The sequence below is a fragment of the Tenrec ecaudatus genome, chromosome 9 (genome assembly GCF_050624435.1).
Source record: "Tenrec ecaudatus isolate mTenEca1 chromosome 9, mTenEca1.hap1, whole genome shotgun sequence".
Taxonomy (NCBI): domain Eukaryota; kingdom Metazoa; phylum Chordata; class Mammalia; order Afrosoricida; family Tenrecidae; genus Tenrec; species Tenrec ecaudatus.
This window is the reverse complement of record NC_134538.1, coordinates 58,231,506-58,519,863: the sequence shown is the minus strand read 5'-3', so window position 1 is coordinate 58,519,863 and position 288,358 is coordinate 58,231,506. Positions and strand designations below refer to the sequence as shown.

The 288,358-nt window shown below is 42.4% G+C and overlaps 1 protein-coding gene and 1 pseudogene across 1 annotated transcript; one reads left to right on the top strand and one right to left on the bottom strand.

The window, feature by feature from the left end:
- Positions 1-46,191: 46,191 nt before the first annotated feature.
- On the top strand, positions 46,192-257,803 carry COBL (cordon-bleu WH2 repeat protein). The gene is made up of 14 exons (XM_075557316.1): positions 46,192-46,217; positions 47,015-47,218; positions 66,779-66,989; positions 70,693-70,921; positions 80,947-81,044; positions 85,976-86,050; positions 122,629-122,811; positions 177,041-177,179; positions 179,328-179,498; positions 229,353-229,662; positions 249,073-249,173; positions 252,988-254,861; positions 256,185-256,304; positions 257,519-257,803. The coding sequence occupies exons 1-14, from the start codon at positions 46,192-46,194 to the stop codon at positions 257,801-257,803; spliced, it is 4,026 nt and encodes a 1,341-aa protein (XP_075413431.1).
- On the bottom strand, positions 157,041-157,592 carry LOC142456980 (geminin pseudogene; annotated as a pseudogene).
- Positions 257,804-288,358: the final 30,555 nt, after the last annotated feature.

Sequence of the window (288,358 nt, the reverse complement as noted above, 5' to 3'; positions counted from 1 at the left end):
GCTGGTTCTCGCTCCCTCTCCCAGGCCTTTCCAGCCCAGGCCCTTGAACGCAGTAGGGCTGGCTGCCGCTGAAACCAATTAGCCCACAGCCACACCTAGCAATCACTTCCTCTTGAAAGGTATTGAGGTTCCAACCTGAACCACTGTGATGGGGCTCCACAATTGACCACTGATTTTGAGAGGAGAGACCTCCAGGTGTTGTTTAGCAAAACACAGAGGCCATTTCACCAACCCAATATCAAGGGCACTTTTTCTTCTTGTCTCTGTAATTTATAGATGAATTTTCCCCCTAGATACTCTGTGACCACTTCGCTTCACCCCTTAATATAGGCATTCCACTAGCCCGTAGCAGGGCCAAAATTTGATCCCTTAACCAATTGGAAGTCTTCCTGAAAGTGACTGATGCCAGAACATCCCACAGCAGTAGCTGGCTGGACCTCCAGTCGAGGCCTGGGGCCGAAGGGACCTTGGAGAGCAACTCAGCTGTCTGATTTTATAGCTGGGCCAGTGGAGGTCCAGTATGAAATCCCAGTAAATAATGCCATCACCACCCACCAGTCATCTAGCTAGATTCCTGGGATGATATTTGATGACGTGTCTCTTGTCTAGGCACTGTTCTTTCTTGATACTTGGTTCATTTTTCATTTCTTCCCTGGTGTGTTAGTCTAGGGAGACTAGAGAAACAAATCCAGCGAGAGTCACATGTGTATAGGAAAAAGCTATATAGAGAAGAGCAATTGAACATTGAGAAAACATCCCAGCCCAGTCCTGATCAAGTCCATCAGTCCAATGTTAGCCCATATGTCTGATACCAATCTATAAAGTCCTCTTCAGACTCACGAAACACATGCATAATGCCAAATACAGGAAGATCACAAGCCAGTGGGTGGGAAGTCTTGTGGATATGTTAGATTTCCCGGGTGGGAAATACCTTGGTCCTTGGCTTCGCCTGAGAAAGAATTCACGCCGAAGCCTGGTTTGTAATCCAAGTGGGTTTTTTTATAAAAGAAAAAAAGCAGCTTCAGGCATTATAGTGAACTGAACACAGCCAGAGACCAAGAGAGACCACAGCACAGCTACACTGGATCAAGGTCTGGCCATGCTGAACTGTGTAGGAGCCACTGGGAGAGCGTGTGTGAGAGAGAGCTTGGGCTTTTCAGGGACCCCATGGGGTAGCATGGTCCACGGTACTGTTTGATCCCACTGAATTAAGCTCACCTGACTTTGATGGTTGCCAATCCAGGCATACCGCCCACCTAGATGCACCGCCCCTTCCTGTCTCGGAGCCAGAATCTCTAAGCATGCCCAGTGGAATCTTTGGTCCCTGTTCTAACTATCTAAAAAATCCAGTGGCGGTGTAAGCATCTCAGCATTGGCAGGGGTCTCCACAGGGTTTCTCCAGCTCCAAGGCTCTGGCTGTCATCAGCCTGTCTTCATGTGGCTTGTCAACAAGAAAGTCTCAAAGGGACTGAGCATGTATCCCACCTCCAATGAGTTATCTCCTTACTGCCTCCAAATGAGGTCATCAATCTATGACCTGATTGACAGGCTGGACTCCACCTCTTAACTCTTAATCCTCTCAAATTGACACCTGGTCAATTGGAATACACTGATTCTGTTGCCTCTCATACTTTTCTCTTGCGCCCTCCACAGCAAGCTAACTCAAAGTAGAGTAGAATCAGGACCACTGTGGGACCTGCTAAACATAGGCCTACTGAATCAGATCTCTGAAGTTTGGGCCCAGAAATATACATTCAGACAAGCTTTGCTGGGGATTATAATTATCGAAGGCCTGGTCTATTGACTTATCCACTGGAACATAGATGGTAAATGATGGTCACTCTCTATGGATCACAATCTGGCTTGGGTGGACCTTACAGTGACCTTCAGTAACTCAATGCACTGCCACTTTGCTACTAAACAGAATGTGGCTTTTGTCATCCCCAGTGGGTGTAGCACAGGTGATTGGTTGACATATAAATTTTAACTGCCTTCCTATAAAAGAGCCGGACCATCTTGGTTTTGCCCTGGACTCTCTGGTTCATCTACCTCACAGTGTCTATCCCTGAACAGTTTACCTGGCTGAGCACTTAATGATGATGGAAGACCAGCCAAAGGATTTGCTTTCAGGAAACCTCTTGTCAGACTCTTCAATAAATGGAATTGTGCCCCACATGAGCCTCTGTAAGAATTCAGCCATACTTTCATGCATTGCTCCTTATATTGACCTATAAACCCCATGGGGTCAAGGCAACACCTTATTCATATTCGGTTCTCAGAACTTGGCCCTTACTAGTGTCATCCTGGGACTCCAATTCATTAGTGGCTCTATAGGACAGGAGAGAACTACCGCAGAGGCTTCCCAAGGAAATGAATCTTCCCGGAAGCAGACTTCCCCGTTGTCTCCCTGGAACGTTGATCAATAGGAACCATCAGGTTTTGATTAGCACACAAGTGCTTAGCCAGTGAACTGCCAGAGCTTCTTTGGCACTGAGCAGTGGTTTAATGAGTACTCCGTGACAGACCCTCCAGTCACTCTATCAGGGCCTTCTGGAAGCAGCGTTTCACATGTGTGCATGCATGTTTTATGTATAATCTTGTGATGGCTATATGCATAATATAAATTACTTTTCAAACTTGGAGTATGTGATGCCTGGGGGAGACTGGCGCTCGCAGTGTTGTCCTGGACTGTGGCGCCAAACTTGGCTTCTGAGAATTTTACTAAAGTCGAACATGCTTGTGAATATGCTTGTTGCAGTCATGGCCTGTCAGTCCTTAACAGAGCTTGTGTCACCCTATCTGACTGCCTATGTCCCAGGAGGCCTTAGCTAATCCTAGTTTCAGTCATGCTCTCTTCAGACATGATTTTGATAACTCTTCCTGGAAACTTCCTCTTCTGTGGACTCGTTCTCACTTTTCCTCCGATCTTTCTCAGATTCCCCTGAAGAATCTGTTTGTTTGTGTGTGTGTGTGTGTGTGTGTGCATATATATTTTATATATTTATATGTAAAACCTAGGGAAATGCCAATATTTTATATATATATGTTCGCCATTCCCCAGGTTTTTCTCTCATTTGCTATCTCTCCTGATTTCTTATATTCTTCCTGGAGATATTACCACCCATGGGTGCAGGATGTGTTGTCAGACACTACTTTCCTGCCAAGAGATTTAGAGCAAATCAGTAACCTCTCAGGGGTTAGAGTAGCTGTGGGGTAAGATATTGTAATAAGACACAGAAAGAGCTTGTGTCAGTCTGGGTAGACTAGAGAAAAATCCACAGGCACTCATATGTGTGTAATAGAGTAATTGCATATTAAGAATATGTCCCAGCCCCATCCAGATGAAGTCCATAAGTCTAATATTAGCCCATATGTCCAATACCAATCTATAAATACCTCTTCAGACTCATGTAACACATGCAATGACACTGAATGTAGGGAGATCACAGTCCAGTGGGTGGAAAGTCTGGTGGATCCAGTGGCAGTGGAAGTATCTCAATGCTGACAGGGGTCTTCACATGGCTTCTCCAGCTCCAGCTCCAGCTTCAGTGCTCTAGTGTAGCTCCATGTGTCTTGTCAGTAGGAAGATGAAGCAGAGACTCTATCTCCCACCTCCAGGGAGGAATACAGGAGTTTCCACAATCCTCAGGAGAAGGCCATGCCTACTCAGAGGCCTCATTGGCTATCACCTGATTGACAGACTAGATTCCACCCTTTCACATCTTGACAGGAGATTACCATATGTAAGTGCCCCAGAGCCCATTACTGTCATCTCTGAGTGCAGTGTTATCATTTCTGAATGTAGCAGACAGCTCACCTGGATCCACACTTCAACCTGAACATGTCTCCTCGGAGAAGCTTTAGATTTGTATTTCCAACATAATCCCTAATGGGAGCTACACGAGAACCTAGAACGGAACACATCTGGCAGTCCAATGAGAGCTTTGGCTTGACGACGGTGCCATCTCATCCTGCTATCCGCCAAGGAGGAATGTGTACCCCTTTATTCACTTCCCACAACACTTTGGCCTGCCAGCCTTCATGCAATGTTTTCGCTGAGTAACACTTCGGCACCTCATTCTCTTAGTTTACACAAAACCATCATTGGCGTTTTGGACTTTTGCGGTAATTTTGTATTTCCAATTTTCTTTTCATTGACTTATTCATGTATTGGAGTTAAATTGTACAGTTACTCTTCACCAATACCCTTGGGATAGTATCGTATCCTTGGGATACAGTCATTAAATATTACAAGCAGGACTTCTTGCTCCCTGTCCTTACTTCTTTTTTTTTTCTAGTGGGGAAGACAGACAGCAAATACTGTAAAACCTGTGAAATCAGTCAGTGATAACTGAGATGGGAGAGAGAACTGTAACTAGCAGTGTCTGAGATCTCATCAGGTTTGCTGTAAGGCTGGTGGATAGGGTGTTCTTCAAAGGGTCTCCGCAAAGGCAGGACGTGATCAAAACCCACTCTTCTCACACAATCAGGATTATTACAGCTAAATACAAAGGTGATCAGATTAGCCCCCTTCCTGAAGTTCTCCATGGACTTCCTATCATCTCCGGGAAAAATTCCAGGCTTTTGTGCCAAAACCGTGTGTCCCCTCCATCACACCCTGCTGCACACTGTCAATCCTCAGTCATTAAAATCTCTGGGGTCTCAGTTCTCTACATTTTCCAGGATACGCACAGGCTTTTCTCTCTGCTTGGCACATACTTCTCTCATTCTTCGACACTTAAGCAGCATGTCCCCTGGATTCATTTCATGAGGCCACCACCCTTTCTCCTCCTTGGGCAGACAGGGAGAACACCAGTCTTCTGTTGAGTGCCAAGAAGCCTAGGTGAGCTTTATCGTAGCCCTGGCTTTCTTGGCTAGAAGAGGTTTGTGGTTCTACGTTCCCTACCAGACACTGGACTCTACCAGGAAAGGACCATGTGTTTTGTATTTATGGATATCCAGAATCTTCCCAGAAGATAAATACATGTTTTTTATCTTGTATAGACCCATAGAAGATAAATATATGTATTTCTGAAAGACTTGCAGAGATAAACATTATGTAATATTTCACCTTTCCCATTGGATAAGCTCATATAAACCTTTATTAAACAAAAATATCCATATGCGAGCCTACTGGTTCTTGCTATAGCTTCCGTTTCAGTCTGTGCCTCTCTGACAGCAGTGCTTCCTCCGCTCTAACACTTTCCCAGGGGGTTTGCTCAGTTTGAGTTACACCACATCAAAGCAGCAGTCTTGGCATCCTTGAGGGATTCCAAGTTGTGTTCCTTTTAAATGCTTTGGGGGGTTGGGGAACCGAAAGAAGTCAGAATGGGAGAGTGTGGGGTTGTAGGGAGAATGGGTGAGGATTCCCAATGAAATTCTCATGTGGCAGTCTTTGCTACCTTTAAAGTCTGTGTTTGTGGTGCAAAAACAAATCTTCAGCCCAACTTTTTTGGCCTTTTTCTTACCAACGTAGTCTTCCATGTTCTTAAAACGTATTTATAACAAGCCCCCGTGATCATCCTCTAGTTTTATTTTTTAGAAAGTCTATCAACTCTCAGACTACCCCTTTGGAATGCCAAAATACAGTCACTATACCCGTCTGAACCTACCTCTCTTACGTAAAGTCATCTTGGAGGTCTTCTTGACCTTCAGAAGAATGCTCAATCAACTTAAAACTGTTGTTGTGTGGGGGCTGGTTTGTTTTCTGAAAACATGTGGCAATTCTTCAATGACTTCGGAAGATGTCCATTTGTTTTCTTAAAAATTTGGTCCTGACTTCAAAATCCTTTTTCCAAAAAGGCAACCTTCCAAGACTAAGACAAATGTATGGCTGAGAGGATTTGTCTGTGGCCACTCACTGTTCATAGACACATGTTTAGACATAGTTTGCCTAGAATAAACCTGTATGTATATGAACTGGAAACCTCATAGCAATATTTTTGGCTTACTCTCGTATACAATAATGAATAAATAAGTAAAAGTAATAAAAGGCAATCTTTGGAAAGCAGCTCAGCATTCCCTTTAATCAACACCTTAGGAAAAGGCATTGCTGTGAGAAAGGAGATTGTCTTCAGTTAATGACAGTGAGGTATTAAGACGTTTTACTGGAACACCTGGAGGCAGGTCATGGTTGCATTATTGAACCAGTTGGTGATCTTGATCAAGCTGCATTAGGCCTTTCAGCTTCTCTCCCCGCCCCGCCCCCCACCCCTCCTAGTTAACAAACAGTGGTTATGATACTGGGCCTGCCTCCTCCTGGGATTATTATGAAGGGACCTAAGAGAAACCGCCTGTAGGCTAGAAAGCTTATACATGGGAGGTGTCACTGGGGTGTTCAAGAGAGAATGCATGTCCCAGTAATGAGGCTGAAAAAGGACCAGGCTTCCATAATTTCTTTCCCATGTGATTCTAATTTCTAAATTAACACACATAGCCATGTGGCTGTGATCGTTGCCTTCCCATCTCTGTCTAAACTTGGATCCTGCCAACGAGTTATTGTGAGTGCCTAAATGCCAAGCAGTGGGCTTTCGATGGAGCACAAAGGCTTGTTTGTGGTCCTGAGACTGAGCTTGCAAAGGATCACTAACAAAAGAGAGGCTCTAGCGGGGCTCTGACAGGGGAGTCCATGGAGAGGCCTTTTGTGCTTCCACTTCCACCCTGTAGATTGCTTCAGTATATATAGACCGAGATGCTAATTTCTCCTTAGTCTGATAAAATATTCAGGGCAGTATGAAGCAAGAGCCTCCGTGAGGTGTGCCTCCTGGGAACACCCTGTCTTTGCACTGGAGACAACTGGACAGCTGTCACAGTGCCGCCAGTTACGTGACACACTAGCCACAGGCCTTCCCAGAGCACATTTCAGAAATCCTTTTCATTTAGGTTATGTTAGAGCAAGGATTAAAGGCATGCCTGGGACTTCATGTGGAGTCATGTCCATGTGCTGACTCGTGGTGGCGGAGTGTTAGATCATACTCCCTCAGTGTGCTGCTCCCACTCCCTGCGAAGCACTGAGCAGCAAAGGGTTGGATTGGCTCATGCTGTCAGCTGAGTGGCCTTGGCCAAGAGATGAAACATCTCGGGAATTGTGTTTCCATTATTAGGGAAAGCGTAATGCCTCACCTTGCTTTGTGGCCCTTGGCATTTCAACACTACTAGTTTTGTATAGCTGACTTAGCAAATTATCAGCAACTTAGTGGCTTAAAACAATAGAAATTTGTTTTCTCACAATTCTGGAGGCTAGAATCTGAGATCAAGGTATTGGCAGGCTCACACTCTCCTTCCAGAAGCACTAGGGAAGGGTTGGAAGAGCGCCTCTTCCAGCTGTGCCGGCTGTTGGTCTTTCTTGACTTGTGTCCTCACTGCCTCCCATCAGTCTCTGCCCCCATCTTTACCTGGTCCTCCTTCCTGTCTATGTCTGTTTTCTCACAGTTCTGTGTCAGAAATCCCCTATGACTCTGGCTTATGGGATACATGTGATTGCACTGTGGAAACATACAGAATATGCTCCTTTTGTAAAGAACCTTACCTTTAATTGTATATTTCCCTTATAAATTATTATTTGTCTTTTGTCCCCTAAGACGGTATTTTAAGGAAAGGACACAGACATATAATTGAGGGCCTTCTATTTAGTCCACTACAGCAAGAGAGTGTACTCTGAAGTTCTTGGTTCAGAGAAAGCCAAAATGTAATGTAAGTCCCCTTCTTGCTATCCTAGACAATGTAGACCCTTGGGGTTTGTCCTAGAAACTGAGTCTCAGTTTTACATGGCGTCAGAAAGAGTATTTCCCCTGTCTAACCCTAAATAATTCCTAGCCAGTACTCAGTTATCTTGCTTGTCTTTTAGATCGGGGAGCCCATGCACAGACAGATTTGTGACCTTGCCACTCCAAAGTGTGAAAAGAAATGACCTTCTTTCAGGAGCTCATGTTTTGTAAGGACAGACCAGGAGAATTAAGGGGAACTGAGCTCCCTAAAAATCTGGGAGGCCCTGGGACAAGAAAATTCCTATTATTTTAGTCTGGTCACTTTCAGAAGAGGAGTTGTAGGAAGAGTCCCATGTGATAGTTGATATTTTTCCCAGAGAAGGGTGGGAAATCCACAAGAAGTGGCCTTGACCCTACTGCATGGCCTGGAGCTTCCCGGTCAACGTCACACACATTTTCTCAGTTAGCCTTCACAACTGTTTTTGGGGGTAGCTGGGATTATTAAATATTTAAATACATTGTGTATTTAAAAATCTATTCTTAAATAAAAAGGTTTGGGCATAATCTAAATTGAAAGGCCAGAAATAGAATAAAATATTCAGCTGATTCAAGTTTGACATGGATGTTGTAGTTTAGTTTCTTGTTCGTAATTTTAAGAATAGGTGTTTGACTAGCAGTTTCTGCTACATACAAGGTACTTTTTAATTAAGGTGGGAGGAATAAAATAAGTAGATATGTCAAACTTAAATAGTATGTAACCTTCTAAATATCGTTAAAGCTTTTCATACTATCCAACAAGAGAGAAACAAATAATTCAACATTAAAAATGGTTATGGTAAAATATATATGTTTATCATTTTCATCATTTTAAGGTAACCTTTGCTCTATTTCACACAGGGTGCCATCAGTTAGAGGTCATGGTACTTTTGTCTAGTATTGTAGGAGATCCCCGAAAAAGAAGACTCTTCAGGAGATGAACTGACTGAGTGCTCTAACAATGGACTCAAACACAGCAACACTTGATTGGAGACGGTTTTGTTCTTTTACACATAAGGTTAACATGAGCTGGAATAAACATCAGAACACCCAAGGACAACTTGGCTACAGGCTAATTTCATTCGTAAATGAATGTGTCTGTATTGAGAATTTTACAGATGTGATTCTGAGCATCAAGACCTTTCTCCAGATGCAGTTAAATCTCAATAACTACTGTGAAAAATTAATTCTACGTGAGTGTGAAGTAATCAAGTTGGGTATATTTAGCAGCACTGTATAGAGCACCTTCTCATAACGAAGGTCAGTAATTAGACATTTATTTTTAAGCATCCTTTAAAGCAGAGAATCATAAAATATGACACATACATACTTAGTTATTTTATTTTTAACTTAAACCAGCTGAAGCTACATTTGATGGCCAATCTTTTGATATTAGCACAAGACTTCTCTTTGAGCATGGGCAGAGCGTGATATCAATTTGCTGTACTTCCCATCATAATGGAACCCAGCCAAGGGCACAGGTGGTATTGAAATCCAGCCTGTCTCCACTCACCATGCCAGACATTGGCACGTGGAGCCTCGTTTTCATTAAAGATGGCTTCCTTGTTCAAGTTCAGAAGCATCTTTTGTAAATAGTTGCATTAATGTGTGAAGTAGAAATTTTAGCTTTGTTTTTTTTTAGCTATAGGGATAAGATAGTTGCACATCAATTTTAGTAAGCCATCTTTAAACATTTTTACAATCCCTTCTAGTTTATGTTTAATAGTGTCCTTGCCCACATGTAACTGGAGAATTTGTTATCAAACAAAGATAATAACTGTTATGAAACTTGTCCCAGCCATGTAACATTGCTTTCATAGAAACATGGACTCTTTTATTGTCCATCTTGGATTTCATCAGTTTACATAGTATTTCAGTAAACTGTATAGTTGCAGTACCATGGGCAACTGGACACAAATATGCTTGGCAACGGAAAGAGTACTGCTTTGGTTGTCAGAAAAGGCAGGTGGTGGGCAGATTCTCTGAGCATGCGGGAGTCCCCCAGGCTGCAGGGGTGGGGTGCACACTGTCCCCGCATTTGATACAGAGTGCAGACGCGCTGCATGTGACATGGTGGGGTAGTGGGATGTGAAGAGAGTGCCTACACTGCGCCTTATTTGCTAAAATTAGGGTTGAGTATCAAGAGTGGCCAGTAGGTTTTCGCCATGCCATTAATTTGTGAAAGACTGAGTATAAGTCTCAGATTTGTAGCAACCTTGTCTGGACACCAACTGCTCACATTTTCATCAATGAAGGACCAACAGGGTGATGACAATGGAAAAAAAAACACTGAATTGGCACTTTTAGAATTAAAGATATATACAATAAACAACTCATCACCTAGGAAACTACCAAGAAATGTAATTATGTTCTGTTGAGAAAAACGTTATAAAATTTAAGAAAAACTTATGAGGAGTAACACTGAAATCTATTATCCTATAACTCAAGGTGGTGTTCCATCGTTGAAGGATTCATTTTAGAATTCCTTCCTCTGCCCACATTTAAAACTTGACTCCTTACATAAGAGTAGATTTCTGCCCAGCGTTTTAGGAATTTGTCCTGTGGGAAGCATGTGGAAAGAGAATTTCCAGGAATGTCTCATGCTTAAGGTTTGGCAGTCGTGTGTGCTTGCTTCTGTATTTGTTGTTTTTACCTCATTCCCTCTCTTATCAAAGATCCCATTTTCTGAGTCACTCTTGCAACCCCTTCTTCCTGACTGCCACATCTTCAGTGTCTCCTGTGGGTGTTGTGGGAGCCTCTTAGAAGCTTCTCTGACTAGTGCCTCCCTCTCACTCACTCACTCACTCACTCACTCAGTTAGCTCCTTTTGGAAATACTCTGTACCTAGATCTGATAGGGAGCAGCCCATTCAAGATAAGAGAACAAATCGAAAAGTTCCACCATTTATATTTACTACAGAGGTATAAAAACAGACTTGAATAAATAGCCACTACTATGGCAGACTTGAATAAAAAGCTTGGCTGCTTGCCAAAGATTGGTAGTTAGATCTACCAGCTGCTCTGCAGCAGAACATGTAGCCATCTGCTTCCAAAAAGATTATACTCTTCAAACCCAATCGAGATGTTCTACTCTGTCTCATAAGTCAATCAGCTTGATGAAAGTATGTTCAACTTTGATCAATTCATTGTATCCCAACATATTTTACAAATCTTTGGACATTGGATTAGGACCAGTGAGTTAGTTTATTATGCCAACCTGGCCGATAAACCCATGTGGGGTTAATTGAAGTGGGGCGGGATAAATGGCTCAATGAACCTCGCCTTTCTAGTTCTCCGGTCTCTTGCTTTCTGATGGTCGGACCAGGGTGCAGCTGCCTTAGCCAGTTCCCTGCTTCAGCTGGCAAGGTTCACTTCCTGCAAGATATCCCCAAGGAACAGCCATATGGACCTACCCTGATGCAGCCCTGGGTGCTGGAGCAGCCGGGTGGAGACCCCTGCCAGTGCTGAGATGCATATACATTCACTAATTTGGCTTTCCTCCTGCAGTCAACAGCATAGTGTGTGTTTTTTTAGATGGAGGTAGATTTTGTGGATGCATGTCGGACATATGGGTTAATGTTGAACTTGTGGGCTTGGGAAGCACTGGGTTGGGATGTTTTCTTGATGTGCACTTACCCTTTATATAAAACTCTCTCTTATACATATGAGTTTCTGTGGATTTGTTTCTCTAATGTACCCAGACTAACACCGACCAGCTATGTGCAAATAAGTTAACATTTCTTTGCATTAAATTCTTGTGTGTCTACAATTCTTAGTTTACAGGTTTGTGTACAAAGCCTACTTTAAAAACTTCAGTAGCTCCCTTCCCCTTCCATTTTATTTATTTTACATCAATTGTATCAAGCACATCTGTACATATGTGGCCATCATCATTTCCAAAGCCTTTTCTTTGTACTTGAGCCCTTGGTGTCAGTTCCTCCTTTCTCCCCTTCCTCTCCCACTCTCCCACTCTCGTGAACCATTGATACTTTAAAAATTATTTTAATTTTCATATTTTACACTGACTGCTGTCTCCTTTTTGCCCATGTTTCTATTCTGTGTTCCCCTGGAGGTGTACATCAATCACTGTGATTAGTTCTCTCTTCCCCCTCCCCCCACCTTCCCCCTACCTTCATGGTATCATTACTCTCATTATTGATCCTGAGGGATTTATCTGTCCTGGATTCTGTGTGTTGAGAGCTTTGATCTGTACCAGTGTACATGCTCTGGCCTAGCCACATTTGTAAACTTGAACTGGGGTCATGATTGGGGCAGGGGGCATTAAAGAACTAGAGGGATGTTGTGTGTTTCTTTGGTGCTATACTTTACCCTGGCTTGCTCATCCATTCCTTGTGACCCTTCTATGAGGGGATATCCAATTGTCTACATATGGGCTCTGGGTCTCCATTCTGGTCCCCCTCATTCTCATTGAAATGGCTGATTGCTTTGGGTCTACTGATGTCTGATATGTGATCCTGTCAACACCTCCTGATCACACAAGTTTATATGCTTGTTCCACATGGGCTTTGTTGCTTCCCTGCTAGATGGCTGCCTGGTTAACATCAAGCCTTTAAAACCTCAGACACTATATCTTGTAATAGCCAGGCACCATCAGCTTTCTTCACCACATTAGCTTATGTACCCGTTTTCTTTTCAGTGATTATCTGGAAGGTAGGCATCAGAGAATGCCAGATTATTAGAACAAGTATTCTTATGTTGTCCTTCCACTTTTTAAAATTCTGTCTTGAAGTGACTCATGTGATTAGCAATGAGCTAGAGCAATGAAGACTTTGTGTAGTTCAAGGAGAAAGATGCATAGTGGCTTAGCAATGCCTTCCTTTTACAGAACCACACCCACAGTGTGGCTTACAGGTGCTCTCATGGGCCATTTTGCCTCTGCCTGTCCAGATGTTTACCTTTGTGTACTTTGTTCAAGAAAAGTGGCGGGAGGGGTTGGTGATGGCGGGGGGAGAGAAAGCTACCATCCTTTTAACCAGCTGACAAGTTACTCTCTCAAAATTAAAAAAAAATCAATTCCCATTCCTTTACTGCTCTCCTAGGGAGGTATGGTTGTATCTGTTATTTATATCTTCTTAGAAAGAAAGGAAGCTCTGGAGATTCTGTACCAAAGGCAGGTTTTGATAGTTGAGAGGGGGACGGGAACACCAGGTATGGTAAACTGAAGAGATTACCGTTGAGAAGGTAAAGGGGACCAGAAATGAGGAACAAAACATTACAGTTTATAGTTTTTGTGAAGGTCGGATGTAGTAGAAACAACCCAATATTTTATGAATTGCATTGATCTTGCAATGTTTCCAGAGATGTCCTTGCTGTTTGCAGAGATGCTGAGTCTGACCTGGCAAAGGTGAGTTAGTGGGGGCACGATGGATCCTAATGCCTGGGTCTCAGGCACTTCTCTCTGGGTTTTAAATGTGCTGTCCAGGTATAGTAATTGAAGCTTAGATAACTTCCCCCGTAGGAATCGAAGATGATCTGAAACTATGTCTGCCGCACAGCAGCAGTTTAATTATTGTACAGAAGCAAGAAGGATTAAATATTATTTCATGTTCATAGAGTCCGTTCAAGGGGTAAAAAAAAAAACAAAACCAAATCCCTCTCCTTGTACAAGTACCTTGACATAAGTTTGGTCTGCCACCTAAGATTCAATCCATCTTTAGTTAGCCCTTAAGCTCTGGAAATGTGCTTTTCTTTGCCAAGTTATCTACAATGATCCATGTAGGAAGACTCCTAGTACTTGGGGAGGGGGCCGGGGAAGAACCTACCTTATAAGACAATTCCCTAACTAAGGAGCTCTGTTTAGCAAGATCTGGAAGGTTCTATGTGTCCAGGATATGGGAACACAGTTTCCTCGCCACCTGAAACCCCAAGAAACATATGTTACCTCATAAGGACAATGGTGACAGGGAGTTGGCCTGTGAACCATTTGTTCTGTCACCTGGCATCTCAGGTGACCGCCCCGCTCCAGCACTGTTGAAGGCTGAGGCAGAGTGAAACATGCCCGCTGGGCTGAATTTTTGGCCCCGATAGGGCATCTTCGGAGAAGGAATGTTCAAGTGTGCTCTGTATAGCCTGTCCACTGGAGACTTCTGAAAGCTAGCCCAAGCTGCTGCTTTCCTGCGGTTTCTGAGAACTCATATTTTTGCAAGGCCTCATAGTTCCTTGTAGCTTTGTCTCAAGTTGTAATTCGGTGCTTTTCCTGCTTTTAACCCTGCATTCGTGATTGCCCGGGTCTTACTCTGGGTCATCTTTGAATGCCTCTCCTGGTTCTCTGGGGTTGAGTTTGGCTCAATCGGGCTTGCTCTTCATGGTCCCTTGGGTGTTTCCTAGTGACAAATGTGTAGTCCTTTGATAGAGTCACCTTTTCTCAAGTTTTCCAAAGATGCAATTATGTATCTACCTCAGATTTTTTTGTTTGTTAACCTCTGGAAATGTCTAATTTTGTTATTTTAAAAACCATTAATTAACGCATCTTCCTTATTCTGTAATAATTTTTTAAATCCAAAATCAATGTTATCGAGTTGATTCTGACTCAGAGCAGCCATGTAGGACAGAGTAGAACTGCCTCTTTGGGTTTCTAAGCTTGTAAATCTTACAGGGCTAGAAAGTCTCATCATTCATCTGTGGGAGGCTGATGGATTCAAATTGTTAACTTTGCACGATGCAGCCTAATTCAGGACCCACCACACCACCAGGGCAGGGGTGTAAAACTGGCAGCCCGCAGGCCACATGCAGCACCCAAGGTAAGTTTTTGTGGCCCACGATGCTCTGAAATAAAATGTACAAAGCAAGACTTGTTATGAAGAAAATAGCACTTCGGGGAGATCGAGGCAATACTGTACACACAATTCCCTCATCACATTTTATTTCAGAGCATTGTGGGCCACAAAAAAATTACCTCGGGGGCCGCATGTGGCTTCAGGCCACCAGTTTGACACCCCTGATCAAGGGAGCGCTTACTGTGGGCCAGGGGCTGCTTGCAGTGCAATCCCTTCAATGGATTATCTAACCGAACCCTGCGTGCACACCTGTGAGGTTGCTGCTCTCAACTGTAGGAAGAAAGAAGTCAGACAGTTTGCCCAGATGGTGTTGCTGGAGGTCATGGGGTGTAATCAGTGTAATCAGCACTTAGAGTTCAAAGCGCACCGTCCTCACAGTCTCAAGGGACCACCTTGCTTGGTTCATTCTTACTTTCATTAATGGCCTGTGAACCTTGAGCTCCTTGGAGGCAGTAACCATCCTGCCCTTTCATCTCTGCATTCTTAGGAACTGTAATCCTTTAACTTAGCATTCTGCTGGGCACATCCTTGTAGCTGCCAACCATCACATTGGGTTCACTTCACTTGCAGTGAATGAGTTCCCTTCGTGTGGTTGAGATGGAAGTTGTATGAGTGAAAAATATCTAGTCTGCTCTTGGAAGGCCTCTCAATGACATGTCCTAATATTTAGAAATTAATCATTGGGGAGGTGAGAGAGCGGGAGAGAGACCCTTTGGTCATTGATAGAAGAATTGTCCCATGACGGATCAACATAACTGACTGTAAGAATTAGCCTTTTGTGTCTTTTGGAGGACATTGAGAGGCATGCTCGTGGGTAGAAAGGGTTCTTTAGACTATTCTTCTAGGACCAAGAAGTCTCATTGGTCAGGTGATACCATTCCAAAGACCAAAACTGGCCCGGCAGCCTGGAGTGCTTGCTCCTATTGGTGTGGCTACAGCAGGTGGGAGCAGGCGTCCGGCCATGATGCAGTCAGGTAGGGTAATGTTTGGGCAGTGGCCTCAGCTGAGCTCTCAGGACCCCTGTCCAAAGGTCTTTGTCCCGCAGAGAGGCTGATAATGTTGAACTGCTTACCATGCGGATCGCAGCCCAACACATAACCAGGACAAAGCCTCCCCTGTCTTGTGGCTGTTTGGGGAGCACTTGTGAATTTTGTTTCCAGTCACTTCCCAATGTATTCACTTCCTACATAATTCTAAAATAATTTTTTAAAATGTCAATGAGGCACCTGAATCTAAGAAGCCCATGTATTCCTTACCTAATGCTAGAAGCGTTGTACAGGTAGGGCTGTGTGCAGACAAGTGAAAGGAATACAATCAGGTCAAGGTCGTCTGAGAGTGGCTATCCTGATCACTGACCTTCTTTCGACCATAAACTTGATTTAACACGTGCTCAGCATTTATTGCTTTTCATTAGTGTGATAGGAAGCTATATGGTTACAGTCCAGTGCCACGCCCCTGTGTCATCTTGGACACGGACATTGCCCTTTTACCCTTGCTAGGGCTGCGAGCAAGGTCAGGGCTGGGCTGGGGGGGACTTCAGGGGTGTGTGCCTAGAGGACAGGGAATGGAGGTAGAAGCCAAAAGCTGGACAGAAGCACAGGTAGGAAAAGAAATGTTGGTGGGAATTAGCAGGAGCAGTTTGTCAGATGCATACTACTTAGCAGGAGCCATATTTGCCAGGAAAACCATAGTACTGGACAAGGCTGCTTGACTGTCTGGTCTCTAGTGCAGCCAGGGACACGGGAAAGAGCCTGATGCTGCTTTCTCACCTCTTGCCCCCATAGTCATTCTGCAGAACATTGCCTCCCGCCATCAAACCTAGAGTGAAAGGTCGCAGTATCCACTCGATCATAAGCCCACTTGACCATCAGCCGAGGCACCTAATTTTACCGCAAAAACTGCATTAAAAATGTGCTGAAAAATTCGGCTTATACTTGAGTATATATGGTATATTCTCATTATAGTCTTTTTAAAAAAATAGGAAATATATGTGTTTCACCTTCTTTTCTTCGTTAAGACTTCTGCATTAATACTAGACTGTCTGTTATTAATATGCATGATGTAATAAAAGAAGTGGGAAGTATTTTCTGAATGTTACTAGATATTTTAATCCTTCCTAACTAACAATAAATGGCACGTGCATGCAGCACGCTTCCATTAATAACTACCTTATTTCCACCTGCATACATATTTGCCATACTGAAAACCGAATCCTTGCATAATGTACATGTCATATTAAAATCAATGTCTTAGTAAATTTCAAGTAACTGTTGGCAGGAATTGACTCTTACCTAATTTAAAATTTTTTCTCACTATAGTTGGCAGACTTATGATAATAACAGTACATTAATAATACCAATCTTTAATAGGGAACCATGGTAATACAGTGGTGCAAATACTGAGCATGTAACTGCAGGGTTGGTGCTAAAAATCAATCAGCCACTTTGTTGGGAGAGAGATGTTTCCATAAAGGTTGACATTCTCTGAAAGTCTAAGGAGGAGTCTACTCTATCCCACAGAGAGAGGATCCATGAGTCAGAATCAATTTCAAGGCAGGGTTTGGTTTGAGCCTGGCATTTATAAAGTGCTTTGGGCATATCTGACATTGTTTAATCTTATGTTTTTTTGTGTTGGAGTCCTAGGGTATTACAAATGGTTAACACACGTGGTTGTGCACCAACAATTTGGAGGTTCAAGTGTTCTGAAAGGCACTTTAGAAGAACTACCTAATGATTTACTTCAGAAAAATCAGTCACTGTAAATTATATGAAGTAAAATTCTTTTCTGATTATATATATATATATATAGATGTACACATCTATATATAGTCAGCAAAAGTAAAACATGACTATATTTCTGCTTAAAAAATTATTTCAAAAACTTAAGTGTCTGTCTTCTCATTTGTAACAGACTAGAAGCTTCTTGGGAATGCCGTTGGTGTTAGGTGCTATTGTACATGGGGTCTGACTTACAGTGACCCTGTGTACAAAGGAACAGACCACTGTCCTATCCTGTGACAGCCTCACAACCGTTCTCCTGTTTGAGCCCATTGCTGCCGTCACCATGGCAATCTAGCTTGTTGTGGGTCTTCCTCTTTGTCACTGCCCTCTGCCAAACACGATGTCTTTCTGATAAAAGGTCCAAAGCACATGAGATGGAGTCTTTCTAGCTTTGCATCTAAGGAATTCTGGGCTGCTTTCTTCCAAGACAGATTTCTTTGTTCTTTTGGAAGTCCATGGTACTTTCAATTTTCTTCACCGGCCCCATAATTCAAATGTAGCAATTCTTCTTCTGTCTTCCTCATTCAGTGTCCAACTGTCACAGGTATATGAGGCAATTGAAAATACTATGGCATTTGAAAATACTATGACTTGGGTTCCTTAGTCCTCAATGTTACATTCTCGCTTTTCAACACTTTAAAAAGTTCTTGGGCAGCAGATTTACCTAATGCATCATGTCTTTGGATCTCTTGACCGCTGCTTCCATGAGCCTTGATGGTTGATCCAAGCAAGAGAAAATCCTTGAATTTTTCCATCTTTTATTAAGGATAGGAAGCTTTAAATCACAGATACTGTAGAAAATATTCTTCCTAGGGTCAATTTTTATCTGTGTGTTAGTCTGGGTAAATTAGGGAAATAAACCCACAGAAACTCATATATATATGAGAGAGTTTTGTATAAAGGGTAAGTGTACATTAAGAAAGCATCCCAACCCAGTCCAAGCGAAGCCCATAAATCCAACATTAACCCACATGTTCATCACCAATCTACAAAGTCCTCCTCCATCTCACAAAACACATGCAATGATGCCGACTGCAGGAGGAAAGCCAAATCAGTGAGCATGTAAGCATCTCAGTGCTGGCAGGGGCCTCCACAGGGGTGCTCCAGCACCCAGGGCTGCATCGGGGTAGGTCCATGTGGCTTCTCCTCAGGGATGTCTCGCAGGAAGTAAACCTTGCCAGCTGAAGCAGGGAACTGGCTACAGCAGCTGCACTCTGGTCCGACCATCAGAGAGCAAGAAACCTGAAAACTAGAAAGATGAGACTCACCAAGCCATTTATCTCTCCGCCCTTCAATTAACCCCACATGTGTTTATTGGCCAGGTTGGCACAATAAGCCTTAACTATCTCAATCTTTAATAACTTTTTATTGTTACTAAGTGAAGGATGAGAGAGCATCCATTTGACATTTAACAATATGTACACAATTTGTTTCAACTCATCTCATTCAACCCTCAAGACGCACCACAACTTATCCTACTTCCCTGGATGATGAACATCTTTGTGACTCAAAGAGGCTTAGGCTGGTTTGAGCTTTCTTTTGTTCATTTATTCATTCAGCCTGAACTTCAGTGAGATGGTTATCAGGTTCTCTTCTGGGGGAGTAGAAACCTATCCAGACTCATTCCCACTTTTAAGGAACTCGCTGCCTGGAAGTGGGCGAGGCAGCAAAGCCAAACCGCAGTCAGGATTATTGGGAACTGGAAGTGGTAAGTGCTTAGCAACCACCTCTCTAGAAAAAAACAAAACGTGCTCTGTTCTAAACTTTACTTCTATTGCAAACCAAACTCACCATCAGTCAGTTAATGCGAACTCATAGCGGCCCTGTGCGTTTGACGGCGGTAGCTGTTTACAGGAGTCGAAAGCCCGGTCTTTCTCCTGTGAAACTGCTTGTGGTTCCAGACTGGCCACAATGAGGATGGCAGCCCAATGTGCCAGAACTACACGCCAGGGCTCCCCTTCCTTACGAAAAGGATGAGTGATAGATAGACAGGGGTAACTACTTACCCCCCCCCACACACACACACACAAAAAAAAAACAAACTTTTTTTTTCAAAGTTATGTATTTAAATTTTTTTTACATGACAACCTTATCTCCTTCAAAGTTCTCTCCCTTACAATTAATACATTTGTCAAATCTGCGATTTCATTCTTGGAAACATTTTTCAAGCTCATCTGTTTGGATGACTGACAGCACCTCCCTTGCTCTTTTCTTCACCTCTTTTGTGTCATCAAATTGCTGTCCTTTCATGTCTCTCTGCATTTGTGAAAACAAAAAAGAAGTCGCTCAGAGCAAGGTCAGGTGAGTAAGGAGTGTGGGGCAAGAGAGACCTGCTGCTTTTGCAAAGAACTGGCTGGAGTACAGAGATGCTGCATGAGCAGAGGCATTGTCATAGAGGCAAAACCAGTCCCAAATTGCCCACAAGTCAGGCTTCTTTGTTTTTGTTGTCAAATACTGTTATGCAATCTTTTCAGAACCTCTAAATAACTTGATGAACAATATGACCTGATGAAATGAACTCCAAATGGACTACACTTTTGTCCATTCGGGAAGTTGATGGATGTCCAGAACTAGGATTGTCATCAGTTGTCCTTTCACCTGTTTTGAAAAAAGAAAACCAGTCCTACACTTGAGTTTTTCCCACAATGCTGTCCTAGTAATCTGTATTTAACATCACTACAGTTTCTCCAGCATTTTTCCCTGAGCTGGAAACAAAATTTCACACTCGCACGCTGTTCTTTTTATATCCGTTATCATAAAAAATGAGGTTCAAGCAAATCTGCTTTTATGAAAAAATTGACTATGATCAGAGAGAACCTTCCCAAGCAATGCCACTGGGTGCACCAACTCAGAGCAGTTGCTTGATGCTAGTGGGAAAAATGCATTCTATGGAACTTCCACCCAGTGGAGCTTTCACCATTTTTTTTGGTTTTGTCTTGTTTTTGGATGGGGGTACCCCTCATAATTCAAAATAATAAAATATGAAATATTCTAAATTTAATTAAGCCAGGTGGTTATCAAAGTATGCTTTTGTTGATTTTTTTGTCAGACTTGTGAATGCTTGGACAATTTATGTTAACAATTGTTGAAGTCTAGTTCCAACATGAAATTGAGTTATAGGTTCATTTACTATTATAATGATAAGACTAAAGATAAAGAAATTAATGTTGGAATTGGCACATGCTTCAGTGCTGTGACAGACTTCTTTGTTGAATTAGATAATAGTTTTTTAATACTTCATAGTTATCAACTGTTGTTCTTTACCCAATATAATGGCCACAAGCTGATACACATTTCATTTTGAGCTCCAGTGTCAAAAGTTTTCTTGGTGACTCTCTCGTCTAGATTGGAATTTTGCAGCCAAACTACAGCCATCGTTGTCTTTCTGACTGTTTTGATTCAGCTCCAAATTTATGAAGGCATTTACATTTTTAAATTGTTTGTTAAAACCAAAAAGGAAATCATATTTTGTGACATATGAAAATGCGATGGAATCCACCATTCCAAGTCCATAAGTAACACTTACTGGAGCACAGCTATTCCTCTTCATTTATGAAGCCACATGGCCCTCCTGTTATAATGGGAGGTGAGTAATTGCAATAGAAACCAATAAAGTATAAAACATTTGCTATCTAGCCATTTACAGAAACTGCTTCCTGACAGTCAGCATAGCAATCAACCATATCCTGATGTGTAGTGGTTTCTGATTTCTGCAGTGGAAATACTGTGGTCATTTTCAAAGTTACCAATGTGAGAGTAATGAAGGCGGAGTTAGTAAGAGGGCAGTCACATACATATAACATTAGATTGTGTGCCGACCTTACAAGGACAAGAGCTGGGGGAAACATCAAGTGCATAAGTAAAATTGAAATAATTACTAATTGCTGGTATTAGTAAAATTTGATTTAATTAATTTTATTTTCGTAAAATCTGATTTTAGTAAAATTTATTTAATCACAAATTGATATTTATTATTTAATAGACTTATTGTAGAGCTGTTTTGGTTTACAGAAAAACTGAACAGAAAGTACTGAGAATTCCCATTCCTCTCATTTCCGCTACATGAATTTTATCTTATTATCACCTTCTTGAGAAACCTGAGCACATATGTTACAAATGGCAAACCAATATCGATATATTACTATCAGCTAAAGTCTATACTTCACATTAGGGTTTACTCTTTGACTTGGATAGTCATGGGTTTCACACATGTGTAATGTCATATGTTCATCGCTACGGTCTTATGAAGCATAGTTTCACTCTCCTAAAAAGACAGTGCTTCACGTATTCATCACTCCCCTCCCAAAAGCAATGTCATTTTTAATCTTGAGTTTTATACCATCATTCCTGAAAATTTATCCTAAGGGCACCTTGATAGAGAGGAACTCGGGGTTGAGCGCCACGGGCCTAGAGAGCTTCCTCTATTTGGGAATCTCAATAGAAGGCTTGATGGAAAGATTCCTGAGCTGGACCTTAAGGGTCAGGTAGAATTGCTAGAGGAAGAAGGGGGGAGAGCTGTTTGCACAGGAAAGGACAGATAGGTTAGTGTTGGCAAAGGTACCATGAATAAAGCGCCTTTGAGTGTGGTGGGTGGTAGGGGACTCACAGGGGGAGAGGGGGGATACCTCAAGTAAAATCAAACTATTGAAAGAAGGAATGTCTCATGTATAGTCAAAGCCAAATGCTTGTTGTTTTCGCCCTTTGCTTTAATTTGAGACAAGTTGTATGTAAGCATATATAGGCTGGGGTCAAAACCCAGAGTCTTCTCAGTCTGACTGATGCTTTTCTTGATAAAGGGCCTGGTCACCTAGTGAATGTGGCCCCTCATGGCTCTGTCTACCTGCTGGATTCCTGTGTTTGCTCATAGACCACTTTCATGAAAATTAGAAAAATTAAAATTAAAGTGTATATATAAAAGGACCTTGGGATTCCTTTAAAAATGTAATTGGTGTAACTTTCAGCTGGTTTGTACATGAGAGTGCCCTGGGGCCTACCAGCCCTCAGATGCTGCTTTCAAACACCGAAAAGGGGCATTTACAGGAAAGTTGAGAAACAGAACTCTCTATTCTTAGAGTGACTCTCCCTAAGGTTGCATTGACTTGAGACATCTTGCTGAAAACTGATGGCAGGGCAGGAGTATGGCCCTCATGAGACCCACCTCGCTTATGGAGGGGATAAATAAGGACTGAACAATGGAGCTGGTTTTCACAATGACAGCTAATCCTGCCAGAGAATCTCACTATTACTTCGTCTTCATTTACCCATGTGTCAAGGTATTCACATGGCACCCATGTTTCAAGTTGGTAATGTTAGATGACAAATCTATCATATGAGAAGCAAATCTACATCACTGACAGCCTCTCCATGCGGATTAGCACAAGTGTGTGGACTTCACCCTCACCGAGAAGGAGGAACCTCTGAGATGGCCAGAGAAAATGGATGTGGTCACCCATGTTTGACTAGTTTGCCTATCTGGCTAGCGTAGGTATGGATAAACTGTCCCTTTCCTTCCTCATTTCCCTGGTATTAACGGGGATGTCATGTATCTGGCAGCCCTCAGGTGTCAACAAAGCCACCTGTGACATCAGCTGTTCCTGCCTGCTGTATCTGTGGGTCTCAGCAGATGCCCAGAGGTATCAGGCAAAAAGATGAACACCTGAACATCAGGAAGTTCAGTCCAGTGCCTTCTTTTACAGATCTGTGAAATCAAAACACTATGTAAATATTACTCTATTTCTTCTATTTTCTTAATAACATGTTAAGGTTTCTGAAATAGAAGTGTTTCCTAGAATCTCTCCTGGAAAACTTTTTTCCCCCAAAGGAAGTTCTGTCATGTAGTTAAAGGCAGCTCAGAATGGGGAATATATAATGTTGCTATGTTTTTTAAGTAATATGACACTAAGATTTACAAGACTGTACAGACATGAAATAATTTGTTGCTGCAGACTTTAATAACATAAATTGGTAAAAGAATGCTAGATATAAATAAAATTATGTAATAACAACAAAGCCTATATATAACTAAGCTAATATATTTTAAGGGAATTTTAAACATTATATTTATTATCTGCCTTTTAAATGCTTTTTGTGAAATCACAGTGTAAGTTTGGCTTGAAGATATATATACATCTGCCATTAAACAAGTTTTTAAGAGCTAATAGAGAAGTGGATGGCTTTATTTGCTAAACTTATTAGTTCATATTAATAGGTTATAATTAAGGTGGAAAACAAAATTTTTAGAGATGTCATAAGACTCTAATAAAAGAGTTAAAAGCTATTTAGGTGAGCTCAGTCATGTTCTGAGCTATTGGATCCCAAACTATAAAGTTAAGGGTTATTTTTCTAAGAGTTACGTGGAAGTAGAAGAGACTATTGGGAGTGGCTGGTGGATTCCTGGATGCAGTGGGAAGAATAGCATTTAGCTTACCACATCGGACAACTTCCATATGCCAGCCTCTGAGGTGGGAATTTTGTATCGTCATTTTGTTTTGATTGGAAAGGAGGAAATGGCAAAGAATAGACTGTCGGAGAGAAACTGCAGGGAAGAATTGCTTCTGGATCAGGCTGAGATCATCGTGTGCAGACCCGGGGCAAAGCTATGAGTGCCTGGTCCAAAGGAGCTTGAGCACGCAGCAGAACACAGTAGCCGCTGTAAGGGGCCAGATCCTTGGCATCCTGAGTCATTATTTTGAAATATAACCACAGTGCTGGAGAGAGACTCTTGGGGCCTGAAATGGCCAGAGAATGGGATCCAAGGGTTACAGGACAGAGACATTTCCAAGGTACAGTTTTAAGACCTAACTCTGCTGCATTCACTATGGATAAATGTGTGTGTGTGTGTGTGTGTGTGTGTTTTCTGTGTGCCAGGTGCCTTAAACATATTATTTTATGTAATACATACCACCCTGGGAAAGAGGTATTTCCCTTTTATAGGTGATGAGATCCCCAGTAGCTGAGCGAGGTAAACTTGGGCTGCCAGGTCAGCTACTACCCACAAAGTTGGCCGCTGAACCCAATCCTATGGGAGAAAGATGAGGCTGTCGGGCCAGTAAAGATTTACAGTCTTGGAAACCCTATGGAGCCGTTCCACTCAGTCCTATAAAGTCGCTGTGAGTCAGATTCAATCTGAAACCAGTAGATTTGGTTTCCAGGTGGGGGAATCTAAGCTGCAGAGTTGGCTCGCGGGTAACTGCACAGGATTTCAGTCTACATTACTCCCACATTCTTTTCCTTAGGGCACTAGTTTGAAGTCGGAGTCTCTGGGTGGTACAGTGAGCACATTGATGTGAGGTTGGCAGTTATCTGAATGTTCAGGGTTCAAGTCCCTCAGAAAAACTCAGAAAGAACGCCTTGATAGTCCTAGGGAGCGGTTACACTGGAGCACGTGTGGAGTGGCATTGAGTTTGAGTCAACTGATTACTTTGTCTTAAATGAAGCTGAAGTCAAAGACTTTGAGTTTGTACTAGCCTGTATGACCAATAAACATTATGAAGCACCAGTCATGAGTTGTGGATGGCAAATTCCTAAACGCTTTATAGTTTAGAAGGTAAGAGTCTATCACCTCGCTCGCTCAATCTGCTGATGCCAACCATGGTTAGAGGTTCTCAATTTTGTGGAGATTGTGTGGCTCTTCCTCTAAAGAATTTATTCTTTTGTTTTCCCTTTGCCTGTCCCATGATATTTCCTATTTCTAGAACCTGGTATATAGTTTTTCCATGCCTTAGTCCTCTGATCCATTACAAGTCACTTTCAAACAGAAAAGAGTTATTTTCAGATGTTTCCTCCATACATTGGACATGTAGTAAGTCGCCTTGACTTGGATTCTTCATTTCCTCACCTGTGAAGGGACTGGTTCAGATTACTCATCTCTGTTAATGATTACTGTCTAGTTAGGGTGAAACGCCTCCAGTGTTTGTGCATTTCCATTCTCAGTAAGATTAGTTTCCCTCCCCTCCGAGGCTGAGTGCCACTGTGGATCATGTCTCCATGACAGCAGAGAACTGATTTGAAAATGTAACTCTCTTTTAGGAAATGGAGTTCCTATTTAGGGGCCCTGGTGGTGCAAGGGTTAAATATATGATCAACCCAAATACCATCATCCTTGGGAAAAAAGATCTGACTATAACAGAAATACCACAAGGAAATGGTTGTAACAAACAGAAATGTACTTTCTCACAGGTTCAGAGACTAGAAGGCCTGATTCAGAGAGCTGCCTGTAAGGAGGGCTTTCTTTCTCTGTGAGCTCTCAGGAGGAGCCTTGCCTCTTCTTCCTGGTCCCTTGGAGATCTCCCTGTGTCTCGGAATTTTTCTTACCCCATCGCTGTCTTTTGCGAAGCACAGGAAGAATGGCTGTAGGATGATAGCAACTGATACAAGGTGCTGTCGCGAATGCAGGGGTGGAGGGTGGGTGATGGGGAGGGACGCAGAATTTTGGAAGTGCACAGTGAGGGTGGGAGGGGAAGAGAGAGCACTGGAACTGTAGTGATTGTACAGCAATTCGAACCCACCAGGGTGGTGGGCGGCAGGAGGGGGGTGAGTGGGCGGAGAGGGAGTGGGAGAGGGGAGCTGGGGGCAGGGGGAGGCTCTAAGATAGAAGTGGTGTGATAGCACAACTCTCCTTGATGTGATTGAACGATTGAACGATTGAACTGTTGAATTGTATGATATGTGAATTAGGTGCCAATAAAATTATTGGGGGGAAAGTTAGACTCAACACACTACCCTCACCCTGTTTTATTACTGTATCTACTTTTAAAAAGTCCTTTCCCAAATAGGATTATAACCAGTTGCCCAAGAATTTAGAAATTACCACACATATTTGGGGATGATATAATTTAATTCATGACAGGTAGCATCAGATTTGGAAGAAGACTTATTAACTACCTGTGATGTGACAATAAGATCACTTTGCTTGCTGGAAGTAAAGATGACTCGAGGCCCTCAATGCCTTCAGGATGGATTGCATCTTCATGTAAAGCAAATAAAATTGTCACACCTGGACCAATAGGCAAAAGTATGATAAGAAGAGAAAAGGTGCATGTTGTCAAGGGTTGAATTTTATTTGGATGCATAATCAATACCCATGGAAGCCATAGTCATGAAATTTTAAAAAAAACATAAGGACATTGGGCAAATTTGCTACAAGGAAGTTTTATTTTAAATGCTTTTTTTATTTAAATAAACATGTCACTTTGGAGACTGAGGTGTGCCTCCTTGCCCCAAGCCTTGACATTACCAATTGCTTTATGTGCACATGAAGGTTAGACAGTGAATAAGGAGATGGAAGACGTATGAGTGACGGTGTTGGCAACGAGTGCTGACTAGACTGCCTGAAGAAGGAATGGGTTTATCGCTCTTGGAAAAGTGCAGCCATAGCGCTCCTTGGAAGTGAGCATGACAAGACAGCTTCTCTCGTGTCACACACTTTGGACCAAAGGGACCAGTCCCTCCGTAGGGCGTCAGAGAATAACCGGAAGGCTTTCAACAAAACGGAGTGACATTGTGTCTGCACAATTGAGAGGAAGGTGAGAGACGGGCTGTTGTTTTTCTTAAGGAGTTGGAACAGACTTAGCAGCACAAACAACGCCATCTCTGTGGGAGCTCTCAAGGAGCTGCTGTGGATTTGAGTTGCCAGTCTTGTAGCTATCGGCTTAGTTTTTAATGTTTGTGCCCAGAGGGTTCCAGCATGCAATTCCTAGCATAGGACATCCTATAGGGCAGCTGACTTTGTCACATGGGCCACGTGAATTAGAATGGATAGATGGCACACAATAATAAGAGTTTCAATTTGAGAAATTCGTTGTGGGTTCAGTATCAAACTTCCTGCTTCTCATGAGGAAGCAAGTGCAGGCTGAATAAGCAGATTTCAAAGATAATCAAACTCTTCTTTCAGTGTTTGGGTTTGGCTTGAGATGAAATAATCATTTCCATGAAAGTACAAGGAATCCCAAAGTGGTGTAAACCGTTAATGTGCTTGCAAATAGTTGGCTATCTGAATCAACCCAGGTCTTTGAAAAAGACCTGTTATTCTGAAAAATTCATAAGTGAAATGTCATAAGTGAAAACATGTCAACTCAATGGCAGCTTCTCTCGCCGCACATCCAAAACATATAATCAAGAGTCTCCAATTGCAATCAGCTTTATTGTTTAATTGAGACAGATGGGACTAAAGGCAGGTTCTAAAACAGAAGCTCTTTGGAGTAGAAAAAGAATGTGACGTGCTGGGCTGGCAGAATAACACCACAGAGGGGCTAGCTTCTTTAGATCCATGCTGTTTGACATGTCCTGGATTGACCGACCCAACCGATTCTTTCCTTCCTCCATCACATCAGAAATGGCGTGGACACCACACGGATACCTGCCTGCCAACTCTGGGGCCTCGTAGTCTGACCCATTGCCATCAAGGGGATTCTTACTCCTCCAAGCAACGCTGGAGGGCAGAGTGGAACTGCTCCATGGACTTTCCAAGGCTTTCCCTCATGATGGACTGCGTTTCTCCTGTGAAAGAGCTGGCGGAGCCACCCTTTCAGTTACCACTGCACAAGGAGGGCTACCTTACTATAGGAAATGTCGAAGAATTACCTTGTAGATCTCTGTTTTTTTGACAAATAAGAAGGTATATTTTGGGGTGGGGGTTGTAAATAGATTGGATTTACTTTGAATGAGATAATGGTGAAGGCTGGAAATACAAGGTAAATGAAGGATAAAAATGGAATGTTGAGGTTAAAAACCTTTCAATGCCACCAGGAAGTTTCTGCAGTCTGTAAATAGCTTTGTGGGACTAATAGCGATCAAGGGGGTACGGGAGGCAGAATTTCAGGGTGGATCTGCTCCTGCAAATAGAATCTACACTTTTCTTTCTCCCTCCTCCCCTCCCACCTCTCCTTTGTTCTTTATTTCTTTTCTCCCCTCCCCCTCACAAAGGAAATGAGGTGGAGGAAGGCCAGTCACCTCATTCAAGTTCTAAGTCCAGTGCTTGAACAACCAGTAAATCCAGATAAATCTGAGACACTTCACTTTGGTTTAATCCAGCATAGCATTTTCTCGAGTTCCTTGGGTTATTTTTCACTGTTTTTACCTCTTGGCTTTTAGTTCATATTGTGAAGTCGGCCCAGAGCCTGATGTCCCTGCAGCTCAGGTTTCTCCAGTCCAGCGATCCACGGGGAGGCCCAGTCCCTATTTTGAGAAGCAGCTCATGATGAGGTTACCGAGTGTCATATTTTGAGCAGAGAACTGGAGGCGCCCAAGGATTAGTTCTTAGACCAGAATATGTTCATATCGAAACACACTGTCTGTGGCCTTCATTACTGCATGTGTGTTCATATGTCTGTGACCACTCTTGTAGTAAGGTGCTGGGTGCTGTTTTTTGTTATCCTAAGGAATTTTTTAATGAAATCATCCCAGATAAAGTGTCCTTTTCATTTCTTTTGGGTAGTGAACGTTTTATTTTTGAGCAGAAGCAGAAAGAAGTTCATTAAATGACTGCAGCAGAGGTGGAAAATACGGTGATGCCCCCGCTGTTGGACGGCTCCACGCTCGATGTCTCCACCACTAGAACAGCAAAGTTTGAAAAAATCAGCTTGCTCAGAATTTTGCTCGCTAGCCCAATCCAAAAATCCGACTTGAAAAAGAGTGAGTCAGGCACGCAGGTGTCTGGCCTGGGACACAAAGGGGTGATACTGTGTGTCTCATGTCTTGGTCAGACAACATAGTGCTTGGGTTAGGGCACTGAAACATTTATCACTGTGCTTTCTTGCATGCTTTATTTGCATGAATTGTCATAACCATGGCACCAAAGAAAGCTAGTGAGTGATATCTGCGGTAAAGCTAAGAGGCAAACCATAGATCTACAGAAGAGTTCAAGAAAGAACTTATTAACTTATTGTAAAATGTGAATCAGATCATGCTTGTCTGATTTGATGGCTGAATACATGGCTAAGTATTTCGACATTGTCAAAGAAAAATAAGTATGATGAAAGCGGCTAATGTAGCCAAAGGTGTGAAATAGTTAACCTTGGAACAAAGAGCACAGACCCATGGAAGAGCTTGAAAAGTGACTGTTAGTTTGGATGAATCAGAAACAACTGGATGGCAAGGGTGTATCCAAGGCAGTGATGTGCAAGAAGACTGGAGGCCTCCCTAGTGAATATACAAGCGTGATTTTGGAGCCTCAGAACTAATTATCTGGCTTTCCATTATTTCTTATGGGAGAAGTGTGTTCTGTTCTGGAGCTTTCTGGTATTCAAACACAAATTTGGAATGAGTTGAGTTTGGCAACTGGAGTATCACTGTACAAGGATATAAGGGGACTTCAAAAAGTTGAGTGGGGAAATTGAATGAAAAAATAATGGCATTTTCTCATGAACTTTTTGAAAATCCCTCAGTCGTGCAAATGGTTAAAAGATTCATCTACGAACCCAAAGGTTGGAGGATCAGGTCTCCCCAGAGTGCCTCCGGAGAAAGCCACCATGATCCAATTCTGAAAACCAGCGTTGAAAACCCTGTGGAGCCTAATCCCACTCCAGACACCGCGAGTCACTGTGAGTCGGGGCCTACTCTCCAGTTGCGGAATTAAGCATGGCATAGCAAATCTAGACCAGTGCAGGGGTGACTTCTGGAGTCGAGTGGAGTACTGCCTCAAGGTAGCACAGGCACAGAAATCAGGTGAGCTCCGCCAGACACAGGCCGTGGGGCCATCCCCTGTCTTGCCTTTCTCTGAACCGTGATTTTATGTGAGTTCATAGCCCCAAGTGAAGGGAGTTGGATCCATTTTCCTGAGAACTTTCAGAGCTCCGTACTGTTCCAATCAGTTATGGGCTTGTCTTGAAAGCTAGATAGTCAGATTTCACTGTTTTTCAGTTATTTACAAAAGTACATAGAAAGAGAATGGGCTTATCAGTAAGCAGCCGTGATGAATTTCACAGTGTATGGCTTTCTATATAACTTCTATCCTTCGTTTTTTTTTCTTAGGATTCCCTATGAGAGTAGTTTTTGTTTGTTGGTTTGTTTTTTTAATTCTGCTTAGTAGAACTGAATACAGTCTTCTGCTTCTTCATCGTTTTTTTCTGCCATGGAAGGGAGAAAGAGAAAACATTGTTTGAGCTCGTTGAAAGCAAATTACTCTCCTTAATATTTTCCTGTATTCCTAAATTTGACATTTCTCTGCTACTCCTGGTAAAAGTTATGACTTGTGCTTTTTCTTGCATCCTGTAAATTCTGTTCGTGAAACAAGAAGTCTCTGGTTTGGCACAGTTCTTTTGAGCTGAAATCGATGCTACTTTGACCAGCGTGTCTTCTCAGACGCCAATATCAAACCAAGCATTACAAATCACTTGTGTGTATTGTGCACCCCCAAATTGTAATGGGAGTATAAAACATTTCACTATAATGGATTTTAAAAGTTTTATTCTATTATGTTGAAAACCATAATGGCTGTTTGTTTTTATTTCCTCTTCCACCACCATGCCGATAGGTCTGCATTTGTAATTTATTCCCCATCATTTCCTTACCAGCTGCTGTCATTCCACAGGGGTTTCACATGACTAGTTTTGGGAAGTAGCTTGCCAGACCTTGCCTCTTAGAAGCCTCTGGGTAACCTCAACCTTCCAACCTTTCAAGCAGAAGCTTAGCACATTAACTCCTGTCATTTATGTACTATTTAATGCCGGATCACTGACGTTCCATGGGTTATGGGTACAGCTTAGGAAGAAATTTTATTTAGAAATTGAGGGAAGAGTCATAAAAATGACCGGTCGGGCTTGCCCTTGCTATTGCAGTCTTCATTTAGGAATGTGGTGGGGGGATTCTGTTTTCCCCCAGCATTCTTTTCTCAGGTCCCGGGCTCCATTTCCAGTCCTTCCAGAACCCACAGCTGGGTGGAGCCAGAAGGAGTCTCACATCTGCCCTCCCCTCGTATTTCCTGTCTGCTACAAAAGGGAGAAGGAAGGAACGCAGTCTTGTTGAATCTGTTGGCTCTTCAGTTTGGGGTTGTTATCAGTTTGGTGTTTTGCTGTTCCCCTTTCACTCTCTTTTTTTCCGACCGCACACCTTGTGGCTAGGAGGATAAAAATATGATATGCAGCCAATTTATTGCATGAGTTGGGCTCTATGGATTATAGTCCTATCTTGGCCAGTTCTGTTTTCCGGGACAATGTGTTGGACAGGTCCTAAAGCCAGTAGCTCTATAATAGCATCTACTAGAATACGGCTATGTTTTTCAGATTTTCAAAGGTGGTGTCTGTTGTTAGGATCATTCTGGCTGTACTTCTTCCGAGACAGACTTGTTTGTATTTTTGGCAGTCCCTGGCGCTTTCAGTATTCTTCACCAGCATGACCTGAATCAGAATTACAATGCGATGTCCCTCTGACATTTTTCATCTGTAACCTGCTCAGGCCAAACAGAGTTCAGAAGTCTCGCACCATCTATACTTCCAGGTCCTTCTTCCCAGCAGGGTGCTGCTTCCGGTGCACCCAAGGCCCAGCACTGGGAATGTGACAGCGAAGACCAACAGCAGATGTTTATCCTTTGAGTGCCCCTCCCTGGTGCCATAGTGGGAACACATTGAGCTGCTAACTACAAGGTCAGTAGTTTAAAACGACCAGCTGCTCTTCAAGAGAAAGATGAGGCTTTCTACTCCTACAAAGACGTGCAGTTTCAGAAACCACGAGGGCCATTCTACTGTGTCCTGTAGGGTCAGTATCAGTCAGAATAGGCTTGCCAGCAGCGAGGTTGGTTTTGGTTGATGCAGTATGGCCAGCACCAAGCACTGTGTTGCGTCTGTGGGATTGGCCTGTGAGTGTGCAAGGGTCACCTAGACGTCTCCCCTGTCATTCCTGTCCATGGACACCTATAGCTCCATCTAGCTCAGGGCCTAACAAGCAGTCCTTGTGCTCAGATTTCTCCAAAGTCTCCTGTGGCTACAGTGCCTTCTACCATCCTTTTGCCTTTAGAGGGTGGCACCCATGTCCTGCAGAATGGACCTGAATGCTAGCAAACCACTGCTTTTGGCAGCTCGGACTACTGCCACCTCCCTCTTTCAAGATTTGTTGACATTGGGCTGCTGTTCCTATTGTATCCTGACCTTCATTAGCCCCCAGGACCTGAGCAGTGATCTCTGGGGCTCATGCCCTGGAAGCCTTGCTGTGCCTTAGGCAGCCCCAGACCTGCAATTGTGCAATTCCGTAAACGATCGTGAGACCAGCAGCCCGTTGTCCATAGCTGCCAGTGCTCACCCCACCAAGCCCCGTGTGACTCTCCTGGGGCCCTGCCTGGTTTAGGCAGGGTAGAGAACCGGCCTAGGGAAAGAGGTACTGTCAGAGCCTTCCGAAAGCAGCATGCTGGACTATGTTGACACTTCACTTTCCCTTTGACCTCACGTCTTCAATGCCATGTGCTAGAGGGGGGTTAGGTAGGTGTGTTTGGGAGATGGAGATTTTCTGCAGTTATCATGAATGGTAGTGTTTGAGTATCTGACTTATGAGCATGCTTGTGTCACGTAATGATACGTAGCGCTCCTGTGCCAGGCACTACTGCATGAAACACTTTAAGAATAAAATCACCATCTCTGGCCCATCTTGGGAAAGCTTACCAGTGTTACCCTGTTATGATGATGAGCTGCTGAAGGCTGTGGATTGTTAGGTAAATGGTGTAAGGTCACTTCTCTAGGTTGTAGAGGTAATGAGGTTTGAATGTTGGTGGCAAATCTCAAAGACCTTATAAGAAGGCAGAAAGTTTGCCCTTAACTCAAGGTCCCTGGGGAGTTTCGATCAAGGAGACATAGTTGTTAGACTAAAGAGGGGCTGAGGCAGATGAAGAGGTGAGGCAGTCCTTAGAAGTGTCACATCGAGGGGAAAGGGGCACCAGGTAAACAAAGATGGTAGCGAAGGAGTGGGAAGGAAGGGGTAAGTGTATGCAGTGCCTAAGCAGGTTGGACATCAACCTGGCACAGGGACTGGGCTCAAGGGATGAGAGCAGAGGAGACGGAGCCAACTGTGAGGAGGCAGCCTTGGCAAATAGTGACGCTGGAGGCACAGCTGGGAGCCAGGAAGAGAGGTGCTTCTCCAGACTTTGTGGGGACCCAGGTGCTGGCAGATTGCAGAGGTCTCAGTGACCAAGTGGCCCCTGTGTGGTAGGAAAGGGAAAGAGGCAGCTGGGGTGTGGGCGCAGGCTTCTTGCTTTCTCAGGAGGCTCATGCCTCCTTGCGGGAGAGGAAGTCAGCCAACATCTTTAGGCAACCATCGGGGACGTGAGGACACTGCAGACCCACGCAGGAAAGATTTCAGGGGACAGGGTCAGGTCTTGGCAGTCAGGGCCTCATCCCCCAAGCGGCTGCGCTCTTGGTGGGACCCTGAGCCCTTGGCCTGTGCCAGAATCATAGACATGTCGGCTGCTGGCGTCTGTGTCTGTGCGTGTTTATCTGTTTGGCCGCATTGTTTGTCGGCCTGGGCCAGTGGCATTTGGTAGAAACGCAATAGGGCTTGCAAGCCTGAGAAAGCACCCTGCTGGAGAGAGATTGGTTGCAAGCAAACAATGAGCTTCTGGTCACCTCATTTTTGCTTGCTTCTTTATTTTTGAGGAATGTTGGGGGGTTGGGGAGAAAAATCCAAACATCTTCGGAGGGAAAAAAATGTGCTAAATCAGACTCAGAAGATAGCTACCAGGATGACTGGCCAACTTAAAGACAGGTTTGTGTCATGAAGTTAGCAAGATGCATAGTTGGGGTGGGTAGACTCTGGGAGGCCAAGGCATTGCCGGGCTCCAGTGCCCAAGACAGACTTCGAGTGGACCCTTCTTCTCTTTCACAAGACTTCCTTGTAAATTCTTATTTTTCCATTTACGTTTCTGGCTGAATAAGTGAGGCGGGAAAATCGACTCACAGTCTTTCGACAAAATGACTTCATTTCCTTTTCTGGACATGCACACAACAAGAGGCTACCTTGGCACATCTAGGGCAGCCGCCGGCCTGCAGCGCAGTCGGGGAGCCCTGCATCAGGTGGCACCTTTATTAATAAGTCACTAGGCTGGGTTGGCTCAGAGGCCTTGGCTGGTTCTCACGGCACGGTGTTGCCTCTGAGTGCCTAACCCAGGGAAGCTTCGGGATCGGCTTCTTCCTTGAGTCCCTGGGATTGCCTTGGCTGCCCAATAGAGAGGGGCTCTTGGTTTTCCTTTGGGAGGCGCCAAGTGGGCACATTTGAGACCAGGGCCCGAGCCCGCCTGCGATGTATGAAAACATGACCAGGTGGTTTGGAAACCAGTAAGTTTTCTCATCTCATCTCTTTGCTTTAATTCGATAAGAATGTTCATACCTCAGTACACTGGCACTGCCTATTTTGGGGAAAGAGATATCCCCTTTATGTAACTTTCAACAATGCAGCAACTCTTGTTTCTATCGGCTCCTTGGGGAGTGAGCTGCTCTGCACACGCAGCTTAAGCATTGAGAATTTGCTGATAAGTTAAATGATCCACACCTACGGGCTCTTTCTTAACTTACTGAGAGCTGGGTAATAGCTGTGGGATTCAGCTCTCAAATGTTACTCTGAATATTTGCTTGATGGGCTGTGAGATACCAGCCTTCCCATAGACAGACGCCTTAGTTTCGAGTTTGCTGAGAACGAGGGATACCTTTTGTTATTATGTCTTTGAGAATCCTATCGAGAAAGCTAATCTTTTTATGTTGCGTTACAGAAAGCTTCCACTACCTCCAGGTCAAAGCTATGAAATCTCTTTTTAAGTAGCATTTCTTCACATCAGCTTGATTTGCTTTGCAAACCCCAATGAAGTTTTATTAGGCATCTGGCAAAGCTAGCTGCTAGGCACACCAGCTGCTTTTTTTTGTTGTTGTTTAATTTTTAATTTCAAAGACTAATCCTGCTAAAAATATTTTTTACAAATCATCATAATCACCACAGCAATTGAACACTAATGATATGCCAGACACATGCCACACTTTACATGCATGCCTCAGTGACCCCCTTCTACGAAAGCAGAAGTCTCTCTCTGTTCGGCTCTGCAGGAAGCTGAGAATTACAAATGACAATACCATGCACGGATAACGAGTGGCCTGCTGGAACATGCAGCGCTCGTCAGTGCTGGAGCCAGTACCCGTGGGTCTGAGTCTCTGTGGCACTGGTGCCTGTCTCGTGGTAACCCCATGTACAGCGGTACAAAACAGGATCAACACCAGCCTCCCGATTGGTTGGGAATTGGACTACTGTAATCCATGGGGTTGTCATGGGCTGAGTTTTGTTTGTAGATTGCCAGGCCTTTCTTCCTATTCTTACTGTGGAAACTCCACTGGAACCTGTTCAGTGTCTTAGCAACACAGACGCCTCTACTAAGAGAGGATGGTAGCGGCGCAGGGGGAGGAATTGCTGTGAAATCGACCCTGGTCTCCCTTGTGGAAGGCAAGAACTCTACCGCTGAACCGCTTCTGTCTCATATGTTAGGTAGATTTGAACTTAAATCTTTCTGAGTCCAGGGTATGGGCCGGGATCCGGGAGGATGCTTTGCATCTGCAAGAGGATAACCTGGACAGATTGACAAAAGTGTTGTTCCTGAGAGCTCCCTTGAACTGGAGCAGTCTTGTGGTAGAGCCTTTCCCCTTCGTTTTCTACCGCAGTGTGAAGTGTTCCTCTTTTTGCCAGGCTTTTCCTCCAAGCTGCTGCTGAGTTTCACGTCAGCCCTTCTCTAGATCATGCTTTAGATATTCTTCTCGCCTTGAGTTTTGTTTTAAAGGACAACGAGTGCAGAAAGCATAGAGGGACTCTCGGGTTTTTCTTCTGTAGTAGGAGCAGCTCTGTCCTTGTCCTGAACTTAAGCGATGCTGAACTCTGGAGAAGTGATCACAGGTACTCTTATCTTGGGGCCCCTGTGTTTCTGAAGTGGTTTGCCGAAATTATGTGTCCATAAACATACCTTGGTGCATCTTGTTGGGGAAGAAAGTTCTCAATAAGACCTTGATCTTCAAACTGTTTAGAAAAGCTAAGGACTGACCTGGGGCCTGATCCATCTTTCGCTCTCGCTCTCGCTCTCGCTCTCGCTCTCGCTCTCGCTCTCGCTCTCGCTCTCGCTCTCGCTCTCGCTCTCGCTCTCGCTCTCGCTCTCGCTCTCGCTCTCGCTCTCGCTCTCGCTCTCGCTCTCGCTCTCGCTCTCGCTCTCGCTCTCGCTCTCGCTCTCTCTGGAGTCACCAAAAAAACCATGACTTAATTCAAGGCAGTGGATGGAGCAGCGCTTGCATAGCTGAAAGTCAGCTTCCATTGGAGTATTGTCCCCCATGGCCAGCAAGTTGCCTTCACCAGCTGACACCGGGCTGGGATCCTGCACACACCTCTCTTAAACTGCAGGCAAGGGTTTCTTCTCTATCAAGAGCAGATACATAAACGGGGTGGGCCAGATCAGGTGCCATATGACATGTACTCATGAACAGTCACTTGACTATGTACCCAGAGCAGGGAGGAGGCTCCCTGATACGGAGCAGGGCTTGGGAGATAAAGGAGAATCTCAGCTCCCAGGGTGCATTATCAAGGCACAAGGCGATTTCTGGTTAGACGGTCAAGGTAGGGTTTGGGAAGCTATGCAGGAGACTGCTTTTCCCAACTTCTGATGGTGTATCTCAAATGGAACCAGGTTGAGCACTTTGCTACACATGTCGCTGTGAACTTGAATGTGATACAATTTTTCAATATATTTACCAACGTGAAGGTAAGTATAGTCCCTTTTGTAACTATAAAAATAGACTGAGTTTAAAAATTAAACACCAAAGGTATCTTTAGAAAGTTAATCTCTAGCAGGTGTAATTATTAACATTTATTATGGACTCAAGCACCAGCTGGCTGTGAGAAAAGCCCTTACTATGTACTTTGCAGCCGGCCTCCGCGGTCACTCTCACTTTCCATGTGAGGCAGCGGCATTCCACCAGGAAGCAGCTGAGCCAGGACTCATATCAAGGCTACCAACCACACTCCCCTCACTCTGACGCACAGTGGTATTTGGCTTGAAATCAGCAACTTTGGGATTAACATCTAAAGTGTTTTCTCTGTATATATTCTTGCTCCTTATTGTGTACCTGACTCACTTTATTTTAAGATGGTAACTGTCATTTGTGTCAGTGCTTTCTGCATCAGGGTGACTTTGCTTTTTAATGTAAACAACTGAACGCAACTCCAGTAAGCTGTTGGACCGATTCAATAACATACCTATATCCAATGTTGAAAACGAGCGAAATCAAATATTCTTCGGTGCCTGCTTAACATTACACACAGGTAATTAGCAAGGGTAGGACCGTTTCGACACAGGACCTCGCAATAGGAAAAAAGAGCAGTCTACTCTTAAGCAAGGCCAGGCCCTGGGGACTACAGGTGATTCGCTTGGCACCAACCCTCATCTGTTTGAGCTCTCCTGGCTCCATCCTTCCTCGTCACGTGTAGAGCCGCATTTCCTGCTTCGCTGCTTCCCCTGGTCACACGCCCAAGTCCTCCTGTGGAATAGTGTAACAATGAGGTAGCCTCCATTTGAAAAAAATAATGAATTACAAGTTTGGGGAGAAATTTTTGCACATGTTTTTCTTAGTGACTTAAGAATTATGTAATTATTTCAGAAATATATGAACAGGAACCCAATTATATTTCACTTATAACTTCATTAAGTTTGTACAAGTTGCACAGTTTTGCTCTAAATGTGCTTAGCCTCCACTATTAATGGTAAATTTCCTAAATGATTAAATACATCTGATGGGTGAGGTTCTCACTGAGCTGAACTTTATCAGTACCCTTGTAAGCTATACAGTGAAGGGCAATTGATTTAAACAAGTGTTAATATATGAATGTGTGTTTAAAGACGTGACACTTGTGTGTATACGTGTGTAAAGAAGTGGCGAGCACAGGTCCATATTTCACACACATTACCTAATTCAATCCTCACCAAACCCCAAAGGTAATTACATCCCACTTCCCACATGTGGAAACACAAGCTCACCAAAAACTCTGAACGTGTCCTTGGGATCAAAATATGCACTTCCACATCTTTTGAGAGTTCATGTGCCTTCAATTTGAATAAGCATTAATATAAAGAGGCAGCATGCCGTGTGCACACAACCAGGCATCTCTGAGATGAGTGCTTTTCGCTTAGGCTCTATTGTTTTTCTTTGGGACCCAGGGCAGTTTACCCTGGAGGCAGTTGACTTAAGTCATTTTCATCTCTAGTTGTTTATTGATTCAGAGCAGGAAATGGGGTACAGGGACTTACGGTCTTAGAGAACCACACGTCACCTCCCACCCACTTCCCACAGACCTGGCTCTAGGTGGGGCCTTAATCATCACGGCTGCCCACCTGACCCGTAGTTCTTGCCTTCCGACCCCTGGCCAAACATAACTGCAATGTGGTAACTAAGACTGCACCTGAAGCTGCAGGGAGGGGATCATTTTTAATCATTTTATTAGGGGATCATACAGCTCTTATCACAGTCCACACATACATCAATTGTGTAAAGCACATTTGTACATTCATTGCCCTCATCATTCTCAAAACATTTGCTCTCCACTTAAGCCCCTGGCATCAGGTCCTCATTTGACCCCTCCCTCCCCGCTCCTCCCTCCCTCATGAGCCCTTGATAATTTATAAATTATTGTTTTGTCATATCTTACACTGTCTAACATCTCCTTTCACCCATTTTTATGTTGCCCGTCCCCCATGGAGGAGGTTGTGTGGAGATTCTTGTAATCGACTCCCCGAGGGTCTCATTTTTAAGGTAGGATGTAAGGGTGAGATGGGGCTATAGCTAGTACTGAGCTTACAAGACTCTATATTTTCTCCAGACAGACCTGTGAAGATAATAGCATGCACAAAAACAAAACAGAGCAAAACCAAGCAACAATATACAACAAAACAACAACAAACCACTCACAACAAAACAAAACAAAACACAACAATAAAGAAAAGCTTGTAGTTAGTTCAAGGATCGTTTGTTGGCCTTTAGGAGCGTTTTCCAGTCCAGTCTGTTGGGGCACCACGCCCTGCCCCCAAAGTCCACCTTCTGCATTCCCTGGGGACCTTGCCGCTCCATTCCCTTGCTGTTCTGCTGCATTTTTTGAGACTCCTCTTTCCTGATTTTTCCCCAGTGCCCAGGCTTTCTCTTTAGCTTCCCTTTGTGCAAACGGAACCACGCACCGCTCTCTTCTTGGTCTGGAGGCCGCTCATGTAGCCCTCTCCGTGTCTAATTCCTGTCCCCTTCCTTCCCGCTCTTGTTTCTGCCTGTGGAAACTCTGTGGGGCTCACAAGGCAAACCCATGGAGCCATCTTTTTACTTCTCTCTTCGACTGAACGTATGTTTGATTACCAGCTATCTCGAGTGGCACTCATTTGTAAATTCATCTTTCTGAACTCAAAACCATGTGGCAGCAGGGTAGCTGCGAGTACGCACTTGTGTAAGTGTGCGTGTGCATGTCCTCAAAGGCAGGAGGTGTATTTCGTCCACCTTTATCTAAAGGAAAACCCCAGAGTTCTTGTCAGGCTGCATGTCATCTAGCCCGTGCTGACCCTGGAGCCTCCTTTCAAGCCATCGCCCTTAGGGTTTCTTTTTCTTTTTTTTTTTCCAATTTAAATACCGCTTTATTTTCAAGGCATTGCATCTTCCACTTACAGTAACAGTACTAATAAAGTGCAATGTTGACTTGATATCCCCTATGCATACTGTATGTTCAAGTATGGAGAATGCCCAGAAATTTATTATAGCACCTTTAACTCCTTACTGCTGGGTCAATGTGCTACAAAAATTTGGGTCCGTCAATTTTTAAATGTGGAACAATGCTGTTTCTATTCTCTACTTGGTTTCATCACCCTCTTCGATGGTGGGGACCTTAGGGTTTCTTATGTCCCAGCCTTCCTGTGGTGCTTTCCCCACAACATCCCAAGCGATTCCTCACATAAGTACCACCAGAAGGCCCTTCCCTGTCTGCGACATCTTCATCTCATTATTTTCTAAACCATTTCCTACTTTTCAAACGACGCCTGACAAGTCCTTTCTGAAACTTCCTGAGTTTAACCAAGCAGGATCACTTAACGCCATTTCTTGTTCTTCATTCCACCCATCAGAGTTTTGTCATCATCCTTTTAAAATATTTTTCTGCCATTTACTTCTTCGTAGTATATTCTTCCAGACTCTGAAGTTCGTGAGGGCAGGGACCACTGGGACTTTTAAAGTGATAGCCAAATAGTAGTTTAATAAAGTGACCACATCTTCGCATTTCTTAATACACATGTATTAAAGGCTAGATAAGTGTACAAAATGTTCATTTGTATCATGAAAAAAAAAATCCTGTTATTGCTTGCCTTTCTCTGCTGCTTCCGCCAAAGCAGGGATTCTCAGTTGTTAATGGATCATGAGTCAGCAAGGAGCACACATTAAATGTAGAATGAGATTCAAGAGGTGTGGACGGTGAGGTCCCAAAGCCTGTGATTTTGATCAGCAATGCAGGGGATTCCCAAACAGGATGTGCACAGAATTCTCCGAGCATGCTCTCCTTGCTTGCAGGGGTGTCCTCAGTGGGGCTGCGCTGAAGTCTTGTCCAATTGCTAGCAGGAAGAGTGGGGTGATACTGGGAAAGGAGTGAGTCCTGGAACCAGAGGCAGGTGTCGACAACTTCCAAACTGCCTTTCAAGGCAGCCACCTCTTCCTTCTGAAGAACCTCAGGGTGTGCCTGCCGGTTAAGCAGGCTATTTAACCCAAGCATGCTTCCCAAGGAATCAGGAGCCAGGAGGTGCCAGGGTGTGCCCACTTTCTCTAGAATGCCACTCAGGCAGATACTGGTTATGAATAAACTGCCAGGGCAGGTACCATCATAAGTGGGCATCAATCATTGAGTTGTGCCATTCCAGTGAGCTAATATCCACATCACCCTTTCAGCAATGTGTGCCTTCCCTTGACAGTAAACATTAATGCCAGCGGATGCTTTTGCTTATTTGAGAGGCAGAGACATCTAAACCAGAATGGTCCTGAGCCGTGGAGATTTACTGGCAAGCATATAAATGTGTTAAGCAGGCTGCTTGGTACTGTGGTGAGATTTGTGTTCTCTGAGTCCATGGGCGGTAGCATGTGTCGGTCATGTTGCCATCGCCCCCTGCCTTTCACTGCGCATCAGTCACGCATGTGTAGCACATGGACCAGTCTCAGAATTAACGCCCAGCAGGGAAAGCCCAGCTTTGCAGGCCAACGTATTGTAGGCACTAGAAAGCGTCTCGCTCACATTTGGACCGTCGGAGCATGATTGTTTTAAGCCCAGACCATTTGGAGCTCTGACCATTGACATCTGATGCACCAGAGGCGTCTTACTGTTTGTTTTCTAAGTACCTTCTGCCACGGCACACCCAGTTTCTCACTTGGAGGAAGTAAGTAAGATTGGGTTAGCGGTCAGTGGCTCCCTCCTTGATGAGCCCTAGCCCAGGGCCTGCCCACACGGCCGCTCCTGCTGCTTGCTGGAGCCTGAGAGAAAGCAGAGCACCAGGTCCATGGCACCTTGGATGCACTGGGCCAGCTGGGTGCCGCCACCATAGGCATGTCCAGGAGGGCCAGCTGCTTCAGATTTCTGGAGAAACCCTGGTGTTTGTTTTTACCTGACCATATATTCCCTCACTTTAATTCGACTCAGAACAATATCTAACCAAACCTTCAAGCTTTTTAATAACACGAACAGCTCCTCAGGACCGATTGAAGATAACTAGGAGCTAGTCTGAAAGGCAGTCCCACTCCTCCCCACAGCTGAACCACTCAAGGGGTAGAAGGAGCCAAGCACTTTTATCCTTAGCCTGGTTCTGTGTGCCAGTGGAAGCTATGCATACATACGGAGGCTCCAACTCTACCCACTTTTATTTTGAATAAGGCTTTATTCAGGAGGGAAGGATTGGTTCATATGGGCCATTTCTGCCTCCTTACTGGCATATCTGGACCAAGAGGTATCATGATAAACAGAGAAAAGATTGAAGTGCTTAAGGAAGTTGTGGAGTTTGAGTTTTACAATCAATTTCCTAGAAACAGCAAGCAAGAGCTTAAATGACACATTGCTTTGTGTAAATCTGAGGACTGAGTTGAGCCTTACCTACACCGTGGTATTTTCAGTCACTTCTTATGCATGTGAAAGCTGGACATTGAACAAGAAAGACAAGAAGATTCGATGCATTTGAATTATGGTGCTGGCTAAAAAAAAACACCCCAAAACCCAACAACTTTGAAAGTACTAAAAGGACAAACAAACCCGTGCTCCTCAAAAGCAAGGATGGTGAGTCTCTGTCCCACATACTTCGAACACGTTATCAGGTGAGATCGATTCCCGGAAAAGGCAGTCAGGCTTGGTAAAGTCGAGCGGCAGTGAGAAAGGAAAGGAGTTCTGGCAAGATGGGTTGACCCAGTGGCTGCCGCAACAGACGGGACTAGAGCAGCGGTACGGATGCGCAGTGCCAGGCAGTGAGTCACTCTGGAGCCAGCCGAACAACATCGACCAAAACACTGATCAAGTCAACATTTTCCCTGGAAAATAATCGTGGGAGGCAAGATGGCTGGCAAGAGGGCTCCTATAAGGCTGATAACTAGTGACAGACCCCATGTTAGTCAACCAAAGAGGCCACAACTCTATTTCTAACTTGTTCTTGGTTTGTTTTTTTTTCATGTTTAAATGTGTTGACCTCTGTTCATTCTCATATGAGGCCAAATGATATCCTAGTTAGAATGTCAGACTTTGTAGCCAATTATTCTGGAATTTGTTGTGAAAAGGTGACTTCAGCTCTCTGTGTCCAACTTCTCCATCTATAAAATTGGAACAACAATAATATCACATCATAATATTATTATGAGGAATAGATGACTTCATAAATGCATGACCCTTAGCATAGAGCAATGAGTGCTATTTTATTTAGATGTTCATCGTGTGAAATGGAAAAATCAATCTAATGGATAATAATATAGCAAAAGCTACATATATATGAGGGTTCTTTCAAAAATCCATGGAAATTTATATTTTATTTTAAAACCTATGCAAGGATTTCATATTTTTACACAAAATAAACTAATTAATTTGTTATAGCATGTCTTAATAGAATAGAGGTTGAGGCACCAAGAAAAATAAAGCATCGCTTACAAAAAGCCATTATCAGAGTAACATGAAATTAGCTAAACTTGAAGCAAAAGCAAACATCAGATTTATGTTCAAAATTGGTTAGAAAGAATGGTGAAATCATTGCTACTTTACCAGGAGTTTATGGGGATAATACCTTAGGGAATCATGAGTTTATAAATAGACAGCTCGATTTAAGAATTTTTACGAGGGGAGAAGACCATTTTGAAGATGAAGTCGGTGGTGGCAGGCCATCTGGGTCTGTGGGTCTCACTTCCCTAGTGCCGCGGCCCTTTAATACAGCTCCTCATGTTGTGGAACTGTGACGTTATTTTCGTTGCTACTTCCTAACTGTCATTTTGCCACTGTTTTGAATCGGGCGACCCCTGTGAAAGGGTTGTTCGATCCCCAAAGGGGTCACGACCCACAGATTGAGAACTGCTGATCTATGTCATTTTCAAGGAAAATGTCACTGTGCCCTGATTGAGGAAAACTGAGAGTTAAGCAGAGAAGAAACTGCCAACTCCACAGACATTTCAGTAGGCTCCACTTCCACAAGCCTGACTGAAAATTACAGCGGTGCCAACCTTCTCTTTGATGGGTGTGCAAACTGTCGTGCTTGGATCAGCTGTCGATAGGAGCAGAGATTTCAGAGGAATTTTTAATGCACATGATGAAGATCCCTAAGCATTTATTGGCAGAATGAACATAGGACTTTACCGCTATATCGTGAAGAGAAAGCACAATCAAAGGAGTGTTAGTAGCCAAGGGAAACAAACCCGTCAAAAGTACAGGTTAGAGCCGCGGTGTTTCGGAACGCTTAAGGAATTTGCTTGGTGACTTCCTGGAGGACCAATGAATGATAGTGTCGGCTTATATTATGATAGCATTTCGAGAGAGCTGGAATTTTAGTGAACAAACAAAATGCAACATCAATAACAAAACCCCAAACACCTAGAAAAGCTTCACTACAGAGTCTTTCTCCACACAAGAGTGTTCCTGCTCTTCCTGCTCTTCGGCATGGCAATTGTGTGAGTGTTTTGATGAGAAATCAGTAGACATTCTCCTCACAGTCTGATTCGGCTCTCTCTGACTCCTTTTTGGTTCATTATCCTAAGCAGTCTTTACAGAGCACCCACTTTTCATCAGTTATTAATGTAAAAAAGAATTCATTGATAGGATTAAATTCCCACTACTCTCAGTTCCTTAGGGATAGACTAAATGGCTAGTACCATTGCTCACGAAAGTATTTGAACTTTATTGAGATTATGCTGAATAATAAAGTTTACGGTTTTATTTTTGTGTTGTAATTTTATTTTCTAGGAATGCTGGGTCCCTTCATATGTTAATATAAATGTAAAATGTTTTACGTGAAAAATAATTATGTCTACTTATTTTGGTGGTGGATGATAATGGATTGCAGTGGCAGTAAGTCCATAGGCTCATCTGAGGGCTACTTTTCCACATTTTTATATGAGCTCTTTCCATTGTGTGAGTAGTAATATACAAGTGATGCTGTAACGTAATTAAGATATTCAGAGGTACCAGAAAAAAATAACAAGTTACCCAACTACCCAAAAGCAATTGTTAAAAAAATCCTTATTATATACATTTCAGGACTGTTATATTATTATTGGTATAATGTAAATTTCTCAATTATAAAATGAAAGTTTCCTAAACAGTGTTTTAAAGCTCTATTTTTAAAATCTGTACTAAACATTTTACACATCAAATTACATTCTTTTACAATATTTTAATGCTTACTAGTATAGCATTATTTCCAAACTATTATAATTATCTAATTGATACATTACTTAGTGGTTTCTTTCTTTTGTGACCTTTTTTGCATGTTTTCCATTTTAAGAATGTTACAGTGAGCATCTCTGAACTTCCCACAATGCACTCTGAGATTATTTTGCTTGGACAAATTTCTAGAAATATTTCTGACAACTTTCTCTCCAAGAACCTCTGAGAACAGTACACTGTAAACCTATTCACAGAATCTAAGTGAACGTAAAGGCTCATTTGCCTCTGTGTCAGTCCATCAACTAGACTGTGGTCAGGGCATGAGAGTGAGGCAAGCACGAGTTACGTTCTTGGGAGTCAACTTCATTGGGTTCCCAACTCGGTTCCAGCACTGAAGAATTGTGCAACTTTGCCTAAGTTAATTGCCTGTGAGATGCAATTTTTCAGCTCCAAAAATATTCTGAAGAATGTATGAGGTAGACTTATTTATGCTATTAACATGAGTCCTGTTGAATTTTAAGGGCCGAGGTCACTAGTTATTAAGTTCCACTGTATATCACAACTGATTTGACTACTAGTCACAATATTTTATCAGCTTTAGCCCACCCAGAGATACCTCAGAAAACGGACCTGACAATCATCTTCCAAAGTGTCACAGCTTTACAAACCCTTTGGGGTACGGTTCTGCGAGGACACACCTGAGCTTGTCTCAAGTCAGAATTGACTTGAGAGAAATGGAATTGGATTTTGGTTTTATTATCATCGTTTTAAAAATAGACAATTTTTAATAAGGGCAGTGGCCTCCTAGTCTAAGCTGGGGTAAACAAGAATTTCTAGTGTTCTTGAGAGTAGATGACTTCTTGTGAGGTAGACTAGTGATTGGTTTAGAGATCTCCTACATGGCAAATTCAATGCGCCATCAGAAATAGGTGGCAACAAACTGGAAGGGCAGTGTGTATTAAAACATGATTCCTCAAGTTCTTCTGTGCCAAACAACGTCATATCTCTACTTCTCCAATTACATGCATCAATGAGTGTTGATCTGATTGATGCTCTGTCTATTTAGTTTTAACTCATATAATTCCTTGGATTTTCAAGGCAGTAAATCTCTATGGGGGAAGAGCGCCTCATTTTCCTCCTTCAGAATGGCTATTGGGTTTGAACTGTTGACCTTTCAGTTAGCAGCCAAACACTTAGCCCATCGCACCATAGGGCTCTTTTTTTTATCTTGATGAGACTCCAAAAATATCTACTGTTGTATGGCTTCATGGATACAGAACTATGACGAGCTTTAAAATAGAGGCTTGCAGGCCATAAGTGGAATCCACTTAATTGGATTTGTACTGGTGATTGATAATCTACCCAGTGATTCAGAAGGGACTGTGTAGATCAAGTTCAAACAACAACCATTATGATTCTCACTTGTAGTGACTCTAGAGGGTTTCTGAGGCTGTAGACCTTGATGGGAGTGGACAGCTCTCTTTCTCTAAGAGCAACTGGTGGGCTTCAACTGCTGAGCGCATGTAATCAGCAGACATATTGATCAGAGATTTATAACAATATGATAGCGCCACTCTTAATTGTGAATATGCTTCTAGGATGTTTCGTTCTGGATCTTTCAAAAATACTTTCTTTGCTTATTTGTTCAGAAGGGGTGTGATATTTCAAATTTTGTTGGTAGCATAGAGGAGTACAGGTGTGCTGCTTTTTAAAAGGCCACGCATTTCAGAAGAGAGAGAAGTACTTCTAAAAATACTTATAATAAAGTTATTGAAAAAACTGATCATTAGGTAATCATATCACGTTTTATGTTGAAAACTGCCATTTTACTCAATCTGTTGTCCCTTTTTAAGGAGGAAGATGAAGGCTCGGGCCCCACCCCCTCCTGGAAAACCTGACCCTGTGGATGTTCCTGGTGAACGGAAACCTAGCAGAGACTTGGGCCTCAACCCTCAACAGAACCTGATCAACATGAAAGAAAACCTGCGTAACAGTACAGTGGACCTCACTGTGGTTCTCCCCAGTGGGCTAGAGAAAAAGAGTGTGGTCGACGGGAGGTAAGAACAAAGGCTGTCTCAAGGAGGAGTCATTGTACTTGATGGCAAGTGTAAGGAGAACTGAGGAACTTATGGCCATCTTGAGTATAAATCTGGGCTTAGGTAACAATCTAAGGAGACCTGAAATGTTTCACCCGGAATAACTTCCTGCAGCCGGGTCTAGCCGTGGCTCACTGTAATCCCTGGATAACAAGAGCTGCCCAGCTCCCTTCTCTTAGCAAGCTAAGGAAAAGGGCCAGCAATAGAGGCCCTCATACAATTCCAAGCCCTGTCACCAGAACGCCCCCTTTCCAGCCTGAAACTGGAATGAACTGTGTCTTTTGCACCACAATTATTCAGCCGCCTTAATTGATCATTCAAATATCCAGTTATAAACTGACCTATTCTAAAGCCAAAAAACAACCTTGCTGACATCAAGTCCCTACCAATTCATAGCAACCCTTTAGGCAGGGTAGAACTGCTCCTGTGAGTTTGGGATAATGTAACTCTTCAAGGGAGTAGAAAGCCCTGTCTTTCTCCAGAGGAGCAGCTGGTGGTTTCGAACTGCTGATATTGAGGATCCCAAGGCATAATCACTGTGCCATACAATGAACAATCATCTCTTTCCATTGAAAGTAAATCAACTTTAAATGCAGAAATAATATACAATCCATGACTTTCGATTTGAGCTATGGTTATTCAGGATAATGTGTACGTTCCGTTTGTATTTTATCTCTGAAGGGATAAGAAAAAAAGGTTTTAATTTTAGGAATTGTGTTCCCCTGGTATTAATAAGGACTCACAATAAACTCGAGGACGCAGACCATCGTGGCGCAGTTGGCAGAAGTCCATACCTCTTTGATTTCTGCTCCATCATTCTCCCAATGGCATCCAGCTGTCCGTGACTGCCGCTGACGCGCTAAGCAGACGTCTATGGGAAGAGGAAACAAGCCCCTCCCTGAAATAGTGTCAGCTCATTTCTTATTTAGAATAAATCCTTAGTGCACCGTCTGTAACTTCTACCTACACCTCTTTAGCCATTATTAGCTGCAAAAGTAAGATTGGAAAATCACTTACCTAGGCATAAATTCAAAATGCTGTTCCTTCAGGATTGTATGTTTGGAATGGATGGATAAAAACACACATGGTGAGTGGTAGGGAGGTTTATACAAATTACCACATCTACAGGTAGAAGAAAACACAGCTGCTTATTCTGGCTCCTCATTTAGACCTAGTTTCCAGAGTTGGTTATAGAAAAGCATCTAGTTCTTTTCTGAGTGTGGCATATATCTTGAGGTAATAGAGCCAAAAGTTAGGAAATAATCACGCTCTTATTGACCCCCATGGAAAATAGTTGAAAGGAACATATGCAAAATGAAATCAGTGATAAGGCAGATGGTAAATTTTATAATTCTCTCAATGTGCTAATGATGTATTTTACACAATGAAATTCATTGAATTGAGAAAACTCATTTAATGAAAATGGCCTAGTTGAGGGAAATTGTCTAAATTCTAATCATACTTTAAAGTCTTTGAATAGATTTACATGTGATATAAGGATTGTGTGTATATATATTTTTAAATCTTATTTTGAAATACAGTAAAAATTATTCCTAACAGACAGTTTCAGAAAAGTCACCATAAACTCTTCCTGTTAATGTTAGATAGCATCAATTTTGTTCCGTCATACAATGACCTCGTGTGCAGCAGAACGAAACCCTGCCCTATCCTGTGCCATCTGCCTAGTCGTTCCTTGAGCCCAAGTGGGATGCGTGTTCTGAGTATGTGAGACAAAGTCTGTCTGTCCTCACTTTTAAAGAGTATTCCAACTGTTCTCTTTCAAGACAGAGTTCATTGTTGTTGTTTGTTTTTTGAAGTCCATGATATATTTAACATTTCTCACCAATAACGTGATTCAAATGTATAAGAAGTGGCTGAAAATACTATAATTTGGGTTAGGTGCACCTCGTTGTCAAAGTAATAACTTTGCTCTTTAACACGTTTAAGAGGATTTTTGTAGCAGATTTGTCTAAAGCAACATGCATTTGATTTTTTGACTCTTCCAAGGGGAAGATGGGATCTATATAAAATTAAATTCTAAACAATTTCAGTCTTCTGCAATTATCATTATGTTGTTTATTGGTCCAGTTATGAGGATTTTTCTTTATGTTGATAAGTAATCCATCCTAGAATATGTAATTTTTTATCTTTATTAAGGCCTCTTCACTTTCAGCAAGCAAGATCATGCAGCTTAATGAGCCTCCTCAGATATGAATGGTGTGTTTTACTTCAGATAGTCTAGCTTCTCAAATTATTTGCTCAGCACTCCTATTGAGTGCCTCTGGGGAGAGGACACAAAGCCGAAGCACACCTTTCCTGAGTTTACAACGCTCCATTCTCCCTATTCACTGTGAAAGACTGCCTTTTGATCTGTGTGAACACAGTTAGTGTTCTGTACTTTCTGTTCTTCACAAAGTTGTCCATGCTCTGTTAAGATCCACACAGTTGCGTGCCTTTGCGTGGTCGATAAAACACAGGTAAACATCTTTGTGGACTTCCCTGCTTTCCGCCATCGTCCATCTGACCCCAGCAATGATATCGCTCAGCAATAATCCTCTCCTAAATCCAGCTTCGATGGCTGGCGGCTCCACTGAACTTTACAGCACAGAGTAATATCACGTTATTATACTTTTAACAACTGCTTCAACGTCTTAATATGAAATTGTATCATGACGTTTACTATGATTTATTTCCCACTCTGGTATTTTGTGAGCATTCATAGTTTCTGTATGTGCGTGCGCGCACGCCATAAACAGTGCTCTGTCCCTACAACTGACCTCCCCCTCCAGATATTAAAATATTTCCTCAGAATAAATTCATAGATGATGAATTGCCATTCAAATAATTAAAACATTTTAAAATTACAACCCCACGATTATCATGAAGGTGACTAACACACGATGATGATGAAAACTGCCACCTCTGTGTTTCTGAACATTGCTCAGTCTCTGTTTTGGAAATGAACAAGGAGCAGATCCTCCTGCAGTATCTTAATTCCCAGGGACCCTCGCCCACCGCAAAATGGGACACAATTCTGATCATAATTGTATGTAGCTGTGTGAAAATAAAAACGTTTGACTTTTCAATCAGTATTCTACTTCAACGACTTCAGCTCTTTCTTTTTCTCATAACGGGATTACCGAGTTTCCATTTACCTCCTAAACGTTTTTGTTAAGCAGTCATGCAGACGCAGTTATAAACAACATGAAAAACAGACTATTAAAATTTCCCCTACTCATCAAAATACTGTGCTCTGTAGAACTCCTGTGGAACATCCCAGCCGGGAGAAATCCACAAGGAAATACCATGTGTGGGAGGCAGAGAGGCTGGCTTCCCTCGCTCCCCCATCGTGCCCCTATGGTGGGGGGATGAGAAGGTTAGCACAGAGCCACACCTCTGAGGCCCAGTCGCTAATCTTGTACTTTATCAGGAGGTGGCACTGCGGGTCATCTTAAATACTCCAGTACACCAGGCATCCAGGTTTGCAGACAGATGAAGAGAATGCCTACCTGGAAACCACTAGATCTTTTCAAATTAAAGTGACAATGTAAGAGCTCTTGTAATTATATTGTTACTTTCTTTGTTCCTTGATGGAAGAGATGCTGAGTTACCACTGTGCTATTGAGCGGTGCAGTTACTAAGAATAGGTGTGATAGAGCATTAAAATCGTTCTTAGTAAATGGCGATCCCTTCTCCAATAGTTCTTGTAAGACGGAGTGAGAGTAACGTAAAAGGTGGCTGCCGTGATAAATATTGCTGATATGGCACCTTCTTGGCTTTACTCGGCAATCCTTTTAATAATAGGTTGATGCCAAATTCCTGAACTTTGCTTAGAATAGAGGGGTTTTTGTCATTGTGGTTTATTTCATTGGCTATTAATTTGTGGGTATAGTGAAAGAGTTTATGGACCTTTACATAGATTAAAGTAATCATTTACAATTTATAAAGTAGTCATTATAAATTACATAGATTAAAATAGTCATTTATTAAACCTCATATCCATATTACTTCCTAACATGAAAGGTTCTTAAAGAGATGATTGGACTCTGAGTTTCCCATTCTGCAATATCACATGAGGTTTACTTGGTTGGTTAGTTTTACTTCCTTTGGATTTAGAAGCATAAATTGGAACCCAAGTTTGTTCCTAAAGAGATGCAGCCATTGAAACGAGGACCACGGGCCGTTTGGAAGGAAAATGTCCTTGCATACTTTGAGGGCCGGCGTTACCCACACTGCAGATGGCTGCTGGAAGAAGGCCACCAATCCCATCACGTTAATTGGGACACGAGTACAGAGAAGATCTTTGAAGAGACAAAACCCTCCGCTCAAAGGGAGCGTCAGAGAAGCTTGTCAGGCATTTAGAATTTGGGGGGAAATGGCATTTTGTTGTGTTAAACTGATCATGTCCAAGTAGGCTCACATATCTTGAGGGCCAGGGTAGGAATGAGCCAAACATTTTCTTTGCAAAACAAGAGAGCTTTCCTGTAATGTGCAGTGATTCCAACGCGACTCCCCTTTTGCACTAGGTGATAGTTAACAGACCTACCAGGATATTTAGGACTTTGTCCTTGAAAATGCCAGTAGCTCTCATTGGGGCAGATGCGGAGCCTACATTCCTTATGGAGAGAGCTCACCTGGTCTACGATGAAGGGGAGGGAAACATCATCAACCCTGATTGGTTCTTTCTTGGACTCTTTCCAACAAGGAGTCAGTGAAGCCTCTGAAATGGCATGATGATCTTCCTGAGGCCGACGTTGTCAAGGAGACAGATGGATGGTCTGCTCACAGTTTACAAGGGTCTGTGGTCTTGAGCTTGGTCTGTTGATTAGCTCTCAGTCCTAGACGCTGAGAAAATGGACTTTTCTTTAGTCCTTCAAAGGTTCATAGAGGAAAGAAAGTAAGTTAAGGACGAGGAGCTAGAAATGACTTCGTGGGTGTCAGAGTGGAACTGCATTCCATGGAATTTGCAGTGGCTGATTTTTCAGAAGTACGGTCTCCAGGCATTTCTTCTGAGATACCTGTAGGTGCATGTGAACTGCTACCAATCTTGTTAGCAGCTGAGTACATTAACCATATGCATTACCTAGGGACACCTGCCAATAATTTCCCTCTCTAAATGTTTCTTCAGTAAGGCTTCTTTTTGCTTGCTTGTTTATTTGATTTAGAAACAACAGATCTCAGAGGTACAGCGTTTTCCCCCCTTCTGATATTCTCACAAAAATCATACAGAACTAGTCTCATTTTATAATATCTTGATATGAAAACTAAACCAAAGTCGTTGCCATTGAGTCAATTCTGACTCAGAGAGACTACAGGACAGAGGAGAACTGCCCCTGAGGTTTGCGAAGACAATAAACCGTAACAGGAATCGAAAGCCTAATCATTCTTCCAAGAAGCAGCAGCTGGGCTCATACAGCTGCCTCAGTAGAACATTCAAATGAGTCACCTACCATTCTACCAGGCCACCATTAAAATAAGAAAATATATGAAAATGTTCATTCCTTCATTAAGCAACATGTATTTTGAATTACTGACTTTTGCAAGGTACTGGGGAGAGGATGTTCTAGAAAGCATAAGAAATAAAAATTATTGTGAAATGACCAGTTTATGTAAGAAGCAGGTAGGATAATATTACTTGAACCTAATTTGAAAAAGGGCAGTAAACCTGGATGCCTTGAGTCTTTCAGTCTCATGGCCCATCCTCTAGGTCCACAGGAATCCAATTAGAATCTCTGTACCCCCAAGATGTGGGTGGTACCACAGTGCTGCCCCCAGGGAGCAGCTATTGGTGCGTGTCCACCCACTCTGGGATCCTGTAGTACCGTGTGGTTGTCTCTCTGTCATGAATCTTGGTTATATTCACTTTCCCCAAAGAGAGGAGCAACATTAAAAGTAGACTGTAAAATTGACATGCATTTTTAAGAGAAATCTTAACGGGTAACTTTAGTAGCACCTGCAGCTTCAATATCTGCACATTTAAAACCACATGGAAAGAGCCAACTGCCTTATAATTTGGTTGCACGAGTCACCAGATTCTAAACTACGATGACCTGCAAAGTTGAAGTATCCTTGATGGAAATGCGTTTTGATGCCGAAATTTAACCAGAACACAACCCTCAGCTATCCATGTGCCATCTCTTAGGTGACAAGCCTCAAGTTCTCAGTTCTGAGTAGGACAATTTCAGACGCTCGAGGGTCAAGGGCTATAATCTTGCTGTCTCCACATCAAAGAGTCCAGCTAGCGTTGTCTTTTAAATGCTTTCCAAACTCAAATGCCCATACGGAAGGCATGGCCATACAGGTGTGGCAACAACCTGGCCTTAGAAAGCCTTTGGGCGTTTCCAACTCTTTGGGACCTGACATTGCCCTATGATTGTCCCTCTGCCATTAATTTTGGCTACATTGTGATCACTGGACATCAATTTGGACCTGAGGTACAAGTGTGCTTAACCACTTAGCTATTGTCTATGTCCACCTGCCACAGTTGATGAGTCAAGGTCTCAGGCCTCTGTACAATTCGATGCTTTCTGGTCCAGCATTGAATATTGATCCCTCTTTCTGGCTGGCAGACTTCCCCAGCGTGGTACTTCATAGGTCAATTACACGTTCCATCGTTGCTTTTTGAGTTCTACCTACATATGTTTCTCATTGGGACCACATTTGGAGGGCCGGCTTACATCTTCCTGTGCCTCTTCTATGCTGTATTTTACTATCAGACTGTACTTCTTTCCAAGGCTGTTCTGTGAGCTCTGTTACACCCTACGTTGCCTCATTCAGGGCTTCCGGCTATATGCTGGACCTGGGCCCACACAAGAAACTAGGTCAGGTAAGATCAGCTTAAGATTTGACTGCATGAAGAAATTGTGTTTTCATTGCATCAGGAAGCAGCTACCTTAAAGTAATTTATAAAATTGGCATTAAGTTATCCCTTTATTCAGCATTAAAAGTACTTTACTTGAATACATAGAATGCGATTATTTTCAAAGTATGTCTTTGTTAGCCTGAGTTGAATAGAGAAATAAATCTAGAGACCGTCATATGTGTGTAAGAGACAGTTTTAGATCAGAGAGCAATTGTACATTAAGAGAATATCCAGCCCAGTCCAGATCAAGTTCAGAAGTCTGATATTTGCCCGTATGTCTGGTACTGGTTCATAAATCCCTCTTTAGACTCACACAGCTTATGCAAAGATGCTGAATGCAGGAAGATCCCTGGCTGGTAGTTGGAAAATCTTGTGGATCCAGTGGCAGTGGATGCATCTCCAAGGCTCTGCCTGCCATCAAAGTGACTCCACATGGCTTATCAACAGGAATGTGTAGCAGAGAGAGAATGTGTGTTCTGCCTCCAGGAAGGGAGAGTAGTTCCCAGAATCCTCATAAGAAGGCTAAGCCTGCAAGAAGGGATCAACGGGCTGTGTGACTTGATTGACAGGCTAGACACAACCCCTTTATTCTTTTATCAAGTTGACATGGAATTGTGTAAGGTCCACAGTGGCCCTTGGGCTAACAGCAGCAACAGCAGCAGCAGCATCTAGGAATTTACTAGGAATGTGTACTCTCAGGTCCAGTCCTGACCTACTGCATCAGAAATGCTATAGACTGGGTTTAGCGCTAAGGTCCTTGATCGCCTCTGCTGGAGCGCATGGACTCACTCTGGGATGTCAGAGGAGCCCATGGTTCCAAGACTCAGCGCAGAATCTTATGTCATGATGGCCTAAAATGGGGTATTGTTGCAATGGCTCACTTAAGACGCTTCAGAAGGAGCTATTTGCAGCTTTCTCATTAGAGAAGAGTATGGCTCCATCTCTTGCTATATTTGACTGAGTGAGAGGATCTGGTTAGTACCAAAATTTACAACAACAGCACCCTGAAATCCAACAAAACCCAGTCCCATAGCTTTGATTCTGACTCACCGTGACCTTCTAACAGGATAGAACTGCCCTGCAGGGTTTCCAAGGTTTTAAATCTTAGCGGAAGTAGACCGCTGTGTGTGCCTCCCACAGACTGGCAGGTGCTTTTGAAGTGCCAGTCCTCTGGTTAGCAGCCACCTTAGCGAGAACACCACCAGGGCTCCTTCGATGGACCAGTAATAGGACCTAAATACGATCACTAAGTTATAAGTAATAGCACCTCCTCAATTATTTTTACTGGCCATTGAGCCAGCGCTGACTCATGTATAACAGAACTAAATCTTACCTGGCCTTACACCATCTTCAAGTTAGAATTAATTTTGTTGAGTTACTCTATAATTGTTGGTATGTTTGAGCCCATTCAGCAGCTATTTTATCAGTTTATACCATTGGATTTTTAATTTTATCAGTTTATATCATTGGATTTTTTTTATTTTATCAGTTAATATCATTGGATTTTTATTTTATCCGCTTATATCGTTGGACTTTCCCTCATTTTGATGGCCCTTTACTTTGTAAGCATGGTATCCTGTCCTTGCCAATAATCATTCCCTCCTGATGACATCAACTAATTAAGCAAGTTGATGTCTTCAACATTTATCTGTGATGCATGAAGTTTTCAAAGTTTCCCTTGCCTATTTTGGGGAGTAGATATTCAGACTTTTCTTCCTAATCTGTTTCTCTGAAATCTGTTCACCATGTACAACCTTGTTGATACTTGAAATACTCGTGGCAAAACTCAAGCCACCAGAAGAGGGAACACTGTAACCTGGCCTCTGGGGTACACTTCAGTGCTAGGTCAAAGTACAAGGCACTTTGTTTCTGCTTTCTTTAGTAGGGCTTTCAAAGTAGAAGACTGTGCCTGAAAAATTATCATTAGGTTTCTTTCTTTTGCCTCTGACTCACAGAAATTATTTTAGCATTTGAAAAAAATAAGAAAAAAATAAAAATTCATTTTTAAATTTCTCACTTCTTAAAAAAAACAATAAAGAGACCACAACAAAAACTCATACACATACACACTCACACACACCCCAAAAGGGGGTACCTCCCCGAAAACAGAATTGTGCTGGGTGGAGCAGAACATTTGTAATATGGATTTTTCCTGTTAGGTGAACATCTAGCACTCACTCTACACTCTCTAGTGCACCCAGTGGCATCACCTGGAAAGGGTCTCTGCTCACAGTCAATTTTTTCATAAAAGCAATTGAGCTTGTACCTCATTTTTTGTGATAGCTGATTTAAGAGAACAGTGTGTGGCTGTGAAATTTTGTTTCCTGCCAAAGAAAGATGCCATAGAAACTGTTGTGATGTTGAATACAGGTTCCAAGGACAGTGTTTATGGGGAAAAACTCAGGTGTATGAGTGGTTTTCTCATTTCATAAAAGGTGAAATGTCGATTGATGACAAAACTTCTGGATGTCCGTGAACTTCCTGAACAGACGAAAATCTCGACTTGTAGTGAATGTTGAGTTCATTCCACCACGTTAGGCTTTTTATTCAGAGGTTCTGAAGCGATTGCACAATAGTAGGTGACAAAAACAGGTCTGATTTGTGCAGGCGGGGGACTGGTTTTGCCACCATGACAATGCACCTGCTCATGCAGCCATCTCAATGTGCCAGGGTTTTGGCAGGGGAGGGGGGGTGGGGGGAACCATCATGTCTCTCTTGCCCCATGCACCTTACTCACCTGACCTCCCTCCATGTGACTTCCTTTTGTTTCTGCAAATTCAGAGGAACGTGAAAGGGCAGCAATTTGAAGACATAGAAGAGGTTGAGAATAAAATGAGGAAGGGCTGTCAGCCATCTAAATACCGGCAGATGAGTTTGAAAATGTTTCCAAGAATGGAATCGCATATTTGACAGATATGTTAGTGTAATGGAGTGTACTTTGAAGTTGATAAGGTTGTTTTGTACATAGTTTTGAAATTAAATTTTGGGGTTTTCTTTGTACCCTTTGTTTCTTTTGTGTGTGTGTATATACATAATCTATCATAATTAACATTTAAGGAAATTTAGGACATAGAGGGATAAAAACCTTAGGAAGTAAGAGAATTGAGTAAAATAGGAGGGAAAATATATACTTTGATAATACCACAATCATGTTTTGTGTCAACCTTGCATACAGCAAGTTTATCAGCACCATTTTTCAAGAGTGTATACTCAGATTATGTCTCATGTCAAAATTTGGAAAGTCTGGCCACATTTAAAATTGTTTAATAATACTATTGGACACTTAATAGATAACAGCATAGTACAAACATAACTTTTACATGTACTAGGAAACCAAAACTTCCAATATCTTTTTGTAGTGTTATATTTGCTTTATTATGAGGCTTTATAACTGAAACTAGTAGCTCTCCTAGTCTTGTGCCTGTATTTTTTATGGTTAAGACATTCACTGAACCTGAAACCTAACCTAAAAAAATAAGTGTGTATGCATGTGTGCTTTGTTTATATGTATGTGCATGTATGTATAGCCTAAAAGTTAGTGGTTTAAATCTATCGAACAGCTCTGTGGGAGGGAAAACTTGATTTAGTGCAGTGAATTACTAGGCATGGCCTTTGTATTCATAGACTTTGTAACTTCCACCAAATAACTGGATAGGAATATGTAAACATGGGGTGTATTTGACCCTCCCAGGGAATATTGTAAATGTGCTATATGGCATTTTGTGAAGTCAGGCCATGAAAATAAGATATATGGAACCCTAATGTTGGAACTGGCCAGTCTTGCCTTCCTCCTAGCCGTAAAATGAGCCACCCGGAGACGGAAAGGAATAGCTCATTACCATTAAGAAAGAAGAGCCATTTTGCTGTCTGGAGCAAAAAAGACGTAAATAAAGTTAAAGAGGATTGAAAACAAATAGTCTACGGGAATAACTGGCCATGAAAAAACTCCACATTTACTACCCTGAGCACAGAAGAACTAGAGGACCAGCCTTCCACTGAGGACGCTCTGAAACAAATTACACTAGAGGGTCATATTTCAAGTGGAAGAACAATAAGGAACCAAAACTTGAAATCATAATGATTGGTGGAGCTCTGAGACTATGTCCAGCCTGGGAAATGAACTCACTCCTGTAATTCAATTGTCAGTCAAATAATTGAGAGCTCTAGCACCAGGAAGCATGTCACATGCTCCTTAGGAATAATTGACAGTTTGAGATAAAAAAAAAAGGACAAAGTTTTGAATGCAGGAAGGGGTAGGTAAGAGGGAAGACTAGAGACAGGAAACGCAAGGAATGAGCGGGATAAGTCATATTCCATTATGCGGATTGCAATCAATGACATGATACAAAATGTGTATGAATTGTTGAGTGGAAAATGAATTTGCTTTGTAAACCTTCACCTAATTTTCAATAAAAAGTTTTGTGTTTTTTTTGTTTTGTTTTTGTTTTTTTTTAAATGAAAACAAATTTTAATGGGTCAAAAGAGAGATCAATTGATATGGTGCTAAATTTTAACCTAACAGCATCTTCAGCAATCCCCTGCCCAATGTGGAGTAGAATTAACCTGGCTGGAATATTTGATACTGTTAAACATAGGGCATCCTCAACATTTTTCAGAATTGATCATTATTTGCATTTATAATTGTTAGTGCTTAGAACTTTTATGTATAAATGTATAGTACAAATGACCGAAGTTTGTTCATAACCATTTCACTAATTGTTGGAATTCTTCCCTAATACCAAAACAAAATTTATTTAACTATTTTTTAGGAAACTCAAGTTTTTTTAATAAAGAAGATCCAGGGGCTGCCCGCAGGGCGGCCCGCCGCCATGGGGCCGGCCTCCCCGTGAGCCTGGCAGGCACTAGCTCGCACTCCCGGCCTTTACCCCGCGCCACAAGCCGCGCCCCTGGATCCAGAGCCCATGAGGCGGCCCAGGAGCAGAGCGCTAGGTGGCTGGAGTGAGCGCCCCGCCCCAGGCTGCGGAAGGCGCCCAGGCCTCGCAGCTGGCCCCATAGGAGGAGCGGGCTGCAGAGCCTTAAGCACCTCAGAGGAGCCCTGGGTTCTTCCAGAGGATTAGAGGCTGGAAACGTCTACTTCTTGGAGTGAAAATTGGACAAGAAGTCTGCCTAAGAAGACCTCTCCTGCAGACTGAAGTCATTTCATTGAGCAGTAGCAGCCATGCTAGGAGATAAAGGGCCCAGAGTGACAGACTACTTTGTTGTAGCAGGCCTCACAGACACATCGACACTTTGGGATCAAGAAATTAATCGTTTAGATACCAAGTCCACCGGACCCAAAGCTCCAATTACAGACATTGCTGTTAGTAACACATCAGCTGGGGAGACAGTTCCTGAAGGTTACACCTGTGCCGTCCGCTCTCCAAGCAAACCTGAACTACAGAGTCTGAAAAGCCCAGAGCTTTTCCTCTGTTATAAGAGGGGGAGAGAGAAGCCAGCCCTGACAGACATCGGGTATGGCCACTTCCTTTCTCTTGCGGTAGGGATGGAACTGAAGGAAAGTTATTTGGGCAGAGAAATTTTAAACGGTTGAAATTTTAGTATTATTTGTTACTTAAAGATCAAGTATAAACTACAGTAAGACATTCATGCTACAGGAAGACATTCATGTTTCTTGTACTTTGAATCCTTGACTCATTTCCCTTCAAAAGAATATTGAGACAAAGATCTTAGCACCTAAAAGGTCATTCCATATTTTTGGTTGTACTTGACAGATAAAGTTATTAATGTACCATAGAATCATTAGAAACCTTAATAAGAGCCTTGATAAGAGAATGAACAGAAAGGTTATAGATACAGAATGAAACCATCTTGTGAGGAACCTCGGAGATCAACACGCACCATAAGTTGAAAGCAGTCGGGAATAAGGAGACAGTGACGGACTTTTAAGCAAGGAAATAATATGATTGAAACATTTTGTCTGACCAGTAAAGTGAATCAGAGGTTGCTAAGAATGAAATCTTGATTTTCTATATTCCTGCCCTTCTCCCAACTTTGTGGACTTTTGTGTTGTTCTTTAATTTTTAAGTACTAAAGTAAGACATTTAAGTAAAAAAAAAAAAAGAAGAAGAAGATCCAGGAATGGAGCATATCCTTTGGACCTGAGATTCCCATATTGAACCTCCTCAGTTCAGGAGACAGAGAGCTGTAACACTGGGGGCAGACAGAGGTGGAGTTTGGCAGAGAAACAACCGCAGGGCCGAGGCTAGTGTGAGAGGGCCCATGTGGAGAAAGTTGAATGCCTTCGGGAAGGAGTTTTGCTAGTGATGTGACATGCCCACAGGCATGTGTCTGGGGATTAGGTGAGCCAGCACTGGGGTGAGAACTCAGCACTTTGGGGCAGAGACTTATAGGCAGAATGGGGTGCATTTGAACACCTATTTGCAGCATTATAGGAGCTTAATGACACATACCTGAACAGAGAAAGGGCAAGGGCCTAGGGCCAGAGAGCGGCTTCTTTGGGGGTATGACTGAAAGATTTAGACTGATTAAAAAAATTATCCTAACTTTTTTTATCCTGAATTGTAACTTGTTACTTTATTTTTTTAAACATTTCATTAGGGGCTCATACAACTCTTATCACAATCCATAAATATACATACATCAATTGTATAAAGCACATCTGTACATTCTTTGCCCTAATCATTTTCAAAGCATTTGCTTTCCACTTAAGCCCTTTGCATCAGGTCCTCATTTTTTCCCCCCTCCTGACCCCTCCAGAGCCTTCCCTCATGAGCCCTTGATCATTTATAAATTATTATTTTGTCATATCTTGCCCTGTCCAATGTCTCCCTTCATCCCCTTTTCTGTTGTCCGTCCCCCAGGGAGGAGGTCACATGTAGATCCTTGTAATTGGTTCCCCCTTTCCAAACCACTCACCCTCTACCCTCCCAGCATTGCCCCTCACACCCCTGGTCCTGAAGGGATCATCCACCCTGGATTCCCTGTGCCTCCTGCTCCTATATGCACCAGTGTACAACTTCTCCTCTATCCAGAACTTGTTACTTTTTTAACAGACCCCCATAATTGTGAGTTCTAGGAGTTCTATGTGGCCATTACAAGGGATTGTTGAACCCAGTAGAGAATCCCAACGGAGGAATGGTTGATGTCATAAATGAAAAAAGTTGGAGGTCCGAGGCATGCCTGACACCTCTGCCTCATAGAAATCAGTCGTGGAATGAAATTAAAGGCAGACACCACCTTAATGCCATTATTATACCTGGTGAGGTGCTCTTAGAAGGATTACGGCCTAGAAAACCTGTGGGGTAATTCCACTGCCGCATGCGGTGGCTGAGTCAAGAACAGGTTTAATGGCATCTAACAACAGTAGTTTCTAAGTGTCTGTAAATACACACATGCACACTCCCAGAGACAAGCCTGACTTTCTTGAGGTTTCTGGAGAGATGTTGGTGTGTAATTATGGAATAAGAACTTAAGCTTCGTCCTGACAGTCTCGTGAATTCTGTCATATGCTGGGCTTTTCCTTTGGCATGGTGACTGTGCCTTATTGCGTTATTTATTTGCTTATGTTTAAGTTAGATAAGGGAGTTTCATTCTCCAATATTTTACTTTAAAGGGTCTAATAGACTGGTGCGGAGCCCTGGTGGCACAGTGGATGGGGTTGTGCAGTTCCAGGAGGACAGAGTTTTCACTCCCGTAAAAGTTGATCGTGGAAACTCACAGGGACACTTCCGCCCCGTCCTCCAGGCTCACTGTGAGTCAGAATTTTGCTGCTGTGCAGTTCAAAACACTCAGTGACAGTGAGCTTTTCGTAATACATTGGTACTTACTGACACAAGATTGCATCCTGCCAGATACAAATTGGCGAGCCTCTGCCAGGGGCACAGGCTCTTTATAGAGAGAGTTTAAAACAGGAAATGTAGGAAGAACTTAATTTAATTTGCAAACACTTAAAGGGCAGTCACCACCCACCTGGCACCTTGTTGTGTGCCTTCCATCCGTTAATTTATCTAATGCTTAACAGTCCTGGGAGGTGGTCCTATTCGTGTGACCTCATAACTAAGGTGCTTGAGACAGAAGAGGCTAAGCCAGTGGCACAGTGAAAGAAGTAGTGAGCGGTGATAGAGAGGTCCGGGTTGCTCACTAACCTTTCTGCTAGTATGGTAGACATGGAAGCCCCAGTCTAAGGGCCAGGCATCTTCAAAGCTCTAGGTGAAATGCAGGCGTGAGACGGGAGGTTTTAAGAGGTGACCATGTGGGAATAAACCAGTCGTAGGCAAGCCACGCTGTCACTGACAGCCCTGTTCCAGTTTTCTTTGACCCAACTGGAACATTCTTCCTGTGACTTAGTAGCACAGTGACCTACTAAGATCCTGTGATGCGATACACAGGAACACATTAGAGAAGTCATTAGTCTTTTGTCCTCAGAATGGGAGACAAGTTGAGATCTGGTAAATCTGTAAAGAAAACTCACTGGGGACTAGAAAAGAGGAGCTCTGTTTGTTGTTTGGTTCTGGTCAGTGGACTGAGGTTTTCCTCTGTCTCTCCAGATGGATTTCCCCAACCAAACTAAAGGAGACTGAAATATTATCACACTCTTCGGTTCGGTGCTTTAGAATGGCACCAGAAGAGCTGATACAGGGTGTGCTAAAAAGTGGCAGAAAAGCCACACTACCACATCAGCTAGTTGCACCTCGGCTTGCAGAGGCCATGTTCCTGGAAAGCCCTAAGTAAAACCGTATTTACCATGAGTCTGGGGACGTACCCCTTGAAGGGGAGACTGGAAACCTTTGCAGATCGACTTCCTCCTTTGGCAAACATGACCTAATATGTTCAAGTTTTGCATACATAGTTTACTAAGTGCATTTGAAGTCAGACTCCCTTCAATGCTATATCTATTGGAGACTCATAAATAGAAGTGGCCTGAAAGAGTACAATGCATTTATCAGAACTTGATCTCATTAAATGCCAAAGCATCCTTGCTTTTCCTATAGAAATGCTGATGGCCTAAGCACGTCTTGAGCCATCAGGAAGGAATAATGTCCTCCTATTTGCTCCTCCAGATTGTGTTAACTCGTGTCTCTGGTAATTGAGCTGTATTGATTATCATTTTCGTGTTGTATTTATATATACATGTGTGTGTTTGTATGTATGTGTATCCTGACCCCTCCGGTCTTAAAAATAAATTTATGAAGGTAGACCTGTTTGGGAACCCTTTCCCGTTCCACATACAAATTTTCCCATAAAGGGAGAATGCTACAATGGAAATCCTAATTGCAGCTTAAACTGTAAGACACGCTCTCTGGGATGAATAGTGACCTACCGACCTGAGCATCCAGGAAGAACAAAGGTCAGTATTGTTGTTAGCAGGTAGCCTGATTTAAGGTTACCTACTTGAACCAGGCAGAGATTTGGGGATATAATTATTTTATTTACTCACACAGGAGATATATAATAAATCACTCTTCCAGTGTATTAAACTATGCACTCTGGCTTCAGTGCTGGAAGCTGGGTGTATTTCCTGTAATGAGCTGGGCTCTTCCAGCCCAAAGTGGTCCCAGGCTCTCCTTTCAGAACACATCTCTAATTAGATATGTCAAACATGATCAATTATTCAACCAGAAGTAGATAAGCAGCATTAGTAGTTTTTATCTTCCTTGTGGTTTAAGTTTAAAAATAATCAAAATATTTGTTTGAAAGCATTTGTATTCGTTGATTTAGGATAGATTTAGGGTAGGGGTAAAGGAAGGGAAAGAGCCGTATTAAGCACAGGTTGGAACCCCAACTATACCTCTTCATAATTACCTGGGGAAAGTAGTCCCCATCTCTCAGACTTCTTGTATACCAAATGAAATCATGTTAGGTGAAATATTTAGTATGCCACCCCCTGCAAAACCCATCATAGATGCACAGTAAATGGCAACAAGTAACATGTATGATGTCTATTTTCTTTTCTTAAACACTGATGTTTAACTTTTTATTTTGAAGTAGATGAAGGTTTGTGGACTTGATCGTCATTTTTAGGTGTACCAGTTCTTGTACAGTTTGTTTGACCGCAGCCATCACGGTCCTTCAATGTACCACCACGGACCCCGCTTCCTCCCCGGCTTTCCAGTTTCCATCGTACCTTTTCCCTCACCCTCTGTACTTTGTCCTGGAGTAGATGCTGCCCTTGTGATCTTCAAGGGTTGATTATTGCAGCACAGGGAAAATTCCGCTCCAGATCTGAAGAGTGACCAGGGGGCAGCATCTTGGGGGTTCCGCCAGTCTCGCTGCCTAATAAGCCTTTTGATCTCCTTTATGGGTTGTGGTTTTGTTCAACATTTTTCTTCCATTCTATGTAAGATGTTCTGATGTCCTTTTTAGTGCATCTGCCCATGGTAGCCTGGCACGCTCTAGCTCTTTTGGTCTTAGGGCTCTGGAGGCTTATATTTTCCTGGTTTATTAGTATGTTGGACTCAGTGTTTCCATGTATCTTTTGATTTTAAACATCCTATTCCCCTGATAGGAATGGCCAGTAGTTTCACATTAGATGGCTGCTCTTGAGCTTTTAAGATCCCAAAAGCGACTCATCAAAAGCGATGTATAACACTGTGTGTGTGAACTATGTTATGCCACGTAACCTTGATGTTCCTAGAGACTGCGATCCTGACCCTCTAGACTCAACGAAAGTCTATTTTCTGTCATTGGTGACTCTGAGAGCCTGCTTATGTTACCCCCTGGATCGTGTCATTGTTCATATGAAGATGATTTCTATTCAAGAGCTTGACAAATAAGAATTCCCAGTAGTTATTAACCAGGGTACCCGTATGCACCTCTTGTGAGTATCAAAACTATCCAGACAACATGAAATAACTCAATCAGAGTTCCACAGAACAAACCTACTGGGTTCTCAGGCCTCAGGCTGATTGCCTGCCTTTACAAACAGGGTGTTCTTACTGACTTCCTGACCGGAGTGAGTATTGTCACGCGGATGATCTTTAGAACAATCGGAGCATTATTGATATTCTTGCTTTCTGGTTGCCATGGAGTCTGCTTATATTTAGGGCAACTCTGTGAAATACTGCCTGGCTCTCTTCCATCTTCACAATCATTGCTATGCTTATGTCTATTTTTGCAGCCACTGTATCTTGAGTGTCTTCAAACCTAGGGAGCTCATCTTCCAGTAATTTCATGGACAATATTATATTCCGATTCATACATTTTTTATTGGTTCAATTTTGGAAGTTTGGAAGCTCTGTTAACATATTTCTATATTGAGTGGCATTGCTGATATTTGAAATATGCTTCCAGAATCGCAGAAACATACAAGTCATCACATTATAGCAAACTGAAGGTGGATGGTGGGTTGATATTCTTTATTTGTAAGCAATAGGAAAGCTAGAATAGTTTGGAGATTCAGGGTTCAAGCCTTCCATTTTTGCTTCACAGTGAAGTGTTAGGAAGCTGAGCAACACTTAGCTGCTTGGGGTTGGTGATGACTAGATCGAGCCCTGGTTGTATAGTGGGTTATAATTTGGCTGCTAACCAGAAGGTGAGAAGTTTGAAACCACTAGCTGCTCTGCCAATGATGAGGCTTTCTACTCCCATGGAGATGTACAGTTTCAGAAAACTCCCAAGGCAGTGACACTGTGCCCTATAGTACCACTAAGAATCAAAACCAACTTGATGGCAGTGAGTTCACTTGTTCATGGGTGAGCTACAGATCTTCAGAGAGCCAAGTGGTGAAAACTGGAGAACATGATAATGACCTGAATGAATTGCTAAGAAATAGATCAGGGAAGAGGATCTACAATGAGGCATTGAAAAGTTTGTGGAGAAGTCGCATTATATTTTAATTCTATTTTTTCACAAAATTTTTGAAGTCTACTTGTTGCCTTAATGAGAAATGTTCTCCAAACACTTTAGGAAGTTAGTAAGAGATGGGAAGTCAGTTTCAAATATAAAAGCATTCTCCCAAAAAATGTAAATGAAAATTATTTGTTCCTTGGGAATAGTCTTAAGAGCCCTTGGGGTGCACTGGTTAAGCATTCCCTTGTGAACCAACAGTCCACGGGCGAAAGATGAGGCATTCTGCTTCTGAAATATGCACAACCTTTGGAAGCGTCACGGAGGTACTGTCTCTGCTATGGGTTCCCTATGTGTCACAGTCAACTTGATGGCTGTGAGTTTGTTTTGCTTTAGGACAATGTGAATGGTCACTCTCTTTTCTTCACAGCAATAATTGTCTGGGATGGAAAACGTGCATCTTTTGACATTCAAGAAGGATGTTTTGTCTGGTGGGAAAAAAAACGGCTTTATATTTGAGCTAAAAGGAAACCTATCAATTTCTTTGACATAAAAATTACAGTATATAAATTAAATTATAGGAATGACTGGAAAACTAGTGTCTTGAGTCTATGAGAAATATAATTTGTACAATGATCTCAGAAGATACAATTCAACATGTTCATGGATTTAACTGTGACTGTATTCCCACCTATTATGCTTTTAATATGTAAGTTGCTCCTTACGTAGTACCGTTTATTAATATGGAAAGTTTTAATATTTCTGTACAATTCATGCCTGAGGCATTGACAAGTGGCTGTTCTCTTCACAGGCACAACCAGCACTCGTGGACTGAGACAAAACGAAGCGCATTCACTGATGGTGGCTTGTCCGTTTCTTTTCTCTTTTTGCAGCCATGCAATGATAGACCTATTGGTTGAACTCTGCCTTCAGAACCACCTGAACCCATCCCACCATGCCCTTGAGATCCGGTCTTTGGAAACCCAACAACCTTTGAGTTTTAAGCCAAATACTTTGGTTGGGGCCCTAAATGTGCACACGGTGTTTCTGAAAGAAAAAGTTCCTGAAGAGAAGGCTAAGCCTGGGCCACCGAAGGTGCCTGAGGTCAGTAGTAGGCAGGAAACCTTATTCACTCATACATGGGTACAGTAGCTGGGGGTGCTGGGGTGCTGAATAGGGGGTGGGTGATGCATATCATCTAAGTATTATCTCCAGACAACTCTCTTTGAGGTTTATATGTATATGTTATGCAAAGTTAGTTGTTAAATTGAACTTATTTTGGATACATGTGATTGTTGTAACATTGCTTTTTTAGATGTTGTAAGAGAATTTATCCAGAGTGCCAATTTATTAGAGTTCTAATTTATCCATTAGAGCTTCTGTGATGATAGAACTTCCCCATTATTCTGCACTGGCCGCACGTAGCTATTGAGGGCTTGAAATGTTTGTGTAGCTAGGGAAACCGAATCTTTAACTTTACTTCATTTAAATTCCAAGAGCAGTAAGTAGTCAGTGTTGACCCTATTAGCACAGTTCTGAAAGTCTGCATGTCACAGCAAGCAGTGAGATATATAGCAGGTGGGATCATCTTCCGAATGAGAGAAAACAGAAAAAAATGATATTTCCTTATTAAAATGTATGTCTGAAATATTTCTTCACTGCAGTTGAAGAAGACTTAACATATATCTACTTTAATTGCAGACTTTTGTATCTCACTTGAAATTTACTCTGGCTGCTAATTGGACTTTTAAAAAAACTATCATAGGGGTCTTTTAACTCCAATTTAAAGTAGTGTTACTGCAACCTTGTGTGTGTGTGCATTATTGAATTCTTATAGCTAACTAGATTTGATAAATGTTCTTGCTTCTAAGAAAGGTAGCGTTGCCCACTGTCTCTCTTCTCTGCCTGTTCTGGGGTTTGAGCCACGTTAGATTGGACAACAATGGACTTTATTGGGTGCCATGCTGTAATCTGATAGGCGGGTTTCCCCCCCTAATTCCTTAAGTAAAATTTGTAGTCAAGGAAAAGGAACCGTATTTATCAATGGTGGCTTTTCCTACTTCTTTAGTGTCCCCCGCACACACTCAGAAGCCGTGGAGCCAAGGTTAGTGCATGACTCCCTTTGGAGAAGCAGGGTAAAGAATTGCCTCTTGTAGGTAGTTCCTCACCGGATTTACCAAGCCCAGACATCCAGAATGGAAGGAAACACAAGTCAGTACATTTGTGCTGTGTTTACCTCTCCAGGTGTTAGTATAAGGTGGTGGGTGATCATAAAAGAAAAGAAAAAAACAGGGGACTGGAGGCAGCTACGGCATATTACCTATCTTTGACAGGCAGCATTATCAGTACTCATTCAGAATCAGCACTGGGTTTGCTGCTGTGAGCTGCCATTGAGTCGGTTCTGACCCACAGCGGCCTTGTGCACACAGTATGAAACGCTTCATGGTGCCAGCCATCCGCGCAGTCTGTCTCGACCTCAGCCCGTGGATGTAGCGAGAGCCCGTCCATTTCTTTGAAGGCCTTTTCGCTCTGGCCCTTCACTTTACCAAGCATGATGTCCTTTTCCAGGGGCTGTTCTCTCCTGACAACATGTCCACAGTATGTGAGACAGGACAAAGCCTTGCCGCCCTTGCCTCTAAGGAGCACTCTGGCCATGCGTCTTCCCAGACAGACCAGTGTGTCCTTTTAGCAGTGCCTAGTACTTTCAGCGTTCTTCCCCGGCACCGCAGTGCAAATGCGAAGGTTCTTCTTCAGTATTCCTTATTCGGTGTCCAACTGTCACGGGCGTACGAGGCAGTTGTATTGTGAAAATTGGACAGGAGCACCCTAGTCCTCAAAGTAATATTCTTGCTTTTCAATCCTCTGAAGAGGACCGTGCAGCAGAGTTGCTGAATGCATCTAGTGATCTCCTGACTGCTGCTTCCATGAGCACTGATTGTGGATCTGAGCACGAAAAATCCTGGACAACTTCAACCTTTTCTCCATTTGTCATGATGTTACCTTGTGGTCCAGTTGTGAGAATTCAGGTCTTTTTTTATTATTATTAATCATTTCATTGGGGGACTCTTACAAATCGTATGGCAACCCATTATTCCATTGTTTTAAGCACAATCATGCATATGTTGCCATCAACATTTCCAAGATAGTTTTCCTATTTGAGTCCTAATCCACACTGAAGGCTGCAGCCCTGGAGCTCAGCCGTACATGCTTCAGGTCCTCCTCACTGTCGGGAAAAAAGGTTGTGGGCCTTCTACCCAGAAACTCTGGTTTAAAAAGCTGTTTCTCGTTATTATATTTGATGAACCTTGTATTTTTCTAACTTAAATCATGTATATTATATATTTAAGTGTGTTTTTACACATGCATAAGTATGCACTATAAATATATATACACATGTTAAGATATTTTTATATTTATCTAGATATTTTGACTTCTTAAAAATTTATTGATTTCTTATTTAGTAAGGGTATTTTTGTTGTTGTTGTTGTTGTTGTTGTTTATTTTTTAATACAAATGACCAACCAGCATATGAAAAAATACTTAGGGTTAAGCTATCAAGGAGATGTAAATCAAAGCCATGGAATACCATTTCTCACACACTAAAATGACTATGATTGGAAAAAAAACAGACGTATTGGGAAGTCTTTTCTGGTGGTGTGGTAAAATGGTATAACGACTCTGAAAAACAGTTTGGCGGTGTCTTCAAAAGTTAAACATAAATTGTACGAGCCCCCAATAAAATGATTTTTTTAAGTTCAACATAAAATTATCATATTCTCTGGTAATCCCACTCCTGGCAATATACTAAAAATAATTGAAAGCAGGAATGCTAATAATAATGATAATATACTTGTATCCTAATGTGGATTGTAGCAGTATTCACAATAACCAAATGGTGGAAACAGCTTAATTTTCCATTAATAGATGAATGGATTAAAAAGTGTTACATATATAAAATGGAGTATTACCCACAAAGATAAATGAAGGTTTGGTACATAGTACAACATCTATGAACCTTGAAAGAAACTAGATTGTGTGAAACAAGTCAGTCACAAAGGGCCAAATAAATGATGCCGCTTATGTGAAATACCTGGGATAGGCGAATGTATATCTAACAAAGCCAAACTCTTAGCTCTCCAGTCAATGCTGACTCATATTGAGATTCTAACTATTTATGGGAGTAGAAAGCCAAGTTTTTCTTCTATGGAGCTGCTGCTGGTTTCAAACTGCCAACCATGTGGATTGCAGTCCAGTGTGAAACCAGGGCTCCTTAGTATATAGATAATAAAGTTTAGTAGTGATTACCAGGGTCACATGGGAGAAAGGAGGTCTCACTACTTAAGGAGATATGAAGCCTGAGCTACGGGTGATGGGAAAATTTGGGACTCGATAATATTAATGGTAGAACCACATAATAAGCATAACTATGCTGAAAAAGCAAACTGCTAGAGATTTGCCAAATAAAAATAAATTTAAAAGCTGACAATATTTTATGTAATATCTGATCAGAAGCTTTGAAAGATGGTTTACGTATCCATTTAAAATTCTGAACCCTTCGATGATGTCTGATTCCCTGTGTCGTTCACAGTCTGTTCGTTCATTAGTAATAAAGATTCTCGGGTACATTTATTACTTCGAGTATTTGTTTTTCCCTGTGTGTGGTGCCCCATGACTCACTGGACTGGTGGAAGGAAGATTCTGGTTACACAAAATGTAGCCCTACCCAGTGATCTTATTAAGACAGAAGTTGCCGCTGTTGTGGGAAGCTGCACTTACCGAATCATCTTTGTTCATTGGGCTCTTTCAGAAATCTGTGCGCTTGGTAGTGAATTACCTGAAAACGCAAAAAGCTGTTGTGCGCGTGAGCCCTGAAGTACCTCTCCAGAATATTCTGCCAGTGATTTGTGCAAAATGTGAAGTAAGCCCAGAGCATGTCATTCTCCTCCGGGATAACATTGCTGGGGAAGAGCTGGAGCTTTCCAAGTCCCTGAATGAGTTGGGAATAAAGGAGCTCTACGCCTGGGACAACAAGAGAGGTAAGAGTGTGCCGCGGGCAGCCTCTGCCCTTACAGAGCGTGGAGAAGCACACCTGGGTGACCTGTCAGGTCTCCTCCCAACTGCCTGCCGTGCCAGGTCGAGTTGTGTACATTAAGTTGCCAGGCATTCAAATGTTGTCCAAAGCAGAGCCGAAATGGGCAAAAATTAAAATTGGCTTGTTTTAATTCTTCATCAACTATGAGTGCACCTCTTTCATCTCAGCCCCAAAGGAGCCTTCAAATGGTCTCCTTGTGGTCCTTGGTGAGATCAGTGAAAGAGAGAAATGGTAAGAATATTAGAAAGGCCCGTGGAACTGCTCAAAACCACATACGGTGTTCTCTCAGCTTTTGCAGTTGCCATTAAGGAGACGATTCTGGTTTCAGCCGTTGCTCGTATACAAATCAAGTGGTAAAAATGCATCAGCTCTCTCCACATCCACACCAAACTTCTGGCCTCAAGGTGATTCTAGTCCTAGCAACCCCAGCAGACAAAGAGGAATTGCCCTTACGGGTTTCTGAATTTTAATTCTTTATAGGAGTAGGAAGCCTCATCTTTCTCCTGAGGAATGGCTGGTGGTTTTGAACTTCTAAATTGGAGGTTAGCAGCCCAACTCATAACCACTGTGCCACCACAGTAATCAAGTGAACGACATTCCACTACCTTAAGTTCCCCGTTGTTGTTGCTACAGCTGTCTTATTCTTTGTGTGAAGAATTAATGTCATTAAAGTCACAATCGCAATCACACTTACGAGCAGCAGGTCTCAGAAAGTGAATGTTTGTATTAAAATTGACATGTTCTATAAGCAAATTTGTCTTATTGATAAAAGCGATCATATGTATATTTAAACAACTGCCAAACTAACAAAAAAGTTAATATTTTTTACCTTAAAATATTAAAATTGATTCTTTAAAATTTGTATTTACATGATAAAAAATCTTCAGTTGGTATCTGTTGGCCTGCTTCTATTTATTCTCTAAATATTGAGTAGGTTGGGCCTTTAAAGTATATATACCTTATCAAGTTTTTCAACATCAGTTTCCCAAATTATTGTAATTTTAAAAAATGTTATTGGAGCATCTAGTCTAAAGATTTTCAAATGTTTGAAACAGAATATCATGAAACTATAGTTTTCTTGCTATCAAATTAGTGGGGTGCCTTTTCAACCTATTCCCTGCCCTGCACCCATCCATCTCGACCCATCGCGACCCAAGGCAGTTCACTTCTTCTGGATATTTTGGGGCTTGGATATAATTTGATAAGCAAATGAGGGATTTAGCTCAATTAGTTATAAGGAGCATAGACTGTCGATTCCTTAGGGACAAGCCAGTGCTCAGACATTTGCAAACAAGATAGGCTGGGATTTAGCCCTACCTTTTCAGATTCAGTCAAGGATAGCCTCAGTCTTCCCATGATGGCCTGCTTGTAGCTGGGTGTGTCTGCTTATAGCAACTATGTTTAAATGGAATTCGTGTGGCTCTTTGGAAACACGGCTTTTATTTTGCAAGACAAAAATACAAACTGTCCCATTTTTAAGGACTGAGCAAATAAAGGTTCACACAAATATTCTCAGTTATGTGCAGTTTTTATATGCCAGCCATTCAGGTATATCTTTAAAAGGTAGGTACAGAAGCTATCACCTGGGGGAAAGCTCACATAAAACCCATTGGTGAGAACTGGGATCTTGAGCCTGCCGTGGGGGAAAGCGTTTTGCTCCTCCAGTCAGGGGTCTGACCCTTTGGACCTTTATCCATAGGCATGCAGAACAAAAGAACACACTGGTTTTAGCCAACCTGGCTATCCTGACATTGAAATTCTTTTAAACTTGGTAGAAATTAGCTCTACCAGGCTCTCTGAGTCCCCCTTTCTACTTCCTTGGACCTCTGGCCCTTTTTGTGGGACCCTATTTACAACCCAGCTCCTGCTGAGTCAACTCCAAATTCTGGTGACCTCAGATGTGTCCGAGTAGAATTGTTTCCTGGGCTTTCCTGCACAGGTTCTTCAGAAACGGATCACCAGGTGTTTCTTCCAAGGTGCTCCTACATAGATTGCTACAAATCTGATGCTTCTGGGGGCCCCGAACCCTCCACCCCCGGGGCTGTGGCTCACATGCCTTTACAGTTGGAAAATAGGCATGTTGTGCAGGTTATGAGATACCTTGACTGCCATCCCTCCCAACACCTTCATCCCGTGTTATGATTAAGGAAATCACCCCAAGGTTGTCTCCCCCTCCCCCCCGTGACCGCTTTCTCATCACAGCTGACGTTGGCAGGCTTGCCCCGGAATCCTCGGAGTAGCCCTTCTTTCTGTCCCTCTCATGTGTGACTTGTGTGTGTTCCAGAAGTGAGGGTGGGGCGAGTGGTGTGCCCCACCCCCAGCCCTGCAGCTGCTTGAGGAAGAGTGAGGAGAACCAACTGAGAGAGAAGATGTGCTGCTCCTCTTTGTGCCCAGAGAGGCCCGCCCTCCTCTGGAATGCCCGGCAGTGGCAGCCACAGAAGAAGGCTGTGCTGCCACCTGCTTCTGCAGAAGCTCTGAGCAGCTGCAGGGCCCTGGCATCCCGGGCCCTGCCCCTACCACCTCATGATCCCCTGGGTCCAGAGGACCGACATGGGCTGAATGGGGTGGAGGGGTGGGACTGGGCCAGGGCCAGGGGCTGCTGATCCTGGAATTTCTCATTCTTACCCTGTCTGCCTTTTTTCAGTTCTTCTGACCAAAACTCAGTCTGAGCCCTCCCTGCGCTGTCCAGGTATCGTCGGTGAACCTGGGCTTGCAGTGCGCTCGCTGGGGCCCCAGGCTGCTCTCTGCATGGCTCTGGGCGGGATGATGCATGGAGATGTTCTGTGTGGATGAGGCTGAGGGGGAGGGTAGGGGCCCCGCCTTCGGAGTCATTTTGGTGCTGTGCTGGAACAGGGTTTGGGTTTGGTTTCTTGAAGTGGTTGTTCGGTTCCCAAAAGGATAATAACCCGAGTATGAGAATGTGCTGTGTTGTTCTGATTGCTAAGAAATGACGAAGGAGATCATAGAGAACAGGCCCTTACAAAACTTATTGAGATCTAAGTCATCTATTATCCACTTCCATCATTCAAACTAAACAGAGCTGCCTGTGCAGCCCTATAATCAGTTCTAGAACATTTCTTCTGATATGTGTGTTTTTAAAAAATAAATAAATGAAAAGCAAACCACAATATTAAAATAAGCAAGAGGGTGAAAAAGAAAACTCGGGATATATTAAAAAGTAGAACAAAATTAACATGGGTCCAAAGGGAGAGCAAATGGATAGGTATTATATTTTGACCCAATTACATCTGCCATAATCGAGTTTACAGATAACAGGCATTTTTTTATGTACACCACAGAATTTTGGATTATAGAATAAGTGATTCGTGTGGTAAATATAGCATGTCATTTTCATTTGTGCTTACTATTCTCGCCTGCTCCTGAGTTCCCGCTTACATGCTGCAGAATGTGGAGCAATATGAGCTTTGAAAATTAGCCTTTTATTTTTCGTGGTGGACAAGCATGTAAATGGGCAGTACATAGTTTGCATTTGCTTGAAACTTACTTCTTACAGTATATGCACACAAATGCAAACACATGCATAGACACACACATTCCAAAGGGTTCATTAAAATCCCAATGAGTATTTGTTTGCATGTTACAGAAACTGATGTCCATGTTGGTTAAAATATTTAGCAGTATTTCTGGAAAACAGAAACTAATGAAAGACAAACTTGGAGCTAGTCTGGGAACCAAATTATGTGGAGCTGTAGTATGGACCACCCTTACTACGAGGAAGCTTCAAAGGCTTGTAGAAAGATAGAGATAAAGGATAGTAAAAATTGTCCAAGCCCTTTTTGAAATCCTTCATATTTCTCACCCATCATTTATTATCTCCTTCTTACATTGCACGTGACTATAGCTAAGGACTCTCTCTCCAGGAGGCCTATGAGCAGATGGTTGTTTGGCATTGAAACTCATAGAAAGGCTTTATCACGTCTAGTGCTTTTCAAAGGACTATTTGAGGCACAGGGAGCCCTGGTGGCATAAGGGATTATGCACTGAGCTGCCAACCCAGGATCAGTGGTTCAAACCTACTGGCAACTCTAAGGAAGAAAACCCAGTTCACCTATTCTTGAAAAAATATTAGAGACGTACGAACCCAAATGGGCAGTTCTATTCTGTCAAGTTCATGGCAGAAGATTTTGTTTTGTGAAAGGGCAGACGGAGATAAGGGTTAAACAAATCCAAGGATGATTACTGATTACCTTTGAATACAGATGCCCTAGTGATAGACTAGGACTTAGAAGCTTGTATGCGGGTACAAACACAGTATATTGGGAAAGTGCACATCTGCGCCACTTCTTCTGTTTCCTTTCTTAGCGACCCTGTTCTAGTCACTGGACCACTCTGATTTTCAGTTTTGGTCTTTAAGGGTTCGAGTACATTCTAGTACATTCCTCCACTCCCACAAATCCATCTCCATCATTTCTCAACCATTGTTAAACTTCAAAACAGTGCTCACCTCCTATGGATAATATATTACCCACAAACTTGTATTAATATTTAATTTTAAATCATTTTGAATAAGTTCAACGAGAATCAATTTCATGCTCAGATTATCATATAGTTGAGACTGTGGACTGTAGATCTTAGTTTCAGAGGTCCTCTAGGCCTGGCCGGTGTTGTTGTTAATGAGACTCTGTGTGCAGAGATAGGGTCTCCTGTGGAAATTCGCTGACACAAGCTCTGTTGGGAAAGCAAGCACACTTGCTTAGCTCTCAGATTACTGTATGGTGTCTGCTGCCTATCAGAGCCCTCAAAGGAGGCCCCTCTCTGTAGTCGATGCTTCAACTCTAAAATTAGACTGCTTGCTTTAGGCCCCAGTTCAGAACCGTGAACCATAGCTTCTGCTAGCACCAGACAGCTGCAGGCTCAGCGACAGACGCAAAGATCATTTGGACAACCTTGTGTCCATTCTATCCGTATGCCTCCCTCAGAACGATCTGCGCTTGGTCCTGTGGGGCGGTGGCCAACATTTATACCTTTGGAGGGAAAAGCACGAAGGGCTCATTTCTGTTGTAATTTTCTGATCCTTGTCTATTATGTTTGTGGCTGATCCAATGGCCTGTGGTCCAGTAACATGTTTATATCTTATTTATGTATAGGGCATGATGATGTCTCCTATTTTAATCTAACCATGTCACATGTCACTCAAGTCTGGAAGTATAATTTATTATAAATATACATACCAGTCCATGAAATAGATTATACGTGCTTACTTTTTCTAGCTTTAAATATGAAAGAAAATTTTGATAAGATGAACTAAAATCTGTGACTTTGTGTCTGTGTGTGTAAAATCAGGATGGAGATTTTACCCACACACACAAATCTCCATCCCGATTGTGTCTGGTCCTTTGGTTGAAATTGTGTGTGATGTTTCTTTAACTGAGAACTCCAACCTCTATGCCTAAACACGGGCCTTTTGCTAGTTATACAATGATTTACAGAATCCATGTGTTTGATTTTTGCCTTCTTGGATACACAGGATGTTAATGTGTATATTATGCATTATTAATGCACTGACTTTTAAATTTGTTCTCCAGCTCAAAATGGAGGTTTCTATTAGAAGATAAAGTGCATTGATTTATGGTTGGGGACCATAAATGGTTATATTCTCATGCCAGATTTTATAAAATCCCAGTTCCTAATCTTTCCACTGACGGACAGGTCTGGCAGGCTAGCACGTGGCAGTGATGCTGGCAATTTCTCCATCCCTCAAGAAGGCCTATGTGTGCCCTGTACTTGCCGTAATATGCCTCAGAGGAGAAGAGCTGGGTGACTGAGGGACAAAGACCGTAGTGGGCTTCATCAGCGCATACATAAAGAATAGCATCAAAAGTGTGGTCCAGCTGTCTTGGCCGGGCCCCGTCCCTTATTTAACTCCCGTAGTCAACCAAATCATCTCCAATGTGCAAATGAAGAAACTAAGGCTTGGAGAGGCTACAGAATGTGAACTTAAAAGAACCAAGTCCAAGGCCATAGATCAATTCGGACCCGCAATGACCCTCTAGGAGTAGAACTGCTCCTTAGAATTGAGCATGGGAGTGAAGGTGGAGATTTCGACTGAGCATGTGCAAAATCCGTGCGATGTCCTGGTACTGCATTTCCCAGAAACTCTTACTGGCCTCAACAGAAGTCCTCAAGAGCCTAATGAAGGAAAATTAAAAGCTTGTTTTCATGGAGGGCGGCACAGAAGCACCAAAGAGCCAATTGCTGGGACAGGTTGGCTGGCCACTCGTTCTCCCAGGAGACTCCCTATAAATTTCCCTAAAGCTCCATTTTGTGCCCATCAAAGGAAATCTTTATTTTGGAAATGCAGGAACCTGAAGCTCTAGTAACATGAGGGATTTAAAACTTGTAAATCTTTATGGAACTGTAAGGTTTCCCAGATTGCTAATCTGTACAGAAGCAGACTGCCTCATCTTTCTCTAATAAGGAATGGCTGCTGAGTTTGAATGGCTGTTTAGCAGACCAGGGTGCACCTCACTGTACTCAGAATTTGAAGTAAGCCTCCAACCTAGATGCCCTTTACCACTAAGGCAACGATTCTCAAGTATGCTTTCTAGACACCAGCTTATGCGCCCTCTTAGAGCTTGCTAACCCATGGATTGCTGGGCCCCCAACCCCAAAGCTTTTGCTTCAAGAAGACTGAAGTATCCTCAAAGACTCACAATGCTAACAAGTTCCCAGGGGACACTCACACTTTGGGAACCAGGGCGCTTGGCTATGCTGGAAGCTGCCTGATAATTAAGGGTTTTCATCTTTCACTTGGGAAATGAAAAAACTCATTCCCACTCCAAAATTCTGATGAAAGCAACTAGGAAAGGGACTATTTAGAATTTAGAGACCAAGACATTTTCTGAATATCCATTTAAAAGAAGAAAAATAAAACTTACCCCTCTTGAGAATTAAAAAGGACACCATTCTAACTGAGGCAGATGAAAGGACACCTGGAAATATGGATCTGGAAAGAGCTGATTTAATTGCCCAGTGATCATCTGTGTAAACTCCTGAAGGTCCCTGTTATTTTGGTTCAGAAAATGAGTTGGGGGTCTTTCATCAGAAAAACATCGACTTATTTAATTAATGTTCTCTATCACACTCATAATTCACAAAGCACAAGCCTGCATGGGTTGCCGTCTCTGGTGCCATACTTTATTGGTGCCTAGTGAGCCCTTAGAAACTGAGATGGCGGAGTGGATAGGGAAGAGTTAGTGCACTGGATTTTAAAGACTTAGTACCAAAGGCAAAAGGAAACAATGTCATTAATAAACTTTATATTAATTACCTGATGGAATGGCTGTCCAAACCCATTGTTGATGAGTCTGTTCTGACCCAAAGCAGCCTTCTACAGGGATTCTGAGTCTGTAAATCTTCACAGAGCAGAAAGCCCCGTCTTGCCCCACAGAGTGCTTGGTGGACTTAATCAGCTGGCCTTGCAATTAGCAGCCTAGCACATGACACGCTACGCAACTCGGCCTCCTCGGGATGATCCTATCTTGGGCATAGTGGGTTCAATGCAAAATATTCTTGAAACTGATTTCATTTGTTTCTGTCCACTTTTCAAATATGGCTGCTAGAAACTTTTTAATAAGTATGTCCATTCCTGAATGGTGCTGTCCTAGAACTTTTATTTCTTTAATCTTTTTTCAGTCTTATACAGGGACCAGCCTCAGCTACAGAAAATGCACACATGATCATTAAAGGATTGCAAAAACCTTTAGAATTTCCCTAAATAGTTTTGGGATACTGGAAAGACTGTGTGAGAAATAAATACTCTTTTTAATTTTTTCTTTTATTTATTTATTATTATTTTAAAAATCATTTTATTGGGGGCTCCTACAACTCTTATCACAATCCATATATCCATCCAGTGTGTCAAGCATATTTGTACATTTGTTGCCATCATCATTTTCAAAACATTTTCTTTTTACTTGAGCCCTTGGTATCAGCTTCTCATTTCCCCTCCCTCCCTCATGAATTCTTGATAGTTTATAAATTATTATTATTTTTTCATGTCTTACACTAACTGATGTCTCCTTTCACCCACTTTTCTGTTGTCCGTCCCCCAGGGGGTGGATCTATATGTAGATATAGATCTATATCAATGATCTATATGTAGATCATTGTGATCAGTTCCCCCTTTCTTCTCCCACCTTTCCCTTTCTCTCCTGGTATTGCTACTTTCATTGTTGGTCCTAAGGGTTTTATCTGTCCTGGATTTTTACTGTTTGAAGCTCTTATCTGTATCAGTATATAATCTCTTGTCTAGCCAAATTTTTAAGGTAGAATTGGGATCATGATAGCTGGGGAAGGAAGCATTAAAGAACTAGAGGAAAGTTGTATGTTTCATCGGTGCTACACTGAACCCTGACTGGCTCGTCTCCTCCCCGTGATCCTTCTGTAAGGGGATGTCCAGTTGCCTACAGAGGGCTTTGAGTCTCCACTCCACACTTCCTCTCATTCACAATGATAGATTTTTTTTTTATTCTGAGTCTTTGTTGCCTGATGCCTCATCTTATCGACACCTCATAATCACACAGGCTGGTGTGCTTCTTCCATGTGGGCTTTGATGCTTCTCAGCTAGATGGTCGCTTGTTTGTCTTCAAGCTTTTAGGACCTCAGATGCTATATCTTTTGATAGCTGAACACCATTAGCTTTCTTCACCACATTTGCTTTTGCACCCACTTTTTATTCAGTGATGTGTCAGGAAGGTGAGCATCATGGAATGTCAAGTTATTAGATCAAAGTGTTCTTGCCTTGAGTGACTGCTTGAGTAGAGGCCCAATGTTCATCTACTACTTTAATTCTTAACATATAGATATGAGTAGATCTATTCTCCTCTCATTATATATAAATATATTTACATATGTACATGCCTATATTTAGACATCTATAAATGTCCTTTGCCTCCTGGTTCTTTCCTCTATTTCCTTTTACTTTCCTCTTGTCCCACCAGCATGTTCAGCCTTCATTCGGGTTTAGTAATTCCTCGCTGTTACATTGCCCTTGAGTAAGCCCCACTAGGCATCCTACGCCCTTCTCTCCATTGTTTTTAGCTCACTTGTTGTTCCCTTGTCCCTGGGTTGGTTCTACCACCACTACCCCCTTCCTTTCTCCCACCTCCCCATTTCCCATATCTCCCCATTGGGCCCATTCTTTGCATCTTTGTATTGTTTATCCCACCTATCTTATCTGGATAAACACACAGAAACATCAATAAGCATAAAAACCATGAAAAGCCAAACAAAACTACAAAGGAAGTCAAGACCAACAAAATAATAACAACAACAAAAAGACAAAACCAAAATAACAACAGCAAAAAGAAAGCCACTGACAGAAATGGAAAAGTCTATAAATAGTTCAAGGTCTATTTGTTGGCCTTTACAAGTATTTTCTAGTCGAGTCTGATGGGGTGTCACACTCTGTCTCCAAAGTCTTGTTTTGGCATTCCCCAGAGAATTCATCACTTTGCTTCCCTTGCTGCTCTGTTGCATGCCCTTAGTGTTTTGCCCCAGTGTGACAGGGTCAGATTGTGTACAATTCCTGCACTGTGTCTCCAGTGTTGTCCCCCATAGTGTTATGGTTTAGTGAGGGACATCATGTCTTGTGGTGGGGCCGACCCTATGGTCCTCTCTGTGTGTTGTCTGCTCTGAGCAGGAATATTGTCCCCAGGACTTGGTGGGCCAGGATGTGTTCTCCTCCCTCTCCATCCCTCTTCATTTTTCCTGTGTGCTCTAATCAGACATGCCCCCTCCCCAAGCTATAGATTCAGTGCTGTCCTCTGAAGTGCATTCTTCTGGGAGGCGAGGTGGAATAAATGCTCTTAACTAGTGGTTTCCTTTCCTGTACTAACTAAAAGTTTAAGAGTAAATGGTTTTCGTTGAATGTTAATCAAGTGATTGATTTTATCTTTCCTTTCCAAACATAAAGATAACGTAATATTATGTTTTTGTTTCTTTCAGAAACCTTTAGGAAATCCTCATTTGGTGATGATGAAACAGATAAGGAAAAGAAAAAATTTCTGGGATTTTTCAAAGTTAATAAAAGAATCAATAGTAAGGTAATAGATTAAACATACACATGATAGTGCATGACGTTAAAACAATCTCTTAAAATATTTAAAAGTATATTTAAGAATATTAGTTTATTGAAGTAAAAGGGAATGCTGTCTTTATGCACTGAAATGAATGTTTTGTTTCCAAACTTGACCCTTTTAAGAGATTGCCTTGGATGATAGTGTTGTATTTATCAGTAGAGTGCCAAGCTTGTGAGCTCCTGAAAGGCTAGAACTGTAGCCCTTCTTCTGACTAGCTGACACTCAGTATCTGGCACAGTCAAAGCTCTGTGAATAGGTCTCGCATTAGTGAATGAATGAAAGCATATGCCAAGCAAGTGACACCTAATGCCAGTTTCAGGGGAGGAGTCACATCATCTGGAAAATGGTAATCTACTCCATCATTTGCATATGGCATTGTCGCCACGAAAGACAAACTTATACACAGGCATTAGTTGGAGCAATGGTCTACACACATGGAAAAGAGACAGAGCAAAACCAGCTTCAGGTGTGGCTGTCAGCCCCCCATAATGCAGGGAGATGACTGCGTGCATCTTCTCTCTACTGAGAGCAGATAGAAAACTGAGGTTGGAAGTTTTGCATAATACAGTGTGTCCTTTGATCTCTTGACTACTGCTTCTGTGAGTATTGATTGTGGATCCAAGCAAGACAAAATGCTCAACAACCTGTAATATGCAGATGACACAGACTTGCTTCCTTGAAATGAGAGGACTTGAAGCACTTGCTGGTGAAGATCAAGGATCGCAGCCTTCAGTATAGATTGTCATTCAGTGTAAAGAAAGCCAAATTCCTCACATGTGAACCAATAGGTCACATCATGATAAAGGAAGAAAAGACTGAAGTTGTCAAGGATTTTGTCATTACCAATCAATGTTCATGCAAGCAGTAGGTTGTTAATAAACTGTCCTGCCATTCTGATGTCACATTCTATTCCAAGAAATCCAACTTAAAAGGTTATTTGCTCAAAATACAGATTGAATAAGCATGGTGAGGGGATACACCCAGATGCACACCTTTCCTGATTTTAAACCATGCACCATTCTCTTGTTCTGTCTGCACAACTGCTTCTGATCCATGTACAGCCCCCTCAGGAGCACAATGAAGTGTTCTGGAAATCCCTTTCTTCTCAAGGTTATCCATAGGTTTTTATGGTCTACAGAGTCCCGTGCCTTTGCATATTTACACACATAGTCAGTACAACACAGGTAAGCATCTTTCTAGTATTCTCTGCTTTTAGCCAGGAGCCAGCTGACGTCAGCAATACATACCCTGTTAGGCATGTCCTTTGCTGAATCTGGACTGAATTTCTGGCAGCTCCCTGTCAATGTACTCGTACAACTGTTGTTATCTTTTAAATGATGAATAAATTGGGAACAAGATTTGTTAAATATTATACAACATAAATATATAATAAAGGCAAGGACTTTAGAAAAGATAGGCCTGGATTTGAATTCTGGCATTAATTAATGTTGGCATTAACTGGCACTATGAACTCCTGTATATGCATGTTAAGGTATATATATGTATGCACATGTATACATATGTGGACATATGAGGAGGTGCTAAAAAAAGAATTTTTTTCAAAGCTGTGCATTTAAATTTCTTTACAAAACAACCTTAATTATTTCCTTCAAAGTACTCTCCATTATACCTAATACTTTTGTCAAATTTGTGAGTCCATTCTTGAAAACATTTTTCCAACTCATCTGTTTGGATGTCTGATAGTACCTCCCTCGTTTTTTTCTTCACCTCTTCCACATCATCAAATTGCCATCCTTTCATGTCCCTTTTCATTTGGGAAAACAAAGAGATCACACAGAGCAAGGTCAGATGAGTAAGATGTGTGGGGACAGAGAGGCATGCTGTTTTTTGTCCAAAACTGGCACACTGCGATGGCTTCTTGAGCAGGTGCCTTGTGATAGAGACAAAATCAGTCTCCTGTCTGCCACAAATCAGCCCCTTTTTGTTGCACAGTTACACGGTCTTTTCAGAGCTTCTAAATAAAACGCTTGATTAACTGACCTGGTGGAATGAACTCCAAATGTACTCATGAGTCAACATTTTCATCCGTTAGAGACGTTACCGAATGTTCAGAACAAGGCTTGTCATAAATCAACATTTCACCTTTTTTGAAACAAGAAAACCACTGTACAACTTGAATTTTTCCCATAGCACTGTACTTGTAAGCTGTGTTCAACATCACAATAGTTTCTGTAACATTTTTCCTGAGCAGGAAATAAAATTTCACAGCTATACCCTGTTCTCTTAAATAGGCTATTACAAAAAAAAAAAAAAACAAGGATGGAGCAAAACTGTTTTGACAAAAAAATTCACTATGATCAGAGAGAACCTTCCCAGGTGATGCCACTGGGTGCGCTAACTCAGCAACTTGCTTGATGCTTGCCTATCCCCAAGCATGCATACTATGAAAACTGCACTCTGCCCAGTGCAACTCAGGGTTTGGGGAAGTATCCCCTTGTGTATATAAATATATATCCATGTATATCTATATAATGGTGCCTTATGCATACATAATTTATGTCATATAGATGACACATATCTATGTCAATAGACAATGTGCTTAAAAGTAAATATCTTTTCTTGTTTTAAATATTTTGATTTGGGGTTTTGAAAACACTTGATAAATATGCATTGTTTTATCATTACTTTTTCCTAGCCCCAAACTATAAGAATCACCTAAGAAACCTATCATAATAATCTCTCTGAGAAGAATTAATATCATACTAGTCCCAAGGAGTTGGGGACTATTTGATATTGCCCCAAATGTCCAACTCTTCCATAATGTTATTCCGCTCCATTTTCCCAGACTCATCCCTTGGGTATATTCCCTCAGATTCTGCAAATCTCTTCAGTGTCCCCCAGAAATTCACAAAAGTTTGAGGCTCGATCTCACATGCTGGTGGGTACTGTTCAATCCAAAATCCAAAGGTCAGAGAGAAGTAAGCCAGATGCTGGGTCCATGGGATGTATTCCACTCCTAGCTCTTGCCAATGATGAGGACCCACCCATTGCTTCTCAGAGGGCTCGTTTTGTGGGTAGCAGGATGGCACTGCAGAACATCCTGTGTACAATTATTCACAGGTGAATTCTGGGAAAGCTTATTTGGTTGGAGTAACTTTGACGATCAACATTGCAAACTAACATTCAACCCTTCTTCATCTATTTAATGATACCCAAATATAATAATCAATTCTGCACCCTTGAACTTTATCTTATTTATACACATGTGACCTGAGGACTCTGGCAGGATGTTCCCAGAAGGCATTGGCCTCCCACTAATCTAATATGCCAGGTTCCCCCTCAGGCCACTCCAGAAGCAGCTTTTCTTCTCAACCCTATCATATCACTCCTTGTAGCCATTATATGTAACAGTAACCACGGGAGCCATTAAACAAAGTTTGACCATACTCTCTAGTTAAAAAAAAAAAATCTCTCCCTGCCATTAAGTTGATGCTGACTCATAGAAACCATCTAGGACAGGATAGTTTCTGAGACTGTAACTCTTTACGGGACTGTGTTTCCGAGAGTCGTGTGTTATGGGAGCCAAAACCCCATCTTTCTCGCACAGAGTGGCTGGTATCCAACTGCTCACCTTGTAGATTGCAGCCAAAATTCTTAGTCTCATCCTATCCCTGGTCATTAGCTGCACCTGCTCTCCAAAATGGGACTATAGCCACCGGCATATGAAGTCCAGAAGTATAATATGTCGCATAGGGGATTAGGGTTATAAGGGCCATATTAATTGGCTATAACATAACCTCTAAAGTAACGATTGAGTTCTTGTCACACCCGCTCAACCAGGTTCAGGCCTACGAATTTTATTTTTAGATTGCATCACAGTTGATTCTATTAATGAAGGCAACAGATCATAGTGTTCAATGCACACTGGAACAATCAAGTGAGATATCATTGGCATTTACATTTTTCTAGACTGAGAGTAAGATATTTGGCACATTATTTCTGTATGCACATAGTCGATAGAGTGCAATCGAAGAACTGAGTTCAGAATTTAAAAATCTTCAAAACCCAGCTAATTATTTGGTTTGTCGGCTATGTAGTTCCATCAATTCTGATATATTAATATTTTAGTATTGATTTCTGTGTTAGTTCAGGTAGACTAGAGAAACAAATCCATAGAAACTCATGTGTATAAGACAGAGTTTCACTTAAAGGGTAATTGTACATTAAGAAAGCATCCCATCCTAGTCCATAAGTCTGATATTAGTATATATGTCCAATACCAATCTATAAAGTCCTCTTCAGACTCATGAAACCCATGCAATGACACTGAATGCAGGATGATCACAGGCCAGTGGGTAGAAAGTCTTTGGATCCAGTGGCATTGTAAACATCTCAGCACTGGCAGGGGTCTCCATGTGGCTTCTCCAGTTTGCAAGGCATGGGGTCTATCAGCATAGTGCCACATATCTTCTCAGTAGAGCATCTCCAAGGGAGTGAACAGAGAGAGTGTGTATCTTCCGCCTCCAAAGAGGAAATACAGGAATTCCCAGAATTTTCAGGAGAAGGCCATGCCCAAACAGAGGCCTCTTTGGCTGATCTGATTGACAGGCTAGAATCCACCCCTACACTCTTAATCCTCAAATTGACAAATGATTATATAACTATCACAACTTTTTTGGGAACAAAGAAAGAAGAAAAACTTAAGGTGCCTATAAATCAGTGGTCATTGGGTTGGTGCTCTTTTAGCATAGTTCTGAATTCCAGTGGGGGTGGGGGGGAAGTATTATCATGGATTTAAACTTTTTAGGTCCAGTTTCTTCTGCCTTGAAATAAAGCCATGCTGACAATTTTGCCTGGAAAACTACTATGGATGATGCATTTTTACCTAAACTTACTAGCAAATGGTGACAGTGGGATGTGTTCTTGTGTTCCAGGCTGAGCAACCTGGGTGGTCTGGCAGGGACATCCATGAGGATGGCCTGAAGTCTGCATCAGCAAAGGGCGTCAATGTGAGTACTAACCCCCACAACGTGCTTTTTCTGGCAGAACAGAACTGTTCACTGCTTTGCCTATCATTCTAGAAAATGAAATGATTGATTAATTTTAGAAAGATGTTCTCTTATCGTTGTCTAGATAGACTAACAGAGATGAAAATGATTTCATTTCCATTGTCCGTGATACATTTGGGACACGTGGAATGTTTAGTTTCCAGTGAATTTTTTTAACATTTTATTAGGGGCTCATACAACTCTTAGCACAATCCATACATATACATGCATCAATTGTATAAAGCACATCTGTACATTCTTTGCCCTCATCATTTTCAAAGCATTTGCTCTCCACTTAAGCCCTTTGCATCAGGTCCTCTTTTTCACCTCCCTCCCCGCTCCCCCCTCCCTCATGAGCCCTTGATAATTTATAGATTTTTATTTTGTCATATCTTGCTCTGTCCGGCGTCTCCCTTCACCCCTTTACTGTTGTCTGTCCCAGGGGAGGAGGTCACATGTAGATCTTTGTAATCGGTTCCCCCTTTCCAACCCACTCACCCTCTACCCTCCCAGTATCGCCCCTCCCACCTTTGGTCCTGAAGGTATCATCCACCCTGGATTCCCTGTGCCTCCAGCTCCTATCTGCACCAGTGTACAACCTCTGCTCTATCCAGACTTGCAAGGTAGAATTCAGATCATGGTAGTTGGGGGGCGGGGGGAAGCATTTAGGATCTGGGGGAAAGCTGTATTCTTCATCGGTGCTACATTGCACCCTGACTGACTCATCTCCTCCCCTAGACCCCTCTGTGAGGGGATCTCCAGTGGCCGACAAATAGGCTTTGGGTCTCAGTGAATTTAGAATTTATTATATTAACTTTGCACTTGGTGAAATTACTTTTGTATATTTCCACACAAAGCCTGTTACTTTTGGACATTGCCAGAACTGTTTTCTAGTTCTGGATGTACCACTTATTAACTCTATATCCCTAAATAAAACATATCCAAGCCTATTACTTTAATGTTTGTCTCATGCAGCACACGAACAAATATTTTAAAGCTTTATTTATCACTCTATTATCTGGTTGCCCTGCAAGCATTTCTTTATAAGCTTAGCATTCTAAAAGAATGTAATTCAAAACACAATTTAAATAGTGACAGGAATTTCATTAACAAATTCTTGATACCATCCATTTTGTTTTCTTTTAAAATTTTTATTGTACATTGGATGAAGGTTTGTGGAGCAGATTAGTTTTCATTCAATTATTCATACATACTTTGTTTCGTGTGATTTATTTCCTGTAATCTGTTGTAACGTCACTTATTTCATTTCTTCCCTGAGTTTTTATTTCTATTCTTCCTGCATTTCTAACCCTTCTGAACTTTGTCCTTGAATAAATACTATTCTTTTATTCTGATTATTCTAAGGTGTACATACTTGATTATTTTAAGGTGTACATACATCCCTACTGTCAATATTCCCTTTGTACATCTGTCTAGGCAACCAAGCTTGGGTATGTATGTATGTATGTATTCATTCATGCACTTATTTCATAGTGTCATTTTAAGTTTCTCCCACATTTTTCTCATGCTCTTTTCAGGATCTTACGTTGTGACCCCTTTCAGGGCGCTGGGTAGTGGCAGTCAGGCACCATATACATCTTCTGGCCCTGTGGCCATGAGACTGATGGTACATTTGTCCATTGGCCTAATTATTTCCATACATTGTTGATTTTCTTCAGTCTTCTATCCTCTAGACATGGTGAGACCAGTAACTGCACCTTAGAGGATTGTGTACAAATTTTAAGGCACCAATCACTATCCATCAACATAGAATGTAGACTATTGTCTGAGTGGACCATGTGATGTCATTTGACTTTCACTATAACCTTTGTAAATTAAATGGGAAAACCATTCTATAAAGGTAAAAAATACATATTATTGTTTTTCTCTTAATTTCATATTTTCGTTCCAGTTCTCATATTTTAATGCAATATATATTTCACCTTGAAGATATTTCTAGATTTATAGATAATAGGACTTTTTAGATTAGTATAAATGTTAACTTATAGAATTTCTCACTAATAAAGCATTTATCTAAATTATTTTGAAAATTTTATATACTCATCAAAGTTTACATAACAAAATATTCTTTTAGACTAGATTCTGTTTATAAATCCAAGGTAAGCCAGAATTAACTATGAATATATTACTAAAGTTGATATATGTGTTCAATATAAAAATAATTTTATACTTTAAAAAGCTCTTAATAGATAATGGCAATATATATTTCACTTAGTTCATGAATGAGCATGATTTAATATAAAAATATATGAAACTAGAAAACTCAGCATTAATTATGTGCCTTTTTATTTATATATAAATCAAGAAAACCTTTTGGTGTGGATTAGTATATAATAGTTACATAAGTATCTTTTAATTCTTTAAAGCCCTGAATAATCTGCTAAAATCATATAGTAATCTATTATTAAAAGCTATTTTGAATGATCTTTTTTTAATCTGTACCTGATTAGATTATGTTTAAATATGCCATTACAAAAATTTGGAAACCATCTGCTTTCAAAGGAATTTATTGCCCAATTGCTGGAGTTGTTTACTTTTGGAAGAATAAGAAAAAGAAATGAAAAAAAATTATAATACCTGATCAAGACATTAAATTATAATTATACTTCTTAATTATTTTGCTCATAGGTACTTTTTAATCCTAACATATATGTGTGTGTCATTGTTGTTGTCGTTGGGTGCTGCTGAGGGGGCTCCAGCTCTCAGTGACCCCATGTGCTACAGACCGAAGCATCGCCACACACTGCACTGTCCTCACCCTTGTTCTGTGTGAGCCCACTGTTGCAGCCACGTGCTCAATCCACCTCAGTGAATGTTTTTCTTGACCCTTGACCTGTGTGATGCTCTTCTCCAGGATCTGGTTTCTCCTCATAAGGATATCATATCCGGGGTCTGAGATGAAGCCATTCTTGCTTCTCAGAAGCATTCTAGCTGTGCTGCCATTAAGACAGATCTTATAGCTCGTGGTCCTTTCAATACTCTTCACTAATAATCCAGATCGGAATTGTTTTCCACCATAGTCAAATGCGTCAGTTCTTCTCAGGCCTTCCTTCTTAATGTTGCGCTTTCACATGCATAGGAGGCCATTGAAATATCATTTGTTGTGTTAGGAGCACCTTTGTCCTCAAATATATCTTTCAAAGGTTCTAGAAAATGAAATTAAAAGATAGGATTTTTTTCATGGACATTTTGAAGCTCTCTTATACATTGGAATAAATTCCAAATAGATAAAAATCTGAATGTAAAATCGGTATCATGTCAGTCAGAAGTACACTGTGAGGATGACGAAGGACCAGGCAGCGTTTCATTCTGCTAACAGTACATTGGACGGGCATGGTTGGAATCAACTGATAGCACCTAGCAACAGGCAGCCGGATGTGTGAGTGTGACTGCATCTGTAAACTGGGAATGGGGAGCGTTTCTCCGATGCAATAGCCACATTCCAAAGGGAAAAAACAGATAAATTGGGCTTTGGGAGGTCGGGTGGAGATTTGAGTAACAAAAAATAAAAAGGAAAGAACTAAGGAAGAGTAAATAACATACTAAAAAATCCACCTGATAAATGGCAAGTGCTTAATGAAGATTACAAAGTGATATGAGTTAATCGAACGTTCAAAGAAAACGAAAAGCAATTCATACATAAATAAGTGGTGGGGTAGGGATTCAAACTTATTACAAATGACAAATAAAAGAGACCTGAAATACATTTGTTCATTTAACATCAAAGATAATTGATTTTAAAAATTCCTTAATACATTGTGTTGACTAATGTTAGGCCCTTATAGCTATCTTGCTGAGCAGAATACAAAATATTCCAACCTTTATGAATGGTAATTTGACAATATCCAGGAAAATTGTGTGTGGAGGGTGTGTGACAAAACAACCAGTAAATGTATAAAGTACTTGAAGCAAAAAATGGAAGCACCCAAAAACCCATTCCTAAGTGATTGGTAGATTAAACTATGGTATATTCTCATACTTGGGTGCTTTCAAATAGTAAAAAGTAATGGAAAAGATCATTGTCAAATAGCATAAAATACTCTCGAGGATGTAATCCTGGTTTTTAAGGATAAATTTTAATATAAATCAAGTCAATAAATATAGCTGTAATATAATAGATTGTTGGCCTGTAAATAGGAATGTACTGGGTTCCTAATCCTAGAGCAGGACCGAACCAAAAACCCAGCTCAATGCTATCGAGTCAATTCTAACTCAGATTAACCGTTGAGAACAGGAAGCATTGCCCCTGTGGGTTTCAGAGACTATAAGTGTTTAGAGTAGAAAACCACGCCTTTCTCCCTAGGACAGGGCAGTTCTTAGTGAATAACAATGCACTGTGATGATATTGACCATGGCTTCCACAATATACTTGTGCTAGGCTGTACTTAGTAATATGGTCTCAATTTCCACACCACTGTAAGGTAAATACCGTATACACTCGAATAGAAGCCGACCCGACCATATGCCGAGGCACCTAACTATCACCTAGGAAACCAGAAAAACTGATTGACTCGAGGGTAAGCCTAGGGTGGAAAATGCAGAAGCTATTGGTGAGTTTCAATAATCAAAACAAATGAAAATAAAATGACTAAAAATTGAGACATCAGTAGGGTAATGTATTTAAATATTTATTTTATTAAGAAAACATAAATAAAAGGACAAGTCATTTAACATTAGTAAACCAGCCCAGTAAGTGGAAAATAGCTTCAACAAAAACAATAAGGTATCAACAATGATACCTTAAGAGTACTATTCCCTGAGCTCAATCAGCAACCAAGCTAAAATGTAGAGAGTTAAAATCCTTCAAAACTGGATTCCTCATCATCCGTATCCCAATGCAGAGCTTCAGCTGGTGTGAGGTCATCATAGACGCTGTCTTCACTGAGATCGCCGCCATCACCATCACTGCTGTCATTTTCATACAAAGCGCAGTCTTCACTGCCATCCATAGCATTACTAATACTACATTTCGGGAAGGCACGCTGCACCATGTCTTCTGGAATGTCTTCCCATGTATCTCGAACCCACTTTGCTATTAACTCTATGTCAGGCTGCATGAGATTTCCTCCTTTTGTTAGTCGAGCTTGACCACATGACATCCATTCATGCCACATCCTTTGCACACAGTGTTTAAAAGGCTTATTCAAAGATACATCCAGAGGCTGCAGTACAGATGTAAGCCCACCTGGAATAACGGCTAAAGTAACTTTACTAGATTTTGCCCATTTTTTTATGTCATCCGATAGGTGGGCTCTGAACATATCCCAAACAAGTAGCAATGGCTTTTTCTTTAAGGCTGCTCCTGGTCATTGGTTCCAAATTTCTTTCAGCCACTTTTTGGTTCTGTCTTCATCCATCCAGCCTTTAACGTGTGCACACACAGTAATTCTTGATGGGAAATTGATCTTTTTAGGCAAGGTATTTCTTTTAAAAATAATGACAGGATACAGCTTAGTTCCATTAGCCATACATGATAGAACAACTATAAAGTGTTGTTTTTTTTCATTTCCTGTGGTTTTGAGAAAAATGTTTTTTTTCTCTTAAACTTGCCACATTCTGTTGCTTGGAATATCAAAAGTCATGGCAGTTTCATCCATATTCCCAATATCTGCCAGGTCATAATTATAAATCCTTCTTTGTTTTATAATAAATGACTGGAATGACATAATTTTTTCTTCGAGGTTTTGTGGCAATTTCTGGGAAATCTTGGTTCTTTGTCTCAAACATAGTAAGCCAAACATGTATGAAGCGGGTACACCATCCTGGTGACGCAGCCTATTTTTCAATGCCTGGTGCTTTATATTTGTCATCCTTAGCTATTTGTAGAGCACATATGCGGATTCCCTTGCATGTTATGCAGTAACCATTTTGATGTCACTCCATAACCCATTTATGCAATTCACTCTCTAGTGCCCCATAAAAAGACATTAACCGCAATGAGCTTTTTTAGCTTTTGGAATCTGTTCCAAGTCAGCCTTTATTTTCCGCCACTCCCTCACTTGCTTTTCATCAACACAGAATTCTCTACTTGCAATACTGTTATTGCTCTCTTCTGCTCTTGACACAACCTTCATTTTGAAACCAGCCTCATATGACCAGCGTTTTTGTTTTGGTTCAAGGATATCCATTTCTAATAGGACTATAAAAAAACAAGATATAAAAATAACTTTCATGGTAATGCCCCCTCCCCTGCCCATCATGTGTTAGCTGGGAGGAGGGCGGGGAGTCCATGGGGGCGGGGGATGCACAATGTGAATTTACACAAAGACCAGAGGGAAGAGACGGAGTGCAGCCACAGACACATTCCTACCACTTCAGCTACTGGTGTAAGTGAATCCACTACTGGTGCTTCTGCGAATTTGAGCCATCCACATAGGACGGCTCTAATTGGATAGATGTAAGTAAACAAACATTGAAATCCCTGCAGTGTCAGCAGGGCTTTGAATGAACAGCAGAGAAATGGCAATCGCCTGCGAGATAACGGGTGCTCGTCCTGTTACGGGGGCGGAGGGGGCAGTGAGGTGTCCCACTGACCTGTGTATTAGCCGAACCCGTTTTTCAGCATATTTTTTGTGCTGAAAAACTAGGCTTATACACGAGTATATACGGTAATAATACCGAAACATCCAAATTTCAGAGGTGAAGTTGATAAGCAATCACTTTTTTAGCTATCCATTAATTTTTATTTGATATTATCTTCTCTCCCATCAAAAATAGTTGATGTAACATTTTCTAAGAACACTGTGTTGTTTTCCCCAAGCCATTGACTTCTGGTCTTCAGGTTTGCATGCCCGCACTTCCTTAAACATAATAGAAGGTAGAAACAAAAAAGTAAGGTGGGTTCCACTGTCCTTTTGTTTCTCTGAATGCTCTGTTTCTTCCTTTCTTCAGTTGCAAGTTGAGTAATCTTGAAAATCACTAGAAATTTTTAAAACTGGGCTTAATTTCCTGTTCTCCTCGGTAAAAATGAGGGTAATACTGTCTAATTTGTAAGGTCCTTCTAAAGAATGTATTAGAAGAATATTTATTAAAGCCAGTTGGGGAGCTGGGCATCTTACTCAACCTGAAAAGTTGATACAGGTTCTCTAAACATCGGGTAGAGAAACAATAAAATAATCTCTTAAATTTTTCACCTTCAAATATTTCCCTTTTCAACTAAGCAGTTTTTTGAAATATACAATATCCAGCAGCCCTGGTGGCACAATGGTTAAGCACTAGCCTACTCATGGAATAGTGGGTTATTCAAACCTACTAGCCACTCTGCTAAAGAAAGAGGTGACTGTGTGCTTCTGTAAAATAGCTCCATGGAGCAGTTCTCCTCTGTCCTACAGTGTCACTGCGAGTCAGAATTGGTGGCAGTGGGTTTTTTAATTTATACCCCATAGAACTCTGACCAGTTACTGAAGTGTCCTAATTGTGCTGTACTAACCCAAAGTTCTTCCCCAGTTAGATGCAACGGTCTTCATTAGCTTCTATCTTGCTTGTGAGAGTCAGGGGAAGATTAGCTCTTTGAGCTAGCTGATCGTTGTGCAATGCTTTTGATACCCACCGAGGTGGAAGCTTGCTGAGGCCAGGACGGTCACTTAAGATAGAAAATGCCAAATCATCTGAGATACCAACTTTAGAAGTCATCACAGCAGTGGCAATTCTATGATAATTTCCCACTAGCTTCTGGATTCAATTTCTTAATTCATTAGTTTCAACAATCTTCCCCATCCTGAGTCAGTTTTAAGATCTTCCCAACCTTCCCTTAAGTACTTGATCTATCTAAGAACTGTTTTTAAAAAATGAAACAGCATTTTTATAATCTTGTTTCAAAGCTTCATTGAGTTGGGAAGATGTCCGCTTAATTTTTGTTAAAAATTTGATATTAGCCTGGACTTCAAAATCATGTTTTTCTCCCACAGCACAAATATATATATATATATATATATATATATATATATATATATGCTTCTGTTGAAGGCCCCCTAATGAGACTAAGACAAGTGTCTTACTGAGAGACCTTGTCTGCAGCCACTGATCACAGCGTCTGGTTAAACACATTCGGTTTGGAATAGATGTATGCACATATGAATTTAATTCTGTGAAGCAATACATTTGACTTATTTTCATAAAATCTTCCCTGGAAATTTCTGAATATAGATGCATTGATTTCTGAATATAGATGCATTTTCTTTACTAAATGGTACCTGTGTCATAATATATAATTGCAAAAGTGCTTCAAGTAATTTTCATAAAGTTTTACATTTTCCAAGAAACTCTCCTATATATATATATATATATATCCAAAGAGAAAGCTATGCCCTGCATTGTGAGGGCTCCAGAATGTGATTGTGAAGTAATAAAGCAGTGAGGTTGTTAAAGTTTATTGTGCCAATCTGGATGATAAACACATGTGAGGTAAATTGAAGGGCGGAGAGATAATTGGCTCCATGAGCCTCGTCTTTCGAGTTCTCGGGTCTCTTGCTTTCTGATGGTCAGACCAGGGTGCAGCTGCCTTAGCCAGCACCCTGCTTTAGCTGGCAAGGCTCACTTCCTGCAAGACATCCCTGAGGACAAACCACATGGACCTACCCTGATGCATCCCTGGGTGATGGAACAGCCGCGTGGAGACCCCTGCCAGTGCTGAGATGCTTACACCCTCATTGATTCAGCTTTCCTCCTGCAGTTGGCGTCATTGTATGCATTTTGTGAGACAGAGGAGGACTTTGTGGATTGGTGTCTGATAAATGGGTTAATGTTGGACTTGTGGGCTTGGGCAGCACTGGGTTGGGATGTTTTCTTGATGTGCACTTAACCTTTATTTAAAAGTCTCTCTTATACATGAGTTTCTATGAATTTGTTTCTCTAAAGTACCCAGACTAACACAAGCGGGCTGGCTAAAGTCCATGAAGTTGGACTGGCTCAGGAACCTGGATCCTTATGTCTTTTCCTAAAACCTAGAATACAAAATGATAAAGCATGTCAAACCTAACACAGAAGGATGTAAAATTGTCTACTGTAGCCTTGCTGCTGGTCAGTGATAAGATGTGCCATAGCTCTCTGAGCTTCTGTCTCTGTCCACAAATCTTTCCTCAACTTGTGTAAACAGGAGAAATAAGCTGTGCACAGGACAGAACAAAGTCCCTGCAGTAATTTGTAGTCCAGCACATAAAATTGCAATAAGCAGTTGGGAGCCAGGTGCCCCAAGGTCGGATGCTACTTTTGTTAGTAGGGCAAGCTGTGCACGCTTTCTGTAAAATGCCGTTTGGGAAATGATGGGCCCTTCTCTCGTGCGTTTTTCTTTTAAAGGACTAAATTCTATGAATTTGACCAATCTGAAATTTATTCATATGAACAACTGATACTATTGTATTGCTTGCTACTGTAACACTAGAAGGCTTTTGGTAGATTATTTTATTTAAAAATACATTTCCTCAGTTAGAAAACAACAGCAGTATTGAAGATTTGGGGTTACGGTGTTGATTTTGATTGTTTTTTTCTGTCGTGATTTGTGCCTTTATTGCTGTAAGTTGATCTCTGAGTACTGTTTGCTTTATCTCAAAGGTTTGTCAGGGTGTATGTTCCTTCTCATTTGCTGCCCTCCTACAGACTGCAGTGACTTCACTCAGGGCCCACGGCTTCTGGCAGTATGAAGGTCTCTTCCCTTGAGCCCACGACCACTTCAGCCCAAATGCCCAAAATCTGACTTTTGGAGCTTTTCATATGGAGTTCACTTCAAAACGAGTGAAGGACATCTCCCCTGAGAGCAAAGCATTTAATTATTTCCCAAACTTCATCTAGGGAATTCTCATCCAGATATCAGCATTATTCTTTAAAGTAATGGGGAAAAAATGAATAACTTTATACAGAAAAGAAAGGGACCCTGAATAAACAGAGCACTGCTTAAGAAAAACAATAAAGTAAGACATTGCTCATTTCTTGACCTCAAAACGTACTATACAACCATGTTAGTCAAAACCGTCTGATAATGATATAATGATAGATATGTAGACTAATAGAACCTAATAAAGAACCCAGCGATAAATCCATCCACCTACAGACAACTGATTTTGGACAAAAGGCTAAAGTAGATTAAGTGAAGAAGAGAGAGTATCTTTAACAAATAGTGTTAAACCCAAAATTGGATTTCCATTTGCAGAAAATTAAACAGGACCCATTCCTCACTTCTTATAAAAACTGAACTTAAGATAGATCAAGAACCTAAAATATAAACACTAGCGATTTACTCAATTTAAAATAAAGATAAACTTAACACCCGACATAAACCCACATACATACAGCAGAACATAAACTAGATGCCTGAGACCTCCTAAGATTAAGGCACTTATATGTATCAAAAGTCGTCATCAAAAAATAAAAAGACAACTAGCACACTGGGAGGAAAATGTTGACAATAATATACTGGACAGGGGACTAAGCTCTAGAATCTGTCTGTACCTGTGGGCCCTCAATAAGAAAAAGACGAATGATCCAGTGAGCAAAGGACCTGCACCAACTGTCCACCAAAGAAGGCAATCCAGGCCATCAAGGAACTTATGAAGAAATGTTCCCAGTCCCTGCCCAGTCCAGAGATGCAGATGCAAACAATGCAGGTGCCATCTCACGCCAGCACGGACAGCACAGTTCGATAATAGAGCGATTGGAAACCTCATACACTGCTGGAGGGACTGGAAGACTGTGGGAAGCAGCATGGCACTTCCGCAAACTGGGAATACAAGTACCATGTAGCCCAGCAAGGTCTCCACTCTGTATTTACCCTAAATCAGTAAGAGCAGGAGCACCTACAGATACATGCACACTCACGTTGACAATCATGTTGGACAACAGTTGTAATATATATATATATATATATATAGTGTATGTATATGTATATATATACACACACCATATGTTCTGCTTGCACAGCGTCCAAGTAAGTAACCTACATGCCCATATATAACATGGTCACGACAGTGCTCTTCACAAGAGCAAGAAAAAGCTTTGGTGCAGACCCACAATGGAATACTCCTCATTGCTAAAGAAGAATGTTGACACTATGCAGCACTTCATGGCATGGCTGGGTTTGGAGGCCATTATTCTGAGTGATGGTAATCAAGCTCCAAAAGATAAATATTGGGTGAGACCTATTATTAAAAGAAAAGTTAACATAAAGCTTTTTCATACCAAAGGAAACAGACTTTGATGGCTTCCAAGGAAGGGGGAGAGGAAGGAAAGTTGGGGAAGTAATAGGTTAGTCGGTGCTCATTGACTTGAGTGAAGGGGAAGATTATATTCTAGAAGACAAAGCGGAAGGGGAAAATGGGGGTGAGAAGGGCAAGGTATGGGGAAGTTTGATAAACTGTTCAATTTTGATAAATACAAAAATGAATAAGGAACTGAATGGTAAACCCCCACCTGAAAAAAAAAGAAAAAAAATTTTTAAAAGAAAAATAAAATTTAAAAGACCCCACCTGATTCACAAGCAAAAGTTAAAAAAAAAAAAAAAACGCAAAATATTGCCTTAGAGTATAACCGCAGTGTTGGCGGCGGAGGCGTGGCCCATTTGCTGTGTTTCACAGCAGTCTGGGAAATAGTTTTGTCATCTCAAAGTGTCTTGGCTCCCCTGGAAGACATCTCCCACTGGTTTTGAAGTGAGCTCCTTAGCAAACGTTCTAAAAGAAAGGTTTCCGGCATCTCGGCTGAAGTGGTCCCAGGTTGATTGGAAGAGACCTTCTCATTGTCCGAAACTGGGGGCCCCGACTGATGAGACCGCGGTGTCTGCAGGAGTCCACCACTGAGGATCCCTTTGGAAAAGGCTAAGTTGTGGAGGAAATTCTAGCTGTCCTTCAGCAGCCCAGCCACCATGTTTGTAAAGAGTCCCTGTCCTCCTAAGAGCCCTGTTGAAAATCCCCTTCTCCAGAGGATCTGGAACTTTGGACAGGAAGGGTGTGTTGAGTCAGTTTAGCCACAGGGTGGCACTGTATTCACAGGCATAGAGAAGCCACCAGAAATCCAATCACCTGCCCCCAGAAGCTAAAATTAGCTTTGTTTATGTAGTGTTCTCAAACCCAGAGCAGGAAAATATGTCCCAGGGCTGAGCCACATGTGTGTGTTGCAGAACTGATTTTTTGTTATAAATTAACTTTGCAGAGAGATTTCATTTTAAAAGCATAACTAGAACCTCACAAAATTGATATTCAATATTACAAAACAAACAGCCTAGGAAAGTTTTATAAGTGGCATGAGGAAATTCATAGAATGCCAACAATCTAACAAAATCTATGATCACTTTGTGTATATTCTCAAGGCTTTCCGAAAATGTATGCTGACATTTTGCTCAGTTTCAATGATGATGCCCCTTCGTTCATTTTAGCATCGTGTCATTTAAAATGTGTCTGGTACAACACGGTCTCTAATTTTTTTAATGGTGTATGATCTTCCATAGTGGAAAGTTTGGATTTTGTTTGCTCGGACTTGGATTCTGGCTTTAACATATACTTACCTTTAAAAAATTCTTAACTCCCATCTGCTATAAACAATAAGGTTCATAATCATTGCTGCCTAGAATTACCTCCAAGGACTAACTAAGATATGATTGATTAAGGGCCAAACACAGGAATGAGCTCATAGTTTGCATTCAATAAATGTGGCATCGCTCTATCCTATTTTTCAATTGCTTCTTATGTATGTTATTATAAATAATGTGAGGGTCGTCTTTGTCCCCCATGTCTTTTTCCACTTGGGAGGATTTCCTTATAAAAATACTTGCAAAGGACTAAGTGAATCATTAGATATACCTATCTTGTCACTTTCAGTGGCATATATAAGGGAGCTTCAAAAGATTTATTAAAAACTGGAATTTTTTAAAGTGGAAAATTTCTACAAACTTTTTGAAGTCCCATGGTAAGTTACACACATTGTTTTACTCAAAAGTTGTAATAGATACCATATTTTCTTCTTGTACAGTGTCCAAGTAAGTAACATGCATGCCCTTATAACATGTATAGTGCTCAGAGGAAATTTGTGTGTGAGGGGTTATGTTATTTGGAAAACCCATGAATATACATGCTTGTGTGTAAAAATATAGCAATGTTGACATCGCCAACAAATAACTGTCTCATCGTGGTGTCCAATGTTTCATTGCTAATCTAGAACATTACAAACAGTCCTTGTTAAATAGTGGGAAATGCACAGATTATTAAGTATAAATACCCAAGTAGCCATTGAAAGTGGTTTAAAAGGTTTATTTCATCGTTTAAACTCTAATGCAAACCAAGACATTATCAAAGAAGTGTTTTGTTTTTAAAACTGAAATATTGTTTCCATAGAAAGAGTGCATAACCCTAGCCCGCACTGTTGACTGATAGTACTCAATGCCAGTACTTCATTTTACAAGTAAAAGAGAAGAAATATAAATTTGTATTTGTAAATCTTTGCCTAAATATGTGCATGGGTACTCTGAAAGGTTAAAAAATCCCTTTTCAAAATACAGACAACGTCATGTGCTTTCTTAAAACATATGTCTCTTTTTTGGGGGGGGATATAATCTATATACTTGCTGTTATTGTCATTGTAGGATATTGGTTGCCTGCATATCGATCGGGTGAGTGAGTAGCACTTCCGTTCCTTGCGAAACCTGGGGTAAGGCGAGAAGCAAATCTCCCCGTCCCTCGCCATCCCAGGCAGTGGCTTCTCTGTCACCAGTTGCTTAGGCCAAACCGTGCACGCCTCTTCCAGTCCTTTCTTCTCAAGCTCCATCCCTTTTAGCACTGGTCATGCCTTCTGAGCAGAGCCAGAATTTCAGGACTTTGTCCACATTGGCACCAGCCTTGTCCTGGCTGCTTGGCCTGCACGCCCCAGCACCAGGCCAGCTGCCTCTTGGCTGGTCTTGCCGCTGTCAATACCAAGTGATGGTGGTTGACAGACCCTGTTGTCCCTGTCACTGATCTACGGAGGGTAAGTAGCCCCACCCCCCTCTCTGACATCATCTCTTCCCATTGAGGCTGCTTCTGTGTTCTCAGACAAAATTTCTTTTGTCTTTCTAGGTTTGGGGAAAAGTGATGGATGGTGAGCTAGGGCTTCCCTAACTTTTGACCTTTCTTTAGTTATGTCCCCTCTATCTATGATTCAGTCATTGTGTCACACTTGTCAAAAATCATGCTCAATCTCCTGTGGCTCCAGTTGGCTTGCTTCATCTTCCCTGGCTGCATCTCTACCTTTACCTGAGAAGGTCAGGAGCAACATGCTGACCCCAAGCTGGGCCATATCCCTCACACACTTGTGTTTGCTCCATAATCACAATCATATTTAGGACGTACATTATGTAGGATGGTAGCTGTTATGAATTTTTCTTTCCCATCAGTCCGAGGTAACTGGTAAGCCTATCGTTTCTGCAGTCTGCCCAGCCTTCTCCTTTAAAAATGGAACAGGATTTCCTCTCCCTCGTTGTCACTCTTCACGCACACATTCTCTGGGCCTGCACACATGTTATAGGGCTTGGCTCTGAGGGACATAGTTCAGATGCCTGCTGGGACATTTCTTCTACCCAGATCCAGGAATTTTCTAGAAGCCCTTGATTGTCTATCCTTAGTTTCTTCTCCCGCCCCTCAAATTGTCCTTCCTCGGTCTTCTCAGGCTAAAAAGAAGTGTTGATTTCCCCATTAATTTTGTCCCGGATTCTTTACTTTTTCTTACCATGTGAGATTCTTTCAGGCCGTGAACTTGGCCAGAGCATGAGGCCCCTGGTCCCCTCCTTGTTTTTGGATCAGGGCAACTCATCCAGAAGAAACTTTCTGTAACATCTCAGCTTCCTGAAGAAGCTTAAACATAATTCCAATTCACAAAAAAATCTAGAATAAAGCAAACAGATAAGAATGGTTAACATTTAGCTAAATTAGATTTTTTTGTTTGTTTGTTAATTTATAATTTGTAAGAAATACAAACATAGACCAGGCTGGCTACATAGCCCCAACATGCCCTTTCTCCTCCATTCCGACCCAAAACTAAACTTATACCGTATAAGCTGAGGCACCTGATTTTAGCTCCAAAAATATGGGGGGCTTTTTTAGCATAAAAATGTGCTGAAAAAACTTTCTTATACTACAGTATATATGGTAATTATTTTGAAGAATTTATATTCAATAAATATAACGAATGGGATATGCCTATAACCAAAGTCTACATTAAAACAAAGATTCAAGTTGTTTGAGGAAATATTTCATTTTATCTCAGTTACATTTTTCATGAACTTTTTGAACTCTCTCCTGTGTGTATGTTTATGTCCATTTATGAGGGGTACCCCCCCAAAATTGTGCTCATTTGTTTTTTGATCTAAGAGGCTAGTGCGTGTGGAGTTCATTCCACAAGGTCACACTGCAAATCAGGCTTTCTATTTAGAGATTCTGAAAAGATTGCCTAACAGGGCGAGACACAAAAGACCTGGCTTGTGGCAGATGGGGGACTGGTTTTGCCACCATGAGAATACACCTGCTCACGCAGTCATATCTCAGTGCACCTGTTTTTGGCAGAAAAAAACAAGCACATGTCTCTCTTGCCCCATTCACCTGGTTCACCTGACCTTGTTCCATGCAACTTCCTTTTTTCCGCAAATGAAGAGGGACATGAAAGGGCAGTGATTTGAAGACATAGAGGAGGTCACGCAAAAAACAAGAACCGTGCTGTCAGCCATCTGAACAGATGAGTTTGAAAAATGTTTCCTGGAATGGAATTGCAGAGTAGATAGATGTACCAAGTGTAATGGAGAGTACTTTGAAGGTGATATGGTTGTTCTCTTAACATTTTTTAATTTAAATGCATAGTTTTGAAAATAATGAGGTGGGTGGTTACCCTTCATATATATATGTATGTGTGTGTATCTGCATATTCTTGTTTTTTGTGTATATTTTTTAAATGGACATGATGATTTCTTTCTTTTTAAAAATCATTTTATTGGGGGCTCTTACAGCTCTGACAACATTCCTTGCACGTGATGATTTCTAAAGTCTGAATGTTGGCTCATATACCAGGAAGAGTTAATGGCGAGAACGGATTCCCTGGATAGTACACTTAACGTGCTCTGCTGCTAACTGAAAGACCAGGCTCCAAGTCCACCAGGAGACCCTTCCGAAGCGAGGCCCAGAAGATCTACTCCTGAGAACTCAGCCACAGCAAACCCAATAGTTCCCCAAAGAGCCACTAAGCCAGTCACTGCCTCCATAGATTTAGCTATCCTGGAGCATATATATATATATATATATATATATATATATATATATATATATATATATATATTTAAGTTAACAACAAGAACAAAGTAAAACAGATAAAACCTTCCATTCAAAATGAATATAGAAAATATTAAAACGAGAACAAATTTAAAATGGAAGATAAAGAAGGTCAAATGATAAGGTGTCACATTTTAACCTGGCTGCATCTGCAGTGATCTACTTGCAGTGCACGCTGCCTGATAGGGAGTATATTCACGTGCCTGGTCTGTGGCCCAGGGGATCATTCACTGGGGGCTTAATCCACGGGTCTATGCATTTCCCCTTCACTTTTTTTATAACTCAAATAACTATAAAATGGGTCAAAAGAGGGATATAATAATAAGGTATTACATTTTTCGCCTATGTCACTAGACAAAATTTTACCAAGTTTCCCTCATATAAGTCTTGGTAAACCAGAGGGCATTTGGGATAGAGAGAAAACCAAAACAAAAGTCACCCCAGGGGGACGGACAGCAGAAAAGTGGGTGAAGGGAAACAGTGATCAGTGTGAGACATTAACAAATAATAATAACTTATAAATTATCAGGGGATCATGAGGCAGTGATGGGAGGAGGGGAGGCGCTGATACCAAGGACTCAAATAGAAAGAAAATGTTTTAAAATTATGATGGCAACATATGTACAAATGTGCTTGACACAGTGGATGTATATATGAATTGTGATAAGAGCTGTAAGGACCCCCAATAAAATAATGAAAAAACAACTCACTGCTGTGGAGTCAACACTAACTCATAAGGACCCAATGTGTGCTTCTGAAACTCTCACTGTGTATGGGAGTAGAAAGCCCGGTCTTTCTCCAGAGGAGCTGATGGTGGTTTTGAACTGCCGATCATGCATATCACAGCCCAACACATAACCGCTACACCACTAAAGCTCCCTCTGATACAGAGCAGAGCAAGAGTAAGACCCTTACAAGAAGCCCCTAGCCCTATACTGCTCAGATTTGCAGTGCACAGGATGCTCATAGGTCTTTTTGACACTCTGATAGAGGGGTCTGGGGCAGGGCCTGTGATTAGGAAATATACCATGATGCTCATCACCATTGCCTGTAACCCATGTGAGTGCATACGCGTGTGTGTATGTTGTATGTTAGACAAAAGTACAGGTCTTATTAATATTTTGAATTTTATTGTTTGGGTGGTAAATATATGTGATGACACATTGACCAGTATAACAATTCTTACATGTACAGTTCGGTGACATTAATTATGTTTATGTTCAACTATCATCGTTAACTACCTAACTGTTTCCACCATTTTCCATCATCTATAACTCACTGTCCAAAGACAGATTTTAATATCTCTAGATTGGAAATATATATACAGATGTAAACTTAACAAATGACTTACTACTTCTCAATATTTAACATTTCATCTGGGTCAGAAGGGTCAGAGAATTATTTCTATTTAATGATAGAATGATCGCTGTGTTTGCTTGGTTAAGCATGTTTGTGTTCTAGATGGCACAGTATGGATCTGTAATTACATCATGAGTGTAACTCTTTGGAATGCTGGCCTCTAATAAAGCCTGTATTTATGGGGTGGTTTCCTGCTGCGGTGCCTCCTTGATGAACTGGTAAACTGAGATCAACCTTCAGGAAGAAACATCTCAGACATTCGTGCACTGAGCTTCAAACGGAGATGATTTGCTATACTTGGACAATAACTAGCCATTGCTCATTCTAGAGAGAAGTTAAGGAAGAAAACTAGAAGGGTAAGGAATGACTTATTCCAGATTGAAAGAAAAAAAGTTTATATTTACTTTTTTGTGTGTTGAACTGTAAAAGAGCATATTCATGCATTTTTTCTAAGATTGACAATGATGTGTGTTTGACATTAGAATATAGATATCTGTATTCAATTGTCTGGATGGGTTTCTAGCCATAGAGCAAAACATTTAAGCAAATTATGATTGCATGTAGTTATGAAGTTTATTTCTTTAAAAATACAGAGATTGTCAGACAGAAGTGCCTTCCACTTGCCTTGCTGTGGGATCCTAAGTGTAAGCCAGGAGACTGGCAGAACTTAAGAGCTAGCATTTTCCTCACTAATGGAGTGTTTCCTCCATTATATCATTGAAGTGGGATTTAGAATAGATGCTTTGGGTTGATTTTTAACAATTTGAGTGGTGTAACTTAAATGGTGTTAAGCAGATATTACTCTATTGAGGTTGTTTTATATTGAGCACGTACTGACTTGGGGACTACTCTACTGACTACACCTACCTGTAGGTTTGCAGCTTCTGTGCATGCTATTTACCGGAGAGAGGGTGACACCATTAGCGATGAAGGCAAGGTATATATATGAACTGTGACCTCTTTTCATTACAAATTAAGACTATATTAGTTCTCAACATTTTAGAAAAGTTTGGGTTTTCTATCCAGTAGTCTAATGGATTCAACTGTGCTAAAAATCACCCCTTTCCTTTTTTGTAATATTTCTTTTCATTTCAATAATGATCTTCAGCATAATTTTGTTGACACATTAAAGGCCACTGGTAGCAAATACGGCAAATGACTTTATGCTCCATGAGAGCAAGAACCATTCTGTTATTGTTGTTGCTGTGACCGTTGTATTGGATTCATGAGTGCATCCCTTGCTACTGTACAGCACTTGGGATGAAGAATAAAAACTAAACTAATATCACCAACCCTGAGTTTATTGCACCCATCTTGATCCTCTAGGGCAGAATATAACAGCCATATAGAATTTCCAAGGCATTAAAAAACAATTTTATTGATGTATAACTTACATAGCTTACAACTCAGTGGTTTAAATATATTACAAAGAATTGTGTATTCATCACCGCAATCTATTTTAGAAGATTGTTTTCAATCTATATCCTTAGTATTAGCTCTCCATCTCCTCTCAGCCTCCCCTGCCATACCCTAAGGAGTATCAATCCAGTTCCACTCTGATTAGCTCAATCTGTCCTGGATTGCATATAAAGGAAATCAAACAGAAATTCTCAACAATGAGAAAAGAAAACAAAGAAAACCCAGCCCAAAAGAAAGCCAAAACACTTGAAAGTAATTGAAATGGAACAAAGGGAGAAACAAATGTTACGATGTTCAATAGTAACCTGCCTGTACGATAGCTGCAGTCCTCCACTTCCCAGGTCACTCTGCCTGAGATGGAGGCGGATCCCACTTTTCGGACGCAGATGGACCCATCTGTTTCCCACCGCGTGGCTGGAAAGTTCTGTCTACTGACTGTTTAACACAAGGTCAAATCCAAAACCCAATTACTGCCATCCAGGCAATTCTGACTCAGTGACTCTATAGGACAGGGTGGAACTGCCGCTGAGACTGTAACTCTTTACAGGAGTCGAAGCCTCCTCTGTCTCCTGCAGAGCGGCTGGTGGTTTTGAACTACGTACCTCGCAGTTAGCTGCCCAACAAATAACCTCTATACCACCACTACAGCAGCAGTGTTCTTAGACTAAGAATAGGAGATTTCTCATAAATACCTGTTGAGGAAATGAATGAATGATTTCTTTGTCCAGAAGGTTAGGCAGTGAACTTTGATTTCTGGTTCAATTTTTAAAATCATTTTATTGGGGGCTCATACATTTCTTATCACTATCCACACATTCATCCATTGTGTCAAGCATGTATGTACATTTGTTGCCATCATCATTCTCAAAACATTTGCCTTCCACTTGAGCCCTTAATATCAGCTGCTCATTTTCGCCCTCCCTCTGGTTCAATTTTAATACTTTATTTTGTACACTAAAGATAGACATTTACCAGTAGTATAAACCATTAAGTTACAAATAAACAAAAAGTTTTAATGATGAAGCATAATGTTCATAAGTTCTAGGAGAGGATTGTTTCTTGGCTTTTCAAGCTTTTGGGGTTCCTGACTCAGAAATGCATCCCTGACTTAGAAATGCATCCCTCCAGTCTCTGCCTATGTTTTCAAATGGCTCTCTTCTCTCTGTGTGTCTTTACCTGTGTATCTCTTCTCTTTCTATAAGAATACCAGCCACATTAAGCCAGGACACAGCTTAACTCCAGCCTGAGTCCATGTTAACTGATTACACCTGCGAAGACTGTATTTCCAAGCAAGGTCACATTCAGAGGTACTAGGACTTAGAACGTAACCTGATCTTTTTTGGTACAAGATTCAACCCACAATACTTGTAGATGTCTATTATTTTTCTCTTTGTAAGGTTTTACTAAGGATGTACTCTGAACTGGTAGAAATACATCCTTGAAAATGAATTTATATTTTAATTGTTTTATTAAGATAAAATTTACACAGCATATGATTCCATAGTCCAATCATGTTAAGAAGGATTGTGCATTCATCACCACAATCAACTCTGGAATATTTTCTTGCTGCTGTGCCCATGGCTGTTGACTATCCATTCCCCCTCAACTCCCATCTTTTCTTAAAAATTACATTTATTTTAGCATCTCTTTCTACATTCTTATTCATATGGCTGTTGCCATTAAATGCGATGGAGTCAGCTTTGACTCGTAGTGCTCCCATGTGCAACAGGAAAAATACAAATGCTCCCGCCCCGTGCCTCCCTCTTAATCGGCATTAAGTTTAGGACCATTGCTGCAGTTTCTGTGTCAGTCCATCGTATTGAGGGTTTTCCAATTTTTGTGTTAACTATCTCTTTACCAGGCACTTGTAAACGTCCTCGGAACACTCTGAGAAGGACACACGCAACATCAGCATTTCCTCTAGCATCGCTCAGAAGAGCATTTGAGTCTGATCCATAGCAGTGCATGAGAGACATCAACCCACGTGGATCCAGGGCGCAGTGACCTGATGCCACTCAGTGGGAGACCTTTCGGATTGTTGGTGACAGAGGACTAGGCAGAATAAGAGCTGGCAGAGGAGTGTGTATAGCCCTTGCCTTTCTGCCATGCAGAACTAGAGGACTTGAACTGCAATCCTTGAATGTGGATCGGAAAGGATTGAGTATGTCCAACAACCTAGGGGAGAACAGTCTGTTACAGTAGTCCATATAAGAAAGAGCTGGCTAGAAAGATCAACACACCGAAATATCTGCATTTACTTACTATTTAATGTATGGGGGCTCTACTAGACTTTAACCTTTCATGAGGAAAGAGCCATCTATTCTCCCCAAGAGCCAACTGAGCATGTGTAAGGAGTTTACCCAGATGATCATATTAGAGTGAAAACTTGACATCACAAATTATTTCATGTTCATTGCTGTCCAGTGAACTCTGGCTCTTGATTCTGTATAGCCTGCAATGAAACGCTGCTCTGTCCTGTGCCATCTTCGTGGCCATGACTATGGTTTAGTCCGTTGCTACAACGAGTGTGTCAATCCAGTTCATTGAGGCATTCCTTTATTTCTGTTTGCCTCTGTCTTGCCAACCACGTTGTTTCTGCCTGTCAGAGAAGAAAATCTGGTTTTCAGTTTGTCACACTGTGGTGACTTGAGTGTCACTTTGATTCTGGAAGCTGTGCCCAGGGTAGCTAGGTTTCAGTGGAGCTTACCAATGAAAACAATGAAGCAAGGCCGGGTGGTCTATTTCCCAGATTGAAAGCTTATGGATCACAGCCCCTGGTGGCTTTGGCTTTTCCCTGAAGCAAAATAAAGCCCTCTTCCCAAAGAGGGGGTGCTCCCTAGTCGAAATGAAAGTTCACCTTCGGAGTAGTGGGACATCTTGGCTGTGTTCAACTTTAAGTCGGTGGCTGCAGCTGACCTTCATCTGGATGATTAAATCTCGCAGAATCATTTGCTACAAGTGGCCTTTGTCACCTTTGTCTTGTCCTTCAGACTAAAAGATGGCCTACGAAAGTGTCTGCTTTCTACTAGAGCAGTGGTTCTCAGCCTTCCTAGTGCTGCGACTCTTTCATACAGTTCCTCAGGTAGTGGTGATCCCGCAACCATAACATTATTTTTGTTGCTACTCATAACTGTCATTTTGCTACTGTTATGAATCAGGTGGCCCCCATGAAAGGGTCATTCGACCTCCAAAAGCTTCGCAACCCACTAGTTGAAAACCACTGTCCTAGAGGATGGAGCATTACCTGTCATTTACAGCTTTTTCCAGAAAGCCTGAGAACTGTAAACTGTGCAGAAGACAATCCAAACACAGAAGGAAGCATGTGACCATTTTACTCAGGTGCTTTGTTTATATAACATATTTTATCACATAAATATCTGACAGGTTAAGACATTCATTTGGGGGAGAGGTATATTTTTATAAGCTCAAATTAAATTCTAGGAAGATAAATGGATTCTAGTTCTGTTCATTGGGGGACAGGGAGTGTATTCCTGGACGACTCCATCAGGAAGGTTTTGGGGGGTGGAATTGACTCATGCTGATTGTTTTTCATGTGGGATGATTGGGAGAGACACTTAACAATGGACCTCTCATTCCTTCCCTGGGACATTCGCTTGATTCATAGTATTTACCAGAATGATAGAGAGGCTTGCTGACTCAGAGCATCTGAGCAGTTCCGTTGTCCAGGACAGTCCCAGGGGCAAAACCGTCCTGCAGAAACGCTACCAAGGTGCTGCCTCTGGTTTATTCTTTATCCTGCCCATCTCAGCAGGATGTGGTTCACCTCTCTCCTGTTTGCAGTGGGTTCTTTTGAAAGGATAAGTACTTCGTGTTCTGTTTGTTTGTATGTAATCACCTCCATTCATCTGCATTCAAGTGCCTCCCTGTAGCCCAACTGCCAAGGTGGGTTTTTTAAAGTTTGATCAGCAAGTAATTTACATACCATATAATTAAATAGTTCAATAATTCAATAATGTCAAGATGAGTTGTACAATCACCCCCACATCAATTTTTGGAGAACATTCCCCTTGCCATAGTTAAATCACCTCCAAGATGAGTCATGCCATCAGAATCCATTTTAATGCTCCCTCCCCCGCTCCCATCCAAGGTTTTTAATGGAAGCAGAGAAAACCTGGAGGGGCTTGGGGAGGACAGGTGGTTTGTGGTTGACTGCTCGTCCAAAGGTTGAGGACAAACTTGACCTCTGCAGAAGGGCCTGGAAAACTTCTTCCATAAAGAAGTTTAAAGCCAAGAAAACTCTATGGAGTTCAACTCTCTGGCACCTCGAGTCACCATGAGCAGGGACCAACTCAACGGCAACCACGAGAAAGTCTAAAGTGAGTGATGAGTCTGACGCGGTCCTCGGAATTGTAGGGAAAGTAGCGGGATAGCTCTAGCAGTGGGTTGTCTCTATGAAAGAATCTATCTGCCCCGCACTCTAGAAGCAACACGAAAACTGCCTTTGTTCGCAAGTGTACTAGCCATTTTCCAAAGTTGTCATAAATAGAACCAAGTGTAGCTCACGTCGGAAAGACACTTTGCTGGTGGTGTGAAGCTATGCACAGGAAACATGTGACTCTCGAAGAAAGTGTGACTTGGGAAGAAGCCAGGAGCCTCAGCAAATCTGCTTCAGTGTCAACAGGTAGGGAAGGGACCATGGAACTGCTGCTGCTTGCCTTTTGGGGGAAGAAATTCTCACCGTCTTGGTATTCAGAACTTCGCAGGTTGCAGCCTCTCTGGCGATCATTAAGAGGTTCCCCTGTTTGCAAAGAGAGAGAGCCTTTCGTATTCCATTACTCAGGAAACATAGGGGTGACCACGCCAAGTGGCAGAACATGCAATGTGACTGGCGACGCCACTCTCTGGAGGACACCTTACCCTCAATAGCAGCATTTACAGAACCCCTGACTGGGAGACAATGAACTTCATCTCAGCGCTTAAAAATAAAGAAGTTCACAAATCGAGGTTGAAGTGTGTATACAGCCGCCTGGACATGCAAACAGTTCACGTGCTTGGCTTCTAACCAACGGCTGGTGGTTCGCGTCTGCACAGAGGTGCTTTGTGAAAAGACCAACGCAATCCGCCCTTGAATTCTATGGAGCATAATTGTTCTCGGTGACACAGGGAGTCGCCATGAACAGGGGTCCCCTCCACAGCAAACTGGTGGTGCTGTGATAGGTTTCAATACTGGAAACAGAATTATGGACTCAAGTATTTAAAAGTGACTGAGAGGGTTGTGTGTGTGTGTGTGTGTGTGTGTGTGTGTGTGTGTGTGTGTGTAGCGAAAACAGAATTTGCATACGTGTATGTTTATGTAGACATTTAGGCATATATGTCCCCCCACCTACGCACAGCAAATGAATGAATGGGGTTTTGGAAATGTTCCCTGGAGGTTGACAGGAACAATGAATCTTGATATGAGAGCCACTGGACATACAGTCTCTGGTGGAGGAGTGTCTCCGAACCCCCTGAGACCATTTCCTTGGAGAGGCCACTTGTTCCCCTCCCCCAGTGTTGTCCTGGCCTTTTTGAGCTTGGCTCTTGGTGGGCCTGGTTACTGGCTGGCCACTCAGGGGAGTGGACCTTCAACAGATGTGGGCCAGAAACATGCTTGAGAGCTAAGGTTATGAAAGGACAAGTGTTTCCCATTGGAAGCATTCCCAGGACAAGGGGCTAAGAAAACACAGGAATGAGTTGGGGAAGCCAGAGTGCTTTCGCCTTGGCCAGCAGGAGAGAGGCCAGAACAAAACCGTAGGTGTGTTCACAGAAAGACTAGACGGAGCCTCTGAAACACCTGTGTCTCCGAGAGACGATAAAGAAAAACAGGGCTGACAAGGCAATGTCAGAGGTCCCCCAACTAGATAAGAGGAAGACACTGGAAGCACCCATAATTCTGCTTACGAGCTAGTAAACTGCACCCTGCGCTCCCACTAGCAGAAGAACTGCATCCAACCATAGCCCAAATGCAGCTGAAGTTGTGCTACCGGACTGAGTGAGGAACAAAAGAAGAGAATGACTTACTTTTCCCCTCGGCTGCCTCTTCCGGTCACTCCTGGTTCCCTCCACGACTCTCCTACTCCCAAAGACCCAGGGTACTGAGCAAGAGAACGCTGTCCAGACCCAGGATGCAGAAGAGCTTGAGCAATTTTCCTTGGCAAGTTGTCACAGAGTTTGCTATGTACAGGGCACAGACCAGGGGCCTGTTGGCTTATCATCCTGGAGCAGAGACCTCCCCTGGGACGTGCAGCTGATTCAGGGCCTCTCTGAGTGGCAGGACAAACTTCTGTCCTCCCCCGCTGCTTTCATCCTTGGTTTGCAGGTTTAAGGAAGCTAAGGAGACTGGTTATTTGGACACCAGGACCTCAGTTATCCACATAAAAAAGATAGGAGCATTACAGTTCTCCGTGGATATGCAAATATATCAATAGGTTTCTAATAGGTTGTAATGATTATATTGAATCCTCTTATCCTGAGATTGGTTAACTGCTGTGGTTGCCCCCTCTTTCTCCTCTCTGTGCTTTTGTTCACCTTGCACTGGAAAGATTCAAAGAGATCCCATTTAGCTCTGGTTTCTCTTCTGTATTACCTGTCTTCAGAAAGGAAAATTAATCTGTCTCCCTCTCTATGCCTCTTCCTCTCTTTCTGTCCTCCTCTCCCTCCCTCTTCCCCCAAGACCCATCTTGTAACTTTCCGAATAACCCTATTCTCCCATGAACTTAAGGTTCTTACCCTTGGCTAAACTCTGGACTTATAACTCCTCTGCAATCCCTTTGTCCATCTTCTCTTTTTAAATTTTCAAAAGAAGTAATACCTTAAAGGCGGAATGGAGGGGACATGGTCAACGTACCACAAAGTGGGGAAATGATCGTTGTTAGGCGACGTGATGCACCACAGCTTGACATCTCCTGGTCCCGTGCCATCCTCAGAAATGGCTGGCATGGTTTGAACCCACTGTTGCAGCTGCTGTGCTCACCTGTGTTTTCAAGGTTCTTCACTCTGGGGCTACCCTTCACCTCAGCAAGCATGGTGTCCATCCCCAGGGACTGGCTCCCCTGATCACATCCTCCCATTTGCTTGTTTTGCTGGCAGTCCATGGTACTTTAAATATTCTTTGCCTGCACTAATATTCAGATGTATCCGTTTTTTGTAAGTTTTTCTTATTCAATGTCCAACTTTCACATGCATATGAAGCAATTGAAAACACTATGACTGGGGTCAGGCCTTAGCCCTCAAAGTACCGTCCTTGCTTTTCAGCACTTTGCGAGGTCTTGCGCTGCAGATTGACCCAAAACAGTGAGCTATGTGAGCTCTTGACTCTGTTTCCACAAACATCGACTGTGAATCTAAGGAAGATGAAATCCTTAACGACGTCAAACTTTTCTCCCTTTGTTATTAGATTAGCTATCTAGCTGTAAAGACTTTGTTTTATACATTGCGTTGAAATCTACCTTGAAGGCTGCAATCTTTGATCATCAACAAGTGCTTCAGGTCCTCCTCACTCTCAGCAAGCAAAGTTTTGTCATCTGCAGGTTCAAGGTTATAAAAAGACTTTACTCCAATGGCAAGCCCTCATTCTTCGTCATATAGTCCGCCTTCTTGAATTATCTGCTCAGCATAAAGATTTAAGAAGGTGGTAATAGGCTCGACGGCTGACACCTACCTTTTTTAAAACTTTAAACCAATTCAGTATTCCCTTGCTCTGTTGAAACAACTGCCTCTTGATCCATAGACAGGTCTGTGTGAGCACATGAAGCACTTGGCCATTCTGATTCTGCTCATGCTTGGTTATGACCCACACAAGTCAAATGTCTCTCCATAGCCAGAAACACACAAGCACATACCTTCTCTGATCGTCTTTGCTTTGAGCTAAGATCTATCGAACACCAGCCCCGGTGCCCTGTGTTCCAGTCCTCTTCTGCATCGGGCCTGAATTTCCAGAAGTTCCCTGATGATGTAACTGCTACAACTGTTAGTGAATGGTTTTCCACAAGCTTTTAGCTGCATGGGACACAGAAAAGAGTTGAAGCTAAAAAGAATGACTAGAATTAGACTTGACTGCAAAGAAAACAGAAAATGCTTTACAGTGACCTCAGAAGTGACCTTGACAGGTTGGGGTCTGAGATCCCCTCGCTCCACTCATCTCTGGATTGGCTGTCTGTGCCCATCACTTGTTGGCTCAGACGGTACAGAAACCTTCCTCCTCTGCTTGACCAAGACAGCCGTATCAGTGTTTGATGCCCTTGTGCTCTTGCCAACTAAGCATTGCTTCCTGCATCATTACACAAATCCTGTTTGGGAAGATAAATTATATGACCACCCTCTTCTAGAGCATGATACTTCAGAGAATATTTTAGCCAATACAACAGAGAAAATTTTTGAACTATGCTTTGGAGTTGGTCTACGGAAATAAAGAGAGAGAGGTGATTGAACTACTGCTTCTTAAAACAAAAACAAAACAAACCACCTACTTTTCTGGGAGATAAGTGTTTCCTGTGAAAAATTCTAATCAGCCTAATTTCCTGCAACTAATGACTCAACTTCCTGGGGCTACAGAGAAGCCCTTCAGGACCCCTTTGCGATATGATGCAGACATTACAGGTGATCAGGTTACCTGCAGAGAGATTGGTCCTCATGTTAGTTTTGTTTCTATTAGCTAGAAGGGTGTTTCCAATCAACATTCAAACCTAGCAAATATAACTTTTAATCCTGGTTATATGGTTTCTTTTTCTGGTCCAATTCATGAGGTTATTTAAACTATCGTCAATCACATAATATGAAAGTTGGGTTTGGAGGGAATCCTTTATCTGAAGTGTGGGACCGTGTAAAAAAATATTTGCTCTTGAAAAGGTATATCAACCTACAGTGTACAAATAAATATCCGAACCTGACACCACATCACCAGTTATAGAAAATTTTACATATGCGAGTAACAGGGAAAACTCTCCATTTTAAGCTTTTTTTTAATCAAGATTTTATTGTTTATATAAAATTAGAACATTAAATAGTAAGTCTGTGTGAATGTGTGTGTGTGTGCAGGCTGTTCCTGGATGGGGCAAATACCTACCATGCTTGGCTGGCACTTGGAAAGCTGGAGATTTGAAACTGCCCACAGGTACCTGGGAAGAAAGGCCTGCTGATCTACTTCGGAAAAAGTCACCCTCTGAAAATCCTATAGAGCACAGCTGTACTCTGACACACACATGCTCTCTGTTAGTCAGAACTGATTTGAAGGCAAAACACATGTTTATACGTAGATGCACACACATGTTGTGGGTGTTTCCCACATGGCCTCCATGTTACCTCACAGTTCCTCTCGGTCTGCTTCATCCCCATCAGCCTCATGTCTTACCTCCTGGTCCTCTTTTTGTTCACCTAATTACTGTTGTTTTGAATCTGCATTATGCATCATTGTTTACCATCTGAAGCTGAATATTGTACCTGCTACTTTCATGTCTTTTTGTCTCTCTCCCCCTTCATACTGACTATAAAGGGAATTTCATACCATGGCTTGTACCCACGCCTCCCTAACGCTCAGCATGGTTGACCACTTATAGATTAGCACTTTGTGGATCTGGCGATACCGGCAGGAGAATTCCGAAGAACCTTTCTTGGGAACAGGAACCACATCTTATAAGCTTTGACTTACACAGGGACACATTTCCTTTTAATATGCAAGCTCTCCAGAAATTTCTAGTTTTTGAAAGTTGTCATGATCAATCCCAATAATGCTAAGTCTCCAACATAGTATTATAATTCACCTTCGCTCTCTTTATTTCATTATCTTAAGAGATGATCAAATACTGTCAATTGTAAAGTGGTTTGTTTGCTCTTTTTTACAAAAAGATCCTGCCAGAAGAGCAATAATCCCAAATCACTGCTGCGTATGACCATTCGAGAGTTTTTGAGACACCGTATTTTGTTAACTGAAATCTCCATCCAGACCAAAAAGCTTCTGCAACATTTCTTCTTGGAAAGATTAAAAATGCCATCCCACAGGCATTTGCATGCACAGACTTGGCCAAGAGAATGATTGCTTCCCATTAATCTCACATAATAGAAACTAGATTCATACGTTCCACTTCCGTGACTCCATTGTAATTAGTTCTCATGAAGCTGGCGTGCTACATGCCTCTAGGTTTGCCGTTCCCTCTCAACTGCTGCAGGATTCCCAGGGTGCCTGACGAGACAGGATATTTGACTCAGGGATCCAGCTATGGGTGTGTCCCTCAGGAAGGCTGTGTTCTGGGGATAAGGAAAATGCAGTCAGAGCGCATGTGCCCTGGAAGGGAACTCTGCCTGACCCCTTGCGCAGGATGGCTCGGGCAGCTGTGGAAGGGGGGCAGTGCCCGCTCCTTTCTCGCAAGGGCATGCCAGGAGCTTTGACAGTCTGGGCTGCTCTACCCAGAGGATCCCCGGGCGTGCGGAAAAGAACAGGATGTCCATCTGCCTGATCTGGTTTATATCCTGTGGCCCTCCCCTGGATCCCTGCCGACAGACACATGTATTAGAAGTAAAGGCGTTGTGGATAATGAGTTTCAAACTGAATCTGCTCTCCCATTTGATTATTTAACAGAGCATTGAAAAAACTAATCCTTTCAAGGGAGGTTGCGTAGTATAGAGAGAAGAGGGCTACAAACAAATGTGAGGAAACTTAATTCCAGTTTGATTTTACCATTAGGGAGAGAAGTGATTCTAAGTAGCTCCTAGGCCCGTAATATAACTGAAACTAGCTGAGTAATACCTTGGGGAACAGTTATTTTCTTGATTAAAGTCAGAGAAACTCTGGAGTCATCAATAAAGATGTCTAATCAAAATTAGTGTCATCTCGGCTGGTAGGATTGTTGGTTGACAGATGGTTGGTCTGTCACTTTGTCATACTTTGGTGGCGTGTGTGTTGCCATGGTGCTAGAAGTTGTACCACCAATATTTCAAATACCAGCAGGGTCACCCATATAGGACAGGTTTCAACAGAGCGTCCACACTAACACGGACAAGAGAGAAAGGAGTAGAAATCTTCTGAACATCAGCTAGTGAGAACCCTGTGAACCACAAGAGAGTGTTGTTGGCTGTAATGTTGAAAGATTCACCTCCTAGGTTGGAAGGCACTGAAAATACACGAGGGATTCAAGCACCCCGAGGATACCAAAGACGGCACCTGAACAGGCCATAGTGAGTTCTATGGTGCAATGGGTCTCCGTACATCAGAGCTGACATGCCAGCAACTAACAACAATGACGTTTTTTGCTGTACTTAAATTAAAATATATTTTCTTATTATTAAAAGAAGTAATATTCAACTCTTTCGGTACCATGAGAACTGTTCTAATCAAGGTCTAAGCAGGCTTAAATTCTTTTTCCCTTGATTTGATTTGAAAATCGCACTAAGTGAACTTGATTTACCTCAAACCCAACCTGTAGCAGATTAAGGAACTGAAATCCTCCCTTGGATTTCATACTGAACTGCCCTTGGATGAGTGAGAAGCAGGGCATGGCTGCTCTCCCAAGGTTATGCAATTGGTGATCTCTGGACATCGGTTCAGATCTCTTATTTGAGGGTGTCCAATGCATGGTGGCCCCAGACTCCTATAGATTTACTATTTTAATGTTCTCCTGTTTTGTGATGTGTTAGTCTAGCAGGTATATTTCTGCCTTTGTAAATGAATGTTCGTGAATGTTTTGGCCCCACTGCAACACTCATTGTTCATGTAAATAGTGCCTAGTCACTTAAACTTTTAATCTGTACAAATCAACATTTCATGTATAATTTCCTTTTCTCAACAGTGTTTTCAATTCTATCTCAGGGTCAGCCCACTTTGGAGATGGAAGCACCAATCTTCCCTCTCAACAATTTAAAAAATATTCAAGAGCCATAAATAAATGTTTACAGACAAATAAAAATCACCATTACCTGAATGATATCCTTTAATTTTTTCTATTTTACTTTAGAGCCACATGTACATATGGAAAGCCATGGCCCACTGTTTACCAACCACTGATCTATACCATTGACTAAATTAATGATATCAGTAGACTTAAATTATGCCCCATGGGAATGATTTACAAGGCTCTTCAATGAAATGATGATGTCTGTAGAGTGAACTGTAGACATGTATAAACCATAGACATATGAATGGATTTGTAGCCTTATTCTAAGAACAATTAATTCTTATGACATAAATCTGCTCTATACCCGCCTTCATAACAAGATCACTGAAGAGATGGCTGCTATCAGGAAGAAATCAGATGGTGAAGCTGAGGTCTTAAAGGTTTCTCTTAAAACAAGCAGCTGTGTAAGTGAGCCATCAACTAAGTTCACAGGAAGAAGCACACCAATGTGTGTGATCCATGGATTGTAAATAATGAGATCCAAATTCAAAGGAGGGAATCGCATCAGAGCTGAAATTTTCAGCACCCTGTTTTCAGAAGGCTATCGATGACAGTACAAATCACAAATCCCTTTTCAGGTTTCCCCACATGGATTAAGACCCAGCGAATCCCCTTGAACTATAGTCCAAGGATGTGAGTAGCTTAGCCTTCAGTCAGAGAACATTGCAAAATTGATGCTGACAGATGTAGATAGATTAAAATGGAATATGGTACTTTGGGGGCTTCCTTTTGACCATTCACAAATGTGTTCCAGTTTTTAATATTTTCTGCTTTCTTTTAGATTGACTTTTTCTGCATTTTATTTTGTAATTATTGAGTGGGGGCTTGTTTCTTGTATTTGTTTAGTATGATTTTCTGTATATGAAACCCAGCATAGGTAACTCTGAATCTGGAGACGGCAATCACTGGGTTGACTGAGGGTTTCTATCACTCGGGAGAGTGAGGAGAAATGAGGATCTAACCACAATGAGTAAAAGAAAGGAGAATGTGTCCCCAAACTGATTTGGTTATAATTTTCACAGCTCCTCTTAATATGACTGACCTATTGAATTGTCTGATGCGGGAGTTATATACCAATGAAACTATTTTAAAATGACAGTGCCAAGTTAATTTCCTTTTTAAGATGTAGTGAATCAGAAGACACTTCTTCCATTGAATACTTGAATAGGTACAAGTCATTAACCTACTGCTGCTAGTGTTGAAACTACTAATAATAATACAAAGGTAACAGAATTTGTCTCAAATTCTGGATTCATTCTTTGATGCGGTTTAAAAAAATCAGTAACAAACTAGAAAATGTTACTATTTTAGAATTGGAAAAATATTGCCTTTACAGATTTACAGAAATACAAATTTTGCTTTATGGAAATATTTTCTTCTAATGATATAAATTTGGGGATCGAAAGCTGACCATGTGACATCACAGTGGACCTTTTGAAAATGTGTGTCAAAAATGTATGGGTGGCAGACAAGCAAGGTTCTGTAGCCAGAATACGTTTCTAGGATACAAAACTAACGGTGACAATTGAAAGAGGAAGCAGCTACTGTATTCTGCATCCATCGGCTCTAAATATTTTGTTTGCAAATTATTCAGTCCTAAGTGATTTAATTCTCTATTTGCTTTGGGTTGATTTTGTGATTGATCCCACTTGAATATCACTGATACACAAGAAAGCAGTTCAACTCACTGAGACTATGTGCTGTTTTATGTAAACTAAAGATGTGTTTGGGCTTATTTCCTGAATGAACACATTAATAACGTATGTCAGTGTTGGGGGCAAAAGTACCATCTATCCCAAGGTTACCAAAAAATTCAAATACATGGAAAATAAGAATTCCTGACAAAAATGAGAAGATTTCAAACAAAGGCAATCAATTATTTTTAAAATATAACATTGCAGATCTCTGGCAAAACCACCTGTCAGAGATGACTCGTGTTGCTGCTGCTGTTTGCTGTTCGGTGTGGGTGACTCTGTTCCCACTCACAGTGATCCTAGTCCAACAGAAGGAAACCAGCACCTGGTCCTGACCCAGGGGCACAATGGTGGTCTCTTTGAGCCCATCGTGGCAGCCACTATGTCGGTCCATCTCGTGGAGGACCTTCCTCTTTTGCACTGCCCCTCCGCTTTGCCAAGCAGGATGCCCTGCTCCAAGGACTGGACTCTCCTGATGACCTGCCCAAAGTACTTGAAACGAAGTCTCGCCATCCTGGCCTCTAAAGAGCATTCTGGCTGGACCTCTTCCAAGGCAGATCTGTGTGTTCTTTTGGGTCACAGCAAGCCCATGTGACAATAGAACTGCCCTATACTGTTTTCTAGAATAGCATCTTTACGGAAGCAGATTGCCAGGCTTTCCTGCTGTGGAACCACATGGTCGATGTAAACCAGCCAGCACTTCCTTCGCAGCCGAGCTTACCGGACTCTTGCCCCTTGTCCCTCCAAGGGTCCTTTCCCTGATGACATGGGTCTCGTTTGGGGCAGAAGTGCATAACCTGGAAGTGTTAGTCTTCTTTCTCCATACTTCCTCCTCTAAGATATATGCCGGGTGTGATCAAATGGTTCACACTTTTTATTGTGTGCTCAGCTACCGGTAGACTTCTGAGTACATGGGGCATAATGCTGACCTGGGCAGGGCGCCTTCAGAACTGATTTCCACGGCAGCTTAGGTCAGCTTTTGGTCAGACCAGAGTCCCATGATACCTCACGTAGGAAAGCCATGTTAGTAACGTTGCTCTTTTGTTCCCAGCGCTTCTCTTTAGGATTTGTTGCTTGCTTTATGGGTTTTCTTAAGCTTCATTTTGAGCAGAAAAGCTACTAAGACAAACTGGTAGATTGTGATAGTCCAAATTTGTGGATTTTAGGGCCAAGCTTTGAAGAAGGCATTACTTCCCTATAAGAACAAGACTAGATACATTTTTTAAGTTTTTACTTACCTGTTTGGATAGGGAGCAGAAAACCAAACCCCTCTTGAAAAAAGCAATGGTCCGTCCCTCAAATAACTTTGAGAGTCATGTTGTAGGAGGAAGAATCCCAGACAAGTAGGAAAATGGGACACAGACCAAGTTGCTTGATTATTCAGCTATATGAACTAAGCTCTTGGTTTTCCATTTCATTTCATATTGATCTAAGTCAGTATTTTAAGGAAAAGCTAATTCTCAACAGTGTTTTCCCCCAAATTACTCTGTAGATTGTCTTGTAAATTCTGTTCACATAGAAGGGGGCTTCAAAAAGTTTGTGGAAAATAGAATTAACATATAACGTAATTTTTCCACCGACTTGTCTAAGCCCCCTTGTGTCCCAGGAGTGGGGAAGAAGGGACTTAGGGCACGAGTGATACATGTTCCCTAAAGCAGTCATGAATAATAATAAATACAAGGGAATAAGCTTGTCCCTTCCGCTTTTACACGCATGATTCGAAAGTTGAGAGATCCTGTTCTGTGCCACAGGGAGCAAGAGGGTCTGGTGGACTAAGCTCTGGTGGACCACAAAATCTGTTTGCTTGAGGGCAGAGTGGTGTAGAGAATTGTTCCTGGGCTGTACACAGAGGATTTGGGGGTAAAAAAGCACCGGCTGGGTCAAATGCGGAACCCTTAGTTTGGAGGTTTGAGTTCCCCAGAGGTGCCTGAGAACAAAGACATGGCTCTTTACTTAAAAAAAATATGTGATAAGATTTTGTTGTCTTGAAAAAGAGCTAGGAGAAAAGTGGACCACACTTCCTGGGGACCTCTAATGTGGCAGACATATTTTGAGAGTTTTATATAAATTATCTCGTTTACTGAATATAGGAACTTTGAAGTCAATGTGATTCCCCCAGTTTTAAAATGGATGATGTGCTTTCCTGTAAGCTCTTTTCTTGTGTGTATGGTGCTGGCTAAGTACCGTGTCAAGAATGCAGTTTATTCCTTGCCTTAAAGAGCTTGCAGCTCAAGACCTCCTGTGGATGTCAGAATGCTTGTAAGGGCAAGAAGACCACAGGATTAGGACCTGGAATCAACATAACATGTGCAGTTCTTTAAAAGAAATACGCTGCCAAAGCGCTTCTTAAAATGCTCGGGGCATTTAAAGGACAGAGGTAAATTCATAGCAGTGTTGAGTGAGCGGTCAGCCGCACATAGTTGTGGTGAGGACTGAGGAGGAGAGGAACTGGAAGTTCCGTGTCTAGACAGGGTGGAGTGAAGAAAAGCAATTAGATGCTGGGTTGTGAAATGCATTGTCAAGAGCGTTGTGATTCCAGGATGCCACAGGGCCATCCATGCTACAGAGATGATAATGTCAAGTCGGCAAGAGTAGAAGTCTCCATTGTATACCGCGTGTGTGTGTTCGTGTGTGATGTGTGTATAATCACTATAAGTCAATATGGATAAGGAAATCGAGCAACTCAGAAAAGCTGAGAATGTGCTTCTAGCTACAGGGCAAAATGCTGATGATTGAAAATGGGGTTTGCGTTTCCTCCATCTTGTAAAATGCCTTCACAGTTGGAGACCATGGATTAGCTAACCCCCTGCTCTGGTTTCCATAAATTGGCTCATTTGGAAATTGGAATCCTGCATCTTTAAGTAAATCCGCATCTTGTCAGCTTAGGTCTTCGTGGTGGCAATAACAGTAAGGCAAAGAAAACGAAGTAGGAAAGTTCTTTTTATCTCAGTACGTTTCCATGGCAACACGTACAGCTCTCCTGTGGTATCCACTGGGGATGAGATTAAGTACAGCTTGGCTGGCCCTTCCTAGAGATACTAAAGTCTGTGATGCTCCAGTCTCTGACATAAAGTGGCACAGTATTTTCGTATTACCTACGCACATCATCCTATATACTTCAAATCATCCCGAGTTTACACAGAAGACCTAGCACAATGGAAATATCTGTTAGTAACATTTTGCATTCCCTCTTTGCCTTTGAAGAATAGTTTTGACCACTTAACCGCTGTTTAGGGGCTTCTCCCTGAATAATTTCCCATCTGTGCTTGGTTGAATATTCAGGGGTGGGAACCATGGATAAGGTAGGGCCAGCTGTGTGCTCTGTGGGCAGGACTAAGGCATTGAAAGGGAAGGGTTCTTGATGCAAGCCTACATAAAGGGTCTTTCCTACAAGATGCCTCCCCTGTTTCCTAGGGGAACTCTGTACTTGATGGTCAAGGCTGTACATATCTTATAAGGAGGCACCAGCTGACGAAAAGCAACATTCGTGAATTGTTTTGTCCTTTAATGCTTAAGTGTAAGAAATCCGAGTCTCAAATTGGGTAAAGTGGTAAGAGGCTAATTTATTGCTGCATGTTGGCCCAGAGTATTAAGTGACTCTAGCCACTCAATGTTCTTTTTTATTGTTGTTCTTAGTGGTTTTAAAAGTCTGCTTACTCCATCAGTATTAAGAAAATAAACTTAGCAGCAACTTGGTTGTACAGTGTTGTGCATTATAGTTTCCCCTGGAAAATGGCAATATTGTTTTTACTCAATTTAGTCAAATCTGCCAAAGGAAATAGGTGCTAGTTGGATGGGTGATTTGTCCCTTCATTTCCATGTTTGGACTTTAATCCAGAGAAACATAGCCATCAAAGTTTGATGAAAATTTGTTTTTCTCTTCTCTCAAACAGGGCTGTCTGACAACTCCGAACTCCCCATCGGAGAGTTCACGTTCCGTTACACTGGGTCCATCCGTTTCGCTCAGCAACATCTCAGGGATGTCTGTGAAGTCAGAGATGAAGAAACGCCGAGCCCCTCCTCCCCCCTCCTTGCCGAGTCCAGGGGCACCTGTGCAAGACAGGGCATCAGAAAAGGTAGGGGGAGGCAGTTCTTGCAATCAGTGTATCCTGTAGTGTATATCAGCCAGCTGGCTCTCCAGAAGTGCCCTCTGAGCACTGTGGTCCTTAGAGTCTATGACTTGAGCAACTAGACTATTGAAGCTTTATTTAGAAATAAAGGTGAAATGCCACTCTGCTTGAATTATAGATAGAAGAAACTGTTTTTGTGCTGTTAGTATAAAAAACCTATATGTGTTGATTAACAGTTTATTTTCAGCATTGAAATTTTGGGCAGAGTCACGATTGCTTAATGAGAAGATTGTTGATGTAAAATCACCTTGTTGACCTTGCACTCTATATTGATGAGCTACAATATGACATAAATGCCCAGAGTAATTCATAGTCACACACACCTAAGAATTTGGGGGCATCTAAAGTTCCCCTGTGTATATTTATTTCACGGGACCTTATATAGTTAGTTACTGTCATACTTGGATAAGGTAGGGTGAATTGGTGTTTCATTCAACAGTTTGGTTTGTAAATGGATTGCAGTACCCACAACAGCGCATCACAGTCCCGCTTCCTGCCAGTGTCTGTCAGTTCTATCTGTCCTTCTGTAAAGTCCCCTCTTCGGAGCTATATCTTTGAGCTAATTTACCCTTTTGATCTTAGAGGATGGATGCTTCTGAAGAGTGTATTTCTCTCTAGTGTATTGTTCACCCAGTCTAGGGGCTCTGATGGCATTTCGGGTTAGCCAATGGCCTTTTGGCTGCTCACCACAAGGTTAGCACTTCAATCCCACCAACTGCTCCATGGGAGAAAGATGAGATTACCGGCTTCTGTAAAGATGCTCAGCCCAGAAACCCTATGTAGAATCGCTGTTCAATTGCAGTGGGTTTAAATCGTTTAGGAGCCTGCCTGTTGTTTAGCAGAAAGTTCACTTCCAGATCTAAAGGGGGACCAGGGCCAGACAGAGCCTTGGGGATTCCACCAGTCTCTCCATCAAACTGGTCTTATTCATTTATTTATTTGGTCTGAGTTTTATCCAACATTTTTCTCCCATTCTATCCAGGCCCCACAATTGTGATGCCTTTCAATGCAGTTAAGAGTGGTCTTGACTAAGCACCATCTAGGACTTCAGGTCTCAGGCTCTTGGAGATCCATTCTTCCTTTGGACTGATTGTTTGCAGGTGTTTTTGTGTTTCGCTCTTCTTTGCTCTGGATGGAGAAAGACCAGTATTAGGTGGCTGCTAATCAGTCTGTAAGGCCCCAGTAATACTCACTATGGTAAGAAATAGGACACAGTCTTTGTGGACTCTGTGATGCCAATTGACATCGATGTTCTCACAACTGTGGTCCTAAGTCTCCAGGCCCAGTGACTCCTTCCTTCAATGTGTGTTTGGTGATAGTGATGAAGTTTACCTACCTTTGTACCCTGTTTTCTCAGTTATAAATATGGATATATTTATAGTACATACAAATATGCATATAGAAATATCTGACAAACCTATATGTGATCATAAATGTAGTCCCTTTTACCTACTCATATCATTTTTGCCTCCCTGCATGCCTGCGTGTCCATCTCTATTCACCGACTCATATCAGTTTTTCCTGCTTACATGTCCATTTCTAGACTGGCAAGTCAGGGCTGTGTAGATTAGAATATTTACCTTGTTGTCTTCCTTTTTGTTAATGATATTGTGCTGATTACCTCTTTACTGTATGTTGCCTTTCTCTTCACCCAAATTGAAAGTGTATGTTACCTAGTTAGTGATTTTTTTCTCCTCTCCCTTCCCAACACCTGTAATAATTAAAGAATCAATTTTTCTGTATGTAAACCTTCTCTTGCATTCTTGTGATATGAGCTCAAACAGTATTTGTCCTTTTGTGATTGACCGAGTTCACGCCGCACAACGTCCTCTCGGTTCATCCACGTCTGAGGTGTTCGGCAGATTCTTCTTTGTTCTCTGAAGTTGTGTAATGTGCCCCTTTGTGTATCTGTGCTAGACTTTCTTTGTCCATTCATCTCTTGATTGTTTCTACATCTTTGCTATTGTTACTGTTGGTGGACTGAATATGAGTATGCATATATCTGTTTGTGTCCTGCTTCCTCTTTCTTTAAGATATATAACTGGTAATGAGATTAATGAATCAAATGGTATTTCTATTTCCAGCATTTCAATGATACACTAAACTGTTTCCCACGGTAGTTGGAACTTATTATGGTCTCACTAGTCTAGTCATGTATAAAAGTTCTAATCTACTCACACCTTCAACAGCATTTCTAAAATTTCTGTCTATTGAACTTTACTATTATTGTTGGGGTAAGATGATATCTCGTCATTGTTTTGATTTGTAGCTTGCTAATGACTAATGGTCTTGAGTATTTGTTTACTTGTTCATTGGTCATCTGAATGTCTTCTACATGCTTTTAATTGAATGTTTTTGTTGTTGGTATTGAGCTGTAAATGCTTTCAGTTTTTTAGATTAGTCCCTTCTCAGATATGCCATTTCCAAATATTATTTTCTTAATCTTAGACTGTCATGTTGCTCGTTTGATGAAATATTTTCATATGAATATATGCTTAATTTTTAGGTTTCAGTCTTCTAGGTTATCTTCTGCTGTTTGTCTACTGTTCGTGTTTGATAGTCTGTTGATACTGTATGTTGAGTCTCTAGTTTTCCTCATGCAACCTGGTCGTACCATGGAAGAAGCGTTGGGTTGTTAACTACAAGGTCAGCTGTTCAAATCAACAACCTGCTCCATGGGAGAAAGATGAGATCATCAGGTCCCTGAAGGATTCGCAGTTTAGGAAACTTAAAGGAACAAGTCTACTCTGTCCTGTAGGGTAACTGAGTCAGCATAGACTTACTCAATGACAATGAGTAAGCTTTCCTATGCTTTATTTTTTCTTTGAAGAACTTTATAGTCCTGGCGTTTACATGTAGGGCTTTGATCCATCTTAAGCTAGGTTTTTTTGTATATAGTATGAGGTGTAGATATTGTTTCATTTTTCTTAAAATGGATATCCTATTAGCTAGCACTGCTTGTTAAAAGAGTTGCTCTTTTCCCCATTAAATAGCTTTTGGCCCAGTGATGAGAACTGTCTGCCCATAAGTGGGCGGGTTTACTCAGGGCTCTTTTATGTCCCAGAAGTCTATGTTTCTGTTGTGTTTTTAGGTTATCATGACTATTGTAGAAAGGAGAGTGGACTTTGAAGTAGGAGCCCACGAAGCCTATTTTATTCTTTCTCATCAGTAGCGCTTTGCTTCTTGGGAGCTTTTTCTTAGAGATTGGCTTATCCATCTACTTACAGAATGTTGGTAGAATCTGGATCAAGATTGTATTATATCTGTAGATTGCTTTGGATAACATTGGTACTTTCAGAATGTTAAATCATTTTAAACATAGGCATAGTATGTTCTTCCATTGCCTTTCTCGGAGTAGTGTTTTATTATTTTCTTTGTGTAATCCTTTTTTACCTGTGGTTGGGTTTATCCTTAATAATTTTAGCTTTTTGGAAGCTATTGTAAATTGTATTGTTTTTATTTTATTTTCAGACTTCTTTTAGATATAAAGGAATCTGACTGATTTCTGAATGCTGACCTTGTGCCCTAAACTTTGTTGAAATTTTCCATCAGTCCAATAGTTTTCTTACTGGTCACCAGTATGTTCTACGTATAGCATCATATTATCTATAAATAGATAATAAATAATTCATAAATCTATATGAATTTGGGTCCTTTATTTCATGTTATTGCCTTATTCAATAGTCACTGGACTTCCAGTACAGTGTTCAATGGGAGTGATGATAGATGACTTCATTTCCATTCTCAACGGTAATGTTTTTTATAGTCTATCTCCATTGGGAGTGATGTTGGCCATTGGTTTTACATATATTAATTATGTTGAGGGATTTTCCTTTTATCCCCTTCTATTTGATGGGACATTTTTGCCTTTGTTTTATAATCAGGAATGAGGACTGAATTTTATCAAATATCCTTTATGCATTGATTATGCCAGGTTGTTTTCTTCTGTTTAATTAATGTAGTGAATTACATGGATTGTGTTTGAAAGTTGAGCCGTTCTTGTACCTGTGGTATAATTCCCAATTGGTCATCATGCATTGTTTGTTTATATGGTGTTGGATGCTGTTGGCTAAGCATTTTGCATCTGTGTTTATGAGGGACGTTGAACTGCAACTTTGTTTTTCATGCTCACTTTGCCGAGTTTCTGGTATCAGGGTCCTGTATCCATCATAAAATGAATTTGTTAGTATTTCAACCTGTTCCATGATGTGGAATACTATGGATATAACTGATAACACCTTTGTAATGAATGTTTAGGATAATTTGCCAGTGAAGCCATCTGGTCCTAAATTTTGTTGGGGATATTTGTAAAGACCTGATAAATTTCTTATTTGGTGATAGGTTTATTCAATTTTTTTAACTGTAGTTCCTGTTAGTTTAAGTAGGAAGCACATTTTTAGAAATGTGCCTATTTCTTCCAGGTTTTCAAATTCACTGGAGTACAACTCCTCATGGCATAATTATTCTTTTTTTCTTGCTTCTGTTGTGGTGCTGCCCATTTAATTTCCAATCCTTGTTATTTGCATTTGCAATTTCTTTTCCATGTGTAAATTTGCTCATGCTTTACCCATTTCGTTCCTCTTTCTGAAGAACCAACTTCTCCCTTTGTTTGGGATTTTGTTTGTTTGTACATGGTTCTCCTGTTCCATTTATTTCTTCTTGAGTTTTTATGACTTCCTGTATTGTGAGGACCAGGGTTCTTTTGCTGCTCTTTTAATTGTTGCAAGTGTTGATTTAAAGTGTTTTCGATGATGAAGCTCAACCAGGGACACATTAATATATATAAACTATTAACTCACTGCTGTTGAATCGTTTCTAACTCACAGTAATCCTCGAGAGTTTGATATCAAGAAAATCATTCACTCAGTTGAGAGGCAGGTCAGTTTCAAGCCTATGGGTCACATGTCAAGTTGGAGGAGTCTACAGTACATGCTGAGCCTAAGTTGGCAGGAAAGACCCCAGGTTTCTGGTTGTAGAAGTGAATGTATCTAAGGTCAGTAGGCAAGATGACAGGGTGCCAACAACTCCAGGATCAGCAGGGGATATGGCAAACTGTTGATTCAAGTCCAGAAAACTGGAGGTCAATGAGCCAGATGCAAGGCCCAGTCCCAGCAAAATGCAGGCAAGCTTTTTTTACAGTGACCACTTACTTGAGAAGCAAACGAGGGCTTAACTGTCAAATCACTGAGAATCCTGGCCCAGCCAAGTGGACACAAACCATCAATCACCATCATATTGATTTCAGTTCTCTCTTCATTCTTTTGATGTGTACCTTTATTGCTATCAATTGAGCTCTGAGAATTACTTTTGATAAGTCAGAATGGTTTTGTAGTTGTCAGTGTTTATAGATTGATGCCTCTGGTCCTCTAGTTTCAGTGTTTTAAGCGTATTTTATTTTGAAAATTCTTTTTAAGGGTTGGTTTCTGGGTAATGTCATGTGTTCTTTACCACAGTTTATTGTTGCTATCTTTGGTTTCTGACTGATGGGTTCCTGTCACATTCCTTTTCTATTAACTTTGTGATTGTCTTCTTGAACAGTTTTCTTTTAATTTTTCTAGGGTATTGTCTGTGTTTTCTTTAAGTTTGTTTGTGGTTTCCTTGGGTCTTCTCGGAAGACCCATTACATGAGATAACTTCAAAACATCCATGGGCAGATGGAATTAAAAGTCATAAATTTTTTTAAATATTTATTTTACTTTTTCTGAATAATGAAATTTTTGAAGCCTCCCCCCTTCTCCCGCCACCACCCCCTTCTACATTTTGAATTACTTCTCATATAATTCTACTACTTTTTCTTCCTCAGGTAAATGGCCTGGTTTGTTATTTTGGTCAAGTACTTAAATCATCTGACCTGTTATCTGTTGTCTCTAAGACATTTTAAATTGTGTTTTTATTGATTTGTAACAACCTGATGCTTGGGGAGTTTTGTTGTGATATAACCAGGCAAGCAGGGCAGGTATGCTAAGGTGCTAATTTGAATACTAGTTTGGCAGCATGAGTTTGGCTAATTTGAATACTAGTTTGGCAGCATAATTTGAATACTAGTTTGGCAACGAGTAGTGGAGTAAGTAAGGAAGCCTGGTGTGTGCCTCAGCTTGCTGCTGGTGACGAACAGCTGTAGGCAGCATTAGGCAAGTGTTGTCTACCGCCTGTCACTGACACAGCGGTGCAGGTGTGTGTTCGCACTTCCCATGGGATAGGGGGGTAAGTAGTAACTGTGGCTTGGAGGACTCTACTGGTAGAGGAACAATGGACCCCTTTTATCAGAGATGGGGAAGAGGGGGAAAACTGAGGCAAGATAGGAAAAGAGGGGATTTAAAAATTGATAAATATAAAGGCAGAAATAATGAAGGGAAGAAAGTTAAAAAGTAATGACCCCCCAAAAGAGAAAGAAATGTACACACACGCACATACGATCCCTAAAAAGATGGTGCACCGATGCTGCTTGTCCCACCGTGTGTCCTGCAGGGCTCAGTCATTAATAGGAAAGATAGTAATTCAAACCCCACAGTTGCTGTGTGAGAGAAATATGTGGCGGACTTCTGCTTTACAAAAATTATAGCCCAGAGATCCCTAAAGGGCAGTTCTACTCTGCTCTGTTCTATAGAATTTCTAAGGGGAAGAATGAACTGTTTTTCTTTTTCACTTCATCTGTCCAGCTGGTGTCTGTCAAAGTTACTCGAGATACTAAGCCCTCACTTTCCAGGAGACAGGGACATTCTTTGACAGTAATACCTTCTTTCACATCTTAGAATGGGACACTTTTTAAACGGTTTTATTTTTCTAAGCTCACCTATGTTTGGATGGGGTGGCAGGGACCACATTCATCAGGAATCGGACGCCAGTGTCTGGTTTGCTTTTGCTCAAACTTTGCATAGCTAATTTCCCCAAGACAAAGCAAGCTATTCCCCAATGAATGGTCTTATTTCATACATTTCCTAAAACATCAGCTCAACTCTGTAGTGTAAGAATAAAAATGCATGTTCTTTATTGAGCTGAGATGCCTTTGATTGACTTGAATCCAGCTTCCTGCAGAGATATCACAAAAGGAAAATTCATATTCATATAAAGCACATGTAAAGTCCATTTGTTCCCAAGCATCAGTTTAATTTCCTGAATCCTTCCTTCTGCCATGATGTGACTTGAGCCATATCTGCTCATAGATTTTGATAACATCACATTCCTGTCTGTCTTTAAGTTTGAACTTTTTATGCTTACTCATGAAATGTTTTGCCCCTAAAGTGAACTAGAAACCCACCTCCCAAACTTAAGGCTTGATTCCAGGTCCTCGGTTAGGGGTTAGCTGATTAGGGGATTTCTTCTGTTGCCCGATGGACATCCCACTTCATTTCCTGATCAGCCTCGTTGTCTGTCTTTCAGTACTCAAGTCTATCTCTCCATCTAGTTTAATAAATCAGCTGCCTTTGCTTTCCTTCCAGGACATTCTTGAACCTCAAGTTTCAGAGACCACAGCAGTTTCCATTCACATACCTCCCCCCCAAAAAATCTGTCTCAAAACTGTAATGCTGTGAATTTTATAAGAAAGTATCTTGACTGTGTGCCTCTTAAGCATTTCTAGTGTCATTCAGTTCAGTTCTCCAACATGCTGTAACTATTTTTGATAAAAGGAAATGTATACACAAAGGATACATCTTTTGAAATACTTATTTAAGATTAATTTATGCAAATGAACATATAAATAATCCCTGGGATATTCTACAGTATATATATATATATATATATATATATATGTATTCTTTCTTCAATTTGTTGTCTTTTTGAAAGATATCTAACATGTTCTGAACATTTCACAATATGTAGGCCATGTTTACAGTATTAGCCCATTTTGATAAACATCCCCACTGGGACTGCCGTTTGCTTTTGGTTGAGAGAACTATTTCTGTAGCAATGAGAAGTATGAATCCCAGTATCAATATTACTTAAACTTGTTTCCTTTAAGAAGAGTTGAATTTTCCTGATGTAGATACTAAACTGCATCAACATTTTTCACATTTTTTACATTCAGAGAATAATTCATTATGTTTTTCCGGTTTTGATGTTCGTATCCACAGTGAACATAGTTTACTGCATTGGGGAAATGTACAGTGAGTAGAGAATTGGGAATTCTGAATGAAAAATAAATAATGCTTTCTACCCTGTAGAATAAGCAGAGTTCCCCTGGAGACTGTAAATGCTTCTCTACTGAAATCTGTTTTATTTGGCACAAAATGAATGGAGAGATTGGCTCACAGAAATCTCCTTTTTTAAGCATATGAGTGGCATATGGATTAGATTTAAGCATTTTTAATGTACAGGCATTTATCTATTTCTTTATTTAATGAAAGGTATTTTGTTATTTACTAATTTCTGGGAAAGGAACTCAAAAAAAATTGTCGTCTTTGGTTGGGGAAGAACATCATTTCCTCCTTCGTGAACTTCCTTCCATAGAAAGATAAGACATTTGTTTGGAAAGTCTTATTTATGTGCAACTGTTACTAACACTTGAACCCTTAAAAAGAAAAAAAGATTTTCAAGGACATGATAGTTTTTTTAAGAAAATGAAATAACATAATCATATTTTTTAAAACTCCATATGAGTTATCAACTACCTAAAATTAAATATTTACTTTCTCAGATCTGAAGTGGACTGATTTTAGCCATCTTCGAGTTCATCTGAAACATTTAAAAGGTTAAATATTTTTGTCAGTATTTGTTACTCAATTATATACTCTTAGGTATGTAGGTAAGTGGTCTCAGTAGCGAGGAGAGTTCCATTCAGTTAGCCTGTGCAGCTTGGGTACAGGGCCATCAGTTTAAACCCACAAGCTGTCTCTTCCTGTAAAGATGTATAGTCTCAGACACCTTATGGAGAAATTCTCCTCTGTCCTATCTATCTAGAGGTTGCTATACATTGGAATTGACCCAGTGGCAATGAGTTTGGTTTGGGCTCTGTTTTCTAACTTCTCTGGGTGTTTCCTGCTCCAGCATGTTCTCCACACAGTGGCCACGGTAAGCCTTATCACTGTGATGTCTCTGGCTGTTTTTCAAAGAGAGTTTTCCAGAAATGGTACTCTGATTGGCTACCATGGAGTTAGTCCCAGCTTAGTGACCCCATGCACATGAGAACAAAGTGCTGCCTGGCCCATTTGCAGTTTGGACCATTGTGAGCCATAGGACTGTGATGGACTGATGGGTGGCAGTAGTTTGCCAGGCCTTCATTCCTAGTTCCTCGGAGGACAGAAGTTCAGACGACACTTGGTCAGCATCTCTGCCACACATGGACCTCCATTAACAATGTGCAGTCTCTATGCATAGAGCCACGGAGGGGTGATCAACATGATCCTAGGGAGAGTGGATTTTCACCCAGTTTGCTTATGACCTAGGTCCTCATTTTCCCCACGTGTTGCTCCCGGATCATCACGAGGTACAGTGTTACAATTATGACTGGACCTGAGACCACATGTGCCTGAGTGAGAATCCCTGAGCTCTACTTATTCGATGGCTCTCAGTTTCCTTCCCTGTCAAACAGGACTCAGCATTGACTGTATGATGATCCGAACAGGCTCTGGAGCTGCTCTCCTGGGTCCAGAGCCCAAGTATGCCCCAGCTAGTAATGAGGTCATGAGCAAGTTCCTCACCGCTTCCATGATCCCCGGCTTTGTCCCTGCATGGAGTGGGGAGGAGAGCCAGTGACAGTGCTCTTCCTGGCACAGGACTAGGCAGCAGGGATGAGGCCACTGCGTGCCTTCACGTGCTGTGCCTGAGCCAAGTGGCAGATGGTCTTTCACGCATCTGAATTCACCATCACACGGAAGACATCATCAAGCCTGTCTTCTTAAACAGCACCGACAGCCGATTTCTTTCCGGTCACTCTCTCTCCCTTGTAACCAAGAAGGGTGAACAAAAATTTTAGAGCAGCAGTTCTCAACCTGGGGGTCGTGACCCCTTTGGGGGGTCGAATGACCCTTTCACAGGGGTTGCCCAATTCATAACAGTAGCAAAATGACAGTGATGATCTAACAACAAAAATAATGTTGTGGTTGGGGGGTCACCACAACACGAGGAGCTGTATAAATGGGTGGCGGCATGAGGAAGGTTGAGAACCACTGGTTTAGAGGATGAGTTTCTCAGAGGGGTGGGGGTGGGGTGGGCGGAGTGCTCCTCAGAGCCTGCGTCTCTTGAAGTCTAGGGAGTCCCTTCTGAAGTAGAATGAGCATCGATCCGTCAAGGCATCTTCACTTAGGACATTCAGGCACCTAACAAAGACTGGAGGAATCCTCTGGAATCATCTTGACATCTTTGCACAATAATATAACATCTTAAAATGCAGTTTACATCACTTTTATTGATAATTAATTAAAATAAGTAATTTATGGAAGCTTCCTAGCAATGTTTGTTACCTAGGTATCACTCTCCAGAAATGTCAAATAAATTCCACTATTCATTTATTCACGCAGCACACATTTATTATAAATCATCTTGGTGCCAAGTGCCAGCTACAAATTCTTTCTTTTTTTTGTAATTAAAAAAATATTTTCAGCTTTTCGGGTTTCCTTTTGTCTTACGTGATTTTGTGATCTGAATTATTACAGTCATTATGTTCCACACCATAAAATCCCAATATGACAAGGCTATTTGTATGTTCCTAGAAGTTTATTGCATTCGGATGAAAATAACTAGTGAGGTCGGCTATCAAAATGAGAGATGATGGCGGCTCACATTATGATCAGTTATTAGTATCACACGAAATGGATTTTCCTATGAAAACTATGCTCGTGTGTTCAACAAATATTACTGAACGGCTGCTAAGCATAAATTCTATAACTTCAAAGCATGAATTAATATTCATTACTGTATTACCTTTATGCAGTATATATATAAATATATATGTATATATAACATAATATATCAGCTGTGGAAATAATGTAGATAATCTGCGTATTTTAGAAGTAGAAAGAATTATTACATCCTGTTCCATTTCCTGGGTCATTAAGATAGTGAAGTACCCACAGATTGGCGGAAGTAATGAACTCATGCTGACTGGATGCCCTAAGATAGGTTTGATCGGGAGCGAAGGTATGCGTTCGATCACAGTCAAAGCTCAGCATGTGTGTTCATGGTGCTCCTTTGCATCAGGGGCGCTGCACTCCCAGAGTGTCAGAAGGGACCGCCCCAGCCAGTGTTGCTGCTTCTCTGGAGAGCAGGCTGATTACTACAGTGGCGATGCCACCTGACCAGTGGACCCCAGATTCCAATTTCCACATAGAGCTGATTTATAAAATGTGCTTATTAAAATGAATATAAGTATTTCCTCTTTTCCCCCAGCCAGGGTACTGAAGTACATAGGTATTTTCATCCTTGTAAAAAGTCATTTCCCTGCAGTGAAATCAGCTCCATTTCTTACCATATGTCTTGTGCTGATGGATGGTAGCGTTAGGTAAAGTGGGGAATACCCAGAGAGATAGCTGTCCATTTTAATGAAATGCCTTTGACTCGCCCTGGCATATGGGGGTATCTCTCACAGCACTGCTCACCTGATCAGAGGAGGCCGTAGTAGATGGGGTGCCGTGGTGAAGCGGGTCCCTTTGGCTCAGTAGGTGTTGCACTGGGAAAGGAGAGAGATAGATCTGACCTGGGCATCTCCTGTGCGGGAGATGATGAGGATCCCTCTCCTCGCTCTTTCACATACCACAGCACCACCTGCAAACTATGCACATTTTACATGTGCCCAACCTAAGCTCTCCTTCACTCTTTCCACCTGATCATTCCGACCCAACTCTGACTTCTTTCATCCGGGCAAATACTGAGACAGCTGTCTCCTAATGCTCTTGCTTCTTCTGGTTTTGTTGCTTCCTGCTGCGGCGCATGCTCCACACAGCTACTAGAGTGACCCGTCACAAAATATAGGTCATGTCACATACTAAGGCCCACTCTGGTAGCTATGTGGTCAGACTGGTATGATTGCAGACTCGTATCTCTCTTTGTAGGCCACACCGCTTCACATTACACAGGAACATAACCCAAGCTTTTATCTGCGTTTTCTTCCTGTGTGGCTTGGTGTTGGGCTATACCTCTCACCTAATGTCTTGCCCCTGAGCTTACACTCCCTGAGCTCTTGTCCAATAGATATCTGCAATCCTGTCCCACCATGCTCCTCACTCTGCAGACATGTTGGAACTCTTTCTATAGGTGAGGGCTTCACCATGCTCCTCACTCTGCAGACATGTTGGAACTCTTTCTATAGGTGAGGGCTTCACCATGCTCCTCACTCTGCAGACATGTTGGAACTCTTTCTATAGGTGAGGGCTTCTGCTCTTTCCCCCTTCCACTTTCCTTTTTGTCCCTCCTGTGGAAGCCAGGGATCTTGTTTCTTTTTTCCCTGATCTATCCTCAGCATTTTAACAATATTGAAAACGTTTTTTAATCTATTAGCACTGATACCAAGCTCCCCACCAAAAAAAATCCTCTGCAAAATTCAAAGCCAAATGAAAATAATTCTTCAATATCTAGGTTTCAAAAAACATCAAAGCCAGAACCGCTTCCTGGCCATGATTCTGCTGCTCAAATATATTTTGATCTTTATTGTTTCCGAAAGGAATGTAGCAGTCATTCAAATTTGACCCTTTTCTTCATGTACTTGCAACAGAAGAGATAAAACAAAGGTTGGATTCTGAGCCAAGGAGCCTGGCCCTCCATGGCTGAATAAAGGAGGAGTCAACTCTCAGAAAGGAAGAAGACATCAGGGCCCAGGTGCTCCTATCTATCCACAGACTTGTCCCAGCCTTGGCTTAGACTTCATATTAACTTAATGTTTGACGCCTTGGCAGCAGAAATTAGCTGCTGGGATATTTTTTTCAGTTTTGACAGAAATCTTTCCATTTTCTTCTGCATTAACTTAATTAACACAACTTGCATGTTTCGGAACATCCCAGAGTGCTGGGTAGCAGGCTGAGGAGCATCTGGCCCACAGGCCCTATTAGGCCCGAGAACTCATCCATACCAGTGAGCATCAATCACATGTCTCACCAAAGAGAAGCTGGTCCAGCCATTCCACCAGGAGTGCGGTCATTTAATATTTGACCAATGTGGCTTGTGAGGGATATTACCAATACCCAAATGGCCCTGCGCAGAAAAAAGGGTTCCTCCCCCCTGCGTCAGTGTCTGCCCTCCATGACGGTGAAAACAGTGAGTAGTTGACCACAACTAGTCTTTTCCTCAAGAGACTTGAGTGGATCCAGCTGACTCCTTTTCCACACAGAGATCTTACTAAGTGAAACTCTTCTGCGTCCACCTGACACCCACGCTGATACTTTTTTCTCTGCCTTTAGACAGGCCAGGAGGTTCCCTCTCAGAGGACTTGCCGCGGCAGATCCTTTGTGTGTTTGCTTCTGTGTTTTGGGGGCCAATGGTGAATATGTGTCTTTGTTTGGAAAATTAAAATCTTATTTGAAGAAAAAGCATGGCCATACTCTTTCCCTCCTAAGTGCCTCTCTCCCCTACACCCACGTATTTTACCCCAAGCCTGATGCAGCAAAGATCCCTGCCAGAGAGAGGCATTTGCCTGAACTCTCTCATGTGTGGTCTTAGAGGTAAATTTTCTGTTTGTTTCTTCATTTCTCTCAAAATCAAAACAGAACTATTTTTTCAATCTTATTACTGAGTTACACTTTTATATATCTATATAAATTTATATGTTTAACTTTAATTTTATTAGGATAATATATGAAACACAAATGTCCCCTTTTAGTTATTTTGAGTCAAAATTCATGAGTGGGAAGTACATTCCATATGCTATGTATCCATCATCACTAACCATTTACAAAAGCCTTTTAATACCCCACACAGAAACTCAGTAACTCGTAATAACTCCCACCTCTCCTTCCCCTGCCCTGAATAACTGCTAATAGACATTTTTCTCTATGCATTTGCCTATTCTAGACATCTCATATGAATTCACACAATATTTTCCCTTGTGTTGATGACTTACTTCACCCAATATATTATCAAGTTTCATACATGTTGTAGTATGTGCCAGAACTTCATTCGCCCTATGAATGAACAATATTCTATTGTAGGTATGTAACAAATTTTATTTGTTGATGGACACTCAAGTTGTTTCACCTTTGGGCTATTTTGAAAGTAGTGCAGTGAACGTAGATATGCAAGACTCAAAAGAGTTTTAGCTTTCGAGTCTGTGAGTGGAATTGCCAGGTGATGTAGTAATTGGTAAGAATGACCAAGCTGTTTTCTACAATGGCTTCACCATTTCATGTTTGCTGTAACAATGTATGGGGGTTCAGATATAGCCACGCCATCATTAATGCTTGTGAATGTTTAATGTTCTAAAATATCTTCCAATTGGGAATAAAATGGAAAACCACCCTTTTAACAGCATATGCTTAAGGTAGAAGTCATTCTCTGGCACTGGAGGTAAATGATAGACCGAGGAGCAAAAGGGAGTTGAGGATATGGCCTCCCAGCTACTCCTGCCCTTTTCATTGGCTTGGTGACCTTTTCCAGAAATGATCATGGTAAGTGTACTTTATAGCACGTATCTTTGTCAGCTCTACTGGGGTATTCAACTATTCCCAGAGTATGTTGTAGCATGTAATTAATCTACCAATGTAGAGAATGACAAAGGTCAGGTAACTCTGTAGTACCCATTACCTATTCTTGTGACATGGACTGCAAGAGTTGTTAATTACCCTTTCATTTAGCTAAATCCTCTATCTGGAGCTACGAAATGTCCCCAGCCACGCACACCGTGCCTGGCATACATTGGGAGCCTAGTAAGGTTTATAAACAGACAGACCTCGGCTCAATGGTGAAACATCGAAGCAGACTGATATGAAATGCAATAACCGCAGCTGCTATGATAAACGAAACACTGTCTATCTGGAGAGCGATGTCTGGTGGTTTCAGGGAGAGCAAACTTTATTTTTTAATCAGTGACTTGAATGATAATGGATATCCAAACAGAGGTTAGGATGGATGGGTAGCAAAAGAGTAGGATGCAGAGTCAAATCCAACGTGACTGGAGAAGCTCATATGATAGGAAGGTCCTCAATTGCCATGGCTGTTGGCGGCAAGCGGTTCAGGGTAGGTCAGGATCCTTCGTGGCCTCTGACCAGTCACTCCCAGGTTCATGTGCTACAGCTCCATCCCCGTATGCCACTAGCTTTTTCAGTTCACCCAAATACAGATCTGACTCCTGTGCTCTTAAGTATAGAAACCGGCCTGCCTTACTAAAGAGCTACCCTAAAGTAAAGACCTTCTCACACCCTCTGGTGCCCGTTCAGTCTGTGCTTTGAGAAATATGTGGCTGTAAACCATATTTCAGATAAACTCACTTTAAGGGGAAAAATGTTCGAAGAAATTCCTGGCTTAAACAAAGGAAAGATTGAAGAACCTAGAATAACCATGTCTTATGAAAAATAGAATAATTTAGAATATCTTAGAGAAGAAAAGTAGATTCACAGAGCCTTGAGTAGAAGAGTTAGAGGTCCTGTCAAGCCAACTCCAGAATTCAAGCTGACCTTCTACCCCAACCACTGGCACATTTCAGTACCTTGTGGTAGCTGCTCTGCTGATTCGTCTCAGGAAGGGTCTCATTTATCCTCGTTGGCTTCTACTTCACTACACATGATGGCCTTAAAGCGCACATGCCAAATGGCATTCTGTTGTGCTTACCGTTTGCACTGGCTCATTTTCAGAACTATGGTGCGATCCCTGGCCTCCTAGTCCATCTTAGTCTGGAAGCGCTGCTGAAACTGACCCACCTTGGGTGACCGCGATGATATTTGAAAGGCTAATGGCAGATTTCCAAATACCATAGCAACACACTTTCCATCCCAGTCCAGCAAACTGATCGAGAAGTGATGGCAAGGTCCAGTACTTCTGTGAAAATTAATAAATACTAATGAGTTGTTTTAATCATATCAGATGGTAAAATATACTCTAAAGAGTATTAAATAGTATAGCACTGGAGCAATAACTGAGTGTCACAATTTTTACCTAATGTATATCCTCATATCCTTTAAGTTAAAGGGAAACAAAGTTTCAATTTATATGCAAAGCCGTTAGAGTGGCCCTAAACAATTCAAAAAGGATTAAGATTTAGTCCATCCTTTAAAAGTTTTTGGTATTTAGTTGGAACAGACAAGTTATGACTCCAAACTTCAGCAGAATGACCATCTCTGGGAGAGACTGTGGCTTGTGGGTTGGTGACAGTGGCAGAGCCAATCCTGAGAGATGTCTGCTTGGAAAATGGCTTTTATAACTTCACCCTAATTCCCTTCCCACAGAAGCCATTACTATTAGGGAAGCCATCTTTAATACAGAACGAGAGACTAGACAAGGTGAATACGTAACTTCCAAATCCTTCAACAGTGAATGACATGCAAACTGTCCATCTGTAGAAAGTACCTGAATGGCTAAATCAAGGGATGGAGGTGGAATGGTCTTGTATAAGACCAGTTAATAACATAAATAAACTTATTATCAAGAACCCACGTTGTTTGTTTTTTTAAAGTTTTGCTAGGCAATTATGGCACACCATTCAGCCATCAACTAGCTGATTAAGGTGAAGAAATGGTGATGTTACGAAAGTTAATTTTACCGACAGCGACAATGCTCATTCACTCTTTTTATATTCCAGATACTATCCCCAGACCTCCCAGTACAACATCTCATTTAGTATAAATTTTACGATATCTTCCTAAAGTCAATACTGTTGCCACCTTCATTTTATGATGAAGAGCTGAGGTTTACCAAAGATGGATCGCAAGGCCTTTACCTGTAAGCAATAAAGCACAGGCCTGGATGACCTATTTCTTACATAGTGCTGTGAAGTATCAATGCTGGTTGAGGTTAAAGGGAAATATGGACCATCCTGTGGTAGTATTCGAATGGAATGTGAATTCAGGCTTGAATTCTCGGTCTCTAATCTCTAGCAAGACAAGTCAAAGTGGGAAAGACGGCAGCACAGTGCTAGCACATGCTGCAGACCAGCAGCTAGTCTCTCCACGACTCTCCCCTTATTTGACAGGAAGATTCTGAAGTGGAAAAAGAACATTTATTTATTCAACTTTGAGAGAAAAAAGTATCTCTGATTATTTTAGAATGAAAAGACAAAGATTAAGGAATTTCCTACCAGTACTTGTAACACTCATTGAATTTTACAACAGGACATTTTCTTAATGGTCTAAGAACAGTTGACTATGTATACTGTTACATGACATTGATTTTGTCACCGGCTAGGCAACCTCATGCACAATGGAACAAAACACCCAGTCCTCCATCATCCCCAGGACCCCTTGTAGATTGTATCATTGTGACCCATCATGTTGTCATTGGCTGATTTTTTAAAATCCTTTTATTGGGTCTTGTCCAACTCTTATCACAACCCATCCATCCATCCACTATGTCAAGCACATTTGTACATCTGTTGCCATGATCATTCTCAAAACATTTGCTTTCTACTTGAGCCCTTGCTATCAGCTCCTCATTTTCTACTCCCTCCTTCCTCCCCCCTCACTTATGAACTCTTGAAAATGTATAAATTATTACTATTTTGTCATATCTTACACTGTCCATCTCTCTTCACCCACCCCTCTGTTGTACATTCCCCAGGGAGGAGGTTATATGTAGATCATTGTAATCAGTTCCCCCTTTCTACCTCACCCTCCCTCCACCCTCAAGGTATCGCCATTCTCAGCACGGGTCCTGAAGGGGTCATCTATCCTGGTTTACCTGTGTTTCCAGTTCTTATCTATACCCGTGCACATCCTCTGGTCTAGCCAGATTTGTAAGGTAGAATTGGGATCATGATAGTAGGGGGGGGGGGGGAGAAGCATTCAAGAACTAGAGGAAAGTTGTATGTTTCATCATTGCTACACTGCACCCTGACTGGCTCATCTCCTCACCGCGACTTCAAAAGTACATCTTTAGCCCTTACTTTTCCGTTTACCTTCATTTGAAAATCTGCTGAAATTTGTTTAATGCCATAGCATCCTGCAGTCCTTCCTGGGCATACAGGTGGTGGCTTTGCCTGAGGTGTATTGGACAAGAACAGACTCTAGGTCTGCCTCTGGAAGTGAAAGTCCAATCCCTAAAACATGAATGCTTCTAAATCTAAATCTATGCACAGATATACACTAACACTGTTGGCTTGGCCTTTTATTTCTTTTCCTCTAATCTTAATACAACTTTCCAACCTCTCAAATACATGTATCTTTATATCTGGCAAGTCAGACGAAGCTAATCACATCCATTTAGTACTTCTACCAAACGAATGATATTATACAGAAAATAGTTCTCCTTGCCAACTTTGCTGGGGTTTTTTTGTTTCTGTTTGTTTTTTCTTCTTGGTGGGTGGTGGGATTTGAGACCAAATGTGAGCTCAGCTGACTCTCTCTTGATCCCACCAGGTATCTAGACTAAGCTATCATACCGAAGAGAAGGAAGAAGGAGTTGTTAAGAAGGGTGCCTCCCCCCGCCCCCATACACCTCAACTGTGCATGTCTGTGTGTTGCTGAGATACTTCTTGTTGCTGAGAGAATACGTTATGAGACATCAGAATCCTTGATTGGCCTGAATAATAAAATAGGTGAAGCCGTTTTGGAGCGCACACGAAAAGTGTGTTTAGTTCACACTTAAAACAAAGACTGTGCCATCTAAACGTTTTATATTCTAGATGCAAAGTATATGTAGCTCTCTCGTGCTGGCCCAAACTAACAAACAACCAAATAATTGACTGGCATGATAATTTCTTCTGCAATTAACAGCCAGGTACCAGTTTTGCTTCTATCCCAAACTGTGTGTTGGGGGGGGGGGGCGGAATAGCACAAAATTCATCATGGTGCCGACTGATCTTTTGTAAAATGCTAGAGGAAATGGAAATGGTGAGGAGGTTAACTCTAGTGATTGGGACGCTTCCTTTTACCCTGGAGATGACAAAAAACGAGCAGAGCATTGTGTTCAGAGACGCAGGGGAAGTCAAGTGCCCTTGCCAAAGCCAACAAACAGCTCTGCGAACCCCTGGCATCTCCCAGTCGCAAGCCTGTGAATAGACGCAGTGCTGCCGAGGGACTTCCTTGGGTGGAAATAACAGGGGGGCCAGTGATGAAAGTTGCAGCGAAAGGAAATTGCTGTTTTAATTGTTCCACATCTAACGTTTTGTTTAGGGAGTATTCCCAGACCCTCAGACACTTCCAGCCAGAGGAGCTGGTATTGGGAGATTAGAGCTTCTACCTTTCTTAGCTGTCATTTGGAAGTGACATTTTATAGAGCATCTGTTTGATAATAGCAAAATGACAAGTGAGCTTTCCACTCCCTTGCACACCAACATTGAACAACGCAAAGGAAATTAAAAGCTGGACTTTGTACCTGAGAATCACTCCGTTTTAAATATTCAAGTTTTTAAATGTTCTATGGTGTTGTGTGCGTGTGCACGCATGTGTGTGTGTGTGCGTGTGCGTGTGTGTGCATGTGGATTTACTGGGAAATTTTTAATTTTGTTTTTGCTGCCGAGTGTCCTCATATTTTGTCAGTTTCATTATGAGATTATTTTTTACCTAACCATCACACAGTCAATATGTGTCTCATTACAGATACAGATGAAATTGTCGTTTCATTATTTTCCTCACCCCTACATTGATAAGTCTTTCTAATCTCCTTAACAAAATAATTGGAAAAATGAGGTTTAGAATACAAATCAGTAGTTTAAAGGGTAAAGGACCCTTTCAAGCCATGCTTTCTTCCAAGCATTTTTCCGGTTTGGGCTTTGAAGCAGAGCACGGGGCTCCGCCAAGGACTCCATCTTGTGTACGTCTGTGTTCTTGGCTCAGCCTTGTCTTCTCTGGCTGACTGCTGCCTAATTGTCCTTTATACTTAGAAACCTTTGATCTACTCCCCAGCCTGATCGAGTGTCGTCTCTTTGAAGCTTTTATTAACAGTAGGCCCTTTCGCCATTTCCTTGAAGTTATTGCTACTTAAACATGTCAATATAATTTCCCAGATTCCTTTGTTATTGTTGTTAGTTGCCATCAAGTGGGATGTGGCTCATGGCAACCTTATTTATAACTGAAAGAAAATGTTACCTGGTTCTGCACCGTATTCTTGATAGTTTGGTGCGTTTGGGTCTATTACTGTGACCATTTAGTATTCTGTGCGCGTTTCAACCTAAGTGTTCATCTTTCAGCTCTGTGTTGGATGATTGTGTGTTGTAGTCCATATTTTTCTTTGGCTCGTTTTATTCATTCATTCATTCATTCATTCATTCTACTTCCACTTTACCCTGCCAGCCACCCTAAGGACCAAGAGATTTTCTGGGTAGCCAGAAATGAAGCTCAAGTCCTCAGATGGTGGGTGAGGTGGGCACACCCTGAAGACAGAGGTGACCAGAGATAAAATTTCTTTCCTCTATTTTGTGGTGAGTCTTGGAGCTCAGCTACATGTCTCCAAGGAAAGGGGAAGGCCTTCATGCAAAATTAATACTCGAAACCCAGAGTCGTAGGATGAGGCTCTGAGCAATGAGAACAAAGCTCTTCCCAGGAATTGCTGCCTGCCTGGCATGTCCATCACTGTGGTCGAGGAAGCTCCTCGCCTCAGTTGGGATTTCAGTGGTTAGGATTGGCATCGATCAATCACTCAGCCAAGGGTTCCCTTGACTGCTCCTCCAGTCAAGCCAGAAGCCATACTGAAAAGGAAACCTAGAAAACACACCCCGCCCCATCCCCATCCACCCAATCCAAAACTCCACACAGGAACAGCAGAAGGAAAGTTTTGCACTTTGTTGATTTCCCCCCTTTATTATTTTTAAAATATATAAATTAAATTGCCAATGATGCGACTGGGTTTGTAAAGTGAGATGGCAATGAGCAGGCCATTATATGTTTAAGAACATGTATGTGTGGAAGGGGTGTGCTGAAATATAAACACACAAAGGCCAAACAAACAAGGCAGGCACAGGGGTCTGTGGCTGTTACTGACCACGCCACCAGAGGCAATACCTGTCCTATACTTAAGCAAACATCAAAGATTCATCCCTTGTGGAAAGATTCATCCCTACCCCTTAACCTTGGCATTCCTAAAGTATGGAAAGCCATCAAGAGCTCATCTGGAAATGTTTAACCTCCAGAGTCTGCACCTTTGTGGTGGGCTGCGGAGAGAGCCTGCATGGCACAGGGATCTAGTCTTCCCTTAAGGGAGAACAGGGAATGGCCAATGAATGCCTGGCCCCACCATTTCTAGGGTTTGAGTCTTCGATTCCCATCGAATCAGACCCTCCACTCCTCAGTGATGCTGCCTAACAGCTGCTGAAGTCAACAGGGCCGCCAGCTCTGACCCCGTTTCAGAGGGAGTTGGGGTGGGCGAGGAGGTGACAATCCTGAGTCCTCACTCCACCCTGATTCTCTGGGGGAAAGAGATCTCTTGGTGCTCTCTGAAAATATCTGGAACCAGACCGTAGGCAGGAAAACAAACAGAAGTGGGAACCTTCCCGACCAGCCTGCGCAATTACAGACATTTTAGGGGAAGAAATGTGGTGAAAGGACGGAATCTGAGTTTTCCATCTCCAAGTGTGAGCGAAGCGCTTTGGCGGCCTTCTGTGTCTTTGGCTACTTTTAAAAGCGGTTGGCGAGATCCTTCTTCTTAATCTGTCCTCATCTAGAAGCCCCGTTCACCCTTGTCCAGTGATCGTTGAGATATTGGTGACAGTCTTCAGCATCAACCCCAGGATAACAACAAACTGAGAGACGGGGTAGATGAGGCAATGCCTTATCTGTAGCATAGTTGGAGGTCAAGTCGTTCTCTGATGCCTGGAGAGTAAATTAATAACGTTTTGATCTTCTCTGTTCAGGTGCACTTTTCTGTTACACATTACCTATCTTAAGACAAAATGATTCTCCCCTCACGAATACCCTCCGATAGGATTGACCAAAGACGGTTGTTCTTCCGTATGCTTTTTACTACTATATTCTCGATACCTCCTTCTTCCACATCTTCGAGCCATTGGCTAGGACTCTGTAAAGTGGAGAAAGTTTTTGGTAAGGAAGACCCCCTGTTTTTAAACGAGGCCTGGCGGGTGGGGAGTTGAGTGATCTTTTCTATTCCCTGCCCCTCTCCTGTGACTTCAGATAAGGTCCGAAAATGCTTGCAGCTTTTCTGAGTTCTCTTTCTACCTCAGAAGTAAAGCAGGAATAATAGCCTGTCCTGACTCCATGGCCGAGTTGTGTGAGAGCTGGTTTAACAATTGTCCATATGACAATGTTTAGAAAATCGTCAAAAACTTGCCATTTTTAAAAACCCTGTGTGAGTGGAAATGGTGTATTGCCCAATATTCTTCCTATGGGAATGAGCAAACATCTGAATGAGCCCTTTGTCGTTGTGACCCTGTTGCTGTAGACGACCCAGTGGGTTGGGTTTTCTACAGGGAAGGCAGCACACCGCTGACCTGTGTTTGTGATGCGCCTTGTCTGTCCTTTGCCTTAGCACCTCTGCTTCTTCCCTGTCTCTCTAGTAAAGTATTCCGGCGGATGGTATGTTCTTAATTGCTTCATTGTAGAAGTGAAATGGCCTTACAGATTGAAAATACAAAGAGGCTTCAAGACGGTTATTGAAAATAGAAATAAAATATAACAGAATTTTTCCATGAACTTTCGAAGTCCCATGATATGGTTCGGCATTTCCCTCTTTGCCTTTTCAATAAGGGCACAAGGACTTGACAGCTAATAACACTTTCTTGATGAAAACTTGGTTTTATTTATTTTGGCGGGTGTTTTGTTTGTATTGTTTGTTTGTAATGATATTTGAAATCTTATTTCTCAAACCATTGTCTATATTAACATTGAGCTACTTCTTGATATAAAATATGAGCAATATTTTCTCATACTTATCACCAGTATCACAAAACTGTTTGAAACCCAAAGAGCCTAGATCATATAGCCTGAATCATAGGGTAACTTAAGAGTTAATAAGATTACCAGAAAACTTAATTTTAATCCAATCTAGGTGAATCTCTATTTGCCAACTTAACCGGCATGTTTAACATTTGAATTTCCCAAATTAAACCATGTCATTTGTTGAAATCCCCGTGCAATGTAATCTATGATGACTCTAAGTATATATTAGCACATACAATATATGCAGGAGACTCCAGGATGTAGGAAACTGAATTTCGATCTTGGTATTCTGAAATGTGGATGTTGCTCTGACATGTCTCATGACAGGTTAGACCACAGTCATTTGCAGATGCCCTGCTGCTTCCATTGACATCTCCCTGTAGCTGATTCCAGATTGTTCAAGAGGGTCCAGCATAGCTTATTTGAATATATGTAATGGGTTAGGAGAACCTAGACTTTGCTTTTTGATATAAGTCCCAGCTTCCAGGAACACGAACCTGTGCCACCGTAGAAAAGTCATTTACCAGGAAAGACCCCAGATTATGGGACTGTTAAGTAACACTCATTGATTCCTAAATGCCAACGATTTACATCCTTAGATAGTCCTCTGACCTGGGCATGTGGAACTCTTGACTTGTTTTTAACCTAGAGAACATGACAAAAGGAATGAGATGTCAGGCTCTTTATTACATGTTATGTAAGATTTCCTCTTAGAAAGTTGAACAGAGAGACTGCCTTAGAGAAGTGATCATGCTGTCAATGGTCTTTCAAGAGGGTCATGTGGTGGAGAACTATTTGCTGGCCCCGGGACCTATCAACATCCTCAGTAAGGCAACTGCAAAGAAATGAGTTCTCCCAAGAGCCTGAACATGTTTGGAAGCAGATTCCTTCCAGTTTATCCTTCAGTTAAGAATGCAACATGGCCAACACCTTGATGGCAGCCTTATGAGTCCCTGGTCGAAGGACATAGCAGTCATGCCTTGACTGCCTAGCCTACAGAAACTGACACACACACACACACACACACACACACACACACACACACACACACACGCACGCGCGTTCTCTCGGTTTCTGGCCTGAAAAACCAGGATGGGCGTTCAGTAATGCTACAAGCCTCTGGAAAAGGAAGAAATGCTAGCGCAAGGAAGACATCCAAAAGTAGGGAGTGAGTATTAAATTCTTTTTAAACTCTGGCTGAATCACAGCAAACTCACTAGGGGTTTAAGTACTGAGCTCTAGTTTGAACTATTTCCCAAGACATCCTTTCCAGTGTGAGCCTATAACCTATAACCTACGAAGACGAAAGAATCAACACTCTTCAGAGGATTTAAGAAGACCCACCATAGCCTCATGTCCAGAATAGAAGCCAAAGTCACCCATCATGCAAAGCTCCAGGAAATGGCAGCCCACCCTCAATGGAAACAAATAAAACAAAAAGCTAGCAAATACCAGCCTAGAGATGATACAAATCTTAGAATTAATAAATGTGAATACAGTTATAATGAATGAATAAAATTTTTCATAGGATTCATAAAAAGTGTTTAACATTTAGAAACTCTGAGCTAAGCTGAAAGGACTGAGTTGAGCTGTGAGGTGTCGATCATTGCCAGTGGGTCAGTTCAGACTCGTAGCCCTAGTGGTGTCATTGGTTATGTGTTGGTCTGCTGACTGCCAGGTCAGCAGTTCAAAACCACCAGCCACTCTGAGGGAGAAAGATGAGATTTCTACTCGCATGAAGATTTACAGTCTTGGAAACCCACAGGGGAAGTTCTACTTCTGATGTCAAAGCTAGTCAATTAAGTAGACAACCCCAAATAGAAGTGGTATTTAAACCTTGAATCACTTACTGTGATAATGTAAGCAAGTGAAGTAGAGAAGGTTCCAGATGCCCCTCTCCCATTTCTCCCAGTGGAATGGTACCATCTGATGAGGAATATTGATCCTCATCAAAGGAAGTTCTAAAAAAAAAGTTTTATTCCCCAGGGGACCAGAAAGGAAGAAGCAACAGCCAGGAATGGAAATGAACTGAATACTGGAGCAAGATACGAAAAAAATATCATGTTTTCTTTATTCTTTCCTTGAAAAAAAAAGTTTCAATAGTGGTACCGAACAAGGGGTTGTGGGAAGGCAATGTAGAGGGGGGGAGGGGGCAGGCGAGATAAGAAGGAAAGGGTATCCAGAATCCCAAGAAGGGAAAATATATTCTGAGACTGTCATAATTATGTTTGATATGATTGAACTATGGAATGATATGACATCTGTATTAAGGCCCAAGCTACAGCAATTTTTTTTTTAAAAAAGCATAGATACAGGATGAAATTCTGGGCTCGTACTGAATCCTAGCTCCAATTTAAGAACAATTAGTTCTTACATCATGACCCTGCTCATATTCACCTTCATGAACTGATCACTGAAGATAAGGGTGCTCCAGCAAGGTATGGTGAAGAAAGTAGATGATGCCCAGCTATCAGTTGAAATAGCAACAGGGGTCTTAAAAGCTGGTAGTCAATCAAGCAGCCATCTTGTGAATCAGTTAAGTCCACACACAAGAAGCACACAAGCTAGTGTGATCCAAAGTTAACAATTACAAAATTCAAATACGGTGAAGAGAAAAATATCAGAGCTAAAATTATGAACACCCAGTTTTTAGAAGTCTATGGAGGACAGGGAGCCAGACTGAGCCACTGGTAGATCGATCCCCTATAACCAAAGGCAAGAGTCCAAAACATCCCTACTAGCAGGTGGAGACCATTGTAATCTTGATGATTCTGGATAGAATTCCATACAAGGCCAGTTGACCTCCCCATAGACATGTCCTGAATTCGTTCTGGAGGCAAGTGTCTCCTAGATGTTCCATGACAAAAACTTCCTCCCTGGCTTCTTGAATGCTGATAGGGTCTTCTTTCTCTCTCACGGATTATGGCTCATTTGTATTTTTGCTTTTATAATAATGTTATTTTATCCCTTAAAAAAGGCTATTCTAAAAGACCCTGATGATAAGACTTTCAAACGGAGATACCAAGACGAGGCATACATGTATGTGAGCGAGCCTGGCTGACAGGGAGCCTGAGCTCTTGACTGTAAGTACATTTGGAGACTGTAGTGCATTTGGTGTGCTGTAAGCCGGGTGTGGGGTGGACACATTTTTCTCTGAAGTTTGCTGAGTAAAGCCTGTTTAATTACCTATAATGAAGTCTGAGAAAAGCAGTGCATTTTAGCCAATATCCAGACTCCTCAAGGAAACAAATATATTAAGTAAAAATATATACTGGACAGGCTGATGAGCAGACCAAAGAAAAAGACAGTCAACATAAAGATAGATCAAAATATTGATCAATCTCAAGTAGGGAGATCGAAAAGAAATGAAACCCCTCAAAGACACAAAGAACACTGCCAGAAGCTGTGATATGTGGCCCTAGAATCCCAGAAGAAAAGAGAAACAATGCATTTGAAGAAATGATGACCAGAGCCCCAATGACCCCTGATGGTTGGAGTCACACATAGGAGAGCCACTGGATCATGATCACTGCGATAAAGATGCATACTTTTGAACTACAGAAAAGTACACATTCTCAGGAAAAAAACAGAAACTATAAAATAAACAAATGAAAATGTTTAGCATGGAACATAAAATAACTGAAATAAGAAATTCACTAGACGGGCTCATTAACAGAATGAGGTCAGCATACTGCAGAGGCAGGAGCCTGAGTATCGATGTATGGAAATGACGGAATCGGGAAACAGAGAAGAGAAACACGTAAACAAGAGGCAGCAGAGCCTCAGAAACCTGCGGCCTAATATTTTACTTTCATTACATTGCAGTGCTTAAAGAAGAGTAGAAAGACATTAGGTTAACAATTTTATATTGGTGGGTGTGTGAGGAACACTGGCTGGAAACTTTCTAAATTTGGTAAAATGCAGGTCTGAGATATTCAGAAAAATCATCCTGAAAAAACAATATGGAGGGTAAATCTGGACAATCCTGAAGGCAATGCAGGAACACTTTACATGTCATACACGAGGGAATAGCAACTCTAGTGTCCGAGGACTTGGCATTGGAAACCATGGAGATGAGGAGAGAGTGGGGACACAGCTTTCAAATGCAGGGAGTCTTGGGGAGAAGAATGATTAACTCAGAATTATACATGTGGCAAAAATAACCTTGAAAATTAGAAGCAAATGAAAAATGATGGAAATGGTAGAAACCAAGAATTCATTACCAGGTGACTTTTTCTAAAGATACAAAAGGGACTCTGTAGACGGAAATGAAATTAACTACGAGACAAGCTTGGAACTTCAGGAGTAAAGAATGATCAATGTAAATGGTAAATATCTGGGTAAATGAGATGAATATATTTTCTCTTTTAATTATTTAATATGTATAGGGCTATACATACATACATACGTGCATACATACATATGACAGTGTTTTAAAAGAGCCACATTTTATAAAAGACATTCATTTACAAATTCAACAAGTTCAGTGAATGTAAACAAAAATTATCAAAAGAAAAGTTGGTTTCTGTAGATTGTAGTGAGATGACAGAAAACTGGGCATAAGTAGAAAATTGCAAAAACAATTAGTGAAAAAATACTATTCTATATAGAACAACATTTTGAATATCCGCTGCTTATCGTCAACCACACTGGAAGCCAGAAAACAGTGGAACACAATCTTTAAACTGTTATATGAGACCAAACACAAACCCCAAACCAAGATCCATCCCCACTCATTGATCTCATGACACTGCACATGAGAAAACAGCCTGTGGGCTTTCCGAGGCTGTAAGCGACGATCACATCTTGCTGGTGGTTCTGAGTTGCCTGAATGCTTAACATTGACCTCTGCTTTCTCTTAGTTGGAGGTCTTACCTGTTTTATGTGGTCACCGTTGCTGGGTCCTTGTTCCCAGTTTGCCCTTATTTTGTTTATCTGTGTAGGGAAACCAGGATGGGTGGAATTACAAGAGAGTAGGAGGATTGCTCATGGCCAGGGACCATGGAAAGGGAGAGTGGGGAAATAGAGAGCCAACAACATCTGTGGGCACAAGAAGCAAGAAAAGGTTCCAAAGTTGAGTGTGGCTATAATTGCACACACCTTCTTGATAGGCTTGACCTACTGAATTGTAGGATATGTTAATTATAGCTCAATAAAATTGTTATTAAGATATTACAGCCTATGAAGCCCTACGGGGAAACTGTACTTCATTATATCCAGCCACTGTGAGTCCAAACAGACTGAATGGCACGCAACAGCAATGTTAATATGGAGTTCTGGCTATGATTGATCTACCTATTTATTTTCTCCTAAGTGAGAGATTATTTAGTTCTTTTAAAAAAAATTTTAGTTCTTAAGTTAAAAGCTGTACTCAAAATAATTATTATTCCTGGATTTGGAATGTATAGGAAACAGCACTGGGATCTTACTGTGTGTAAGAGTGAGAAAAGAGCAACAGCAGAGAGGGGCGTGGTGTGTCTTTGTCTCTCGAGGAGAGGACAGACCACAATGTTTGCCTCTGCTGCCTCTGTAGACCCATGCTTCAGCGTTCTTTACAGCAAGCTGCCTGGGGTGGCAGGGCCAGAGTCAAAGTTTTGACTTTTTCAAAAGAGTTTTGAGTGTTTTCCACACTCTTAGAAAATATCATTGGTAGTAAGTACTATGAGGAGCAGACAAAGTTACCTGTAAGACATGCCCCTTTGCCAACCTGTGTTTTGCCATCTTGGGTGGCCTGCAAATTAAGAGAGCAGAGAGCAATTTGTGTGTGTGGATTTTAGTCAAAGAAGTGTTCTAACTCATCTGCATTGTCTTTAGACAATGCGTGTAAAATCAGCAACTTTATTTTACATGAATAGAAACACCTAATACCCCCATTAATTTGTTTGTTCTATTAAAACCATTTGGTGTAGAAAACAGCAAAGAAGCATGGAAGGAAAATTATTTCAAATAATATTGAAAAGGTTTAATTTCTTTATGAAGAAAAATAAAATTTTGTTTTGTTTTCATCAAAAAATTTATCGTTTGGGTAGATAAAATTATAACAAAAAGAATTTCAATATTCTTTGTATTGTTCTTTGTCATTGATTATGTTTCCTCTTTCTGCCAAAGCACAACATACTAGGAAAGCATGGTAGTTATTTTTATGTGGAATTCCAGATAATACAAACTTTTTAAGAAGGAATGTTTCCTTTTGTAGGAAAATATAGGAGACTATTGAAGGGAGATAAAACGAAAGTGATGGTCTGGTTTTTCAAATGGAGACTTTATAAAGATCAGCAATGAGAGTCCATTAAAGATTTTTTAATTACATGATTTGAATGGCTGACAACATTCTAAACCAAAAACACAAGCTCCCTGCCACTGACAGCACATTTAACCCGATTAAATTATCCTTATTTATGTGGTTCACATTTTATTTTCTTCATATATTGAGTATTAATTTGCACTTGGCGTATGTGCTCATAGCTTAAGAATATTGCGAGACTACAATTCGCAAAATCTACAAAACTCACGATGAAACATGTTGTGTGCTGTCCATGTGATTCCAGCTAATAGGGATTCTCTGAGACAGTAGCAGTGCCCGCCCCTCCCCCCCCCCCTGCATGTTTGCTGAGCTTGCACCGTGATGGGAGCCGATTGCCAGCCCTTTTCCCCCGCAGAAGCAGCTGAAGAGTCGATACCACTGACATGCGTGTGTCATCATCGCGCCACCCAGGTTCCTCGCATGAAGCACGGTCACCCCGAATCCGTGGCCATCCCACGAATGTCTCTCCCCTACTGTGTGGGAGACAGCCCCACCTCAAGACTGCGACAGTACAAAACAAATGCCCTGGAGACCCAGAAACTGTGCCAACCTCTCCCTTATCATTCCCAGACAAAAAGTCCAGATGTGCGATCTCCTCCTCTCGGGAGCCTTGAAAGAAGTGTAACATCGATACGTTCAGTTTGGTTTGTCAGGGTTTTATATTTGGATGGTAGCAGACACACGCGGGAGGACCGTGATGCTAGGCGTCGGGGTGAGCAGCGAGGTTTGAGCTGCTGGCAGAGCGCATGCACTATAATTACGCTCCAGCTGAGCTGCACTGGAGCAGCCCACGCCCTGAGAGACTTGCTCCATGCAGGCCCGAGCGTGCCTTGCAGCCCGCGGTGTTTACGAAGCCCCAAGCATTCATGGTTCTTTGACACGGCTTCCTCCACAGAGACTGGGAAAGAGTGAGGGTTTAGATTCACACCAATGACATGTGCAGGTACCAGGAAAGGAACACAGTCTTTATGCTTGTGAGAGGGTATATTTGGAACAAAATAGTTCTAACTAGCAACCGGGCAGGATTCCAGCCCTGTCTCAAATTCTGCTTCTCCAGGTTGCAGCACAGACAAACTCTGTGGGAAAGCCGGTGTGCAGATGCGAATACTGTAACTTACATTTCCAAAGGAACAAGCTAGTGTCTAATGGATCCTTCAGACACAAAAAGGTGCTCATTGAGCACAAGGCAGTGTTTGTTGACTTCTTGATTACCTTGAAACACATTACATCATTTCAAATTAATGTAATTTTAAATATTAATAACAAACTGTGTTTCTTAATGGGCCACATCTTAGAAAGTCTCTGTTGCCTTTGCTTTCAACTTTTATTTTGGGACAAAAGCAAAACAAGCCAAAGACTTTAAAAAAAAATTACATCAAATGGCCTCTAATTCTTGGTGACCCTGATGCATCAGAGTAGACCCAGATGCTATTCAGTGGCTGAGTTATCAGGAGTCGATTCCCAGCCATCTTCCCAGAAACCTGTAGGTGGATTTGAACTGCCAATCTTTTCTGCTATTGCGGTTGCTAGATGCCATTGAGTCGGTTCTGACCCACAGCTACCTTGTGCACAACAGACGAAACCCTGCCCAGCCCCGCACCACCCTCTCAATAGTTTCTGTGCTGGAGCCCAGTGATGCAGCCACTGTGTCAGTTCATCTCCTGCGGCCTTCCGCTCCCTCCCGGTCCTCCGCTTTCCCAAGCATAATGTCCTTCTCCACACTGGTCTCTCTGACAACGTGTATTCAAAGCATGTAAAACTTTCTTTGCTTCTTGTAGCCACGTGTATTAACCATTTTGCACATCCAAAGAGTCTCCTTATCCATCCAAACCCAGTCCATTTGAGTCCATTTTGACTCATATCGACCCTATTTTTTAATAACCCATTGTCATTGAGTGGGTGAAGATTCACCGAGACCCCTGTGAGTTTGTGAAACTGTTAACTCTTGGCAAGAGTTGAAAGCGCCATCTTTCAGAGACTGGTGGTTTTGACCTGCTGATCTTATGGTTAGCAGCCCAATGTATGACCACTTTGCCACCAGAGCTCCTAATAAGACAGAGTCAGACCACCCCATCAGTTTTCTAAGGCCGTAAGTTTTATGGAAGCAGATTTCTACTTTCTTCAGACAGAGCAGCCGATGAGTTTAAACCACTAACTTTTGGCTCGAAGCTGAGCACTTAACCACTGTGCCACTAGGGCTCCTTTGCTTATGCAAAGACTAGTATTTTGTGTACAGACTGTAGATAGAACTTTTTAACTGGTTTCATGGCTTTCTGTTGGTTTTTTTTTCTACCATATGCTTTTGCAATCACTGGCAGTGTGTGTGCGTTGCTAGAAAGGGAAATAAGTTTTATTACAAATGATCATTGATCCATTTCTGTGAGATGCAGGCTAATATCTTTGCTTTCTATCACTTTGAATGGATCTTTTGGGGCCAGTTAACCGAATGCAATACACCATTTTATTTCTAAACCACTGCTTTCAGGGCCATTGATTATGTATCCAGGCAAATCTGAATTCTTGCCAACCTCAATCTTGTTTACCATTTCTCATGCTGGCGGGTCAATTGTGAGGACTTTGTTTACTTTACGTCCGAGTGTGGTCCATACTGAAGACTGAGAGGGATCTCCATCAGCAGAAGCTTCAAGTCCTCTTCACTCTCAGCAAAGAACCTTGTGTCATCTGCATATTGCGGGTTTATTTAGTCCTTCTCCAATCGTGAGACCACATTTCCCCCATATTATCCAGCTTCCTGAATGACTTCCTCAGTGTACAGGTGGAATGGTAGGAGGAGAGGAAACCACCTTGGTGCACACCTGTCCTGACTGAAGTCTTGCTGCATCCCTTCATCCTGCTCCAGTGACGGCCTCTTAGTCTCTCCACAGGTTCCACATGAGCGCAATTACAACTCTAGCATTCTCATTCTTTGCAACGTTAGCCACAACCGATTATTATCTACACAATCAAATGATTTTTCAAAGTCAATAAAACACAGGTCATTTCTTTTTGTCTTTGTCTTTTTGGTATTCTGTGCTTTCAGCCAATAACCATCGTTCATCATCAGTGATATCACTCATTCCACATCCTCTTGTGAATCTGCCTTGAATTTCTGACAGTTCTCTGCTATGGACTGCTGCAGCCACCTTTCAGTTATCTTCGGCAAAATTGTGCTTGAGTGTGATAATATTGATGTTCGTCATTCATTTCCACCTTCTGTTAGAATGGGCAAAAATAGGGTCTTTTCCAGTTAATTCGCCAAGTAGCTGTCTTACAGCTTTCTTGGCACCGATGAGTGAGTGCTTCCAGGGCGTGATCAGCTTGTTGACACATTTCCCTGGTATTCGGTTAGTTCCTGGAGCCGTCTGTATCACACGGGCCTCCAGTGCAGCTGGGATTTCTTCTTTAGGACCACGGGCTCTTCATCACAGGCACCCTTCTGAAATAGTTGAACATCAATTAATTCTTTTCATTACAACGCAGTGTGTCCTTTCCACCTACTCTTCATACTTTCTGCATTGTTCAGTATGTTCCCTATGTTAATCTGGGTACTTTAGAGAAACAAACCCACAGAAGCTCATGTATAAGAGAGAGTTTTATATAAAGGTTAAGTGTACATCAAGAAAACATCCCAACCCAGTGCTGCCAAAGCACACAAGTCCAACATTCACCCATATGTCCAACACCAATCCACAAAGTCCTCCTCCATCTCACAAAACACATACAATGATGCCAACTGCAGGAAGAAAGCCGAATCAGTGAACATGTAAGCATCTCAGCGTTGGCAGGGGTCTCCACACGGCTGCTCCAGCACCCAGGGCTGCATCGGGGTAGGTCCATGTGGCTTCTCCTCAGGGATGCAGGAAATGAGCCTTGCCAGCTGAAACAGGGAACTGGCTAAGGCAGCTGCACCCTGGTCCAACCATCACAAAGCAAGAGACCTGAGAACTTGAAAGGCGAGGCTTACTGAGCCATGTATCCCTCCACCCTTCAATTAACCCCACATGTGTTTATCAGTCAGGTTGGCACAATAAACCACCTCATTGCTGTAGAATCCTTTAATGTAGCAACTTCAGGATGCAGTTTTCCTGCGGTTCTTTCCGGGTGAGTAAGGCCGAGCATGTTCATCCCTTCACAAACAAGAGAACTTTCTGTCTGGTGGGATGTTGAAGCTGGGGTGGAAGAGGGCTTCCTGGAATGCTGGGATAAGGTGAGAGGGGGAATCAAAGCCACGAGTAAGGAGCATGGTGCCCTGCAGCAGATGCAATTGAGTTTCATCCTACTCTTCGAGAGAAGCACAGATTATGAGCCAAGTTCCTTTACAAGGACAGCCGTGCCATGCAGAGATCCTCACAGCTGCTCCTGTTCTAGAATGTAAAGCTAAGGTGGTTTGTTCTCTGTTTGAAATGTTCTTGGTGGGGGGCGGGGGGAGGGGCAGTTGTTCCTCACAGTGAGCCTTATCTCAACGTTCAAGTCAAATGTGCACCTCTTCGACAGTGCCACTCTTGACTGCCCTCCCGATGTTGTATATGTCTGCCCTCCTGACCCAGTCCCAGTCTATGGCTACCATGGGTTTCCTTTTTAATAAAATGGATCTCCCCCTGAAAGGGTTATTTGCTCAATATATGCCATCTCCAGTAAGAGACAAGCTCTTGTCGGTGTGTGTTTTCATTGGTATTGTTATGAACAGGCTCTAGCCCAGTGATCTTCTGTGTATACTTTGTCACGGTTGCCCAGTGACAAAATATTGCCAGGCCATTTGCCATCCTCTCATTGTTGCTATGTTTTGTTTTTAATAGATTACAGTTTATTTAACATGGACACAAGTTGTACCAAACAATTGAGAAATTGCTATTTACATAAAACATGGATTAAAAATATATAGTATTTGTCTTGTAATACAGCTGGGGCCTGGGAGACAAACATGTCAGTGTGACTGGGAATTTCTTCAGCTAATTTCTCAGTGTTCCACTTCAAAATCCTCTCATTTCTTCTTCCGACTCAAAGTCCTGACTAACGGTGATTCGAAGTTACCCAGAGATTCGCCCTTCAGTCTCTCTATCTCCTCTGCCATGGACTGTACATGTCGTGCCACTCCTGTTCATTATTGACCCTCTTTTTTCAAGTGGGCAATTTCACTGTCCTGGTCTTCGATTTCTTTACCAAGTTTCTCCTTTTCTTTAAGTGTATCATAGAGAGCCTGCCTTCGTTTTCTGCTGTTTCTTTCCCATGTGGAGAAGATGGAGTTTCTTTCATCATAAGATCACGTGCTTTGCGAGTGACACCTCCGAGGTTGTTATTCTCGCTCTGTTCAGGGCCATTAACAGCTCCAGAGCTGGACTTTTTAGCTGATAACTGGCCATTTCCATGCTCCCTTTTGGATAAGCCTTTGGCCAACTCACATTCTCTTCCAACAAGAGTCCCAGCTGCTGAAGGCTGAAGCTTGGTCACAGTTCTTCTTGGGCCGGACAATTCTTTAGATTCTCTTAGAGTTCTTCATGGTTCTGCTTCAAACTGGGACTCATTACAGAGCTGGTGAAGGACAGAGTGGGGTGAACCGGGTGGAGATGTTGAATTGTCACCAAGAACGCAGGCAGCTGCAGCAGCAGTGCGTCTCACAGAGCCAAAGCCAACGCAGCCGCTGAAGTGGTCAGCATGCGCCATCGGGGACGCTCACTGGGCCTGGATAACCTGATTGCTGTTGTGTTTACTCCAGCGATTCATCAGAAAATATTGGGTTGGGCTCTATAGGGGTTTCATTGGCTGATTTTCAGAAGTCGATTTCTAGGCCTTTTCTCTTAGTCTTTCTTAGCCTGGAGGCTCTGCTGAAACCTGCCTTCTATGGGAAACCTGCTGGGATTTCAAATACCAGTGCCATTCCCTCCCACATCCCATCAATATGCAAGCCACCATAGTACAGATAGCAGCCCTGGGACTATGGGCAAGGAAATTTCCTTTTTATTATGTATTGTGAGGCTCTACTTCCTTTGGGTAGTTCGTGGCCTGGTACATAACAGGTGCCATTAAAAATATGTTTTTAAAATCTATTACAAGTTTAATAAAGGACGAAAATATAAACTGAAACTCTTAAAACAGCATAGTAACTTTTTAAAAGTTAATTAATTGCTAATTAATATATATACACCAGTCCATAGTTCAATCACATCAAGCAGTATTGTACAATTGTTACCACAATCAGTTTCCAAGCATTCTTTTCCCTCCTGAACTCCTTGACAGTGTCTCCCTTTTACCTCCCCTCCAGCTCCCACCATCCTCCTGCCCCCACCCTGGAAACCCTGATTCTACTTAATGTCCCTATAGGTTCATCAATCCTGGGCTTCTTATACCAAAAAAACAAAGACATACATTTTGAATAAATGAATAGCAAACCTGGTAGCATTTCAGAAGCTGAATGAGGGAAGGGAGGAAAATGAAGCAAGATGGTATTATAGAGTTATTGAAAGTAATTCAGGACTGATAAGCTGAGTAAAAGTGATGGAATGGGAGGAAGGTGTGGTTTTAAAAGACCTCCACAAAAATAAAAATAAAAAGAACTGAAGTTCTTCAGGAAGGGAGCAGGAGGGAAGGGTCAACATGTGTGACATGATTAATCGTAAAAGACCATCAGAAAAGGAACCGGTTAGAGGAGTCTACAGATGCAGACTAGGATTTGGAATATGTTGGCCTGAAGTATCTGCAGGGAGGATTGGTATTTATAATCCGCAGCCCAAGAGGCATGTAGACACAGGAAGGATTAGAGCTCGCTTGTGATAGTTGGGAAAACAGGAGTGCATGGAAACAAGAAGAGAAGAAATGAAACAGGCAAGGTTTCATTACTATAGGAGAGGTGGCCAATGTGCCATCAGGGAAAATCTGCAGAAAACCACGTATGCAAAGAAGAAAGGGGGGGAGGGAATGTGAAGACGGGATGTTCATGGCATGTGAGAAATTAGAGAGGACTTTAAATGTAGCCATCAAGAGAGCTGGGAAGATTCGCAGCCTTGGTGTGCAGGAAGGAAGCCACGTGGTAGGGAAGGGAGGGCCCGGAGACAGGAAAGGACATTAAAAGGGAAGTCATCTGGCTGCCAAGCTGCTACCAAAGGAAGGGCTGTTTCCCCTTTTTCACGTGAGCCTATGTGCATGGATGTGATGTTTCCACGGTGGGAAAGAGTTCTGTTGTTGCAAGTTGTTGATAAGAAGCCGGTTATTTATAAAGATGTTTAGTGGATTCTCCAAGGCAGACTCCAGTGCAGGGTGATCCAAAATTGAGTCCAGTGGGATTCTGGGCATGCACCATTGATTCAGAGAACAAGGACATCTGTGTGAGGAACTAAGCTGTGCTAGTGAGATAATCTGTGAACAGGGAAGGAGTGAATGTGGTGGAACATAAAAGAGGAATAATTGTTTGGAATGTGGAGCTGGGGAAAGCAAGCAAAAGGGATCAGGAGAAGGATTTCTAAACAATCTCTTGGGCTACTAAATGGATACATGCCCTATGAGCCACACCTTTCCAACGATGTGTACATGTGTTCACCAAAACATGTCCATGAACCTTGAACAGAAAGGCTACACCCTTTTTGGTTCACACTGGGCAGTACAAAGATGATTAAAATTTGAGTACTCCATATGAAAATTCCTCTACGTAAAAATGAATGGCTCACACTAAGAATTCTGTATTCGGGCATTTGGTTCTGAGGAAAGTAAAAAGGAAAGAAAAAAGTGCTCAAGCAGCAACTTTGGTTTCTTTCCATACTTTCTGTGCAGCACTTCCAGTGTTGCTCTTGCTGGGATTACTAAAGATGCTGCGGATAGCAAGTCTTTCCCCTGGCACCATCCTGCTCCCACCTGTGAAGAAGGCTTCGATTTTCATGAGTAAAATGGAAACAACCCAGTGGAATGATTTCGTTATCCTGGAAGCATTACAGTGTGACTGGAGTCTTTTCAACCTTTCTTAGAAGCCTAAGGATCAAGAGGAATTTCAAAACATTCAATCAGTCCCAAGAATTCCATGAAAGCACGTGGAATTGTCTTCTATTTACCCAACAACAGCTTTTTTTTCCTCCCCCTTTTTTGCGATTGGTCTATGATGCATAGTTTGTGCAATTCTTGGGAGGATTTCATATTATGATTTAAGAGTGAAATGGCTACAACCACCAGAATTAGGAACGCCATGCCATTGTCTGCCCGGCTGACACCTACATGGAACACTGCTGTCAGTCAATATGCCGTTTGCTCACACAGAATCAATATCACTTTATCTATAGAGACCCAAATAAAATGATGCAATACCCTCTGACAGCAAGATCAATTTTGGAAATTTATGCCATACAAGGAAGTGAAAGACTATGCATACACACATTTTATATTTGACTGAGTGTATATATTCTTCTTTGTTTTTAAATAATTTAATCGACATAGAATTCACATATCATACAATTGATCATTCAATCATATCCAGAAGATGTTCTTTAGGTTGTGATTTAGGGAGCTCTGCAGGGGGCTAAGTGTTCCAGAATTATCTGCATCAAATGAGGATATGCTGTCACCAGTTCCTTTAACATTCCTAAAACTCTCAAGTGGAAAGACACTATTTTGTATTAATATTCTACCTTTTTTTCTACCAGCCCATTTCCTTTTAACCTGGGCCAGGAGCTAGAGATTAGGGTGTTCTAGATTTCCCTGGATGGGATTAGGTTTTATCAAGTCACAGTGTCAGATGAACAGTTTCAAGCTGAGCAAGTATCCTTGAAAAAAAATCCATGAAAAACAACAGAGCAAAAAGCAGGCAAATCCAATACAAAGCACAGGACAAGCCAAAGTCAAGGTCACTAGAAACTTTTCACTTTTATGTTTTGTCTTTTTTTTTAAACAAAGACCCCACCCCCAGCCTTTGAATTCTAATTTATTAATTACTCTCCTACACATCCTTGCTTAAAAGCCCCACTCCTTGCCAATGCCGTCCATATAAACAGACTCCGAAGAACTGCTGTCTGAGTGGAGCTGGGAAAAAACTCCAGAACCTGAAGTTTTGTACTCCCACAAACTCGGCTCCTCCCTCAGCCAGCAAGCCTTCTCCGGAGAAGTGTTTCCATCTGAGTCCCCCTCTCCTCAAACTCCCGCGTGCAAACCTTGAAGCCTGTCTTCATAGCCACACTACTTCCCTCCCTATCCCACCTCTGGAGAATCAGTTCCGGTCCTCCTGGCTAATCCGTCTGAGTATGGCATTTCTCCCTTTGAGAGACTCTCCTATCCCAGTGACATCTCGTCTTTATCTCCTAGCACATCTTTCCTGAATTCTTCCAGCATCATTTATATTTATTCAGTCAGTCAGTCCACTGTTGAATAAAAATATACTTAGGGCCTGCTTTACATCAACAAAGGTGACCCAACAGAATGCTCTAACGATAGAACAAGATCACTGATATCGCACACAAGTAAAAATGGTCTTAGGAACCTCCAAGAACGCCTGCAGCGGTACATTTCAGGGAGCTTCCTGAAGTTCAGGCTGGATTCAGAAGAAGACATGGGAGAAAGGATAACATTGCCTGTTTCAGATGGATCTTGGCTCCAAGCAGAGAATCTCAGGAAGATATTTATTTGTTTCCTTGGCTACGCAAAGGCATTCGACTGTGTGGACCATAATGAACCGGAGAAGAATGGGAAATCCAGCACACTTCATTGTGCTTTTTCAGAACTTGTGTATGGATCAAGAGGCCGTTATGTGAACAGAACAAGAGAATACTAAACGGCTTAAAATCAGGAAAGAGGTGTGTCGGGGTCCTTGTTCAGTCTGTGTGCTGAGAAAAATCATCCATGAAGCTGGATTATAGGAAGAGAATGGCTTATTCACAGCCTGCAGTTCGCAGATGGCACAGCCTGCCTACTGAGAGTGAGCAGTAACTGAAGTACTTGCTGATGCCGATGAAGGATTTTAGCCTTCAGGGTTACAACTCAAGGTAAGGGAATCCAAATCCTCACAATCGAACCAATAGGTAACATCATGATAAATGGAGAAAAGGTTAACATTTTCGAGGGTTTTGCCTTATTTGATCCACAATCCATGCTCATGGAAGCAGCCATCAAGAGATAAAAAGACAGATTACATCAAGTAAATCTACTGCATCAGATCTCTTAGAGGATTGAAGAACAAGCTTGGTACTTTGGGGACTAATGTGCACTTGACGCAGCCATGGTATTCTCTATAGCATCGTGCACGTGAAGACTGGATGTTGAATGAGGAAGGATGGAGAAGAATCAATGCACTTGAATTGTAGTTCTGGAGAACATTGAAAGTGCCATGGACTACTAAATAGACAAACCAGTTCTTCAATTTGGAAGAAATAATGCCAGAGTGCTCCTTAGAGGCAAGGGTGGCAAAACTCTCTCTTACATAGTTTGGACCTATTGTCTAGAGAGAGCAGTCCCTGCAGAAGGACCGCGTGTTTGGTAAAGTAGAAGGTCAGCAAAAAGGAAGATGGCCCTCAACAAGATGAATTGGCACAGCGGTGGCCTCAACGGGCACAGACAAAGGAACTGTTGTGAGGATGGGGCAGTGCTTTGTTCTGTGGGGCAGAGGGTCACTATGAGTTGGAGATGATTCAGTGGCACTAACAACAACCTTGCCTCAGACATGTAGCAGGTGTAGAGATTCAGAAATGCAAACATGCAGAGAGGCAGGAAGTAACAGTGATGTTAGCGACCGTTGAATTGACTTCACGCCTTGCTAACCTGGTAGACAAAAGGAAACGTTGCCACATGGAGCAGCATTCTTACAATTTCTGACATGTCCAAGGACATCATTGCTGTTTTTGTGTCAGTCTGTTTCAGTGAGGGGTCCCACTTTCCGTCTGCTTCACCAAGCATAACTTCTTAAGTAATCAATCTCTTCTGATGATGGATCCAAACAATGAGTCAGATAATGTTCTGTTGTGATCACTAAGGTTTTTAATGCGATATTTCAAAGCATATCACTAGGTGTGTCTTTAGAGTCTGTCTTAATCTGAAAGCTCCGCTGAAGCTTATCTGCATCGGTGATCCTACTGGTACTTGAAAAACCATTGGTGTGGCTTTAAGCATCAGAACCATGGGCAAGCCACAACCGCAGGCAAATTACCAAAGGCTGATGAAGATGCATTAGATAAGATGATACAATTCTCTGTGGTTATAGAATCTATATTCTAGGGGAGGAAACTGACGTTAAACACATATGAAAATATGTAGCAGGGTCTGGTGGTGACACAAAAGCATAATATCAAGCATCTTTCCTGTTTTTCATGGAAAATTGCCATGACTTTTTCATGATAATTTTTTTCATAAACTTTCTGAAGCTCCATTGTAAAGTAAAATAAAATAGGTGTGGGAAAAGGGACAGGACCCAGGCCATTTCGGGATGGTCTTTGGGCTCTGGAGTGTAGGACGCGCATCGGGCAGAAGATAACAGGGTGGCTCCTGCCGGCTGTAAGAAAGCCAACAGTGGTGAGTGAGTGCTGCGGGTGCGGGCCCATGTGAGTTTGGAATCGTCAGGTCTCTCATCTTACTCTGTGGCATTTCAGAATTCCCAGCCGAGGAATTGTTTTGGTGGGGTGGGGCTGGAGGTGATGGTTATGTTTTGTTTTTCACGTTCTATGTCATGATTTCAGGGACAGCTTACAGAGCACTTTGGTTTTCCACATAACAGTTCATACACATTTTGTTTAGTGACATTGATTCTAGTTCCCACGATATACCAGTTGTCGTCCCACTTCCTCCCTGTGTCAACTATTTCCATTTATTCTTTCCTATTCCTTCCTGCGTTATCCCTGGACAAATACTGCCCTTTTGATCTCATACAGTTGATTATTCTAAGGAGCACATTTCTCCCGGATGTTATTCTTCATCTTATAGGCTTATCTGTTATTTGGCTGAAAGTTGAGTTCTAAGAATGGGCTGGAATAGACTGAGAGGGCCTAGGTTGGAGTTTGAAAGGAAGTCTTGCTTTGCTCCTGTATGGAGAGGGGTCCAGGGACAAGAATGGAAGCACTGTGACTACTCCAGGATCTGATGCAAGGGCTTGAGTGAGAGGTAACTGGCTTCAGCTGAGTGGTAATAGGACATCGAGGAGAGAACCAGCATGATTTGCATATAGAATAGATGTAGGGTACTCAAGGGAGACCCAGGTGACTTGGATTGATGGTACTGCTCAACTAGCCAAAGGGAACTGCCATTTACTTGAGATGGAAGAGACTGGAAAGGAGAAGGTTGTGGGGAGAGGCGTCAATGGTTTGGTTTTGGCCATACTGACATGCCTGTATGTCTGTGGAGTTGTGCGACACTGGAGCTCAGGCCACAATCCTCTGTTAAGCTGTGCATCAGGGCAACTTTGCACATGGATAGCATTTACAACCATGAAGTTTGAAATAATCACATAGCCGAAGGGAATAGATCCATGGGCCACACCTGGATCAAGCTGCAGCACAAGGTGGGTAGAGGAGGAAGGGCCACAAGAAAAGGCCCACAACAGATCCTCATTTCCATCTCCCCCACAGCTCCATCAATATCTGCCTCTCACCAAGCTCAGATTGCTTATCCGCCTGTGCTACCTGCCTCATCCCATCTCTCTTCTGTCCCGACCTAACAGTGCAGGACAACTGTGCTCTACCCGTCATGCCCACCTTGAGGGAGCACATCGTTATTCTTGCTTTATGTAACTCTGCAGCGTTTGACCCTACTACTGTCTTCCTGCTTCTACCGTAGGTTCCCAGACATTGGCTTACTGCTCCCTTTCCAGGGGAAAAAATACTCAGAACCCGCCCATCAATTAAAAATTGTTGTACGGTAGCCCCCGACCAAGGAGAAAGGGCAAGTACCTGCTTTTGCAGCCCTGCTGGATCGTTTCAGCATGCCCCGGGTTTGGGGCGGAGGTGGGGGGGTTGCTTTTGAGCCAGTAAAGGGTACTATAGTATAAGATATTAGGCGTCTATAGTGAAAGCTGCATGTATAAATAAGAATGTTCAGTCCAGTACTGATTGTTAAATAGCAGAATACTTGAAAACCTAAAACGCTGCTCACAAAGAGTTGGGTAAATGCCTTTACAAATCAGTGTCACAGCGGACCCCTGCCAATCCCTCAGGACACAGAGTGATCAAGACATAACAGTAGTCCTCATAAAAACCCACTGCTATCAAGTCAGAGTAGACCTGCCCCTCTGGGTTGCTGGGGAAAATTTGCTGGTGCAAATCGTTACGGGAGCAGAAAGCCTTATCCTTCTCCATTGAAGAGCTGATGGACCTAAACTGCTGACCTTGGACTTCACCCCCAGGGGTCCTACAGCTGCCCTCCTAAAGCAAAGGGAAAGGGACCTCCTGGTCCTGATCAGTGAGAGTATTCTCACTGCTGTAGACAAGCATTAAAAGAACCACGAGACAATTGCCGCCCAACTTATTCCGACTCAGCACAACCCCATGTGCATCAGAAGAGCACTGCGCTCGGTAGAGGTGTCTGTTTTCATTCGCTTGTTTCTTTCTTTCTTTTTCCTTCCCGCCAGTGTGTTCCACTCTGCAGGCACAAGATTTGGTTGCTATTCAGCCCATAGACTCCCAGCTGAGGACAATGCCCAAGCAGGACAGTGCCAACTGTAATGGCGGGCATTCCAGTTACTGCTCCAGTTCAGCCAACTGTCAACAGTTCAAGTCTCTTCTCAGGCTACCTCCTCAGCCTTGATTGAGCCAGACTGAGGCAGGTCAAAGTCCTGAGACACGCATCACAAAACATACACCATCTCAACAATCTCTGCAAATACAACTCAGTGACATCGATGGCATTCTTCAAATTGTGCCATCCTCCGCACTAACCTTTTCCAAATTATTCCCCACCTGTAATATAAACTCAGTGCCACGTAAGCAAATGTTCCTCCTTTCTCTTTCCTTCCTTTTCAGCCTAGGAAACTGTGAATAATCTTTGGCTTTTATACATTTGCTTATTTCATATAAGTGAGATCATATCATATTATATCCATCATTTGGTAACTGGCTAATTCCAGTTAGCATATGGTCCGGTTCCATCCATATTGTGGTATGAGAATGTCATTCTTCTTTATGGCTGAATAGTATTCTATTGTGTATAGATCACCTTTTTTTGATCCATTTATTTGTTGATGGGAAAATTGTTTTTACCATTTGCCTATTATGAAAAACGTTGCAATGAAAATTGGTGAGCAGATTTAAATTTGTGATCCAGCATTCACCTCTTTGTCTATACCTAGGTTTGGAATTGCTGGGTTGTATTGTATTCATGTTCAACCTTTGCAGGAATCACAAATTGTTTTCTACACTGCCTGTACCATTTCATCTTCCCACCAAGAGTGGACAAAGTTTCCCATTTCTCCATCACTTTTGAACACCTATGGTTTTCCTGTTTGCCATTGTTGCTATCTTTGTATTCCATGGGGTGAAGCAGCTAGCTCGCTGCGGTTTTGACTTGAACATCTCCGGTCACTGAGGACTCTGAACATCTTTTCAAGTGCTTGTTGGTTTATTTGTAAGTCTTCTATGGAGAACTGTCTATTGGAGTCCTTTGCTTATATTTTTATTAGACTTTTCTTTTTGTAGTTAAGTTGCAGATATATGTATCTTTACCACACTAGTTCTTTTTGTAGTTAAGTTGCATATATATATATGCAACACACTAGTGTGTATCTATCTATCTATCTATATATATCTACATATATGTATGTATATATAGAGAGAAGGTATCTTTTTCTTCTTCCTGAACACTAATAAAAAAAATCTGTCTTCAATGATGTAAGCTGTGTGTCTTTCATAAGCACCCTTTATTATGTTGAAGAACTTTTCTTCTTTTGCTACCGTAGTCCGTGTTTCTATTATGAAAGAGGATGAACAACTCAAAACTCACTGCTATCACTTCGATTTGGACTGACAGTGGCCAAAGCACAAGGCAGCTCCACTGTATCTCTTCACAGGAGCAGAAAGCCTCACCTGTGGACATCGAAGTGGCCATTCATTGTGAACTGCTGGCCTTCACAGTTAGCAAGCAGCCAAACTCACAACCCACCGCACCACTACACTTTCTATGAAAGGGTATAGATTTTGTCAAATGCCTTGTTTAATCTACGGAGGTGACTGTGATTTCTTTTCTTTATTTTTTTAATGTAATATATTTCAGTGTTTTGGGAATGTTAAAATCATCTCTTCAGACAATTCCACTTGATAATGGTTTATAATCGTTTTACTATTTTTGGATGTGGCTTGCTAGCAGTTTGTGGAATATTTTTGCATCTATACTCATTGGAGATATTGGACTGTAGTTTTTCCCTGTTTGTGCTCCACAGCATTTTATATGCCTGATTTTTCATAAGTAAATTACCAGGGCTTTCTTCTGAAGGTACTTGCATATCCAATCTTTCAATTAGCATTTAAGCATGGCAGCCATTTGCATAGTTAGAGGCTTTGTGAATTTGTATAGATGACACAGTGAAAAGATTGAGAAAAAAGTCCCACATCTAAATTAGAGAAGTTATTTTTTTAGAGGTAGAATTAAGGGGTGGGGTTGGGATTCACTTATTATTTCATATACACAGCTCCTAATTATTATAATCTTAGTAAAATGCTTTAAGGGAGCATGTATGACGTTCATTTATCAAAGTTAGAATCATGTGGTATTTTCATTTTGAATCAAAGAGAAAGTGAAACATGGGGCAAGCCCCTTGGTGGTGGTCCCCATGGTTGACCTTTCACAGGTAACCAGAGGGTTGACAGTTCTGACTCAACAAATGACAGCACAGAAAACGCATGCCTGGCAATTTTCTTCTTTAAAGATGACAGAACCCACAGGAAGGTATTCTAATCTGTAACACATAGTCTCAATCAAAAAGCAGTCATAAATCAAAGCAGAATATAGAGGCATACCTATTTTAATTTTTGATACTGATTGAAAAAGAATATATGAATATTATTTCCATTAAATACTACACTTATATAAAATGACTGCTTCATTCAGCCAAAACATATTGTTTCTTTTTTTTTAAATGTTTTATTAGGGGCTCATGCAACTCTTATCACAGTCCATACATATACATACATCAATTTTATAAAGCACATCCATACATTCCCCGCCCCAATCATTCTCAAAGCATTTGCTCTCCACTTAAGCTCTTTGCATCAGGTCCTCTTTTTTTCCCCCTCCCTCCCCGCTTCCCCCTCCCTCATGTGCCCTTTGTAATTTATACATCATTATTTTGTCATATCTTGCTCTATCCGGAGTCTCCCTTCCCCCCCTTCTCTGCCGTCCCTCTCCACATGTGGATCCCTGTAATCAGTTCCCCCTTTCCAACCCACTCACCCTACACTCTAACGTATTGTTTCTTAAATGATTAAGCACCATACTGGAACTTGTTGGAATATAGACATTAATTAAACATACCTTTAATGCTAGACAACTCTGAGGTCAATTGGGGATATGCATAGAATCAGCCAGATAGCAAGTATTGGAGACTGTAGTAAAGATGGCATTTGGACAATATGTAATTCAACAAGATGAGAGTGTTATTGAAAGGCAGGAAAAGAGAGGTGCTGATTTCCAGGGAAGGGATCTGAGAAGGAGAAATTGACTGGACCGCCAAAGGTTTGCCTTTTGTTTTCTTGTCCTGAGCATGCAGCTGCGATGAGTCAGGAGAAAACCGATAGCTGAATGCACAGTTTGTAAAAAGGCAGGGAAGCATGACCCAGTCCAGGTCAGATTGGCTGGAAAGAAATCCTCCACGTGTTCTCCACTCGTTCTGTGAGTCCTGGGCTCAGCAACCATTTTGGATAGATGGGCGGATGGCACAACAAAGACATGCACAGGGAGGATACAATTTCCACAAGTGTCTATCTCACAGGTTTCTAATGCCACTCTCCTTTGGCTGTGCATGTGAAACCGAAAGCCATATATACATTTGCCATAAGATTAATCTAAGCAGAATGTGTATGTACAGATAAAAGCTATAAGCAAGCATGCACCATCATCTAATCATGTTGTAATGCGATCCTTCAATGTGCCACACCTAAGCAGGGCACAGGAGTCAGAGAGGAACAGCGTGTGAGGCTCGGTGGGAAGAGCACGTATTTTTATATTATAGTATATTAAAATATTATATTATACTCTCCCTTACACCCTTTCTGACCCCAGGTTGGCATTACACATAACTGGCACAAGAAGATTAAGAAAATACAGAGACCCCACTGGAATAAATGCTTTCTAGAGACCAAGATGTCAAATTCTCTGCTTCAGCTCAGGGAGAAAGCTTCTTGTCAAAATGAGAAGCATTTTAAAATCACCCCTAACTAACCAAAAAGACAGCTACATTGCTTATCAAGAGAAAGTAAACATGACTGAATTCAAGTGTGTGTCAAAGAATATGCTAAAGATAGGCATCATGTTTGAAGAATGGTTTCAAAGCAATCATTCCTGTCATAAATTGGAGTCGAGTATATTCACTAGATGAATGTTTTACCATATAGTACAATTAAAAATCATGGTATTTAGTCAATTATTCTGTGGCATAATTACAGGAATGGACATTTTCATTCAAAACTGCAAGAGTTAATTTTTTCAGATCTATTGGATAGGCGATATAAGCAAGGTAGCTTAAGATCATAGATTTAGCAGACCTGATTTGACTCACTTAATTAGCTCTATGACTTCAGGCAATTTACCTTCTCTAAATCTCAGTTTCGTCATTTACAAAGCAAATGAGTAAAATTACCTTCGTGGTGGGAATTTTGAGATTATAATCTGAAATACAATATATGATGTTAGTGTTTAGAATCCTCTGTGGCATAATCACTAAATATTCAGTAAAGCTTTGATGCTGCCAATGTCAATAATGCTTTCTTGAAATTCATAAATGCACCCACTAAACCACATTTGTTTAAGCAATTTAAACTAACAAAAGCTCCGGGGCTGGGGGGGAATAAAAGGTAGTCTGTGAAATCTTGCCTTGATTGGATAGTCTAAAGCCAGGCCAAACGTTTTTCAGATACCTTAATTAATTTATCATGCCAGGAACATAGATGGTGTCCAACAAATGTCTGTTGAATTAATGTTATTACCTCTGGTAGAAGAACTACCAGTGGGTGATCTTGGCAGGGGTTCGAGGATGTTAATACTTCTCTTGATCTTGTAACACAGGAGGAAGCCAGAACTATCTTTCAACAGGTGAAATTGCTTTTCCACATTGAGTAAACCGAACTTGAACCTCTGCTTCCCTTTCCTAATTATCTCCAACTCATTGTTGACTTTCAATCGAGTTCTACAATATTTCATTGTTACACTGCCAGTGGGCACTTACAGGCTTTCGTTTTCCAACTCGGATTCAAAAAACAAGCCACGTCCCTTAATAAATGCCAAATTATTGGTACTGCTTTGGGCAGTGGTACCAATCCAAAACATTATGTCCATTTCATAGAATTTCCTCTCCCTCATTAGACTGTGAGCATTTCGAGGTCAGCAATTTTATACACATTTGAATTCATTGCAGTGCTTATCATAGAAAAAGTGTTCAATAACTGCTGAATTGTGGAAGGAATAAGCAAAACAATGGCATATATTTCTTCACTCAATTTTACTACATTTTAGGAAGCTCGAGAAAAATATGAACTAGAAGATAATACAAGTCCATAGCGTTGAAGTGTTGCTTTGTTAGGTGCCGTGGAGTCAGTTCCAACCCATAGCGACCCTGTGCTCAACAGAAGGGAACACCGACTCAGCCCGCACCAGCTCACAGTCCTTCTGAGGCTTGAGCTTGGCTGCCCCTCTACTTTACCACACACGATGGCCCTCTCCAGGGTCCAAAGACATAACACAAAGTCTTTCCATCCTTGCCTCTAAGGAGCACTATGACCATACTTCTTCCTGGGCAGATTTGCTTGTCCTGCTGGCAGTGCACGGAACTGTCAATAGCCCCACAAGTCAAGTGTATCATTTTTTTCACTGATCTCCTTGATTATTTGGAGTCCAACTTTTATATGCATATGAGGCAATTGGAAACAACATGGCTGCGGTCAGGCACCCCTTGGTTCTCAAAGTCACCTCACTGCTTTTTAGCCTCATTGACACAACGTGATCAGTCACTTGAGTCCTTGACTGCTGATTCCAGCAGCACTAATTGTGAATCCAAGCAAGACAGAATCCTTTACAAATCCAGTATTGTCTCCCTCTCCTATGATGTTACCTATCGGTCCATTTGTGAGGATTGTGGTCCGCATCACACGGCAATCCATACTGCAGCTTGTAAACCTTAAACTTCATCAGCAGATGCTTGAAGTCCTTCCCACTTTGAGCAAGCAAGGGTGTGTCAGCTGCATATCGCAGCCGGTTAATGAGCCCTCCTCCAATCTGGATGCTGTATTCTTCCTCGTACGATGCAGCTTCTCTGATTATTTGCTCAGCATGAAGATTCAGTAAGTTTGGTGAGAGGATACAACTCTGACGCACATCTGTCCTGACTTTACACCATGCAGTATCGTTCTCTTGTTCTGTTTGCACAACTGCTTCGTGATCCATGTGCAAGTTCTGCAGGGGCACAATCCAGTGCTCTGAAAGTCCCATTCTCCTCAAGGCTGTTCAAAGTTTGTTATGATCCACACAATTAAATGCCTTGGCCTAATAAATAAAACAGAGTTAGCAGCTTCCTTTTATTCCTTACCTTTAGCCAATAACCAAATGACATCTCTGTTTCCACTCCTTCTGAAACTCCGATCGTTCCCTGCCAGCCAACTACTACAGCTGTTGTGAGATGATCTTCAGCAAAATGATACTTGCATGTGTTATTAATGACGTTTACTGTAGTGCGAGCATTCTGTTGGGTCGGCTTTCTTTAAAATGGGTACAAATATGGATTTCGATCAGTTGGCCTCAAATTTTCCCGCTCCCGGTGCTACATCTTCTTGATGAAACATTCCTATTTGCATCCCATCGGGTCTTGGCATTTTGTTTGGGCTTCTTCCTTCAGTACCGTTGGTTCTTGCTCAGATGCTATCTCCTGAATTGGTGGCGTATCAACTACTTCTCTTTGGTACAGTGACCCTGTCCTAAGAAATTAAATTTGGAATAGAACAAAGTAAAGAGGGGATGAGGTTAAAAATGATAGCTCAGTGATCCAATGGAGATCTACAGAGCCACTAAGAAATATGGCTGATGCAAGAAAATAGGGCTTTTCCTCCTTCTGGAACATCTCTAAGATGAATACGGAGCAGTAGACTTCTAAGAGAAAGAAAAGAGAAGATTTAACAGTACCACTATCAGGAAACATAGGAAGCTCCACCCTAACTGCCCAGAATGAAGAAATTCTTAGAAGAGACAAGAATTCTACACAGACTCAGAAATATGAGTCACAAGTGCCTGTGCACACCAGCGTGCAAAAAAAAAACTGAAGGAAATATAATGGTAGAAGGTGCACAGGTGGAGGAATCAGACTTAAAGATCCACTTCCTATCGGACACAACTAAATTTTCCCTAGCCAATTCTAGACCAGAAGACTCTTAACTTCCAATATCATATATATATAATGTATACTGAAAACTATAATTAAGTTGGAAATAAAAAGAATTATGACAGAATATTATGAACAGCTATAAGGCAAGAATCTGGATAACAGGTGAAATGAAAAAAATTCTTAGAAGTACATAAACTGCCCAAACAAACTCGAGAAAAAATAGAAACTCCCACGGATTCATGACAAGTGAAGAAGTAGTATCAGTAAACAAAAGTATCCAAATGAAAAAGGTCTTGACTGGACTTTTATGACGCATTTAGAGAAGAGTTGACAACAATAATTTTAAAACTCTCCCAAAAGATCGAGAAGGAAAGAATATTTCCTAAGTAATTCTAGGCAGCAAACATAACCCCAATACCTAAACCAGACCAACACCCAAGAAAACTCCAGGCTAGTATGACTTTCGGAAATAGATGCAGGTATTCTCAACAGAAAGTTAGTGAATTGAATCCAAGAGCATAGTAAAAGTTATACAGCATAAGCCACAGATATCTACCCCCAAATGCAAACGTGATCATTAGGAAACCAGTCAACATAGTACACCATATCTACTGAAGAAAGAAAAGAGCCACACAATCATGTCTATGGATTTAGAAATCATTTGATAAAATTCAATATGCTTTCTTGATGAAAAGATTGGAATATAAGAGAAATCCCTCAATATGATACTAGTCGTATGTGAAAAACCAACAGCCAGTAATATACTTAATGAAAGAAGACTGAGAGCTTTCTGCTTAAAAGTGGGAACAACACAAGAGTGGCCACTGCCACCACTTTTTAAAACGCTGTATTGGACGTGCTAGGCAGAACCGTAAGACCAAAAAGAAAGAAAGAGCAACAATAACAAAGAAAGAGAACTTATGCTGAGAAAAAAAAAGTAAAAGGATCTGTATTTGTGGAAAATGATTCTCTATCAAGAAAAACCCAGACTAAAAAAGAAAACTTTTAGAGCAAATAGAAAAATGTAGCAGAGTTTCAAGGTATCAGGTCAACAAACAAAAATTAGTTGAGTTTATATGTCTATATAGACTTCTCCCCATCCGCACCATGTTTGCACAGCTGTGCCAATCCATCCCATTAAAGGTCTTCCTCCTTGTCCCTGACCCACTATTTCACTAATGATGGGCATCCTTCTCCGGGGAGTGGTCCCTCCTGGTAATACATCCACGGTGCCTGGGATGAGTTCTCGCTGTTCTGGCACGTAAGGGGCATCCTGGCTGCAGTTCACAAAGACATGTCTGTTCTTCTGGCAGACCACGGTATATTGACACTGCTTTGCCAACACCATAATTCAGCTGCATCGATTCTTCTTTACTCTTCCTTATTCGTGGCCTGCTTTTTGTGTGCATTTGAGATGATTAAAAATGCCAAGGTTTGGTTCAGGCTCAGCTTAGTCCTTAAAGCAACATCCTGCCATGTATCACTTTAACGAAGTCTTTTGCAACCAATTTGCCCAAAGCACGACATAATTTGAGTTATTAACTGTTCCTTCTATGAATATTGATTGTGAGCTCAAGTTAAAGGAAATCCTTGGTAACGTCAGGAATTTTTCCATTTATCGGGTTGTTGCTCATTGGTCCACTCGTGCTGGGTTTTGTTTACCTGGTGTGGAAGTGTCATCCCCACGGCAGGCGTCATCTTTGATCTTCATTAGTAGGGGTTTCAAATCCTCTTCAATTTCAGCAAGCAAGGTTGTTTCCTCTTGATATCATATGTGCTGTTACTGAGGCTTCCTCTAATCCTGATGCCATATTATTCTTATTGGAATCTAACATCTCAGAGTATCGCTCAGCATACAGATTAAACCGGTGTGGTGAAAGGATGCAACCCTGATGTAGACCTTTTCTGACTTTAAGCCACACTAGTGTCCCTTTGTCCTTTGAAAGCAACTGACTGTTGATCTAGCTACAGGTTCCACAATAACATAATGACGTGTTTTGAAATTCCTTTTTTTGCAGTATTACCCATAATTTGATAATTTGTTCTTAACTACTATCTAATACTTAGCATAATCAATAAAACACTGGTAATCCTCATTCTGACATTCTCTGCTTTCAGCCTAGGGTCATCTGACATCAGTATTAATATCCACCATTCTACATCCTCTTTGGAATCTGACTTCCGTTTCTGGCAGTTTCCTGTCAGTGTACTGCTGAATAATTAAATTTTACTTGGCATGTAATATTAATGATATTGTTAAATGGTTTCTACCATCTGTTGGATCACCTTTGGAATGAGTGCAAATTGGATTTCTTCTATTTGGTTGGCTAGGCAGCTGTCTTCAAACAAGATATCTACAAGCAAATGTAATCATGGGCATGGAGGGCTAATAAAGTGGAAATTATAAAAACATTTTAAATAGAATGAAAACTTAAATGGAAATATAGTCTAAATCCAAGGTTGGAAAGACTTACTGTTGTGAAAATCTAACTTATATAAGATTTAACTACTCAGAGTGATTTATAAATTCAATGAAATCCTAATCAAAATTCCAACAATCTTCTTTAGATAAATGGAAAATCCGTAATCAACTTGATATGGAATGGCAACAGACCCCACATATCTCATGCATGTTGAAAGGGAAGAAAAAAGCAGTAGTAGTAGGACCTTTATTTTTCTATATAAAACATGCTATACCACTAACAGTCAGATCATCATGGTACCAGTGTTAGTAGTAGCGTTGGTGTGCAAGCACTAGAATTGTTACTAATAGAATAAGAAACATACAGGAAAACAGAATCGAACCGTAACTCTAGAAATTAGACGACACCTCTGTGGCTAACTGATTTTTGACAAGAGTATGAAGCTCAAGCAGAGGGGAGAGAAACGTCTCTTCCAATAATGACCATTGTAAAATAAATCTCCATTTGTAGAAAAAGGAACAGGACCGATGCCACACATTGCAAACAAAAACAAATCCAAAATGAATTAATAACCTAAATATACAAACTAATTTTATGGGAAACGTTCCCTCAAACCCACCCCCCACCACAGCCCTGATCTTGCTCCTTCAGACATATTTTTGTTCCCCAAAATCAAAAGAACATTTGAAATGAACGTGATTTTAGCTCCTTGAAGATGCCAAACATCCATTTTGATATAGTGTAAATTTAAGAGGACAGAATCCTTCCCAGGATGGTAAGAGAGATGGAACCACTGCCTTCAGATGTCTATCGACCTACATGGAAAATATATTGGAGAGTGTGTGCTTTACATTTTGATGTTTTTTGTGTAAAAGAAAAGGTTGCCGTGATTTTGTAGCAGTACTTTTTTACTTACCCTTATGCGGTGTGTATGAAATACCATGTCCACCGCAGGAGAGCAATCATCCTACATATGAAGTGAAACTGGCCTAGAGTACATATTGTGAGCCTGGGTCACTGAGAGTAGGCTGGTGCTATATGTAAGATGTAACTGCATCGGGGGGCGGGGGGGAGGTAGGGGGAGGCGAACCCCTGTGAGACCAGGGAATATCTGGACAAGAGATTCACAATTCGGCTATGTAACGCCTGAGGGTAGTAACTGACTGTAGTTGTGATTTTTATTATTTTCACAGACGCTAATCCGGATGTAATGTAATTATCTTTCAATAAAATTGAAAAAGTACGAGAGGAATTGAATGGCAACTTTGGCTATAATGAGTGGGAAAATAATCAGGCAAAGTTTCAGAGACAAAGAACAAGAATCAATTGATATAATTTTACAGGCAATGCCAATTTTACCCTCAATAGTGAAACTTTTCCAGTGTTGACAAGCTGACTTCAAGAAGTTAGGAATTTTCCATTATTAAAACCCTTTAAGCAGAAGCTGGAGATCTGTATTGGATGAATGATTGATGTTCTCTGTATTGACCTTATGCCCCATACACTGATAAGCTGCCTTATACTGCTAGATCCAAGAGAGGTCAGCTATGAAGGGTCACTTAGTCCAAGTTGCTTGGGCCACTCAGGAACCAATCAGCAGCCTAGGTGAAGGTATGAGAGGTCTGAGGCCCCTCTGCCACCACCGGTACTCCATGCTGCCACAGCACAGACACAAATTGGGTGGTCCTCCATGCAGCTCGGAGGAGAAACCATACATGTTTGCATTTAACTAAAGGCGAAGGATTGATTCCCTCTTTTCACCTTTATGTTGAGAAGAACCTTCCTATGTCTTTAAATTGGCCAGGAGTCCCTAGATAGTTTGGAACTGACCCCATCTCTTCATCTCCTGGTGATCTTGGAATGCCCACAAGTCTTCACGGTGCTACCTCGTGGATGTGTTTTTGGAAATGCACAGGGCCCTCCATCACTTCTTCCAAGTACTCCGGAGAGGGGACCACCAAACCACAGCCCTTGTCTTGGCGCTGACCGTGAGCTAGAGTCTCTCGTTTGCATGTTCCCCAGGCATGCGCTCTCCAAACGGAATGGCTCTGACACTGTGTTCTATCTTTATGTGTTACAGGTTTCTCTTGGGTCCCAGATGGATTTGCAGAAAAAGAAGAGGCGGGCACCAGCTCCCCCTCCTGCGCAACCACCGTTGCCCACCCCGCAGGTTCCCAATCGCATGGAGGACCAGGAGGAGAACAGGAAGAGCATGATGGGTGAGTGAGCTCCTGAGAGCCGTCTGCATGGGGCTGGGCACGTGCTGTCCGGTGTGGTCTTGAGCATCATGTTAAGTTTTGCAGTGACTTCACTCCATCATAACATGAACCAAACAGGTTATGCTGAAGAAAGAGCGTCTGGAAATAAACAGTTGAGAGTTCACTTAACATATTGCAACAATATTTTGTGGTCATTGTGTGGGCCCTGAAGAGGTAGGGGCAGAGGGGTGGAGGGTACAGAACGGCGGAAGAAGCTGGGGAAGGGGTGAAAACAGAGAGAGTGTGAGTGTGAGTGTGCAATTTGTGTGTCTCAGAGAAAAGGGCACGTCAAGATGACATCTGAAGAATTATTTTGAATGTCTCTGGAAGGAAAATATAGTTTGAGGCCCCTGGAGATTTATAGGTTACCCAACAGCAGTTCAGTAAATCTTTGCCTACCATGTCTGAAATTGATCTCCATTTATATAACGTTTATATCTTTAGCAAAAGCTCGCCCAGTTTGTGAGAAAAATAATAGTCAAGGAACTAAGATGGGATCAGGGCTTCTTTGAGCAGAAAGAGACCGGTTTCTGAAAGAGCATTGTTTCCTTCCCCTCTTTTCTACCGGCCAGGTAGAGAGACTAATGGGGGAAAACTGCCGTGGAGTCGACGCCCACTCACAGGCACCCTGGGGGACAGGGCAGAGCTGCTCCTGGGAGCCGCTGAGCCCCGCAGCTCTCATAGGAGTGGAAAGCTCTGTCTTCCTCTCCTGGCATGGCTGGTGGTTTCAAAGTGCCGACCTTGCAGATTGTGGTCCAACTCGGCCATTACGCCACCAGCATTCTTTTACTTTAAAGAAAGCCAGTCTTCGTTGTGTCTTGGTGTAGAGATAGAAAGGGCTCTTGAAGAGATTTTGCAAAGCTGAGACTCTACCCCGGGTCATCCAATGTGCAGCAGGACTCCTTCGTGAAGCCAAGAAGATAGTTTTTCATGATGCAATCGATGATTGTATTAACACCCATGATCACTAGGTGTCCTGCCTTCAACTGTGTATCTAGAACCCCAGAAGACACTCGGCTCTCCAGCATACGTGGTTGCTTTCAGAATTTTCAATGAAATCGTATTGGAGTTAGCAGAATGTAGTCTTGGCCTAAAATCTTTGGGCAACAACAAAGACTTCAAGTCGGAAAGCTGCGATTCAGATGGCCGTGTGGCATCAGTCTTACTCCACGTAGATAGCCCTTCGGGGTCCCAGAGCTGCGAGAACCCAACAAACGCCATCCGTCCTGGCTCGATTTCACTTGTGTGCACTTGGGAAAGACAGCTTCGAGGGAGCAACTGAAATGTAGATTCGGAGAAATTACTATTTTCTGTCCAGAGAATTGTCGCAAAGTGAAGGAATCGGTTGATAACATGCCTCTTCATGATGAACTCATTTTGCTCAGTATTTTGTTCATTTCATAAGGGCTTGAAGCACAGAACCTATAACTTAACAGAGCATTCTCAGCTTTCAAGCCTCAACTCGTTCACATCATTTATTGATTTCATATTATTATTAACTTCATATCATTTATTACCTTGAGCCATTGATTTAAAAATATTAGCCAAAGAAAAATCATTTTCTGTCAGAGAATAAAGAGATTCCCAATGGATGAGCAGGTGAAAGACGAGCAGCTTGGACAGCCAAACAAGTGGACTAGGGTAAGGGACACTTCCCCTAACTTCCTCCCTCACCTGAAGAACTTCTTCAAAAAAGACTGAAAACTCCGCCCTAAGCAATGCAAGAGGTGAAGGTGCACTTGGGTTTAAAAGAGGGAAGCAGAATTCATGGTTAGTCAATCCATGGCTAAAGAGCCAGCCTGGGAAAGCAGTCAGAATAAGGTAAAAAGACTAAAGTGAATGAAGGGAGTCTCCCTTAACATGACAAGAGTCATTTAGGGACTTATAAAATTAATTTTAGATCCCAGCATCTAAGTAATTGTGCCTGCCAAAAGCAAACTGCCACAGGGGGCGGATGCTGCCCCATTGGCCCCACAGAGTGGCCACATGTGAAATGCGAATGCATGAGTGTGCTTGGTTCTGGGGTCTGTGAGTGAACCAGCCTCTCTCTTGAACATCAGCTGTATTTCCGCCTAACCCACTGAAGTAACCACCATTGATCCCACATAGGTGTTGGACGGCAGGTGCCACAAAAACCTCCCCGCGGCACTATGCGGGGCCCACCCCAGTTAGTGCTCCCCCCGCCCCCACCCTACCCTCCCCCTGACACTGATGTGGCGGAGCCTCTTGACTTACCCGAGGAAAGTGCTGTTCCTGAGGCCTCAGACCTGAGACCCAAAAGTACGTGCCTCTCTTTTGTCTCCCCACCGTGTTGTCGATCTATCGCCTATGTGATCACTGTTAGTGTGGGCAATGGGTTTCCAGACTTTCCGTTCTTATCTTTGGGGGTACGTGCCTTGCCTTTCCTTTCCAGCTTCTCTCTCCGAATGCCCAATGCAGTGTATTCGAGTTAGCAGGGAATGCACTTGAAATGCCACGCAGGTCCTCTAAAGCATACTTGAACCTGCGAATCAGCCGTTCCTCAGCTCAAGCCCCGCTCAAGTTAGATCTGTGAGCAGAGACAGTCAGCGAAGGGTTAATGTTTCTTAAAGGAACACTAACCTCAGACCATGTGTCCCTGGTGGAAGCCAACCAGTCCAACCATGGGGGTGTTTTGTTGTCGATGATGTGCCCGTGGAGCGTGATTTGAACACATATCAGAGTTTAGTAACTTGGAGGGGTTTTGAATTTAAACCTTCAAGCCATGGGACCCCTGGCCAGGCATTAGGACTGCTACTCGGTAGAAAGGGAAACTGAGATACAAAGGGGATCATCTTGACATGAGAGTAGCAAAAGCAGAATGAAAATCTTATTCTGCTACGTTTGTTCATTCTGCCTGGGCTGAGATCGGGCGTTTCTTCTGGATTTAAGAAGTACTGTCCATAGCAGCCTGACCTCTAGAGGGGCCTTGGTTTGAGAGAGAGAGAGAGTATTCAGATGGCATCATTCCTGTACATCAAGCCTGAGTCCACTCCTCCTTCAACACCTGTCAAGTGTGTGTAGATGCTTTGTCATAAAACTGTCATAGGATCCTGGACAGTGCGTAAGACAATTTCATTCCTCTTCTGAACTCAGCCCAGCGCTGGGGCTGGTGTGAGCATTCTGCAACCCTTTGCAGTCCCTGGGAGGTATAAACCGTTAACATGCTTGGCTCTTAACCAAAAGGTTGGCAGTTCAAGTCCATCAGAGGAGGGGTCTGATGATCTAATTCTGGAACACAGTGCTACTTTACCCTGACGTACACGGGCTTTCCATGAGTTGGACTCACTCAAAACAGCTATTTTCCTAAGAGAAAAACAGACACCAGTTCTATTCAAAGTATTCCAGAGAAGAGAATGGAATAATACTGAATGTATTCTCTGAAGCAACATAGCACTGATACCAAAATTAGGCTAAGGTATCACAGAAAAAAATTACTGACCAATGTCACTCATGAACATAACACAAAAAGTCTCAACAAAATTCTAGTTTAAAAGATCCGACAACATATCATAAATAACACGACATCATGACCAAGTAAGATTTATACCAGATATGCACGTTACTGAAACAGTCCATGTCACTCCCCACCTAAACAAAAGGAAAAGAACCACACTATTATGTGAATTGGTGCTTAAAAGGCATTTGACGAGACCCCACACCCATTCTTGATAAACACAATCATCAAATTGCAATAGAACTTAACTTCCTCATCATTAGTAAGGACACATACACAAAATCAATAGCCATCATTGTTCTTAGTGGGGAAAGACTGAAAGCATTTCGTTTTTAAATAGATGCCAGACAATACTCTTTCATAAAACTCCTGCGCTCAATATTGTATTCGAAGTTCTAGCTAGAACAATAGGGAAATAAAAGGTATCTGTATTGATATAGAAGGAAAATTATCTCTATATGCAGGTAATCGTATTATCTGCACATAGAAAATCCTAAAAATTCAACCATAAGACTACTGAGCAAAGTGTCAGGCTGAAAGGTCAACATATAAAAATAGATTCTTACACTAACAAAGGAGACCGTGAAAAGGAAATGAGGAAAACAATACCAGAAACTGAAATACCTAAAAATAAATCTAGCTAGAGACACAAAAACGTGAACACCAGCAGCAACAAACCTGATAAAACACTCTACAGGAAGCTATAAGAGACCTGAGTAAATGGAAGAATGTACCATGCTTAACGATAGGAAGACTTAACATTGTGAACATTTCAGTATTAACCAAAGTGATCTAAAGATATAATAAAATCCCAATATTGATCACATGGTCATTCTTTAAAGAGATAGAAAAATTTATCACCAGCTTACTGTGGAAAGGAAAGAGATCCTGGATAAGTAAAGCACTGCTAAAGAAAACGAATAGATCGGGACACCTCATCATCCCCAAGCTTGAGCCCTACCATACAGTCATTGTAGTTAAAGCAGCCTGGTACAGGTACACGACAGACACATAGACTCATAAAACAGAATTGAGCTCAGATGTGAATCCATGCACTTAAGAGCAGCTTACCTTTGACAAAGGGCTGGAACCCACTGCATGAGGAAAAAATCGTCTCTTTAGCCAAGGTAGCTGACAAAACTGGATATCAATGTACAGAAAAATTCAACAAGATCATCTCTCTCACCACACACAGAAACTAACCCAAGGGGTGTTAAATACTGATGTGTGAAAACTAGCAATCCATTTTTTAAAAGGGGAGAGCACATAACACTTACCCTACGGAGACTTTTGGACAGCCACCAAACACATGAATGCACCCAGGCATTCTCCATTCAAGTTCATTCAGACGCGTCACGACTCAGTGAGACAGAGAAGATGATCTTCTCCATGGGGTTTCTGAAGCTGTAAAGCTTTTTATTTTATTTTTATGGTTTTATTGGTATATAATTCACATTCATATAATTCTGTGGTTTACATGTATTAAAAATGAGTTATACAATCATAACCACATTGATTTTAGAACATTTTTTGTTCTTGTATTCACTATTTTTAGGTACTCCCCCTCACCTCTCTGGCCATAACCCTAAGAAACTGTTAATCTAGTTACTTTTTCTATAAATGTACTTCCCCTGGATTTCTTATGATGAAATCGAAACCCCCCCTCAAAAAAAGAACAAAAAACCTCAATCCAAAGAAAAGCAGAAGACAATAAACCTAAAACAATTTTAAAATAATAAACACTAGACAAATATAAAATGGATCAAATGGGGAAACAAATGATATAGAAGGTGTTTAATTGTAGGCTAATACTTGCATTCATTCACTTTCAAGCGCACTCCTTCTGAGGCCAAGGCTATTCGCATGCCTGGTCAGTGGTTAGATAGACTTCGCCAGACTTAGTCCAGGGGAGGACTTGGAGAATGGATTTGGGACTTTCACTGCCATGTATACCCTGCAAACGGGGGACTCAGAATTTAAGCTCTGAAACCAACCCTTACTCCTGTCTTGGATTGCATTATTTATAATCTTTGTATCATACAGGCTGGTGTGCATCTTCCATGTGGATCTAACTGAAATCCTACTTAGATAGTTGCTTGTTTAAAGAAAAGCTTTTAAGACACCAGAAGTTATTGGTTCCCTATGGAACTACTAGTGGAGTCGCAGTGTTGATCTTGTGGTTAGCGGCCCAGTGCTTAACCCACTGTGCTACCAGGACTCCTTCTCATTAACCATCAGAGAGATGAAGATGGATGGATGGATGGATGGATGGATGGATGGATGGATGGATGGATGGATAGATGATAGATAGATAGATGATAGATACATAGATGATAGATACATAGATACATGGATAGATAATCATGTCAGCTACACAGTGTTAGTAGCAAAATTCAAAGATAAAGAAAACCGAAAATGCTATGAAGGGTGTGGAGAGATTAGAACTCTAATCTACTGTTGGTATGACTGTAAAATGGTACAACCACTATAAAAATAGGATGGTACTTCTTTGTAAAAATTAGTCATAGAAATACCTATGTCCCAGCATCTCTATGACTACATACATATATACCCTTACAAAAGTAAAAGTCACTACGCAAGCAGATATGTGCAGACAGATCTCATTTCAATATTACCTGCCAGCTCCTGGTTGAATTCTGAGGGCGGCAGGGACCCAACAAATTGCATGTTCCCAGCTGTCGTATTTCCTGAAACACCAGATACGAATGCATCCAATCAGAGCATGTATTAGTTAGCAGAAAGATCTGCCCATTGTTTACAGCATTGAAAACTGAGATCGCCTCCAGGCAAAGAGCAACTTGCATTCTTTAATTCAGGTCTTTAAAAAGGTAATAAACAAATCTTGGCTCTTGGTTTGTTTGCCTTTTTGCCAAAATGCTGAGACCCAGGAATGACTTTCTCCAGCTCCCAGGAGCTATGGATTGTTGATACTTAAAAGCGCACTGCTAACTTGTGTCCCTGTGTACATCCCATCACTCTTCGAATAAGATTTCTGACTATGTTTAGTCTAGCAACTAAACACTCTTGCTCATTTCCCGAGTTGAAATGTAGATGTGTGTTTCTTGCCTTCTCAATGGAAAGGCACCCTTGGTACCTGAAATGGGCTTATGCAAAAGACTGCATTTGGCCCCCACAGCTCAATATGGGAGGGACCGGGAAACGGAGAAGCTGCACACCTGGTCTGAGCTCTTACCACAAATAAGTGATAGAACTGGAATTCTCAACATGGGGTGTCTGACTCCAAACTTGCTCCTTACATCACCCTCCTTATTTCTCCTACCATGTCATTGGTTTTCACATACCTATTGTGTTTTGTACAGCAGATCATGTATGTTACTAGAATGCAAGTCGTACTAAGAGAATTACTTTTTGGAAGACATAGAGCATCACACCAGAATTTTATTTAGAAACTCCTCGGAAGAAGAACTCCTTACCAGCTAGCAGGACTGGCCTTGGTATTTCTTCCTTTCCACATGCATGGGCAGCATTTTAATATGCAAGAGGTTCTCAGAATCTCCCATTAGGAATAGTAAGGGGTTCTAGGAAACATAGACCAAACCCTTCTGACAAAAATGAACATATTTATTTAGCATACTGTAACATAGATGCATCTTTTCTTTAAAAAATAGATGAACTTCCAAATACATCAAACATTTGTTCATTAAATTTAACATCAGCAGATAACTTAGAGAGCTTGATCTTAGAGTTGTTTTATATGTAATTTCATTTTTCTTTATATTAAAACATGTTGATTCGTACACAAGAGCATGTTATAAAATCAAAGTTGAGCTCTTAAGGAAAATATATCCATATGCACTTCATCTAATTATCATCCAGGATTAAAACAAATTTTTACCAACATTTTGTTTTAGAAAGCCTTGCTGTGCCAACTAAAATAAGTAGCGTACTGGATAGAAAGGTGGTCTTATTAAAAACATGAAAAGACGCTTGCTAGGAGAGGTAGGTAAAACCCAGAAAAATGTTTTGAAGTCAAAAGGAATTTTCAAAATGGAGGCTTCTTTACTCTGTGAAGACATCCTGGTTGTTACTCTCTGGGGTTAGGGCACACGCCCACATTTTTTACTCTGTGAAGACATCCTGGTTGTTACTCTCTGGGGTTAGGGCACACGCCCACATTTTTAAATATTAAGTAGACTATATTCACTGCCTGCTTTTCCTACATCCAGGGTACAGTTAACTGAATCTGCTTTAAAACACTCAAATCCTGATCCCCCTCTGACACATATAAATATTCTAGTAGCTTTAAAAAAAGCGAAGGTGAAATACCTTCATTTGGACGAATCCTCCATGAATCCCCTCTGAACACAGAGCAGGGATGTGAAAGTCTTGCTATCATACAGAATGCATTGGAAAGTGGAACATGACAGATATAACTAGTTTAAAATATAACACCTTACCATTTGATCTTCCCCCTTTTTGTAAGACAAAATCCTTGTTTTCTGGTTATACTATCTTTTTATTTTTATGTTTGTATTAATCGTTGTACTGGAAGCTCTGACAGCTACGATAACAATCCATAATTCAGTTAGACGAAGCAGTATTGTACCAATTGCTGCCACCATGAGTTCCCAAACATTTTCTTTGTCTTGCTCCTGGGTGTCAGCGTCCCTTTATCCCTTGATCTCTTTGATCCATTTTAAAGTTGTTCTAGTTTTTAATAGTTTCTGTTTACTTCCCACCATAGTTTTCTCCGTTTTATTTTGTTATTGTTAGCTTTGTGTTGGCCCTTTGCTTTGTATGTTTTGCGTGTTTCGGTATCTGAAATCCAGGATGGGTGAATCTATGGGGCAGTGACGGCACTAATGTTTCCTGGGGGGCTCTGCAGGGGAGGTCAGCTAATACCGAAGAGTAAAAGAAAAGGGAATATGTTCTAAAACTGATTGTGGTAATGATTGTACATCTCCTGATATGATCAAGCTATTGAGTTGTATTCTATTTGGTTTATGTTCCAATAAAGCCGTTTTTTAAATATAAGGAAGGAAAAAAATAAGAAAATTTCATCAAAAAAGGAGAGAAAATGTGGTTATAAAATATGACTATTAACTTTCTGTGTGACTTAAAATCAGATTTTAAAGGAAATTATTTATAGAAGATTCCCCCAAATTGTTGAACCATTAGGATAAATGAATGTCTCTCAAGATGACTTGTTTCAGAGAAGAAAATCTTTATTTTGGACAATAAATAGCCTTTAGTGTATTTTGACAATAAATACCCTTTAGTGTAAAAGAAAATGGATAATTAAATATACTTATTAAAGTGAATGAGATAATGTTTGTGGAAGTTCTTTATAAAGTCTTATCGAGTATGATTTATTATTATTGCTATATGGCCTTATTGGATAAGCCATTTGCCTTTTTATATTTTTAAAAGTTTGTTATTTTATTATTTATACTCCAGAAATTCCCATGTAAGTCAAACTAATAGCCTTTCTGACCCAAAGTAAACCTATTTTAGATTGATAGCAGGGTACCTAAGGTACAGAGTTTTAAAACTGGTCCCTTCATAGACACACTTATAGCAATGACTCACTTGCATATGTATGATAATTAATTTATGAGACATGAAATTCATCCTACCAGATCTAATCTGCTCTTATAAATTACAGTATAGAAACCCCTGTGGAAACATTTGACTCTGTCACATGTGGTGGCTTTGAGGTAAAATCTATAGCAGCGCATAAAAATAACAAAATGTTATAATAAATTGATACATTAGAATATAGCTCTGAAGTGTGTGATCTATTGGAGTATAGATTGGAGTTCAGTTTTCATTACTGTGACTCACATACACAGCAACAGAGTCTCATAAGAAGCAGTTAGTAGTAAGAACTTCCTAAGCAATACCTCTGTGAAGTAGCTTTTTATAGCAGGAAAACTATAGAAGACATAGCATTACTTTCCAGAAAACTAAATTATCTGAGAATTCCTGATAAACAAAACTCAATTCAATTATAACTCAATATAAAGGTCAACTGTAATTACATGAATATTGTCTTCATTTTTATGTTTCCACATTCCAGCACATGCGCGCTGCTACAGATAAGAGCCTGCAACACAGGGAATCCAGGCTAGATAAACCCCTCAGGACCATCAATGAGAATAGAGATACCAGGAGGATTCGGGGAAGATGAGGGGAGAAAAGGGTAATCGATTACAAGGATCAATATATAGCCCACTCCCAGGGGGGTGAACAACAGAAAAGTGGGTGAAGGTTGAGAGAGGATGATGTAAGATATGAAAATAATAATCTATAGCTTATCAAGATTTTATGGGGAGGGAGGGGGGAAATGAGGAGCTGATATCAAGGGCTCAAAGAGAAAGAGAATGCTTTGAAAATTGTGGCAGCATATGTACAAATGTGCTTGACACAATGGATGAATGTATGGATTGTGATAAGAGATGTAAGAACCCCCCATAAAAATACTTTTATTATATATTTTATATATAAGGAGAGTGACTATAATGGCCACTTTCCTTTTAAAATAAAATTATAATTGTGAAACAAAAAATGAACAAACGCTGAAAGAAAATAAACACTCAAACCCAGTGTTATCTTTTGCACGTCAGACTCGCCACACTCTTAATATAGAGCCAACGAGCAGGAACATGTTTGAACTCCAGAACAACCTAGTTTTCAAAATCAAGACAGAGAAGCACTGAAGAAAGCCGATCTCACAAACACAAAGATGACAACTCCATCCTAAGCCTTGAAGGCACAGTGGTTACATGTTGGGCTGCAATCCGCAAGACTGGCAGTTCGAAACCACCAGGCACTCCACGGGGGAAGATGGGGCTTTCTACTCCTGTAAAGAGTCGAAATCTCAAAAACTCACAGGGCCAGTTCTACCCTGCCCTAAAGGGTCATCATGAATCAGAATTGGCCCGTGGCTGGCAGGGAATTTGGTGGTGTTTTTAAAAATTTATTCATATTGATGTTGTTGGTGTTTAAGCTTGCCTTAGAGGCCAGCTAGGAGACGATTTCAAGTCCTAGACAACAAAGAGATCGTCTCCAAGCCAAAAGGGAGGTAAGCAAAATTATCTAGCAAGGTTCTTTCACCTCTGGGATCTATCTGGCCAGATTCTGAATGCAGAGCCAAAAAAGATGCAGAATTGTAAGGGATTCCGACAGTCACTCTTCTCGCCTGGGTAAGACCCTGATTCAATTCAGTCCTGGCGAAGAAGAGCACCTTTTTGGTCCAGCACCTTCTCTTTCTCGTGACTGCCCTGCCAGATACATTGCTGGAGTTCAGGTTCTTCTCTTGCTGAAAGATTGACTTTTGGAAGATAGAGGGCATCGCAAGACCACCCAGTATGGTCGGCCTGGGTATGTCTTCCTTTCCCCCATTGCACATCGAGCATAAAGTTTCTGCACATAAGTTTCTCTGGATCTTCCACCTGGGCAAGACCTTCCCCTGGGGATAGCAAAGGGTTCTGGGAAATGTAGTCCCAAGTCCCATGCTCTGTCCACATGTCCACCTTCCGGCCCTTGCTCTCTCAGTACATCCCCACTATTATTGTCGTTCGTTGGTGCTGCAGTCAGTTCTCACTCAGAGCAACCCCAAACACAACAAAAGAACCCTGCTCTGCACATCCTCACGGTTTTTGTTGTGTTTCAGCCCATTGTTGAAGCTGCAGTGTCAGTCTGTCTCATTGGGGGCTTCGTTTTCACGCACCTGTTTTACCTAACCTGTCTTAGAGCACGTGAGACCAAGTCTCACCAAGATGCCCAGTGAGGTAGTTCAAAGGGAGAAAAAGTGATTTCTTGAAAACTGTAAGCACTTTGGACTTTCGTAAGATAATACATAAAGGATGTGGAAGCGGGTATAAGTAATATGATAACCTGAAATAAGTCTTGCAGGACTCCTCCCTTTAATCTGTTCTCTTCCACCCTGGGAGTTTCTTTTCCAGCCTTGACCACTGTGGGCGTCGGATCTAGTCTCTGACTTGATGGTTTTGCTGGTCTCCTCCTTTACCATTCCCAAGTCTCCCTCCTATTGCACCCTTCTGCCAGCTGACCTTAGTCCAAGGACAAACTCCTCGACTCCTGTTTTAAAGCTTTAAGTGTTATTGGTACTTGACACATGTTCATTGAAACCACATTGAACCAGAATAAAGGCACCATAAAGACCTTCCTGGCCACCTACATCCATAACTGCTCGTTTAAATGTACTATTGAATGTCCAAAGTTCCACAGAAGAGACATTAATTATCCATCGATAATTAAGTATATTTGTCTCTAAAAGTCCACCTATGCATACCTGATTCCCCAGCTCACCTTAGTGAACCCAGCCAAGGCATCGGATGGGTGCGTGTCGCCATGTAAAGATGGTCGACAGGTGCGCATCTTTGATAGCCTGTCCTTCCCTCTGCCCTTCCAACTACTCACCCTTCCTTTTACTTAGCATCCTTTACTATGTGTACCTCTTACCCCCTCTACTGGTTTAAGGTACTTCGAGTATTTAATGGCCATATCTATATATGTCTCCATTCTTACTTTCAACTTCAACACAATACTTGTCACGTGGCATGCATTCAGTAAAGTAATAAAACAGAATGTGTCTCATTGTGTAAAATTTAAGTATCTGATTATAATAATGTAAACCATTTAACTCTATTTTAATGAAATTATTTTTCAGACCCAAAGCTGACTAGTGGCAGCATTTTCAGTCGTAGGCTATCCTCCTGAGAGCTACTAACCCATCAAAGATGATTACAGTGTCACCTGAGAAAGATGTGAAGATCTCAGTAGTATTTGGCATCCCAACCTTTGTTTCTTTCTTCTTTAGTTGCCTTCTAGTCTGATCAACATGTCGGGAGGCTTTCATTTGTGTCGTGGGCAGTCTCTAATATGATCCCCACCTCCTGTGTTTACCTTCTCGTGTAGCCTCCTCCCTTTAACCGTGAATTAGACTCCTCGATTCATGTCTAAGGAATAGACCGCTCATACAGCATAAGTGATGAGATCACTTGCCCCTTCTGAGATTAGATTTAAAAGATCCTGGCCTCCTTCCTGGCACTCGGTAAGACTATGTAAGGGGGATCAGGTACCATGTTGCTAACTGCTTCGTGGAAAGAGCACCATTACAAAGAACCCAGGGAGTCCCCAGCCAACAGCCAATGAGGAAGTGAAGCCCCCAGGGCAGTCGACCATGTGACACTGAATGAACTTGGAAGAAGGTCCTCTCTTTGTACAGCCTGCCATTGAGGCAACAGCCATGACCTCCCTTAGTTGTAGAATTGCGAGAGACTTGAGACAGAGACACCTAGCAAAGCTGTGCCTAGATTTTAGACCCGTGGAACTACTATTGTATAAAACCTCTGCGTCTTGAGTGAACTTGCGTTGGCATAATAGACAACTAATAAAAATGTCTGGTAAGAGAATGCCAACTCAAGTCTACTTAACAAAAACAAGCAGAAACCCCCATTTACTGAAGACTCTAGTTCATGGTGGCCCCACATATTCCAGAACAGAGCCGTGCACTGTACATATGGTTGCTACCAACTCAGGGAGTGGAGTTTTTCCCTCCCTGACCTGGATGACAGGAATGTGTAGAGTCTGAGTTCCTAAAACCGAACTCACTGCCATCAGATCAGTGCTGACTCATAGTAACCCCATGTCGGTTTCCAAAACGGTAACTGTTGACGGGATTAGAAAGCCAAATCTCTCTCCTGCAGAGCTGCTGGTGGCTCTGCCGGGGCCCCTCGCAGTCTAGGCTGGTACATAGTTATTATACATAATGGAGAAGCATTTTTAAGCTATGCAACTTCTTAATTACTTATAGTACAATGGTTATCATGAATGGATCTAAGGGGATGTGTTTAGCTTTCTTAATCGAAATAACAATTATATATTTTTCTAATGCTATTTTTTCTTATTTTATAAGCATACATATTAACCTCCAGTTAACAAATTGTGTGCATATGTTTTGTGTGCATGTCTAAAACAACATGATTGTGCATGTTGATTAGTTTCCTCCATAACTTTCTAATCAGCTTGCTTTCTTCTGTCATTTGACTTTGCATTGTGAATTGCATTGGCAGAGCCTGTCCCTTTAGGTTCATTGAATTGTTTGTTCACGAGTTTTTCAGTGCTTACTGTGATTACATTTTTGCCAAGTTATCAATTACTAAGTTAAGTTAGAAGGTCTGGGGAATTTATAGATCATTGCACTGAAGGTTCAAGTTACAGATTCCTAGTTTGCCTTAAATTGTTTTAATTAAACTGTCCAATTACAATCACTCACATATATTTTTCTACATCAAGCTTCAGCAATTCTCGCTTTGGATGTACAATTGTAGGGTAATCGGGAAAGGATTTTGAAGGAATAGAGGGAAAATGGAACACTGTTGCTTTCTTCTAAATGATATATATTAAAGACACCCAAAGATAATCACCATATCTCTATCTCATTGGTTTTAAATGTGAGAACAAAGAATCCATTCCAAAGACCTTTAAGGAGGTTTTGAAATAGGGAACTAAAATGAACAATTTAACAATTTATACATTTTTATTAGACACTAGTAATTTGAATTTGCTCACTTTAAAATTAATAATTTATCTTTTAGACAGAGTGACACAGAGAATGACCTGGGAATCTAGAAATATTATGAACACAATGCTATGATTTACTGGGCAAATGACTGTAATCAAATCTCCATAAACCAAGAGCAGGTGATCAATAAAGACTGGCAGCTCAGTGAACAGCCTCATGCTTGCCTGAGCTGAGAAACAAAGGTGGGAAAGAAAACAGAGGTTACGCTAATGCCCCTTGATCTGAAACCAGTCCCCTGGGTTGTCAGCTTACTTTGGACACAACCTAAATAATTTGCCCATTTCCAAACAAAGTGGTTAATTTTAAAATGCATGACACGTATTCAGTCCTATGTGACTTATTTGTCTTTGGGAGACTCCCTTGAAGCCCTCCAGGTGTGTGAGCCTCAGCACAAGCCAAGGAAGCACTATCATCCTTGTATTCCATTAATTTCCAACCTTTGGCAAGAAACCCGACCACACAGCTGCTCCTGCCAGTGGAGAAAGGATGCAGCATCCAGGGAAACAGGAAGTAGACGGCGAGCAAATCGCCCTTCTCGTAAAATGGGAGGAAATTGTTGACTGTGGGAGCGGAGACTGATGGAAGTTCTGTCTTTAGTCAGAAGCACATTAGGAAAAATAAATAAATAAAGGTGACTTTTTTTAGTCTGTTATTAGTGTGCCTTGAAAAATCATTGAATCCACCCAGTCGAACCAAAGATGGGGTGATCCTTGGAAGCAAAACAATAAGGATCATAAGAGAGCTATGTGGTGCATTTGAGGAAAATCTTATAAACTTCATTATTTTAGCCAATTGCTTCTTAAACATTTATTTACAAGACACTATGTCCTCCATCTCAGAGAGTATTTAACAACTTGTAATTGCTCAAAGGATCAAGTGTGCAAGAACTGATTATTAAAATTTCATGAATTTTACAAAGCAGCTGCTACATTAAGCCATTATTAAAAGTGATATAAATCTACCATCGAATAAGTATTTTAAAAGGTATAAATATCACTTCTTAATTAACTCTTAATTATTTTACTACCTTTAACTTTTTCTATGCTTTTGAAGTTAATGTACATGGTTTAAATCTGGATGGTAAAATCCTATGTAATGGTGCTACTGTATGGTTCTTTCCAACACCCTTTTGGTAACTCATATTGGTAACTTGAAAACAGCCATGTTGGGAATAACTTTTTGATTATGAACAGTAGCAAAGGTTATTTGTTAACTATGTGGATCATTGTTTCCCCAAGTGGGTGATGCCTCCCCCGGGGGTGTGCAGGAATGATCCAGGGGGCCTGCCAGAGCAGATACCTACATTTTATTCTAGATTATGGGCTATTGTACCAAAGATTGGATTGCCAGGGGAGCGCTGAGTAATCTGCCTCCTAAAAGGGGGAAATAGGCCAAATAAGTTTGGGAATCTGTGGCCTAGAAATAAGGAGATGTTGGAGGAAAGTTAGTAAGGTAAATTAAATCTAAAATTGTGCTAAATCTGAAGCAAATACATTGTGAAGAGTGCTAAAACAAACAAACACACAAACATTTGAAGATTCTTCTTTCACTTTTAAATGCCATTATCTGACTCAGTAAAGAAGTCAGTCATCAGACAGGAAATCAAGTGAAATTCTACCCTGTGTTTTTCATCATTTCACCTTTATCTTATTCCTCAATGTATTAGGCTAGCTTTTCTAGAAAAACAAAAACAGTGAGACTAATTGTGCATAAAAGAACTTTAGATCAAGATGTAATTTTATGCTGGGAAAGCACCACAGCCCAATTCAACCCCAAGTCCATGGGTCCAATGCTAGCCAGAGCCCTCCTCAGACTCACAGAGCGGAAGGCTGATGATGCCAAAGCTGAATCGGGAGGCACAGGCTGGTGGTGCAGGGTAATGTGGATCCAACGTAGCTGGAAACATGGAAGGATGCCAATAGCTCCCAGGCCAGTGGCCCACATGGGGCTGCTCCTGAGGGCAGACACAGAGTCCCAGCAAGGATGAAGGTGAGAGAGAGGGGAAGGGGCCCCAGTGTCTCTCTTATAAAAAGGCCACACTTCCCAGGAGGAGTCAGTAGGGTGTGTGACCTGATTGATAGTTGAACTCACTCCCTACACAAGTGCAAGTTGAAAAAATCTACAGCACTCAGAATAAAAATATCACTCAGTCATGGTGAAATTATACTTGTTTTTCAATAGCAATAATAGCTTGGTTACAGATGTGAAGTTTACAAAACAGTGAAAGCATCTGGAGGTTCAATTGGCTATGTAGAATTTTTAATAGAGTATTGTATATTTTGTTATTACATGTAAATTTTGACTGCATACCTTTACACACACAATCAAGTCAAAAAGTATTTCCATAAAACTGCAGACCCCGTGCTGTTAATCAAAAATATACCTAATGTGAAGCTGTTGTTTCTTGGCATATTCCCCAGCTAAGTCTACAACGGTGATATTTCCATCTCTCTAGTCTTTCCCCCAAAGAATACTGCATTCCTTGATTTACAGCAGGTTAAAATGGCTATTCTGCCAATACCAGTGTGGTTACTTTACAATTTCCTTGAGATTTGGGGACAAAAAGAATTCTGAAGAGGCAAGATCATGGTTGTTGGGTGAATGGAGTAGTCTTCCAAGAGCCATTGGTATCCTGAAAGAATCCATTGCTATGGGGAAAATTTTCTTGGCTGAACTTTTGTAGCCTTTTTCTTCCCAATACAGTTTTCATGCTGAACCCTTCATGATAAGCCCCTGTGATCATCCTGTGTGTCCTCTGAGGACTGTTGTTAAGATGACTCCTTTGGAGTTCCAGGAACAGGTCACCATAACCTTCTAAGATGGTCTCTGCCTTAAGTCGAACTGATTGAGCAGATCCTCTTGGAACCCATTGTTTTGATCAGACCTTTTTTTGAAAAGCCCTCTGATGAGACGCAGACAAGGTTCCTGTTGAGAGAATATCCAGCGGGTAATCACAGAGACATGCTGGAACACCTTTTGTTTGAAGTAACATGTGTGTATGAACCAAATTCTAGAAGCAATACATTGACCCGCATACTCACATTCTTTTTCAATACCATAACACTTCAGAGTATAACACATATACATTGGAATTTTGAAAGTACAATTTTTTAGTTAATGAAAAACTGAGGGAAAATGTATCTTAGATTTTCACAAGTAAACTCAGACATAAAACTGGCCCAAGTACAAGTGATAGTTGTTTCTCCCAAAGCAGGAAGTTAGAATAGACAAATGAACCAATTTTCTTGGACACCAAAAATTATGATATTCTGGGGCTGACATAAATTTAAGTTTCTTTATTCCTGGAAAAATAGGCATTTTAATTTTTCAAGAACTTTTCGAAATTATTTTAAAATCATCATTGCTTTGTGTTACCAATTAAAATGCGAATTGGATTATGAACTCGAAATTTTATTACACAGTAGTCTAAAATGATTACTTTAAAGATTGGTATGATAGTATAAATATAGTATATTCTTTTTGCATTTTAGCCTTCAAAGGACTTAAATCTACTACAAGGTAATGGCTTTTTATAAGATGGGTTACTCAGGAGGGGCTTACTCCTGCAAGACAGTAGATCTCAATATGGATTTGCAGTTGTCTATACCCAGCTCAGAGAAATCTGTCAACATACCACATTTACGCTTAAGCCCTGTGCAATATTGCCATTATTAAGCTTGATTGGATTTATCTTAAATTGAGGATGCCATGAAACAGTATTATCTATTTTTCCTTAGCATTCTACCAGTAACTTATACTTTTTCCAAGGGCTTCGGAATGGCTTTTGCCTACCAGCTTCAAAGAACTTGAGGGTTTTATATCAAATCTAAATTATTTTATTTGACAACTTAGTGACCAACAATGATGGAAGATACTGGCGATAAAGCTGGTATAGCAGGCAGAATTGTAGATGTGGGATCAACAGACCCATTTAACCAGTGGCAGACAAAAGGAATAAAAGGGAATAGCAACAACAGTGTCACATTATTTGGACAATGGATCACTCTCTCTGTCGTGTTAGCGTTAAATCTTTAGGGGCTTGGAGCTTAATGCTAACAGCAGACATTTCTTTTGCCACAGAATTTGCATTTATACTCTGCCATGTATTTTCCCCCACAGTTTATTGCTGTACATCCCTCCCTACTCACGCCAAGCGCGTCTGACAGATGAGGCTTCTACACCTCCAAACTTCTGGCCTTTCCTGCTGTGTCTGCTCTTCTGGATCTATTCCTGTCGCTCTTCTTCCTCTTGGGATAAAAGGCTTATTGGACATCCACTATTTACGTCCATTTGAATTTACACATAAAGAAGAGATTTGTGTGACTAGGGTTTAAATGCCTTGTTTGAGTTAAAAGCTCTTATATGTAAGTTTTTGGATTGATGTCATTGACTAATCTGAAAGAATTCTGTCACTGAGACATGCATGGGTTCCTAATAAGAACCTTGCTTTATTCTATTCATTATTAATTCACATTTTCATTCTTTGATACTCTCTGTCCCAGAATCTGTTCTGTACTGTGTTTTATACTAGACCATAATAATTTGACCAGCAGATATAAGTTGGACAGTACTAAAATATTGTCTTCCTGGTAAAACTAAGTGCCCAAACATGTAAGCTATAAATATAATTTTTACTCGAAACTCGTTGCTATCTAGTCAGTTCTGAGTCACAGCAAACCCACAGCACCGAGCAGAACTGTCCGTGTGGGTTTCTGAGTCTGTAAACCTTCACTGACGTGGAAAGCCTCATCTTTCTCCAGAGAAGTAGCTGGTCATTTTGAACCGCTGACTTTACCGTTAGGAGCCCAGTGCATAACCCAGTACACCGTCAGCGTTCCTAAATATAATCTTTAGCAACCCACAATGTATGATAGCTATCTATTAGGGATATGTGGGATGCAACTCTTTTTAAAGTGTTTTTTTCAGGTTTCTCAGCCATTTAAAAGTTTACCCAAAATATAAAGAGGCAGAAAAGATTATATCTTATGTCATCTCTTCATTCATTATTCACCCATTAGTTTCTTTATGGATGAATAAAGAGATCCATTTATTTATTCATCCATCCATTTATTCACCAAACACTGATGTGTTAATTTGGGAGCTCTAAAACATACGTAAGTAACATATGGTCCTTCCCTTTGGGTTTATTTTCCTACAGGAAATACAACCTTGTATAAAGTATGGGTGATTTTATTTGTTAAGTTCTGGTATGGAGGCTTTTACCGCGGTAAAAAATGTCCAAGGGTGGAACAACCATGTCCAGATAGAAGATCCCTTCCCATCTTGATAAAACTGAGCTCGTTATTGAAAACAACAGATGACCTCAGCCGTCCACAAGCATGCAGAGGAGGAAAACATAATCATATGTTAAGATTCGGAGTCTGGAGAAGAAGACATGTAGCTCTTGCCAGCTTTGATTATGCCTTTTTTGTATCAAAATATATTTCATCTTGAAAGCCGTATCATATTTTCCTAAGCATTTTAAAAGGTCACTCTCCAAGTAAAAAAAAATCAGGTATTTTTTATTTGTGTGATTATTGTCCAGTTAATCCCAATGAAAATGCTATGAATGTAGGAACTATCACAGTTAGTCGTAGTGTTAAAAATACAAAATATAAGCTAGAGCAATAAACAACTAACTTTGGTGCTATGTGTTGGTAAAAATAAATAAGAATTACCTAAACTACTCACAAGAAGAACAGACTAAAGAGTGCCTTTTTTTCTCTTTTGTGCTTTGAAATAAGGGAATTTTGTTGATAAGTAGCAGTCACTTACCTCAAATCATCAAGTGGGGAAGATCTAAACAAAAAAGCCTCTGTTTATCTACATGTTGGGGAGAATGTTAAGGATTTATGACCCAGACTTTACAGATTGTCTGTAATTAAATCAGTAACATCTGTCTAAGAATCTGCTATTGCGCTGAAGAAAGATGGCGGTGGAAAACCCCCTGGCAAACAGGTTAAAAGAAGAGTGGAAAGTGATAGTGCTCATCAAACTATTGGTTTCGAAGCAGAAAGTATCATGTAAATTGTATTAATTTCTACAGACACATTTGTACAAAGAAGTTATTCAGAAAACCCTGTATCCTCCAGGGGTGTCATGATTAATGTTCTCAGCACCTAATCCAATATTGAAAACTTGAGTCTAACCCAGGGGCACCTCTCAAGAAAGGGGTGGCAATCTTCTTCCAAACTTTCAGTCATTAAAACCCCTGTGGAGCTCAGTTCTGTTCTGACACACATGGGGATTGCTATTATTCTGGATTAATGCAACAGGAACTAATAGAGAGTCCCTAGATGGACCAGAACTTGAACACTAACCAAAAGATTGGTGGTTTGAATATCCACTTAGAGGTGCCTTTAAAGAAAGCCCTGGAAATATGCTACCAAAAGGTCATCGCCACTGAACACTCTGTGCCTGGAGAGAAGGGGTGAGATGGTTCTCGACCACCAATAAGGACAAGATCCAGGGTCTTAAAAGTCTTGTCCCAAAACAAGCAACCCTCTAAAGCAGCAGTTCTCAAGCTGTGGGTCCCAACCCCTTCGGGGTTGAACGATCCTTTCACAGGAGTCACCTGATTCATAACAGTAGCAAAATTATAGTGATGAAGTAGCAACGAAAATAATTTTATGGTTGGGAGGGGTCACCACCACATGAGGAACCTGGATGAAAGGGCCGTGGCCTTAGGATGGCTGAGAACCACTGCTCTAAAGGAACCATACACTAATCCATAAAGAAGGAAGTGCACCAACCTAAGTGTGATCAAAGGATTTAAAATTAAATCCATAATAATAACAGAGACTGTATTAGACCTTAAATTATAATGTATTTTGTTTGTGGAAGGAGCCTGGTTGCATAGTGGTTACTCATTGAGCCGCTAACTGCAAGGTGAGCAGTTCAAAACCACCAGCTGCTCCACTTGAGAAAGATGGGGCTTCCTACTTCTGTAAAAAGCTACCGTCTTGAAAGCTCACAGGGGACGTTCTCCCCTGTCCTATAGGATTGCTGTAAGTCTCCATCAGCAGTGAGTTCGGTTTTTGATTTGTGGGAGTCCTAACTTCATTTTCAATCTTGACATAAATTCTTTCTGACAACAAACCCAACATGGTGGCACCTGCACGACCCCATGGCATACCTAGAGAGGGGCACTCTAGCCTGCAGGTAGTGTGTGTTTGCAAGGAGACTACAACTCCCAGAGAAGCCCTTTTGCTTAGGGGGCCTTAATGATTGCCTACAAGTATATCCAGATGTTTTCCAAGAGTTGGGGTCCTGGTGCCTGTGACTTGGAACCACGTGTCATGAGTCTCGTACCCTAACCACCACTTAGCCGAATGGCAGAAGCCTCAAAAGCAAGCTTTGTGAATCGCAATGGGTATGTATCCCTACCACGGTGCTTCCCCACTTCTAGTCAGCCTGCCACCAACAGCGGTGAATTGACCCGCCACCAATCATGACTTGGTGGTGACTTCCTCTGCTTGTCATGATCTGTAGTCAACCCGGGCACTGGGATCCGCAGCCTCCACTTTGGCCTCATTGATGGGTTCCCTCTTCCAGATGGCTGTTGTTTTTCTTTGTCCTGTGTAAGGTTTAATAAAAATGTGCTTTTCATCATGGCAACCAGGTATTAAGTTTTTCAAGAATATATCTACTCACAGAGCAGTCTGAATGCTGTGTGTGTGAGAGAGAGAGAGGGGGAGGGAGAGAGAGAGAGAGAAGTCTACTGCTTCATCATTCATACCCAATGAATGTGAAGGAACAGGAGAAAAATTCAAAAATAGTTTTACTTATTAGTCACCATACTAAAACAATACCAAGAAAATGCCACGCTCTGGTGAAGATGAAAGTCTAAGTAGTAAATGAAATGGAGTTCTAGAATTATCCATGTAGCTTTGGTTCCCATGCTTTGTCAACAACATATAACTCTTCTACTTAAGAACTCACTTGGGTAGAAATAATGTGTGTAATACTGACTGTGTTAGTCTGGGTTGACTAGAGAAACAAACTGATAACCAATCACATGATGTATAAGAAAGAGCTTTATATAAAAAAGTAATTGTATATTAAGAAGGCATCCCAGCCTAGCCCAGATTATCCATAAATCCGATATGAGCCCATATGTCCTACACCAGTGTGCAAGTTCATCTTCAGACTCATGTAACACATGCAACGATGCCAAATACAAGATCACAGTGGGTGGAAAGTCTTGTGGATTCAGTGGCGGTAGAAACATCTTAGCGCTGGTGTGGGTCCCCACGTGGCTCCTCCAGCTCCAAAGCTCTGGCTGCCATCAGCCTAGCTCCATGTAGCTTGTCCCAAAGAAGACAAAGCAGAGCATCTGTGGGTGTCCGGCCTCCAGGGAGCTATTTATCACCATGGTACGTCCAAAGGGGGTCATCAAGCTGCGACCTGCATGACAGGCTGACTCCACAAATTGACACGAGAGAATCTGTCACACTTACCATCACCTTCCTTATTTATGCTACCATAATTGCTTTATATAACTTTCCTTCATAAGAAAATAAAACATAAACTTTTATTACTATTAACGAAGCTGTATCATGTTGTCTCTACCCATAGATTTAAGAAAAAGGAAAAAACAGTTAATGTAACTATTGAAATTGGCTACATTGTTTATCCAAATGATAAATGTGCTATCTGAGTTTCAGGCAGGGAGGGAAGAGGAGATTATAAACATGAATCTTGAGTCAAAAGTGAATAGCCTTCATATGTCATTCTCTCTTCTTTGATATGTAATAGAAGCTAAGAGTAAAGAGCAAATATATTCTCATATGTTTTATATGAACAAAAATAGATAATAAATAATCCATATCTGTCTATCAGTTTGTTATGCTGTGGCTTGCACATTGCTATTCTGCTGAGCAAGTTTCAACATAGTTTCTAGACCAAGAGTATGCATAGAAAGGATGACAACCTACTTTTAAAAATCAGCCAACAAAAAGTACTGTGGGTCACGCCAAAAATACCGTGTGCCTACAGAGCTGCAGTTTCAAGAAAAAAAACAAGATTGAATGTGGTTATTGGTGGAAGTAGAGAATATGTGGATCAGGAGCCTGTCTGTCTCATTGGCGTTTTCTGCCTATTTCTAGTTTGCAGTATCTCCCCAAGTCTGTCTTTTCCCCCACCACATCTTCAGGCAAGCCAACCACAGACTCTGCCCCACCCTGAGATTAGGAAGGGAAGGAAAGGGACCACTGGTGGCTTAGTGGTTACAAGCTAGGCAGCTAACCACAGGTCAGCAGTTTGAAACCAGCAGCTGCTCCTCAGGAGAAAGATGAGGGTCTCTACTCCTATAAAGAGTTACAGTCTGGGAAACCCACAGGTTCAGTTCTACCTGCCCTGTAGGTTCACTGTGAGTGAGAATGGACTATGGCAATGAGTCTGTTTGTTTACTTTTGATTTGTTGGTTTTATATTGAGGAAGAGAAGGCCCCAGAAGGCAGGCTTTCCATTCCAAAAATCATCCAGTGGAAGCCCCATGGTCTGCTCTGTAAGTGTTGAGAGGCCTGGTTCAGGATCAGGCAGCACCCTGTTCTGTTGCGCACCGACTCACTATGCGTTATGGGCTGGCTTCTCAGCAGCTAACAGCAGCAAAAATGTGCCAGGCCCTTCCTCCACCTCTTTCTCCAGAGAGTTGTACATGAATCGTGCAGTGTGTGATCATGCGAAAGAGCAGATAAGCTGGACCCGCCCATGCCTGGAAAATGGCTTGCATTTGGAGACATTGGGCTCACTTAAAGAAATACAAATGGTGATACAAAAAAATTTCCATCTTAAAAAAATTATCTAATGTTGCAAGTATAAATATAGGAAAAGCATTGATTAAAATGTATAGTTTTTTTAATGTTTCTAAAAATATTTTATTACTAACAGTTTTAAGCCAAAACAAAACCAATTGCCCATGTGAGTCAGCTAGAACTATATTTCATAGAGTTGTTTATGACTGGGTTTTCAGAAGTGTAGTGCCAGGTCTTTCTTACAAGGTACCTCTTGGTTGAGTGAAACCTTCAATATTTCAGTTAACTCATAGACTCTGTATGTGCATGTGTATATACATATATAAAATATTGCTGCCAGAGCTGTAAATATAATGGGAAAATAGCTTATTTGTTGAATTTCTAAAGTAATTGAGAACTAAAGTTGTATAATAGTCTAGTAACAAATAAAAATATAGAACCTGAAGTACTATAAATGACATTAACAATGAAGCTTCATATTTATCTGAGAAGGAAAAATTAGTCATGTTTCTAGTCAGAGCGGTGATCTGAATGTATTATTATAAGTGTAACACACTCTGTCGCATACATATCAGACTCATTTAACCTTTCTCCCCATCTGAGTGTTTTTTTAAGGAAAGTTTATTTTGTTCTCTTTCGCATACTTTTATCTTGCTGAAGAGACATAAATGTGCTAAATCATCTTTTCTAAAAGAAAATTGCAAGAAATTTAACACAACTCTTCTCCTGGGGGCAGGAGCTTTGAGAGGAAAGTGGGCAGGGTAGATAGAGACTAACAGCAGAACATCAGCTGCCAGGATCATTTTTCTGGGTTCTGCCACCACAGAGCTCACTAACTCGTATCCTCCTGGCTTGTTTAGCAAGTAGTGAAGACAATTTTAAACAAAAAATCAAGTCAGCTCTAACTCAATGGGACCCTAGAGGACAAAGTAAAATTGCCCCTGTGGATTTCCCAAGGTATCAATCTTTATGGGAACAGGAAGTATTCTCTTTCTCCCGAGGAACAGCTGGTGGGTTTAAACCACCTACCTTGAATTGACAGCCAGACTTGTAACCCACTAAGCCACCAGGGCCCAAAAGTGGCTGGCAAGTATTTAGGGAATGAAGCACCTTGGATTGCGGGTGGCTTTCCAGGCTTCTTTCAGCCACCAGGGGGAACCCTGATGATACTGGGTAAAGGAGAGTGGAAACAGGCAGACAAGAAAATAAGCAACAGGGCTTTGGGTTTATGGAAATATTGTGTTGCAGCCAGTTGCCCTACAACAATGCACTTCAGAGGCTGCAGGCATAGGGTGAGATCTCTATAGTCAGAATAACTATAATTATAGGGCAGGGAAGAGTGAAGCTAGAAGAGTCTAGTGACTTACCTGCGATGAAAGCCAAGTGGAACGTTGGCTCCTCATCCACTGTTGCTGGAGGCTCAATCAACACCCCGGACACAGACAAATACATCCATGTGTACACAGTGTTACCACGGGTCAAGGTTGACTCTATCAGTAAATTCATAGATAGATGATAGCAAGATAGCTAGGTAGGTAGGTTGGTAAGTACCATATATACTCGAATATAAGCCGACCCGAGTATAAGCCGAGGTACCTAATTATTACCTGAGAAACCAGAAAAACTGATTGACTCGAGTATAAGCCTAGGGTGGGAAATACAGGATGTGAATTAACACAGAGACCAGAGGGGAGAGACAGAGTACCGCCACAGACAGACCAGTTCAGCTGCCGGTATAAGTGGACCACTACGGGTACTTCTGGGGATTGGAGCTGTCCACCTCACAGGACGGCATTTATTGATTAGATGTGAGTAAACAAACATTCAAAGCCCGGCAGTGTCATCGGGGCTTTGAATGAACCGTGGAGGAATGGCAATCACCCGCAAGATGTTACACCTCACTGGAGTACCACTGTATACCCGTGTATAAGCCGAACCCCAGTTTTTCAGCACGTTTTTTTTTTTTGTGCGGAAAAACTCAGCTTTATACACAAGTACATACGGTAGGTAGATTCTGACTTCTAGTGATAGCCACTGGGTCCAGATGGGGATATTATAACTGATTTTTCTTCCTTGTCTCCTCTCTAAAACACTCACTACCATCAAGTCATTTCCAACTCAGTGACCCTATAGGAAAGAGCGGTTGGTTTCTGAGAGTCTTTCTCCTGGGGAACAACTGGTGATGTTGAACTGCTGCCCTTGGTGCCCAACACATAACCCACGGCACCACCAGGGCTGCTTCAGTCTCCTCTGGGTGGACCCAAACCTCCAACCCTTTGGTTAATAGCAATCATACTAAACATTGTATCATCCCCGAAACTCTAGTTAAAATTTATAAATGATCAAGGGTTCGTGAGGGAGAGGGGAGCAGAGAGGGAGGGGGAAATGAGGAGGTGATACCAAGGGCTCAAGTAGAAAGAAAATGTTTTGAGAATAATGATGCCAACAAATGTACAAATGTACTTGACACGATGGATGGATTGTGATAAGGGTGTACGAGCTCCCAATAAAATGATTTTTTTTAATTTCTAAAAATTTAAGGTCAACAGTGTATGATGATAGCTGTGAAATTCATTTATCACTATAGGTTTAACCCACTTACACTCATCTAATATATTCCTAAACCCACTGTCTGTCTCACTGATGGGCTTCCCGAGGACAGAACTTTTGCAGCTAGTCCTCACAGAAGTAATTGTCAGTCTCTTCTATCAATGTCTAACGTATAAATGAGAAGACATTTAAGAAGTAAAATGAACATAGTCATGGATGATATCCTATACACAGAAAATTACAAAGAAACCACACACACACACACACAGCCTCTGAATCAAATATAAGTGGCAGGGTACAAGAGCAACAAGATTCCTTCCCATTAACAAGAGTACCTCCAAAAAGAAATCAAGAAAACAGTGCCACTTACAGTGACCACCAGAAGGATGAAATACCCAGGAGCCAAACTAACCAGGGACATAAAAGACTCACACATTGAGAAGTATAGATCAGTACTACAAGAGACTAAAAGACTTACAAGTGTGTCAAGACATTTCATACTCATGGATTGGAAGACTAGCATCGTGGGAATGTCAATACTACCCAAAGGTATATCTATAGGTACGGTGCCATCCTAATCCAAATGCCAGCAGCATTATTTATTGAAATTAAAGAAAAAAACAGATGGAAAGGAAACAGGCCCTCTAAAGCTATATTGAAGAAAAATGGGGAGATTTCACACTCCCCAATTTCAAAACATAAGTACAGCCACAATCATGAAGATAATCTGATATGGTTTAAGGACAGACAAATAGACCTATGAAGGATCATCGAGAACCCAGAAGAAAAGACATCCATCTGTGGATCAAAATCAATTTCATGGAGAAGTCATCGTCTTTAACAAATAATGTGGGTTAAACTAGATTATCCATGTGAAAAACAATGAATCTGTCGCCATACCTAGCACACACACCAAACTAACTCAAAATGGATCGAATGTTATAAAGTTTCTGGAAGATAATATAGAAATAAAATTATGAGACTTAAATATTTTCATTACTATATTACTAAATAAAACTACAAATGCATGAACAATGAAAAACCAGTTATATCACTGGGAGTTTCAAAAATTAAATACATGTGCGTTGACAAAGTCAAAATGACTGTGTTGAGCAAGTGAAAGAGAGACTGTGGATTGAGAAAAATGCTTTGGGGGTGACATTGGATAAAGATCTGATCTCCAAAAACACGAAGTCCATGTGAGTGGTTAAAAGTTGTATTAATTCATAAACTGAGAAAGCAAGTAATGCTGGTGTAATCAGATTACTGATATCTAGTCCATTTCATCTCTGCCTTCCACTGAGAGCTGCGTATATCTAGCGGTTTGTTGGCCAGAGCATCTTGTCCTGGAGGAGACTGATTTGGGCAGTGCAACGCTGTCCACTCAGTAGACATACAGAAAGAACTTGATCCATATAGGAAACAGTGAGCTAGGTTTTCACTGATTCCCTCCCTGGCAAGAGGTAATTATGGATGACCTACCCACCCGCCCTCAAGTATTTCTTTGATTGAACACTTTATCTTTACCCCCATACTGTGAGGTAAGTGCAGTTACTATCTTTCTTTCTAAAACTGTGGCACAGATAATAATAAGAGGTTTTTCTGGAGCTAAAAACTTATGACAGGAGTTGAGCCCTGGCAGCCTGGCCCACGAGACTCCCTCCTGTGCCTCCCTGGGCCCTGAGGCCTCCTCCTCCCAGCCCTCTTCCTATACTTTACCTCTTCTGTGGATGGGTGCGGTACTTTACCTCTTCTGTGGATGGGTGCAATACTTTACCTCTTCTGTGGGTGGGTGCAGTACTTTACCTCTTCTGTGGGTGGGTGAAGTGAGGCTCCCAGGACTTCTTCTTCATCGGCTCTGCCCAAGAGGCCCTCCTCTTCAGTATGATTACAACTCATTGTAAGAAAAGCAATGTCCTCGCAACTGGGCCAGCGGGTAACATCGTGATAAAAAGGGTAAAAAGATTGAAGTTGTAAAGGCTTTATTTCATCAGTGCTCACGGAAGCGGCAGTAAAAAGATCAGATGACCCACTGCCCGGTCAATGTGTTGAAAAACAAGGATGAGACTTTGAGGCCTGGGGTGCCGCGGTATTTCCAATGCCTCGTGTGCACGTGAAAGTTAAGTTTTGAGTATGAAGGCTGAAGAATTGATGCATGTGAATGATCAAGGACTGCTGAAAGAACAAACAAACTACCGTGAAAGAAGTACAGGCAGAAAACGCTTTAGAATCGAGTATGGCGAAACTTCATCTCATGTATTTTGAACATGTTATCCGGAGAGACCGGTCCCTAGAGAAGGACATCATGCTTGGTAAAGTAGGGGGACAGTGAAAAGATGGAAGGTCCTCAACAAGAGCGATTAGACCCAGTGGCTACAGTGCTCTCAACCATAAGAAAATTTGTGAGGATTGTCTAGGACCTGGTGGTGTTTCATTCTGTTGTACATACGGTCACCATGCGATGCCATTTTAGGTCAAGATAGATTTGGGAATGGCCTCTTTTTTTATGATGAATGCAATGTCATTTCTCTCAATAGTTTCAGTCCCAGGATAGTAAACCACATGATTTCTTGATTGAAAGTGGCCACCACCAATCCGTTTCAGCTCACTAACCCTGAGGTTATTGATCTTAATGTGTTCAATTTTATTTTTAATGACTTCCAATTTTCCTACACTTATACTTCAAATAGTCCAAGTTCTAATTCTTAATAGATGCTTGCAACGATTCTCATTTTGAGTCCTGCCCCAATAGCAAATTAAGGTTTCCAAAAGCTGTTACTCCCTCCATGTCATTATGGTCAACTCTACTTTGAGAAAGTACCTCTTCCGTAGCCGTGTTTTGAGTGCCTTCTGACCTGAGAGGCTCATCTGCTACTTTATCAGACACCACTACGTTGCTATTCACGAACTTTTTGGTACCTGACAATGTTCCACTGCTATCCATGAGATTTTCTGTGGCTAATTTCTCAGAAATGGACAGTCTATTCCTTTGTGGTAGTCTGTTCTTAGTCTCACACAGGTTTCAGCTGCAACATTTTGGGTGGTCCTGCTGGTCGGTGAAATCCTAGTGACACACAAGCCACCACATAAGTTCACAGCAACACACAAACCACCACAGTAGCGCACACTGACAGACAGATGGTGAATGCATTGGACTAGTAGTTGGAATGTTGATGGTTCGAGGCCGCCCATAGGCTCCTGGGAAGACAAGTTTGATAATCTACTTTAGAAAAATCACAGCCTTGAAAACTTATGGAGCACCATAATATTTACCAACAGGTGGGGTCACCATGAGTGAAAGTCAACTAGATAGCAACAACTCCCCTTTGAGATCAGCACTATTGCTCTTGTAATAAATAACTAAAAGTAGAAAGATGTGGCAATGCCTGTTTCTGTGTGAAATTAATATGCAGGGGCAGTAGGGGCTGAGCCTCTCCAGGTCTCCTCCACACCCACCGATCTCCACACTTCAGTCTCTGTCTCTCATATGTGTTACTTACCCTTGTAGGCATGTCGATTGATAGTCTCTGATCTAGATAAACAGGGGAGCTGATGTAACTCAAGCCTTCACTTTGACATCAGAAATGTGGAAAGATCCTGTTGTCAAATAAGCCTGAAATAGAATGTGTAATTTGTTACTCCAGATCCCTCCACAAAGGTCGGACTGTTGCTGTCCTCCTCGGTTCAGGCACTAACTACACTTATTTCCACCGAGGAAAGTACTTAAAATGTGCCCCCCAAGCACTCATCCAAAGGAAAGAGCCTACACCTTTGCAGGCGCTGTGCTTTCAAAGCACTTTGATGGAGAACTGGATTCTCTCACTGTTGGAAACGGTTGCTAGGTTGGCTAACCTTAGTGTGAGCTGGAATCTGAACACAACTCTGGTTACATCTATGTGTGCCCTAGATCTCAACACCACTCAGTGCACCCCAGGACACCGCCCTGAGCTGGGACCTCCACCAGGACAGGACCGAGAGTCGTAACAGAAGAGGCTCACCCATGCCATCTCCCGTCTCCTAACTGAACCCTTCTGTGGTGAGCCCCTCCTCTTGCTGGGCAAGTGCAGCTCCTTCTGCAAACAGCAGGCTGAGAGCCACCTCATATGACATGCTGAGCCTTGCCAGTGGCTGCCGAGGGAAAGATCATTTTCTCTCCCAGTCCCATAAATCAGCCAGCACCCACGTTTCCACGTAATGAAGAAACACCGGAGTAAATAAGTCATGGTGTCGTCTGGGAACAGCCAGCCAGGGTGCCTGGATCTCAACTAGCCAGGTTTGGCTGAGACATTTGGAGTGGCTGCTGGCTGGCCACTTCAGAGAAACCACACGTGTTAATTATTGGAAGACAGATGCTCTTCAAGTCTCAGCAGGCAACCCCAGGGCCAGTGGACACAAGCTCTGATTTAAGCCTGGGCTCGCTGGTAACTTGCTGTGTCTCAGGATTCTGACCCCAGAGTGAGGGATTAGGAAGGCATCGGAAAAGCAGCTGTGCCTTCCAGCAAGTTCCTTTGGATTGATCCGCCTGCCACCTTTCCCAGGCACGGAAATTAAGAAGGAGAAGAAAATGCAGCAGGCATCCGTGTGGGATTTGCTGTTCTGCTTCAATTGCCCATCAAGGTTGCACACTGGGAAAGCTCATTTTCTAGACTTAAAGCAATGAAGACGCAGACCACTACTAAATATATGTTTTATTTTTCAAAACAATTTGAAAGCCTAAGCAAGTTAATGAGCTTCTTTAAAAAAAATAAAATCAGCCTCTTTTCATCCTCCCAGCAGGTTAGCCCTGGTAGAACTGACAGGTGTATCCGCCTCAAAATATGTGCTCTTAGCATGGTGTAAGATCATAGCTCAATAATACAAACATTTTTGGATCATCTAATGGCGAATTGGCAGCACAGAGTCACAAGTATGGAGGGATTTTTTTGCCAAGAGAAGTTGATTTGTGTGTCCCGTTATTAGAACATGTCTGTTCTGCCTTTGTCGGCCTGTGGAGAGGTTCGCACAGGAACTGAATTGAGGAGTACCTGTTTGACAGCCCAGGTCGTTATTCTAGGAAATCGCATGCAACCGAGGTAGGGATGAGTGCGTGTCTTACTGCGGGTGAGAACTGCAGCTCCGGCTCAGTCCCATCCCAGGAGGCACGGCTCTCTCGTCCTTGGCCCTGACACTGGAGCTACACAGCACAGCAGTACAAAACTCTGTCTCTCCCTCCCTCAGACGACTTCAGAAATCTGATATGTGGATGGTTCAGCAATGAGACGAAGGGCATTTGTAGGGATACGATTTTCATGGAAAGGTGTTACAAAGATGATGTCCATAAACCCGTGATTCTTGGGTAGTGGAAATGGGAAAAAGACACAGGCAAATGATAGCATTTTTCCCCGTCGCACGTCCTCATGTAGGGCTTGACTGAATCCACATCACTGCCCCGTCACACAGCTTTAAGGGCACAGTGTGTGGAGCAGGGGCAGTCCAATGGCCCCAAGTTTCATGGTCATCATGGACTCCTTTCCAGTAGCTGTCTGTGCAGCTTGACCTTTCAGTGGCGCGATCTCCATGTGGCCACATTCACAATGGGCGGCTTGATGGAAGGAACTCAGGTGTGTAAAGATCGAGATACCTAACCGTGAAGGTTGATCATTTCTAATGATGATGATACAAAGATCAAAATCAGAGTGACTGAGCCCTCTGCTCAGTTCACCCATCATTACAAATGAGTCAGTTTGGGCCTCCGTTTCAGGTACAAATTGGAGAAGGATAATCCAGAATCTCCCTTCTATCTAAATGCAACTTATTTCAGTTTCTGAAGTGAGGTGCAAGAGAAGGTCCACATCTATTTCTCGCCATTCAGCCTGGTGTCGGGGGTCCCAGAGGACACGATGGTATAGATGACCATGTCTTTAGAGCTTTGGGCCCTTGTGGCATGCTGGTTCTTAAATGATTCTTTAAAGATACCTGGCACTCTTATTATTTAACAAAATATTCCTATCATAGGCTGGATTTTGCTAACTGAGATTAGAAAGGGCTTGATATAAGATACTATAGGGATTAAATCAAGTGCTTTCCTAAAGAATGTGGTTATGTAATAGATCAGTGTTTACATACATGATCTTGCACTACTGTGCTTATACTAGCATTTTTTTAGTCTAAAACCAAGAACAAAGAAGATTATTCATGGCCCATACATGTTGATCTGCTCCTACCCAAGAAAATGTTTTTAAATGTTGAGACACACACTCGTGTTTACAAGGAGAATTCTTCCATAATATAAATGTCTTGATATTCCTCCCTTCATCAGGCAGTTCCTCAGTATCTAGAAAGAATATTTCATTCGATTTAGTATGTATGGAAAAGAGAGAAGAGAAGAGAAGGTACAAGGGGAAAAAGGGGATGGAAGGACATACCAACATTTAAAAGGACATAACTCTACCCCAGTTTGCCCTTAAGGTTTAGCAACTCTGGTCAAGGCAAGAGGAACCAATCGGCTACGGCAGCAAAAGTTCCTCCTTCGTGCAAATAAATGTGGGATGGTGGAGCTACTCTCCAGGATGAATGACCCAGATCTACTACGCGAAAGAGAAAGCTGGACAACAGCACAAACAACTCAGTATTAATCACTATCGCTCATCCTTAAGCCTCCCCTTACACTCAGTGCCATAAAAATAGCTGTGTGTTGTATATGTGTCTGTGTGTGTGTGTCTGTGGTTGTGTTCATTTAAATATTTCTTAATACATAGTGGAGTCAAACTCATTGAATAAAACTATTGGCAGCAGAACTACAAGTGTGGAGAATGAATAAGAAATCATGTAAAAGTATGTTTTAAAAAATAGTGAACAAACAGTGATTCAGTTAAGAATGGAAAACAGAACCATACAGGTAAAATATGGCAAATTCATGTGCTTAGAGTTTGTTTGATTTTTAGTGCCAGAAAGGAATGGGAATCTCCGGATCTAAGTTGTTTTAGGATGGGAGAAGCAAATGGGAACATTATCTTCCCATTGGCTAACTCCTTGCTGAGGTGAGCATCTGCCCTGGGAGGCACGCAGAAGTTGTGGCTATTAACAAATGTAAAGTTTAGCATCATAGAGTATGGAACATTCAAAGGGCCAGTGAGAATGCACACAGCATGACACCGGCCTTCAGGCAAGCCACAAGTGGAGGTGTGTATGCCAAAGATATCATTGACATATGAACAAGATCCACCAGAATCTAAGGCAGGCACCTGTCATGAAGGTACTTGTTTATAGATGATTTGTCAGATACGAACAGAGCCAAAGCATCCCCATTCCATCCTCAGACAAACACAGAGAACCAAGGGCTTCCTCTCAAAGGTGAACCAGAGTCAGAGTCACTGGGGAAAAAAATCCATCTGGAATTTCAGGGAAAAAATTGGAGTGTATGCCTCACTGGGTAATGAAAAGGGTAATTAGCAAGTCCAGACCTTATCCAAACTGGAAAGGATGGCAACTAGAAGACAGTAACTTTGGGTTGCGGGGGCAGCTTCAAAAGGCTCATGGAAAAGCTCCATGATCTTTCAATACCATTTTCCACAAATTTGGAAGCCCCCTCATACTGCAAACCATAGCTAGGTGCTGACAGGCGGGCAAGAAGGCAAGGGCAGTGTGGTTGCGAGAGGTACCAAGCAGCACACAGAAAATGGAGCAGGCTGATACTTTGTACCGACCTGTTCACGCATTGGACCACCAATGGCATTTCATCGTGCAGCCAATTGTCACATGAAGCTGTCACCAGAAGAAAATGAGTGGTAGCAGGAGGATTCAGCCAGTGAACTTGAGGCTGGCCGTGGCAGGGCTCCTGGTAAACCCAGGTTATGCACAGAGCTAAACCCATGAGCAAAGGGGATGAGACTCTAGGAAATGGCTCCAACTCCAGGAAGAAGAGACGGCATTCCAAAGTGTCTTCATGGAAAAATCTAAAAGGTCTTTCCAAACAGAAATGATGTCTATGAGGTTCCTAGCCTGCAGCATTTCTCATGTACATTTGTGTCGGCCCAACTTTCCATCCATCACCTGGCAGGACCAGGACAGAAGTCCTCCACGCATCGGGAACTGTGGCACTAGGTGAAGCGTGAGGATGTCATTATCACGACATTGCTGAGACTGATTCAGATAGGGACAGACCACAGTTCAAGTCACATGTGGCCACGCCTACTTGCTGCCAGCATCTAGAACCAATGGGACAGATCAGCAATCCCCACTTGAACATGTTCTTGGAGTATGTCTCTTCAATGAGTTGACTTTATTTTATAAAACCTTTTAGATTTACAGAAAAGCTGGAGAGAAAGTATAGAGAGTTCCCTCAGGTACCACCTGCTACCTCCCTACACACACACACACACACACACACACACACACACACACACACACACACACACGGTTTCTCCTGTTATTAACATCTTGCTTTAGAGTGTTACATGTGTAACAATTGGTAAACTGATATTGATACAACTGAAGTGCATATTTTACATTAAGATCGACTCGGTGTGGTACCCTCGTACGGGTTTGGCAAATGTGTAACTCCATGTGTCCACCATTACAATGCACAATGATTTCAGTGCTCTAGAATGTCTCTTCACCCATCTCCTTTCCTCCGGCAACCACTGAGGTTTACACCATCTCTACAGTCCTGACTTTTCTATAACATCCTGCCTGTCCTTGGAATTAGACCGTCTGTAGCTGTTCGGCCTGGCTGCTTTCACTGAACAACATGCAATGAATGTCTTCCTTGTATTTGTATGAGTTGATGGCTCATTTCTTTTCATCACTGAATAATATGCCATTGTACGGCAGTTTGCTTCTCCACTTATTAAGTGCTACCTCAGGTGCCTCCAATTTGAGTCAGTGAGGAAGCAAGCTTTAGAAGCAACCATGTGTGGGTGTTTATGTGCTCAGTTTTCAGCTCATTTGTTGCAGTGCCAGGAATGTGGCGCTGGCTCCCCGGATGAGGTTATGTTTAGTTTTGTAAGAAACGGTAGCCAGGGTTTTCTGATCAAATTATTGACACCTCTCCTGCCTCATTAGCCTCCCTCCTGGGACCTAACGCTTTTGGATCCATTCCCTCTTGCTCCTCTCCCGCTCCCCCCCCCCCCCCCCGGGCAGAGCAGATGGTTGTTCTTTGGGAAAGCACTCAAATGCCGAACACCCTGAATCCGACAGTTCCTGAAATCCCCATAGCCACCATGACATGGCTGTTCTTCAGATTGGCTTAGTTTTTCTCAGAGATTACAAGAGCTAGTGAATATGTCTGTGCCTGTAAACTGATAACAACTACAAATAGCAGTGGTCAAATCCGGGGAGAGTTTCCTCTTCCGGAGCTTTTAGGACCTTCCGGGTACTGATCTCAGAGCTGCTGTACTTTCTAGCTGCCACTTTCTCGTTCCCATTGAGCCAGTTCAGACTCACAGCGACCATCGAGGACCGAGTACAGCTGCCCTGGGCTTTCTGCAACGGTGGGTCTTTACAGGAACAAGGAGCCTGAGCATTCTTCCACGGAACCGCGGGTGGTTTTGAACGGCTGACCTGTGGTGAGCAACCCAAAGCACAACTCACGACGCCAATGGGGCTCCTGCAGTGGCCACGCTGCCTTCTCAAAGGATAGACTATTATTATCCATACCCCCATTATACAGAGGAAATAATCATATCCAAGAGGGAGCTGCTTTGTTTTCTCACGGTCACCATAGATGAACAAGCACAGGGTAATGTAATTATTTTAAATGACAGGAGCAAAAAACATTGGCTTTAATCTCTTGAGTATAAAATGAGTACTTAATATTATAGAGGAGTAAGATATCTGACTTTATTTACATATTTAAGAAATTTTATTACACATTTATCAGAAAAGTTAGAGAGAGAGAGAGAACGAGGGTAGGAAACGCAACCAGATGTAAACCATGCTTATCTTTGGGATACGCGGTTGTTTTCTTTCCAACAGTTCATATTTGCTGCTTGTTCTCTACTACAGAAAAAGAAAAAGGGTATTATTGTTAAACACCATGAATTCTACTGCCAGTGCGCAGTTGCAGTAAAGACGTCTTTAACGCTCTGAGATAGTAGGGTGACAGGTGACTGAGTGTTGTCTTTGCCAGGAGATGGAGGAAATGTTCATGACTGGCTCTCACTCTCTGCTCCCCACCACCACCACCAAATATGCAAGTATATTGCTGTCAAGTGGATTTCAACAGCTGGCAGCACCCACCTACCCCCACTTCATCCCCACATGCTACAGGGTACAACTTTTCTAAAGGGTTTGTTTTTTGCTTCTGTTTCAGTGGGAAATGGTGTCTATAAAGGAGCCCTGGTGGCATAGTGAGTATGCATTGAGCTGCTAACCACAAAGTCAGCAGTTCAAAACCACCTGCTGCTCCGTGGAAGAATGATGAGGCAGAAAGAGGAAGCTTGCTCCTTTTGTAAAAGAGTTACAGGCTCAGAAGCTCCCGGGGGCCAATTCTGCCCTGCCCTACAGGGTCTCTCGGATTGGGCACTGCCTCGATGGCTGTGAGTTTGGGGGGTTTTGTTGGTATTGGTGTTTTGTTTTTTGTTTTGAAGGGTGAGGAGTACAGGGTCTCTGTGAGTCGGAAATCATTCCGTGGCAGTGAGTTGGGTTTCTTGAGTTGGTATTCTTTATAGCAAGTGCAAGCAGTGTACGGTGGGAAGGGTTGGCAGTTGGAATCCATGCAGAGATACTGCTGAAGGAACACCGAGGCCTGGTGCGGTAAAGATGACGGGCCAGAACACTCTCTGGGACTCACGGGGCTGTGTGACCCACGGGGCTGTGTAGCATGTGTGGCTATGTAACACGTGGGGCTGTATAACACATGGGTTGGAGTTCACTTGACAACATGGGTGGTTTTGTAATGATCTTCAAAGAAGCAGCTAGCCAGGGGTTAATTTCTGTGGAACTGGTCGGTGGATTTTTAGGTTAGCAGCCAACCACACGCAGTGTCTCCCACACAGGGGACTCATTACTTCCCAAGAGACTCATTACAACTTCAAATCCTTGGGAGTGGCACTGAGAAACCTAAATCCGAAGGATCAGCATGTCAGCGAGGTTATTTTGGATATTGGTGGCTTTTGCTGAGGTGAGTGTTTTCTAGGCAAGACAGCCAAGTTATATTGGGCCTTCATCACTGTGACTTAGATAGGTGGTTTGTGTATGAGACGTTTCATTTACCTGCTGTGTAGTCTGTTGACTTTGGATGAGCCTAGAACCAATTCTGTGCAGGTTTCTTCAGATGATGGGCTGTGGTGTTGACCTTATTGTTATGCACAGAGTCACTTCCCTGGACAGGCTGGGCTCTGCAAGGAGGGATGCAGAGGCAATTCATGGTGTTCGCTCCCATTATTGATCGTTTCACCTCACCAGCCTGTATGTAAGTTATTTTTAATAGTGGTTTTGCTTTCAGATAAATGTTTGTGTATGTGAGTGTGTGTCCCAGAATAGCATAATAACATTTTGTGATTCCTAAATAATAAAGGGAATTTATCCTGAAATAAGTAGCCAGCATATATTTCCAATATTAAAAATACATACATTCATCCAGATCCTAGTTATGGTTTAAATCTTCAGTCTGTGCAAGTACAATTGAGTACATTTGTAGTTGTCCTAAATAACAGGCTATTTAGGCAAATAACCAATATGGAAAACATGATCAAACTGACCTGCCAAACAGACAGGACTGATGTTCGAAGGTGAAGCTGTGAAGAAGGTCATCTTTGAGATTCCTCTTTGCAGGGAGCTTGTTTTCCCCAAGGAGGCCTGGTGCTGTCCGCATCAGGCCTGGGGGTCCGCATGAGGCTGCACATCTCTAGATCGGTGCCTCGCACGCACTCGCTGCTCTGCACAAGAGAGGCTGTCTGCTAACGAGAGCCGTTGTCAGAAACCAAGTAAAGGCGGTTCTCCTCTGCCCTGTAGGATCACTACGAGTGGAAATGACTTGGTGGCAGGGAGCTTTCTTCTGAGCAGCTTGAACAGCCCTCACTGCCAAGCTCTATGATGGCCAGCACCCCTGTTGAGTCTCATGCCTGTCTCTCATCCGTTTCCCAAACCTCTTGGGATCCTGTTTCCCATTGAGTCTGCATAATGGATCCCTCCAGCCTCCCCCCATGATTTCAGGAGCGCTCCCCTCCTTCCTTCCTCACTCACCCTTACCCACCCCCTTCCCTCCTCTCCTCCCCCTGGGTCCTTCCTAACCCTGGTAGGCCACACAGCATGTCTTTCCTGCTGACTTTTGACATGTGTTACAACCATGTGGAATGGTTCTTGTTTTCCCAAGTCACTTCCTCGTTCTATCTTCCTGAAACAGTCCTAATATTTTAACAAACGATTATATCAATGCAACTCCAGTTTTTAAAGAAAATGTTATTTTTAACACTGTTGAGGGCGTTTTTATTTCATTTTGCCAACTGACCATGAGATAGAAGAACATTTAAAATCCCTGAGATGTAAAGTGAAATCTAGGAAATTTAGGAAAGGGAAAAGCTACCCCTACTTTTTGACAACAGGAACTGAATCTTGAGTTTTAAAAACTGCTTCGTTGTTGTTGTTGTTGTTGTTGTTCGTGCTCCTACCTTTCAACATCTCTGGAATGTAGCCATCACAAGATGTTAGTATTAAGTGCAGGGGAAACTGTGCGGTGATGCAAAAAGGTCAAATCTGGGCAGTAAGGAAGGTAAGAAGTAGAGGGTAAGAAGGACCTAGAGTCAACGGAACCAGGTAACCCTGGGCCAGGGTGTGGTGTTGTGAGACAGGGCACTCGCAGTGTGGTCCCTGGACCAACGGCATCCACAGAACCTGGGAGCTTGTGAAACACTCTCTCTGGGCTCCACTGCAGACCTACTGGGCCAGGACCATGGGGCATAACGGACCAGTAAGGAACTCGCTAGGGATTTGACTCTGGTCGATATATTAGTCCAGCAAAGTGCAGAGGTGTGGGGATCTAGATAAAAGATGATAGCCTCCTGTAAATGGCTGACTTAATGGAGAAGGGAAGACTTGAGCTGCCACTGAAGAAAGACAATGACTTTCAAGAGGAAAGAAAAGGGTATTTCCTCAGCAAAACTCCAAGGAGCAAATGTGTCAAGTTGGAGATACCTGTGATAACACATTCTCAAATAAATGTGCAGTGGCATCTGTCTTAAATGGTCTCCTCCCTTGACTTTTGATAGTGGTCTCTTAGGGTTTGACATTGATTCACAAGTCAATTCTGCCCGGCGTCTCCCAGTGTCTGCTGGCCCTGAAGGGAGACAAGGTTCTGAGCCTGAATAGCTGCTGAACATTCCCATCACCAACTCAGGGAAGGCGATGAAAGATGGATATATACTTAAAGTGCCAGGTAGAGTCAGCTTCTTTCCATTTCCAAACATGAGGACTCTGAAACCCTATCTGCTCCCACATGCTGGGTTTTACATAATGAACTTCATTTTTAAAGTATAGCTGAGGGTCAATTAGACTGCTATTGGCTATAAAATGGAAGGGAAATAATAAAAATAGAGAAAGAAAAGAAAGCTGGCCAGGATTGGGCTTCTAGAGACCAATGGGGCTGGTCTCAATTATCTAGATACGTTGGCTGGGGTGGAAGAACATGACAGGTAAGACTACTCTTCCTTCCATCAAGAGGACCAGAAAGAAGCCTTGCTAGCACAGAAAGGTGTGTCAGTCCAGGTCTAATGTGAAGAGATCCACCCAGCCTGAGGTGTTAGGAAATTGAAATGTGAAAGGTCTTTTCCTAGTAATATTTTGTTGTGGGGGAGGGAGGCTTTAAATTAACTCCGACCACTTACAGTATCAGAAACTCATTCATAGGCCAGTGTGTGAGAAAGAAAACAAATTACAATAGCCTCATTTCAACCACAAAATATTGTCCTCTAGATGAGTCTAGCCAGACCAGAGGGGAACCAGGATCCATTAGGTGGATTTCCACCTAATGGAAATCCTGGGTGGAAGTTCACAGTTGAGCAGTGAGTGCTTTCCAAAGAACTGTGGGTCGAAAGACTCTTGCCAACTCTAAATAGTAACGTGTTCCCTAGAGCTTACAGGTGATAAAACACAGAAACTATGAAAAAGAAATAGAGGGATAGACCTTGCTAAGAAAGAACTTTGTAATCTATGTTAAAAGAAGGCAATAAGTTAGCAAGATGTGTCCTTTTTAGTTTTCGTGTTTATTACAGAAAAGTGGCTCTAGTGTTGCCTATAAGCACTGGCCTCCACTTTAATATGCAATGCAGAGGAGGGGTGGGGGTGAAGATACGCTAGACAAAGCCTCCAGGTGCTCTGGGAGGTGTGAGAAAAGCAGGTAACACTGCCGGCTCTCACGTTCTCACACTCTAGTGGATACTGAGAGACAGCTCCAGGGGCTCTGAACAAGTCCACCGCATTCTCAGGATTATAATGTTTGATTATGCTATGAGACAGTCTCTGCGTAGCTTCTGAAAATAACCTGAATGCAATCCATTCTTTACCATCGAAGAGGTTCCGCTTTGGTGCCTCCGCTAATAGATGTCAAAGAACCCCCTCGTCCATAATTGAACATTAAGAGTATTAATTTTTTTACCAAGAATTCAAGCAACACATTGTGTCAGTTGGAGGAGACCCTCTGTAGAGTCTGTGGTCGTGATTGGTAGGCACTATCAAGTCAGTTCCAATGTACAGCAACCCTGTGGACTAGAAACTGCAACACCCCGAGCGCTGTGCCATCCTCACAGTGGTTCTTAGGTGGGAGCCCTTCGAGGCAGCCACTGCGTCGATCCACTGCCCCACTGCTTTGCCAAACGTGATGTCCTTCTCCAGCGAATGGTCCCTCCTGAAAACCTACCCAAAGATCAGGAGATGAATTCTCACCACACTTGCCACTAAACGGCATTCTGACTGTACTTCTACCAAGACAGACCTGTCTGTTCTTTAGGCAATTGGTAGTGTTGTCGAATAATCTTCACCAGCACCATAATTCAAATGCATCGATTCTTACTTGGTCTTCCTTCTTCAATCAATGCCAATTTTCACATGCACATAAGGCAATTGAAAATACCAGGGAGGGAGAAGCCAAGAAACCCAAGGGCAAGGGGAAAACAAGAGATCTAAAATCGATGGTGAGGAGCGGATAGAATGCCTGGTGGGGTTCCATCAAGTGCCGTGTAGCCAAGAGGAAGTACACAGAGCCAAATGAAGGTCAAACATGATAGTGGGACAGGATGAAAGGAAAAGGAAATAGAGGAAAGTGCTAGGAGGCAAAAGACATTTATAGAGGTATAAACAGACATGCACATATGTAAATATATTCATATATAATGATAGGAATATAGGTCTATGTGTGTGTATATATAACCTCTGTACTTGTGTTATAATTCCATTTGGGACTGTGTTGTGTTTGTTAAGTTGATGAAGCAGGATTATCGTAGGGTGTATTCGAAGTCAGTCTCTTGAGATATAAAAGCGAATAAACGAAAAAGAGAAGCAGAGATGTGAGGAGATTGCTGTCAAGCTACTTGGAGTTCTTCAAAGAACCACGAAGCAAGCTGAAGAGCCAAGGTTCTTTCTCCAGAGCCAACAGAAAGAGAAAGCTTTTCCCCAGAGCCAGGGCCCTGAATTTATATTTTGAACTGCCTACATTTTAGAGAGTAAATTTCTGTTTGATAAAGCCGTCCTTGTGTGGTATTTCTATTACAGCAGCTTTGGACAGCCGAGACACAAGGAAAGGGGCTCGGAATTTCCACTAAGTCAAATGCACACATGCATTTAATGAAATGAGAAGAAAAAAAGAACTAAGAGAAAGTGGATACTTTCACAAAAGATTTGGAATAATAAGTAGTTAATATCTCTAATAATGAGCCCTGGTGGTGTAGAGGTTATACATAAAATAAAAAATGCTTTCCACTTGATCTTTTAAATATATATATATATACTTATATATATACATATATATACCTTTAAATATATATACATATATATATCAGCTTTGCTGATAAAACAGAACATATCAGTACTCTAAAGGTGTAATCCTCACTAGCAAGTCTGAGTCCACCATGGCAACTACCGTGCCAATCCATCTCACTGCAGGTCTTCCAGCCCCTCGGCTCTGTACTTCAGCAAACAAGGAGGCCCTCCTTGAGCCACCAGTTCCTTCGAAGATCTCACAAGGCAAGATCAAGCAGGAGAGTCAAACCATGTTCTGTTGTTTTAGTCAAATTCTGTTCGAGGTTTTCTTCTACTAATTGTTGGAAGTAGACAGCCAGACCTCTCTTCCTAGTCTGTCTTGCTCTGGAAGTTCTACTGAAACCCAGCCACCAGGCATGACTCTGCTGCTGTTGAAAGATGTGGTATAACCCCCAGGAGTACAGCAAGCTGCATGCCGCCGCCCAAGTGTAACAAAGTGCCGGTTACTGGTATGGATCAGGAGTAATTGCCGAACAGCGCATTATATAAAATTCAATAAAAGAAAAATTCAATACATATTTTGTTCTCTAGAGTTCTCATGAGACAAGATACTTGGAAGAATCCAGCTGAGAAAAATACACTCGTGTCAAATGATTCAACCCTGCTTTATCCTAGACTCAAAACGTAGTCGGTTTGAGATTACAACCCTTGGACAAGTCCCTGAGCCACAGCTTTTCCATGATGTTGAATAATTAAATTCACATGCTTTCTTACGCTGGACCACCTGTAGACAGAATCCCCTTCTGAGGATGGCAATCAGGGCATGGCGGGCTGTTTTACCAGCGTGAACTGCCACCACCTTCGCCCTCCTTCACATCCATCCCAGGTGAGGCTCCGGAAATAGACAAGGAATGAGGAAATTGTTTTTTGTTTTTTTTTTTTTCAAAAATTAGTTTTGAGTACATTGAAATCTTGGACAAATGGAGTCAAATTTTGTTCCATAGATTATGGAAGAAAATCTTTGAGCTAGAAAAAGTTTTAAAATCAGGCATCCCAGAAAATTTTATTTTATTTTATTGAAGAAAGAACCTTAGTTTGATTATTGCCTGGGACCTTCTGTGATTTTTAATAAACTCTTTTTACCTCTTTTACGAACCCAATGGTTTATGTTACTGCAACACATACCCTCAAGGGCAGATGAAATAATTTGCTAACAACAGCTTTAAAAAAAATTACAATACAGTGCAACCAGTTGTCCTTGAGTTGGTTCTGACTCGTGGTAATCAAATATGTATCAGGGTTGCAATTTGCTCACATCGTTTCCAGAGGTTGAGTTTCACAAGTAGATTGCCAGACCTTTCTTCTGAGCATCCTCTAGTGATGGGCTTGAGACACTGATTGCTCGGTTAGTAGCCAGATGTGTTAACCTTTTCCACTACCCAGGACTCCATTTGCAACATACAAAGAGTGGTAACTACACTACGGGGGCCTAGAAGGTGAGTAAATCACCTCCATTTAAGCATGGAAGGAAGTCAAAACCCAATTGTGATTTTTCACTGGTGATACTGAATTTCCAGTCAGCTCATATGCAGGCTAAAACAATGAAAAAAGAAAACAGAAGAAGATGATGTATTTGAATGCTGGTGTTGAATATACCAGAGACTTCTAGAACAAAAAAATGTGCACTGTGCCTTTTAATACATTCCCCCGGAAGGACCAATCATTGGAGAAGGACATCACACTTGGTAAAGTAGAAGGTCTGAGAAATATAAGGGACACCTTTCATGAGCTGAATTGACACAGTACGACAACGGCTTCCAACATTTCAGAGATCATAAAGATGGCAACGGAAACTAACAACAGAGCCCTTTAGAGTACCCCAAACGCCGTAAGATATCAGCACAGATGAGGAAGCCTACTTATTGCGTTGCTGAAACAAGCCCTTGGAAACTGAATAAAACCAGTTTCATCGTGGTTTAACTGAGGCAATGTTGTAGCCACTGAGAGAAACCACTGCCCCTGCCCACTTGGCGTCTCCCCCAGATGCAAGCTCTGCTTCCTTTTCCCCCTGGAATCCTGGTCTCAGTATCACACCCAAGGATGCCACAATTAGACGTCCTATTCTATGCTGCGGAAAAATTGATGTTCACGTTTACAAAGGGAACCTACTCTCCAGTATTAATGAACCCATGAAGAACAATCATGACTGACTAAACAAAGTTAATACATTAATGATGGGCAACAAATTGATCACGGAACTAAGTCCAAAGGAAGTGAGTTCATTTGACTTAACTCAAAAACAAATGATTGTTTTGTCATGACCCCTTCAGATTAGCAACTCTGTAAATCACAACATTATTGCTGAAAAGTGAGTAAGTCAACATCAAAGAGTTATTGGAAATCAGATGTAAAGTCTTGGAAACAAACCCATATGCACACATTTTTGTTGAGCATTTGTATATCCGAGGACACAGAAACAGAGACAAAGTTGTATGTAGCTGGAAAAGAGTGATGCTTGTAAAGATTTCTAATCGGAACAGTATGCTAAAAAACTGGCACCAAGAAAACTCTCCTTAGGAAGAATAGTTTTGTTCTATGTCTTAGATTTATCAATTCTGATAGTCAAGGGATGATATTAAAATGGGCATGTCTTCAGACAAAAAAATGTCTAACTAAAAATAATTACTTATGTGTACAATCCAAATATGAAAACATGTAACCAGAAAAGGAAGCGTACAATACACACTTATCAAATTTAATATATTTTAAATAAAATTTCCTATAATACAAATGCTATAATTATGTATAGATACACATTTAGGCAAAAACAGGGTTATTTAAACAATTAATCAGGGGTTTTTGCCTTCAAAAGACAGAAACGTGTCTTGAAATAGTTAAGCAGAAAAATTTATTTTTAATTTGGGGGGTGCTAATATTACTGGGAATGCCAATGGCTGCATCTTCCCCTAGGCATGGCTGAGTCCTTAGCCTACACACTGTCTTAAGGCTGTGTTTCTCTGCATCCCTTGGACAAGCTCTCCCCATGTGTTAGTCCAGATGGCTTCCATTTATCCCAAGCTCCTTTCCAATTCACTTATTCTTGATGCCAAACAAAAAATTAAATCAAAACACTGGCATAATGTTGAACAGGTGAATACCTCTAATGGTTTGGCAGTGAATCCTGTTCTACAGCAAACGGCTCTCCAATTTTTCTGTCCAATCATCTTCAGAAAGGGCTTAATTGAGTTATCAGATTACAGATCACCAAGCAATTGTGTAACAAATAATTCAGTGATTTTGGGGCACATATCGGAGAAAGAAAGAAAGAAAAAGAAACTATGTAAAATGATAGCCCTAAAGTCTTCTTTGTTTATCTCTACTTTGTGAACAAACAAGGTTTTCTAGTGCTTATATTCATCATAATGAAAAATATTCGTGGAATTTTCCCAACCTTACCTCACTTTACCAACAATTATTTGAGCTATTTCTAATCAACTGGGGAAAAGTGTCATCTAACTCATTATGAGATGTACTTCAATGACATGTTTGCCTTTTGCTTAATAAATATCAAAATTTCTAATAGATTTCACACAGCTTCTATTGACCACTTCTTTCAATTATCACAGTAATAATAGGGGGAAAGAAAATGTATCATAATCATGTAGAGAAGGAAATAAAAAGTAGATCTTAATTTATATGTATGATTTATAAAAAGAGGTTTGATCAATATGTAAAAAAACCCAAAAACACGAAGGCATAAAAATGCCTTCAATACCCATGAGATTCTGTAGGGTAGTGATCAGAAAAGGGCAGTCGAGGAGGAAGGGAGCTGGCATGCTGTAACAAGAAAAAGGGGGCTGCCTGTCCAAGGAAGAATGCCTTCACTCTTACAGGAAGGTTGGTGGGCATAAAACTCCTATGCTATTCCTATTGTTTTGGTTACATTCTAAAAAAATGAAGAAATATTTCCTTTTAAAATATCAATATTTACAGAACAGTAGAGATCACATCTGTTACAACCAACTGAACTCATGATAGAAATTTTCAGAACTTAATTAAAAATGCAAGAGGGCACATGGTTTTTCAAAATTATTTTAGGGACTATGCAGAAGGAAAGAACATGAAAATACATCATGTTCATGGGCACCAGAAGGTCAGGAGCACTTTCCAAGAAGCCCTACCTTATTTCACCCTTTGTCCCTTGTGGCTAGAACACGGTGACCCAGGCCTGTATATACCAAGCCGAAGGATGAGCAAACAGTGATGAGCACTGTTTGTAAACAGCATGTGCAAACCATAGGCACCAGTGGGGCATGAAGAGGGATTTTGCCCTCAAAATAGTCTCTCGGGGCCATATTACCTCGGTGAAGCAGACCTTGGAGAAATCTCCTTTCTGAATGACCAAGGGACAGTGGGGTGGATGAAATACCACAGGATATAGGATCTTTAATTTGCATTTTTAAATAAAAGCATATTTGCACTTGAATGCATTGGTGGTTCTGTGCCAGACTTCTCACCTGTCCTGCAGGAAATCTGGGATCAATTGCCTGCCACTGTCTCTGTCATTGGACACTTGAATGTTGATCTACTGCTGAACAGGTTTTAGCAGAGCTTCCAGACTAAAGTAGACAAGGAAGAAAGGGCTGGTAATTCAGAAAGTCAGCAGTGAAAGCCCTGTGGGTCACAATCATCAAACCCACTGCAACAACAATTTCCATTTCAGCAAACAAACATAAACATGAGTCTACTACAAAAATACGTGTAGGATATGTGTGCACGTGTGTATATATGTGTGTGTGTGTGTATAATTTATTGTATTTTTTTTTCCCTTTGGGACTTTGTAAACGGAAATCTCACTGAAACTCGTGCCAAACTGAAAATGATTTTACTTACTTTGAAGCAGTAGTACTAAATTAGCATTTTCTTTTTTACACTTAAGAATTTTCCAAAGTTCTCATTTAGACCAAGGGATCACCTGTTTTACATGGAGAATGAGAGAAGGGTTATACAAATACAAATGCATAGTTTTGTTTTCCATCCACACTCCCTTTCCCCCAAGCCACTACCCCTGCAAACTATTTTCATAAATGCAATATAATTATGCATGAATTCCTCTGTTTTAAAAAAAGATAGCATAACATGCTTAGGTAATACTTGGTGGGGGGAGGTTGGGATTGGCACAAAACAAAGTATACATTATTTGCAAAAAATATGGAAGTAGTTTTTACTTCGATTTTGAGTCTATTAATTTAGAAGATAATTTAATCCTGGGTTATACCAAACTTCTGAAGAAAAAAAAATCACCAACAACAAATTAGATGTGTTTTTCCACATATATTTTTTTAAAAACCTGCAATAGTAACTTAGTTTGAAAAGATTATTCACACCTTAAAAAAAGAGCAAATTTGTCAGTGCATTAATTAACTCTAAAATAATGACTTAACACACTGAGGGCAGTCAGAAAATAGAATCAAGGCAATATTGTATTCTTTATAAGAGTCTTACATAGTCACCAATCAATGTGGTTTTCTATGATATGATTTGTAATTTCATAAAATGATAGGCATTTAACTATAAAATGGATTTTAGGGTTTACCAAGATCTACTAACTTGATAATTTATAAATTATGATTATTTTGTCCTGTCTTACACTGTCCAATGTCAGCCCCCCCCCCTTTTTTTTTTTGTCGGCCTACTTTACCCAGCACGATGTCCTTTGCCAGGGACTGGCCTCTTCTAACATGTGTTCGTGGAGGTGGGGGGGGTGGTATCTGAAGAGCTGATACCAAGGGCTCAAGTAGAAAGAAAATGATTTGAGAATGATGGCAACAAATGTACAAATGTGCTTGACAAATGGATGGATTGTGATAAGAGTTGTACGAGCTCCCAATAAAATGATTTTTTAATAATAATAATAAAAGAATAATTTTTTAAAATAAAGATCTACCAACTCTCTTAGTTTTCAGAAAAGATTATGCAAAGTTCAGGGTAGAACTTGGACTTGAATATGAACTTCTGGCTGGCAAGTCGGGGTTGTCTGATGCCAAACAAAAGGCTCTTAGGCTGATAGAACAGACTGCTTTGGAAAAAAATCATCAGAAATCACCACAACACCTTAAAGTCTCATGGCAATAGTCATTCCTCTTCACAATCCTCTCAACTAGCTCCTGCCCTACTTTGGAGACAGCTTTGGTACCTGCTGAATCTCTTCCTGTAGCTCAGCTCTCCTCCATCCCACCCCGTCCTATGGGCTGAGCAATCTATGGGCATCACTTACTCAGAGTGCCCTGGCCCCAACGCTCACCATACCTTCCAGATAAACAGCCATGTTCCTGTCATGGCATCACCTACACCCGCATCCCTTCTCCTTTGAACACGGCCACTGCTGCTGCTCTGAATTTCAGAGATGTTTCGTCCCCTCCTTGGGCTCAAGGAGACGTTCTGGAGGCAGGGTCCCCCTACCTCCCTCTGTCCAGCACCGTCTTCCAACATCTAGCACTGGCCCATAGGATCCCTCAAGAAATTCCCACTGATAGATTAAAAAATGCGAAACCTCTGTTTCGCCATGTGGGCAGCAACCTGCTGAGGGGCCCTGGGAAGATTATCCCTGAGGAACAGAGGCTGACCTGGAAAGCTCTGATACCCCCACCCTGTATGTACATCTTAAAGGAATTAAGCATATAGACCCACTTGAGATGATTGTTCAAACTGATCAGTTGACGCTTTTGCTTAATTTAGACCAGTATCCTCAACCTTTAAAAAGAAAACATCCTCTCGCTAACTCCTAAGAACTATAAAACACCTGTAGACAACTACTCCTGACAGGACCACTGCATTCAAAGGGGCGGGAAGTGCAGTGAGAGCCCTGTAACCGGATGGCTTTGAATTTCCAGAGGTGTGTCTTGATAATTCCCAGGGCAGGTGGCCCCGGGGGTGAGTTAAGACTTCATCAGGAAAGAGAGTTCCTAAGGTTACTTTACATTTGCATATTAACTACTGAAGGGATAAAGGTAGAGTGGAGCAGCATAAGTTCGATACCTGCAAGAGGGCCACTGTATGGCTACACCACCTGAAGGCAGGGAGTTTGGTAGTGAGCTGGCAGAGCTCGGTGCTTTCCTTTGGAGTGCTCATGTCAGCTGTGTATTCCTTTACATTTTTTTTATTTGGGTGGTGGCATACTGGTATTGGGCAGCTAACCACAAGGTTTGCAGTTTGAAAACACCAGCCACTCTGTAGGAGAAAGATGAGGCTCTGTAGTCCCATAAAGAGTTATAGTTTCATAAACCCACAGTTTTAGCCTATGCTACAATGTTGTGGGGTCCAAATGGACTCGAGGGAGGGCAGTGGGTTTGGTTTGTTTTGAGGTACACTTACAGCCTTCCCTCCATGAACCCTCCGACCATAAGCACCTGTGGCCTGGGTAAGCACATCTAGAGTTGGCGTGGGCGTTGTTTTTCAAAGAATTCTCAAACACCTCTTTTAGGATTACCTTTCAATCTAATCTGATGATGCTGATGGATAGATATTGAACTGCTAACTGCAGGGTCAGAGATTCAAATCCAGCGGCAACTTCTTGGATAACGATGAGGCTAACTTCTTCTATAAAGATTTACAAAGCCTCAGAAACCCTATGAGTATTAATAAATCTGATGACAGTGGGTTCGGGGGATTCGTTTGTTTGTTCTATAAGAATATTTGGAGTCTGATTGGTGCAAATAGTTCACACACTGGACTACTCACCAAAAGGTTGTCGGTTCAAATCCACAGAGAGGGTCCTCAGAGGGAGACCATGGTAAGCTTCTGAAAAATTAGCGCTGAAAACCGTACAGAATACAGTTCTACCCTGATGCAGCGGGCTCTCCATGAATCAGAACTGAATGGACAGCCACTGATTAACTGCTCCCTCGTAAATGGTGAATCATCAGACAACCTGAACTCTCTATTTGCAAACCTTCATCCCAAAGCAAACCCAGGCCGTCATGTGTCTGCGTACTCGCCGAGTAGCTGAAATTTACAGGTGGCATTGAATTACGTACTGCAGCCTGTTGGTCTACGTCCCTCCTCACAAGCAAACCCCCAAATCTGTGGGTTCCGACATCTCTGAATCATCTTCTCTGCTGGAATTTGAATCCAGGGCCCTACATCCCCTTTCTCACTGCATCCTGCAGTTTATAGTCTAAACTGAGAGGGAAAGTGTCATTCAGCGGTGTGATGAAAGGGGAAGCGGGAAAGGACAAGCACCCAGGGGGGACCGCCCCTCCTGGTCTCAGTGGAAAGTTCTCTCGGAGTGGAGTGGGCGGTTTTGACTTAGAGGCTGCAGAAACACGACAGCTGGCAGCCTTGCAAGCTGTAAGAGAACATCAGTAGACCGTCGCCTGCGATGCTTTCAGTTGTCTTCATCCCTGGGCAGTTCTTCTCCACATCGGCCGGTAATTAGGAGTCTTCCAACCAAAGTCAGAAGGAAATGAGAGGAAAGGGGTTATTGTTTAAAAAAAAACAAACAGCAGCATTCTCTGCATTCCGATACATTGCCTTGTGCATCTGTGCCTCTGCAACCCGTCCGTCTGTGCTCTGTGCTTTCCTTTTGAGTGCTTGTGTCACCTGTGTGTTCCTTTAAGGTTTTGTTCTTGGTTTCTTTTATGACTGCCAGCCTCGGGGGCTTTCTCTTGGGCACTGTTTGGGTTTTGTGAAATGTATGTTGTTAGTCCTTCTGGGTACCACTATAGTGCGTTGGGTACAATTGGGCTGTCATTTTGCTTAGTGTGTCTGTCTCTAGAGGTGTCTCTGGACCTTTCCGTGTGGACATGCAGTTACTTTTGGGGAAGAATGATTTTAAAACAAAGTACACCAAGCCTAAAACAAAGCATAACTTTTGTTGCCTGGACTAAATTATGCTTAGACATAAGATATGTAGACCTTTGGGTGTCTCAAAGTCTTCGTTTCATTCTTCCTGTTAAAAGAACTCCAGTGTTTAGTTGGCCTGAAGCCTTTCTGCCCTTCAACCTCCAGCATGGGAAAGCACTTTTAGTGAATTTAGAGAACCCAGAAGCTCAATGAAAATGTTTTTTAAAAGAATAACCTCATACTAAATCTTCATTTTAGTGTTAAAAGTTAATTCATTAATATTTATAGTCAAAGGAACTGGGCCTTTGCTAATCCGTTGAAATTCTGTGCATTCCCTTGCTTCTGTTTCCATAAATCAAATCACTATTAGAACAGGAACCTTACATAGCCAACCAAGAGTACTAATGTTTTTATTCTTTTTCATTTGACTTGAAGGCTGTCTTCCAAGATCATCATTTTTTTTCAGAACGCCTCACCTGTAAAAATTAAAGGAAAGCGATATAAGTGAGGAATGTTGCCATTAATATTTCAGTCCAAGTTTTCAAATATATCCAATACTCATCCAAAGTTTCCAAACCATCATTATTTACTTAGATGATTGTGTCCATTTTTAAACAGACTAATTATTCTATTTCTGTTTCCTTCTTTCTTTTCTTTTTTGAGCATTCATTTTAAAATTTCCATTAAACCGTGAGTCAGGGCAAAGAAAATCATCTCATTCACAGTATCATCAGGTTGAAATTTGTAATATTCGTCCATAGCATTATAGTGGATAAAAGTACACGAGGCTTCTGAATAAAATTATTACTTTCCAAAGAGAGGAGGACTTTAATCTCCATCAGAGGTATGTAATATGGCTCATTAAAGTTACAGAGTTTTCCAGAGGGAACTTTTGTGTTGCCTCTGAGTGAAGAGCCTTCCTTTATTCAGAATGCCTCTAAGCCTAAATGTCAGATTTATTAGAGAAACCGGTGCCGCATTTAGCTGGTGGTTTGAACTGACCTCTCTGTGCCATGTTTTATTAAGTGAGCCTGACCCTGGGGCCCAGTAGCAACTGCGCAGTGGACGGCGTTCCGCTGGCCCTCTCGGAGGCTGAGGAGACTGTGTCGGCGGGCAGCTGCTTTGCATCCGAGGACACAACCGAAGACTCTGGAGTTATGAGCTCCCCCTCAGACATCGTCTCCCTGGATTCCCAGCACGACAGTGTGAAATCCAAAGACAAGTGGGCCACCGATCAGGAAGACTCTAGTGACCAAGATCTAAGTGGAGCTCCAGAACTGGGTCCCCAAAAGAGCCCTTCCTGGGAAAGGACTGGCTCTGGACAGTCGCATCAAAGGTGAGTCGTGTGACAGCTTCAAAGTGTAGCCACTTTCGAGTCTGACTTCAAAAAGGCTTCCTTCATAAAGGTAAGTCTTCCCTCATTCTATTTAGGCTGTTTTATCTCCCATTTCAATCTAATGAATCATCCTAAGACTCTACTGTGTGTCAGATAAAAATCACCACCACCGCCCTGAAATGGCAGTTCATTGTCCAAGTGCATGGTACCATGCTGCTGTTAGGTAGGCAATTGGTATAAATAATACATTATGGTGTTCTGTTTGATTTTTATACTTCTTACATGTAGCGCTCTGGTGGCACTATTGGTTAAGCATTAGATTGCTAACTAGCTATAAGGTCAGCAGTTCAAACCCATCAGGTTCTTCTCAGGAGGAAGACCAGACTTTCTACTCCTAGAAAGATTTTCAGCCTCAGAAATACTATACAGGGTCACTATGAGTCAGAATTGACTCGGTAGTATGGGGTTTGGGCTTTTTACACAGAGGGTGAAAATCTCAGTATGTTGTTTTATTGTGCTTTTCATATGTACTCATGATAACACATATATTATTCATCCACTCATTTTCCAACTAATGGGGGCCCTATTAGCACAAAGTGTTAATCATTTAACTTCTAATAGAGAGGTTGAAGATTCTAGTCTACCTAAGACATCTCAGAAGAGAGCCTAGCACTCTGTCTCTGAAAATTCACAGCATCGAAAACCCTCGTGAACCCACTTCTACTCTGACACACCTGAAGCTCCCAGGGGTTGAAATTGACTCAGTAGCAACTGGTAGGTTTTCCCAGTTTTTCACCTTGGAGATAATGAGCAGGTTGTACATATTGCTCAGATTTCATACAGGGTTTTTATTAGATGAGTTCATCTTCAATGATAGATATAATGATATATAATATTGATAAATTGCTTGACAATTGCAAAATGGCTTCCCAGATTATATGCCTCCAGAAGCCTTTGGAAGTACTCACTCCCTTGGCCAGAAAATTTGGAAGTCAGCTACTTGGCCAACTGACTGGAAGAGATCCATGTTGGTGCCCATTCTAAAGAAAGGTGAGCCAACACAATGCTCAAACTACAGAACAATATCATTGATCTCACATATAAGTAATATGTGTGGGAAGATCATCCAACAATAGTCATTGTTCATTGGCAGGGAGCTACAAGAGATTCAGGCTGGAGTTAGAAGAGTATGTGTGGAACAAGGGATATCATTGCTGATGTCAAATGGACCTTGGCTGAAAACAGAGAAGACCAGAAAGATGTTTGCTTGTGTTTAACTGACTATGCAAAGGTGTTTGGCTGTGTGGATCATAACTAACTATGAATAGACTTAAAAGAATGGGAGTTCCAGCACACTTCATTGTGCTCGTGCAGAACCTATACATGGATCAAGAGGCAGTTGTAGGAACAGAAGGGAACGCTGTTTGCTTTCACGTCAGGAAGGGTGTCTGTCCGGGTTGTATCCTTTCACCACTCTTGTTCAGTCTGCATACTGAGCAGCCCGCTGGAGGAGCTGGCTCATATGAAGAAGGTGGTGGCACCACGACAGGAGGAAGGCTTCTTAACAACCTTTTATACGCAGATGACACAGCCTTGCTTGCTGAAAGTGAGAAAGGCTCGAAGCACTTGCTAGTGAAGATCAAAGGCTGATTGCAGCCTCAGTGTAGATTATGACTCAAGGTGGAAAGACCAAATTCCTCAGAACTGGAACAATAAATTGAGAAAAAGTTGAAGTTGACAAAGATTTGGTTTTACGTGAGTCCACAATCAAGGTTCATGGGAGCAGCAATCACGAGATCACGTTAGGTCAATCTGCTGCACAACACCTCCTGAGAGCAGTGAAAAGCAGTGTATTACTTTGAGGACCATGGCGCGCCTAACTCAAGCCATGATATTTTCAACCGCCAGTATGCATGTGACATCGAATATGGATACTGAATAAGGAAGACTGAAGAAGAATGGATGCATTTGAATCATGGTGCTGGAGAACAATACTGAAAGTCACAAAGACTGCTCTGAGGACAAACTCTATCTTACAAGAAGGACGGCCAGAGTGCTCCCTGGAGGAAAAGATGGCAAGACTTCATATTACACACTTTGGACATGTTGTCAGGAGAAACCAGTCCTTTTAAAAGGAGAGGCAGCGAAAAAGAGGAGGAGCCTCCTGGAGACGGATGCCAGGACTGTGCAGTGTTTTCCTGTTGTGCAGAGGACAGGGTTGCGATGCTCAGAGCCAGCCTGATGGCACCTAACAACAGAGCAGCTTTTGATGACCTGTCAGTCACATCTCAAACAGTATTTGCTATCAGTAGACATCTTAATTCTTGTCAGTCAGGGAGGTGTCAAAGGCATGTGTTTTGTGCTTCACAGATTTGATCAACGTTTCTTTGATCAGCATGGTTCAATGTCTTGGCCATGTTTATTACTAATCTGACTTGTGCCCATTTTCTTTTAAAGTGGAAGTTTGGTTTTTGCAGTGCAGCGTATTATTAAAAACGGTCCTTGTAGCCACATCCTTTGCAACTCTCACAAAACAACTTTTCCTTGGTTGCGTTTGGTAAGAAAAGGTAGGGGGAGGAGACTGATAGGAACCTGAAGGTACGATAACCCCTTTCCGGGGCAGATCCCAATGCCACCAGCTTCTCCAAGGGAGCGGTGGCTTGATGATAATGCAGAGAACAAACAAGCAGGTCGGAGGAGGCAGTACAGCAGGTCTATTGAGCAATAAAGTCAGGATACACTGAGGACTGACCCCCGGCAGGCCTATACTCCCAAAAGGGTAGTGAACCCTTGCTGGAGCTGGCAGGACTTCTTATCCAAGGGCTCCCCGAAAAATAACTGGATTTTCCCCCAAAGCTATGTATTTAAATTGTTTCTACAAACCAACCTTTCACCTTCCAAGTATGCTTCATTGCACTTAACATATTTGTCAAATCTGTGATTCCAATCTTGGAAACATTTTTAAAACTCATCTGTTTGGGTGGCTGGCAGCACCTCCCTTGTTTTGTTCTTCACCTCTTCCACATCAGCCAATCGCTGTCCTTTCCTGACTCTCTTCACTCATGGAAACAAAAAGAAGTTGCACGGAGTGAGGTCAAGTGAGTACCGTGCACGAGGCAAGAGAGGCAGGCTGGTTTTCTCCAAAAATTGATGGACTGAGGTGGCTGCATGAGCAGGTGCATTGTCATGGTGGCAAAGGCAGTCCCCCGTCTGCCACAAATTAGGCCTTTTTTTTGTCACACACTCTTATGCCATCTTTTCAGGACATCGAAATAGAAAGCTTGATTAACAGTCTGATCTGGTAGAACGAACTCCAAATGTACTACCAAACGTACTATGAATTGACATTTTTGTCTGTTTAGGAAGCTGATGGGTAGCAAGAAAGAGGCTTGTCATCAATCAGCATTTCACCTTTATTGAAACAAAAAAAACAGTCATGCACTTAAGTTTTTTCCAGTCATATTGTCCTTCTGTTCAACATCACAAGAGTACAATGTTTTACCTGAGCAGGAAAGAAAATTTCACAGCTGTACGCCGTTCTCTTAAGTCTCTTAAACTGAGTGAAACTGCTTTTACAAAAAAATTCAGTGTGACCAGAGACACCCTTCCCAGGTGACACCACCAGGTGCACTAACTCAGAGCGAGTTGCTTGATGCTCATCTGGCAGGAAAAATGTGTACTACGAAAGCTCCACTCCATCTTGCTCAATTTCAGGGTTTCATGGGCACCCCCTCATATGTTTGTCAGGGGCCATTGAGCTCAAGGCTGGAGTTTTTTCAAAAAAGGCAGTTGTCCCTGGTTGGCTGGGACCCAACTTTGTCCTTATTTGGCAGGGTCCTGCGTGGCCAGGCTCTCAGCTCCCTTGTTTCTAGGATGCGGTGACTCATCAGTTACACCCTGTCACTATCGGGATTATGTGATTCAGTTGTCCATGATTCGTAACAGAGTTCACAGTGATTGTTAAAAACGTGGAAAGCTAAGGAAAAAATTATTCACTGCTTTCCATCCAGCTGACCTTTAAATGAGCCATCTTAGAAGAAGGACGTGAGGAACTCTCGCAACCATCAAGAGGGAGGAGTCCGGAGTAAAGTGAGACTTTGGGACCCTGAGATCCCTGTGCACTTTCCCGCCTTGACCCAGGGGACTGCTGTGGCTCTCGGGGAGCAATAGGAGAGCCGCAGAGTGAGAGCCCAGAGTCAGAGCATAAGACTGAGTGCTGGACTGCCCAGTCCACCAAGCAAGAAACACTGAAGGCCTCCAGCCAGGAAACGGGCGTGCAGCGTGAAGACGGAGATTTGCTGACCTACAGAGCTAGAGCCAAGGGCCTTTCAGCTGAGTTATTGCTTTGGGCATTTATTGACAGCCCTAAAAAAACTTTGTAACATTACCCAAGCAGGATGAATGTCAAGAAGTTGAAGGCCAGAGAGAAGCCTTTCTGTGAGCAAAGCAAAGAAGACGCGGGCCCGACAGAACCAATATAGCCTGAGCATTTCTCACTGAAATTGTACACTCTCAATTTCCGTAAGGACCCCCATAATCATGAGTATTGGCTATAGGTTCCTTGTGGTCACTGCAATGAATTATCCATCTCAGATGAAAGGTAGAAACTCGGTGGGGGAGGAGAGGTGATTGATGGTTGGTGTCAGAATTGGTCAGAAGGTTGGAGGGTGGGGCCATGGTTGCCCCTAACTCATAGAAACCTGCCTTGGTCTGCACATGCTCTGTGATTCTCCCTCCTCTCTGCACCTTGTAGATGCAGAAGCTATCAAATGCCACCCTTGCCCTTTATTTTCACCTTATTTTAAGTTGTTGATCACCCTGTATCAGTTATTGGCATTCAAAGAATATCTCAAGTTGTGGCTTGGTTTTTTGTCTGTTTTCTTTTGTACAAAAAATATGATCTTGGCATATTTGAGAAACATTTCTTTAAACTAAAGTACTAAATGAGGTCTGAATTTCTTGTAAGTTTCAGTGTTGTTTTCTCACATTTGGATTTTAAGTCAACCTGCTATCTATTTTTGCATTTAGTGTGAAGAAGGGAATCTATTTTTTTCCTGCTGCTATCTCATTCCACTTTGGTGACATACCAAGTTTCCATAATATGTATTGGTCTGTTTCCAGCGTGCATTTTCACCAAAACCAAAAATACCATGCTCGTTGCTGTTAAGTCAATTCTGCGTTTTAATGACCCTGTAGAGAACAGGGTGCATTTCTGAGACTCTCACTCTTTCTGGGAGTAGAAAGTCCCATCTTTCTCCTGTGGCACAGCAGTGGTTTTGAACTGCTGACCTTGCAGTTAGCAGTCCAACATATTAGGACTACACTACCATGGTTCCTTGCTCTTCCACAGCATTGGTTGGTTTGTTTGTCTGCATCAACACCACGCTGTTTTAATTCCTTTTTTGAATTCTTATGTGAGAAAAGATATTAATACACTAATTAATCTATAGCTCATCTTTTTTTACCTTTAAGATAATTATTTAAAATAATCACGCAAACAAAATATAAGGACATTAATATAAATAAAATGATAAAAAGTATCCATACATCAATCACTGAATGAATGAATGCTTTCGTGGTTCATAGGCCTTTGGCGCTCCACCTTGTGATATGAACATACCAAGATGTCTCTGGTTAATGTATCCATGTCAATATTCTATTTTGATTTTTTTCACTTAATAGCTTATCATGAACATCTATGCTGTTACATACACTTATTTGTTTTCAAATGTTAGACTTTCTATCTTAAGGATAATACCATGTCAAGTTTACATTTCATTAGAGAGCAAATTACCCAGTTAAAAATTAAACCCACCACCGATTCCAACTGATAGAGATTCCAGTTCATAGAGACTGTGCATCGGGTTTCCAACACTGTAAATTTGGGGGGGCGAGGGGCAGACAGCCTCCTCTTTCTCCTGAGGAGCAGCTTGTGGTTTTGAACTAACTATCCCCAGGACTCCCAAGAGAGCAAATTAGAAGGTAGAAATGGATCCATTTCTTCTTTGCTCCTTCCAAGATGTGGTTGGATGAGTTTTCCCTGTGCTGTTTTTATCTATTAAAGCGGAACAAAATTATGGAGAATTCTTAATTCATTTAATAGCTTTCTGTAGGAATCTTCAAGTCTCTTCTCTTAATTTACAAGGAGATTAATACATTTGATCTCTTCATGTGAGCTTAATCAACATTTTACATTGGAATCCTGTAGGAATGCCTCTTGTAAGTCTCATTTGCGGATCTTTAGTCAAATGTGAGAGGTTAATGGTGGTGTCTGTGTCCGTGCCAGGTGGATCGTTGAGTCTCTGGAATCTGACTCTTTATCCAAATTGCCGTTTTCTTTCTTACCATTATGCTGCCATTGGCCTTGAGAATGCCACAGCAGGAAGGGACCAACAGACACTGAGGAGAAAGGTCTAGTGATGCACTTGTAAAAATGATCTCAGGACAACCCACTGCACCACAAGTGTTCAGCTGACAGCCAGTCGCAAGAATGGCACAGGACCAGGCAGCATCTTGGATTAAAGACTAACGCAACAGCAGCGAACAACAACAAAATGGTAGTGAGAGAGGGACCCTGACACATGTCCGAGTTAATCCCACCCCCAGGAACTAGTTTGACCTTTGACCCTCCACTTCACTTTGCCAAACCTTACATTTCTCACCTAGACAGTGGGACAGATGACCCCTACCTAGCAGAGGGGGTCAGGACTCCATAAGCTCTCCAGTCCAGAATCTGAGACCCTGTGCGAGCATGAAGAAGGGTCCATTGGATATGGGTTTAGGAAGTGGGGCCACCATGAAGTTCCGGGCAGCTCTCTTGCCTTCGTGGGCTCTCAGTCCATGTGGAAGGTGATCTGGAAGGCCCTCGCTCCATGTAGGGCTCCAAGTGATTTTCCCAGTAGGTGCCCATCATTGTTTAGGCAATGACAAAAGTTTTTCTTTCTTTTTTTGTTTTTAGGATTTCTCTCAACTGATAAATTAGATAACAGACATTTCCACATCCTATATTACCTATGTATTTTCAAGGGCCTGATTTACAATCAGTCTCGAATTACTTAAAAGCAGTGTCAGGGGTGTAAAGCTGGAATTGCAAACACAAATGCCTGCGGGGCCAGGAAGAGGAGGGGGAATCAGTAAGGCTCCCCAGGGGGAAGACCACAGGAATCAAAGAGCACAACATTTTCTCTAGGAGAGCAACCCTACTCTATATGAGATCGGAGGCTCAGAAGTGCAGAAGAGAATCCTGAACTGTGGGCGTTTATGTGAAGTGTTCCAAATTTTAAATGTTGACAAGCAAATTAGGCTTTCAGGGTCTAACGAAGCACAAACCCAAAGTGTGACCAATTCCCAGGTATACATGCTACTGAGTATTAAAGGATATGTTTCCTATCTCTTCCCAAGAACCCAATAGTATTCTAACCATTGAAAACTCTTGAAAAACATTGATAAATGTATCTACAAGCTATTATATCTTTTTCTTAGTAACAGTAAAATATTAAAGTGTCTTACAAATTTTATAACAAAGAAACCTTTTTAGATGTTGCCCCTGCATGACATGCAGTAATGGGACTGACTGCTCCATGAAGCACCCTTGGAGACCTGCCATTATGTCTGTCATCCTTCTCACTTTGTCTCGTATTTCAAGCAAATGCCCACCGATGTATCATTTTGTGGACATAGGGAGATTTTAACCTCTCTGTGTTTTTCAGTGCTTAATAAGAATGAAGTTCTCTTTTTCTGTCTCTCTCCCATTCAACAAAATTTGACCATTCCTTCCTCTGTGGGACTGCCCGCTGGAGGCATTCCATGGTCAGATTTGGCCCGACCCTCGAGGGGTGCACAGTGTGGGGAAACAAGAGAACAGGTGGCAGCAGTGTGTGGAAGTATCTCCTGGAATGGACTGGGATGGGATCTGAAGCACGCCCCAGTGCGTGGCAGAGATGGTGCTGGGTCAAGGGTGAGGACAGATTCAGCAAACAGCATGTGCAAAGGGTTAGAAGTGAGGGCCAGGGCTGAGAAAGGTCTGGCATCTGCCACCTCTCCTAATTAGTCTGGGCTCTACTTCCCAGTGGTAGGCAAGCGCCACAGCCAACCACCGTCAGCCTGGCAAACACATCCGTTGCAATTAGTAAATACATTGCAACCCCATAAATAGAAGGTAGACTTCTTTTGATGGAAAAGAGTGTGCTGCAGAGATGTGCTCTGTGGGAAAGCCCACCTCCTACCAGGTGGAGATACTGGATAGCAAATGGGTAATAAAGACCGGAGTGGGCAGAAGTGGGGATTCAGCCAAATGACAGGGGGCTGATGGTGCTGAGCCAAAAGGCAAGTCTGAGAAATCAGAAAAGCCAATCCTGGCTCTCCACACTGATAAGTTGCCACATTAGTGAATAGGCTAAAACCTAATGTCAGAACCCATGCCGGGGGATCAGTAACTCAAGGTAAAGTTGAAGTGGTCCAAAAGCAAATCCCAAGCCTGACACCCACCGGGGTGTGGCCTGAGTGAACCTGGGCACCTTGGCAGAAGACTCTATCAGATCACCAAACAATAGCGCTCAGTGACTAAACCCAGCTATCGAGGGAAACAATGACAGTGCATTTTATGTCAGCACTTGCACCCACTAGAGGATAGGGCAAAGCGAATTGCCCAGTGGAATGTACTTGTCCAACCTGGAGAAGTTCTCTTTCATCATGTCTGAGGGACACTACCTTTTAAAGTGGAAGGCATCGGAAGAAGACAGTACCACAGTTCTTAGTGCCTACTGCCTGTTCCCGGCATCCTGCCTCCTGACCCTACCCAGAATGGTTCTGATACCTAGTTTATGCAATCATCCTGAAGTAACTAATTGAGCTCCCAGAAGAGGTGTCCGCACTGCGTAAGGGAAAAAATGGTGTCTCGGGGACTGGCTAAAGCAGTAAATTCTTCCCATCTTGTTGAAGTTACCCTGTTGAATACCAGAACTTACAGGCTCGGGCAAAGGAGCGATTACCTTTTGCCGGGCCAGGCCAGGACTCCGGGCTAGCAGTGGAGGCGGTGAGGTTGTGGGCATCCTCTGCATTCCCAACACCTTCAGTCCCCTCGTAAAATGTCCCTGGCCTCCGGTCAATTTTGTGAGAGGCACTCTTCTGTTCCTCGGTGATTCGTGGGGCACTTTGGCAAGACTGTCAGACTCTTGTAACCTGAAAAGACCAACATAGGTGAGGTCTGCCGAGTTACGTTCTGGTTCCTTCGATAGTCCCCTTTTGTTCTGCGCCCGACAGTGTCATAGTCCTCTGGCCTCCGAAGAGGATCGCCAGGGGTCGCTCACTGACAAATGAGCAGAGACCGTTGGCTCATGGCCTTGTGCTGCACATCTAACTGGGAGTCTGGCGGCTCCTCTGAGCCAAAAGCCATCCTTCTGAAGCTTTCCAGTCAAGCGGCAAAGTGAAGCCGCCGGCCTCTGAAGTTATGTTCAGGTTTAGAGGCTCCTTCCATACCGCTGCCCAACTCCAACGGTTTGGACAAGGGCAGCACTGGCCAGGGGCCACTTCCCGTCGCCGGAGCCAAAGTTTGAATTGGAAGAATCTCAAGAATCAATCCTGATCTTCTCAAAAGAGCAAGTGTGGATGTTTGGTGATAATTAGGATATATTTTACATGCTGTGGCCTGAAAAGGATATGTTTTCCATTATGTCCTTTGATGGAAGACGGTTGTGAATTTTGGTTTCATGTTTCTATAAAGTGGGTACTTAAAAGTCAAACCTGACCCTAGAAGCAGGGAATCAAATTCTAAGAGTTTTTCCTCTAAATTTAGCATATTCTGTGAGTAGATTCCATAAAGGAAAATTCAGCCCAAGAGCCACACTTGAATGGTGTAAATGAGTATGTGGCAATCGCCTCCTCTTTCAGTCAAACCTCAGAAATGGCATCATACAACGAGGAAGCTTTAAACCAGTGGTTCTCACCCTTCCTAATGCCATGACCCTTTCATACAGTTCCTCACAATTGTGATCCCCAAGCATAAAGTGATTTTCGTTGCTACTTCATCACTGTCTTTTTGCTACTGTTATGAATCGGATGGCCCCTGTGAAAGGGTCTTTCGACCCCCCAAAGGGTCACGACCCACAGGTTGAGAATCAGTGCTTTAAACCTCATACACAGCTCTGTATCATTCTTTCGTTTTCTTTAAGCTCTTTTCTCAGATGCATAGTGCTCTTTCATATGAACAAAGCCCACGTTTCCAATGCCTAAAGAACAACTAGAGTGAGGTGCAACAATGCCATGGTCGTCTTCCAAAGGCCGGTCTGCTCATTGCAAACAATGGCTTAACCTTGTGGCAGTGGCTTAGCATCTTGCTTCACTTTCCGTCTCAGTACTAGGGAAATCACACAGTACCTCCCCTGTAGAGTAGTGTGTAGTGCATGGCCCACCTTTAAAAAGTGGTAAATGCTATTCTGTGCTTGAAGAAGGATGGACTATTGATCTGCTGGGGAATTGTTACAACATGTACTTGGCTCTGAACTAGCCTCTTCAAAATATTTTTAAAATATATAAACACTCTTAGCATAAGCTTCAAGTTCAAGACATGTCTGTAAGCAATGTGATATGCCAGCCATTTAGTCCAGCCCAGAAGAAGTGAGGGTGCTGAGAACTGAACCACCTCAACACATTGTTAACTAAAGAAAAACAGGCGCCCTTTGGTTTTTTTAAGATTAGAAACAACTTGTCTAGATAAAGCAAGATTGCCGTAAGGACTCAAAGGGTTAGAATGCGATCCCTTTCCCCTCAAGCAGGTAGAGGCAATGGTTCTCTCCCACGCATCATCTCTCTACCTATGAAACACGTGAAAGAGTGAACTACGGGGCGGCTTAGTTTCTTTTGGACTCAAAACGGGCCACTTTTTGTGCAGGGTACAGTCTTACAGATCTCCATCTCTGGTAGTTTATGCCTTAATGGATCGGGCTCTGCTAAAATTTTGGCCAGATTTCTCAAAATACTCTCCCAATAACCAGATATTATCATTCTTTGGCCTTCTAGAAAGGCAAGAAGCAAAATACCTTTAGCATACAAAAACAAAAAACACTATTGCCCTGGCCTTTGCTTTTAACTGGCCTGTTTTGGCTTTGACCGGACCGCTTCCACCTCCTGGTAGCTATTGGCTTGATTGTGCCTTTTTTGTCGGCATTATACTGGTAAGGCCATGTTTTATCTCCTGTCAAAATCCTCCTAAGGAATGTTTCAGGATCTTAAGACTACTTCTAAATTTCCACTGAAAGTTTTCTTGTCTGCAGCTGGTCTGGGTGCAATATTTTGGTGCCCTAGAACCAAAACTGTGCTCAACGTTAATGTTTCCATCAGAATTGAGTAAGCGGAACCAACTGAGACATCTATGGTACTGATTACCGTTACTGCCATTAATGGTCAGTTCTCTTCAATTCGGGCACAAATAATATTCCACCCCCCTCCCCTTATAATTGATGTGCATGCCCTGCCATGGCAAGCTGGCACCTGGCAGCTTGGACCTTCAGAGTCCCCACTCCCCACCACCCACGAGACCGTACTTGGCATTGGGCAACCGCCGATGTGACTCCCCTTGCTGTTCCTGGTACCCTCCATTCATGAGTGCTATAGTCTTAATGTTATCATGTTCTCCAAAGATTTACAAACCCTGTGAGTGAAAACGCCATTGGTTATGTTTATTTAGCAGGCACTGCTTGATAGCCAAGTCTCTGCCAGTGATTTAGCCATAGCAAACTATACAAGAGAAATTTGGCTAAAGATTAAGGCACAGTAGAGAAGGGGGTAATCACCAAGAGAAAAACATGTGTTCCCAGTGAGCTTTAAGCTGAAAGAAACGTGTGCTTCATGCCCACTCTGGACTCCTTGGGGCCTTCCTGCTCAACCACAGAAAGCTACCCTGCAGGAGCACCAAGCAAGGTGGTCACTCCTAGGGAGCCCTGGCAGAGACATGAATCAGGGTTAGGGTGAAGGAGGAAAAGGAGATAGTTCTAAAGCTTTCCCTCTTTAGACTCTCTATTGGAAAGCAAAATAAATAAGCTGCCATTCACATAAGCGCAGCATATGTGCCTCTGTGGCCTCAAGACAAGAGCAAGTGACAGAATGGGTGTCTGGAATGCATGCCCCCATCCCCCCACCCTTGGTGGTGCCAGGTCTTTAGCAGCCTCTCCTAAGAAACCCCAAGAATGGACCTGGACAACCACAGTCAGACCCACTCTCCCTCCACAACGACAGGAACAAATAACGTCTGCAATCACTGGGCACTCTTTCTTCCCAGATGGAACAGAACAAAAAGGTTTCTGCAACCAGGCCCACATGGGGGTGTCAGGGAGCCAGCCTAGTGGAGTGAGGGAAGTTTCTAAGAGGTGAAAAGAGGGAATGACTGGGCGCACATTAGAACCCAGGGACAAAAGAGTAAGATTCCGCCTAGGAAGAAGCATGGACTAAAGGAACCAAAGAAAACCAACTCAGAGCCCCGAGTGCCACTTAGACCGGCTGCCAGTACTGTCCATTGGGGTTAAGACGAAGCTGCTATAGCACTGAGAGGCTCAGGCCTGGCCACACCACTCATCCCACTTAAAATACCTGTGCAAATCCCACTGAATCTGTTAGGCATTTTGTAGCACGGTAAAGAGGTGTAATGCTGCTCACAATCGAACAAGCACAGAAACTCCCTTTCAAAACCAAGAAATATTGTTGGTTATAAATTCATGGGTTTAATTTTTAAATTTTGCTGTGTGTGTGTGTGTGTGTGTGTGTGTGTGTGTGTGTGTGTGTGAGAGAGAGAGAGAGAGAGAGAGAGAGAGAGAGAGAGAGAGAGAGACAGAGACAGACGAGAGCACAGCCCTGGAGCCATAAGGGGTTCTCAGTTGGGCTGCTAACTGCAAGTCAGCAGTTGTAACCACCCGCCACTCCACATGAGAAAGATGAAGCTTTCTATTCCTGTGAAGATTTACGGTCTCGGGAACATACAGGAGCAGTTATTTCTGTCTTGCCCTCACAGGGTCACTATGAGTTGCAGCCATCTCGATGGCAGTGAGGTTTTGAATTTGGGAAGTACCACTGTGCCAGAAACAGCCAAATTCTACAGACAGGGGGGAAGTATTTGACACATTTCACCCATTTCAACTAATTTCTCTAGTCGGTGTGTTTTGGTTCCTACCTTACCCTTGCCCATAGCCACATGGTTGTTTTTTGTTATATTTTCATCTGTATATAATTATACAAGAAGGCTTCAAAAAGTTCACAGCAAAATGACATTCTCTTTTTAGTCCCATCTTTTCCTAAGAATTTGTTGAAGCCTCCCTGTACACCCAGATTTTTAATCATAGAGTATATCAAGCTGAAGGAACTGGAAAAAATGCAAGTTTTGTGTTGTAACATTGAATGACACAGGAAGCATTAAAAAAAAAAGAAGAAGAAAAGCTGGAAGGAATACACAAAGTCACTGTACCAAAAAGAACGAGTCGACATTCAACTATTTAAAGAGGGAACGTATGGTCAAGAACTAAGGATGAAAGAATCCAAGCTTCGCTGACAGTGTTCACAAAGAGCAGGGCTACGGGGCTTAACCTGAGTATCAATAGAAGTGTTTCCTCAAGCTGATGAAGCCCTGGAAGTGCTCACCTCGCCTAAGCCAAGAAATTTGGAAGACAGCAACCTGGCAACCCACTGGGAGAAATCCATATTTGTGTGCCTCCTAAAGAAATATGCCCCAACGGAATGTGGAAATTATCACACAGTACCATTAATACCACATGCAAATCAAATTTCACCAAAGATCATTCAATAATGGATGTAGCAGTCCACCCACGGGGAGCTTGCACAAACGCAGGCTGGCTCAGACAAGGATGGAGAAGAAGGAATGTCACTGCGGATGTGAAATCGGTTTTAGCTGAAAGCAGAGAATGCAAGGTATTTATCTGTGTTGTATTGACTTTTCGATGATATTTGGCTGTTGTATCGTAACAAACTGTGATAACAGTGAGAAGGGTGGGAATTCCAGAACACTTGATTGCACTCCTGCAGCACCTGTACAGGGGTTGTGATAAGTAGTTAGTTTATTGTGCCAACCTGGCCAAGGAACACATGTGGGATTAACTGAAGGGCCGCGAGAGAAATGGCTTGGCGAGCCTCACCTTTCTTGTCTCTTGTTATTTCATCATCGGACCAGTGTGAGACTGCCTTAGCTTGTTCTCTGCCTCAACTTGTAAGCTACACTACCTGTGGGACACCTAATCTGTGGACTGTGTCGCTGTAGTTTGAGGTTCCTTCAAGACCTGCTTCACCATACTACTGGAGTATACACTGCTTGAGCTGGGGACTGTCAGACACTGCCTTGCTGTTTGTTGCCTGTGACTCTACAGAGGACTACCCAGTGGCCCTCAAGACTTGAAGGACTGCCAGTGTATTAGCTGTCTCACAGAAGTGAGTTGCACTGAGCCATTTGTACTGCGCTGTAGATTAATTAGTTCTTTATTTCTTATGTTATAGATACATATTTAAGTATATATCAAATCATAAGTGTCCTGGTTTTGTTTCTCTAGAGAACCCTGCCTAACATAGGGGTCAAGAGGCAGCTCATCCGAACAGACCAAAGAAACACTGCATGGTCTAAAATCAGGAAAGGTGTGCATCACAGTTGTATCCTTTCATCATACGTATTTAATCTGTATGCTGAACAAAGAGAAAAAGAAAAAATCCTGAAAAGCTGGAGTATATGCAGAAGAATGTGGCATCAGGTTCTTAACCACCTGTGAAATGCAAACCCTGCTTGCTTGTTGAAAGGGAGGAGGGCTTAGAATTAATTTTAAGGAGTACAGCCTTTAGTACAGATGGCAAGTCAATGTAAAGAAAACGCAAGCCGTTACAACTGCACCAAGAGGGTGATGGCTTAATAAATGAAGAAATGATTGAAGGTATGAAAGATTTCATTGAAGTTATTAAGGACTTCATTTTGCTTGGATCCACAATTTCTGCTCGTGGCAGCAGCAGTCGAGAGATAACATTGCACATTGCACTGGGTAAACCTGCTGCACAAGACCTCTTTAAAGTGTTGAAGAACAAGGATGTTACTTTGAGGACAAAGATGTGCCTGACTCAAGCCAAGGTATTTTCAGTTGCCTCACATGCATGTGAAATGTGAACCTTGAATAAAGAAGACCATAGAAGAATCCAATGCATTTGAATTATGGTGTTGGCAAAGAATATGAAAATTACCATACTGTCAAAAGAACAAACAAACATGTCTTGGATGAAGTACATTCCGCATGCTCCTGGAAAGCAAGGTTGGCAAGATTTTGTGTCACGTCCTTTGGACATGTTGTCAGGAGAGAACCAGTCCACGGAGAAGGACATCATTCTTGGTAAAGTAACGGGCCAGCAAAAAATAAGACCTTTGAAAGGTGGATTGAAATAGTGGCTGCACCAGTGAGCTCAAACATGAGAACAGCTGTGAGAGCAGAGCTACTGGACGATGCTGCACTCAATTGTGTACAGTGTTACTCGGAGTCAGGACCAACTCAAAAGCACCTAACAACAACAACAACAGTTTGAAAAGCTAATGAATTCTTTGAACATACCATAAACGGCCCAAAGCACTAACAGATTTCTCCTGGAAGAAATGCAGCCAGAATTCTCCTTAGAAGCAAGGATGGTAAGATTTCTTCTCACGTACTAGAACACCTACCAGGAAGACCAGTCCCTAGAAAAGGACATCACGCAAAGCAGAAGGTCATCAAAGAGAAAGACGAGCTGGGGGATGGAATGGCACAGCGGCTGGAACAAGGGGCTCAGACAACAACTGGGAGGATGGCGCAGGGCGGGGTAGAGTTTTATTCTGCTGTTACACAGGACTGCCATGAGTCAGAGCTGACTGGACAGCACCTAGAACATGGTTGCTTACGCTATTGTTATTTTGTTTCAACATAAACTTGATGACGATCATTTCTCCTAGTTTCTTTGCCCTATGAAATCAGGATGCTGTGATTTCTTGAATTATCCCTAGTTGACACAATGCAGTCCTTCCAATGAATACAGTAGTTGTTTCTATTTTAGCAAACTATTAAAGAGAGATTAATGACCCAATATTCTTACAAGGAAACAAAATGTTTTGCTTATGATACAGTGTCTGGGATCTTAAAGGCTTGAAGTTAAACAAGCAGCCTTCTAGCAGGGTAGCAAATAGGCCCACCTGGAAGAAACACACCAGCCTGTGTGATCATGAGGTGTCGACAGGATCAGGTATCAAGTATCCAAAGAGAAATAAAAAAATTATAATTGATGCAAGAGTTGGAATGGAGACCCAAAGACCATGTGTAGACAATTGGCTATCCCCCCACAAAAGGGTTACAAGGAAGGGATGATTCCATCAGGGTGCAGTATAGCACTGAGGAAACATACATCATTCCCCCCAGTTCCTGAATGCTTCCTCCCCACCCCCCACCCCACCCCCCAATGCTGTGACCCAGTTCTACCTTACAAATCCAGCTAGACTGGAATATATTGGTACAGATAAAAGCTCTCGACACATGGAATTCAGGACAGATAAAACCCTCAGGAACAGTGGTGGGAGTAGCGATATCATGAGGGTACAGGGATTTGGAGATGGTGAAAGAGAGGCCCCATTATAAGGTTGGCTATATAGCCCCCACGGGGGATAAATAACAGAAATGTGGGTGAAGGGAGACACAGGGTGTCTGGTGAATGGTCAGTATAAGACACAAATAATAATAACAATAATAATATATAATCGATCGAGGATTCACGAAGGTGGAAGCGGGGTTGGAGCTGATACCAAGGGCGCAAGTAGGAAGAAAATGTTTTGGAAATGTTGATGGCAACATATGTACAAGTGTGCTTAATACTATTGAAAGATGAACTGTTATAAGAATTGTAAGAGCCCCCATAAGATGAATAGTTTCTCAAAAGTAAGGGGGGGTGGAATTAAGAAGAAATATTTTCTTTAAATGTATATTTCCTTGTTTCTTTCCAATAAATCAACAAGTAGCTGCAGTAACAAGTGTGACTAGCCAGGCTAACTGCTGCTTTATCAGGTAATTTCTTAGGGGTGGGGCTAATTTAACAATTATCAAATGGTAAGGACAGGAGAATTTGCATTGTAAATGTGTTTTCAGGTCCTAAGACATTGCCCTCTTCAATGTCTCCTAGAATGATGTGATTAGACACACTTTGAAGTAAAGGCAAATAATTCAAAGTAAGAAAAAAAATAGATACAATTCATTGAGCTGAACTTCTTCAGTATCCTAAATTAATGCCAAGCACTTGGGAAAGTGATCTATTTTCCATTGTAAATGCTGATCTTCCTTATAAAATTTCACTTTTTCCTCTTCTTTCATTTTATTAAGGATTTAAATTTAAAGTGATTTATTAAGCTGTACCACTTCCTGAAGGAGAGAAACAGAATTTTCGTGAAATGGATTCTTATAATTAATGTTCAAAGCAAAAGAAATGAGGCAGTCATGTATTCTTGTGAGCCTATTCATTTGTTCATGTGCCCACACAGCTCCGACGTAGCTCCTCGTTCTGGGTTCTCAGAAAACATGAACTGCCTCCACTCGGGAAGCCGCTTGCTTCCTCCCAAAAGGACATAAGCACCAAACATGAAGATTCGTTTATCTGAATCACATCCAGCTACATAAGCAAGGATTGTGCAGAGACGATTCCATGCACCATTCTCTAAGCCTGATTAGAAATTCTGGAAATCGGTCTGCAGTTACAACAGCCAGCAGAAAACCTTCCATTTTCGCTGAAGACAATTGCCTCATGCGTGTCTGTGTTTTTTACACAATAGAAAAATAGAGACGGGAGCTCTGGCAAAGATATTGTTCAAACTGTTTTGGCAGCAATTGTCTCTCTGAGGTTATTCTCCCTGTGGCACCTAGAAGGTAACATCCACTTCTTCCACCCACTAGTCTGATCTTTGTGCTCCCGGGTCACAGGCTGATAGCTTCTAGCCCCAGATGCCACCCTCTCTACCTGGGTCTGCATCCTGATGAGACGTCGAGCAGATTTGTTAAGTCTGTGTATTTAGTTTCCTATCTGGACAATGGAGAGAACACACTGTTTAACTTCTCACTGCATCGTGAGGATTATACTAAGATAATTCATGCAAAAGAGCTATGTTGTGGGGATCTGGTGTAAGGCATTGGGCTGGCCCAGCAGAGCTCTGCTCTGTGAAGAAAGCTGTCTCGATCTTCAGGGGCAGTGATAGGGCAGGGTGTGTTTGGGTTGAGTAGAAGCTGTTATTACTGTTACTCTTGCTATAATAATTTTTGCTATCATCCTTATGTTTTTATTTTCCCTGTTAAAGAGACCACTGGAGTACCCCTTTCCCTGAATTTCCCATCAGCCCACTGGGGAATTCATCTAAGTACAAGTATATAAAAGGGAATGGGACATCTTGCAAAGTAAACAAGGACTTTCCCAACAGAAGAGCAAAGTATCTTCCCTGTTCTGAGTCTCGCAAGTGGGTACCGCCAGTGTGGGCATGGACAGAGGCCATGAGTTTGAAAGCTGGCAAGGCTGTGGGCACACTGGCCATGCTGGACTGCTTGGCCCTCCAGAAGAGTGGTGCTCTTCACAGCTTACAGCCAACCTGGCTATCAGTGTGTCAGGCCGTGCGGCCATTCTCCGGGTCCCTCTGGGAACGCCGAGGGGAAGCTCACCCATCGTGCTGAAGAATAAGCTGGTTTTGCCGTTACCAGTTAGGGAGAGAAAGAAGAGAAACTGGCAGACATGGGCATTTTTAAAGCCTTGCACAGCAGAACCTAATTCCTATTCCCATTTGAAGGCCGCAGCTTTAGATGGACAGAAAGGCAAGCAAATCCTCTTTGCAAATTCACTTGTCCTTGTGAAGTGCAGTCTAGAAAAGAATGACGGCAGCACATGTACAAACATGCTTGATGCAATTGATGCATGGATTGTGATAAGAGTTGTAAGAGCCCCCCATAAAATGAGCTTTTAATAAAAAATTTAAAAATTAAACTTCAAACAGCAAGAGCTTTGTGACTGCACACGTACTCACAAATATAGACATAAATACACAGATATGCACGCCCTTGTGCATTCATACATACACACACATACTCACACACAGAAGCATACACATGCAATGTACTCGTACATACCCACACATATGCCACACAAATATACTCACACACACATGTACGCATTCACATATGATACACATTTCACACACAAACATACAAACACATGCACACACTCAGACCTGCTTAACACTACAGAAATCTATTTCAGAGCACCAAGAATGATGGTCTGAGCGGGAGACTTCCTGAATTTGAATATAAACTGTACTTTCTATTTCTGGGTGTACATCAAATTTTAAGCATAAAGTCAAATGAATGCCCCTTCTTCCTCTATGGTCTCCCCCAGAACTGAAAAGGCTGCGCTGGCCTTCAGTGACGAGGAGGACCTGTGTGTCAGTGGGCAGTTCCAGAGCGCACTTGTCGAAGCTGAGGAAGGCCACCTAGAAGGTAAGAGCGCACTGCACTGTCTCCTCTGACTGTAGCCCTTAGCGGCGTTTGCTTCCGGACATACTTTCCCGATCAACGCCACGAGGAAAGGGCTGCCGAAGACATTGCCCTTAAGACAAACGTGAAGGGGCCTCGAGCTGATAAGAGAGCACACTCAGGTGGGGCCCAGGTTTTTATCCAGGCTGCCAAGCGGTACCACAGAAACAAGGAGGGCGTTGTTGTTGTTAATGTGCACTGGGTAATACTGATTCTGCACACACAACACTTTCCACACCCTTTTTAAAATAAATAAATAACATGCTCAAAATCCCTCAGAAAATCCTGAAAGACACAAAACTAATCACTTTTCAGATTAAGACTTCCAAGCTTAACGTGCAAAAGCACAGGCTATCTATCAAAGTGAGAGGTGGTCCACAGTACGCTGGCCACCGGAGCACCCATGCCAGGGAGCATGTCATGGCAACGCTGCTCTTTGGAGATGTTTTCGGTAAATACTAGTGTGAGGCCAGCACAATGCAAAAAATCTCAGTAAACAAATTGGGAATTTTTCAATTAAGGTCTATCATTTTCTTCAGGGCATGTTGTGTGAATCAAGACACAACTGTACAGTAGCTGTGTTGTCTTAGTGTGCTCTATTTTACTTCTCTCTGCGTTCTAAGATCTATTACAATGGCTACACAGAACTCAGATAAAATTCGTGATCTATTAAGAGGTTATTAAGAAAATTAACAAGTCATAATGCGTGTTAGAAATGCTCAGGGTACAGTTATCATTTAGGACATGTTACAAAGTTCCTTCAGGTCAGCTGATAAATGCCCACTTCACTGTAAGCTTCAACCCGAAGGCATTCAGCTCAAGCTCTGTGGGTCAGCAAACCCAGCCCCCTGAACAAAGTGCCGGGGGCACCACACTGCACAAGGCAGCCTCCTGCACAAAGCACTCCGCTCTACTTTCTCATGCGATAGGAAGTCCATCCCTCCTGGTTCTGCTGCTGCTTCTCTGATGGTGTAGCTGTCGTCTGCATCCAGGAGGCTCACTGCATAGAGATCCTGGGACCAGAGCATGTGCTCCACCCCGACTCTCGCTGCTAACGATAGCCCTCTTCCTCCTTCACACACAGCAAGATGGAACGCCAGGGAATCCTATTTTCAGTTACTCGTGGGTAATCCTATCAGTATCTTCCCTACCTTCTTACCAGACCATTCGGGGGAAGGTCGTTTGGTGGGAATTAGAAACTTTGGCTAGAAGAGCCACGTTGAATAAGTCATTGCTTCGGCAGCCCACCCCCTGGCTACGCCAGTCACACTGAAGGATTAACAGTCTCATTTGTTATTTTTTTTTACAGTCATAAGAGTTTTTAAGCCAACCACTTCATACCTTTATCATCCCCATTTTAAATATTCAAATTCTAAATTGCCTGTTTCTAACAAGCCCATGCTGAGGCTAGATGTGGTGAGTCTTCATTTCCGGTTGAACCTTCAAACATCTGCATGAGTTCAGTCTCCAGAAGAGCTGCTGCAGCGTGTACCAGCTCAGAGTCGAGCATATTTCTCTTCCTTTGGTTGGGTCCTGGTAGTCTCAGCTGGAGCCCAATCATTGAGCACCAGCTGAAAGCACTTCCGACTACCTGGCCTCTGGGGCTAATCCATCCCCACAGGCTGGATATTCACACAACATTGAAACTTCAGCGCAGCCAGCCCTTCCTCTTCTCTCCCACCTTTAGCTTCTGTGGATCACATCAGCAGGTACCAGGGGAACATGTCCAAATCCGCCCATCTCTTCACTGCTGCATCCCCCCACTTCCACTCAGTGAGCGGATCCAATGGTTACCAGAATGAGCACCCCAAGCTCCCCAGCTCCCCTGAGCTTCCAGCCCTAGAAAGGAGCTGTTTTCTGCTGGGCACAGACTTCCCTGCTGTGATGCAGCCAGTAGCAAATTGCTTGTTCAAAAGTTTCAGTCTTTTAAAAAAAAAATTCAGTGTTGGTTTTTTGGGGGTTTTTTTTGTTGTTGTTGTTGTTGTTTTGGCTGCAGGCCTTCCCTTCAAATGTAAAACTCCAGTCCTATCAGCACTTCTGGGTGGGCTTCAGGTTTTCTTTCTGAATCCCTTACTCTGCCTACCTGGACTGCAAACAAAAAGCCTTTTCATTTCAGGCAATTCTTATTTCCCTTTCTAGCTTATCGAATCAAATATAGGATGAAGGTGGACTTCCAAGGGTTTACAATCATGATTAATTTCCTATAATACAATACCAGGTAGGAAAAATATTGGTCATCAAAACTGGAAGCTAAATAAACATATAAGCCTTAGCCTTTTAAACTCATACTCAAATACATTACCCAATACATTACCCCCTTCTCCATCCATGGACTGTCTCTCTTTATGTACCTGGAGACGTCTCAGAAGGCCCTCCTCTTGGTCATCTTAATCAGCCACCCAGTTTCCCCAGGCCACTCTAGAAACAGCTTTTCTCCTCTCAGCTGCAGCATACCATTCCTCACATCCATTACGAGTACCCAAAATAACCCGTCTGGGACTCAAATGTTTTATTTCTGTGTGTGTGTGTGTGTGTGTGTGTGTGTGTGTGTGTGTGTTTTGTTTTCGTTATGTCGCTTTAAAAACCTGACCCTTCTATGAGTGTGGAACCATCACAATGAATTAGCCAATTGGATCGTGAAAATTAATGTTCTCTACTTATCTCTGTGTTCTAATACCCTTCACACTGGCTACACAGAACTGACATAAAGTTCATGGTTAGTGTATTAAGAAAGCTAACAAGTTATAATGCCAGTGAGAAATGCTCACGGTTGAATTGTTTACCAGGACATGGTTCAAAATTCAGGTCTGCTAATAAATACACAAAGGGGCATATGTCTACACTGTAATATGGCATTCCACTTGAACTCACTGGGGAAGCAAAACCAGCTACTTGAGTTCAATGCCCAGAGACACCCTCCTCTAGTAAGGCACTCAACTCCACTCCCAGCCCTTTTTGGTAAGGAACTCCCTCCTTGTGCTTCTCAGAGGGCGTCTCGTTTTATACTCTGCAGGTGACCCTTTTATCCCAGTTACTCACACAGGTGAACTCTATCGGTCTCTTCCATCTTCTTCCCAGACCCCTGAAGAGCAAGAGCCTTTGGCGGAGGTTAGAAACCTTGGCTAGAAGGGCCCCGTTATAAAATCCCCTGCCCCTGCGGGGTCTATGCTTCAAAACCAAGCAAGACCAAGATGACAAGACATTGAAAGAGGAGGAAATCGATTGCAGGACTGATCCATGGTTTTGACTGACTGATTTGTCAATTCCCTGTCCTCAGAGTGAATACAAGGCAGGCAGAGCTGACCTGTCAAAACCAGCCTGCTGAGTTCACAGGCCTCTGTAGTGTGGCGCACTACAACATCTGGGGCTTTCAACAGTCACGATCACTTTGAGATACTCAGAACGTAATCATTAGCTCCTTAAGAAGTTACGGTAGAGCCAAGTTGCCCCACGTAGTCTATTGCACTAGAGAAATGCAATTTTGTGTTCTTCCAAAGAGCTTAGATTTAGAAATCTGGTTGCTAAGGGGAAGATACGGGCAACATGTTGTGATGAAACACTAGGGGCTACAGTTCTTCTGTTGATTGATGAAGGTTGAGACTCTGTCCTGAGTCATATGTAGATTACAGACAGCAATGATCTTTTAAGATAGATTTGAGTAGCTCACATAAAAGTTACACTAGCGAAATCAAGCGCATGGTATGACTGCACTAAGTAATTGTCCTGGGAATTGTAGACGGAGTGCCAGTGTGTAACGCATGTTTGTCCTTCTTCATAGAAATGGAAGAGAATTATGAAACAGACACCAGCTCTCTAACCAACTCTGTAAATGGTGTTTCCAACCACTGGACACAAGATGCCATCACCACGAGGAGCAACGAGGATATAATTCCAGTTACATTCATAGGGGAAGTTTTAGATGACCCTGTTGATTTGGGGGTGTTTTCCAACAGAAATAACAATGCAGGTTCTTTTGACCTGAGAAACATGGCCACCAGAAGAGCCCAGCTGCCATCATTCCAAGCTGAGAACAGCCAGCCCCTTAGAAAGAGGGAGGAGGTGCCTAAATCATACACTCCTTCCCTTGACCCTGGAAAAGAAACCAGACTGGCCTTACCCAACACCAGTAAAGGAGTGAATTCTATTGAAATTCGACCCAAGCGGACTACTTCCATCTCGAAGTTGCACACAGATGTTCTAAGTGACCCAGAAAGAAAACCAGCAAGTGACAAGACGCAGGCTGCCCAGAGAGGGACGGCACAGCCAGTGAGTAACAAGGAAGGCCACACTCTAAGGGAGGGCCTGCCACCACCATCCTGGTATCGACGAGGTGACAACCCAGGAGGGAGCTACGGACTTAAATATGGTCTCACCACATATAAAATTGTTCCTCCAAAATCAGAGATGAGGTGCTATGATCGCGGAGTATCCCTCTCCACAGGCGCCATTAAGATTGATGAGCTAGGAAATCTGGTAAACCCCGCCGTGAACGGAACCAGGACCATCGCCCTGCCATCATCCGTTCTTGAACCAGAAGAGCAGCCCATTGGAAAGGTAAAAGAATTCTGGAGGTCCAACTCGATGGAAAAGCATTCCAAAGTGTCCAAAGACCACTCCCTGAAAAGGACCAGCACTACCCTGCCAACCAACCCCCAGCATCCAGAAAGTAGACTGCCTGCTGGCCCTGCCTCCCCTGACCCCACCCTGACGGTACCTCAGAAGCAGCCTGTCCTTCCAGAAGATGGGAGGGGTCTGGAGGAAGGGAGAAGCCAGTCACCCACAGCCATCCCTGGTCAACCCAAAGGGCCAGCAGCTACCAGCACAGATGTCTCCTTTGTGAAGCCTCAGAGGAGGACATCCAGCCAGTACATGGCCTCGGTTCTCGCGAAGCGGATGGGACCCCCCAACGTCCATGCTGGCACGACGACAAAGCACAATGGGGCCGAGAGGTGTTCTGAAGGCAAAACGCCCAATCCTGTCAGACACCATCTTGCTACCAAAAGTGATAGAACTCCCAGCCCATCCTCAGAGGTACCAATGGACAAAGATGCTGCGAAGCAGCCCTGCCCCGCCCTCCCCCAGAGTAACGGGGAGGAGTCGGCGGTGGGCACCCATCTAAGAGCAAACAGTGGCAGCCCCTATGGAAAGCTGTCTGCTCAAGACTGTCCGACTGGTGTCCTACACAATTCCCATGCCTCAGGAATCAAAGTTTCCCAGACAGACCATGTTTCTGTGGGACAGAGCTGTGGCTTCGGTGGAAAGCAAAGCACAAGGAACCAGAAGACCAGCTCAGTGTCTGAGCCACAGAGTGTGCTACACAGCACAGCCACCCCCTCTTCCCACCCACCAAATGATCAGGCCTCCCCCAAGGCTTGGGTAAACGGCTCCAAGTGGCCCCCCGTGAGCAGTGAGCCTCCCCACTCTCTGAAAGGGCCAACGGCCAACAGCCACGTGGTTCCAGACATGGAGCAGAAACCTAATTCACTGTCTCCAGATGCACATGCAACAGAGGCAACGTTGACACCCAGCATTTTTGGGCCAAAGAAGAAATTCAAGCCTATCATCCAGAGGCCAGCCCCCAAAGACATGTCCCTGCACAGCGCTCTGATGGAAGCCATCCACTCGGCAGGAGGGAAGGGAAAACTCCGGAAGGTGACTATGCTGGGGTGCTCATTTTAGGGAGCTGGGGCAGGCACTCTATTTCACAACTTCCCACTGGCAACTGTAGGTGCTCCAGATGTAGTAGAGCCTTACAGTAGGGTTGGAGAAGAGGGAGATGTTAAGGATCGAGATGAGACTGTCGGCATCATTACTGTTTCTAATATGCCACGATGCTGCTCTGAAATCGTCACGAACAATAAAGTCCCTGCCATTTCCCAGTTGAGAGAGGCAGGCAACCACCTCAGTTGCTTGTCTGAATTGATAACCTGTGTGGGCTGCCAGTCACCCCTGGTCAGCAGGTCAGCCTCGGGAGAAACTCCCACCCAAGCAAACAGGGGCTGATCCATCCTAGCAGTCAGGTCTGGCTGCAACCAGAATTTCTGTTTCCGTTTCCCATGGAATACTGAATGAACTAGCTCTATGCAAAGGACCAAAGTGGAGGGGTTTGGGCTTGTCGGCATGACTTCAAGGTCCCCAAATGCAGAAAGCTATCAGCCCATAAAGAGTCCTCAGAGAGTAGAGAATCCAGTAAACCAGTCTTCGAACATTCAAATGTACACATAAAAAATGCAACTCAGGGCCTAAATGTTTCTACATTTGTATATTTTTAACAGTGATATACTGTAATTCTGTCATGATTGGAACAATAATAGAACACCCCTCTGCCCAGTAGCTAGGCATTTAACTACTTAACAGCAATTTTTTCAATTAATAATCATCAAAATAAGCCCAATGTTTAGGAATTATCATCTCTCTTATGTCTGAGGCCATACTCCTACTAGTGTGGAGCCCTGGCTTCTCGGCTGGGCCTGCCAGCCTCTGAGACACACGCCAGCTCTGAAAAGCTACAACAACAGGACATGAGATGACCATAAGAAGTCATCGCTTGATGCGCTCCCAAATACGCCTGTTAGTTGCCATCAAGTTGATTCCAATGCATGGCAATCTCAGGAGGGCGGCACAGAACTGCTCCACAGTGTCTTCAATACTGGCATTTCCAAAGCAGCTTGACAGGCACTTCTGTTTGAGTTCAAACGTCCCACCTTTTGACTAGGAGCCGCGTGCCTCACCATTACCCAGACACTCTCCCCAAGTACATAGCAATTTTGTATTCCTCTAGCTTACGGTCCATATAAAAATCTCAATTTGATACTGTACAATGGACATAATAACCATACACCCTCCCACAGACATCAACTACACAAGGGATCCCACAGGACTCAGTGATATGTGTTGGTTTTGTTTTGGAGCGGCCTTACTGGGAGCATATCTTTCATCTCTGATGGAGATCTGTTGATACTATTCATATTCTAGACTGCAGAGCACTCCTCAGAGAGAGGGTCAAAGAAGCCTTCGTACTCAGAGGCAGAGAGTGAGCGGTCAGCCCTGCTGGCTGCCATCCGTGGACACAGTGGAGCCTGCAGTCTGAAGAAGGTAAGAGGAGAGGACAGATCCCGTGTACCTGCTGGTACCAGGTACACTCCTCCCCTGGTGGTCTGTCCCAAAGCCTCAAAAGACAGGTAAACCCTCTGATTTTCTAAGGGGAAGGTAAGCCATGACTTGAGTGGCCAACCAGGCACTCCTGAGAAGAGCATGAAGGGGCCACTTCTGCCTGCAGGGTGCTGGGCAGCCCTTTTTCAGCCAAGGTGAAATACGTGAGAATGGCTAGAATCACTTCTATATCGGTTTCCATAAGCTTCTCCGACAACTCAGCACCGATGGGTGACTTTGAACGACAGAAACAGTCGTCCACGGTTTTGGAGACCAGGGGTCTAAATGAAGAGTGTCAGCAGTGCTGTGCCCTCTCCAAGAGAGAAGACCCTTTCTTGTTGATCCCAGCCGGTGATAGCCCTGAATGTCCTCAACCTGTGACAGCCCTGAATGTCCTCAACCCTTCTAGTCCTCAGCTTGTAAATATAGTTTCGCCTAGCCGTCTTCCCCTGGCGTCTCTCTGTTTCTCCTTTTCAGTAAGGACACCACATGATTGGATTAGGACAAACTCGATTCTGGTAGGAACTCAAACTAACCTAACTCACAGCCTCTTCAAAGAGCTTTATTTCCAAACAAGGTCATATATACAGCATGTTTGTTTTTGTTTTTCTGGGGGGGGGGGGGTGATACCCATTTTGGAATGCATAACTCTACTTATGGGAGCAATGAAAATTAAGAAAAGCCTGGATAATGACCAGGTGTAGTTTCCAGCTTAGGGAGTCTAGCAACTAGGAGTCAAGTCCCTTCTATCTCTTGAGATGAAGTTGCTGCATGAAGGCAGCATTGCTCGTTCCATCGCCTTCGGGCTCTGCTGTAGGTGCGGTCACCTGCACCTTCCATACCCAGGAGTTACCGAGTCATCTGACCAATAAGCTGAACATCATATTTTGAGTATGTGGCCTCCATGCAGAGATTGGTCAGCTTTCTCGGTCCATTCTGTTGCTGCCCTCACCTGCCAAGTAAAGTTATAAGGAGTTCTCGATAAATAATCGTCCCGCTCTGAGTTCTGCCAAATTCTGGGTCTCTATCATCCCTTAGTGAGCAAACACACTGCCTGAGTTTGTCAAAAGCAAGTACTTCAGGGCCAAGGTTGAGACGGTCACTGTCCGCACAGGATGTAGCTTTGGGGACATTCCATGTATTGCTCTCTTTCCTAGGTGTCATCTTTTGCTTCTGAGGAGCTCCAGAGTCTCCGAGATGCCCAACTCTCTGCACACATCTCGGAAACCCCTCAACAGGACAGCGCGGGCACACTACCCCCTCCGCCTCCCCCACCTCCTACCAACCCTGCTCCCCCGGCGCCGAGGATGGCCTCCAAGTTCAGCACCAAGGCTCTCAACAACACTGTGGATGCCAGACAAGCCCTGATGGATGCCATCCGCTCCGGCACAGGGGCGGCCAGATTAAAAAAGGTAACTGCATCGTTGCAGGGAAATGTTTGAGGGTGCGTGTACAAGAGACATGCGTGATGCCATGAGTGTGCTAGGCAGTGGCCCAGGGGTGCTGCGCCCATGAGGCAGTGTGGGCCACCAACAAGAAGACAGGGACTACGGCAAGAGATAGCCTTAAAAAGATTAGCCGCAGGAGCAGAGACACACTCCCCTGATACAGACGAGAAGGCTTTGGCCTGGAGGGTAGTGCTGAGGAAATGGCCTAAACACTTGTGTTTTCTTCTTGTTATTTATTTTTTTAAACTATTTATGAATTGAAAAATTCAGGCAGGATTGTCATGTCGAAGGAGCCCCAGTGGCGCAGAGGTTAAGCACTTGGCTCGTCAGTGAAGAGTCAGTAGTGAAGTTTACAGCCTAGGACACCCCAGGGCTCCATTCTTCTCGGTCGGCTTGCTGTGAATCCCAAACCAGCTCGTCTGCCACTAGCAACACGTAGAATGGAAAAGTAGTGAAGAAATTGGGGGGATGGTGAAATAAGTGTAGGAAATGCCAGACTGGTGAAAGGAGATGGGCTATGTCTGGAGGCTCAGAGGAGGGCTCTCCCCTGTGCTCGAACACACAGCGCAGCAGGACTGAGAGCTTGGCGCTCAAAGCCCTTCGCTAGGAGGCCGGAGGAATGCAGCCCCTGGGTAGGCTGACCCCTGAGAAGTCTGCCTTTTGAAAACAGTGTTTCTCAACGTGACATCCATAGCCCCTATCTCCCTCTAGAATTCAATTTGGTGGGGTAGGGTTGGGGGACGAGAGTCTAAAAATCTGCAATGGTTGCCAGGTCTCAAATGGTTGTCAAATGAATTTATATTAAAATTTGAGACTGGTTTTCTCACTTGAGCTTTGGCTATATTTTGAACACGGTTGACTAGGATTATGAGAAAGCTCTGACCATGCACTGGATGTGCTGCCTTGTAGACACTGTCTTATTGACGAAGTTCGGCTCTTTTCACAGCAAATACTGCTGTTCATTTTGAAGAGAGGCTTACGTCTGTCTAAGGCGGAGGCGGTAGGGAGGGGTGGAATGAGAATGCTACAGGCGACGGTGGTTCAGTGGTGGAATTCGGCTCTTCCGTGCTGGAAACATGCCTTTGACTCCTGGCCGATGCACCCACACGCCGTTACCACCCGTCTGTCAGTGCGGGCTTGGCCAATGCAGCTACGAATCTGAGCAGCTTTCGGCAGAGTTTCTAGATTGAGCTCAATTAGGAAGAAAGCTGTAGAAATTGACTTCTGAAAATCAGCCAATTCCAACTCTTTGGATCACACCAATCCCAGCCGATCATGGGAGAGGGCCAGGACCGTGGGCAACGTTAGGTTCCAGGGTGCGTTGGGTCACCTTGACTTGGAGCCCATTCGTGGAAACTAACAATAGGATTTTAACCCAGCATTTTCTTTCTCTGAGCCCACCTTTCCTCTGTCTTCTAGAAAAGAAAAAAAAATGTCAAGGTGTGAACATTTCCTGGGGAGAGTTGTGCTATGAACAGGAAGGTGGGAGGAACGTGTGGGAAGTGAGTGGAAAGAGCCAAAGGTCAGAGGAACGTTCCGTGATGAGAAATCATGGAGCAGGTGTGACGAGGCAGCAGGTCAGCGGGTCAGAGGCTCTAAAGTCCTGACATGGGTATGAGCCCAGGGAATTCTTCCTACCATGTTCAAGTACCCTTTGGGCTACTTCACATGGCATTTGAACACCCATGTCACCACTGTTTCGTGAGTCATTTTCTGCATTGTGACCTGCCCTACCAATCCCGACCAGTGCTAGGTAATAGATGTCACTCTGGCAATTCTGGGGTGCGCATGCCCAGAACAGTCTGCGGTTATTCTTGGCCTGGAAGGCTGGCCCTGAATGACCAGGGTGAGTCTGACATTGGAATACACGTCCCTTTTACTCTCTATCACTATTATGTCCAAATGACCTCCGGCCTTCCCCTGTTGTGTGTACTCTTGATCGCAGCATCACATAAAACCAGCCCAAGAAAAGGGGGGCCAGGAGGCCAGCATGAAGTGGTGTGCTTTCCACTGGAGCTGCCTCACACCGTCTTCGCCAGGCCCCTTCAGGAAACGCCAGGTGCCTCCTGACTAAATAGCCTTACCTGGAACCAAAGCTTTCATCTTGTGAGGGTTTTGGCTTGACTTTCCTTTCTAACAGCATGCCCTTAACGTCTCATTTGTACTGAGCCGCGGATCTGTGTCCTGTTGGAAGAGACTGTCACTCAGGCAGCCAGGGACCATGATGCATTTTTCCTAACAGCTCAAACCCACTGCCATCGAGTCAATTCAGATTCATAGTAACTCTATAAAGTGGAATAAAACTGCTCCACGGGATTTCCAAAGCTGTAAACCACCACAGAAGCAGACCCCACACCTGTCTCCTGCAGAGAAGTGCTGAGCACTTTAGCCACTGAGCCAACGTGGCGCCTTCCTTACAGGTTAGGTTGTATTTTGCTGCTACTAGGCATGGGCCTTAGAGGCTCTTTGGGCATCAAAGCATTTGATGACACTCAGTCTTGAGATTCCTTTTACCTGTGGACTTGTGAAGCTACAAAACTGCAAGGAAAATGCCAGGAATTCAGGGTCTGTAGACTTCATATTGGGTGGGCTTGGCTCTCTGCTGGTGCTCACATGTGTTCAGTTCCCTCCTGCTCATGGGTCTTCAATGAGGGCTGCAGAACAGTTGTTTCAGGAAGAATTATCTGGATCCTAGATCAAGCAAAAGCTTTTATGGGTTGATTTTAACCAGGAAAACTGGTTGTAGACAAGTCTATTCTGACTCTTGGTGATCATATGTGTATCAGAGTAGAACAGTGCTTCATAAACTCATTTTCCAGTAGATGGCCAGGTCTTTCTTCTGCCGTGCCTCTTGATGAACTTGAACCGCCAACATTTCGGTTCGTGGCTGGACACTTTAACCATTTTTATCACTCGGGGACATCTAGCGAATAAAAGATGTTTTAAAATTTACTGCCATCAAGTTGATTCTGACTCCTAGCAGCCCACACCGGTAGGGTTTCCCACACCAGATCTTTACCAGAACACACAGCCTCCTCTTTATCCCACTGAGTGGCTGGTGGGTTTGAACTGTCCACCTTGCAGTCAGCAGCCCAGTGTGTAGCTCTCAGAACTCCTAGTCTACTCATCTAAGGGATGCTCATCTTAAGAGGAGTTTGAAAAAAGAGAGAGAGAGAGAGGTCTGTCATTCTTTCATACTGATGAAAATGCATTTGTCTTACATAGTGTGCGGAACAGGTGATTCCTGTGTCGTTGTGAGTCTGTGGGTTATACATTGGCCTGCTAACCACTAAGAGGGTGCAGTTCAAACCTGGAGAGAGACGCATCTGCCTACTCGGGGCACTGTGAGTTGGAATTGACACAGTGGCAGTGAGTTGGGGTAGTTTCCCTTCAGCTGCCAACAAGAGCACTTGCATCTCTGCTAAGCCTGCTGCTCCCTCTTCAGAAGTACACCCCCCACACGCTCCTCCGGAATACAAGATTCTGTTTCACTCCCCAATGTTGCATTCTCTTCCAATTTCTGTACATTCATCTTTCAGGTGAGAAATAGATGCAGCTGACTACCTTGGACAGACGGTTTGAAGTGCATTCTTTCAGAGAGTCTGGAATGTATACCTTTTTTTTTTAAATCAAGCTCACAGCTATCAAATTGCTTCGGGTTCATGGCCGCTCTCTAGGAGATGGTTTCCAAGGCTGGACTCTTGAGGGCAGCAGACAGTCTCAGCTTTTTCCTGTGGGGTAGCCCTTGCCTTCCCACCAGGAACCTTCTTGTCATCAGCCAACCACTCAGCCATCGCATCACCAGGGTTCCGAAGTTACACAAATGACCTGCCGAATCCAGGTTTATATTTAAAATATCCACATAGCCCACAATTCTTTGCACCAGGATTGCCTGGACCCAGGAACTGTGGAAGCCACTCGTGGTAGAAAGGTGAATGAAGCTCTCAGCCAAGGAAAGGGGGAGCTGTGTGCTTTGTTGGAGTTCGTGGGGAGTGCAAGCAGCTCATGTGCTTGGCTACTAACCGAAAGGTTGGCAGTTCAAGTCCAGGCACAGTCACCTCAGACGAAAGTCGGGATGACTTACATCAGAAAAATTCATCATTAAAAACATTGCAGAGCATAGTTCTAGTCTGATGCCCAGGGGATCCCCACGAGTCAGTGTCAACTAGATAGCAACAGGTTTGATCCATTGGGTCGTTGACCTTAGGAACTTTTCAAAAAGAGGGACGTCACAAACGTGTTCAAGACCCTTTCCTTGCCGATCACCACTTTCCTGCTAAGACCGTGGCAGAGCAAGCATTGACTCCGTCATCTTGCTGGAAGGAAGGGCTGCCACGACCATTGCACAGAGGGGCAAGTGAGCGCAGACATGGTTAATTATTTACCCAGGCCTTAAGGAGGTCATTGCCACTGTGGAGCCCAGACATCTTATCAGCCAGACTTGGACAGCTCCCAACCACTTTGGAAAACGCCTCCCTAAAGCCATGCCCAGGCTTTGCTCCCTGCTGTGCCTACACAGATGCCAATTTTCCCACTGCAGGAACCATCTGATGCGAGCCACACAGAGACAGTGATACCTGGCCTGATCCGTAGGCCCCATAGGAAACTTCTTAACAAATGACACCATCACCACAAAAGTCTGCATAGCGACCCTATAGGACAGAGTAGGACTGCCGGGTGGGTTTCTGGGACTATAGCTCTTTATAGGAGTAAGCAGTGTCATCTTGCTTGTCAACTGGTGCTTGCTTTTAAACTGCTGACCTTGCTGTAGGCAGCCCAACGCATCCACAATGGACTTGATGGCAGTGAATGTAGTGTTTTGAAGTGTCTCGATGTGTGCTAGAGACATCCAAGTTCCTTGTAGCTAAGGAATAGAGATTGATGTCAGAACATGAAAACTAATCATAAGTAAACATCGTTGCTGATGATGTCAACCTTTGTTTGGGCTAAGAGGAAGTCATTTATAGGTAGAGAACAGACAGTTCTGTTTTCATGGACCTTGTGCCGTGATCAATCTACCCATTATAGCTCTACTAGGTTACTTGGGGTTCAGCAGACGGAACCCGAGAAGCCTGTCACAAGAGACCCCCTCAGGCCAGACCTGCAGGGCCTCCCCGCTCCTGGAAAAACTCCCCCTTACCCTTCTCCAGCAGACTCCCTCATCCTTCATGTTCGTTCCTGTCATCATGTCAAGCCTGGAGAAAGCCTCCTTCGGACTGAAGTCGGTTATCGTGTTCTGCTGTCACACATCCTTCAGAACACTAATCCCAGTCTTGTGTCGCTGACATGTCGCTTGTGTTCGTGCCTGCCATATGATAAGCTCCAGGAGTCTCCCCATCATCTATATCCCGGGCAACTGCTAGAGTTTCTGGCACGTAACAAATATTCAGTAGCTGCCAGCAGACAGAGAGAACTCCTTCTTTGCCATGTTTCCTTGGTCATCCAGATTTTGCAACTGGGTCTCCATACCCCACTTATTTCATAATTATTATAATCTTGCCAAGAATCCACTTCCTTCTAGAACCATCCACTTTCTTGTCCTTATGGAAAGTCTGATAAATTCTGTCCACTCCAGCCTCCCATCAATGCTCCTATTTGCATTTTTCCAGGTTAGGTGACAGCTGAGTCGCCAGCACCCTCCTGGGTTTGGCAGCCTTCTGTTGCTCAATTGCTCTGGACTGCAAGATAGGAGGCTGCAAACATAACCCCCCACCCCCAAACCATTTCCCTATCTCCACTGTTCATTTTATCATTTTATGTATAAAAGATAATTCTCTTTGCCCAGGTAGGAAGCAAAAATAAAACTTGAATCTTTTTTTAGCTCTGTGTTGGTCTTGAGCTCCAAGTCTAATCCATCCATCAATTTTCTTGTCCAACCAAATAAAAATGTACTCCATTGGCAAGTCTAAAAGTTTGAGGCTCCAGGGAGTTTCCCAGCACTGTGCTTCCAGGCTGTCCTTCCATCGTGGGCCCCTCCTGGGACAGGGATTCTCACTCCTTCTTGGTGGCTGTGCCCACCTGGTGCTGTCCCACATGGGTCATGTAACTGGGCACCGCATCGTTTATCTCAATCAGATAGCATGGTGCTACAAGGTAGCCTAAGCTATTGCCCATCGGCGTTGCTTTCTGCTCCAGTCCCTGGAGAAGGACGTCATGCTTGGGAAAGAAGAGTGTTAGCAAGAAAGAGGAAGATTCCTGGAGAGATGGATTGCCACCGAGGCTGCGACAGGGAGATCAGGCACACTAATGCTTGAGAGGAGACAGGAAGGGGCTGGGCAGTGTTTCCATCCGATGTACGTAGCGTCACTGAAAGTCAGAAGTGACTCCCGGCACCGAACGACAACATAGCTTTACAATACATTTCTGGGGCACTAAAATCCCAGGTGGCTCTTGATCATTAAATGGTGCCGGAGGCCGGTTTATGTCATTCTGTCCTCCAGTACTTGGCCTTTTGCATCCACTTTCAAGAGTCGTCCGTTCCCGCTCTAAATATCTTCTTCGCTTTGGAGAACGTTGTGAATGTTGATTCGGCCATTATAGAGATAATAATGACGTGTGTGCTCCTTCCAGATCGTTAACCAGGCGTTGGTGCAAATTGGCACAGACTCCTGAAATGCTAACATGCAGGTTGCCAGGCAGGACTAACAGAGTTGCTATCTGGGCAAGGGAAAAATGGTTGCCAGCGCCAGTGTTTCTTCACCTTTGCCTGATATTGTTAGCCCTGACCCACCCTCCCATTTCTCCTTTGTGCTCTGAGTCATTAACCTTTGTAACGTGTAACTGACTCGGAAAGATGTCCATCACACATGACCACGGTATACTCCGACAGTCTCTTTTCCCCCACCCCAACCTTCACCGTAGTTTCATCTAGGTTCCCAAACTTATTTTGCCTAACCCTCCCTTTCCGGAAATATAAATAAATAAATATTACTCGGTGCCCCCATGGAAATGAAAACCTTTTGTACTATAGCCCTCAGCCCAGGATAAAGTGTAGCCGTGTGGTTTTGCAGACCCCCTGGATCATTTCAGCAGCCCCTTGGGGGGGGTGGTATTGCCCACTTTGGTCCACATTGGTAGACCCACCACTGGATTTGCTCAGGGAAATGGTGGTGATGGTGGTAAAGATGCCATAAAGTGTGTACAAGCCTCTACAGAGATGGTGTCATTGGTCCGGCGTGGCCTCTCCGTAGTGTAGATATATTCATTCTCACTCTCCCAGGGAAGGATGCGTGGGTGTGTGTGGGTGGGGGTGGGGGGGTGTTTGCGGGGAGGAGGGGGTCTACAGGAAATGAGCCACTCTGCAAATTCAACCAACCAAGTTGCAGATTCATACTCCCAGGTCTGGGTTCTTAGCTACTAGGTACATTCTTGTTTTAAATCAAATAGAAGTTGTGTTTTCTGTTCAAAGGAATTAAAGCTACTAGGAGCCCTCATGGCGTTATGAGGAAGCGTTGGGCTACTAACCTCGAGGTGAGCAGTTCAAAACCACCAGCTGCTCTGCAGGAGGAAGACGATGGTTTCTACTCTTGTATAGAGTTACCGTCTCAGAAACTGCAAGAGCAGCTCTATAGGGTCCTATAGGGTTCCTATGAGCTGGAGGCCAACTATGGCAGGGAGGTTGGGCTTTGAGAGGGATTGTTAGACAACCCACCTAGGCTCTTCTAGCTTCTAATAAAGCCTATCTATTTAACATCAAACCTATTTTTGGTGTTGTTTTCTGAAGAATTTTTCTTTCCTGTAAGATGAAAATTTTTTGAGATAAAGAAAAGTGGAGATAATTATATAGTGAACATTCTTATATGGACTCCTTGGATTTATAATGTCTTAATAAATCTGATAATATAACTATTCACCTGTTTACCCTCTACCCCCACACAAGCTGCATTTATGCCTCTGAGTTAAATGGAAAACATCATTATATTTCATTCCTAAATATTTTAGTATGGTATTGTTAGGACTTAATACTTGTTTACAGATCTTTTTGGAGAAAATGTATCTATGGTAAAATGTGCATATCATAAAGTTCCCATTTAATGAGTTGACAGTCCTTACTTCCATGGAGTGGTGAACCTACCTCTGCTGGTGGCAGTGCAAAGGGGAAAGAAAGCTAAGTTTTAAATATTTTTGATTTTCACTTATTTAAAAAGAATTCCAGAGAGTGTGTGCTTCTAGGCAAGATAGATTCTCAGTGACTGATTTACCATCCCACCTGAAACAGCAAAATTCAGACACTGAGCATCAGGCAACAAAGGACAATGATCATTCAAAGGCACAAAAATTGAGGTGAGTCCTATGATCAAGCTCACTACTTTGAGTCTCTAAACCATGGCACAAGGACAAGGGACTTCAGGGGAGACCAACAGATATTACCATGTGCTGAGAAGACAGCGCTGAGAGTCCAGAGAGACCAAGGTAATTAAAGCTCACAAGACAGCAGTGACAAAGAGACCATAGCACACAGAGAATTCCAGAGACCTACAAAGAGTTCCTCTGGGAATATTCAGTTCTAAACTGCACATACAACTGAGACCAAGAAAAGAGTCACCTGGTAGTATGAGATGTAGCAGTACCGCCCTTTTGCATTGAGAAAGCTCTAAGTCTTTGTGGGAGCAGAAAGCTTCATCTTCTTCCCACAGAGTTGCAGGTAAGTTTGAACTGCTGACCTGTGGTAAGCAACCCAACACGTAACCCACTACACCAATAATTAGAATCAGGTAACAGGATTTCTCCTACTGCCCAGCAAATCATAAAACTAAACCTGAAAACATCAAACTATTTCTGCATACCCGGGGTGGGGAGAGAATCCCCTTAATATTATTTCCCTCCAGCCCTCCTTCTCTCCTTTCCTCCTCTTCGACACCTCCATATCTCTCTCATAGTGACCCTATAGGACAGAGTAGAACTTTCTCTGTGGTTTTCCAAGGTAACTCTTTTTCATTTTCATCTTTTCTTTAACAGTTTTATTGGCACACCATTCACGTATCCTACAATTCATTAGCTCAGTCACATCAAGAATTGTACAGTCATCACCTCAATCAATTTTAAGGCATTGTCTTCATTCTGATACACATTGTTAACCCCCCATCTCCCCCCAACCTCCCCTGCCATACTTGCAAGGAACCATGCATCCAGTTCCTGTGTCTGTAGATTTACCTGTCCTGGATTTCATCAACAGAGTAACAAAGAGTGGGGGTGGGGATGGGGGGAGGCTAACAACAGTCACAAAGTAAAACATAACAACCTCAACTGAAAAGAAAGCAGAAAATATAAAAACTAGGGAAAAAATTAATGAGTCCTAAGGGAGACCAGATGATAAGGTGCTAAATGTTAACCTACCTGTATCAGCAACAATCCACTTTCCAGTACATTCTGCATGATAGCAAGGCTATTTCTTCACATCCCTCACATATGATCAGAGGGGATTCACCGGAGGCTTAGTCCATGTGAGGACCCTGCTCAATGGATTTTGAGCTCCCACTGTCATCCATAGCCTTCTGCAAATCAGCCATTCATAATTTAAGTTCTGACGCCACTCCCCTCTTTGGATTTATTATTTACAATCCTTGAAACAGGCAGGCTCATGTGCTTCTTCCATGTGGACTTAGGTGATGTCTCACTTAGATGACTACTTGTTTAAAGACAAGCCTTTAAGGTCCCAGACAGTATCCTTTCTAATAGCCAGGCACCTTCTAGTTTCCTCACCACCCTTTGCTAACACACCTCTATCTTCTGTGACCTCTTCAGGAGGGTGAGCGTCAAGCAGAGTCATGGCATAAGAGCTAATTGTTCTTAAATTGGGGCTAGAATTAAGTGAAAACCCCAAATCCATTCATATATATATATATATACATATATATATATATGGGGGTCTGATTCATCTGAGAGCCATCGCTGTCATTTTATATTAAGAGAATACTTTCGGTCATCCCCTTGGGGCACCACTTCCAGTACAATTAAATCAATGCTGACTCAACAAACCTAGAGAAAAAGGTAGAACTGGTCCCGGTGAGTCTCCAAAACTGAAAACATTCCTTCTCCTGGAGAGCTGAAAAGTGGTTTCAAAGTGTCAGCCTTGCGCTTAACAGGCCAATACAAGCATAGATGGTGTCATGGTGTAGAATTTACAACATGGTTGAGATTAGGAAAGTATACCAGGAGAATCGGCCAGCTATGAACCACAATGCACGAGTACAGATTCAGCCCTGCAGTCCTGCTGCCCTGCCCTTAGAGAAGCAGCAATTACATTGTCTTGATACAAATAACGTTTCTCACCACAACTACCCAGGCTGCCTTTCTCTAACTAATGCAGTTTTCTGTGCTCTTAAATTTTCTTCCTAAAAGCACCTATGATCATACTAAGTCCATTAATTTTTTTTAATCATCAAAATTACCTCTTCGGAAAAAAAAATGGTTACCATAACCTTCTGAAGTGGCCTCTCTACTTTGGATTTAAGTGGCCAAGCTGATCCCCACGAAAGCCACTGTTTTGATTGAATCATGTTTTTAAGTGACTCACATGAGACTAGACAAGAATATAACAAAGTAGGCATCCACTGCTGGCAGAGACATGTTTTGTTGGGAATACAGCTATACAGGTATGAAGTAGAACTCGAGTAGCCATACGTTTTTTACTTAGCCTGTACAGTTGTAGTTTTAAGTAGGAACAGTGAAAGATGAGAAGGGTTTTTTTTATTTTAATAAGCATTTTCAAGAGCCTCAAAATAATATTAATTACTTAAGGATAAATTTAACCAAAGATAGAAAAGTTGACAAAAACTGCTGAAAGAAATTGAAGAAGATCTAAATGGGTAAACGTAGATACACGTTGCTATTGTTAGCTATTGAGTAGCTTCGGACCCATTGTAACTCTGTGCATAACAGAGGCAACACTGCTCTGTCGTCCACCAGCCCCACAGCTGTTCCTGTGCCGGAGCCCAGAGTGGCAACCTCGGAGTCAACCCATCTTAAGGGCCTTCCTCGTTGTCACTGCCCCTCCTTGATATCCTCTCCTGACAACCTGTCCAAAGGATGGAAGTTGAAGGCTTAGCACTCTTGCCTCTAACAAGCACTCTGGCTGTACGTCTTCCCACAACAATCGATTTGTCCTTTTAGCACTGTATGGTACTGTCCGTGTTCTTTGCCAGCATCACAATTCAGATGCATCAGTTCTTCCTTGGCGTTCTTATTCCGGGTTCCACTTTCACGTGCAAAAGTAGCCTTTGAAAAGACCATGGCTTGGGTCAGGAACACCTTAGCTCTCAAAGCAACATCCTTGCTTTTCAAAACTCAAAAGAGGTCCTGCCCCGCAGATGTGCTCATAAAAATGCATCCCTTGACTGCTGCTTCCATGAGCTTCGATGGTGGATCCAAGAAAGACAAAATCCTCGATGGCGTCAACCTTTTCTCCACTGATCATGATGTGACCTATTGGTCCATTTGTGAAGATTTTGGTCTTCTTCACCACAAGTCCCAATCCATGCTGAAGGCTGCAGTCCTTGATCTTCAACAAGTACTTCAAGTCCTCCTCACTGTCAGCACGCCAAGTTATATCATCTGCAAATCGCAGGTTGTTAATAGGCCTTCCTCCAATCCTGATGCCACATCCTTCTTCATAAGACCCAGCTCCTTTACTTATTTTCTCCGCACACAGATTTAATCAGGCCGGTGACAGGCTAGGGCCCTGACACAGACACTTCCTGAACTTAAACAATGCAGTGTCCCCTTCTTTTGTTCCTACCCCTGCCTCTGGTTCTAGGTCAAAGTTTCCCTGAAAACAGTGAAGTGTTCTAGAAGTGCCATTCTTCTCAGGGCCATCCATACTTTGCTGTGATCCACACAATCAACTGTTTTGGCACAGTCGGTAAACCGCAAGTAAACATCTTTCCAGTTTCTTGGCTTTCAACCAAGAAACGTATGCTCCCAGCAATGATATCCTTGTCCTCTTCTGAATCCTGGCTGAACCTCTGGCAGCTTCCAGTCAGTGTCTGACTGCAGCTGTTACAGGATGAATTTCAGCTAAATTTTACTTGCATGGGTTGTCAGACTACAGTTTGAGCACTCTGTTGGGTCACATTTCTTTGAAATGGGTGCAAACACAGATATCTCCCCGTTAGTAGGCCAGGAACTGTTCTCCAGATTTCTTGGCACAGATGAGATTTCTTGGCACAGTGCTCCATCAGCTTGGTGAAAGTTTTCCATTGGTATTCCACAACTCCTGGAGGCATGGTTTAGGCTAATGGTTTCAGTGCAACTTGAACCTCTTCCATCAACACCATTGGTTCTTTTGCATCTACTACCTGCAAAATGCTTCCCAAAGAATCGATCAATGTTACAACTCAAAGCTTGGTATTTTCCCTTCAGTTTTTTCAGTTTCAGATATACTGAGCAAGTTCTTCCTTTTTGATTTTCTACCTGTAGGTCCTTGCGTATTTCATGATAATATTTGAATTTGTCTTCTCAAGCTGCCCTTTGAAATTTTCTTTTCAGCTCTTTGACGACATCCTTTCTTCCATTTGGTTTAGCTACTTAGTAAGAGCAAGTTTCATAGTCTCTTCTGACATTCTTTTTTCCCTTTCTTTCCTATATTTTTAAGGACCTCTTGCTTTTTTCATAAGTGATGTTCTTGATGTCCTCCCACAGCTCATCATGTCTTCTGTCATTCATTTCAATGCATCAAGTGTGTTCTTGAGAAGTTCTCAAATTTCAGATGGGATAAACCCAAGGCTGTATTTTGGCTCCTGTGGGCTTTTTTTTTTTTTAAATGTTCTTTCAGCTTTAACCTGAACTTACATATGAGCAATTGATATCTGTTGCACAGTCAGCCCCTGGCCTGGTTTTAGCTGCTAATGCGAAGCTTCTCTATTGGGTCTTCCCACAGATGTAGTCTATTTGATTTTGGGGCATTCCATCTGGAGATGTCCACGTGGAGAGTCACCTTTTGTGTTGTTGGAAAAGGGTATTCGCTATGAATAAGTTGTTGGCCTTATAAAATTCTATCATGGGACCTACAGCTTTATTTCTATCATTAAGTCCATATTTTCCAACTGCTGTTTCTTCCTCTTTGTTTCCAACTTTTGCATTCCAATCACCAAATGCATGTTTGATCAACTTCCAACTCAAGTCATTGGCATAATTCTTCAATTTCTTCATCAATAGATTTTATGATTAGTGCATAAATTTGATTATAGTTGTACTTATTGGATTTCTTTGAAGGCAGATAGAAATAATCCTATCACAGACAGCACTGTGCATCAAGATTGACTTTGAAATGTCCTTTTGGACAAAGAATGCAATGCCACTCCTCTTGTGTTCTTTTAGGCACAGTGAATCATATGATTTTCTGATTCAAAAGGCTGATATCAGTTCATTTCAGCTCCCTAATGCTTAGGGTATCAATCTTTATGTGTTCCATTTCATTTTTTATCACTTCCAATTTCCCTAGTTTAAACTTCCTACATTCCAAGTTCCAATCATTAGCAAATTTTGCAGCTGTTTCTCCCCATGAGCAAATGAACATCCCGAAGGCTCTCCTCCCCCAGGCTTTACCCAACTCACATCCCCATAGTTGGCTCCACTCTAAGGAAGCATGCTTCCCAGGTTGAGTGAACCTCCAACCAGACAGACCCATCCTCCAACACTACCTCTGACACTCTTCCTTTCCATTCATCAGCCTTCAGTACCTGATGTTTCTCAACTACACATACGGATTTCAGCAGCTTCTCCCTCCAAAGCAGAGAAAGGAGGCCTTCTTCATTGCATGTTTTTAATCTAAAAGCTCCCCCTGAAAATTCTGTGGGTGACCCTGTTGGCATTTGAAATACCAGTGACCTGGCTTCCAGCATCGCAACAACAGACAAGCCACCATAGTAAGACAAACTAACAGACAAGTGGTGGAGATAGATATTTAATATTTGTAAAATCAAGATGTCTCTTCTCCCCAAATGTCTCTTCTATTTACAAATAGAACTGTAAATAGAATGCCATCTTAATCCATATTCCTGTAGATGGTTTTGTAGAAATTGACAAGCCGTTTCTAAAATTCATGTGAAATGTAAAAGACCTGAACAGTGAAAACTGTTTATAAAGCCACAATAATTAAGACAATGTGATAGTCATATCAAACTAGACAAAAATGGAACAGAATAGACCATCTGAAACAGACTAGCATATTCCTGTGTAGACAACTGATTTCTGACAAAGGACAAAGGTAAATCAGTGGTGAAAAGATCTGTTGTTGTTTTTCAACAAATGGTGCTGTCGCCGTTGGTTGACCATATGTATACTCATGAACTTTGATTCACATATCCCAAAATGCATCACAGATGTAAATTTGGGAAAAGATTTTTTACATTGAATTAAGCAAAACTTTGTTGATTACAAACTAAAAGTAAAACCCAAGCAAAACTTTGTTGATTACAAACTAAAAGTAAAACCCCTCTTAAAAGCTAATCAATTAATTGGACTTCATAAAAATTGAAATATTCTGCTCTTCAATAGATCACACTCATAAGAAGGAAAAATTGAGGCACAATAGTTGAGTGCCTGTCTGTCAATCAAAAGGTCAATGGTATGAGCCCTCCAGGAATACACAGGAGAAGAGATATGACCATCTGCTTCTGACGGCCTTGAAAAAGCTCTTCTCTGTCTTATTGGATCGCCACTGCACAGAACAACAACAGTCAAAATTCATAAAGAACATAAAACTTAACAGAAGGAAAACAAAAACAATAAAGATGGGCCAGAGATACTTCATCAAAGCATATAGACAGATGCAAATGAGCATACTGTTAGTCGCTGTGGAAACGCGAATTACAATCACAGTGTGATATCACTGCATACCCACTAAACTGGCTATAATTTATAAGTAATATGGTAATACAAACTGCTGGAAAATATGTGGAGCAACGGGAGCTCTGATAAGCCGCTAGTGAGAATGTAGCATGCGTGGTACATAATTTTAGAAAACAATTTGGTAGATCCTTAAAATGTTATCCATCTTGTTGAGGGGCTTCTGTTTTTTATTGCTCCACTACTTTACAAAGCATGATGACACTAGTCTCTCCTCACATGCCCAAAGCCTCGCCGTCCTTGCTTCTGAGAATTCAGCGATATGTCATCCAAGAAAGATTTGTCTGTTCTTTTGGCAGTCTGGGATATTTTCATTTTTCTTCACCACAATTCAAATGCATCAATTTTCTTTGGTCTTCTTATTCAGTGTCCGCCTTTCACCTGCATCTGCGTCAGTGGAACACCATGGCTTGGGTCGGGTGCACCTTAGTCCTCAAAGTAACATTCTGGCTTTTGAACACTTCAGAAGGTCTTGTGCAGCAATATGTCCTTTGATCCCTCAACTGTATTTCCATGCACAGTGATTATAGATCAAGCAAGATGAAATCCTCAAAAACTTCAGTGTTTTCTCCTTTATCATGTCACCCTAGTGATCTACTTGTGAAGATTCTGGGTTTCTTTACAATGAGTTTTAACTTATAGTAAAGGCAGCAATCTTTGCTTCATCAGCAAAGTTTCAAGTGCGTAAAGATCAGAGGAAATTCTCTGGGGAAATTCTCTGGGGAATTCTCTGGGGAGTTCTACTCTGTCCTGTAGGGTGGTGGTAAGTCATAATTGACTCACTGACAACAGGTTTGGTTCGAGGGATTTTTGTGTATTTTTTTAAGTTTATCAGTTGTTTACCCAAGGATGAGGGGGTTGGAAGAAATTATGATGGGGAAGAGGGACGTCTTGGGAGGGAGGGAGGGATGCATCGTTATCTAGGTTGTGATGGTGGCTTCATGTGTGTGCACATATGTCAAGATGTACCAAATTTAATTGTGCACATATTTAATTGATAAGTTAACATGTGTCAAATAAACAATTAAAACTATGAAAGTGAAAACGGGTTTTTTAACAAGCTCTCCTACCTCCCATGACCCAAGCTACACCTCACTGTAGGATGCCTACTTGTGCTGGCTCCCCTCCTCACCTCCACTGACTGTGGAAGCCGTTTCCTCCCACCGTCTTTTATCCTAACAGTTTTCAAAATGTCAAGAAACAGAGGTTACACTAATTTGTAAAAGAGTATGCTGGTCTGGTTTCCAAATACTAGGCTCCATCTTTTCCTCTCCAGATCACAGACTCACGATTTTACATTTGACTTTCAGGCATTCTACAATGAAGCCGCTGTAGATTTTATATAAATAATTAGCACCGTTGTTTAAAAGTTAGAAGCACTTCATCTGTACAAGTGACTGGAATTTGAACAAAAGCATATTTAGGCTATTATTTAAAAATGTAACTAACTTTTAAAAAATACTACTCATAAGATTAACTCCATTTCCCAATTTTTTGAACACTCATTATGATCTCTCAACAATGCTTCCATGACCGTGCCTGCCCTTGCTGACTTGTTCCTTCACCCTGCCTTCTTCAGAAGGATGTTCTCTGGTTTCCTCTTTCCATTTTGGCCTTTCGTTCTCGTCTCCCGTGGGTCATCTCTTCCTGTAGCCCCACTCCCTTTCCTCTGCGCACTCTGCACTCTTCCTGTACCCCCTTCCTCTGCAGGCATTTCTCTCTCCAGTCTGATGTAATAGCCCCATCTCTTTTTCTGCTCACAGACCTCTCCTGGGCCTCAGACTCTTAAATTCCTCGACACTGATATTCCTTGGATTTTAACCAAGGTTCAGAACTGAGTCTGAAATCCCCACTCAACACCCCTGCAATTCCCACGCCTCTTTCTGTGCTCCATTCTCCGGAAATTGTACCCCAAGTCTTTTTCACCTCATACTTCACATCTAATTCAGTAATATTTATTAATGACCTACTTATGCTTGGCGTAGGATAAACCTTCATTTTACTTTTAAGCATCTCATTCCCACTGATACAACTGGGTTCATTTCCTGCTACAGATCCCAAAGGTCACTCTGTCTCTACCTTGTCCCTACATCTCCATTAAGCCACTGATAAATATCGCCATTTTATAAAGTCATTTTATAGCCAAGATTAAGTCAATGCCCCTGGTGGGTTCTAGGAGACTCTAGCTTAATCAGATCTATGTTATACTGCTCCATCCTCACTCCCATTCCTAAAATCCAATGCTCTGAGCCTTGAATTCTTTTTTTGTTAAATACTTTTATTGAGGGCTCTTACATCTCTTATCACAATCCATATCATCAATTGTGTTAAGCACACTTGTACATATGCTGCCATCATCATTTTCAAAGCATTATCTTTCTACTTGAGCCCTTAATATCAGCTCCTCATTCCCCCACCCCCACCCACCCTCACTCATGAAGCTTTGGTAAATTATAGATTATTATTTTCATATCTTACATTGTCCTCTGTCATACTTCACCCACTTTTCTGTTGTTCATCCCCCTGGAAGGGGGTTCTAGGTTGATCCTTGTGATTGCTTCCCCCTTTCTCCCTCCACCCTCCCCCTATTCTCCTGGTATCTCTACTCTCATTGTTGGCCCTGAGGGGTTTCTCTATCCTGGATTCCCTGTGTTGCAGACTCTTACCTGTAGCAGTGTGCATGTTCTTGTCTAATCTGATTTGTAAGGTAGAATTGAGGTCATGATAGTGGGAGAAAGGAAGCATTAAAGAGCTAGAGGAAAGTTGTGTTTCCTTACTGCACCCTGATTGGCTCATCTCTTCCTTGTGACCTTTCCATGAAGGGATGTCCAATTGTCTACAGATGGGCTTTGGGTCTCCTCTCCATGCCCTGCCCCCTGCCCATTGAATTCTTTTATCAAAATTCTCTCAAAAAAAAATTCTCTCAAGCTGCCTCACATGAGAGCCTTTACACACGCTTTTCCTCCTGCCAGAAATATTCCCAGTCTAATCCTCCAGTGCTTGTCCCACCAGCCTCAGTTAACATCGGTTCTGCAGAAAATATTTTCCTGTTCCCTATGTCTGGGTTATCCTCTCCTGTTGAGCATGGTCTCAGAGGCTGCGCGTCTGTTTTCCCTCCTCTGTGGGATGGTCCTCAACACGCTTCTCCCATTCGACCGTCGTCCTGTGAAGGAGGAGACCATGTGTGTCTCTCCTCCAGCCCTCCAGCCTGCCTCTCAGAGAGTCATGAGTGCAAGTTTGAAGGTACAGAGAGTGTTTTCCTTTTTTTTAACAAGTTAATGTGGGCTCTTGATGAGACATCCCGTTAAATGGAGCAAGAACGCACTTCAGTTTGTAAAGGTTTTGGGTAAATTCATGGTGTACACTCCATACGGAGTCTAGAAAATGGACAGGGGAGAAATGAAGGGAGAGGTTGCCTTTAAGTAGCTTAGGGGAAGGGAAAAGTAGGCCTACGTGTCAGACAGGTAAGAGGACGCTGAGAACCCTTCCTGATGATTCTGAGGCTTTGTTTTACCTATCAGAGTGGAGGCGAGAGTTTCCTTGTTTTTCACGATTGTGGTAAGGGATCCTCGACAGCGTGGGCACCCACAGCTTGGCCCACTCTCTCATACTGTGAAGTGTTTAAGAAACGGTTGCTGTGCTTCCTGCAGCATCAAAATTGCCTCCTCATTTTAAACTTCCCTGAAAGGCTGCCAGGGAAGGAATCCAAGCTGAATGTGGAGGATCAGAGGCCAAAGGGAGATAGGTGGAGGCACAGGGCGTGTCAGGCATGGTGGCAAGATAGGATAACCTTGTCAAGACGGAAGGCCTGTTAATCCAAAAGGTATCAGGCTAGGGGCCCTACTTTCTGCACGTGTCAGCCTGCTGAGCAGTGCTATTGACTAGTGTTTGGTCGGGAGCAAGACCCCCTTCTATTGCTCGGGTCCTCGTGTTCCTATTGGTGGCAGCATGGAGCAGAACAGTGGCTGCAGGAACACCTGGTCTGGTTGGTTGCACCATTTGATTGACAATGGTGCAGTGGTTGGGATGGTGCCTCCCACCTTGGCCATCTTTGTTGTGGCTGTTATTGTTAAGAGAAGTAGATTTCTTCCATGAATATTTGCTTTATAATTCTTTTTTTTTTTTCTTTTAATGGCTATTGCTCAGTTTGGAGTGAGGTGGACTCAGGGAAACAATCCTGAAAACTCGTCTGTTTTCTTCACCTGGTTTCTCCTCGCTAATCTTCCGGGGACACTGTAACAGTCCCTTCAGAATTCTACAAATCAAAACCCACAGGCACTTCAGCCACATCCCAGGTGGAGTGCACTCGGACAGAGCTCAGAAGGGGGTGATCAAACAGCCCCATACCTGGCAGTCTGTTTCAAAGAGGTGATAGGAAAATTTATTCTCGAAGGAGTAACCATTTTCTTAAAAACAATAAAAAAAAGGCCGTGGGGCAGGATGAGGTCCTTTCCTGACAGAGAAACAGCCCTTGAAGAAAACAGCCCAGAGAATGGGGAAACACAAACAACTCCCCCCAAAAACAGACACGTGTAGAAACTCCAGAGTTTGGGGAACCGAGGACAGATGAGAGGGATCTAGGAGAATGTTTCTTTGGTTTTTGTTTTTTTTTTCACCTTCCAAGGATTCTATGCTGTATTCATGCAATAACATTGAAGATCATAGCTAGTCACTGAACATTTTTAGACATATTGGTGTTTCAGGAAGATTACTCTTTCCAGCTCTAAGTAGAATGAGTTTCAGTATAAAAATATCTCAATGAGTTTAAAGAACAACATGTCAAGGGGGTTTTGAATTGATGGCTATTTGGCACCCTCAACTAGGTGAGGTGACAGCGTGGCTTCCACAATGGGCTCAGACATAACCATTGAGAGGCTGGCACAGGGCCAGGCAGGGCTTCACACTGCGGTTCCTGGGATTGCCGTGAGTTGAAATCGACTCGATGGCACCTGACAACCTCGGTGCCTTTGGCTTCTCAACATATGGTGAATAATTGTACATTTTCCTCACCGCAGGTGCCCTTGCTTGTGTGACGATCCATAACAGTGAGATCACTGCAGAGACTCATCCTGTCAGCCATCCAGAATCATCACCCAAGGACTCTGCACAGCAAGAAGCATCCGGAATTGATGTTCCTGCCTCGTTTACTGGCCAAAATATGTGTAGTTGATCTTCAGCAGGTTCTCATATCATGGTTCCAAAAGTGAGGAAAATATTGCTTTGCTGTATGGCTTGTGTGCCAAGGAGATGTATTTTGCCTCTGTGTAATCAAAGTTGCCAATAAACTATTCGTGTTGGTAGGTAATGGCGATATGAGTGCTACAGCCAGCGCTACACTTAATGAGATTTATGGGCGTATTGAAAAGAATCATGTCTCAAACCAATTTGGGGGCTTTACCACAGATAGATGGTTAAAGTCATTGACCTGTTTAAAATCTTTTGAAATCTGGAGAAACTCCGCTGAAACGATCTAAATGCAATATGTTAGACGGCTGCTGTGTGGGGTTGAAGTAAAGAACGCGTTGGGAGACCTTTTCAAAGATGAGGGTGTGGAGCAAGGAAACGATTTGGTTCTGATTCCTTAAGGAGTTGGAGCTAAACCTCAAGGAAAAGTAAAATCTGATCCATGGAATTTTAAAAATAAGATATTGTCAAACCAAATGTTCATCACACGTGATTATGCAGATTGGAGAGTTCCGAGATCTCCAGAGGTCACGGTGTTGAGTAAGATCCAGAGCCTCTCTGGAGTAGATGGCCGGATGAATAGGCCTCCGCTTTGATACCGAGTCCCCAGTGGGTTATGAAGTACAGCAAGCCTCTCCAGAGTATGGGGGAGAGGCTGTGTACGGAGCCCTCTGACTTCCCCCAGGAACTCCCTAAGAAGACAACAGATGTTGGGTGTTTCTATCTGGCCGAGATTAAATCAAAATTATGCTTATTATTTCATGATTTGAGTTCATTTTTAATCCTTTTGCTCAACAGAATAGCATATCCTCTTGTATCATATCCCTGTCTTCTTGTAGTATATGGTGTTAAGTCACCAGTATTTATAACCAAGTTCAACTACAGTAGTAGTTTTCCTATATACTCACATATCTACAACTTCTGCTAGCTTGAAAATTTATTTTCTGAGATTAATAGAAATCAAGAAAAGTTCACTAAGTAAAATGTCAATCTTAATGGAACAACAAATCTGGCAAAATCATTTTAATGTTTTACCATACTTCCAATCTGGGCATCAAAGAGAATGGAATCTCAGCTTTGTGTTGTCTGATTAATGTTGCTAACCTTCCTTGGTGAAGAAAGCGCACCCAGCCAATTGCTCTTGTCCACAACTGTCTCTACTATGTGTCTTTTAGTGCCACAAATAAAAGAAAATCAAACTGAAATCATTGTGTGAATTTCATGAGTTCATACTCTACTTCTTTGGAAGTTACAGGATACTCCAATCCCAAAACAGAAAACAGATATTCAGTTAGCTGATCAACAAAAACAGTCGCTAAATACACTGTTCTCAGCACTTGTTTACAGCAGAGAGCAAAGCAGACAAAACCCCCCGTGTTCATTGGAGGTTATGGGACAGTTGAACAGAGAAATGATAAATGAAATAAGTAAGCAAAATATTGAGTCTATTTAGATGCTTCTAGGGGCCAGGCAGTGTTTCGGTCTGTTGACCAAGGTGTTGCTATGATTTGTTAGCATCAAAACAGCGCCGAGCAATACCAAAGTTATACGGAAAATATCAAGCTGGAAAAGGAAACGGGATAAAAGAGGGAGATAAAGAAAGAACTCTGTGAAAATGTGTCATTTGAGGGAATACCTGAAGGGTATCAACTAGCCAACTACGGGCAGACAGGATAACTGGCACGAAGAAAACCAAGTGCAAAGGCAGGGCCGGTCAGGAGCCTTACAGAAACAAAAGGGAGTGTCTTCGTACCGCGATCACAGAATACCTTAAAGTACCTAAGTATTTTCTCACAACTCTGGAGGCTGAATGTTCATGATCATGGGCCATGTTGCCTCTCTCTGAGGACTCAGAAGGAGAACCGCCCATGCCTTCCTCGCTGGTTTTGGTGGTTCTGGATAATCGTTGGCCTTTCTTGCCTTGCAACTACCTCTGGTCACACAGCTGTCCTTCCCTCTAACTCTCTGTCCTCTTTTATACGATACCAGTTGGATGCAATTAGAACCGTTTATCTGCACTCCGACCTTGTATTAACGGATACTATTTTTCACACATCCAATTTACCATTATGACCCATTCACAGACACTAGACATTAAGATGTCAACATATCTTTTTGATGGACATAATAATGAGAAATTTTTAAATGTCCATCTCCTGACCTCTTACCACCCTGTGCTCATAATTCTCAGGGCAGCCTTGCTCCCAGTCAACCAAAAGGGTGGGGGGCTGTGAGAGACTGAAAGATGGGCCGAAAGAAAAAAAAGTCTGGTTCCGTGTTCCCCCACCATCATTTGATTCATGGACCAAAAGGTTGACATTATAATAAAGTGTCCTTAGTTGGAAATTTGTCAACATTCTGCACCAAAGCCATGTTTTTTAAGATATAAAACATGGAACATTATCATATTCTGCTTCATGCTTTAATTGTGTCAAATAGTTTCATGACCATTCTAAGTTCACTTCAATAAACCTGAGGAATAGCTAAGGCACCGTTTTCCTCCAGAGCAACCAAACCCAAACCTACTGCCATTGAGTCAATTGTAACTCATAGCGATAGGCTCCTGAGAGTGCCCCAGACTATGAATCTACACCGAAGGAAACTGCCTAGGGGTGGCTGGTGATCCATGGAACTTGTGGGTCACCCGCTGTTTAATTCACTGCCTCACCAGTACTCCGGGGAAACAATGAGAAGCACCTTGATTGTATCCATTATTCCCACCCATAAATAACCCATCTGCAGACCCCCTACTGTCCACAGAATTAAATCTAAACTCCTTAGCCTACAGGAAGCTTAACCCTCCCTGACTACCTACACAGCCTCATTCTCAGCCATGCCTTCACTGGTTTTCTGTACCCACTTCTAATAATCACAAATGTGCTCAATGCACCTGAGGGTGCATGTAGGCTCGCCATGTACCTCACCCATTTTCCTGCGCAGAGATCTAGGGCACCAACCCCCTGTAACTGGAGGTAGGTATCGATTGACTCCACTGATCTCTGCTGCCACACAGGTGGCAAAAGAACAGGACCGTGAAACCCAAATCTGCACCAGAGACAAGTCCTACGTAAGTTCATCAATCAGTTCTCTGAAAAGGACTGCGTGAGAAGGTCCCGGATATAGTGGGAGGAAAATGCAGACCAAAACCCAAAGCCATAAACAGGGACCAGTCTTACTGCTCACATCGAGACTGATGTGGCTCCCAAGACTGTGGCAATCGGTCACCCTTCAGCTCTTGATCGGCACCATTCTACGTTCGAACGAGCCACCGTTCGGACCAAGGGCAGCGTTCCCGCAGGGACAGAGTGCAGAGGGCGAGGACAGGAGGAGCAATGGAAACCAAGAGCTCAAGGAGGAGACGAGATGAATCGCGGCTCGGCGAGGGGATGGCAAGAGATGAGCGGAGGAAACAAAGTGTGTAGGAATTGTTGGATGGGAAACTGATGATCGTCTTCGTAAACTTTAACGCAATATATAGTAAAAAGAAAAGCCCAAGGAGGGGAAAATTGAAAGAGCTAACCCATAACACTGATGAGTCAACACACAGCAGCAGCAGCCAGTACAAAATGTGGCCCAACTGGTGTGCTCTCTGGCCAAACTATCGACTCTTTGGGGGGGAAACGCAGGAGAGTTGGAAGAGGAACTGGGACAATGGAGCGTAGAGGCGTTTACTGTCTGGTAACTTGGAAGGCCGGTACAGCTACTTTACAGAGCCAGAACACCGCTGCTACTGTATTCCCTTAGTGACACCTGGTCTGGGAAGATCTGCTGGTGTCAAACTCAAGGTCAGATTTGACCCTGCTGATTTGACCCAACATTTAGACTAGATGAGGAGCTTTACGAGACATTACTGGACTTTGTTTTTACTAGAAGACAGCCCATCTTCTCTGTAGAAGGGCCCAGGTGGGCAACTAGAGAAGCCAGGGAGAGGACACCTGAGAGAGTCCAGGCTTGGAGGGGAAGCCTATTCTTTGGCAACAGTAATGAAAACGGAATTGAAGGGAGACTAAGATGTGTCTGTGATGGATAGAATTCAGTGCATTCGCTAAGGGTGTAAAAGAGAGAGCCGGTAATGAGGTTTCTAGCCAGCCCAGACACCAAGCCAGGCTTCAGGCCTTGAATGTCATGTGCGGGTTAAGGCTGGCGATCTGGTGGGTTGTGCTTAACAAACTCTCGTACCCCAGTGACTCTCCCACCCTGGTCTTCCTCAAAGGATCCTCTGATAGAAGCTGCCATGACCTATGTCTGCATCCTCTCAGTGAGGCATCTAAGAACTCCTGACTCCCAAGGTCAGGAGAGCCAAGTACATCAAAGCCTGGCGGCTGCCCATCTCCTAACAGATGCCATGAGTTCTGCAGGAGACCAGCAGGACACCAAGTCCTAGCAGGAAAGCCAGCATCTATGTCACCACCACTCCGCTAGATTCCAGCACCAGGAGGCAGTGCTGGACCCGCCCACCCACCGGAGGTGCAGAAGTCAGCGAGGTTCAGGTAAGAAAGAAGAAGCTTGCTTGGGGAAGTTCTGATGGAAGGGACTCCCTGCAGACCTGTGGGCACAGAACATCCAGGGAGGGCAAGCAGCTTTGCCTTTCAGTACTCACCATGGGCATACCCGCCTGGGTCCCTCTTTCCCCCTCCTCCCTCTCACTTGCTTGGCTTTCCTTCCCCCTTTATTGAGTGCTGAGGACAGAGCAACGAGTCCCATAGAATCCTTGTCTTCAAACAACCCAGTCTCATAGGAGAATGATTCATCACATTGGCTGCGGCAAATGCCGTGGACAGGGGAAAGCGCCGGGGTGGCAGACGTGGTGAGGAGGAAGAAAGATGGGAAGATTGAAGGGTCAGTTGTACTTAACAAGGTGACCAGGACCATGCGAACTGGCCAAGCAGGGGAGCAAAACTTGGTAGGTAACTGCAAAGGACCTTTGCTTACGCAAATGGGAGAGGCTGCTGGCCAGGAACTGGGCTCTCAAATCTGCGACTTCCCTGTAGATGCTCCAAGCAGATACAAGAGCCCAAGAGCAAGGCAAACATGTGTCATTCTAAGTCACATGGGTCTTCACACATTATCCCATTACCCTAGTTCCTGAGCCTGAACTCACTAAGCTTTCAGCCCTACCTCCCCCACTCTCCCAGGGATTCTTCCCCTGAAGCTGGCATGCCTCCCCACCCTTCTCAGACCATGTTGCGGATGTAGTCAAGCAGACCCTGGAAAGTAGAGTTCTTAGAATTAAGGGCAAAGTCAATATCCTATTAGTGCCCTTTCTCTAGGGTGGCATTGTCACCCACTAGCAAGTAGCTCTCAGATTTGTCCCAGATCATTTGCTCCCCTCTAAAGCCCTGGCCTTCCTGGTATTTCTTCTTAACACGCTACAGTGTGCTACTTTCTAAAGTCTTTTGTAATGCCTTTCCCTAGAACTCTTCTTCGTCCATGAAAGCCCTGCTGTCTCCCATAGCAACCGCATTTACCCTGCCGTCCTGTAAAATGAAGGTCGCCATCCCCTAAGCCTTGCGTCCACTCCTCTTGTTGCTGTGCTCACTTCATATTGGCAACGCCACAGTTCATGAAAGTGATGTCATGGACCATCCTTACTCACTTTGTTCTTTAGACCCAGGAATGCTAAATGAATGCAGGCGAGTTTTTTTAAAGGTAAACCTGCTCTACCATGACAAGTAGAAAACTCTGCTAGAAGGAAGGACCAAGGGTTTCCGCTGCCAGGGCCTGGCGTGATGGCTTAAGAGAGGGTGAGCTTTGTGGCGCTGCGTCCGGGGTAAAGAAGGACCGGCGTGCCAGGAGATCCTTCACTGGGGAGCCCGTAGGCTGAAAAGGGCCCCCCGAAACCGATGCAAGTTGCCTCCACTCAAACTTTGCAGACTTTAGTTCTGTTGTGAGGTTGTCATGAAGGCCCCAGTGTGGAACAGCTGCCAGAACTGCTTTTCGTCTCTTCCCTTGGGAAAAGCAAGATCGCCTGAGCAGTTACGGAGTGTTCTTAAACGTGTGCATGATTCCACTGTGCACACTCAATAAGCACTCTGAGTCTCTCTCAAATGCCAGGTACTGGCCCAAGAGCATATCGGCATGGCTTCATACCCTCTGTGCACAACCTTCAGCAACTTGCCCCATTTCAGGGGTTGGGAGCCCCAGCTGCTGACTCGTGTCACATAGCTAATGTGTGACAAAGCTACCCTCGCCCTCACGTGGTGTGACCCCACGTCTGGCTGTCCCTTGCGACAGCCCTGCAGACAACTGAAGCAACAGAGGTTCCTCTCTCATGTCAGCAGGCCGAGACATAAAGCCTAAGCTTTCACAACAAGATGAGTTTCAGGTGCCACTGCGTCTTTTGACTCATAACCACCCTGCGTACAACAAAAATACACACCAAAATATGGCCCTGTGCATCCTCTCAGAAGCGTGATGGTTGAGCCCACTGTGGTGGCTGCGTGCCTCTATCTTGTTGATGTGTTACAAAAGAAATATCTGTCCATCCTCTTTGATGGCAGTCGAATCACGTTTGGTGAAGACGGAGCAGGGCCTTCAGTGGCCTTCTAGAACCAGGGATCTTTGCAAGGGCTTCTCATGTGAGGGCCATGGTGTAGCCTCTACTCTGTGGCTTTTGAGGCTAAATCAGCACAATGTGGAGACAGCCTGGGGCCTGTCTGTGGATGACCACATCAGCATCATTCATTCCGTCTTCTTTGGGTGCCAAGTTAGAAAGACCTCACTTCTAAGAAATATGACTTAGAGCATGAGAAAAGGTAGATGTAATTTCCTGGGGAGCAATTTCGTGACTTCATCAGTCTTTCCTGGCACCAAGAACTTGAGGAAAGAGAGCACACAGAAAGTCCCAGATGGAAGGCAGGGTCAGAGTCTGACTCAGGAAAGTGCCCTTGCAGGAGCGTCTAGATCCTAAGAGAGCGGTGGTTCCATGGGATTAAGAAGGCAGGGCGGTTGTGTGTGTGTGGGGGGGTGTTCCTGGACATGGGAATTCTAACTCTGGTGGCCCTAGTGACACTGAGTCATCTGCAGCCCAAGTGTCAGTTGTATGAACCCCTCTCTGATCAGAAAGTCCACAGGGTAAAGATGCTTCGGGAGGAGCGTGCTGGTGGGAAATAGGAACAGAGATCAGTTGTCAGGCTCTTTGATAATGGTTTTATTAAAGTCTTGGTCCTAAGTAGAAAGTCAGGTATATGACAGAGAGTTATAAAATGGTGAAAACTGCTCAGAAAAAAATTCTTAAGGTCCACTTGTTGTTAGTTACCACTGGGCCAGCTCTTAACTCATGGTGACTGTACGCACAATAGGATGACTGTACACACAATAGGATGAAATGCTCTCAGTCCAGCACCGTCCCCTTAATCAGTGGGAATGGAACTGCTGGGCTACAAAGAGTCATCGCTGGCTGATTTGGGGGAGTAAATTGCCAGATCTTTCACCCTTGTCCATCCAGTATAGATCTCCACTGAAGCATGTGCAGCATCATAGCCACCTGTACGCCTCCGCTGACAGCTGGGTGGGGGCCACACCTAACACGCGTGCCTGGACTGGGAAGTGAACCCAGATCTCTTAGAAAACACAAAAAGGTAAGGATTCTCTCAGTACACCACCAAGGCCCTCTCCCCTCTCCTGATCCTCTCGTGGCCATGAAGCATAGAAGAGTGGTGACTCGCCTGGGAAAAGGAGTGTGGTGAGAGGCCTGAGCAAGGACCTCCACTGCTCCAGGGTCTTCCGACTCATGTCAGGAGAAAAGACTGGAGCTTTGAACACCAGTGAAGCTCGGAGTGAAGCATGAAAGGCTGCAGCTACACATCATCTTAGCTACGGAGTCAAACACATCATCTTAGCTACGGAGAAACTTCCCAGATCTCGCGTTCTTGTGGTCAATGTAATGCCAACGCCTGAGCTGGTAGGTTTATGTCTTCCCTTTGCTTCCTTGTGTTGACCAGATCTTCTGTAACACTCAAGGGTTGGTTTGATCGAAAAGCAAACACGGAGAGGGGAGATCTTTTACATCCTTCATGTCTGATGTTCTTGGTGTCATACCACAGCTCATAGATCTCTGTCATTAGTATTCCATGCATCCAATCTGTTCTTAACATGTTCTTAAAATTCACTTGGGGTATATTCTCAAGGCACTTGTTTCAATTTTCTTCACTTCAACCTGAACTTATATATGAGCAGTTGATGATGTGTTCTCCAGTCAGCCCCTGGCTGCATTTTAGCTGCTGTTATTGAGTTTCTATTCTGCTTGGAGGACCCCCATCATTGTCTGGCTTTCTGGCGGGTGTTCAGTTAATGCTGGTCCTATAGTGTACCTTCTCTTTCCAGAATATGCAACCCAGCACACCAGCATCCCAGACCTCAAGCCATGCTCTTTTCTTGGACCCCAAACCCAAGAGTCATTCAGTCATTGTGACAGTAGTGTGAACATCTTATCTTTCTCCACCCAGCATTTTCACAATCTCAACACTCTTCCATTGATTAAAAAAAAAAAAAGCTTCATATACGCCCTTCATCCTGATTTGTGCTAGGGAAGTATGTAGGTATGGAATCATCTCTCCAACTCTCCTATGTGTTACAATTGCTGCCGGTTCCTGTCATCATCACTTCTTCCTTTGCTAGCCACTGTCTGGCTAACACTGTTATCTACAAATAAGAATAAATGTTGGGCTGCTAACAACAAGGTTAGAGGTTCAAACCCACTCCTTGGGAGAAGGATGAAACTATCTGCTCCTGTAAAGATTTACAGTCTTAGAAAGCCCATGTAGAGTCACTGTATGGGGAAGTCAACTCAACGGCAGTGCGTTACCAATTTGAATCCCTTGCGATCCCCTTTCTTGCCGTATCGCTCTGGCTAGGGCTTTCAGAACAACAGGATGGATGAGAGAGAGACACTTGTCTGGCTCCAGTTCTCAGATGGAATGCTTTCAATCTTTCACTATTGAAAATCACATTGACCGTGGGTATTATGTATATATGCATAATTATTCCTATTTGTCAATCAGGAAGGGTTTTTATCAGGAAGGGTGCTGGATTTTGTCAAATGTCATTTTAAATCAATTGATATGATCATGTGGGGTTTTCTTTTAAATATGTAGTGGATTCAGTTGATTATCTCTCGAATGCTGAACATTCTTTGCATAGCTAGTATAAATCCCACTTGCTCATGACATATTGGTTTTTGCATTGTATTAGATTCCTTTGGCTGAGATTATTTTTTTAACTTTTGAGGTCTGTGTTTATGAGGGGGATTATCCTGAAAGGTTCTTTTTTCAGTGCTGTCTTTCTTGGCTTTGGAATTGGGGTTATGTTTGTTTCATAAAGTGAATTTGAGGGGATTCCATTATTTTCTATGTCCTGGAATAGTTTAAAGAGAGTCAGTGTCAGCTCTTCTCTGAATGTTTGGGAGAATTCTCCAGTGAAGGCATCTGGGCCAGGACTTTTACTGTTGCTCAGAGATTTTTACAATCTGCTTAATTTATTTTGGGGTGTGTTAGTCTTGGGACTAGTAAGTGTCTAGACGTTTATTGCTTTTAGGTTTTCAATTCTTTTGGAATACAGTTCTTTATAGTACAACTTGACCAATGGATAATATCATGATAAATGGAGAAATTGTTAAGGATTTCTTCTTACCGGTACTTGGATCCACCACCAATGCTCATGGAAGCATCAGTCAAGAAATCAAACACATTGCTGCGCAAGATCTCTTTAAAGTGCTGAAAAGTATGGAATGATCTAAGAGCTGTTAGAGCCCCCAATAAAGTGATTTTTTTAATAAAATAAAGTGCTGAAAAACAGGAATATTCATTTGATGACTAAGGTGCACCTCACCCAAGAAAAGGCATTTTTCAATCACCTCATATTCATGTAAAAGCTCGACATTGAATAAGGAAGAACTAGATGAATGGAGGCATTTGAAGTGTGGTGTTGGCAAAGCCCACTGAAAGTGCTATTGACTGTCAATAGAACTATGAGAACTGTCTTGGAAGAAGGACAGCCAGAATACTCCTTACAAGTAAAGGTGGCAAGGCTTTGTCTCGTGTACTTTGGACGTGTTATCAGAAGAGAACAGTCCCTGGAAAATGACACATCATTCTGTTAAAGTGGAGCGGCAGTGAAAAGGAGGATAACCCCCGCAGAGATCAGGCTGCACCAATGGGCGCAAACATAGGAACAGTTGTGAGGCTGGTGGAGGACCGTGCAGTGTTTGTTCTGTTGTACTTAGGCTCTCTACGAGAAGGCCTGAATCGATGGCACCTAACAACATTATCCTTCTTTATTTCTCTTTCTTCTGTTGAGGCATTTCCTATTTTATTTGATTTGCAGTGCTGTTTGAATACTCTATTCATTTTTAGCCTTCTATTATTTTATCAGTTAATGGGAAGGCTATTAAAATGTTTCTATAATTATGACTTTGACTATATAGATCTCTTTACAGTGTTATGAATTTTGCTGAATGTATTTTAAAGGTCTGTTAGGTTCATAGACTTTTAAGATAGTTATGCCCTCTTGATGAACTGA

Coding starts and splice junctions, on each gene's coding strand:
- COBL (XM_075557316.1), top strand. CDS start 46,192: ATGAGTGTTGATCTGATTGATGCTCT. Junction 177,180..179,327: donor GAACAGGAAGAGCATGATGG/GTGAGTGAGCTC, acceptor GATCCCACATAG/GTGTTGGACGGCAGGTGCCA. Junction 254,862..256,184: donor GGAAGGGAAAACTCCGGAAG/GTGACTATGCTG, acceptor TTCATATTCTAG/ACTGCAGAGCACTCCTCAGA.